Source organism: Paralichthys olivaceus, chromosome 3 (assembly GCF_024713975.1).
Source record: "Paralichthys olivaceus isolate ysfri-2021 chromosome 3, ASM2471397v2, whole genome shotgun sequence".
In the NCBI taxonomy this organism is placed as follows: Eukaryota; Metazoa; Chordata; class Actinopteri; order Pleuronectiformes; family Paralichthyidae; genus Paralichthys; species Paralichthys olivaceus.
This window is the reverse complement of record NC_091095.1, coordinates 17,518,813-17,807,170: the sequence shown is the minus strand read 5'-3', so window position 1 is coordinate 17,807,170 and position 288,358 is coordinate 17,518,813. Positions and strand designations below refer to the sequence as shown.

At 41.0% G+C, this 288,358-nt stretch overlaps 14 protein-coding genes and 3 long non-coding RNA genes across 30 annotated transcripts in view; 10 read left to right on the top strand and 7 right to left on the bottom strand.

Annotated features, from left to right (window-relative positions):
- The window catches only part of ncanb (neurocan b), a 183,248-nt gene extending 180,154 nt beyond the window's left edge, over positions 1-3,094 (bottom strand). Inside the window, exon 1 of the mRNA XM_069522286.1 lies at positions 2,961-3,094. The gene's annotated coding sequence lies outside the window, so the exon portion shown is untranslated. The remainder of the gene's footprint in view (positions 1-2,960) is intronic.
- A 241-nt stretch (positions 3,095-3,335) lies between these two features.
- On the top strand, positions 3,336-5,425 carry nr2c2ap (nuclear receptor 2C2-associated protein). Its single transcript, XM_020081097.2, has 5 exons — positions 3,336-3,470; positions 3,641-3,731; positions 4,211-4,316; positions 4,440-4,507; positions 4,933-5,425. The coding sequence occupies exons 1-5, from the start codon at positions 3,433-3,435 to the stop codon at positions 5,053-5,055; spliced, it is 426 nt and encodes a 141-aa protein (XP_019936656.1). The 5' UTR covers positions 3,336-3,432; the 3' UTR covers positions 5,056-5,425.
- Positions 5,257-8,212, bottom strand: rfxank (regulatory factor X-associated ankyrin-containing protein). 5 transcript variants are annotated; one of them, XR_011240642.1, is made up of 9 exons: positions 7,592-7,732; positions 7,421-7,492; positions 7,165-7,266; positions 7,016-7,081; positions 6,813-6,920; positions 6,610-6,735; positions 6,423-6,489; positions 5,748-5,828; positions 5,257-5,653 (listed from the first exon to the last, which is right to left on the bottom strand). XR_011240642.1 is itself a non-coding variant. In XM_020081094.2 (9 exons), the coding sequence occupies exons 2-9, from the start codon at positions 7,485-7,487 to the stop codon at positions 5,583-5,585; spliced, it is 681 nt and encodes a 226-aa protein (XP_019936653.1). In that variant the 5' UTR covers positions 7,488-7,492; positions 8,032-8,212; the 3' UTR covers positions 5,257-5,582. The 5 variants fall into 5 exon arrangements, 3 of the variants coding, with proteins under 3 accessions (XP_019936653.1, XP_069378392.1, XP_019936652.1); XR_011240641.1 differs by having other exon boundaries at positions 7,589-7,730; XM_020081094.2 differs by lacking the exon at positions 7,592-7,732 and adding an exon at positions 8,032-8,212 and having other exon boundaries at positions 6,820-6,920.
- borcs8 (BLOC-1 related complex subunit 8) lies at positions 7,849-13,780 on the top strand. 2 transcript variants are annotated; one of them, XM_020081095.2, is made up of 6 exons: positions 7,849-7,989; positions 8,208-8,320; positions 9,685-9,749; positions 9,839-9,946; positions 10,475-10,566; positions 11,971-13,780. In XM_020081095.2, exons 1-5 carry the CDS (start codon positions 7,860-7,862, stop codon positions 10,542-10,544), a joined length of 486 nt encoding a protein of 161 aa, XP_019936654.1. In that variant the 5' UTR covers positions 7,849-7,859; the 3' UTR covers positions 10,545-10,566; positions 11,971-13,780. The 2 variants fall into 2 exon arrangements, with proteins under 2 accessions (XP_019936654.1, XP_019936655.1); XM_020081096.2 differs by lacking the exon at positions 10,475-10,566.
- Positions 10,675-14,760, bottom strand: tmem221 (transmembrane protein 221). The gene is made up of 3 exons (XM_020081092.2): positions 14,123-14,760; positions 12,605-12,690; positions 10,675-11,708 (listed from the first exon to the last, which is right to left on the bottom strand). The coding sequence occupies exons 1-3, from the start codon at positions 14,422-14,424 to the stop codon at positions 11,167-11,169; spliced, it is 930 nt and encodes a 309-aa protein (XP_019936651.1). The 5' UTR covers positions 14,425-14,760; the 3' UTR covers positions 10,675-11,166.
- A 4,405-nt stretch (positions 14,761-19,165) lies between these two features.
- On the top strand, positions 19,166-32,902 carry mef2b (myocyte enhancer factor 2b). Its single transcript, XM_020081090.2, has 9 exons — positions 19,166-19,496; positions 23,718-23,798; positions 25,456-25,659; positions 25,900-26,028; positions 26,224-26,413; positions 28,013-28,161; positions 28,397-28,505; positions 29,007-29,118; positions 29,967-32,902. Exons 2-9 carry the CDS (start codon positions 23,745-23,747, stop codon positions 30,277-30,279), a joined length of 1,260 nt encoding a protein of 419 aa, XP_019936649.1. The 5' UTR covers positions 19,166-19,496; positions 23,718-23,744; the 3' UTR covers positions 30,280-32,902.
- Positions 32,903-34,419: 1,517 nt separating this feature from the next.
- Positions 34,420-40,475, bottom strand: tmem161a (transmembrane protein 161A). Its single transcript, XM_020081194.2, has 11 exons — positions 40,333-40,475; positions 39,731-39,834; positions 39,555-39,638; positions 38,834-38,925; positions 38,458-38,614; positions 38,016-38,231; positions 37,719-37,862; positions 37,500-37,613; positions 37,194-37,368; positions 36,963-37,059; positions 34,420-36,835 (listed from the first exon to the last, which is right to left on the bottom strand). The coding sequence occupies exons 1-11, from the start codon at positions 40,333-40,335 to the stop codon at positions 36,531-36,533; spliced, it is 1,491 nt and encodes a 496-aa protein (XP_019936753.1). The 5' UTR covers positions 40,336-40,475; the 3' UTR covers positions 34,420-36,530.
- Positions 40,476-50,814: 10,339 nt separating this feature from the next.
- Positions 50,815-89,601, top strand: LOC109625756 (uncharacterized). 2 transcript variants are annotated; one of them, XR_011240640.1, is made up of 5 exons: positions 50,815-52,173; positions 61,745-61,908; positions 63,009-63,154; positions 73,759-75,304; positions 89,017-89,601. It is a non-coding gene; the product is annotated as an uncharacterized lncRNA (long non-coding RNA). The 2 variants fall into 2 exon arrangements; XR_002202483.2 differs by lacking the exon at positions 63,009-63,154 and having other exon boundaries at positions 50,879-52,173.
- A 7,723-nt stretch (positions 89,602-97,324) lies between these two features.
- On the bottom strand, positions 97,325-104,020 carry LOC109625394 (mitochondrial coenzyme A transporter SLC25A42-like). Its single transcript, XM_069522285.1, has 8 exons — positions 103,685-104,020; positions 103,171-103,309; positions 101,156-101,267; positions 100,873-100,898; positions 100,166-100,332; positions 99,321-99,437; positions 98,771-98,922; positions 97,325-98,661 (listed from the first exon to the last, which is right to left on the bottom strand). The coding sequence occupies exons 2-8, from the start codon at positions 103,255-103,257 to the stop codon at positions 98,336-98,338; spliced, it is 987 nt and encodes a 328-aa protein (XP_069378386.1). The 5' UTR covers positions 103,258-103,309; positions 103,685-104,020; the 3' UTR covers positions 97,325-98,335.
- A 1,338-nt stretch (positions 104,021-105,358) lies between these two features.
- Positions 105,359-115,060, top strand: LOC109625781 (MAU2 chromatid cohesion factor homolog). The gene is made up of 18 exons (XM_020081244.2): positions 105,359-105,663; positions 105,976-106,059; positions 107,325-107,420; positions 107,640-107,734; positions 108,442-108,469; positions 108,646-108,801; positions 108,981-109,127; positions 109,628-109,718; positions 109,822-109,925; positions 110,059-110,136; positions 110,689-110,754; positions 110,896-110,979; positions 111,406-111,455; positions 111,564-111,641; positions 111,724-111,835; positions 112,669-112,759; positions 112,942-113,069; positions 113,754-115,060. The coding sequence occupies exons 1-18, from the start codon at positions 105,430-105,432 to the stop codon at positions 113,826-113,828; spliced, it is 1,797 nt and encodes a 598-aa protein (XP_019936803.1). The 5' UTR covers positions 105,359-105,429; the 3' UTR covers positions 113,829-115,060.
- Positions 115,061-117,959: 2,899 nt separating this feature from the next.
- On the top strand, positions 117,960-142,893 carry gatad2ab (GATA zinc finger domain containing 2Ab). 7 transcript variants are annotated; one of them, XM_069522281.1, is made up of 12 exons: positions 118,010-118,157; positions 128,177-128,359; positions 132,723-133,028; positions 137,101-137,224; positions 137,569-137,700; positions 137,918-137,989; positions 138,183-138,299; positions 138,424-138,624; positions 138,784-139,027; positions 139,137-139,537; positions 139,633-139,861; positions 140,361-142,893. In XM_069522281.1, exons 3-12 carry the CDS (start codon positions 132,736-132,738, stop codon positions 140,492-140,494), a joined length of 1,947 nt encoding a protein of 648 aa, XP_069378382.1. In that variant the 5' UTR covers positions 118,010-118,157; positions 128,177-128,359; positions 132,723-132,735; the 3' UTR covers positions 140,495-142,893. The 7 variants fall into 7 exon arrangements, with proteins under 7 accessions (XP_019936603.1, XP_019936604.1, XP_069378382.1 ...); XM_020081044.2 differs by lacking the exon at positions 128,177-128,359 and having other exon boundaries at positions 117,960-118,157; XM_069522283.1 differs by lacking the exon at positions 137,918-137,989 and having other exon boundaries at positions 118,030-118,157.
- Positions 142,894-144,677: 1,784 nt separating this feature from the next.
- On the top strand, positions 144,678-182,608 carry yjefn3 (YjeF N-terminal domain containing 3). Of its 2 annotated transcripts, none has more exons than XM_020080708.2 (6): positions 144,678-145,017; positions 168,911-169,019; positions 175,884-175,994; positions 179,422-179,535; positions 181,513-181,663; positions 181,883-182,608. In XM_020080708.2, the coding sequence occupies exons 1-6, from the start codon at positions 144,950-144,952 to the stop codon at positions 182,077-182,079; spliced, it is 750 nt and encodes a 249-aa protein (XP_019936267.1). In that variant the 5' UTR covers positions 144,678-144,949; the 3' UTR covers positions 182,080-182,608. The 2 variants fall into 2 exon arrangements, with proteins under 2 accessions (XP_019936267.1, XP_019936268.1); XM_020080709.2 differs by lacking the exon at positions 144,678-145,017 and adding an exon at positions 154,787-154,824.
- Positions 182,609-185,314: 2,706 nt separating this feature from the next.
- cilp2 (cartilage intermediate layer protein 2) lies at positions 185,315-206,603 on the top strand. The gene is made up of 9 exons (XM_069522277.1): positions 185,315-185,631; positions 193,439-193,516; positions 195,247-195,516; positions 195,754-195,936; positions 197,285-197,440; positions 197,527-197,844; positions 198,237-198,345; positions 199,071-199,228; positions 200,523-206,603. Exons 1-9 carry the CDS (start codon positions 185,568-185,570, stop codon positions 202,934-202,936), a joined length of 3,750 nt encoding a protein of 1,249 aa, XP_069378378.1. The 5' UTR covers positions 185,315-185,567; the 3' UTR covers positions 202,937-206,603.
- Positions 206,604-207,894: 1,291 nt separating this feature from the next.
- Positions 207,895-210,401, bottom strand: LOC109625558 (Rieske domain-containing protein). The gene is made up of 4 exons (XM_020080826.2): positions 210,000-210,401; positions 209,545-209,660; positions 208,648-208,785; positions 207,895-208,562 (listed from the first exon to the last, which is right to left on the bottom strand). The coding sequence occupies exons 1-3, from the start codon at positions 210,187-210,189 to the stop codon at positions 208,687-208,689; spliced, it is 405 nt and encodes a 134-aa protein (XP_019936385.1). The 5' UTR covers positions 210,190-210,401; the 3' UTR covers positions 207,895-208,562; positions 208,648-208,686.
- Positions 210,402-213,193: 2,792 nt separating this feature from the next.
- LOC109625585 (uncharacterized) lies at positions 213,194-232,786 on the top strand. Its single transcript, XR_002202471.2, has 3 exons — positions 213,194-213,369; positions 225,133-225,225; positions 231,158-232,786. It is a non-coding gene; the product is annotated as an uncharacterized lncRNA (long non-coding RNA).
- A 33,356-nt stretch (positions 232,787-266,142) lies between these two features.
- LOC138407224 (uncharacterized protein CG45076-like) lies at positions 266,143-267,431 on the bottom strand. The gene is made up of 2 exons (XM_069522276.1): positions 267,243-267,431; positions 266,143-267,015 (listed from the first exon to the last, which is right to left on the bottom strand). Exons 1-2 carry the CDS (start codon positions 267,270-267,272, stop codon positions 266,311-266,313), a joined length of 735 nt encoding a protein of 244 aa, XP_069378377.1. The 5' UTR covers positions 267,273-267,431; the 3' UTR covers positions 266,143-266,310.
- Positions 267,432-267,548: 117 nt separating this feature from the next.
- LOC138407225 (uncharacterized) lies at positions 267,549-268,740 on the top strand. The gene is made up of 2 exons (XR_011240639.1): positions 267,549-267,825; positions 267,933-268,740. It is a non-coding gene; the product is annotated as an uncharacterized lncRNA (long non-coding RNA).
- Positions 268,741-288,358: the final 19,618 nt, after the last annotated feature.

The following is a 288,358-nucleotide window of genomic DNA, read 5'->3' as shown; positions in this document are numbered from 1 at the left end:
AGCCTTGATAGATTTCAGTTCCCCTGGTTTTCCATGTATGCGTTTGTCAAACTGGTGGCTTGGGGGGCGGGGACAGGGCAGCTGGTCGATGATATTGGGATATTCCAGGAAGTAACAGAGAATGCATTTAAGTTTCACTTGTGCATGAGCAGATCATCTGTGTTTTTAAATAGAAGCACATTTTGCACCCAACTAGGTGATGGTCCATACTTCTGCCTTAATAATACGACTATAGTTTGTTGGATAGCAATGTGTCTGACCACAGCTCATTTACAATCAATATTCCTATGCGCTTCAAACGGGAGGGAGTACATGCTCTTTATATACACAACATCACTGCTGGACAGGACCTACGTCAGTCTAAAACCAGCAAAGACACATGCGTCTCACTTGGCGTTGCTTCGCTCTCTCTTCCACTTTTATTAATTTGCAAAATTACAGTTTCTCAGCCACAAATCCGTCAAAGTTGTGTCTGGTCCCCATGCTGTGCCAGTTGATAAGTCACTAAATGAATTAAAATTTAAAAGTTTGTATTTAATATTGAATAACCTAAACAAAACACAACAAATATAAAATGATTTATTTTTTACAATGTTGGTGAAAAGACACAGACTACAAGATAGAGAAATAGATTTTTAACATTGATGCACTTCTCTAAAAAAGACAGAGTTCACATTATAATATTGCCAAAGATAGAGAGTGTTGGTGGAGGTAAAGACGGTGCAGCCTCAAAGCTTATCATTTCTAGTATGTTAGAGAAAAAATATCTTATAAGTCAGTGGTGAGCTCAGAACACTGAGACACAAGGAGACAGCTCTCACAATGATACGCTCCAAGGTCCGTACTTGAATAGATGTGCTTTTCTAATGCTCCTCGTTGCTCCATCATTCAGGCTCAGTGGGCGTACGTTTCATTGAAACAATATTTAATGGTCACACTCAGGATATGAAAAGATGTTTCGCTCACACACACGACCTCATGTTCTCTCCCGGCAGCATTAAGAGAAAACTATGAGTGTGATCTATTGCCAAGATCACTAATGGAAAAGATGTGAAAGAATTTCAACAACTGAAAATCTATCATTAGGTAATAGAGGTAAAGAGGTTCACTGCCAAAACCCTTTTTTAAATCTGTTTCCAAGCCATAAGCCCGGGTTAAAGGAATAACTCAACATTTCATATTCTGCTTATATGTGATTGATGAAAAGATGAAGATCACTCATGTCTGCACATAGGCTGTATATAAAGATGGACATCATGATTGTACCTAAAAGGGAAGCTAAAGCGCATGAATCGCCACCTGGTGGCTATATGCAATATAAGTCATAAATTCCCCCAACCTCCATGTTAATGGATGGGACATGGACCAAACTAAATACTTAAGTACACATAAAAAAAATATTTTTATAGGTGATCTTTAGGTGGTTTTCATCACACTGATGTTTGTTCAAATGTTCTTTTTTCCAGCAGGTTTGGTTTCAATTATTTGATACTATAAAAACAGGGTGAAACATCATGATTGACAGCTGAGACTGACTCACGCTTGGTCGAGTCTTGTACTGGTTGGACTGGGACTTTGCTACTGCTTCTCCATCCCCATGCAGACTTTCACTCCAAATGTGCAAGATGGCAGCATTTGTATGGGGTATATTTTGAATTCAATTCTGCAAAGAACTAATTCAAGCTAGAGCCAGCAGGCTGATTATCTTATCTTAGGATATAGACTGGACACAAGAAGAAATACTAACCTGGCTCTAATTCAGGCCAAACAACCCTAAAGCCCACACATTACATCTCGTTTGTCCTTCCATAACAACAGAATGTCAAGTTGTCCTTTTACAAGGCGTTATATGATGGATTCCACTATTGGCTGGGTGTTTATAGCCTCACATTCACTAAAGATGTCTTTGATTTACAAAAAGAGCCCATGATTGCACATGTGAGCCCCACTAGTTAGCAGCATTAGCAGTCCACACAGGCTACATTTTTGAAACTGCAATACCATCTCCAACATGGATGTAGGGCAGAAAAGTATTTATTCTGACAAGCAAATATATGAAACCCTTTGTAAAAACCTCCAGAGATATATAGTATGTCACAATCATTCACAGATAGGAGAAGATAAAATCTTTACAGTAGTTTCACATCACAATTTAGACTCAACCTCAAATATATGACAAGAGTCTGTAAAACCTGAACCAATGCTGCAGTGCACGCAATATAAGGCTCTCAGTGTGTGTGTGTGTGTGTGTGTGTGTGTGTGTGTGTGTGTGTGTGTGTGTGTGTGTGTGTGTGGCAGCCTCACAGTCCAGTCACCCTCTCCATCTCCCTGCACAATTTTCACGGAGGCTGGGTTTCATCAGGTTTTGTATTTCAGACCTATTGATTATCTGCAGTGAGGGGGCACTGTGACAAAACCTCAGCAGGAGCTCTCTATCTGTAATGAGCCGTGTGCCAAGTACACACTCTCTCCTTCACACACACACACTCACGCAAACACACATGTCACTTTTGAGGACATTGCATGAATTTGCATTCATTTTCCCAACCCCTTACACTAACTTCAATCACCTAAGACCGTCCTGAGGTCCACATGAGGTCCACATGAGGTCTACTGGTCCTAATAAAATTTGTAATTATTTTGGAAATGGTCCAAAATCAAGTAGACACACACACACACATTGTCACAGGTCACTTTTGGGGACATTACATACATTTGCATGAATTAAATTAAATGGCAGACTCAACCACCACTGAACAGCTTTCCCCCCAATTAGACAAGATGTTTGCCTGCCCCTCCCTCCCTTCTCTCTCTCTCTCTCTCTCTCTCTCTCTCTCTCTCTCTCTCTCAGTAAAAGCAGTAAAGCTCTGCTGCTGGATTCTTTTATGGGACGATCCAATCTGCTGTGAATCAATAACACAACAATCAACAGAGCCCAGCACAGGTTCACCTGAACTCACGTGTTACTTGCTGCACTGGATTTCCTCTGTTGTTCTGCATGCTTCGTTTTAAAGGAGGCAGTGTTTCGCTGATCGATTCCCCTTTAGTCTGTGCGGCTCTCCTCATCCTCATCCACTCTTGTGGGATCTGTCTGTCTCATGCAGACAAGAGGACTGAAACACCTGAAGGTACACACACACACACACACACACACACACACACACACACGTGGAGGTCAGCACGTGCACCACCTCTCTACAGCCATGACACATACATGACACACACATGCCACACACACATGCTTCCATCTAGCCATGGACAGCAGATGATAAATCGTTTACCTTCACAGGAGACATTCTTCCCTTGTTCCCACGGTACGAGACCTCCATCTTGTGGCTGGAAATAAAACAGCTGCACGTGCACGTCACCGTCGTAAAAACCCATCTCGTGGCCGCGTCGCTTGACGGCAGTGTGTGATTTAAACAGGTGGCCATGGCTTCATCGGTGATATGCACAGAAACACAGAGCAGGTACACCGTCATTAGATCCAGTTTATTCATGAAGACATGTACGTTAGGGACGTAGCTGTCATGGCAACACGTAGGTCACTACAACATTAAGTAGTACACGTGTTGTTGTGCTGTGTGATGGAAGCTAGCAGATGTGTTAGCTAACAGCTGTGTTGTTGTGCTCTCTTCAGGGTGAGCTCTGTGCTGAACAGAGATGTGAAGCAGTTTGGAAAGAAGTTCATGTTTGACAGTAATGAAGAGACATGTTGGAACTCAGACCAGGTAAAAGTACTGCAGTTTCCATGTCTGCATATACTGCACACAGTACTTTATACCTTTGGACAGCATGTACTATTTACTACTTGTTGTGTTCTTTCTGTGTTTGCAGTTGATAAGTCTTGTTATTTTGTACTAAATTGCACAATACTCAAGATAAAAAATGTTCATTCCAGTTAATATTGATGATGATAAATGTCACGTTGTTGTTTCTTTTGCTCCTGAGTGAAGGTACAAACCAGATCAGAATACGTGTTATACCTCCTCACTGTGCTGACACAATATTGATTTGTATTGGACTTTTGTTACATTACTATTGATGGAATTATATAGAGAAAGCCAGGCATATAAAGTCTGCAGAAACTGCAGAGCGTCTCACTCGGACATATGCTTTAACACATGCACTTCCTCTGGAGAAAATATGGAAGACCTGTGGAGTTCAGTGCATGTCTGGGGAGTCATTATATGAATGATATCTTCTGCAGGGTGAATGTCAGTGGGTGTCTCTGGAGTTCCCGCAGTCTGTCCGGGTATCTGAGTTAAAGGTCCAGTTCCAGGGAGGCTTCTCAGCAAAAACATGCAGACTAGAAGGTAAAAAAAACACAGACTACATTTTGTTTTGATAAACCCTGTCACAAACGGTGTTATAGTTCAGTGCTTGCTACTGCAGTTTTTCTAAGACAAGCTAAATGATTTTCCAACTGTTTTTTGTAGGTTGCCCAAAAGATGGAGACTTCACAGGGATCAGCCAGTTTTACCCAGAAGACAACAACTCCCTTCAGATATCCTTTATTCTTATTACAGTATTTGTCAGGGGGGGGGGTTAGGGATTATTGGGCACATATAGCAGGAGAAATTAGAAAAGCTGTTTCGTTTATTTGTCAGATATTACAATTGAATTATCTGTAATTTACAATGTATGATGTATTTCGTACAGCATATTTTAGTCTAAACACAGCTGTTGTAACAGATAAATGAGTTTGGGTTTTATTTTAAACACGTACTAACATAATACTAAATGCTATTTTGCTTTTGTCCAGTAAAAATTCAGTCAGTGTTCGGCCAGGGTTATTACAGCAGCTCCAGCTGTACCTGTCACTCGTGTTCCTGTTGCTTTTCTAGGTTCATATTAAGTATCTGATAATATTTTCCTGTGACCTGCTTTTCGTTATTACCACACTTATCTTGTTCTTAACTCCACACCCACAGCTTTCCCATACAGGAGGCTCCTGCACTGGACAAAGTAAAAATAATGTTTGAGAATAGTGCCGACTTTTTTGGGAGAATAATTGTTTACTCCTTGGACATCCTGGGGGAAAAGGCCTCATGACCATTTTTCAACCCCCTCATGAGAGAGGAAATGACCCCTGGGTTAAGTACAGGACACAAGATGGTGTGTTGGCACTTGGGAAACATGTCATCTGCACTGCCACCTCCTCTGCTGATGTGAATGTGGCCTTTTTTGGAATGGTCGCTTTCAGGAATCCGTCAGGCAATCACTCTTCATCACTCAAAGACAGGAGGCTTGGTGTGGAGTCTGAACCAGAGTTTTAATTGCAGATTCAGTGGCTCTGTCGTGACCATAAACGCACTTGTATTCACTTGTAAACTGTTTCAATATTGTGCCTTTTTACTGAAGCGACATTCCAGCAGAACAATCAGTATAAAAATACATTTTTATTAAAACGTTTTTACAGTCATTTTTTTGCTGTCCCTCAACCACTGCATACAGGGTAATGCACATAAATGGAATAAATGCTTTATAAATTAAAATGCAGTGTAAATTTCTCTGCATAAAGTAATCTATTACAATAAGTTGTAACAGAGGTCTAAGTCATCTGAGATCAACTGTGTCATTTATTTGAATTCCTGTCGTGTTGACGTTGGCTTGTAGAGTTTCAGAATATGGTCCTCCAACACTTTCTGAACTAGGAAACAAAGAATATTATATATTAATTCAGTGCAGCAAAATTTCAGTTTACAGTAATCTCTTGTATTTGTCAGGTATGAGACAATACATACTCTTTTTGTGTCCAAGCGCAACAGCTAAGGCCATTGGGCTGTACCCAGAGTCTGACTCAATGGTCATGTCTGCTCCCTTTGCTGAAAGAGAGTAGAGTTGGAGCAATTTTTTAAAAACTTCTTAAAACTGTTTTCTGGGTGGCTATGAGTCCAAGTTTTATGATTTAGATTCAAATTTACAAGGAAGTAATCAATTGTCTTAGATTCAGATTGGATGGCTCTTAATTATCAGACACGTCACCTCGAAAGTTTCTCTACTCTGCTAGACTGAAGAAGTTTTATAGTTCTGGTTTTCGCTGTGTTGTTAATCTGTTTCTGATGCAGTAAGCTAATGCCTTTCTAATCAGCCTCCTCACTAGTTTATGAACATGGGAAAATTAAAGTTTAGTAATAAATGTTTAGAGAATAATTAGTCCTGGTTTCAAGGCTGGTGCCAGGAAGAGCTCAAGAAGCAATCTGTGCTTTGTGTTGAGTCTTTCAAACTTGGGTCAATGAGGCTCAAGGCAGTGGAATCTAATGGACAGAAATGGTTTTACTTGTTACAAGTATATTTTTACTTTTTGTGTGTATTGGGTCCTAAATTAGATTTCAGTTGGTATTAAAATGATCTTATATGGTCTGAAATTTAAATTGAATTTGCTCGAAAGTATCATGACTTGTATACATGCAACGTACCTAAGAGCACCTCGACACATTTGATGTGGTTCCCTCGTACAGCATAAAGAAGAGGAGTTCCCCCATTCTGACATCAAAATACAAGAGTGGTCATTAAAAATAAAATCAAACTGTAGTTATATTTCAATTTTCACAAATAAATCTTACAGGTTTTGTTTGTCATGTGACAAAAAAGTCATGACTTTACCCAGTCGTAAGTGTCGATGTCGACTCCATGTCTGAGAAGAGATTCGACAATGTCCACGTAACCTCCAGAGCTGGCCAGTGTCAGGGCACTCTCTCGCTCCCTTGCTATTGTTTTGGGGTCTGCACCCTTAAAAAATAAACATTAGTGAGATGGAACATTCAGTCTTAATGATGTGCATCTCTAACTGGTCATCAGTTGCTTACTTCTAACCTTTTCCAAGAGAAAATCCACCATTGCTTTCTCTCCAAACGCTGCTGCCCACATGAGAGGAGTGAAGCCCCGTTCGTCCTGCCTGCTGAGCAGTGAAATGTCTGCAAAAAGAAAAGGTCACAGGCCAACAGAACTCATTTTATACAGTTTAATACTGGTGTTGTTCTGCTTGTTGGACGATATCCAGACTCCTCACCTTTACTCAGGTGTGCAGCCACTTGTGAAACCTCGCCTTGAGCTGCCAGCTGGTGTATGGACAGAGCTGGTGGAAATAAATCATGTGTGTCAAGACAATGAAAAGTTTTCTCAGCCCTTTACCATCAGAGCAGCGTTGCCTGTACTTACAGTCTAATGTCGCTGGACGCACGGTGACCTCATTCCCACGCTGTTTGTTGGTCAAAGTGGTGGAGTGTCTGAACAAACTGTCTTCATCCACATCCATGATCTCTGGAGACACCAGCCATGTGAGAGGAAGCAAGACATTCACCGTGAAATTATTTTAGATAAGAGGTGGCTGCATGCCACACAGGAAAAGATACTACAGGAAACTTATATCCATATAACTTTATATTTAAATACAAAACTCGAAGGGCACATATACCATAGGACCTGTCATCTGTGGACTCGCATGGACTTGCATCAGCCTCCTCATCTCCTCTGGCCTCCATGATCACTGCAATAGAAACAAGACATAGGTGAACACATGCTGTGCTGTTCATAAGACAAGTGGAACTAATGTGTTTACGAAGCATATCTATCATTCTCTCACCACCTCCAGCATCACGCTCTCATTTGTGCTAACTTCCTCTTGAGAAAACTGAAAGTAAATCATTTCAGATCGCGCGGTGGGTCCCGCTGGGCATCGAAGGGTTTCCACCGTTCATTACTGATCAGTCAGTTGATTTGTTCAATTAACTCGATCGATTATTCAACAGAAGAGAAGACAACACGTTTGAATCGGCCCCGTGTGCCACCGTGTTTCTGTGAAGGAACATCGGTAACAATCGATATTTCGGTCCGGAAACATTGGAGTGTGACACATGACAACAGAAACACGGAAGGAGCAGGAGTCAGCTGACACCGCTCGCGCTGGCTTGGCTGTCAGATTCTCACTGGGACGATCACCGTGCGTCATGGAGGACCAGGAGATGCAGCTGAAAGTTAGACGAGGTAAACACCTGCTGTGTAAATTAGCATTAGCATGTCACCTACCTCATCGCCACCTCGCAGCTGTGCAAGTAGCCGTTAGCTCGCCTTAGCCGCTAAGCTAACGCTGCACCGCTAATGTTGTGTATAGCTCAGCGCCTTCATCCCTGTCCCCCGATGCTTGACGTTGCCGCTTGTTGCATCTAATGTCGTGTTTTCTATGTGTGTGCTTGACTCTGCAGTGACGGACAAGTTCACAGAGAGCATGTACGTGCTGGCTAACGAGCCGTCGGTGGCTCTGTACAGACTGCAGGAGCACGTGAGGAGGTCGCTGCCTGAACTGGTGCAGCACAAGGTGATGAAGGTTTCCGTCCACACTGAGTCACACTGCTGCAGACTGAAGCCCCCTTAAAGGTCCAGCGTGTAAGATTTAGGTGAAAGGGATCAATCGGCAGAAACTGAATGTAAAATATACAGAGTGGTGATTTCACCAGTGTGTTTCGTCTAAATTGTACAAATTGTTGTTTTCTTTACCCTGCAAGTTGAGTTTTTATGACAGCTGAAGCTGCTACGGGTTCTTTGTCATGTTTAGTAGGGGAGGGTGAGGTGAGGGGTATTCAGCTGCAACATACAACTGCACTGCTGGGTGTCATACGATTCTACACACTGAACCTTTAATTTTGCAGGAATTATTATGTTGTCACTGATATTTTCACGAGATATTTTGACTCCTTGCAGAAGTAAAGCAAAGGTTTTACCTTTTACATTAATGTTGGCTCTGGGCCAGTTAAGTCTTGACATTAGTGTGAAACTGAGTCAGAATGTACAACACCAGGACCCTAAAACTGAAGCAACTCAATGGAGTTCATCAATTATTCATTTTATTATTTACATCAGTGCTTTTCTTACTGTGTGTGTATTATTCAACGATGCTGAAATTGTCGTCTCGTAACTTTCAGCCTGGCAGCCGTATACTTGTGTGTTTTTGCTTTAATGTTTACAGTGAGTAAAAAGCTGAGAATAGTACTTTGTAAGACTTTCTGCAGACAGATGCACAATTTACCTTTGTGTTCACCTTTCATACCAGGCTACAAACTATATATGAAATATACACTAATCATCAGAAACAATTATGACCAGCATGAGCACTCAGACCAGTCTGCGTTTACGCATCAGGGGTTCAAGCACTGTGCTCTGACACATACCTCTCATAACCATCATGAAAGATTTCTACAACTTGTAGCACATTAGCTTGTCTGTTGCTCTGGACCAGACAGGATACCTTTTATGGTTTGGCCCTTCTCAGACCACTGTCGGTGTGTGTTCATCTCTGTTAAATGAGAGCATCCCGTGCACGTTGCTTGTACACAGTGCTTCATCTGGCCTAAATGTTTCAGCAAAGTCACTCAGCTCTTTAAATGTCTTTGTCTATGAGAACTGACTGTTTCCTGACTGTTTAAAATATATCTCAGACATTGTAATACACGGCTGTTATGAGATAATCAATGTTAACTTGCTTCATCTGAGTAGTCATGATGTTTTTGCTCGTCGTGTATGCTGTCAGAGGCTCTCAGTCATTGTTTGTGGACATTGGCCACTTGAATATATATCTAGGTCATGTGAATCAATCCCAAAGGCCACAACTCACAGTATGACAGGACTCTCATCTCACCTTTGTTGGATTTCTTTAACTTTTACTTTGTGTCCCTTCCCACACAGACAGATATGCAGAGCTGGGAGGAGCAGAGTCAAGGAGCCATCTACACTGTGGAGTACGCGTGCAGGTGAGATCCACAGAACTACATATTTCCAAAGTCCCAGTGGCCCACTCCTAAGACTGTTTACACTAAACTTGATCTGCTGTTTTCTGCAGTGCCGTGAAGAGCATGACCAACAGCAGCATGTATTTCAAAAACATTGATAGCCTCCTCCGTCAAGCCATCAGCCTAAAGGAACAGATAAGCAACTCTCAAGGACGCAGGTAGGAGGCAGCAGTGAACATTGAGAAAACACAGACACAGTGGTGTCCAGAGTGTAGAGGTGTCAATGTGTGTGAATATTTGAAACCTTGATGATATATCACAGCAGTAATCATACATATCTCTACAAAACACCATATTTTTTAATACATCAATGTATTAAAAAATCACAGACTTGTATTTAACTTTTTGCCGGATCATCCACCCCTACAAAAATGTCTACTTGTGGATACATGCACTGTCACATTTTAAGTTGCTCAGTCTCTGGATTTTGTATTCATTCTTTATTCCACATCATAGCTTTGTTCATGCATAACCTTTTTTCTATTGGTTTTATCTAATCAATCTTTATAATAATTTGTTTTTGTTGATATTTTGGGGCATCTGCTATCATGACTTTTTTTGCACTTTATTCCCCCAATAGCTGCAAAATATTCTTCAGGTCTATTCTGAACTATTTGTAGTTAATGGGAGCTTCATATTTTCTGTTGTATTTGTTCCTTTTTCCCCCCAATGACACTTGCATGCAGCTATCATGATGTGACCCCCCCTCCCAGTCCCCTTGTCTCTGCTCTACATGCCCCACCCACTTCCTCATGACCTCTGAACAGAAGTATCCAAGGTTAGTAGTTCCTCCAGACATGACAAGATCAAACTTGGGTCTATATTTCAACGTGAGACATTTTGTCAGCCAGAAAGTGAAACATGCAGTAAAAAGACCTTTCCAGATTTTGTGAACATTGTTTTAATGTCCTATTTAAATGTCCAAAATCATTCTACTTTGAAATTGAATTATATTTTACATATTAGATTTAAGACAAAAACAAAACACATCTGCACATTGTGGACAGATATTTGGCAAAAGCTACAATATACAGTGAAATAAAGTATTTACATTATCACAATGAATTTAAATGAAGTTCAAGGATACAAAATACTTCAAATTATACAAAATATTTTCAATATGCTCCATATGTTTTTCAGCAAATTATAATACCAGCATGAGAAATCAGTAGATAAAAGTGAAGCTGGATTTTTTTTCAATCTCAGACCCATGTTGTCTGTAATCAATCAGAATAAACATGTGTGAGATAATACAGATTGACAGTTCTTCGTCTGTTTGAGATGACTCATGTGTTCACACTCCTTTTGAAAAAATGTACATGAAAGTCATCAGTGTCTTAAACCGTATGGTTTAATCAGAGGGTGAGCTTTCTTACTGTCAAACAAGGGTAGAGTCTTTTGCAGAAATCCCAGACTTGCGTGCAAGGACGCTCCTCATCTCGTTGTTCACCCCATTCCATGGTTTTGCCTGGGCCTGCAGTAAACCAGATTCAGTCGATAGGGTCCTGTGCATTCTGGGACCACTGCCACTGCTGCTGTAGCCATCTTTGTCACTAGCATGTCCTTGTGAGCCTTGAGCAGGGGAGTACTGCTGCTGGTGGTATTGTTCTTGCTGTCTCGGGTTGCCCAATTGAGGGTAGGAGAACTGATGTTGGAGGTGAGACTGGGTGCGGTGCATCCGTGGTTTGTCCACGCCAATTTTGAGCTCACAGGGACGAGATACAGGCGTGCTGCTGCTCCCATGGTCGTTCTGGTAGAGGGTGTCGAGGTGGTCGCCTTGATAGCGTTTAGAACTTCGGGAAGCTTTGACCAGAGAGTGGATAACAATGACCAGCAGGACTAGGATCCCTGAAGAGAGGACACAAGCACTGGCAATGCCTGTCTCCACCTCAAATATCAGGAGCATGAAAATGGACATTGCTGCAGAGGAAAAGAAGGAGAAAATCTGAGAATTTATGTTCACAGAAATACTAAATACCTTGCTCAGTGTTAATCTGTAATCAGCTATACACTATTCTCAAAGCAGATTGTGAAAGTTATTTGCTAACTAAACCCCAGCTTCCTGCTCAAGGCTTATTAGGCACATTTTTTGGAGTTTGGAATCACTAAAATGTGTTTAATTTTGTATAAATGTCATTAAAAAGGCCAAGTGTTCTCATCTGAGTTGTTATGTTTTTGGCAGGAAAAGGACCATTGACTCTGGCGTGCCTAAGGAAGGTGGAGAAAAGCACAACTCTGGGATGTGACGTGACTTCCTGAGCAGGCAGTTTTGCTTTCTCCAGTCCCTTGCACTGGTACCTCATGATTGTGGCTAAAGTGGGGTCATAAGGACGACACCTCCTCATCACAATGGAGCGACTGCCTCCACTGGCCCCATAGTACAAGCCGCTGAGTGGAACAGAGCACCACAGCGCTGCCAGGTTCAGCATTAAAAACACTTAAGTCATGGACGCTGCTCAAAGAATGCATTGTTCTCCCTGGACTGGCTGAATGGACCAGAGAGAAAGCAGCAGAGCTGTTTTTGCCTCTGCTGTTGAAAATCAACAGTACTGCCAGTGTTTTGGATACTAGTTTTCTGTTTTTTTTTTAGTTTGTTGTTGATAGCTACAGACTTTAAGTAGCCTGCATGTAAAGCTTAATACACATTCACATTGAAAATACACAGAAGTGTGCTAGAAGGTAACAGCAGGTTCCCAGCTCTTACTTGTGTTTCAGTATCTAAGTATATCTTCATGTCACATTGTGCAACTTGTTCTTCAAGAGTGAATTTAGACTTAAAAACATGAGAATCACATTATTCACTGTTTTGTTCTTACCTGCTAAGTAGACAGAGACCCCCAGGCAGAAGAGTCCAATAGCTACATGTCGAACAGCTCTGCTATCCAAGAGGAACCAGTCTGCTCTGTTGAAAGAAATGTCCTATATTTGATGTCATGCTTCAGATACAGTTTCTTTCCACTAAACATTTTAATTTTTAGAATTAATACATACTGAAAACTTTCTGCAAAATATTTGGTTGGGGATTTTGCACCTTCCTTGCCATATAATCAAACTACTCTGGTTTCTTTTTACTTCTCCCCCAATAAGTCATCATATCATCATATAAAACATTTACTTAATGATTTGGGTATGTTACTAGATGATTTGTGTATCTCATTGCTATTCACATTATCTTGGAATGTCCCCTCTGTCAGTGGGGAGGTCGAGGGCCATGCTGTTGGATTTGTATACCGACGTGGGAAAGGACCGGCGAGAGGCTGTGCACTGGGTGCATAATGAGAGGAAGGCCATTGTTTGGATGGGATTCATGGGGGTTGTGAGGTGGGGGTCGACCAACAACATTGCAGTGCGGGCCTCTGCACTCTGACACATGAGGGCTTTTATGCTTCTGAGACCGTGTTTTCTTTTAATGAAACTTAATAGAGTTGAACTCAGATAAGGCTGTGGTTTACAGGGGAAAAATTAAAGGAGGAGAAACCTACTAAACAGATTAAATGCTGATTTCAACTAAAAGCAACAGTGTACACTTCCAATGACTAGAAATTACAAACTCATAAAAGATAAATTATTGTTTTGATATGCTCTATATTGAACGGAAATTAAATGTTTGTTGGAAGGGGGAGGTTTAAAGCAAACCCATTCACCTCAAGCTACAGCCTCACAATTAGTGATAAAGTTGAATTAATGGTTCCTACGACTTTTTAAGTATTTTAATTTGCACCATATCTATTACAGGAACATTCGATTGTATATTGGTTTCTGTTCAAGGCATGTAAAAGGTAGTTGTTAAAGTGAAGTTATGTAACTTTTGGCTAAAGAGTAGCAACTGGCTGTCGATCCAAAGTTCTTGTGTTCAGTTTTGTCAGTGGGTTCCTCATTTATTTATTTATTTTATGATTGTGGACTGAATCATGTTCATTGCTGTTTTCTTTCCTAGTCATGTTTTCTTTTAGATTGTGTTCAATAAAGTTTTTCCAAGGAAAAGAGAAAAATGTCTGTCCAGAGCTTGCTCACCTTAGCCACCATAAGCTAAGCGAACCAGACCCAATACAATTAATCTAACTAAATATTACTTACTTTTAATTACTATTATTATTATTATTAAATATAAATTGATGTTATTTTAAGTACAGAAAAATGAAAGGTGATTCTCCTGTGCGTATTGATACTGGATAAGTGTGGTGAGGTCACAGGTGTGTTAAAGGCTTTAAACGTGACGCAGCCCATCAGAAGTGACCGGAACTATCTGTTTAATTATGAATAATAAGAATAAGTGAAGTATAATGGCCGCTGCTGCAGGTGCAGTCCGTCCGTCAGGTGTTGGAGGTGAATACCTGTCGGTGTCCTGCTCTCCTCTGCAGACCTCTGTGGAGAAGTAGCTGTGGAGGAGACACACCGACACGGAGCTGAGGTTCAGGGTGAGGGACAGGGCGGACAGCACCGTGGACACCGGCAGCAGCACAGCCCACACATGGGCCGGGATGACCGCCGAGGTGGAGGAGGGAGACTCCTTCACCGACGCCTGCTGCGACTGGAGCTGGAAAATCAAAATGACCGAGAGAACAGACATGATGGCGGATAAAATCCCCAGCAGAGACAGGACGATGAGGGACCGCTGGCTGTACTTGTGCGTCATCGTGGTCCAGCTTGTATTTCCAGCGCGTAAAAACTTTGCATCCGCTTCGAAAACAAACTTCCCAGCGATCCTACACTCCCATAAAGTGCGCTGGCACCGCAGACAGTATTAAAAGTAGTCGTGTGTCCCTCCAGGTTGAATGGTTTCCTTCCCAAACAGCCACTGTTTGCGGTGGGTTCGCCTGTTGCGCGCCCCGCTGCCCCGTCTGAGCATGTGATGTGCTTTAAATCCCCAGATTAAAAAGTTCCCAACAACAATGGACTTTTTCTCCTGGATCCTCAGGAACAATGCGTGGACGTGCTGCTGCCACATGCAGACAGAGCTCACTGAACGAACACAAAACACTGGCGCTGAACAAAGGGCTTCGAAACTTTGTATATCTTCCAATCGTCACCTCATGAAACATGCTTAAACAGTGCATTGTGTTTATATTAATAATGTGAAAGTTACACCAAAAAATTGCTATAGTTCCAAAATAAATCAGAAGAAGAGAGAATAGAAACATGCATTTTAATATCCTAATGAGACGATACCTCTGCAGTTTTATTAGATTAGCCTAATTCATCATGAAGTGATTAAAGGATTACTTTAACTGTGGGACTGTCCTCGCGTTTCATATGCAAAAGCAGATAAAGGACGATGCATTAAATAATATAATATATTTTTTATCAAATGGGACTCCTTGTCTACAAAGGCTCCAGTGGTTCCTGTGCAAAATGAGACCATGGCTGTTGCATACATTACAGCAAACCTTTCAGGAATTTGCAGCAGCAGTAACCACCTCAGCTAACCTCTATTCATTGTAGAATAGCCCTTTATTCTCCCTGCAACTCCTCAGACTGTCCGACTGTTGCCAAACATACCAGGGATGCACTTTTTTTTCATTGCATCCACTTACTTTACAAGGTCTGAAACCAACACCTATTGCGACCATGTAATAATACTGTATGTTTAATAATTGTCAAGTATAACTAACTATACGCCTGATTTAAGATTTTTAATATTCAATATATATCGTAGTTATAAATTATTTTTGGTTACCACTGCCGGACTGCAAACACCCTGACATACTGAAAGTGGGTGACTGGTGCTACTGAGGCCTTATTGTTCTGTTGGAGGTTGTGGGGATCGGTGAGGCGATGAAGCTGCAACCCTCATTCTGTTGAGATGCAGATAAGAATGTAGCTATTAAGGTACACAATGTGAACAATCGCTCTCACACATGAACACTGACCATGGAGGCTATTTCTGTATTCGACAGCCTCACCACATGCTCTATAAAGGGTCGCGGCTGATCTTGTCGAAAGCAGAAGTGAGAAGTTTCAGGAAAATGAAAAAAAAACTGGACTTGATGCAGAAAGTTCTCAAAGGCACTTTCATCTCTCTGTAGTTTCTACTGAATGGCTCTTATAATCATGGTTCCTTTCAGCCTCCAGTCCCTGGATTGACAGATCTCTTACAGTGCTAAGAATAAATGCGTATGTGCATAAACATCACACTGAAGAAACGACCGTTTCCCCGTAGCTACAGGTGATTAGCTGCTGGGGGTTTGATCTATCCTCTGTCGGCTTCATGTGGCCCATGCAGATGAATCCTGGAGGTATAGGCTGAGGCGGTCTGCAGGGATGTTACTAACTATTGCATCAGATTCACAGTTCGAGATAACCTCTGGGGATCACGAACCGTGTGTGTGGCTCCGTGAGACTGCTGCATCTGCTCCCATCAGTGTGTGTGTGAGAGAGAGAAATAGAGTTGTTGTCCACACTTCCACAGACGATCTGCGCTAATAATTTGTCACCCTATTATTTTTAGGAGTACATCTTGTCACATCCCAAAAATAGTCAATAATGCAGCTCATTGGGTTATTACCTCTAAATATATCTTTTTTTAAGCTGAGTGCATGCTGCTTTCCATCAGTGTCCCATAGCTTTGTGTTTGATCACTTTATTCCCTATTCACTGTATCTGAGAAGTACACCTGGTAACACACAGGAACAGTAACAGCGTGTGCTACATGTGGATTTGTTTTACAGTTCTTACACAGGGTGTTTTGGATTTTATTCTGGATAAGGTGTTTACATGAAACATGACAAATCTGCATTATTCATACTCATGTTACAGAATCCAGGTTTCTGATCATGCATCTGCAGGTTTGTCTAGATTTCTCACCATCTCTGCCACTGTGAGATAATGATAATAAGAACAAGATTACTCAATTTTATTTATATATGATGATTTTAATTTACATTAAAAACACAGAAAAACAGATGGTTCAGAATCCTAGTTAAGGTGTTTGAATTCCAAATGTATCCTCTATCAGAGCAGCACAGGAAATACATATCCAGGTTTCTGAAACCGGGATAACTGGTGTGCATGTTTCTGACAGCCTTGCCACAAATACTTTGTTTGTGAAGCTCATGTTGAGAATATCAGAGTTGCCATCTTTGGTAACTCATGTAACTTGTTGTTATGAGCTATTGTTAGGCGCTCCTGTAATTTAGTTCAACCCATATAGGCCTGCATGTTCAGCTGTGGACACACAATTACAATTCACTTCAGTTAAAAATCCATTTTGTGCAATTTCTGAAAATAACAGCAGAATTCAGCCATGATGTGGAGAAGCTGTGACATGACCGGCTCACACACTGAGTCACAGCACATAAAGATATATACGACACCTAATTAATCTGCGGGGAATCAGTAAATTGCCCAAGGACACTTCAGCAGAGTCAACTCTTGCCAACTGGCATTAACCTCCTTCTTATGGCCGTTATATACCACCATTATATAATAACCCCTAATGTACACAAAGTGACTGAGAGGTTTTATTCTCAGAAACTATAAAATGTTTGTTTGAAACGAGGCTGCATTTTAACTGCAATAATATATTTCCTTTAAATACTAAAATTCCTATTCTTAAATGAATTTACATGAATATTATCACTGCAGAATGTGAATTAAATGATACTGCATTCCTGCCTACTCTTCATAAGGAAGTGGTTGTAACCTAGAGGTCTGGACCTTGACAGAGGTTGTGACATTTACTGAAAGGGTCATGGGATTGTTAGCAGGTTGGTAAATGAGAAAATCTAAAATATGCTGCGCAACATTCTGTTTGTTTTCCTGCATGTTATGTATTTACTTATGCTTTTGCGCATAGTTTAACCTCTTTGGGCGTAAATGTCGAAATCAACTCATGAAGCCTGTGTTGATCAGGCTCACACTTCTCAAGACACATCTTTATTAAAAAAGCTTTTATTATGTTATGTCTATTTCTTTTATTATCTGTATCTTTATAATAAGAATTAATATATTTTTTGGTCTGATTGCGTTTGTTGTAAAGCAATTTCTTCCTTGTATTGAAAAGTTGTTATCATAATTTCATGTAAATGTTAATGGGCAAAAAGACTATGGCTTTACACACTCAGTCAAAGGAAAATAAATCCTCACAACATTTCTCGAATCATCCTCGACATTTGCAAAACAGTAAGTGCATTTCTCAAAACAATTCGTACAAAAAGCAAAGCACCATGGATTACCTGCAAAAGACAGTCTCTTGCTCAAAATCCTTAGTTCATCTCTCAAAAGTAAATATTTGTGTCAATGAACATGTCAGTGCCATCAGAATGACAAGTCCTTGTGTCATTGTGTACGGATAAGACAATCAAATTGCTTAGCCATGTTGTCAATATAACAGTGTACTCTGGAGGGATGTTCTGATGTAAACTATGGCTAAAGTTTTGAAGACAATTATTGTAAATTGGAAGTTACACCTTAGTGAATGTGGGAGCTTTTACTGTTTGTACTGTAATTTGTTGACAGACCATGTTACTGCAATACAGAAAGGAAAAGACAGTACTGCATAGCACAAAGAAAAAAACAAAAGTAATGTGAACATAGGACAATCTCCTCAGGGAAAACTGTACATGCAGTGCTGTAGGAAGTGACACAACGATGTGAAGATTGAACAAACAGTTTTGAGAATTTCAATTCTGATCTGAGAAATGTACCAAAGCGACTGAGAAAAACTGTAATTCTCCTAAGTCATTATTGTAATAAGTGTGATGGCCTATAGTCATTCCAGAAGCCATCCAAATGAGGAACAAGGCATTACAGAAAGAAAAAAACACTCTCAAACACCCATCTGTCATTTTATTTTATTTTTCTATGTCGGATCACTTTGAACAGACAACTCAACAGCTCTTTATTGTGTTGTAGTTTTAGTGTGGTACTGGATGTTTGTCAGATCATGTTAACCCTCTTGTTTGTTTGGTCTTCTTTTAATTGCCCCAAACCAAATAGCCTGAAGAATTAATACAGTTATTTTGTATTGAAAGGAAAACATTATTTAGAAGTTTTGGTTTTGAGAATGTGAAGCAGGATCCTTCAATAAAGTTCAGAGGGAGCTTTAAGTGGTTTCTATTAAAGGGGTAGTTCACCCAAAAATGAAAACGCACGTACTCACCACTATGCCGATGGAGGGGTGGGTGAAATGTTTGAGTCCACAAAAAACTCTTTTGGGACATTTAGGCTAAAAACATAACAACGTTTTAGGACAAATTTGAATGTGGGGACTTACGGACACTTGGGGACTCAAACACTTCACCCACCCCTCCATCTGCAAAGGCATGAGCAGATAATTAATTCATTTTCACCATCCCTTTGAAACAATGTGTGTCAGTCATAATAAAATCAAGTGATTCAATAAAGGTAGAGGAACTCCTGCAGTCAACTTGCTGACAGCCTGTGAGTGAGCGTTTGAATGGAGGCTGGAGGTCGGAGGATGTGTCCAATGGCAGGGCTCTGAGGGCGGGCTGTGCTGACAGGGGAGGCGGGCTGTAGCAGCCAGCTGTTAGAGAGCAGCTCCCCTCAACCATCCGCTTACTACTACTGCTGCTGCACCAGGTGGATATCTGTCCATCAGCACGGGACCGCAGCTCCGCACGGGACTCGTTCTCCTCCATCTATGCCTCCTCTTGTTTTATCTCTCGCTCCCTTTCCCGTTTGACCGATCGGTTGGTGTTGATCTTGAGAACCCAGAAGGAAACAGAGAAGGAGAAGCTCGAGGAACAGGTGAGAGAAGATGCTCTGATTTTCATTTGAAATGTTCCTGTCTCAACGTGTCTGGTTGTTGAATGTAGTTTCCTGTGTGTTCAGATCCACGAGGCAGCAGCTGTGACAGCAGTACCTGTTGCAGCGGTATTGACAGCCGCCTATGGATGAGGCTATATTAGACAGGGATGCTTGGCAACTCGTGGCCAGACAGGCTATTCTTACACGCTCTGTTTTGGATGACGTCGCCAATTTGTTTGGCCTAATTCTCTGCCAACATTTTATGTATTTATGCTGTATTTAGTTTTAGCTCACTGTTCGACTGCAGCTCAAACTGTTCCACGTTTATCCTTTGAGATAGATAGATAGATAAATAGATAAATAGAAACATAGATAGACAGATAGATAGATAAATAGAAACATAGATAGATAGAAACATAGATAGATAGATGGATAGATAGATAGATAGATAGATAGACAGATAGATAGAAACATATATGGATAGATAGATAGATAGACAGCTAGAAACATATATGGAAAGATAGATAGATAGATGGATAGATAGATAGATAGACAGATTGATAGATAGATGGATAGATAGATATATGGATAGATAGATAGATAGATAGATAGATAGATAGATAGATAGATAGATAGATAGATAGATAGATAGATAGATAGATAGATAGATAGATAGACAGATTGATAAATAGATGGATAGATAGATGTATGGATAGATAGATAGATAGATAGACAGATAGATAGATAGATAGATAGACAGATAGATAGATAGATAGATGGATAGATAGATAGATAGATAGATAGATAGATAGATAGATAGATAGATAGATAGATAGATAGATAGATAGATAGATAGATAGATAGATAGACAGACAGACAGACAGACAGACAGATAGATGGATGGATATTGCCTCGTCCATAATAATTTCATGGCTCAGCCACATTCAAAATATACATTCATCAAAGTGGTGATCATGAGACTGTTGGTTTGAATCTTTTTTCAGGCAGTTTAACATCCACCACCAAAATAAGTGTCCGTCCATCAGCTGTCACAAAGGTGTGTCTCCATTGTGAGTCCGACAGATCTCAAGAGCAACTTTATACAAAGGCATTTTTCTCTATTCGTGGACAGATCAGATGTTCGGCTTGTTCATGCCTGCATGTTCTAATGCTATTCTGGCTCTATCAAAAAATATCGAGGCAATTCAATTATCTCCTGTTAAAATTAGACAAATATTTCCTCACCATTTTACTGCGAAGGCCCGGCAAGCACATGAACCGGGTGACCCCTGAAGATGTGCCCCGCACACACACACACACACATTTATTCATTGATCCTGAATAGGGCAAATTGTCCTTTGACATAAACATGACATTATATAAGTTAACATGTTCGCGGTTTGAAGAAACCTCTGCCATGGCCTGAAGTGATGAGTGAGATAAATCTTGAAGGAATAATCAGCTGTACAATTGTTTTTCTCCTCTTAAAATGCACGTCAGGTTTGTTTCTAACCATTAATTTCAAAGTTATAATTTTCCATCAATCTTTTCAACTTGAGTTTTGGATGAGTTATGTCTTGGTTCATGCAAATGTGGTTCCGTCTTCTATTTTTGGAGGCAGCTATGGGTCTGGTTTCATATTTTACTCAAGGCGTTTGACTAAAATGAATCAAACAGTGAGAAGGAGGCTGCTGGTTTGGAGGCCTGCTGAATGCAACAGTCACAGAGGGGGCAACTGTGATTGAGTTTATATTCAACCCCTGAATGATTGAAAGGAATGTAAAATGATATATCACAGCAGTTGGGCAACACCAACAACAGATTAATCCAGACATGATATTTTTTTTGGGAATATGATTAATTAAATGCACTTTTCATCAGAATAAACGGTTTGCTTCTTTGGCTAATGTGCGTTCACTTGTTTACCATGTTTCTGAAACATCTCATTCTCTAAATGACTCATGGAAAGAAAACCACCTAAGCAGAACCCCCAATACTCTACGAATGCCCTACTTCTTTTCCCCTTCTCATTCATGCATGCACAGTTCAGTGCAGCAAGAAAAAACATGTCGTCACAACAACCGATCAAACCTGGTGTAATTGTTTGTTGTTGATAAGATGGAGGCTCCCTGGGTATATGTCAGAGAGCACGGCTGCAGGTGCCTTCCCTGTGTCTGCGCTCAGGTTTTTCCACTGTCTGGCCTCTGGGAAGGTCTGTGACATCTTTCCCCATAGAAGCGACAAGACTCAGGGGCAAGTGTGTGTGTGTGTGTATGTGTGTGTAATTATTGCACTATTACAGGACAAACAGTGACTCTGCTGCATTCATATCTTTTCATAGGACTTCTGGGACTAGTTGATGACATTTAGAGGTTTAAAAAATATCGGCCTTTCCTTTCTTACCACCTTTTTTCAGCAGTGATGAACACGTAAAGAGGATGGTTCAAGTTCTGGTGCTTTTATGGACATGAAATGACAGTTGTTGTTTTGGGAAAACATCCAGAATTATCTGAGGTGTGAGGCACTGCAAGTCTTCTTCTTCTACTTTCGTCAAACCAACCTAACCACATAGAATTCTGTAGCAACCTGTTCACTGTTCGACTGGAGGTGTTGCTATATTTATTCACATAAGTTGTGTGTTCTAGAGCTGTGATGGTGATATTTGTTCTTTGTTCGTATCTGAGACGAGAGGAACCTTCTGATAGAGATCTTTCTGGCCTTGTTTAGAATACATACGTCCCACTTCCCTCTCCTCTCACCATGAACATGCTTTAATGTGAGGTTGAATTGTCTCACTTCTGTACCAGAGCTGCTCGATCTGCTGTGAGATCAGAGCTTTGTGGTAGTCGAGTTGATCAATAGATGAATAATGAAGCGAGAGCCATTCGTCCGCAGTGTTTTTGTATGTGTTTTACCACAGGGGCAGCGGCAGGGATGAGCATGTCGCACACTGTAAGTTGTTGAGGTGTGTCTTGTCTCTGCGGATATCATAGGACTTTATAAGGTAATAATGACAGCAAAGAGGTGGATTCCTGCAGAAATGCCCTACATGCTTGTGTGCCAAGCTTACGTTGAGGGGCGGCGGGCACTCGGGGGGTCGTGGGAACACGCACGCCATATCCGCTCAGGCACCATCAGGAGGGACAGGGAACTAAATATAGAGAAGTCCAATATGTGGCAAGTATTGAGGGGAAAAACCAGTGAAAAGTCCTTTGGGGCTTTGGAGACGTACTGTCCTGTCCTGTCAGAGGAGTCAGACCGCCACTTCATGTCCAATATTGAGTGTAAAATGGAGATAACTCATACATAATGAAGTACAGTTGGATTTTGGGCTGTATGGTGTTGGAGCAGTCGTTTTATGGCTGTCTCCCATGATGCAAAGACTGAATAAAAAAATCCTCACGTTGCTCCAGTGTGCTGCTCTATATGGTTCTATAGGGGCAGGGGCGGGAGCGGGGGTTTTCTAGACCAAGAAAAACAGATAAACAGCGGGTGTGACTTTCAAAAATGGACATTCTCAGACTAACCACAATCCATCCACATTTCTTCCTCCTGCCCTTCCGAATCCAAACCCTGCTCTTTTTTTCCCCTGACCTGGCCGCTCATGAGAGAGGAGTGGGTGGCTTTTAGCATCGGCCATCTTTCAAAAACACACCGTTTTCCTGCGACTGTTTGGTTTCAGCTATTGCCTGCTGAACCTTTAAAAGGAGCTGCCGACTGTATTTTTAACCCTGTCTCTTGGGGCCACGCGGTGCAGCCGAGCACTGCTGCTGCTGGCCCGGGGGTAACCCAGACTGTGGGGGTGTTAGACTGCGTGGACTGCTGGTCCTGCGAGGGCCGCTCTAACTTTAGACTGCATCGCCTCATGGTGGTAAAAATAAACACCCTACTCTTACCGGGGGGGAAGGGAGACAAGTCACAACCAAATGGATGACATTTTCCCACCATAATTATATGAGTGTGAAGTTATTGAACATTAAAGCTGCCACTGAAAAAAACACAGATTCATACTTTGATGAACAGCTCAGATCCAGTGACCAAACATTTAGTGACAACTGAAAATGAACACGTTTGTCACACCCACCTTTTATTTTTCTCGAACTAGAGATCGTTGTAAATATTAATGTTTAATATCGTGTTTCTTAAATTCCCACTGCAGCAGCATTAATACCAATAACACAAACATTTTATTCTGATTCGATAACGTGTTTTCTCTCACAGGTGTCAGAGTCACAGACGACAGAAAGAATGGGAAGAAAGAAAATACAGATTTCTCGTATTCTGGACCAGAGGAATAGACAGGTGGGTGTTCATTTATACTTTATAAAATGATATAAACCAGAACCCTTCTGTACACATGTATAATATAAAGTATATAAAGGGACATTTGTATAGAGATACCTCATCCAGTGATCACAACTGAATTAATGAATCAATTAGTTTATGGTCAGTAAATTATTTAGCAACTATTCTGACAATCTATTTTATTTAATATGAGGATTTGCTGCTTTTTCTCTTTTCTATATTACTGAAAATCTTCTGGCATTAGATTTTTGGTTGTACACAACAAGACATTTGAAGATCACCTCATGCTCTGGAGTACTGTCGACTAAGTTCTGACATTTCATAGAGTTTAAGATAGTAAGAGTAGTGTAGGGAGATACTGCAAGTACTGACATGCATTAGTCAGTACAGCAGCATACTGTTCGTGCGAATGTGCAGGGTATGCAGTAGAGCTGGGATCACGCTGTGGATGTAAATAGATTGAATTAGTTGTCTGCATTGTGAAGCAGAGCCATAGCTCCTTTGGACAGGAATGACACAGTAAAGTATGAGGAGACATCACATTATGGCATCTGGAATGTGACGGTAGTAGGATCATGGTTAAATCTTAACTTAGCTTCTTTTCTCACTTTGTAGACTGATAAACTGACGTTGTGTTGGAGAAATATGAATAAGTGTGGACGACAAGAAATATGTATTAAATCATATTTTAGAGTGCTGGCAAATACAGTTTGTTTCTTGTATCTGCTTTTTGTGACAGAATGTGTTTTCTCAGTGATAAGCTTTGTTTAGTCTTTTTATTTTGTTTTGGGAGTTTTTCCTTATCTGGATCGGGGGTTTGAGGGTAGACTGTGTGGTTTGTTGCACATGTTGTAAAACTTTCACTTGGGACAAACGTGGGATTTTATTATATATTCTGTATAAAAATGTCAACACTGTTTGTATTTACATGTGATCAGTTTGGATTTTTGTGTTAATTATTTTATTATAATATAAATTAATATCATATTTTATTTTCCCCTTAGTAGTATTTTTAACCATCTGTAATCATTGATCTGTAGTTTGTATGGCTGTAGTTGTTGTAGTTGTTGAGGCACATTCATGTTTGGTCAAGATTAGAGCCTGACCAGTTGTTCAGTTGGCTGAGGGAAATCAGCCGAAATTAGTTTTCACAGACTTATGGATATTTGGGTTCATGTTTGACAATATGTGTAGCTATGAAAACTTTTATTTTACAGAATGAACAGAAATGTTTTGCATTTATTTTCACATTTTACAAAAAATATGTCTACTTCCGTAATTCAAATTGTATATATTAGTTTTCTCTTTTTATTTCTGATAATGTTTATGGTTAAACTATAAATATCGACCCTCAATTAAATTTCATTGTGATAAGGGTTTGAAAGCGACATCTTAATAAACAATCAATTTTTATGCTCTATATTTATATCGATCAATATATCTCTATCTGATTTGTTTTACTACTCAAGATTATAATAGTTTTGCTTCTGTAAATTCTGCCACAACACATTTTGATTCAAGTTGTTTTATCCCAACTCATTCATGCAGCAATATTGAGGAAGATGATAAACCTGGTTTTAGATTTTAGACTTCAGCAGTAATCAGCTAAAGTTTAAGGTAAGACTCAACCCTAGTTGTGTTTTTTGTGTGTCAGGTGACCTTCACCAAGCGTAAGTTCGGTCTGATGAAGAAGGCGTACGAGCTGAGCGTGCTGTGCGACTGTGAGATCGCCCTCATCATCTTCAACAGCACCAACCGCCTGTTCCAGTACGCCAGCACAGACATGGACAAGGTGCTGCTGAAGTACACGGAGTACAGCGAGCCGCACGAGAGCCGCACCAACACAGACATACTGGAGGTACTCTACAGGCTGCTATTAAAGGAAAGAAAGTGGGACGGAGTGATGAAGTTAACAGTTAACATAATTCATTTTCTAAAAGGAAGCATAGACATGAAATCAAGAGACAACTTTTACAAAGATGAATGTAAACAGTGTTTTATTTCGGAATGAAACCCTCATATACCAGTCTCACTTTTCTGAACCTTCCTGCTTTCACTGTGCATCTTTTTCCATTGTTCACTTTCTATTCTGCATCAGACTCTGCGCAGGAAAGGCCTCGGTCTTGACGCCTCAGAGCTCGACACTGAGGAGAGCGTGCAGGTGGCTGCAGAAAAATATCCTCTCAGCGAGGGCATGGATCTCTCTGTGGCACGCCAGCGCTTCTACGTCAGTCCACACACACTTCCACACATGTACACAAGCATGAGCACACAGACAACCAAGAACGCCAAGTTGACCTAAGCTAAAACTGAAGCAGTTACATCATTTCATGTTATTATTTCACAACTTTTTCTCCATAAATGTACCTGACTTGCTCACAACTCTCATGCTACTGTACTGTTGTTTTTGCCTTTACTTCAGGCTCCTTCACTGCTCTCCCCCGAGGCCCAGTTCCTGGTGTCTGCAGGCTGTGAGAACGGCTTCCCCAACTGCTCTGGATCCAGCGTGGCGTCGCACAGACCCTCTGGTTTTAAATCTGTCGGCTCCAGACCAGGCTCTTCCAGCCCTGCTGCTTCACACGCACAAACCGCGTTCATGTCTCCACACTCAGGTGAGTTTAACTCGGCTGGTCCTGTGAAACGCTGGGAATCATTATATTTATAAAGTGTGCTCAAGAGATGGTATTACTGTATATGGCAGGCCTAATCAACTGTGGCCCGTGGGCCAGATACAGCCCTTTTGATGTTTTCTCTGGCCTGCAATGAATGTTTATTCTTAATTTTCTAATTCCTAAACTAATTCATGTAGACACTTCATTTCAGTATTCATGTAGAAAACTCATTGAAATATGCAATATGTAATCAAGATTGGTGTATATGAAGAAACAGTTGTACCAGAGGCACCAAATTTGGGCTTTTACGGCCCCTGGACCTCCATAGCTGGTTACTTTTCCTTGTTACTCATATCCTTGTGGATGGACAGAGCTGTCTGAGCTCCTTCAGCACAGAGCTGTTAAGTCTCAATGGCACAATCTTGTGTTTTGCATTTGTGGCTATAGAAAACCAACTCATGTTGTTTTCTTGGCTTAACTTTGACCTTTTGCATGTCTGTATCTGTCTTTAATCGTAGCTCTCCTTCTCTTTTGTACAACAGGCTGCTGGTGGAAATGATAATAATACCATATAAATGTAAATTAAAAGCAATATATCTCAATATTCCATGTAGAAATATATATCTACTAATATGAGAGTTTTAATTTATTCATGTAGTTTATACTCAGTCATAATACCAATGTTTAACCTCTTAGTTATTCTGGGTCAATAAAACTGTTTCATTGCAAAATGAAATTTTTTGACAATGAAAAGGTGATTACTCACATTAAATCAAGACTGTGCTGAATGGAAAATTGCTCTTAAATTAAATGGCACTAAGGGTAGAAGCAACTCATAGTTGTTCTTTTAAAAAATGAATATCCCAAATTGGTACCGTGTGTTTGAAACATAGAGCAATGAACATTTTTCTACCTTAAAATAGATGCTCAGTGTGAAAATCCATCCACACTCTTGTGGCCTTCCTGCTTAATAATCTTGCTATAAAATTCGCATGTACTGTCAACCTCGTGCAGCTGGCTGTGAACTCACAGGAAGTGTGTGTGTGTGTGTGTGTGTGTGTGTGTGTGTGTGTGTGTGTGTGTGTGTGTGTGTGTGTGTGTGTGTGTGTGTGTGTGTGTGTGTGTGTGCGTGCGTGCACTAATCCACACATGGTCTGTTTAGTGAAACTGGCCCTCCACCACTGTTACAGCGGCTGTAACCAGTTTTGTGGTTTCTGTTCAGAACATAGCACACCTGTCATGTTACCCTCTTCTTATGTATTTGTTCTATTTAAACTATGATGTTAGTGACAATCTATGATTTTAAATGTATGAAGAATGTTTTTCTCATAATTGACACTGTTTACAATATATTCAAGATGGTTTCTGTCATGCCAGCAGTGCATCAGACTATATTACAAATTTGATCATGAACTTGTAAGCGATGTCTGCACATTGTCCCATAAAGATCTCATATCAGTTGAATAGAGGAAGTTTATTTTCACAGAGGGAAGGTGAAGAAAGTGTAACAGAAAAGTAAATGATTCCTCTGTGAACGAAACAAGCTCACATCTCTTTTCACTTCCCACTCATTTGTTCTTTTTCTCTTTCTCTGCATAGGTATCGGCTACTCCGTGTTGTCCCACGGCAACCTGAATCGAGCTCTGGACATGAAGAGCCCTCCGTCTCTGAACCTGGGCGGCGAGAACCTGCGGGGAGACACTGCTAATCAGGCCATGGGCGCCACACGTGTTAACCACAACTCTGCTGTAAGTGGCTGTTGATTCAGTGTGATCAAATAGGTGTCAGTGACATCTGACACATACTGTACGCAGCAGTGCTCCTGGACTGATACATGCTGATTACTTGGACAAGCAGTTTCACAGTTTTTTCTCACTCACTCACACCTTTCATAATTCTAATAATCATAGATTTATATAGTCTACTGTGTAAACACTGAGGTGTCTGTTTCATTTTGACTGTTTCTCTCTGCCTGTCCTTCAGAGGGGTCTCCTGTACCAGGGTCTGCACACTGGCAGCTCCATGATGGCCATGGGCAAGTTGGGCCAAAGTTTGGGAGGCTACAACCTTCCCTCCCCTGGAACGCCCCCTGGTACATCTTTAATAAAAATAAACCATGAAGGAGCTGTTTGACATTTTCGGAACAATCTTGGAAACAGTTACAGAGTCAGATCAGAGGATTGATATCACTCCTGTCTGTGTGGTAAAAACTGAAGCTGCTGCTGGCAGCCAGTTAGCATAGCTTAGCATAAAGATTGGAAACAAGGAGAGATTTCAGCTCTGTGCAAAGGAAACAAAATCCACCAGTAAAAAACATGAAGTAAAACTTATATCCAGCCACCGAAGCGAACTATAGGCTATGTTAAGCTGGGATCATCTAATTGGCTGATGATACTAGATTTATATTTACAGAAAGAAGAAATATAAACATATTTCTGTAAATGTTAATTCAGGTGAAGCTTTTATATCCTTTTATTTGAGGATGCTGGTTTATGAAATCGATACATATAATTAAATATATATTAAAAATGTATTTTGTTTCCTATTTTAAATACTAGAATTTATATTCCTCTCATCTTTCCTCTGTTTCCAGAGTACAGCCAACCTGGTTTTTATCACTCTGTAAGTTTACAGCGAGGAGCAGTGAACCCCTGGCAAACAGCTCAGCTGCCTCAGGAGCACCATGGGCCTCATATAAACCCAGGGTCAGTATATTAACATGTACTATGGTGCTGCTGTGTAGTAATAACTGTACTTTCAATCACAAAGTTAAATATACACACAAGATGTTTTCTTTCTCCACTGTTGCTGTTCAACATTTGTACGATTAGATCTTCATCAGTTACAAAACAGCACTGACCACGTTACATGTGTTACGCAAAACGATGAAGAACAGTTTGTTTATTCTGGAAACAATGAAGTAATGATCGACCACAGGGGTCAATTACTGGAATGCAAACAATATTAATGCCTAAAAAAAGTGCCTAAATAAATTTAGTAAAAATGTAATAAATAAATAAAATAAAAAGTGAATGTAAATGTAGAAAAAGAAATCCTACCTAAAAAAATGTAATATATACATAAAAAGTAAATAGTTAGATAAATAGAATAAAAAATATGCACGTGAAATAAAAAATAGTGGTTTAGAAACCTGTGTGCCTGTGTGTGTTAACCCTCAGTGCTGCTTGGGGACGTTTCTGTTTTTTTCAATTTTTCAATTATTTTGGCTGCGTTAATGCTTATGGCATGGTATCTGCCAAGAGTGTACAATCTGTGGGATTTTAAAATTTCAAACTGTTATGTTCTTTATTTTAGGTTCGTTTTCCTACATTGACTCATACATTCATGTACATTCTTTGGTTTCTACTGGTTTTTTCTATTTATTGGTGTTTAAATGTGAGAATTAGAAATGTCCTAGTTTAAACTGATAAGTAATTTCAAATGGCACAGTTAAAAATGACCTGGTAGATAAGGCGTATTGAGAGAACTGTGGGTGTTTGTTCAAAGTCTTTCTCTTTTTCACTTCTTTTGTCTTTCTTCTTGCTGTTTCCAGGATGTCCAGCGGAGGGTGCTCCTTCCCTTCTCAGTGTTGCTCCTCAGCCTCCCCACATCTGCCCTCCTTGACCCTCAGCATCAAATCTGAGCGCAGCTCTCCTGAGCACAGGTCCTCGCCCACCTCCCCTCCTCTGCACCACCTCAGACAGCATTCTCCAATCAGCGACCTGGGCTCGGCCTGCCATAGCCCTCCAGAAACCCTGCCGGCCAATGAGATGAAGGAGTATCCCAAAGCCGGCTTCCCACAGGATGAAAAGGAAGGAGGGCAGCCGCTCAGGCAGTTAGAGATGAGTGATGGCTGGCACAGATAGCTGACTGCTGCAGTCTACTGTAAGCACCACCATGTCGCATTCACACAGCTATCTTCCAATCACACACACACACACACACACATGCACACACGCACACACACATGTGCACACACGCACACAGAAGATGTCGAGGTGGGGTTGATCGTCCCCATCTTCCCAGAGAGGAACATCCTCTCTTTGTCTCATCACACAGAGCTGGACTCTCCTGGGCAAATTTTTTCTCTGCATCACTTGATACAGATATTTAGCTTTTTGTTTGGTTAGTTTAATGTGAATCAAAAGAAAATACAATCAGAAATGTGTTTGTTTTGTTCTGGGACTTTATTGAAGTTAGTCACAGCAGCACAGTGGGACCAACTGAATTTCTCCCAAAAATGTGGACGTATATATTTGGCTTTCAAAGCGGCCTCCAGTGTTTGAGGTTTGGCGTGTAAATTGGTAAATAGATGTAAAATTACACTCTACACTGTCTTAGTATAAATGTTACAATGAAAAGCAGATGGGAACTGGAAAAGACTCTTTACACCAGCCAGAAGAAACACTGTCCTTTTAGTACAGTACTTTACATGTGTTTTAGCCTTTAGCCCCAAACCAGCCACATGGTCTCCCCACATTAAAACAAAGTTAAACATTACATCACTGGAGCCTTGGCCTTGTTTGAAATAATGAAATGAGCCTGAACATCTTAATGGACAGTAGCATATTATTTTTCAGGTTGTAGTCACTGTAATTGGTCCCGGCTGTGAAAAGATTCCTTTATAAGGCATTTCTAATTTAGAAATGACAAAATCCATTCATTCAGCATAATGATTCATTCTAAAATTCAGCTAGTATGAGACTCTAATGGCCAACTCAAACCAAGTGAGGTTTTTAATACAAATTTCCCTAGGCAGCGTTAGTTACAGGGGATGTCCAGTTTATTTGATATCTCTCAAATAATTAAGTTATTTTCAATCAAATACAAAGAAAGTTTTGCACAAAAGATACTGTTAAGATTTAATAGATTTTACACAAACCTAGAACTCACTCAGTAGAGTGCACATACTTCCACCAAGGCTCAATTTATGAAACCACATTTAAATTCACCAGATCCAGATTTTTATTTGGAGCTGCACTAAATTCCACACACTAATAAACATCAGTCCCCTGAACATGTCTGATTTTATTCATCACGATCCATGAATTATTTTCTGAGAAATCAATGAAAATGTGGAAAAACGCGTCCTCTCTCATAATGTGAAAGAAAGTGAAAAAGAAAATTAGCTGGCCCCCTGACCCATATCACATTCTTCCACCAAGTTCCGTGGTTATCTGTCCAGTAGTTTTTGCGTAATGCTGCTAACTAACACACAAACAAACAAACAAACACAGATGAAAACCTCCTTGTAGGTAATGAGGACTGATGAGCTGCTGTGGCGTCACATTAAGACGTGATCTCTTCAGGGCTCGTGTGATAGGAGGAACATTTAGAGTGACCTGCACTTGTACACATGGACATGTTTGAAAAAAAATGTGAACTGATCCTTTCAAAATCTGGGCATCAGTGGATCTCAGGAATTTGATTGATTGTTTCCTTAAAACAAAGTTTAAGATATCTTTTCTTTCCATGTTTGTATGTAAGACTATAGTGGTGGATAAGCTAAATTACAGTTTATATTATTCTTACAAATAATAATAGTTTCATCCTTTTAATTTAAATATATAATATATAATTCAATACTAAAATTTATGACAATCTGCTTTAAATAAAGACCAAAGTGTTTGAGTACAGTGCCCATGCATCACAATCAGATACTGCAACACCCAAAGATGTATGTATTTATCTATAGCAGGTCTATTATATGATATAACAATATTATCGATTCCTCTTTCTGAAGGGCTTAACTTAGTGTGTATTGATATTTAGAAATATATGAGACGCTGCGTAATGAATGTGTCAAATTATTCAGAGAATATTTCTTTAAAAAAACACAAATTATGTTTTTTTTTACACATAACTTTACTTTGCACTGTGTGACATCTGAGTGTTTTTAACATATTCAACTTGTGTCCTGCAAAATGTTAGATATGCAGTACTTTTGGGATCGGAATTAATTTACGCTTATTGTCCACAAGGGGTCATCTTCTAAATTGCAGAGCAGCCTTAACTATTTGTGATTAATGATCTAATGAGTGTCTGTGATTGATTAGTGGTTCACCCTGAAGACTTTAACAAACACGTCATGGCAAACTGTGCAGACCCAGTGAAGTGGCTGGGGGACGACTTCAAGTTCAAGTGCTGCTGTGGAATTAGCTTTTCTTTCCTTTTGCAGTTATGTGGTTTATTATCAGCATGAAAAAACAATTTGATCAGTATTCTGATGTTTTGGATTTTGTTTATATATTTGCTGAACGCTTACTAGCAGAACAGAGACAGTTTTTTTATTTGACATTTGTGGTGATTCCTTTCAAATAAAAATTGTTTGATTTGTATGTTTGCTTGGCTCTGCTTTTTTTTCTTTTTTACTGCTACAAAGGACGTGATTTTTTTTCTTTTGAGAGGAAAATGTGATTCAGTTTTTTTCTTCATGTACATCCAGTACAAAGACAGATAAAATGCCTTCTTTTGTGTGGCTATCACGCTTTCATGTGTCCATTTGTTTAGTCTTATTCACCTCGGTTCCAGTCTTTTGAACCTGCACACATTCCCTCATTATCCTGTCTGGCCCCTGTCAGGCAGCTCAAAACGCAGCCACCAAACGAGAGGAACACGGATGTTACTTAAAAGCCTGGAGACCTTTATGTCTTCAAAAAAAACACATTTCTTTCATACAGCTGGTCGTCTCATGGTGTAACTATGCCTGAACATTTCCTTATGCTCGCCTCTGCAGAGCAGTTGGCTTCCTTTCCATTTCAACTAAAAAGCCGAGTGGAGCCCTGGACAGGCCCATCTCTGTCGTCTCTCCCCCCTAAATGAAAAGAGGCTCTCACTGGGGTCACGTCTGGGCTGCTCCCCTGAGACGAGGCCGGGCCGCAGACCGTGGGGCACGTCTGGGTCCTGTAAACACTCACGCAAGTTTCTATGGAAACCACAACCCGCCATGGCTGTCTGACTTGGCCTCCAAGACTTGCACATAATCAATGTGATTTTAAAGATATGACAACCTTATCACCTTTCAGTTCATTAGGCCGAATGGAGCCAATCCCAGGTGACATTGGCCGAGTGGAGTACATCCTGGACAAGTCGCCAGCATATCACAGGGCCAACAACCATTCACAGTCAATTTAGAGTCTCCAATTAACATGTCTTTGGATTGTGGGAGGAAGCCATAGTACCAGGAAAAACCATAAATTAGGGCCCTGGCTGAAATGAGACGAGAACCGGGAATCATGTTGCTGTGAGACCACATGTTTTAAGTGACAAACATGTCCCAACAGTTTTTATTTTCCTATGACCCTATGAAGTTCTGCTACAGACGCACAACATCCTAAATCCTTTATTTCAGTCAACTATCATAAAATATATGAGGTGTAAATTTTGTTAACTGGTGCCCTCCCGAAGTTCTCATACTTGTACTTGCGATTATCGTGCAATGAAGAATGTCCCTGCGCACATAAAGCGAGGTGGCCACCCCAGACTGCCCAAAGTTTGAAAAGACCCTTTTGATTGGACGTGGAAGTCGAATGATATCAACCATAAATCATGTCAGCGTTCAGACAAAAGAGCGTCTCCAGTCTCTCTCTGGAGAAAGGTCACGTTCTCTAACTCTGGTTTCAAGGCCAGTGTGTAAATCTGAATGTTTTGATAGTGTCATTAAGCTTTTAAATTGAGTTTGGATGATTTTAGCCTGCACTGACAAAGGGGGGGGGAGGTATTTGGATGCAATTTGTGTGAAATAACGTTCAGGAAATAAAACTGTTCATCTTGGCTGTTGGGTCATATTTCTTCCCGGGGCTTCAGGGGGAATGGGGTTCATAGTAATTAACAGTGATTAAAGAATGATCTTCTCAGGAGGTTGGGGTCAGGGGTCAGGGACCGGCACAGCGGCGAGACGCTCCATTGTCATGCGTGATGACTTTTGTCAAATCGCAGCCACGATCCTGAAAAGGAAATGTTTTATCAGCGACATCTCCCACGCTCCTCAGTGGATCAGACTGACGTGATCATAATGTTTTTTTATTAAGCCATACAAACAAAACTTAAAATGTTCAGGTTACAGCCAAAGGTTTGCACACCATGCATTCAGAAAAATATTTTAAAAAAGAAGCAACTTTTTCATATGACCTTCACAGTATGATGATTTCAGAGCGTTCAATTCAAATATGCTACCTACAACAAAAACACACAAAACCAAAAGCGTGCCACAAACAAAAGGGTTGAAACATTTGTATCATTCTAAACGACAGTAGTGAATGTATCATAAATAAATAAATACAACACACTAATGCAAAACCTATTTAGATTGAATGCTACATGTACACAACTGATTGGCAATAAAACTAGTAAATTCAGCTAAAGTCACTGCAACTACAAATGTTGCAAAAATGAGAAGTAAAACAACTGAGTCTGGAGTGTTTCATCCGTCAACAGATTGCATTCATTCTCATTATATATATCAACAAGGAGGAAGGAGATTTTAAATCCCTCAACTCCCAGGCACTTAGGAAATCCGAAGGAGACTTGTTTAGAAAAGCTCAAGTTCAGTTTTCACTGATGCATGTTCAGCTGCATTTAAATTCAATAGGCTGGATCTGAGATTTACTACTTCGTCACAACTAAAGCATTAAAAGCAGAAAAAGATCATTAAAAAAAACATTTAGCACTCTTAAATCGGTTCCTTAAGTGAGACAAAACATCCCTTTAAAATAACATAAAAATAAAGTGTCTTTTCTACACTGGGACAAATACTAATGCTCGACCTGGTATTATTAAATATCTTAAATGCAGCATTTGATGGTCTGGTCAGAACAATGTGGGGAACACTGGCATAGATATGTCTGATAAAATGCAGAAAATGTTTTATTGAAGTAACTGGTAGATAATCACAAAGTAAGATTAGTGGGTTAGTTGGCTGTCTTAGGGCTTGACTCTTGATTTCTTGATATCATGAAACAGGCTCACTTTTAACTGCAATAGAAAATATATAATCTTCTCTTTGGCTATGAGCGATATAATAAACGATTTTATATGATCACCTGTTGACATACTTTTAGTTAACAAATAGTTTACTACATGTACAACCTCAATAGTGATTATAGCTGCATATTGACTGTACACAGCACTGAGCTCACTGTTAATCTGTTATCTCAGGATATAACGTGCATCATTTTCAGTCAGATCAAGCATTTACTTCTATTTTATACATCTATTTGCTTTAACAGAAGGAGGAACTTCAATTAATGTTTTTAAGCTTATCACTTTTAACAATTTAACTAGTGAACATGATTAAACCACAAAACATATTTTTAAGGCCTAAGTTATAATTTGTACATTTATTTGTAGCTGCACTTTGACAACATTGAATGGTTTCTACAGTCTATTATTCTATTGTACTTGATAAGTGATTATCAGCAGCTAAAATGTGGCGTGGCTGGTATTGTCTTGTGTGTATATAGTGTGGTTCAGAAAGATTGTGTGTGAACAAAGCATTACACGTGTTTAGCTGATGATGAAATGAAGGTCAAGTTTTAAGATAGTATTCATGATGGGATACACAAATACTCATGTAATAATATGTCATTACTGCTGAGTGAATGGGTCAGAATGTCAACATCTTGCCAGACATCACGTTTTGTTTTGTTGTGGCCGATCTGTTCATATTTCACTTCACTGAGCATTATGTAGTTCTATTGCAATAGCCTCGTCTTCCCACAGCTGGAAGTATGAACATGCTCATAGCCGGATCAGTCAACTCACAGGGAAGTGAGACAGTTGTTATCCAGCTTTGTGACACTTTTGTTCGGACAGAGTAAAGCCAGGAAACCCAAAGAAAGCCAGACTAAGTTAACCTGCCTCCTGATACAGGCTCCAGTTCTGTCTGTATATTGATACCAGTAGTATGCTGGTCATTAAAAGTCATAGAGCAAATCTGCAGTGCCCACTACTGTTTTTTCAGTTCTTCTGTTCGAACCAAAAATCAGAGCATTCTGTCTCTAGTTGTGTGTTTTAATGAAATGTCCCACCTCTGCAGCATCAACACAATGCAACAGTACAACAATAGCTGAGGGCTATGGTTGCATTGCAGGTACAGCAGCACGGCGCTCTGGTTTCCTCAGTTCTGCATGAGGTACTGGTGGAAGTAGATGCCAAACAGAGAGCTGATGACCTGACAGGCCGCCACCCACCAGGTGAGGAAGGCGAAGAAGCCTCGGAAGAAAAGTGGAGTGAGGACAGACCGCAGCGCTGTGAAGGTCGCCGACAGGTGAGCTACTGTGGCCTGGATGTCTTCCTCCATGTCCTCTACCCCCTCTTCATCATCATCAAGACTGCCAGGGAGCACAGGCGCCGCTGTGGGCATCACCAGAGCCGGGGTGACCCCGGGGATCTCTTCTGCACCTGTTCCCCAAGAGAAGTCCCCTGTAGGGGTCATAAAAGATCAGTTACTATATATATTGGTCTGAAGCTGTAGCCATTTCAGCTATTTCCAGACTTTATTCTAAAAAACAGAGGATCTTTCATTAATACAGAGTAGCATTTTACTTACCTAGTGCCTTGAGTGACAGTGTGGAAAAGAGGATTAGAAAAATAGGAACCAAATACTGGAGAGTGATGACAGTCAGATAGCAAAACACACGTGTAACCTGAAAAACAGGACGTTACATTACAGAGTTTGAAAATCTAAACTCAAAAGTAAACCAAAAACTCAACTCTCATTTGTTCAAATGTACATGTTTATGGCTCATTTGTTACATAAAACATAAATATAGGGTCTGACCTTCTTCTGAATGTCAATGGCAGCGATGCGTCCCGCTTCCTTCTTCATCTGCTCCACCCACTTCGGAGCCAGGTTGAGGTACGCCTGCAGGTGGTAGCGAGTCAGTGCTAAGCGCAGCACACACAGCACCACGATGATCCACAGACGCATGCTGTCGAATACTGCACTGGGAACTCTGCAGGGGAGGAGGCGCAGCAAAAAGTCGGCACAAGCCAGATACCCATTAGAAACTGTTTGGACGCAACCTTGCATTTGTTGATCGTTGTTTTAGTTTAGAGAATTGATGTTGCGTATATCTGCTCTCACATTGTGACAGAGGTCTTCCCCAGGGGTGCGTTGGCCAGGAAGTCTCTTGCAATGGGTTTCACCCAGAGAACCAATACAATGACTGGAGACAGGAAACTTATTTGCAGCAGAATCCTGTGGGAAATATTAGGGACACCGCTAAGAGCTAAATACTAATATTTTTTCCCCTAATAAGGCATGAAGGACAGTTTTTTGCAGTGGAAATTGATGGCGTCCTACTGGATGAGTGGTCGGTCTGAGTTCATCTGTACAGCATCAAGATGAGTCTGAGCCAGTCGCAGTCCAGGGAAAGCCAGCAGAGCGCCGATGTAGGCACAGACAGCGGCGAGACCAAGCTTCACCGTCAGCTTCGTCACTGGGATTCTGAAGTCAAAACAACAACAAACGGTTAGCTACCACAGAGATACATCAATAACAGTCTGGCACTGACCCATGCAGTGAACTAAGCTAAAGTGGTGAGTCTCATATTCAGCTTTAGAAAGCAGTCATTCAGTCACTGGTTGGATTTGTACTTACGACCAGTCAGCGTAGCCCTGCTGTTTGGCAAAGATTTCCAAGTTGTCAAAGAGGTTGGAAAAGCCCGACTCCAGGCCGAACTCCAGGTAATCCTCTCTGACCACCAGCACCAGCATGGCGATGAGCAGAGACAGAAAACCAAAGGCGAGGCACACGGACCGCTCGCCGCCTTCTTCAGAGCGGAAATAGTGACTCATCAGAGTGTGAAGGGTCTTTCTGAGTGTTGCAGGTTAAGGACAAACTATGGTAAGGACAAAGCAGTACTCATCCATACTGCATAGTCTCCATACTGTACACGATAGTGAGGGGCAGATCCCAGAGAAGCGGGTATCGCAGGGCCAACATACAGAAACAAACAACCATACACACTCACAATCGCACCTACGAGTCAACGAGTGTCTGTTAAATTTTGATTTGAGATTGCTTCACAGTTGAAGGATACAGACTGAAGAGAACAGTCAGGACACACCAGAGAGCTCCAATATTGACCTCTTTGCTGGCATCCACCACATTGTAATAACACTCAGTGAACAGGAAGACACCCGTTGCATAGATGGCAAAATCTACCAGCCACTGATATTCCAGGAAGAAGCGCAGAACTGAGAGTAGAAACAAGGACAAAAAGAACATTAGTATTCTTCTTTGGGCTCGAGCTGTTGATCTAAATTAGATTTCATTCAATGCTTTGACAGAGGAACAATAAAAAGCACAATATTTTAAATGCATTTTGGGTTGCTTGTGAGCTTACAGCTGAGCCTAGGCAGTGTTTGTACTTGCACAATGCCGCTATAGTGTCGACAGGGCAGTGTTTGTTTTACCAAGAGCATCAATGACATTAACTGGAGCTTTTTCCAGGTGAAGGTCAATGTCTTTTGGCACAGTGAGAGGCTTGCTTTCTCCATTCTGCCGTCTGGAAATAACACAAAGAGAACACGTGGTCATGTTAGAAACAAATGTGCATTTGTTATGGAGTTTTATGAGTAATAAAAACTAAGATAGACACTTGCTAGCCTGACTGGAGTGGGCATTTAGCTCAGAGGTTAAGTAAAGCACAGGAAACAAATACAACTATGCAACTTTATTTCAAAGAGCACAGGATCAATAAGTATAATAGTAGTTTAGAAGATATCTTCCTCTAGGCCCCGAAAGAGTGTGAGCGGTGTCAGGAGGGGCGAATTAAACAATGCAGGGTGCAACATTCTGCTACAGTGGACAGATTTCCATTATTTGGAAATAAAATATAGACAAATTAATGACACTGTAAGGAGTAAAAATATGTTTGGTTCCTAGAGAAACAGTAGCAGGTTAAAGAAGGTGAGCTTAGAAAGCAGTTCTTCATACGTGGACAAGGACATGTGTGAGTTCACACAGCTAAAAGAAAATGGCCACATTCCAGACGACCTGAGATGTATTGAGGCATTTGTGTTTGTTCACAAATGAACTTGGTGCAGGCTATTTGAGAGCAGATCTCTCAGGATGGATGTAAATACCAAGTCTGAACGAGGTGTTGCATTAATGTGACTTTGCCCTGACTCCCACCTGTCTCTCCTGTTCTGTTTGGGCATCTGCTTCCCGGCCAGTGCACACAGCTCTCCTTCTGAAGGGTGTTTGAACCGGAACAAACTGGATGAAAACAGCAACCACATGTATATAAACAGTGCACAGCAAGTAACCTGTATATAGATGCACACATCAGATTATAGTTGTGACAGTACCTGCCGCTGCAGAGGAGCCAGCGTGCAAAAGAGCAGTGCGGAGCCATCTTCTGCATGATGCTGGCAGCCAGCAAGCTGACCACGAGCTGAACCCCGATCAGAGCCTGTCAGAGGAAACACTTAACATGAGACGCTCCATCTGTCTGTGTGTGTGTGTGTGTGTGTGTGTGTGTGTGTGTGTGTGTGTGTGTCAGTGTGTAATGCATCACGCAGCTGGAGAGCCTTGTCTACAACTGTGGCAGTCTGTCATCATGACACTACAATGTGTTGACTCAGCACAAGACACAGGAAAGTTCAAGCAGGACGTGGATTTAGCTCAATAAAAGCTAAGCTAACTCACAGATTCAAATCTACTCGCTTAAAATCGAGCAGTTTAAAAGTGAACGAAAGTGAGCTAACACGTTCAACTACCTCGAATAGAGAACGTGTTGCAGCTAAACTTCACCACCTGTCACTGCTGCAGGCGTGAGCTAGCTACCTAGCGTTAGCATACAGCCCCCGACCGCAGTTAGCAACACGGACTGAATGGGCTCGTTGGTGGATTTAACAGCAGAGTGTTGACACGGAGGAAAGCATGTGAATGTAGCAGGCTGTGATTTTACCATTTCCTCTGCGGAGAGACGCGTTTCAAGCCAAACTGTGCTCAGCGGCTCCTCTTCTCCAGCTGACAGCTGCACCAGCACACGTGAATCTGAGCGGTGTCCCGGATGTACTACCGGAGTCACGCGCTGCGTTCAGGTGCTCGGATAAAGCTCTGTGAATTCTACGTGTTGTAAAGCCCTTCAGCCCGAAACAGAGTGTATTGAACTCCTGCGGTACAACTCAGAGGAGTGGGGTAAGGAAGTAGCCACGGTGCTTAAGTACTGTGCTTTAAAAGTATTTTTAAGTCGCCTGGGTTTCAAGAATTCTGTGTTTCGTCGGTTTATTCTGCTGCTGTAGTGACTTTTGTGAGTGTTACACATTAACATTACATGATATGAGTGAGACCTCAAGCTGAGTCCCTGTCTTGTTTGAATATTTGAAATAATCCTTGTTGAATTTTATATCAGTTTGAATTGCAAAACTATTACTTACAGTATTTTTCCATATTGTTTTATTAAGGAGCCTATAAATTAGATTAGGATTTTGATACCATACAACTTTTTTTACAGCAGCCATTTTGACATGGAATAGTCGGTAAACACAGGAGTTACTAATCACAAAATGGCTGCTGTAAAAAGGGTCTATTGCTGCTAACTAAATAGCACTTGTCAAAGCACATTATTAGTTATTGGCTGCAGTGTTTCAAAACAACTGTGCTTCAGAATGTCGGCTCAACTTGGAAACATTGGTGTTGAGCATCCCATCTCTACTCTGGTCTCATACGATGCTTTTCCTCAAGTTACGATAATTTTAAGCTTCTGGTGCGATACTTTAATCTTTCCCATCTGGTAACGCTGGTAGGCCTCCGGTATGTCAATCAATATCATGATAATCAATAATTATCATGATTAATGTCACATTATTATTTCTTTTAGTCTTTAAGTTCAAAGATTGACTTTTGCTCCTCATTCAGTTTTTTAAACTCTTCTTTCTGGACAGAGAATGAATAAACACAACCTCTTACTCTACTTACATACTTCATTAAGATCATGTCGATTATATTGAACCATTGCTACATTGCTATTTATGAAAGTTAAATTGTGATAATTATTGATATAGTTTTATCCCCCCCTTGAATTAAAACCCCTGCATAATGATGGTTAGATGTCCTTGTGCTGTTAAATCAGCTCTGATGCATACACTGCACCAAACCTCCAAAGTTTTCTTGTGATGTGGCACCTTGACTTTAGGATCCAATTCTTAAAGGTCTGTTTATTGTAAAGTGGGATATCCATGAATTGGGTGCACTTTTCCAGCCCAGTTCGATGAGATATCTGAGGAATTTCATGGCCAAGTCAACTCCTTGAACCCTTTGTCATGTCCCTCTTACTATTCCTGAACAGTTTTTGCAGTGCAGCAGTGGATATTATCCTGCTGAAAGAGAAAAAGTAACATCCACATGAATGCCAGGACCCAAGGTTTCATCTCTTCATCTCGCATCATCAGATTGCCTCCGCTGCCTTGCCTTCTTCCCATAATCCATCCTGGTGCCATCTCTTTCCCAGGTAAACAACGCTCACAGACCCAGCCATACACAAGATGTCAAGAAATAAACTAGATTCATCAGATGAGGCCACCTTCCTCCATTGCTCTATGGTCCAGTTCTGAAATTCATGTGCCCATTTAGGTGTTTTTGAAGGTGTACAGGGGTCTTAATAGTTGTCTTTTAGGTCAGGCATATCTATTCTGCTCAAACAGAAAAAGAATAGAACATTCAGTTGGAAACTAGTTCAACAGTTTTAATTTAAAAGCCTGCTCCCCCTGCTCCTCATTTCTAATTAAAATGTAAGATTATATCCAACTTAGTTCCTTGTTCTTTCTCAACACCCCTGAATGCCCTGCTAATGATAATCTCCACGTTTTATGCTCCCACCACCATGTATCTTAACATTTCATTGGATGAAAACAAACATTATGCAAATTTCAAGGTTTAAAATCTCTTCTCACCGCTGAGGAATTAAAGCACACAGACACCAGGGAGAGGAGGAAAGAAGAGGAGGGCAGTATTTTGATGTAAAAATGTATTAAAGAATTATTTTTCTATTAAGATGGATCAAAATGTGGGAGAGAGCTTTACAACAACAACATGTTTGGTATAGCATGTGCTGTATAAAACCAAGCGATTCCTTTGTAATTTGTTAAATGCATTGAGATGATGTCTTAGCCGCAGATTATAATAAGCCATGAGGTGTTTTGGGAGTAATGTAGGGGAACGACGACGACTCTGGGTGCATTGGTGCATCCTACATGTGTGGCATGCTTGGTCAATCGGGATGAGAATGATTGTCTGCACACATACGCACGCACACACAAACACATGCACACTGTGTACATGCATTATAATGTCAGCTCATCCTCTGCACAATGCAGAGGCCCCATATGCCTCCGACAGTGCCGAGTGTTTCTAGCAGCACGCCCTCCGAAGATCTCTTACCAAAACCATTCACCGCATTCAAATCTGTGTTTAGCATGTGTGTCCATGTTATTTGGGTGGTCTGCCCGAGTTTGATTGAATTCCCATTTTTCCCTGCTAATTGGTGGCACCCCTTCTGCTGAAGATGTGTCTGATCCTTTGGCCCCTGAATTTGCGCAGGAGGCCGTGACATTTCAGTGAGAGCTGCGAGTTTAATCAAACAGAGCTTTGTGCGACGAGGCAGCAGCATCTCTGGTGGGCATGTTTACGCACCGCTGGGCAGGCATCTGTAAACACGAACAACATAAAATGAGTTGTTTAGCTCCGTATCAATACTCTGTGTGGTTTTTTGATCTCTATGAGTGTTTTGATGCAACCCTGGTCTTTACCCCGAGGCAATTAGTCGATGAAATTCTGAGGGGAAATGAAGTGATCTTGCTTTAATCAGTATTTTTGCATATTGCCTTTAAGGGTGGAACGAAGGTGCTTGTTTATCCTGCTCTTTATGCTGCCGAAGATAAGTACACAAACATTATACTCTACATGGACTGATGATAAATGGTATTCAAGCATTTAATGACCTTGTTGTGTATGAGAAATACGTACGTTTTACTCATTGCCATAGCATCCTCTAATATTTACTTTCTTTAAATGCCAAAATTAGCCATAGACTCAAACCGAAAAAGACTCAGAAGTATACATTTGCCCAACCTCTAAAACGCCTTTGACACTGTGAGAAGAAACGTCTCTGTCTGGGTGGAAAAACACTTCCATCATTATCATCTTTTACACAAATGCTAATCCCTCTGCCATGTTAGCCATCTGTAGCTGAAGTGGCGTGGCAGAAATTACTGAGGAAAATGGACACAAATAAAATGCTAATTCACCGCGGAATACAAGTGGCTCCCCTCCCTCTGCGCGGCTCGGGGGCCTCCCGGTTCCCACACCACTTCCCTGTCTCCCTCCCAGGGTGCTGCTGGGATACTGGCGGCTGCTTCTGAGCCCGCAGCAGGGACGCAGCCCTCCCATTGGCCTGTCTTTGTTTGCCGCCCTATGCATGGTATTCATTGCCTGATTTGAATATATGCAAATGCTGCAATGGTGCCCCGTCAAAGGAAACTCCCACCACCACTGTGGTTTTTTTTCTCCCTTCATTTTCCCCGCTCTTTTCCTTTTTGTCTCATTCCTAAATGCTGCCTGCTCTGCAGTGTGGAGGGAACTGTGGGAACCAGCGATGGAGGGTTAGATTTGCTTTGTCACAGGGGATTTATTTATAGGACGAGTGACTCATGACTGTTAATTAGCAGACATGGACATACTGTATATCACAGGGAAGAGACGAGAGGGAAAGAGCCTTTAAAGTCCATGCAATGGTGATTCACCATCTTTTCACCTGATCACTCTTTATTATCTTTACTGAACACAATCAAACCAAACTCAAGGTTGTGAATGTCAGACATGATGTACAGGAGATGTATGTACTTCTGTCAGATAGCATGTGTCACTCACATAGCATGGTATGTGTCTTGTTGATTGTGCTTTAGTCATTTCAATTATATTCAACATATTGGGTATGGATTTTTGTTAAAATTTCTACTGTAAACAAGAACCACCATGTCAAAGTCCATTCAAAGATAGAATAGAATGATACCGTAATAGAGAAGTATGACTATCCTGCACCTGCCTTTTTTATTACCACCACCAAGGAGGTTATGTTTTACCCCTGTCTGTTCAAATAGCATCTTTTCACCATGGTGCCACAAAAGACCTCAGTAAAAACTCGTCAGAACGAGAATAAATCATCTGGATTTAAAATGTCCACTAAAATTGTTCCTGTTCTACCTCAAATCTATGTCGCCAGGAGCCCGATCAGAGACAGTGCGAGGAGCAGCCGTGCTAGATGCTCCACCATGGCTAAAAAGTACAATTTATGATAATAATAATAAACAGTCTTCCATTGTTTCAGTTTAGTTTTGACTCCATCTTTAAACAGACTTGCGTCGAAATTATAATAATAACAGTTAAAAACTTCCGGCATATTCATGTCATGAAATCACTGCAGTTTTCAGTTTGCAAATGGGTCTGGAAAGAAACCATTCAAATTTGGTGCAAATCCTGATCCAGTTATTTTTAAAAACTTTCTTTAACGTCAATTTTCCCAGAAAATAATAAATGTACCTTTTTTTTTCAACTTAATGTTTATTGGCCAAAGTTAAACATAGACACATTCAAGTTTTGACAACATTTTCTTGTGTTATATATGATATTGCTTCCATGTCTCTTTCCTCCAAATTTACAAACACCCTTTAGCTTTACTCTCTTCCAGGCACTTGTTCAAACTCTACGACCAATGCTACCCATACACATCTTCACCTCTACCCTCATCCATTGCCCTCTGTCCCATCATCGTCTCACTTATCTTAACAGGACATTATTATCCTGGACAAATGTTTTCATACAACAACAGTGAAATGAAAGCAGAAAGGGAAAAAAAACATCTAATGACTCAGAACAAACAGGTAAAACAAAAATTCATGGTCTCAGTATAAGAACCAGGCACATTTAGAGAACTGATATGAGTGTGACATTTGGTGCAGCTCGATTGAACCTAAGAGGACCTTGTGTTATAGCCTCAATTTAACGATACACATCTGCTGTTCTTCTTTTGTGCTGGCCTTAACTACAAACACAGCCAAACACAGCCACAGTGCCGAATGGTTCCATCATAAAGTGTTTGAGCTTACTCTGCACACGTGCACACAAATGAAGCCTGTAAAATGTGTGATCCAGAGGCCCCATAGCTGCATATTCACAGACTGTATCTGCGTCTTCTCCCAGATCCTATTCAAACACATGCAGCATTAGTTCGGCCTGATTCTGCTGTAACTTGTTAAGCTGGTACTTTGTCTTGTCCTCACACAGATTCCGGATCACAATGACACGAATGATTGCACACTTATACTGTAATTAAACAAATGTAGTGTTTGTGCTCATGGTCCGATCCCACGGGTGATCCACTGGCCAGCGTGCACAGATGGGTGATGGACATGCACACATGCAGATATGCAGATATACATAAAGATATAAGAATAAAAGTGTACTTTGCCACTTAATGGTATATATTATGCAATTTCCTCTTATCTTTTTGAGCCTATTGAAACTATCTTTGTACTAAATAGATAAAATCTGAAACATCGACTGGCAGCCTCTTTTACACAATATAACACCCTTAAAAATCGAATTCATTCTTTGTCTAGATGTGTGCGGATATATAATATTAATAATAATTTTTTGAACACAACAAGTTTCAAATTGCTACACAACAGGAAACACATAGTTAAAAAAAGAAGGAAGAATATAAATAATCATGATAATAATGATCATAGATGGAACGCATGTTTTTAGCTGAGACTTAAAAGAAGGGTCCGTCCCAGACAGCGTGATATAAGAGGCTATAGACTTTTTATTATAAAGTGATGTTTTCTACTCATCCTTCTCACATTGCTCAATGTTCATATTATGTCAATATAAGACTCTGCTGCTACAACATGCAACACAACCGTCACTTCAACAATTCACCAGTTTTCTCCAAAACTCTCAAACCTTGAAAAGTGATATAAGAGAAGTAAGAAATAATGTGATCACATTTTCAAAATGAACACACACACACGTCTGTGTTCATTCATTTGATTAAAAGTAAAAGTTGGTGAACTGATTTCCTATGGAATCTTTTTCATGGAAAATCACAAACACAAGTGAAACTGTGTCCAACTGTGGCTTTATCCCGGCTTCTTGTTTTAAAGAATACCACCTCGTATGTTGAAACTGATTCAACTGATTCCAAGAGTTTCACATGTGAAGCTTAATGTGTTTGCAGGCCTCTCTCCTCCCCCCAGTGATTTCCCTGCGTGCATTATTATGTTTTGAATGACAATTGTGCACGTCGGCGCTGAGCTTGAACTTGACCGATGGAATTGCCTGGGAAAAGAGGCGCGACTTTGGCCCTTTGCTCCTCTCCTTTATCAAGTGGAGGCTGTTAAGACTGATGTCAGCGCTCATTAACATAAACCTCAGCCTGTTCCCAATTAAACCAGGAAAGCAGGAGGAACCCCAGTCTGTGTTCACATGCTGGGGAATGGACCAACATCTCTCACTCGCTCAGTGCAGGACGGAGCAGAAGACGCTGCCATAATGTAAGTTGATTAAAGTGGTTATAGAATTTTAGTTTTTTTGAGTTTATTTTATTCTGATATAAAAGTTGAAGTTGGTTAAGCTGCTCTTGACAAACTGAAATTAATCTGTTTGAATAATTTGGTTGATTTTGTCAATTTTTGCAAATGTTTCTTTATATGCCTCTTTGTTTTCTGGGTGTGATCATTGCTGATGTTGTAATTGAGACGCCTACACACTTGCAGTTTGTCTCCTGCCTCCACCTGCAGGCTCTAAACTGTGAGTTAGATATTTACTGCATGACGGAGGGGATTCTGGAGACTGCAGTGTAATTTTATTCCAGATTTTCCTGATACGCCATCTTATTGTTCTCTTGAAAGCCTCGACATTAGACCAGTTGATGATTTATGCGACGTGAAACTACAGTTTATCTATATTAGAGTTTTATTCCTCACCTGTTCAGGGATCTAACTGCAGCACTTCAGGGAACGGCATTTGCTTTTGCAGGAATTGGGGCTGTAATAGAAGGAATTGAGGTATAACATCATATGAATATAATGCTGTTATTGTAATATTTGTTTCCATTTTTTAAATTGTCTAGATCGGCAAATATGTTTTCTTCTCAATGAATTAGTCTCCCACAACCATGATATGTGAGTTGCTGCAAAGCTTTACAGCACATGACTCTATGGGACTGAGGACCGATCAGACTTCTCATTCATTGACTCATAACAGATGCACAATGTTATCAGTTGATAAACACTAACAAGATAATCACATTTCAGATTAGAGAGCTTAGAGAGACGCTGCTTCGCTTCATGTTTAAAAATGTTAGTGTTTTAGCTTCATCTGACTATATAAAATATTTAATAGATGAGTTAAACATTTTCTACAGATTTGAGGATATAAGCTCTCATTTACACTATAGGAACACAGTCCAGTTCACTCCAGTGAAAATAGCTGTATAGTCTTTTGGGCAAAGTTTTTTATATATATATATATATATATGAGTTCATCACCTGGATAGCTACAAATAAGTAAAGAACACCAATTTAATGTAAGTAAGTATAAGTATAACCTTTTACAGTGTAATACAAAATAATTATGATAATACATATTTGTGGAATTTTACTAATAGCTCACAATTTTAGGTTTTGGTTCTCTCCAAAATTTATTTAGACAATTTATTTATTTGAAGATTTTAAAATACTCCACGATCTAAATGTATTGGAATTAACTGAAGGAGGATACTTAGGTGCTGATTTGGGGGCTTGACAGAGGGCAGGACAAATATTTGCATGTGTGACCTCTGACACCTTCATGTCCCAGCATCGGGTCAATCCTCTTTGAAGAGCGGCCATTACAATTCCCAGAAGTGCCCACTTGAATTGGACAGTTATTAACAATTGAAGGGAACATGGCTCTGCAGCGTGACCACATACAACAGTCATTCAAATGTGACAGAAATTAACTGATTTATTGTGAAGGAACTTTGAATGAAGAGAAAGCAAGATTTGTGGATTTCTGTCACTGTGGTATATGTGTACATGTGTGTGTGCAGAGCTGCACACCATTTAGTTGTATCTAAATTATTATTTGCATGTCAGAAACAGAAGTAATTTTTTCTTTTTTAAAACAGAAAAAAATGGTTAAATTATATTTTCTCACTTTTATAAAAGAGTTAGACTTCTGAGTGGCAATACAAGCATCAGTCGCCAATAGATTGAGATAAATTAGAAAGTATTGGATTCAATGTTTTTTATTGTCTTAAACAGTCATTTTTATAAAACCAAAAATCGAAATAATTGACTTATATTAATCAGAAACACTTTCAATAAGCCTCTTGCTCTTTGTTCACTAGATGTCCACGAATTACATTTGATGCAGAGTATGTTTTATTGCCTTTAAAGACCAAATTGTTTCTCAAATTCTTATTTCTAAAATATTTGACACAGGACAGTGTATTTTCAACACACTCTTTGTGTAACCACGTGATTTACGACCAATTGTATATCAAAGATGAAAAACGTGTTTGTCTTTTGCTGCAAAAAAGTCTTCTTGTATTAAATTAAATAAGTTAAACACCATAAGCTTGAAGTAATAATGCTATTTATTTATCCACTGTCCTGAAATGTAGATTTATGCATTAAGAGGCTTTATTAAACCTAAATTATTTTAAGATAATGGTCCACATTTTTTCATTAACTCAGATTAAAATACAGGATTTACTGTCCATATTATTCAAACAGCCTCAAAAAATCTCAATAAAGTAGAGCAATTTCAGTTTTTATAAATATTTATAAATCTCAAATTTCTGTAAATCGTTATTGTAGTTTTGCAGCCTGTTGTGAATTTATTCAGCACCAGTCTTATTTCCTGTGTCACTTCTTTTTCATAAATACAAACGCTCTCATGGTGACATAAAAAAACCCAAATAAAAGCCACGATATTTCATCCGTTATTTCTATGAAGCCCAAACATCCCATAATATTATCATTACAAACTCTATTTATAGAATTCTGTACCACACCATTTACTGATGGTATTTTTCACATCAAGTACATCTATGTATTTATTTTACTGGTCGTGTAGGGTAAAGAGGTACTTCTGTTTTCTTTACTCATATTTATATTTATATCAGGTCAATCAGGCGTTCATCGGCAAAACTGTACAATTACAGAATGACGCCTTCTCCTGTGCAGCGTCATGTAGGTCTGTGCCGAGCTGTTGTTCGATACCGTTCATTTATATAAGGACCTCAAGATAAAATACTCATCTTTATACACGTCCATTATCATTATCGGATCATTATTAAACTTCATATTTTCAGATTTCATCAGTATTTCTCTAAATCTGAATTTGAAAAAAGGCCTCACGCACCAAATGCATGTGTATCCATATGTAGAGTTGATTAATCGTAATATATTCGACTGCAAAATCATACATTTTGTATTTATATCATATTGAAGTTGTTGGTTTTTATGCCGCAGTGAGTTTGAGAGTTTATTTAGTTTCGTGTTTAGGATTTAGGCCAATCACACAGGCCCGAGCGTCTTCACCGCCTTCAGCCGATAGATGTCGCTGTTTAGCTGGAATAGTCTGGTTGTGCACTGAGGAGCCTGGTGATCTTTACAGTTTGTCCTCTGTCGTGGGGAGTTTCTCCATCATACAACATGTTCTGTCGTTACCTCCCATGATAGTCCTCGTGTTAACAATCTCGTTAAAGCTTTGCAGTTAAGTTAAATAAAGCAGTCAGCTCCGTTTGAATGATCAGCACATGTAAGGCCCAGTAAGATCGTCTAGCATTTATTTATGACATTAAGCAAACTTCTTATGTGAGAATAGATGTAGAGGACTCTCAGCAGGACAATTTGAATACATAATACCTGAGAGTACAGGTTATCCTGAGTGAGGTTTATAGAGAACACGAGGAATATGTAGGGCTATATAGATAAACAGCAGAATATGATTTTCTAAATAAAAACACTTAAAACGTCATAAATTCTCTGAATAGTCAAAACCATCATTCAGTTCTGTGTAGAAGACTGGATTATACATTACCAATCACTAGGCCTGAATCTGTATAATAATAATTATTATAATAACAATGATTGATGATGAAAATAAGATTATATAAAACCAAAAGACAAACTGTGGCCTATATTCTTAATTATCTTCGGTTTATTTTTACAATAAAATTAATTTTATCACTCACCACACACACACACAATTTTATTTGGACATTCAAAAAAAAAATCAAAAACACTGGGTGGCAAAATATTTTATTTCTACTATAAAGATGTAATAATATTATCAAGGCTTGTGATATTTGTACGCTCAGTAGCAGTAGCAGCAGTTATGTCTTGTAACACACATCTGTCCCCACGAACGAGCCTCCGCATCCCACGCGCTCGTATTGGATAACATATCTGGAATAACCTATCCTGGCGCCTGACGTCAGCACGCAAACAATCACGTTCACTACCGGGGACAGTTTTTGCAGCGCGCACCGGTGACTTATTCATGCGCATACCCTCTGTATTTCTGATCTTGCAGAGCTAATTCAGCGGCTTTAGCTCTGCACTGAGGTTAAGGTTTGGTACACGGCTGTCCACTGTGCGCTCTTTTGCGCACAGGGAGGAAGGAGACGTCGCAACACGTAAAACAACGTGACCCGCAGGAGCCCTGGGGAAGCGTGTGCGTGTGTTGGCGCTGCTGATGCTGCGACAGCACCACCTCACACTCCGCTGCTGCTCTTACACCGTCTCCAGCTCTCCTGGACCGTCTCTCTTTTACGCATCTCTCCTGCAGTCGAACCATATGGGAACTTCAACATTTCAATCTGCAGTCGGTACTGCTGGCTCATGCCAATGTCTGGCTCTGGCTCCTCCTGCGAGCTGGTCACACAGGTGCCTCGTTGAAGCAGAGGTGCACGTTTGGAGATCACTGCTCAGTGTGGCTCTGCTGCCGGCTGACCGTGAGGAGACTCAGAGACGGTGGAGCATGCGGAGGATGAGGAGTGAAGCTGTCTTCTCTATGGCACAGTTGCGGTAACACCCTCTGCCAAGCAGCACGCTGCCATGACGCGCGCTGACATCATATGGCGTCGAGCCTTTGAGCTTCCTGGAGGTGAATCTAAGTTTTGGGTCCGCTGCGTCTGTCTCCCAAAGGTGCTCGGCGGTGCCTTCCTGCAGCTTTGCTCAGCCACACCGGGCTGCGCAGCTCCCACCACCCACCTCCATCAAATGCTGCCGAAAAAGATGATGAGGAAAAAAGGGAGAAGCGTCATTCAAACCGAACAATAGACACCGGTTCACAATGGTTAAATGTTTGGGCTTCTGTGCACGTCGACCACAGAGCGTGTGTGCGTGTGCGTGAGAGAGACAGAGAGAGAGAGAGAGAGAGCAGGGGACCAGCGACGCAGCAGCTCGACGCACACTGTCATCCGAGGCTGCTGTGGAGATGTTGGATGCTGGCAGCGGTCTCTCCTCAGCCTGTTTTGGGGTCAGTAAAGCAGGAGTAACAGCAGTGTTCTTAAAAAACACTCATGGATCTGAGAGAACTCTATAGTTTCTATTCTCAGTCGGTGAAGTCAGACTTGGGTCGCTTGCTGGTTTCCTCCCAGGACTTTGGGCTTTTATTGTTTGATAGAAAGTTGCGTAAATATACTGAGTGGACTTGAACCGGAGATGTGGGATTTACTCGAAGTTTATGACCCGTAAGTATGTTTTTATTTGTATTAGTAATTTATGGATTTGTGATGGTTTTAACCTTAAGGCTATGAGAAATGTGAGTCAGCTGTCAAGGCATATGTTCCTATAATATAATTTAATATGATATAATGTAATATATTAGTGTTGTTAAAATAATAATATAAATTTCAATAAAACCTGACAGAATGGTTAAAGTAAAATAGAAACTCGCAGTGGCTGAGTGGCAGCAGGCTGCTCCATCCCACTCTGGAGCATCCATTGAGGGAGACGAGGCGGGCTGAGTGGCCCCAGAGCTGCGTTTAGAGAGCAAACAGTTGTGTGATTGTCAGCAGAGCCTGGGAAAATCTCCCCTCGGCTGGGAGGTGGAGGGACTTGACGCCAGAGCCTCTTGTTAAAAAGACTTGTGTGCTCCCAGACACCATTGTGATGCTAATGAACACCAGCACGTTGTTGAACTTGGTGTTGACTTTTTTTTCTGTCTTTCTTTCATTCTTTGGGCGTTTTTTTCTCTTGCCCTCTCTCTCTTTTTAGTCACTTGTTTGTGGGAAAAACTTCTCCGGAGCTACAGTGTGAAATTAATTAATCAGGCCTTTGCAGCTCGACACAATAGAGATCCAGCAAATTCTTGGAATTATACAACTTTTATTCATCACTTCTATTCGTTTACTTTCGTACAAACCTGCTCTGAAGACAGACAACTGCTACTGGATTATTTTGTAAAATTTACATTTACATGGATGAGAGATTATTTTGAACCACAGTCATTTTTTTTATATGCTGTATTTTTCAAAGTCTAATATGTTGAATATAATATGATAGTAATATTTTTGATATATTGCTATGATTTAGATTATTATTGTAAACAAAATAAATCCAACAAAATATAATTATAATTTTAAATAAATAAACTTTCCTTCTTTCATACAGTGCAACAGGTGTAGGCCTACTGTAAAATGTACAGCACCTATTTATTTTCTGCTACGTTATATTAAAAATACACAATTTCGCATGTTATAAAAAATATAAAACATAACACATGACGTTATATTCATTCTAGAGCCAATAAGCTGTATTTTAAATGTAACTCACATCAACTCGGTTAGACACATAGTTGTGTTATAGATATAACTAATTAATAGTCAACATAAAATAATAGAATTTGATGTAAAAACTAGGCTGATATAAATTGAATATTTACATTTAATATTATATAGCCTATTGTATATCTGTTTATTCTGCCAGTTATGGAAAAAAAATCACATTTAGTTCATGAAGTATATTGGATCATCACTGTCACTGTGGTTTATTTAATTGTTCCAGTAAAAGAAAAATTTCCATGTAGGTGAATATTCTGTTTCACGCACTCTGCTGAATTTATGTAACTTCTCGCACAGAGTATGATCATTATTTTGTCCGTGTTATTTATTGTCACTCAGGTTTAATTTCCCAATTGTGATTCATTAGATTGTATAAGACTTTGGTGGATTTAGATTTACCTGAACAAACCCCAGACGAGCGTTTCTCTTTACGCCCTTTAACTTCGAACCAGCGCTGTGGATTCATTTCATTGGTTTCAGCACCAAGGACAGAGACCGTGCTTTTCACTGCAGGTGCTGAACTTCAGGCTCCGCTGGTGCTCACACAAATCAAACATACAAACACAATCTAATGCAACTGCTTCCTGAATAATTATTATTCCTCTAACTGAAGGTAACAATTAGTTACATGGATAGTTTTAGTCGCAGCTCGGGTGTGTTGTCCCTTTTCAAAATACTTTTTATTTAAATACATCCTTGATGTCCTCTGATCCCCACAGTGAATCACAGTATTTAACAAACAATATAAAAACAACAGAGCGTCCTGTGAAAGAAGAATAAGGTGGCTGACATTGTTTTTTTTGAGACGTGAATGAGCAGTAATTTCTCCCGAGGAGCAAAAGGGAAGTAAACATGAATGAAATAGAACAGATCCGATCAGAATGGAATAGAATAGAACAGAGAAGAATAGAAGAGAATAGAATGTTGGGCTCTTTATTGTCACTGCTCACCTCTGTAGCTACTGTACGTCTGACAGGACGTGACGCAGCCAGGGGGCGTGTTCACATGAATACACGTGAGGCTGAGGAAAGGACCGAGAGTCAATCAGCATTAATGTGCATACAGCACAATTATTTTACACACACATACACCACACACACACACACACACACACACACACACACACATTTGACCTTACAAATATTCAAAGAAATGGCTTCATCTGCTGTTTAATGAGACACAATATATTTTTTACATTTTCTCCCTCAGTTAATCATTGTTTCTACAAAATAAAAGCAATGTCAGTATCATACAGAAGAACATTTAATGGAAGTCCAGCAGTTTGAAAATTGTATGAAATGAAAACGAAATTTATTTTGCCTTTATTTTCTAAAATTTGGCTCCTGAACTTCACAGGATATTTTTTCCTGTGCCTAAATTTGGAGTTTGAGGAAACAATTTCTAAATAATATTCCCTCCTCATTTCAAAAACCTTCCTTTTGTATCCAGACGCCCTACAGTAAACCTGCAGGACTGATGATTAAAATTCAAATGGTAAAAAAGTACTAGACAGACACACACAGAGAGGCTCGTCATTTCGTATAAAATTCAGGATGTTGAATTGGGGCACACAGTGTGAACTTTATTTTACACGAGCAGCTAAAGATAATGAGTTAACACACATCAGGCTTTTTCTAATGCATGAAGTGCTGCAGGCTCATGCTTTTTAAATTCTAATGTGCAGTAATAGTTGTAGTCATTGTGTAATTTATTAAGAAAATGAAAACAACATTTTATTAATAAGACTAGATAACCATAACCCTAAAATTGCTATAATTAAAACACAAATACAATGCCTTTTGAAGACTTAAGAATAAAGCAGAAACATTTACACAGAATAATGGGATACATTATTTTTATTTATGAAAAATAAATACATTAATGAATGAATAGAAAGTATTTATCATAAAATCACCCCTCACTGTTGTAAGCTGAGAGCACTGACCTCCAGTCTTGTGATTGTTCATTATTTGTTTCTTTAGCTCAACAAACGTTGTGTCTTTATTCATGCAGACAGGGTGTGGCTGATAGATGTGTGGCCTATTGTCAGTAAGTCCTTAAACATTGTGTGATTCATCAACAAAGGCCTGTCCAGTCTTGTGTTTGTGCTGCATGATGTATACACTCTGTATCTCCACTTGAAGGACCAAGTTAATGTGGTTATTGAACTGAATATCATTAGGCCTATATTATGGAGGCTTTTGTATAGTGCTGGTGGTGATTAAGACGTGTTGTACGTTTTCTTGTGGATAGAGAAATGAAATTATTCCCCACCTGGTTAGACGACCCCTGGAGACCATGACAGTGAACCTAGAGGGGGCATGATTGGGTTCCAACAGGAACGCAGGAGATGTTTGTTCATGGTGGTGGATCAGTTTGTCCCCTTTTTAAACCTTGTATCGTGACGTCTTTGTGGATCTACCATTAAGTCTCTAAATTGTCATGCATGTCCCTCATGTGGACCCTTACCACATGTTCCGATTTGTGTGCCAATGAACATGCGGGATTCAGTGAGGACACCGTGCGTTTCCCTCATCAGTCTGACCCCGAGGGCCCCGGGGCGGCCCTGCGCCTCCTGCGCCCCACATCTGACACTCGTGCAGCCCGACGCGCCTTCTCCTCACAAACATTTTCTCTTCCTCTGGCTTTGCTGCAGTGTCTGGTGTCATTCACCGCTTCTTCCTCGTGGATACACGCGCGGACACACACACCGATATTGCTGTGCAAAACAGGCAGAAAATGGGCTTTGTTTCCGTAATATGGTTGAGGACAGGGAGCCCCATGCGCGGCTGGAGCGAGCCGGGGACAGAGGCTCCTAACCTGGACTGAGCCTGGGAGAATATGAAAGTCTCGCTGGATAAAAAAATTATAATTTTGTCCCATTTAATATCGAAGCACAATCTGACTATGGGAACTGAAGTTTCTAAATAGACTGGACGTGTGAGTATATTGTATATTTATTCTAAATGCTTGTGTCATAGGGGTTATTAGAAAATGTCGTTTCAGCAACATTTTAGAACAATTTTGAAAAAAATAAACACTGTATGTTGAGTAATCTGCCGTAATTTTCTCAGTAACCTGTTAACATAGTTATTGTGCCAACACAAATAATAGACACGTTTAGAACGATGACAAATCACAGTATTTTACCCTGACTTTATCCTTGACCTTTATCTTTAATCTTCTCTGTTTTAATGCTGCAAAGTTAAGATACAAACACATAAAACATATTTTATGGATTGGAGCGATGACCATGTTTGAGATGATTACAGAGGATAGCAGAGGCCAGTTTGTCCTCCCTCAACTTTTCAGCTTGTCACCAACTAATCCAAAGTGCACAGTGACATCAAGTGACGCTGGACTTGTTCCACTAGATCATGTCGTTGACATTTAGCCCTCCTGCTGCACTGTGAGACACATATAGGCTATATATAGGCCCGTGGTAGTTTGTCATGCTTTCAAACAATTCATGGCTTAATTCACTCAACACAGAAACAATGGTGTACGTTTCGAGGTGGGTCGATGTAAGCTGGCATTTAAAACAACAGTGTCTGTGAGCAGCTGTATTGTTCTTTTAAGGAAACCGTGAAGCAGCCATGACACTGTCTTTCTTATGATTTATAATATGGGTCATGATACAGTATCATACAGTAGATGCAGGCCATGCTAGGGTTGTTAGGGGCAGTGGGGCCTAGCTGAGCCTGTGAGAGGATGACAGGTGGATGTGTCATCACTGCTCCTGCAGCTGGATGACTTCACCCTGCAGATGTTCCTGTTGGAGGGAAGGTCACCAGGGCTTTTTTTTTAGACATAATGGTGTGAATCCACATCTTCTCCATTACTGCTGTTTTCCATGCTTATGTTGATGGATCCAGGCTATTGCACATCGTTTCTTACACCACTGTCCACAGACTTCTAGGCTATTCCGATGACGTGGTTGACATAAAAGACGCGTGCCAATGAAACCGTGTGCGTAAAAGACAACCATAAACAGGCTATTGCCTTGACTATGACGTTAACTACAACCTGCTTTGTGCATGCGCGCAGTTGCGTGTGTATATTGGAGGATAGAGAGCCAGTGGGACGGGGAGAGAAGTAGAGCGATAGCGGGAGAGAGAGAGGTGCTCATGCTGGCGGAATGCAATGGCTCCATGTGACCACAACACCAGCTGCTCCAGCGGCGGCGGCGGCGGCGGCCCCTTTAAGAGACGTGGGTTAGTTTTTCTCTTTGGTTATCTAGCTGTATGAGTTTTTGTAATATCATAAAGCTAGAGAACCGAATGTATAAACTAATTCTGCTATCGTCACGCCGGGGCTGAGCCGCCACACCGGGGACAGACAGAGAAGGGGAGCTGCCGGAGCCGGAGGATGGATGCAGGCTACGCGGAGAGAGGACCGGGAGCCCGCTGCATCGCACCGCGGAACGCCTCCTGCTTTTGCCTTGGATGCAAACGGCTGCAGAGGAGAGCCAACATGCGGATTCATGCGTTTCTTCCACAGGGGATGCAAGGAGTGACAGCAGTTAGCAACCAGAGGCTCCATTCATAGAGGAATGGTGATGAGGAGGAGGAGGAGGAGGAGAAGGAGGGCCACTGGGTACTGGTTCCTCTGCTGTTTCTCTTAATGGAACATAACCACCTTTTAGCTTAATGTATTCATATTTCTATGCTTTTCTGGTGATGGTGTAGTTACTTGGATGCTGGGAACGAGGATGTGAGATGAACACGGTGTGTAGCTGGAGGAGGCACCTGATTGGTCGAGTCCAAGGAGTCACGTGTTCCACCACTAGCCCCCATATCAGCCTGCTTCTGGTCTGTGCATGTAGTGGTGTGAACAGGGGCTTAAACACTCAAAGAAAATGTATCTACACTTAGCTTTTATTTATATTTGGAGGCAGCTTCTGCTTTGCAGGCGTATTCCCCTTTATTGTGTAAAAAGTTAGTGGAAGCTTTACTGCAGCAAACTGAATTTGTTTGTTCCCAGTAGGACCTGTTTTGATTACACTACAGCAAAATAATCCTCCATCAAGTGGATTCTCTTGAGTTTATTTATCTGCGACTGCATTGCAAAGATCAGAATGTGTACAAGTTCTTCATAGTCAGATGTCACAGGTTACAGAGAGGAGAAGAGGGCAATAACTGTGATGCAGTTTGTCATACGGATCCTATTATATCCTTGGATTTAGTTTGATTGATGCTCATATTAGCAGTAGCTTCAGGCCTCATGCACGTGGACGACAGAACAAATGGCCAAATGAGACTCATGTAGTTTATTCTTACAGTTCACAGAATGACAATATACAGGGTGTTAGGATAACGACTAATGGGAGATATATTTAACTCATTCTGTCATATTTACACACACATATGCTAGCCTACATTTCTTCAGTGTGTTTCCATTGTTGGCCGAGCAGAGATTTTGTAGGCAGCACTCTGCTGGGTCTTCCAGAAACCGTGGGCAGATTTTCTGGCCGTTTTTTTGTGATGCTACTTGGGGGCTGCTCATCATCTCTTCTTTCCCCGCTCTACCTCTCCACCCGAGTCATAGAGAAGCTCCTTTCTGGTTTCCTGGACTGCCTGAGTGATAGGTTCTACTCTGGTGGAGCCTGTTGAATTTTAAAAAAGGTGTTAGCTGCTGGAGCTGGTGTAGCTTCTCTGTGTGGTGGAGAAACGACACAGAGCCTAGTGCTGCTGTTAGAACAGGCCCAGTGCTTACTGCGTCACAGAGCAGGGAAGGCTTGAGAAGGAGCTAGCATGGAGCTAGCTTTAGAAAATATGTCTCCTGTCCCATCAGGCTGTGCTGCATGTTATTGTGCCATATTGCTACATGTGCACGTGTGCATGTGTGTGTGTGTGTGTGTGTGCCATACATGAGCGGGACAAGTAACATAGGCTGTATTCCTCAGTTGTATGCAGCTGTAATTTTGATGGTATTAATATGAGCTGTGCAGTTAAATAGAGCATAACACAAATTAATGTTTTCATTAGGAAAACACTGCAGGAGAGTCGGGATACCCATGTCTCAGTTTTAATGTAACATCGAACAGTGAACTGTAATATCCCATTGAAACAATAGATTTATTCAAAATCATTGAATATCCTGTTGTTTTTTGTCACAGTGTTGAGCACATCGGCATAAATGCAACCCCTGAAAATCTTCTATAATTTTTAGCATGTGTTCCAAAATATTTTTGAAAATGCACGTCCCCATGCAGCATTTAGCGATTTATATTACAGCACGTTCTCGTAAAATTTGACAATGTCATTTGGGCCATGCCAACACCACCCATCTTTTCCCCCCAGCTGCAACAGAAAATGAATGCATGGCTGAGGGGTAATAAATGAAGGATATTGGGAAGAGCCTTTTGAGATTGAAATGACGTCTGGCGAGTGACTGAGGAGTCAGGCTAGACGTGGGCTTTTTCCCACATTAATATGTGTCTGTCTGGGCCCTCTCCACCATCAGGAGGAGGCCCTCAACACCAGATGGAGCCCAGTCTAGTCGAGGTCTAGCCAACCAGCACCTGCCATAAGGCTGCAGCATTACACTTCCTATTGTCTTGCAAAGTAATTTATGCATTTGCACATCAACTTGAACCTTAACTGTGCCCCCCAGCTCAAATGTATTCTACAGTTACATTAGCGGAATTAACAAACAAATAAAACAAAAAGCAGTGGTAGGAATAGATAGAATGCGACATGACGTAGGAGGAATGAGGAGAGAAGACAGGGGAGCGGGAGAGGAGACGTGCTTATGCATGTACGCTGTGCATTTCTAACCTGTCATGTCTGTAGCTTTTCCTGCCGAAACCTAGATATGTCAGTACGTAACCCCACCGCTCTCTGTTTCTTCCCTTACCACTTTCTCTTTCTATTCACTGCATTGATAATATTTCCATGGTTTAGTCGTGTGTGTTGCACAGGGGTGAGTGTTGCCTGTTGACAAAGATGTTTGAACAGAGCAGCCGCCCTACTCACCGTCCCAAACACGGCAGAGCAGAATGTTTTAGCTTTACAACCCTGCTGCATTTCCAGGCTATACCACCCTATAGATGTTATCTTGTTTGTGTCACACTTGGCTCCAGATTGCAGAGCTCTTTGTGCATGAGAGTGTGTGTGTGCACATGGTATTGTACCTTTGTACATGTGTCTCCGTGCATGTGTTTACGTGTGTGCTTCAGCACATTGTTATTGCACCCTTTGTGCCTAATTTTATTTCTCCACAGTGTATAAACACAACAACCTGCTGTCGATTACACAATACATCTTTTTTCTACTGTGTGACATCTGGCTGCACAGTTTAGTTTTTTTCCTCACGACTGTGCCTAGGATCTCGGCTTATGATTTGTATTTTAGCTGCCTCTGTCATTTCCATCTTAATGTAGGAAATTACTGAATTTATGATTCAGAGTGGATCGTGGAAAGCTTTTCTTCTTTTTTTTTTATAATGCTTGGAGATGCATCATTTCACATAACTGTCAATGGATATTACTGAAATTGCTTTTGAATATTGTACGTATGCCTCATGTATATTACTGTTATCACTATATTATTATTGTTATTGTTATTTCGGAATTCAATTTTATATTTGACATAAATCATAATCCACATCTATTTAATTCCATATCATCAAAAATCAATATTCCAGTGTTGTCAGTGTTCTATTTTAATTTACCTTCAATTTGCAATGGCCTACATAGACCTATTTTCTTAACTTAAGAATTCTGGGTTTGGTAGCCTAGCAACAGCCTCTGACCCATGTAAGGGAAAGAGAGTAAAAAAAACATGCAGACGTTGAAGCCGTAAAGTAAGTCAGATTTCAGTGGATGTAATCTTTGAGTATTTTGTGTAATTATATGTGTGTGTGTGTGTGTGTGTGTGTGTGTGTGTGTGTGTGTGTGTGTGTGTGTGTGTGTGGAGATGGGTTTCATGCATGTACTGAAACTTTCTATCTAAATATTTTATGTTACTGCAACCCTATGTTATTTTCATATATTATAACATGTATTATTACCATGTATAATACAGGTTTTCTTTTAATAACATGAAATGCACAATTATTTTAGATGTGTACTTTTTCAATATAACTTGCATATCTTCATTTTTGTCATGCAGTTTATTTTACAGGTCCTGCAATCTGTGTCAACACACTCTCAGATAATATGAGGAAGTTAATGAACACAATGTTATCAAGTTTTAGTTAGTTATCTTGTCTGCAGGACGTAAATATATGCATGAACTAATGGTGTTCCCTTAATCACTATTTTACTTAAAATATTAAATCAGTGACACATACCTTCAAGGGTACACTAGGATTTTGAGAGTGGCCAAAAAACTTTATTGTGGTTGAAATTCATTTGTGCTCAGCGCTGCAGTATAAGAGTGAATAAAGGTGCATCAGACGCGTTGGGGAGTGATGAGGGTTACGACCTGCTGCTGGAACGAACCCTCTCTTAACTGATTGCTTTCTGTTTTTGCAGGAATGTGTGGAGTGCAGGCAGAAGCACAGTCACACACAAACGCATCCCATGTGAGTGAACCTGCGGGGCAACAGGTCAGCAAAGACACACACCTCTTGCTGCTCTGAAGGAACCATGAGTCAACGACCTGGTCACCGAGAGGCTTCATTACTCCACAGTTACAGGTGAGACTTTAGAATAACCCTTTTCAGTCTGCGTTCACACACTCACACTGCTATACTAATGATGTGTATTGACGCCTGAACCTTTTATGCACTGCTTTCAAGCATGCATTAAAAAACAAAAAACCTTTCCTCACCCTCTCATCCACTCACCTCTCTATGCAACCTGAAGATTCTTCAGTTTTGGGATAAGATGCAAGGTGACCACTTTTTGTCATCTATATTTAAACCAATTTATTTTTTCATGCTTTTTATAAAGGAACAAGGGTTGGCAGTCGGTTGCCTGTATTCGCATGTACTGATGAACTGACAGTGTGGCTCTCCCTTACTCCTCCTATTCCCTCATTCTTTTACTAACATTTTATTCAGTAAATAGACAAAACTGTGCTCAAGTAACAGTACCACGTTAACTTTTCTACTTGAGTAAAAGCACTTGGTTTTAGCATCCGATTGTTGCTTGATTAACCAGTGCCACAGTCTACTACATCATAATGGCTGAGTATTGGTGGAGGCCTCTTCTCAACCAATTACATGTGTTTGGTGACCAGTGATGAAGGAGGTGGGATTAAATGTTACCAGTCCCCTCTGATTGGATCAGTGGACCAATTGTCATTAATAATTACTTTGAAATATATATAAAAAACATTGTGAACATCTAGCGCAATGGATTATAAAAATGTAGTGGAGTAGAAAGTATGGATATTTACTGATATATGTAGTATAGTCCAATAATGAAAAATGTACTTTCATGTATAAAGTACAGTTACAAAGTAAATATACTTAGTTGCATCCCTCCACTGGTAAATGAGCTCTACTCTCCAATTGTTAGTCTCCAATCTAAGTGATTATTCTGAAGGCGATGTCATTGTCAGGATGAGATACACACCATCTCATCACTGCATGTTACATATTGGTATTCTTAAAGACGCTTGTCTCGAGGATCACAGCTACCATGCTGACAAGCTGGCAAAATCGTACAAGATTTTTGTAGCAGTGATGGAGGTGCTGAAAAAAGAGAAGTAGAAAACTCACTCACTTTCCTCCCAGCATCCCTCTCAGTGTTGAGTGACATGACTAAAGATTAGCTCTCGCTACCCTAACAGCCGCCATAGCGGGGCTATCAAGGCCGAGGACGCCGCTCAGCTCGTGCATGTTCAACCTCCTGCGGAGAACAAAGTAAGACGGAGTGATGGAGGCAGTGTTGGGAAGTGGAAGAGAGGGAGATGAAGCCCCATCCACGGAGATTGAGGTGCGTCATTGGGGAGAAACAGTAGAAGTGATTTTTTTTTTTTTTTTTTTTGAATTTCCCTCCAGGGTTAGATGAGCGTTCTGTGACATTGGCCTAGTTCTATATCAGCACCCCCACCACCACCTCCAGAGAGGAGGTTGCGTTTGAGAATCAGACAAGGGAAGATCATAGGGGATTTCACAGCCTGTGGCTATCCTCCTCCATAGCGCTCGACCACCTCTTAAACCTCTTTCGCTTTGCTTCAACTCGACGAGGGCCGCCTCTCTACTTAGTCAATATCATATCCACAAACTAGATAAATCGATGCAAACAAGCTTTGGTCGGACTTGGGCTTTAGAAGTGGAGGCATAGCTACAGGCTAAATTTGATGCAGAGACGCATCAATCCAGAAGTGACACTCCTCACGTCCTCTTTTTTTTTTTTATCCATAACAGCAATTAAGGCCTATAACACATGGGTCTGTACTCACACCTTGTGTTGCCCTTACAGGAGCCATATATTCTGTATGTGCACTTGCTACAATCATTCCTATAGGGAGCTAGAGGATGTGTGATTTCACACGTTTGCAGCGTTGCTTGCACTGGCGATCAGCTCTCATGTTTATGGAAAAACTTGCAGAGAGGGAAGCAGTAATCCGCTCATTTACAGTACCTCAGATACTGTCTGTCTACCACCTCTCTCTCTCTTATCCTCTCATACTCTCTCTCTCTTTCTCAAACACACAAACACACATACCTCAGTGTACCGTATCTCCTCCCTCCACAGCCCACCCCCTCCACCCCCTCTCCATCCCCTATTCGGGCTCATCTCGCCATCACCTCTCCAGCTCCGCCACCCCGGAGAATCCAATTCAGCCTGCTGCTCCACACCGTCATGGCATGTTGGCCAAGGGAGATGGAGTCCTTTCAGGTTCTTGGCTTCAACCTCCCTGTTCTCTCTCCCCCTCCTCGTCTCTGCGCCCCTTGCCGCCTCTCAACATTTCCTCAACACGCCTGGTGTATCAGCAGGGGTGTAGGTTGACGGCCTGGTAGCACTGCTCCTGAGAGTCTTGGGTGGAGTTACTCTGCACGTTATGTGACCTTTAAAGTTTTTTTTTGTAAAATTGCATGTGGGAGTGTATGTTTTTTGAGTCCACTCTCTGTGCCTTTGCTCGGTTGTACTGTCAGTTTAGCAAGAGCATCTGAAATAAATGAAGCCTGCACCGTGAGTTTAAAGAGGCCGATTGAAAAGTTTATCAGTAATGGGTTATATCTTTAATGGCACCCACCAAGTTGGCAATCTGCTTTTTAACAGCTCCCTGTTCACTGGGTTGTTTTTTTTTCTTCAACAGTCTTTTTTGAATTTGTATGCGTAAACTGCACGGCCTGGCTGTTCTTAAAAGTTGATTTAAAGTATACCCCTCTGCATAATGCAGCTTGGTAGGAAATAAATCTCTTCAAATGAATACACTGGATGGAGGGAGGTTGTGAAAAGGGTTGAATGTGGGGGGGGTGGGCACTGAGTGCAGAGTGGTGGCGTATGTTAACATAAATTAAAGTCTTTCTGCAGAGGCGCTCGGAGATGGAAACAGAGAGGAGGACGTGAAAGTGAGAAAATATAGAATTGAGTGTAAAAGGATAAGAAGAGTTTTAAAAACAAGAGTTTTATTGTGTCAGTACAAACATAAGCAAATAAGTTGTGTTAGCTAATTAAAATGCATTGGTGTTAGTTGCTTTATTTCAATAGCCGGTTAGCCGTGTTGTTTTTCTTCGCCTCCTTAAAGCACAAGAGGCCTTTTGGCATCTCAATGCACGCTGGCTGAATGGGTGAGGTGGCTGTATTAAAGGTTGGTGGTGGCAGTGATGGCGGGGTGACAAACAGAGCACGAGAGGGAGGGATTGTGTAGGGAGGGGGGGGGGGGTGTCCACTGAAAGCCAGCAGGCTGCAGAGTGAATGGGAAATGGGGGAGAGAGGGAGGGAGAGAGGGAGGGAGGGAGGGGGGCATTAGCGACAGAGGCAGGTTGGGGGTGGTGGTGGGGCGACCGCGGGGGCCTCCATTGGTTCAATGCAACGGCCGAAGCAGCTGTGAAAAGAGGTCTACCCTTTTTCCCACGCCCGACGCGACGCAGAAGCCCTGCCTCGGCCTGCCAGGGTCAAGTCACATTTCTAATATATACACCGGGCTGTGTGGACTCGCACAATGCATATGCACAACTCATTTGTTTTATATATGCACACAGACAGACACACACACTTGTGTACACACAGCGGAGAAGACAGCCTCCCAGACAGAGACATAGGAGGGGGCCGCTGCACAGAGAGAGACGAGAGTATTATGACACTGATTTCTATCCCATTGGCACCATTGTTCCGTCCAGGATCCTGAAAATTAACAAGGAGCAAGTGACGTGCACACACACACACACACACACACACACATGTACATTTCACCACTATACTTGCTCTCTCCACAGTTTGAATTTAAGTTTTTCACTTGTTTAAAATCACAAAATATGGCATGAAAATTTTAAACTTTGAGGAAAGTTTAAACAGAATTATGAAAATAAAATCTTCCACTTGATCCTGATTTTTTTCCCCATGTCATGGTTGTTAATGTTACACTTTCATAAATATCCACTTCATTTGCTTGCACTAATACATCTTCACTGTATACACCAACAATCGTGTCGTGCTCCAACCCACCCTCCTTACCCCAACCTCAGCCCCTTTCTTCTGCTCCTCACACATTTTACGTCTCTGCCACCATTTACAAACTATAATCATATTCCGTGTGGGTGGGTGGGGGGTGTAAACGCTTTGTCCTGACAGACCCCTTCCCCTCCACCCCCTCCTCAGTGCCAGATGCCCTGCTGTATTGTGTGGGTACTGGGGGGCAGACAGGCAGGCAGGCCCCTTCCTCGCTCTTTCTCCTTCTCTCTCTCCGCACCATGATGTCACCCCACTTGTCTGTCTTTCTGTCTGTCAAGGCCGTGACAGGAACTTGAGTGTGGGAAGGAAAAGCGTTGAGGATGGAAGGGGGGAGGTGGTGGTGGTAGAGGTTCAAGGAGGGGTTGTGGGAGTGGGAGGATGATTTTGGGGTTGGCTGTCTTGGCAGGAGAGTGTCTGAGAGGTCAGCGAGTGGACTTGAGCATGGAACAAGTATGTTTGTGTGTGTGTGTTAAAGGGGGGTGGGGGCGTCTCTCCTAGCAACTCTAAAGAGAGGTGGAATTTAGATGAGTACGTTGGTCTATGTCATCCAATAATTCAGTCCATACTCCTCTGCAAAGAGCCCGAACAGCGAGAATATAAAGAGGAGGGTGGAAACAAAAGCATCTGTTTTCAGTTGGATTGTGTAAAGTTGACAGTTAAGCACAGATGTACTGAAGTCAGGATTCAGGATATTATAAACATGTGCTGTCCTTAAATAAATCTGGAAAAAATTCTGTTTGTGAACCTTTGTAATAGAGGAGCCACAGCTGAGTCCATGAAGTTACATTATTAGAATTATATTTTTTTATTTGGGAGGTGATGAAAACTACCTCCGCAAATGACTGAAAGGGACTGTTCTGTGTGTTCTACTGAATGCCATTCTAGTTCATGTTCAAACTGGCTCAGGATTATGTCCTGTGGATTGTAAAATGAATGTTGTTCTGGTTTATATTGTGTTTTACAAACTGTGCTGTAATAGCTCTTGACTGAATACTAATGAAACATTCAGTAATAATCTAACCCGATATGGTTTCCCCCTTAAAAAGTTAAATAATCTCATTATATTAGTCATTTAATTTCTCCTCTTTCACCCTCGTTTAAATAAAATCTATTGAAATACAAATATAATTTGTATATAATTACAACTCCATCACTGAAAAGTAAAATAGTAACAAACACACATACAAACACATTTTTCGTGAGTTTTAAAGCAACTTTCTCCTCTTTGCAGATAAATGAAATGAAAACATCCTTCTACGGTCAAACTCGGCACAAACATCACTTTACACCGAGACATCCAAACATTCATGTGAAGTAGAAATAGGGTAAATAAACCAAACACTCTTGGATCACATGGAACACAAAAATCTAAGATCACACAATTGGAGAGCATGATGCCGGCTTTGTTTATTTCAGAGCAAACAAGCAAAGTCAGCTTAATGGAGGCTCTAATTCACGACGAAGAATCTGTTCAAAAGATGCTTCACACAATTATCTTGTATATTATGAGTTGTTTCAAGGCTTATCTCACATGATGTAACATCTGAAAATCATCTGAACATTTTAAAACTTTGTAATTTTTCCAAATATGTCTAAACAACAGGGCCTTTTTTCTGATCAGTCATATCAAGACTTCATTCAGAATGAACATTTTCATCTGACAGCAGTTACGTGCTGCCCACCAGCAAAACACACACACAGCAGCTTCCTCTTTCAACTGGTAAACATTTACTAGGATACAGGCGCATGACTTTGTCATGCATCCTCTGTCTGTCTGGACTCCCGCCTTTGTATCTCTTCCACCTCTTTGCTCTTCCCATCTCTTGTTTAAATGCGTTCTCCCTCTGTGTGTCTCTTTTCTCTCTCTGGCTGTGTGAAGAGGTAATAGTATTGGGAGACAATGGGAAAGACTCACTTAATTAGCTGGATGAGAAGATGCATTGTGGCAATTACTGAGCACAAAGGGAGGGGAGAGTATGGGGCTCTGTAATGTGCTGCTGTGTGTATTTGCCTGCATGGCTGTCTTGTAGCCGGCAGTACAGGCAGGCCTTTATAGGGGAGAGTGAAAGCAGTAACAGACAGGATGTACCCCACATATAGAGCCATTTCCATTCCTTTTACACACAGGGACAATGGCCGCTACAGTCTCTTAAAGGCTGGAACTGCAGAAACCATATTCTCTCTGCGGATGGATTATAGAAGGTAGAATTTATAGGTCTGGTGTTTTTTTGCAAACTAACTTTCCTGATGTACGTCTTTGTGGAGTTTTGTTGTACCACTTGCTAATAAGCCATTATTTGTCAAGGTTTTATTAATCCTAACTAATGACTTATGTTATAATATTAATCATATGTGATGCTAAAAACAGCTTAAATGCAGCTATCAATTCATTGTTTGATTTGTGAAGCCTATAAAATATCAGTAAATAGGGAATGGGGTAAATCACATGTTCAAAAAGACCCTCTCTCACTCGGTGACTGTCTAATCATAGCTTAGCAACAGAAACTCTACATCAGGCATGTAGAGCTTTGAATTTCTCCATGTTAAAGCACTGAACGTGAGGATGAGATAAGAGTAATACAATACATTTAAAAAAAATACTGAATTTAATGATGACGTGTCCAAGATGTGTTGTGTCGCTTTAAACTTGAAGCAAAATGTGACGGTTAACAGAAAATATCAAAATGTCTTTGTCTATAATCTTGCCAACACAGGCTAAGTATTAACTTTGGTTCCTGTACATATAGATATCATTTCCCTAAATGCACCTGTTTTTTTTTATCAAGATCTATGAATTATTCCCTGAGAAATCAGTGAACATCTTGAAAAACACTATTTTAAAGAAAGTTAAAAAAAAAGATTCCCTGGATCTGCACCCAAATGTCATGGGTTTGTTCATCCCCTACTAGTTGCTTACAAGAATACCAAACAACAAATAGACAGGGGTGAAAGCATAAAGCTCCTCAGTGGAGGTAATAAGTCACGGACAGCGTTTTCAAGCAACTCACAGATTAAACTGAAGCATTAAAAAAACAACTGTATTACCAGGTTGTGAAAAGTCACTGGCTGGTGTTATTGCTCCTCCAGCATGACTTGCTGCGTCTTTAAATGTGACAAATGATTTGTCAACCACTTCCCTTCTATGCAGAGGGCTGCAGTTTACCTGGCAACCCAAAGTTACTCTAATTAATGGCCTATACTGATCAATAAAACTTAAGTAACTGAGAGCATCGGCACTTTTAAACTCTTTTATATAAATCATGGCTTCCAAGAAACAACCTTGTTGGCTAAGGCGGTGACTAATTTTCTAATTTGCTCCATCCATCCTCCTCATGTCTATTTCTGATTGTCCTGTTGCTGTGTACCACTCCTTGGACGTGCTACTTTCTATTTTTATTGCTTGGTGCCACTAGTGTGTGTGTGTGTGTGTGTGTGTGTGTGTGTGTGTGTGTGTGTGTGTGTGTGTGTGTGTGTGTGTGTGTGTGTGTGTGTGTGTGTGTGTGTGTGTGTGTGATGCGGAGTTGGGTCTGGCAAGGAGCATCCTCCTCTAGTGGAGTGGCCTGAGGGGATTTCTTTCATGAAGTCAGATAACATCCAGATGACCCCCTCTTCCCTTTTTTATAAGAGTTCTTTAACCTTGATAAATGAAGTAGAGGCGGGAAGGAGCGAGGGAGGAAAAAGTTGTAGGGCTGTGTTTGGGGGATGAGGGTGTGATGGAGGGAGTAGATAGAGAGAGAAGGGATAGAGCGGGAGAGACACCAATTCCCCGGCCGGCTTGCTCTCAGGATCAATAACGTTCGGAGAGCTGCTGAGCGCTCCTGTCTGGCAGCTCTACCATAGGGGATGGAGGGAATGGAGAAAAGGAGGGGGGGGGGGGGAGCAAGAAAAGAAATGTTGACAAAGCCTCTGTATCTCCTTTTTGTCACCCCCTTTTTTGCAAAGAGAGGGAATGCAGGCAGACGGCAATGTATAGATGGAAGGATAAACGGAGAGGCTTGGACCAATACACCTATCCAGCGGCACCATGCCACCCACCTGCCAGCCATGGAGGAAAACACACACACACACACACACACACACACACACACACACACACACACACACTCCGGGGTCTCCTTTTACGCAGCCACAAGGTTACAGAGTGTCGATACAAACGCGCACAACCCTCCGACAAATGGGATTTGGCATGTTCAATCAACAGTGCTGCCAAATCCCTGTTGTTAAGTGTTGCAGAGCCATATCTGTCTGCAGCGGGCCTGAGCTATGCTCCCCCGCTAACTGTCCCCTAAATATCCTCTATTCAAGTCCTCAGTAATAGAATTATCGCCTGCGTTCGTCATTGGATTTGAATAGGTGCGTGTGCCGAGGCATAAATAGGGAACAGAGTTTTCAACTTGTGCACCTGTTTAAAAAAAAAAAAGGCTGTGATTGACTCCCCCACTCGAGGTCATGGACACCTGGGCTTTCTTCTCCTCTCTTTCTTCCTCTTACTCCCCGGGCCTTTTTCCTGTTCTCCGTCAGACCTGATCCTTTCATCTTCTCTCTCCTAATCCTGTGCGGGTGAAGCCTCTCTCCTCACCCCTCCTCTGCTTCCCATTGCTCTTTTTACAACTCCCTGCCTCTTCTTATTTCAGCGTGTCCCTCTGCTCCTCGTGCCGCTTTTTTTCTCCTGCTCCTCCTCTTTTTTTAGTCCTTATCCCCCCTTTTATCACCTCATCCTTTACCTCTCCCCAGCCTCTCTCTCTCTCTCTTCTCCATCACCCTTCCTGCTCCTGTCTCACTTGCCCCAGTCCTTAATTAAGTTTGTGATCAGTTGACTGCCCCTATCATTGGTAGAGAGCAGGTTGGTCCTCCCTTCTCAGGAGGGGGGCACATTGTCTGTGCTGGTTGACCGGTGTAATCCCCAAACCAGGGACAAAGGGCAGTACCCTTGCCGCTTCAGCCACCCCCGTACGGCATTAGCTCCATGACGAGAGCCGTGCCCTGGCCTGCCCCAGCCTGCCTGACAACCCAGCATCACACCGCTGGCCCTTTCCTTATCTCAGGAGGTCAATTTGACTCCAGACGTCAGAGAGTGAGTTCCGAGGACAATATAGGGCTGCAAGTAAATACATGTTAGTGTCTACTGTTACCTGACTTTATATTAGATGGACCCGTGCTGGATGCTTAGCTTTTTGCTTTTAGACATCAAAGAATCATGGTCATTCATACATTAATGTGATCTCTTGATTCATATTTACACACTCACACACAATCCTGAATGCACATGCTGAGGCACATCTGTTGCAATAATATCATGACGTCCCTACTGTAAACCGCCACACAACCCCACATACCTCTCCGCTTTTTCTCTCACACATGCAGGGAAAGAGTACGGTTGCCATGGGAACGGCTGGTCAGAGTTTACCAGAGGGGAAACAAACAAAGTGTTCATGAGAGCAGGTTGAAGGAGCAGTGATACCTCTCTGCGTGTGCAAATGTGAGCTGTGTAACATGCAATATGAATCAGTGTATCCTGCATCCTTGTATATCTTTGACCTTTTTTTCACCATTACTGCCTCAGTGCTATTATAGATAATAGATCTGCTATCCTTAGCAGTGCTGTCATAAAATGTGACTGCAGTCTCCGTGATTCCATACGACAGCATTATCACGTTCATGCTGCTTTGCAACTTGTGATTTTTATAATCACTTAATCTCGTGATTATTTTCTCAATTAATCATTTTGTCTACATACAGTCAACAGTTGAAAATCCCTGTCATAATTTCCTGGATTCCAGAAGAAGGCCATTAAAGATCCCAAACCACAAAATACCCTTCAACTAAATGGACAGATCTCTTTCATTCTGTTGATTTTCTCGAGTATCCATCACTGGATCAACTTCAAACTTGCATTGCCACAGACCACAGGAAATGCAGTTCCGACTGTGAGGTGTTTTTGACTAGTGGTTCTCTAGAAAATCTAAAATACAAACATAAAATCCTCTATATAAACCCTACACAACCATATGACTGACAGAGAGTTCAATCAGAACTGTGTCACCATCATTCACATCACAAAACCCATCATCACCATCAGGCTGTGTTTATGCACCAAACTCCAAATATTCACATAACAGTAACAGTAGTGATCACTAGCACACATTTTCTTGTTCTGAAAATCCATATGGGGAAGTATATTACTCTGTCTCCTCTCCTCTCTGGGAAACTGGGTCTTGTGGTATAACTCCAGTCTTTCCGATCTCCATCTTTTAGTGGCCTGTGAATAAAAGGCATCTAAGGCAACATGCAAAAGAAGCTTTTTTCCCCCATAAAAAGCCAGAATGCTGTCGTCACCCTTTACTGCCTCTTTAGCCCTTTGCTCGGCTGCTTGAGTAACATTTATGTTGTCCATGTTATTCATCTCTTGTACTCTCAGTTACTGTTTTTACTTCCCCCCTGAAACAAACAAGTCCAATGTCATGGGGAAAGAATACCCCCAACACCACCACCTCTGCCAGCCCCCCCACGCCTCCTCCCCTCGTCTCCCCTCAGCAGTGACAGATAGACAAACGTGTACTTTTCTCTCTTTCTTTGCCTTTCACCTCTCAAACCTCCCTCCATCCATCCCGCTGGACAGGGCACAATGCAGGCGCTCTGTCCTGCGGCCGGGAGAATGCGGCCCTGAACTAACAATATCGCCAAGGCCCGCCTGAATGCCACCGAGTCCCATTGTGCTCTGTCAGAGGGGAGTTAACACCCATGTCTGAGCCCAATGAATAGTATTATTGTGTCTGAGACATGCACTGCACCCCCGGTCCCCATCCACGTCCTCCTAACTCAACTTTGCCCCCCCCAAACTTCTCTTCTCTTAAAGCTTCTCTTGTCCCAACAGTGTAACCCCTTTACACACACACACACACACACACACACACACACACACACACACACACACACACACACACACACCACTCTCACCCCCTCTTTCGCTCTTTATTTAACAGACAGCTCTAACTTCCAAAGCCTTGCCGGCCCACCAGCTCTAAACCGCTGCACTTTACTTCTCTATCCCCTTGGCAGTCGGCCCGTGGGTTTTAGTCTCTTTTTCAGAGGGGTGGAGAGAGGTGGATTCAGCGACTGTCAGAGCAGTTGTGGTGGCTGTGGTGAGGAAGGACGTTTTTCGGGGAGATTGTGCGGTTGGCGCGGTGCAGTGTGGGGCGGTGGGGGTTGAATTTGGCCATGGCCCTTTCTCTGTTGAGGAACACAATGGGACCATGAATCCTCAAAGAAATGCCACGCTCGCCCCCCCTCCACAACTTCTTATTATCATAAGAACAGGGCTGCTGAACCCATTTGAATAATTCAAGATGATACAAAAGCTGAGATGTTTTCTTTCGCAAAGTTTCTATAGAGCACCACTGGTCTGGCCAAAACATTTCCATTCCTTCACACTGCTGAGAAGGGCGAGGGAAGGGTGGTTTGAAACATCCGTCAGTTTTAAACGTTGCTTTCTTTATTTATGACCATTAGGGGCAAAATAGATATAAAACTCTGTACGCCTGTGCTGCTAAGGGAGAGCAATAGAGAGCGTTTCCCTGTAAATATTTTTAATGAATTCTGTTGACGCAGTGGTGATTTTTATAATGGGCCCACTCTTGCTATATTTTGCTATCTGCAGCACATCAGAATCTAATAGCTGAGAGTACCTTTGGCAGGCAGTATCTCTCTGCCTGACACACTTAACTCTCAGGCCTCCAATCCCTGCAGTTTCTGCTCTTGGAGGTTAGTAGGTTCATATTACTGAGGGAGGATGCCAGAATCCTCACCCCTGACTCCTCGCTGATCAAAGAGCAGGACTGACATTCAGAGTGCGTGAAATTCTGAAAGTTGAGATTAACTTGTTTTTCTCTGTCTCTGCGTGTGTTTGTGTACAACAGGAAGAAGAAGAAGAAGAGGAGGAGGAGGCAGTGGAGGAGGAAGAAGAGAAGCAGAGTGGGTGGAAGGATGGAAGGAGAGAAGGATAGAAGCAGTTCGAGGAGGTGGTTCGAAGCGGGTGAACCCAGAGCAGGTGAACGCAGCTGTGGATCGCCATGGGCTCTCTAGCTGCCTTCCTCCCGTGGCCCCAGCGCTGCATACAGGGGTCCCGGGGAGACGGCAGGGGCCAGCCAAAGCTGCGGCAGAGTGGGCATGCTAGGCCATCCGAGCCAGGAGAGAGGCAGGTGAGGCGGGTGAGCCGAGCTCTCATCCCCGCCGGCTAGGAGCCTCCACGGCAGAGCGGAGCAGCAGAAATCAATACAGAGGAGAGAGGCTAGCAGAGGTTGCCCAGCACTGCCTGCAGGCCTCGGAGCCAAGGGACCAACCACCACCACTGCTCCCAGCTCCTCTCTCCATTTCTCTTTCTATCTTCCTCCAACAGTCTCAGCATCAGCCAGGGCCAGGGCCCTAACCTTATAACCGCCCCACACGCAGTGTGTGTGTGAGTCAGTGTGCGCACATGTGTGTGTGAAACAGAGAGAAAAAGGCAGAGGGAAGAGACAGAGAGAGAGAGTCTTTGTGTGTGGTTCTGCCGGAGGGGTTTCTGCTGCGTCCAACACCACTTGATAAAACTTTGTCAGGGAGACATGGAGACAGTGAGGGAGGGAGAGAAAAGGAAGAAGAATAAGCATGTCGACAGCACGTTGAAGCTCTTTTCTTCCTGCACCCTCCCTCCTATTACTCATTCCACCTTAACTGTTTGAGTAAGGATCCATCTGAGACGCTAACGCAGGACGTTTCTGCTCAGTCCCACTTTCAAGCACGTATCGCACTCAACGTTTTGTAAGATCTCTTCTGAGCCAGGATGAAAGGACAATTTGAACTTTTTCTCTCATCCACTGTATCACACACCGTCTGTCTTTTCGCCTTAGATTTTCTCACCCTCACTACAGCAGCTCCCATCAGAGGATATGGCAGAGCAGTATTGATCTATAAGGCCGGAGAGAGGAAGGTGGGCCCTGGCTTTCATACCGCTCTCTCTATGTGTGTGTGTGTGTGTATGTGTGGAAATAGCACCTGAAGTCCACTCACTGCTGTGCAGCAAGGATCCCATGGCAGCACAAGTGAATGGCTGCTAATTGAATGAGAGATAAAAAGGACAGTGGTTGCACCTGTTCTGTGCCCTCCTCCTTATCACCCTCCTCCTCCTCTTCAGTTTTTCCATTTGACTTTTTTGCAACAATCCTTCTCCTCACAAAGAAACTTGCTCTCCTGATGTTTCAACCAAAACTGCTGATGAAGAAAATTGGCCAAATCCTCAGAAATGAAAATACCTGCAGCTTGACATGAGTGTGAAGTTGAGAGCCTACGAAGACAAACAGAGGAGAAGCACTTTCTTTTATGCACCGATCCCCCTGAAACTAAAGTTCATGCCAGAAGACGTGTTTGTGGACTTGGACGGACATGATAGGCCAGAAGGGACGGACAGAACGGGATTGATACCTCTTGGTGAGTACAGTATCCTCATCGAACTGTTAATTTTCAATTATTAGACAATGCACGGAGAATAACAGATATATGAACTATTCACTCTCCAATGTTACGATATGATACCACCTCTGCGTTTCCAAAGCAAACACACACATTGTGTTGTAGTTGATCTCCATCGTCAGAGCTCTGGTCTGTGATCACACTGTCACTGACGTTCGGAAGAGTTCGTTGTTGTTGCGTGTACCAGGGAGGGTATTAAAGCACGATTACCTCCTCGCCTGCCAATCTTCCTGGCACACAGAGAGCGAGAGAGAGAGACTGGCGCCTCTCTATACACGCCTCAGCCTGGCAGCGACCCGAGCTTACAAAATGGCCGAATCCTGTCTGCCAGCTGTCTCCCTCAGCCAAGATGGCGCTCGGTCGCTTTCTTTTTAATGCCCGCTGTTTGCCATCTGCCCTCTAATTGTTAACGGCTATGCAAATATCCTGTAATTGCATTTGCATGTGCTTGATACATAACCCCTCCCCCTCGGTTGTAAATAATAGCGTGAGCGTATAAGAAAAAAAAGCAGAAAGGAAACACAAACCCTGCACGGTTGCTGATTGAATTCACAGCAGGAACAATTAGCAAATGAATGTTGGCCTCCTGTTTACTCCTCTTCAAGCTCACCTTATTCTGTATGCTAATCACCGATGCCGTTCACTCGCTTTTGATGCTAGCTGTAAAAAAAAAAAACGGGAGCGTCACCTCGTCTCTCTGCCAGCATTCATTTTGGAGACGCTGGTGTGTCTTCTCATTGTGCCATATGTGACATCTGTGGTTGGCTGCGTTACCCGGGCACCCTGCCTCCTCTGACAGGCAAAGCCCACACTGTAAAGGGGAGCAGGAGCGAGGGAGAGGCATAACATAATGACCTCATTAGCATGCTCAGCACTCCCCGCTATAGGCCCTGGTGCGCTGCTGCGCCGTGGGACCCACCGGTGTACGCCCTTCTCACAGCACTCAGCATGCAACATTGTGTTCTCCCCACACAATGCAGTGCTTCATACAGGCTTTATTACGCCTTGTCAAAGCGCAGGGGGATCAGGGGTATCAGTGCAGGAGCAGCAGGGTGCGGACTGTGTACGTGGAACAGGAGATGTATCGGTGCTTTATGGTCTTAATTTGGTGTTAGCTGTGTTGATGGATCCTCTGTAGCTACTGTTGTGCACTGACATGTGTGCGGTTATGTTTGCATGTGGGTGTGTCCGGGCTCTACAGTTACGTGTGTGTTTGTGCAAGTGTCCGTTTCATTGTGAACTCCCAGGGCATTCGTGGCTGCTTTCACCCGTCAGTGCTAATTATTGCAGAGAGTGTTCTGGTGGAGTGTCTGTGTCTTGGAAATCGCTACCGTCCACTGTGAAGACTTGCTCTATGGCAGCTGTGGTCAATCTGTAGCAGGGTAGCACTGAACCTAACAGCAAGGACTGGTAGAGGATGATACACACATACACACACGCACAGACATTCCCTCAGGAAGAACCCATCACAGATGACCATGACAACATGTTAACTTCATATTATATGTTATATTATATAAAACACACAACCCTGTTTAACCTGGTATTAACATTCATCATCTATAATCCCATTTACAAGTGTTCATCTATTTACGTCAGATCAGTGAGAACTGATCATACTTCCCTGCATCACATGCAAATGATCACATACATCATTTCTATTTGTAAAGACTAAAACTGTTGTTGTTTTTACTGAATACACTTCATGTGCTTAGTCTGCTGGAAATGTATAAAGGACTATTTGATTTACCTCTGTGTTCTCCAGGTTAATCAAACTGCACAAGATGTGTTACACACTCATAATATATCTGTGTGAGGTTTTCGAGATTTCGACATGATTTGAGAACCAACTGATGATGAACGAGTACGTCTCCTGTCAGTTGTGTAGGAGGTCCTTCATTGTGGACCAGGACCCGTTTACGCTGCTAAAATAATTATTATATTATTCCTCTTTTACACCAAAATCTGTGTTTTTTTAAACATCATTTGAAGTGAATGCAGATTATATCCATTCCCATGGCTGACCAAAGCCAGATGTTAGCAGATGTTATTGGGTTTTTTTCTACTAATGGAAAGTAGAATGGAAAGGGGCTTTGGACTGAACACGTCTCCTCACACAGAGGATGTCACTTGAGTAGGAGGTCCTGCAATATGACCATGGAAAACATTTTACGAAAACAGTCTATGCTGCTAAAAGAATGAGGCCTTATGGTTTGGGGCCCAGACCACCTCTGAATTTAGTCTAAGTGATCAAATCACAATATGTCCTCAATGTTATACCTCTTTTATGCCACAATTCGCTGGTTTATGCAAGTTTCTTTAAACATGGATTAACCTCCTAAAAAAATGGGATTGATTCTTTGCCTTTCTGTTTTTTGTCCCACGGTGAGTCACGTTCAATGACACAAATACGCCGGCGACCAACATGTCATAAACCACCGTGTCGTAAGTGGTAAACACAACACGACAGAAGAAAGCACCAGGGAGACCAGTGGTAATGTTACGGTTACACTTTTATATCTTTTACTTTTACTTTCAATCTCAGCAGCGAACACTCACACCTGAACTCTGAGCTGTCCACTTGATCACTCAGATCATTGATACCAGGTATGAACAAGGCCACAGGTCTCCAAGACTAAAACTTACAACAAAACACATTATTTCCCACATTTGAAAGAGAAATAAGATTTTTTTTTTTTTTTTGAGAAATTATTATTTGCTCCTGATCTTATTACAAGTTTGTATTTGTTTGTCGATGGGTTGGTTTAATGCAAGATTACCGCTTATGTGTTTTACTTAACATTTTCAAAATGTTTGTTATAGTACAGTTGAATACAGGCTATATTTTCTCCTCTGTAACTCTTCTGAGATAATGTAGCGTAAAATTATCAGTATACGTTTTGTGTTAAACCTTTGCTGTCAGTCACTCATCTGAATCAGGCTGGTTCACCCATGTTATCGTCTTCTCAGGCAGTTTTAATCAGGCCTCTCCATCTAATCAGCGCACACTGACACTGATGAAGCTGTGGTGCAGCTAAACAGGTTAGAGCCCACACTGGCTGTAGTCAGGCAGGAGGAGCTGCAGGCTACTGTATCCCTTTGTGGGGGAAATGGCAAGAAGACAGACAGGCATATATATAGGCATCAGTAATTCAAAGAGCTAGATTGGATCGATTTATTCATTTTTTTGTGTGTGTTTTATTTAGTTGGATTTTTCCAGGTTAATAAATCTTGTGGAAATAAGGATTTGCTTTATGGTGAGAAGCGGTTGCCAGATTTTAAAATGTTTAAACCTGTCATATGAATGTGATGTGGAAGTGTGTGAGAGCAATATAGGAGGGTGGGGTTTCTCTTGGTTGAGGGATGGAGGACAAGTCCAGGATGTGTTCAGTTTTTAAAAAGAGTAGTTTATCTGAATCATGGGGAGGGGGCTTAACAAGAAAAGGTTGGGCCGTTATATTTCTTTCATTTGCATATTCAAAACAACAAAGAGGAGAACATGTTTTATGAAGTTCCAGATGAACATAAAATCCAATCACGTATGCCTGTCATGTATGTGTTCATGCACATGTACTGTGAGCACTCTTAAGGTAATCCATATCACAGGCGTTTGAATGTGTCCATTCACACTGACTCACAGGGAAAAAAGGACACGGTCCTTAACATTATCTCCTGCAGAAAGCTTTTATGCTAATGACGACTGCAGCCATGTGGGTTACTGTGCTGCTGCATACGTTCTTTCATTACATATGTGCTGGACATTTACATCATGTTACATTTGTGGGGCTGTCTACATAAAGAGAATTAATTACCATTGTGTTAAAGACAAAAAGTAGAATTAACCCCAACCATGAAAATCGGACAATTTCATTCTATGAACCTGGTATTTTGGGTTTATTGCTGTGATTGTCGTCCGGTCCGCTGCAGCTTTTCTCATTCTGACTGCCCACTGCTATTTTGTTTGCTTAGCTATTGATTGAAACTATTCCATCCACTGAAGTAATAGTTGCTGAAAGCATTTACAGCCATTGCTCAATTCATCCTGGCCCATTCCACATGTCTCTTTCTCTCTCAAACCACCTCATCATTGAAATTGAAATAGGAATTTAAAATAGATGCGTGTTGATATCTTTCAAATATAGGGTAAATCAGTAAATCAGGTATTTTCATCATATGAACACACTTTTAAAATACAGCATTACTGTATTTAATTTTAAAACAATTGCTGCTTGTCAGCACATGATTTTTCCACACAACACAATATATATGTGCGTGTATGGGGCTGATTTCAATAAAGACATTTGTTTTATACTTTTCTATCATTTATTACAATGATGTTATTTTTTACAAATTAAGTCATTTGATATTCTTGATTTTTCCAGTTATATCCAGTAATTATCAGAATCATGAAAATTAAGGTTTTGAAGCCTTTTAAGCAGGGAGCTTTTCGCTTCTCCTGCTTTCCACAAGAACAATTTCTCAGACCCAAAATAAATTCATTTCACTGATACTCAAGCACATCCCTTATGTGAAACCATCCTCCTTAGGAAGTAATTCCTGAGTCAAGTGTCGCTGCTGCTGCTGCTGTTTCCTCAGAGCTGCAACACTGAGCCCCAAGTCTGATTATAGACTCAGGGAAAAACAGTCAGGCATTTATCCAAGTCACTGATTATGTCATTTCAACATGCTGCAAACACTCAGACAGGCCAGACAGCTCTGAGGGGAGAATTATGAAGCTGGAGTGGAATGGAGGCTGTATGAAAAGGAAATGAAAATGGAGTAGTGCTGTATGTGTGATTAAACTGCCTGCTCGCCAGCAAAAGGCCACGCTGGTGTAGCACAGGCCTGAGATTTGGCCGTAATGAAAATGTGAAGGTGGAGGGGTTTGAACCTCCAGAATGGCGTTTACGAGCGTGCGCACACACACACACACCCATACACATACATTATACAGTGCATGTATGTGCTCAGGCCGAATGGTTTATACGAGGGAGCCATTGAGAGAGGCTGCAGATGCAATTTGTGTCAAAGCATAGAGGGATAACACTGTGTGCGAAGAAAAGCTTCCTGAATTAAAAAAATAAAACATTCAGATTAAAGAGCAGCGGGGACGTCGATATAAAATCACAGAAAATCCTGCTCGAAATTTTCGTTGCCCATAGAAACAGATGAGACCGGAACATGGCGGCCACATAAATATTAAAGTGCGTCATTCAGATGGAGAGACGGCATCCCAGTCATGAAGCGTGGGAACGGGCTGCGTGATTAGGCGACGAGGGGTCCACAGGGTGGAGGGGGTTGCGGTTAGTTCACGGCTAGACGGCCCAGCTGCACTGACTTCCATTCAGAAACAGGTTAGGATGGACCTCAGGGGTCAAGGTCAGGGGTGTGTGGGGGTGGTAGAGGAGGTATCAGGGAACAGAACTGTGGTGTGTGTGTGTGTGTGTGTGTGTGTGTGTGTGTGTGTGTGTGTGTGCCATTTCTATGATGTTCATACCCGACTGGCTGGCTGACTGGTCTGTAAGCTGCCTCTGTGTTTGCTTATGTTATAAGCTGCTTCTTATTGCTTCGCTCCGGGGACAACTTGAGCAGAGAAGCAAGAGGAACCCACCCCCCCCCCCCCTTCAGTCAGCCTCTGGCCAGACTCCAGACGGCCCTGAGCCAAATCAAGGCAGAAATCAGTCCTGCAGCCCAGTTAGCCCCCTGGTCAAACAACCCCCCAGCCAAACACATGCAGTCAGACCCAGTCAGACACTTGACAGACACCCCACCCACCCACACACACATGCACGCACACCCGTCTGTCTCAGTCTGCTGCTTCCTGTAATTTAACATGTCAGCTCAGAGTTCATCGTATGTGCACATTCACCACGTTGACAAATGTATGTCACTGATTACATGTTCTTGTTTCAAAACACTTCAGCTGCACGTGAAAACCATATTAGATCGAAAAAAATTCTGATCTAAATTTGTTTCTTTGTCAGAGCCCTTTGCTAATTTCATAAATTTTTTCCACCACATTTTCTTGATGAAGCCGCCGGGTCAATATAGCAATCCTTTTTATTCGCTCACTCTACATCGGTGCCATTTCATCAATCTATCCGAGAGGTGCATGCATGAGCTTGCGGCACGCTCAAATAAACAGTGTATAAGCCCTTTAAGAGGAGGGACTGCAGGGACACGAGGAGAAGAGGAAGGGAGAGGAAGGAGATGAGGAAAAGAGAGGGAGAAGAGGAGAACAGGGGAGAAATGGTGGAGAGGAGCCGAGGCACAAGCTGTAACCCAGCCTGCGGTAGCCTGCTCCCATTCTTCATCGGGGACTTATGCTTCATTAGACTGTCTGAAAGGAAGACCCGCTTTCCCTCATCACCTCAATAGACTAGTCCCCCTTCTCTTCCACAGCCTGGAGGGTCCTCCTACAACCCCCCCCAATCCACCTCCCTCGCCCCCTGTGTTTGCCTCCTCATTGCTGCTCCCCGTCTCCTAATCTTCTCAACTCGCGCTGAAATCAAGCTTAGTAACGGCAGTTTTGTGAGCCCCTCTGCCCCCCCCACACCCCCACCACACCCACACCACCTCCCCCCTCCTCGGCGCATTCACTCACCTTGGTCAGACACACCACCCACCCACTGCTTAAATCCCTATCAGCATGTCAAGTAAATGTCTGCCCAGCTGGGGTTGACACACATATACGCACAGCCACACACGCCCATGCTGAAATATAAATGCACTGCACACACAATCTTTTGCTTGCTTCTGGGGTTTAGCCTTCCTCCCCGCTGACCCCTTTCACCCATGTTTTGCTCTCTCTTTCCTTTTCTTGCTGCCTCTCGTTCCCCCTCTGCCTTTCCCCGGGCACCAATCTGACAGGATGGTTTGGTGAGCCAACTGTATCTGCAAGAGGTTTATCACAGGGGCCTCTGTTGCCTATCTGGTTTTTCATTTTTCAAAATAAAAGTGCTTTCTCCCCAAAAAAAGCCACGTTCCCTACCTCTGGGTCAGGTTCACCTTTACAGTTCTGTGTATTCATATTAAAAGGTTTGCAGGATTCCCATCCTCTAAATTTGTTACAGTAGAATCTGGTCAGTTTATTATCAAATGCAATCTGCAGTTGGAATATCTGTGTGCTCAGAAATAAGGTCTCATATCTGCAGTAAATTTGAAGTCGACTACCAAATATCCTTGCAGGTTTTTTTTCCAAAGATGAGGCAAAAAACAAAATCACCCAGGAACAAATTTGAGCTATTTCCCTCAATGGTTTTTAAGAAAAATTATGATATCCTTGAGTTCTTTCCCACTATCTTCCTCAGGTACAACACAATTTTTTAAGAAAACAGCCTTTCACTGAGATGTTATTATTGTACGATAAGGTGAGATTACATTGTGATTAAGATTTTATATCCAGATATCAGATTTACGTGTTTATCTTCGAGTGTTTGTAAATCTTCTATTTGCCACCAAAACGGTCACCAACGTATTTTCTATCCAATCTACCAACCTGAGTCTCATGAGTTGTAAAGATTATATGAGTAATTTGTGTTCATTTTGCTGAGTTAAGTTTCTCTCCTCTGCATTATACCCCTGCATGTGTCTCATAAACTGCTGATATCATTAGAAACACGGGGACACAGGGAACGCTGCAGCTCCCAGCAGACTTTCAAAAAACACACAGCTCCCCCTGTTTCTGTTTCTTCTCAGAACAAAGTGACCATTTCCCATTTTATTTTCTCTCCCTCTCCTCCGAATCAGTCTCAATCATTACTTCCGATTTCTTCTGGGGAGGGGGGGTAGACAATGAGTATGGTCTATTCTCAGCAGCGGCATGGCCAACGTAGCACACAATCTTTATGTAAATGTATTCAGATGCTTTCTCAGCCCCGTAAGGCCATCATCTCTGCTGGATGGCAGTGGAGGCTGTTCAGTCACATTTTCCCCCTGTTGCAGGCCAGCAGGTTGGAAAAATGTTCAGCACGGCGAGGTGGACCCATGCCAACGCACCCGAGAAGCCCCTATTTAAATCCTACGTTCATATTGGCGCTATAATCTACCTATGCTCGTTTTCTTGCCTTTAGGCATATACCCCCCATGCCATTTTTCTTTTTCATCAGGCGCGCAGCAGACAGCAATAGAATAGCAAGGATCGGGTCCTTGCTGCATGTGCACGGCGAGATGGGAAGAGGAGGGGAGCAAGGAAGCGAGGAGAGGGGGGTGTGTGTCTGTGTGCATTTTCATCTTAGTGGGTGCACTTCTGTGGCGCACAGTGCTCCTCTCATATTAGGATATTTCCTGAGTGTGTTGACGCAGTTATACACACACACACACACAAACACACACACACAAACACACACACACTTTTATTTTGTGCACGGCTGTGCTCCACGGCTTTTGTTCATCTCTAATGTTCTGAACTTGACTCTCAGCAAGTTCATTGTTATTCATTTCACTGTCATCCTGAGCACCCTGTGAGACTGACTAAGTCTCCGGCCCAGGTTTCCCAGGCAGGACCGCGTTTGTCACACACACACACACACACACACACACACACACACACACACACACACACACACACACACACACACACACACACACACACACACACACACACACACACACACACACACACACACACACACACAGACCTATTGTTTCAGCAGCGCCGTATCTTCGGTCCACTGGGTAAACGTGTGTGCTGACTGTATCAGAGGACACAGTGAGACGGTGCACTTTGTCAATGACCTGGTTCTGCTGCATCCAACTACTGCAAAGTTCAGTCCTCAGGTGATTAGATGCAGCGGGAGCAGATGTACAGAATCCTCGGAGTGGAATTATATTGTCTTTGTTTTGCCGAGGCGTTGAGGGCGGATTCGAAATATTAAAATGTGATTTCTGGTTTGAGTGCAAATATTTTTCATCCATGTTCATTTTATATCACGTAAAACCAAATTAAAAAAGTATTCAATGCTTTAACTTTGGTTTGCCGCTTGTTATCATTGCTTTAAAGTTTTCTCATATCCAATGCAAGCAAAAAACAATCACTTGAAACTTTTCTGTTGCCCAGAATATTTTCTTTCTTTCTTTTCTTTCTTTCAGTTTTTTTTTCTCTACTTTCTCCGTCTGGGGTAAGAAAACCAGGTTTGCAGTTTGCTTAGCTGACTCCATAAAGAGGCGCTTTAAAAAGCTGTGTTAACAGACCAACAAAGCTTTAAATGTGTCCCCCTCTGTGAGGGGGTGGTTCCCATTGGGATGTAGTGTGGCGCTCCATTGGTAGGCCTCTATCCGGCCTCTCATTCAGCCCAATGCTCAGTCACGGTCACTTATGGTAGGAGGGAAAAATCACACAATTCAGCCTGGGCCTGATCCAATGACATGTTTTTTTAATGAGGTGGCTCTATGTCTTTGTTTGGGCACAAAATCCAAGTCCAGACCTGAGCAAGTGCTGCTGAATAAGATGCAAGACAGACCAGGCACAACTTACACAAAAAACACACAGAGCCACTGAATGGCAAACTGTTCCTGTGCATCACTAGAAACCATTATGATTATTGCGTTAAGTTGTTATTGCTCATGACAGTTTAATGCTGTGATTGTTGTGTTGGATGAAAGGTGTGAATGTGCTGCAGAACAATCTCCAAACTCTTTTTTATTTTTTAACAAAACAAAGTGACGCCTGTTAGTCGTCCGCAGCCCCTCCAGTTATTTGTTCCAGGGTCATAAACAGAGAAAGATTTTTTTTCTCTTTCATTTTCACCAGCCCTGGTGTCTTTTTCAGAAAACGCCACGCCATATATCACACATATATGTGCACATGTCAGACGGTGTGTGTACATCTGCGAGAGCGCCAGCCGCTCACTGGCTGTGTATGTCCAGGGGTGAGGACTGTCATTAAACTGTCTGCCTGCATCACCAGACTCAACCATCACCCTCCCTGGCTGTCTGTTCTGCTTCTCGCTGGGCGTACAAACAACACACACACACTCACACACACACACTCACACACATCTATCCTCATTCACATACACGTACAGATTCACTTGGCCATCAGCCAGGATTCACACACACAAAGTGTACAGTTTCCTCACACTCGACACACAACTCTTTTTTCTCAAAGGCTGACATTAATTCTGACATTTTGATATTAAAGCTGCAGACCGACAATATCCGAATAATCTTTTTCTTTCTTCCAAAAATCACAATTATCATACTGCATTCAATTTGGTTCCTCTTTGTCTTTGATGCAGTTGTTTTCATTAGTGGTTCCAAACCTATTTGGATTGTGGATCCATAGAATAACGAAGCATCTACAATACCTCATCGTCCCAATATTTCTTTTGGTTTACATTTTTTGGGATATATAGCACACATATATGTGGCCTTCAGATTATTTTAGGGTTCCCAAGTCAGGATCAACTGTGTAAACGATAAATTGTTAAAACTCTTTTCTAGTCTCAAAGCACTTTACAGTACAGTTTTACCATTCACCCAATCACTCACACATTCTTACTGTGCATCTATGAGCAGCACTTTCTCGATCATACTCATACTCACTCATACACTGCCAGGACAATTTGGCTTTCAGTATTTTGCTCAAGGACACTCCGGCACGCAGTGAATGACCCGCTCTACCTCCTCCTCCTTTCAGTTTAAACCCCAACAAGGAATAGTCCTCTTTTATGGTGGATTGGTATTTTCAGAACACAAGGTTACCATGTAGTTGCCGCCCTTTATGCCTTTTTTTTTTTGCCAAATGATAAACTATAAAGTCCAAGGTCCAGCAGTTCACTTATGAATCCACATTTACATTCGCTAGATATAGATTTATTTTTTATTCTGCACTAGATTGCACAAATTCATAAAACTTAGTCTTCAAAATATGCCTGATTTTTATCATCAAGATCCATGAATTATTCTCTGACAAATCAAAATGTTGAAAAATACCTGGTTTAAAATTTGTTTTAAAAATTGAAAAGAAAAATCTGCATCTGCACCTCTAATCTGGATTGAATGGCTTCCCCCAGACCCTTACTACATCCTTCCACCAAGCTTCATTACAGGTTTTTTTAAATCAAACACAGTGTTTTAAAGTCTCCATTCATATATGCCCACTGGGCTAACACTACCATCTCCCCCTGCCTGGCCTGCTTGGCTACTGAAGCCCTCTTCTAGCCTCTCATGCAGCCGACACATCAGACGGGTTACTTGTCTCTGATTTAGTCCGTCTCTGTGTTTTGTTCACGTTCGGGGTTGTGCTAATGGGAAATCAGTATGCAGAGAAGCAGACGGACGGCCCCGTGGATCTAATAGGTATAGCCAGACTGGAGAAGAAGACATGAGTGGGGGGAAAGTGCATCATCTCGAGCAGAGAGGGGGTTAAGAATGGCCTCTCCCTCACTTCTCCTCCTCCTCCTCCTGTCCTCCTGCTCCCTCAGCTCTTCCCTTTATCGCCTCGTTCCCCATGCCCTGTCCCGAGCCGTAATGGGACGTCAGACGGACAGCCTCTGCCTGAATGGAGCTGCCTCCACCCCCTTGTTGTCTCTCCAAAAAATAAAAAAGAGGCTCCCCCATCCCCCCTTCCTTCCCCCTGTGTGCCTCTCTCCCTCTCACACCGCTAGCACCCATAGCTGCTCCCCTCGGTTCTCAGGGCTATTGAGGGGGTCCCAGACACCCCTCGGCCTAACTCTGCATAAATTAGGCACGTCTCCCTGGTGTCTCGTCAGCCGGTTGGGGCACGCCTGGCCCCGGGTCTGCCGTCTCCCAATCTGCTGCTCCTTCTCCCTTAATGCTGTCACCTTCTGTCTCCCTCTGCCTCCCCCCATTTCCTGTATTCTATCCATCCTCAACCTCCTTCCATCTCGTATACTTTTTTGGTTCTGGCCCAGAATCACCCATGGCTTCCCCTCCTGCTTCTTCTTCGTCAAACCTCCACTTCCTCTCCGTCTTTTTTTTCTCTCCTAAATCCCTCGACACACTCACCTGCTTTATATTCTCAACATTCATTCTATCTCTACTTTTCTTATCCTTCCAGCAATGTGTTACCCAGATCAAGCGAGCATCTATCCTCTCCTCTCTTCTTCCTCTCTTCCTTCAGCCAGGATATTGTTTACATCTGTCTTGCTAATCACTGGCAGAGCCTCTATAGACCTCACAGATGTTGCAATAATACAGGGGATTAGCAGGCTTAACACTCTGGGCTTATTTGGGGGAGTTTTTTTCCCAGTGGCCTGGCAGTGAAGCCCGTCAGCTCCTCTGCATTTGACCTTTTTTTGGTTTCGCTCTGTGCTGAGATCCTGCAGTTCTGCTTCTCTTTGATTTGTGATTTTTTTTTTATATATACAAGCGTCTGGCATGCTGATGTTATTTTATCCAGAGTGGTGCACTGGGCTCTCCCTCCCTGCAGCTACATCAGCGCTTGGGTTAAATGCAAACTGCTTGACATATGACAGGGAGTACAGAGCTTTAACAACAGCACCTTTTTCAGCAGCATGTTCACCTGGCTTGTACATATTCATCCTTCACATGTTTTTTTGCTTTCATAGCTGCCTTACTGATCCTTATCTGTATTTCCCAGGTGTCTTCTATCCGTTAGCTAGCTAGCAATATGTTCGCTCCATTGTAACGGTTGCCTCCTCTTTAACTCAGCACTGGAAGATAATTCGACGGCCTCCTCAGACTCAGCATCTTTGCCGTTCCTATCTGCGTCACTGTTTTATGACCAAGCAGATCCAGTGTCTGTGTGTGTGTGTATTTGTGGTTGGGAGGGGGGTCAATGTATTTCTGTCTGGATCCTAATCCCAGAGGTGATATTAGTCTAGTAAGGGGGCAAAACCCATCCTCCCCTCCATTGTGTGTGTGTGCTGCAGGCATCGGGGTCAGCCAGCAAACCCAGACAGGCTCTGCCTCGACCTTTGACCCATGGCTGTCTGCGAACTCAGGGGTCGTGCACACACATTGATGCAGACAGCTGATAGACACGCAAACAAACGCACCCTCCCTGTACCATTAACCGTTTTGGTGTGACTGGTGAGTTGGTGACGTATGCATCATCCCCTCGAGCTGTATATGGTGACAGCTCATGTGCATGTGATTTCATGCACAGACAGTGATTCCTCATCATCAGTGTATTAGTCCTCCTCTACAGCAAAAGTCTGATAGTCAAGCTTTGACATTTTAAAGTAAATATACCTTTCGTATGAATTAAGGACAGTCTAAACCCACATAGAAAAGTGGTTGCCACACTGTAGTCTGGCCAACATACTACATGGAATGATCATGTTTGCCAGAGCCGTTCCACACGTCACCCAAAGGTGCCCCAAATTAGTTTTTCGCAGTTTGGGCCATATTCACCATCTACCACTTGGGCCTCTTTAAGTTTACTTTCAGATTACACCTCGTCTAGAGCACAGCATGTGTGTCAAAAGCGGCCCACATTTGTTTTGGGATATTTGGGACACATTAGCTTTTTTACAAGTGTGCCACTCTAGGGCTCACATCCATTTTGTTCAGGGGACCTGAAGGCCAAAGGAGCTGCATCATTGCCTGAAGTGGCCCACATCCGCATGCTATAATTAGGAGAATATCACTGGTCAGATTTAAAGAGAGTAAATGTATGTATGTGTACAGACCGTAGGTTCTTTCTATTAATCATTCTTATTTGTTTCACTATGTCTCCACAGACGTCATCAGAAATCCTCCATGAAAAGCTGCGACCAAGCCTCCATCACTGGGCCTGAATCTCACAAATCCACCAGATTCTCTGTGCACCTTTAACATATGCAGAATGCTGCATTTGCAGGAGCAGTCAGTGAGACACATCATTACTGTGTGATTATCAGCAGTGATGTCTGCCTGTGTGGATGTGGACAGGTAAGTCGGAGCTGCTTCTAAAAGGTACGTTTGGAGGTTGAATCAATTTACAAGTGAACACTGGAGCTGCCACGCTATATTTCCCCCCAAAATTTGTTTCATTAGATCCGTATTACTATATTTGAGACCAATTTTAGGTCGAGATTGAATGAGACCCCGAGGGGTCCCTTCTTTTCACTTGCTAATTTACATTCAAGTATCTGACAGGAAAATAGTTTGATAAGAGTTTGTGGCTGTTGAATTACTTTACTCTTGTCTAAGCTATTATGTACACATATTTAATATCTTTTATACTGCTATGAACTTATTTATTTATCAGTGAGATTTTAAAATGCCAAAACTATTGATATATGATGATATATTTTCAATAAAACAGAACTATTTGTGAAATAAAAGCTGCCTGAGTGTTCTTTTTTTTCCTCCTAACAAGTATTTACTGTGTGTGTGTGTGTGTGTGTGTGTGTGTGTGTGTGTGTGTGTGAGTTGACCAGATAATGACTCCCCATCACATGATGTCATATGATAAGTGACGTCATGATTAAGTCTCACAGAAGTCAGAAAATACATTGTGTCTTTGAGGTACCGAGGTATAGTAAAATTGAAATCATGATCTCTAGCTTGTTTATATTAACCAATCATATGGTATAAATGACATCATGATGATGTCATTATGAAATTATTACAATATGAACAAGCTAGCATTGCCTGATAGAGGTATATAGAGCATGATGCAGGGTATGTATCACTCCTCTGATGCATTGACAGCTGAAAATAGTCCACATCAAATGCACTGTTTAAAACTGTTTTCTACAGATGTTGAGGTAACTTGTCAAATGTTTTTATTATTAGTAATAGTTGTAGTAGAAGTAATAATATTAAGAAATGTACCAATATATCTATGACCTGGTTAAAAATGCCATCACAAGTAAACAATGGGTTTGAGACTGATAGTCACAGGCAGGGTATTTAGAGACTGACTTACACATTGTTGGTTTTTCTATTTTCAAGAGATTGATTGTCACTAAAAATATAGATTCTTACCAACCACTGAAGTGTCATGGAGGACGTGGGCATGAGAAGCTGTGGGAACCTGTTCATTTTGATTTCTCTGATTATTCCAGCGTCGACTGAAGGGCTGGAAGGGGAACAGTTAAACCTAGTGGCCTAAATCTGGGGTGTCAATTAGGTGCCTTTGTGTGTGAGCAGCAGGGGTGTTGAAGCGAGTTGCTGGAGCTGAAGGAAACTCTGAACAATGATACACATTCATAACCTCACCCACACACACACACACACACACAGGTCCTATATGTTTTGTATCACACCTCCTTTTGTTTTCCCCGAAGAGCTCGCTGGGGTGATGCCCCAGTGTCTCCTGTGTGCTCCACTGCTCTGGCTGAAATGGGCTCCCCGCTCCCCTCTGTCTCCTCCTCTGTCCCCCAACAACACTGCTCTGGACTCTGCCCTCAGCCTCCCCCTGACCGGTCCTGACCTCAAATTAGGGCCAGGCGAGCTTCCATGGCTAGTCCTGCAAAAAAGCAGATCTGTGCGTGTGTTTGCATGTGTGTGTTTGCATTTGTGTGTGCACCACGGCCCTGAAAGACAGTAGGAGATTATCCCATTCTGTGTGTCCAGTCACCAGTGCAGTATTGACCACGGCGGGCCACCCAGGCAGCATCCAGCCAGCCGTGAGATGGCCTGATATACATGCTTACTCGCCATGCTAGATTCCCCCACTCTCACTGGGGAGAGGGACAAACCCTGCAGGCTGGACGCTTTCTAAAGACACCGGAGAGGCTGTATGCGGAGTGACCAGCTTCACACGCACACACACACACACACACACATACATTTCAGTATACCCTCTGTACAGTGAAAGACATTGCCATCAGGTCGTTTTCTGTGTCCTGTGAGGCGAGGCGGAGGTCATTGGGAAGGTGGAAAACCTCTTTAATGGTGGGAATGATACCATAACACCTATAGATAGAGTTACGGATCATGTCACATGCAGTCTGTATACAGTGTATGACTCTGACAGGAGGGCCTGCTCGCTGCTGACGGGGAAGACGAGCATAAAAAAATTCAGCTTGGTTTAAAAGATTAAATTGCTTTTCCCTTTTTATGCCTTTTACTCACCTATTTTTATTCTTCACAGTATTTAAAACAGTCTTATAACACCCCTTTAATTACTCTTAAATGAATTCAGGGAATTATAGCAGTTTGTCTTGCATTTCTCTCTTAATGTGAGTCCTGATGGTGCCAAGAATGTAACACATTAACATCACAATTCTTTATAAATCTTTAAATTGAAACTTTCAACCTTTTTTGAATAAGGTTTAATAAAAGTCATTCTAAATCCTCCACTGCACTGATGTGTGGCAGCTCATTGAGTTGTAAAAACAGCCTCTCATTGAGCTGAACAAAGCCTCAGGGGTCGGCTAATTGTCTTTTAATTGCTCACTTGTTTGTTTGTGGATGGAGAGTCTCTAACATCCTGTCTGTTAACAACACAAAGGCCTTTAACAGCAGGACCGAGCTGCACAAAGCTCATTCGACTGGAAGACAACTGGGAGGATTTATGTGGGGTTTTTTGTATGTGTTTTGGCAAAAGAATTAACATCATGATATTTATTCTTTCTTTGTTTATTCTAGGATCTGGAGAGTTAATATTGTTTCCTTGTGCATAAGATATAAACAAAATCACCTGTCAGGACACTGTTGTTTTATTATGATTAGCTAAATGTGTTGGAATAAATAGACAGAATAGAATAAAACAGCAACCAAAAATTCTCAAACCACTTGAAATAATTTATATTATTTTGCTCCCAGAAACGTTGGCCTGGTTTTCTCCCTTTACTTTACACATATTGTCTGATTGGTTAAATTTGCTCATGAGGGATGTAAGATAATCAGGAAGATGCATCAAGACAGATTTAATAAATTGTACAGACGGAGAAGAAGAACTAATGAAGCCGACCACATTATTATATCATTCAACAATAACAGAAAATGATGATGACGGTTCAGATGAGTAAAAAAATTGTGCTCAAATTATTAGCCATGATAATAAAGCCTATATTTTTGCCTCCCGACATCAGAAATTATGCTTTTAGTATTTTTATCTTTAATTGAGCAGTTGTTGTAATTGCATCTTGTGACATATTAACATTAAAAATGAGAGTCTGAGGGTTTTTATTTATTTACTGTAACGTGTTGGTAGATACAGTACATTCCATATCAGCTTCATTAAATAATATCTTAATTGTCCTTCATGAGAGTACTTCAGTGTGGCGTTTATTTATGATGTCATTCAGTGCTGATGTGTCTTTTATTTTTAATGAAGACAATTTTCACTACAACATGGAATTACCGTGTATCCATAAAATAAATAAACACAATACAATCCAATGTTTATTGGATCAATTTATTTAAAACCATGATTATGGTATGAATCCTTTAACACATTAAGCTCATGTGTCAGATCAACAAACGTGACGAAGCAACAGAAATGTACAGAAGGACTGGAGCCTGAGCATTTACACACACAAGACACAATGAGTGTGTTCCTCCCTGAATCAGCACATGATCACGGGTGTATGATGTAAAATAATGAAGCAGAGCAGGAGCACGTGTTTTTACATTGCAGATGGTACATGTATTTATGCAGCATGTGTGTGTAGTAGAAATGTGCTCTGGCCCAGTGATGTGGCCTTTCAGCATAAATCATAATAAATTTAATTTTAGATTTTTAATTTCATACCCTAACGACTGATCTCACACTCACACTGCTCTCACAACAGAATGAAAGGTTGATTTTGGAATCGTGTGTGATGTTGGAGGGTAAAAGATTTAATGTAAAATTAAAAGTAAAATTCCTGTGGTTTCTGAACTTTTTGGTGAATTAAAAATGTAAAAATAACTGAAATAAATCCACCATTGTTGTTCTTGTATTTCTTTGTATATATATATATATATATATATATATATATATGTGTGTGTGTGTGTGTGTGTGTGTGTGTGTGTGTGCATGCAGGCCTCATCTCCCCAGCTCCCCCTGAACTTGGTAGCCCTCCAGACACCTCACAAAAAGTGTAGGCTCAGACCAGAGCGCACACAGAGGAGCAAGTTGAGGGTGATGGGGGTGGAGTCAGGACACAGATAGGGGATGGGTGGGGGCCCAAGGGGTGGTGGGGGCCGGCTGCATTGAAATGTCCGAGAACTTGGAGCCTATAGTTTATCATGCTAACTGCGGCGATGCCATTGAATGTGGACACAGGGAGCAGAAGGTTCACAGGACCCCGGCCATTCTCATGCAAAACATACATGTTTACAAATGGCGGTTGGGTCCCCCCTTTCCTTAATGCACGCTGTGTGTGCAGAAATGTGAAGTTGCATGGAGGAAAAATTGAAAAAAATACTCTAAGAATACACGAAACACACCGACTCACTGATATCAAAATAACAATGTTGTCTTTTATTTGTCAGATGAAAATCAAAGTTATATTCTAAACGTGAAGCAACATGAAGTAACACCTGGTCAGAAATCTGAAAATACAGTGCATGCATTTCAGAGAGAAGCAGAAAATCAAGGCAGATGCATTTTAATCATCATTATTGTTAACTGTGAGAAAGGAACGCACAGTAACTCCCATTAACACCCATCTTTAACTCCATATGACCTTCACACGCTATGGCATGAAAATAACCTGAATGAAAAAAACAATTGTTTTGCATGTTCCAGCAAAAAATCTATTATAGTAGTGAAATTGCATGTTACATCTGAACACCCCTCACCACACCCCCCACTTCCAAACATTAAAGAGAACCTTCAGTTGTCAAAAGGTGTTTAGTTTGTCCAGTTTGGGCTACTGTAAAAAACATGGCGGCCTCCGTAGAAAGGACCTGCTCCTGAAAGTTTTTAAATATAAAGGGCCCATTCTCGGGTATAAAGAAAAACACAAGTGGTACAATTTAGATGAAAAACACTAGTGAAAACATCACAAGGATTATTTTATATTCAATTTCTGCCAATAGATCCTTTTCATTTACATTTTACCCACTGGATCTTTATGTTTCCATTTTGGCAACAGCCGGACCTGCTGCTGTGGTCTCCACTGCTCAGCCCTCATCCGTGTCACCTGATCGGCACATTCAAGCAGAAGTCCCTCAGTGTCAGATCTGCTCAAATGCCAGGTGGTGAAAATGTCAGCTGCAGCACGAGCACGTGCACCTTTACATTTACTCTCTATAAATGCAAACACTCCATGCAAATGAATGTGTAACCCCCCCCACCCCCCCACCCCTCACCTCCACTGAGGAGAGGTAGCACATACTGCATATGTGTGTGTGTGTTCAGATTTATGTGCTCAGATTTATGCGTATACTATACTTTCACAACCAGGCGTTCAAGGAGTCTCCATTTGTGTGTGTGTGTGTGTGTGTGTGTGTGTGTGTGTGTGTATGCGCATGTGTGTGTTTGTGCCCCCTCATCTGCACTTGGAGCAGCCATTTGGAGCCTGCATTTGATTGAGTGAAGGCCAACGCAGCCTGAACACTCCCTCTAATGGAAGAGCGGAGCCCAGCAGCTCAGTAATGCACTGACCCCCAGAGCTTTTACAACGCTGCCAGCCGATAAGTGGCAATATGCTGGATCTTATAAAATTAACAAGACTCAGCTACGGGGGAGAGAAAGGGGTGGCGACAGGAGAGGATGACGTCCCTATAGCACCTGTAAATATCCTGCATGCGTGTGATATTACTGCTGCTCTTCAGTGGGTTTTATAGTCACGGCAGCGTAGATTTGATATTTTCTCACTGATTTCTTGGCTTGTTTAAGGGCTGGTTTACAGGGGAAACCTTTACAGGCCCGTTTCTGTTGGATAAAATGTCTCTCAGGGCGTTTTGAATGCTGCTGAATTTATGACAGCGACTGTGAGGGGCCAGGTGCTGCAGGAGCTGACTCTAATGCAGGCCTCTGGACCAATTTCTGGGTTTCAGTATGAAACCACAAAAGGGAACATGTGTGTGTACCATACGTTCCCTCCTGCACCTCCTGTACTGTGACATCTACCGTAAAGCTCAAAGTTAAACAGCCCCTATGCCTGGTTATGCACCATCTATTGTGTTTTGGGGAGAGATGGCCTCATCTAACCAGAGCAGAGTGTTTTTTTTACGCACTCTGAAATACATGCACAACGATATTACAGCCGCAGTCACTGTCTCAATGCATCCAAACCTGATTTAGCACAGAACGAGGCTTTATTCCTGTGTGTCTCCCAGTTTAACCTCCTCACCTTTCTCACACAGGGATTTGTGTGCATGCGAAGGGCGGAATTGTGTGCATTTTCGGCCATACACTATACGTCTGTATGTGTGTGCGAGCAGCTATTGTCTGCCCGCGCTCCAGCAGGGGCTTCAAAGTGAATTATTCATGCAAGATTTGAATACATGCAAATGGTTCACCACCCCTCCCCTGGCACAGATCCAGGTTACCTATGGCAACGCCGCCTTCAAGAAGCATCTTTCCATCGCTCCTCCTCCTCCTGCTTCTTCTCTCAGGCACCCGCCCTCCAACCATGTAATCCACCCAGTGGTATTGTTGCGATTGTTGCAATACCAGGCTGGGTGGCTGCACACTGTAGGGTGGCAGGATATCCCATAATTCACAGTCAAGGTCATTTGTAGGCAGGGGTGATGAGAGACGCAGGGATGCACAGATGGACGGAGGGAAGGTTCCCTCCATACAGCCACTCGTATGTGAAGTTCAGGAGACGACATAGTGAGGAAGATGAAGAGGTTTCAGGTGGTGAATGGTATTATCACCAGTGCAACACACTGGGCACACGCCACTCACAGTTTGTCACAGCTCATGCACACAGCAGCACACAGCAAAACAGGATGAGTACAGAAAAAAATTACCCATATATACTTTTATATATTTCATTTATCTTTTTACCATACTCTTCTTATTTTAACAGATTTGAAACAGAAAATATTGAGAAGTTAAAAAATATTCTCAACTATATACATATATATATATATATATTGATCTGTGCTAGTCAGATTTAGGTCACATTTATTTTATGGAATTATAAACCATGCAATCTAAATCCTGTATGTTCTGTATATATGTAGTGTGCAATAGAAAATTTCTGAATGAAAAAAAATATAGAAATATATATATATATATATATATATATATATATATATTCCGTTTTTTATGTTTATCTACAACACAATGGCAACTATATGTTTGTTGCATATAAGAGTTTAATAAGAGTTCAAATATTTTTTTCAAAACAGTACTTAAAAGAGGAGTATGATTTAATTATTTAAAAAAAAATTTGCTAAATTATTGTTTTTCTTTAAACTGCACTTCCATCATCATTTTCTTATCATAATACCTGTGTTATAAAATATAATAAAAACAAAACACATAAATCAATATTCACTATATATTAGTGAGACTTTTGTTCAGCATTAAAGATTAGATTAAAATCACTATTTGCAATATTGAAAAATGAGCAGTTTTTCATTTACACAGGACGCTTGAATGAAAATGCAGGAGTGAAATGAGAGTAAGTGTCTCAGTGAGCAGAGGGCAGGTCAAGTTCAGGCCATGAGGTGATCAGAGTCTAACTAACATCCATTAAGGTCCAACACACAGAGAGAACAACAGCCACTCAACGCTGCCATCTCCTGCCATCACATTAAAGGGTTCAGTGTGTAGAAGTGAGTGGTGAATTTGCATCTTTCAGCTGACACCCCCCTCGAAACATAAAAAAACTTGTGGTAGCCTTCAATTTTTATGAAAACTCAAAAGGTGTTTGGTTTGTCCAGTCTGGACTACTGTAAAAAACATGGCAGCCTCTGTAGAGACGACCCCCTCCTCATGTAAATATAAAGTATCTAAATATAAAGGTGCAATTTGGACAATTTAGATGAAACACACCAGTGAGAACATTGCTAGTATTATTTTATATTAAATTTCTGCCAATAGATCCCTTTCTCCTAAATCTTACACACTGGTCTTTTAAGACCACTATAATGTCATTAATGATGTGAATACTTCTGCTTATCCCACGGCTCCCCCAAGTGGACAAAAGGACTCATTGCTCAGTGTTGTGGATGGACACTTTATTGCACGTCATTTAAGCTTGAGACAATTGTAAACTTGCATCTGTAGAAATACTTTGAGTACATGAGTAGTGATAGTATGATTAACCATTACATAACATGAGATTTATGACTGAGTCATGTGCTTTGGTATATTTAGTTGCTTTAGGTAAATAGTGCCTAAGAACAATCCAGTTAAAGCAATGATGACTATGCACAATAGTGTAAGAACAGCACAAAAAGCAAATCTTGATATTATTTATATAAATCGATTTCTGTGATATATAGATTTACTTTTCATATTCGATAAATCTCCATTGAATAGACTTTATAATACTTTACCACATCAAGTGCTGGATGGACAGTGAAACTGTGCAGTCTTGCTGACATGATCACCCTCCTACAATCATTTGTTCCATTAATCAAATCCACATAGGCACAATCATAAAATTTGAAAACAACAAAACATTGTATAATCCCCCTTTTGATACCAGGCACATATCATACAAATTGGAAGAAAAAAAACAAAATAAAAAAAATTCAATATGATAAAAATAATCATTTCAGAGCAACAGAACTGATTAAAAACAGCGTTCTCTCAGTTGATAGATTAGGTTGAAAGAACATTGTGGGTCTTATAAAGTGCAAGCGTAACTTATTATTGCAACACAAACAGTGCTCCTCATTAATCCATCTTAAACAGTCGTTATCCACTGGTAATCACTTTAGTAACCTCCATGGTACCACAATTTAAAACAAAGTTGTGATTATGTGAATGAATATATGACGACGCTCCCTCACTCAGCTGATGTGTGTTTATCAAAGCTTGAGATGCCGTGTTTCTGTGCGCACTAGATCTCAAACCCACACTCCTCAAACCTCCTGTGTGAAGCGGACAGGAGTGTGCAGCAGGACGGCCCTGCACTGACTGCAGACACTTCTTATTGCCATGTGACAACCTCCGTCATGCCAGTCTCATCTGTGCTTGTTGCTTCCCCTCAGTCACTGCCAACTAATTCAGTGGGTGAAGTAGCCCGTCTGATGTAATTTGAGCAGAAGGCTGTGTGTGATGTCAAATGTGGTGAAGCTGATCCCCACAGCAATGGGCCCTTTAAGCCAGTTCATGCTTAGGCCTTTGTATAGTCCATGAATAACTCCCTCCTGTGTTATGATTGCACGCATGGTCCCCAGAATTGTACTGTAGGATGAGCCGGTAACGCCGGCTGTCTGCATGCGCCTACGCACCACGTCCAGAGGGTACGAGGCAGACTGTCCAATCAGGCCTGCGCAGGCACCAAAGGCCAAGCGCTCATAAGGGTAAGGTTGGGATCGCTTCGTTTTTTCTACAGAGAAGGAAAATCAAATGAATGAGCTGGACACACTCAGCTAAATATTAATGATTTCACTTAATGAACACAATGCAGACATGGAGAAAATAGTCCTGTTCATTACCTGTGTGCAGCTTCTTGAGTGTCTCATATGTAAAGAATGTGATCCCTGCGTATGGGATGACACCCAGAATAGTGGGGGTGAAACCTCTGTAAAGGGTCTTCACACCTTCCTCTTGGGAAATGCGCACAAAAACGTGCATGATGTTGCAGTACCTGTTCAGACAAATATATTATAACAACTGTTTAATATGATTTTCATTTGGAAATACAAAAAAAACAAACTGCAATGCAGATCCTACAATTTAGGCTGACCTGAGTACAATCACAGCTAATAGATGCTAAAGCTAATTTTCCCTACTTTTTTCCAACAGTAATTGAAAAATATATTTTTGTTGTACCAACATTTTAGTAACCGAGTCCGTTGGACCCAATAAATACGCCTGTACCAAAATATGGTTCAGCACAAACACAAGAGTATCTACGATGGGGAGATATTCAGCATGGTATTGTGAGACATTTAGAAAAACCTCAGTGGACTCCATTCTGTTTCAATGCAATCGACAACAGGACTGATGTGTGTTGTGTTAATGCAACAGGAGATATTAGCTTACATTTCTCTGGCAGTGACGGCCATCCTGGCTCGCACCATGTCCAAAGGGTAGGTGAGCATGGCAGCAGTGGTGCCGGCCAGAGAGCCCGCCAGGAACCGTGGGAAAGGAGGCAGAGCTCTGAAACAAACAACATCAATGATTAACATGAACTATTAACTATGTGATTAAATGTATAATTAACTCTACCACGTAACATAGCTTTTTTAGAACCAGGACTTCGAGCTATTCAATGTTTGTTCTTAAATCTGATTGGTCATTTTTGCAATGCACCAAATGCTAGCATTCTCATGATTGTAATGACTGCAGATATAACATTTACCCTTTCATCACTTTGTTAGCTAAGCATGTATGCATGTAAGCATGCTAACCTTATGACGATGAAAGTGATAGCATTTACCATGTTCATTTTTGAGTTAGCAAATTAGCATGCTTGCCTTCCAATGATGACAATGATAGCAGTTATAATATTAATCATGTTCACCACAATAGCTTGGCATGTTAGCCTGCTAGAATTTTCTGATTAGCACCAAGTACAAAACATGCTGTGGCAAATGGGAATGTCATTATCTTGGAGGTTTTTGGTCATTTTTTGAGCAAATGTTATTTCAACCTGATGATATAAAAAAAAAGTCAGAGGATCACAGTTATTACAGATGATCCTCCGGGGAGCATGAATGTCTATAATTTAATTGCAATGCATTTGTTTCTTTCAACTGATCGACCATACTGACATGTCAAGTGCTACACCACAATCATGGCTACGAAAAACCTCTCCATGTTGTTTTCATAAATAAAAATAAATAACTCGATTAAGTCATTACTGCTAAGACGAACTCTCTACTCACTTTCCCTGGTAGCCGTAGTAGTTTCCCAGTTGTCTCTTGTACTGATCATGGGAGCAGAACTGGATGGCAGCGTAGGGCATGACCCGAACCATGGTGGCAGAGTTTCCCCTCCACAGACTGAGCAGCCCATCCTTCATGTATGAACAGTAAATGAGCCTGAAGGCCTCCTGGGTACACAGTAAATATATTTATAAATACTTAGTATGTTGGTTAGGAGCAGTAGATTCTGTAAAATTCTAATAATCACAACATGCTCAAATAAAGTGTAGAACTGCATATGAAGTCGGTGAAATAATACTACAGATATACGTCCTTGGGTTAAAACTTAAAATGATTGGCTTTACTTAACATTACGAATTATTTAACAATTAATTATTAATCAATTGTTTGTGGAAAATATGTTGACAATAGCTCAATGCCAGTGTATTATATATTGTTTACTGTATGTTTTTCATGCTTTGTTGGTCAAAATATTCAATATATAATGGTTGCAAAATGGAAAGTAAGTAAATACACAAATGTGTAAAGCAGTAATAATCAACTGTTTGATATTCATATTTGCTAAATTACAATAAAAAAATCGAATCAATTGTTTCTCTTCCATAGATAAATTATTTTAGAATGAATACATTCGACCAGTACAGCTTCATAATCAGTGAGTAATTTTCTGATGGGACAGACAACTGAACTCAACTGAACCAACTCACCTTAGCAGAGAATCTGTTTAACGACACTGTGAAAAAACAAGAAACAGAGTGACTCTCATGGTTCCACACACACAGTCTCATGTGGGCCAAACATCTACTAAGAGGATTAGCAATTAGTTAAGAGCAGTAACAACATTCAGAGAAAACTCTGGAACAAACAGGAAAAAACTTACTTGCTGCTGGAAGTATGACACAACAATCTATACAAAGGTCACTGCCATGTAGACTAATTATTTATACACTATATATTTGGAATGCTGGTTTTATAGAGTGCTGTTCTTGCCTTGGAAAATGATCTTGGTCCGATCCAACGGTGCGATGACGGTTTTGGCCACCGCTCCAGCGAATGCGCCACACAGCAGGGAGTCCAAAGCTGTGACTCTGGGCCTCAGGTCCTGTTTGTACACACAGTCACGTTTATACAGCATCACTTCACAACACACGAGACAACCTGACCTGATCGGTTACCATATTAAAGCATGGACGACAAAAAGAAGTTTGTCTTTATGTGCATGTTTGACCTTTACTATCAAACAAGGAAACAGACATCATCACAATATCTCCTGTGTCTATCACTCTGCAAAATTAACAACAGAACAGCAAATCTGCATGTATGTGTGTGTGTGTGTGTGTGTGTGTGTGTGTGTGTGTGTGTGTGTGTGTGTGTGTGTGTGTGTGTGTGTGTGTGTGTCCTGGTGTTACTCATGGTGTGGGGACTTAAATCTTTTTACACAGTGACATTATGGGGACTTGACCATGGGGACAAAAAGCAAGTCTCAAAAATGTAAATCATTACATTTCAAGGTGAAGACATTTAAGGTTAGGTTTAGGCAAGTAGTAACTATGTTATAATAAGTCTTCAGGCAATCTATATAGGTCAATGCAATGTGCTCAGAAGTCATGGAGACAAGACTGTGTGTGTGTGTGTGTGTGTGTGTGTGTGTGTGCACGTGAGGCTTCATTCAGCTGGAGGGGACAGCTGAACCTCATAAACAATCCCTGTGACTGATAAGAGAAGCATCTGACAAACATCTGACACGTGTGTGTCACAACTTAAACCAGAGGAGAGACGAAGACACCGTTTAATTGAGTCACATTCATAATGAGTTCAGTTCATCATATAATTATTACAGCTCTTCATATAACCTGTTCATCTACTTACACACAGTATTAGTCTGAGGTCACCTGTAGCTGTAACTTTATTCTAAAATCGGCTCTTATTTAGTTCATTTATTCCCAAATAGAACCTTCTGAAAGGACAGGTTTTTAACCACAGTAAACAGGCTGGAACACATCACCCTGGTTTCAGCCTCTTTACTCTGGCTTTGTTTTAGAAACAATTTAAGGCTCTTTTAAAACACTTCCAAGGCACTTAATGGTCTGACTCCTCAGTGTATTGTGGATCTGTTGTCCCTATATCACCAAACTTACTTATCTTCAGATCATCTGGCAGGGGCCTTTAAACTTTTCCAGATTGTCAGCTGAACACTGAGGGGGACAGATCTTTTGAAATAAGAGCCCGAGGCCCTGGAACACCCTGCCTGAGGAAATGCAGCAGGCTGAGTCAGTGGATTCCCTGAATCAGGTTATTCTAGCTATAGTGAATTCATGTTTTGGGTGGTCACACTGTCACGTGTTTCGTGTTTTTGTTAATTATACTTTGTATCTTTATTTTCAGAAGTGTTTTATAAAAATGTATTATTATTATTTGTCTTAAAATAAGCTGTATCCATACAAACTAGAATAGCATCTGTCAGGATCCAGTTCATGCATTGCTCCCGTGCTACCTCCTGCCTTACTTTGTAAACTAAGTCCATCTTGAGATTAGCAGGCACCTCCCTGCTATTTACAGCTATGTACCAGGAGAGGCCTGTCCTTCAGAAGTATGTATAGTACCAGGAAGGCTTTACTGCATGACCCAACAATAGCCATATGGCTCTGAGCCGAGCACTGGAGTCACAGTAAGGAGAGTCAGGTTTGTTTTATGAAAATAAATCATACAATTGATGGATATGGAACAATTTCTGAGATGGTGACCTTCAGAAATGAAATGGTCTTTTGTACTACGCAGTGTTAAAAGTATTACATTACAGAATGAGAAATGGCTTTCCATCTCTTTGGCCCATGACTATAATTTGGCCCAATTTCCAACTTTTAGCCTTTTAGTTAATAAGATACACGCAATGTAACCCATGCAGCCCAAACCGCACTAACACGTTAGAACAGATGCCACATGTAATCCCTTGTGCTCCAGCAACATAACGTGTATATGAGTCATTCTGGTAGAACAGCACCCACCTTCGTCTGGCTGGAAGGTGGCAGAGCCAGCACCGTGGTCTGGGCCACGGGCAGGCGGCTCTGGTGGTCGTGCACACGGTGGGCCATGTGTGCGGCTCACAGGTTATCAGACACCCAGTCTCTCATTCAGGGAAACCCACTGCAGGTGAGAGAACATGAGGAGGGCTGTTAAAAATACACTGTGCAGAACACCAGCCCACTGCCACGCACAGGCACATCCTCATCATAGTGCGTGGTTACGCGCAGCAAAACAGCCTGACTTGTAAACATGGTGTTAAATTTCATGACAACAACAACAACAACAACAACAATACATCCACAACACAAATAGCCAGACACGTTGTTTATAATAATAATAATCAATCCCACTTGATCAACTATCGATTTCCTGAATGGAGGCAGTTAAATAACTTGGTGACCACACCTCAAATGAATAAACTACACAGAATGAATAAACAGGCCCGTGCATGGTTGGTGCAGATAATTCCAGTGGTGCAGTGTGTCATTGTGTTACCTTGGTTTGTGTGGAAAAAGCCTGTAGTGTTGACAAATGTTGGTTGTGTTGTCACCAGTCTGCTGCTGCTGCTGTTGTTGTTGTCCTGCGGATCCTTGCACACATTTCTTGTTTGCACTCGCTGGTGTGAACTTGCCCCAGGCTCAGACGTGTCGTCTCGTTGTGTGTTTCTGAGGAGACAAGTGTCGAGCTGCAGATCGCTGGGTTGTGTATTTATTGACGAAGGCCTCTGAGGAAGAAACTCTGCAGCCAGTCGCTTCTGCTTCCCTCTCTGTGTGCACACAGCGCTGCTTGTGTTGCTCAAGGTCTTGAAGGAATTAGAGCAGCGTAGTCTGTGTTTTGGACTACAACTCCCACAAGCTAATCCCGTAGTCAGCGTGAGATCTCGCGAGTTTATCTGGAACATTGGGTTGCCAGGTTTGCTTATCATGCTCAACAATAGTGAGGCCTTACCAACAGAAAAACAGTTACAATATTTATATTATTATAAAAAATCAGTTAATCAATCAATTATTTATTATTATTGTTAAGTTTGATTATTAACGAATCAATTTAGCCCTAGAAAAAATATTTGACTTGATTTTAGAAATAAACCTTCTCAGAATGTTAAACAGCTGACTTTAATATAAACTTTTGTGAGAGTTTGTTGGATAAAATATGAATCACTCAAAGCACAAGTGTCTCATGACAAAATAGTGCTGGTCATTGAGAGAATATGTTCATTATTCCTGGACTTGGAATTTAGTCTAACTTTTCATTTCTTACAAAACTCTTAGACTCAGAGCGGTTTCCCATGTGCAACAATCACAGTTCAATTTGTTTTAAACTTTCAATCAAAATTGTCATTGATTATTTTTTGGTCAATTGAAGATCAGTTAAAAGTCTAATTATTCTAGCTTCTGTTGATTTTTTAAAACTTTAACGACTAAGTAGAGTGTACACCTCTGCCAGGGCTCAACATCCTCTCATGAAACCATATTTAAATCCACTGTATGGATTTAAAAAGGCAGTGAAATTGGATACTTAGATCCACAACAAAATTTTATGAGTTCTTCTTCTCATCATGCCTCACCCCTCCATTCAATTTCATAGAAATCGGTTGAGAAATGTTTGTGTAATCCTGCTCACAAACAAACAGAGAAACTCAGATGAAAACAAATAATATGTTCACTTGACTTGAAAAATAATAACAATAAAAACTGAATACACCTTTTAAATAACAGGAGAATGATTCCCTGTCAATGAATAAAGTTTGTTACAACCATGTAAAACATTTAGTTGTATTGTTTGTAATCTTTATTTAATCAGACAGTCACACTGAGCTCGAGATCTCTTTTCCAAGAAGCCTGAGATGAAGAAACATTCACACATCAGCAACAACAAAACAACACAATAACAACAGTCACAAGATTCATAAAACATCACATGGTCAAGATTTAAAACCTTCAAGGGGAACAAGACTGTAGTTTGAGGGAAGTTTGTGAATCATAGTGAGTGAATCCAGTTCTGACATAGTGGTGCGTACATCTTGTGCTGTGTGTACTGGGTTTAAATGAGAGAAGAGAGCTGAGGTCATGTGGAATGAGTAAGTAGTTATGTGTTAATCTTATAAAAAGAAACAATCAAACAAAAGGTTTGGACTTCGTTCTCTCGACACTTTGACTGTGAGGGGGGATGTACCGGTGCGAACCTGGCAACCCGGGGATCTGGCTATACCGCTGAAAAACTTGTTGTTGTCGGGTAAAATGGCGTCAAACGTCGAGGCCCCGGAGCGCTGGTACCTCGCCCTGCTAGGCTTCGCGGAGCATTTCCGAACCTCCAGTCCGCCCAAAATCCGGCTCTGCGTGCACTGTCTCCAGGCCGTGTTCCAGTTCAAGCCTCCGCAGAGGATCGAGGCCCGGACACATCTCCAGCTGGGCTCGGTGCTCTACCACCACACGAAGAACAGCGAGCTGGCCCGCAGCCACCTGGAGAAAGCGGTGAGGGGCGCTCGCTGTAGGAAAGAGCGGGGATGCGGCGGAGGAGCGGACGGGTGTAGGCCGCAGGCAGCAGGCAGCGAGAGCAGCTAGCGGCCGAAGCCTTTACACAGCTCCTGGTGCAGACCGGCCACTTCTGTAGAAAACATGAACCCCACACATTTCGGGCTCTTTTCATTCGGTCTGCTGAAATGTGGAGTGTTCGTCCAGACTCGGCCCCTCTCGTTCTTTCTCGACTGTCGCTCCTGTGTGGGATCATCGCCGCTGCATTGATGTTGCAAACGCCGCTGACATGTCTTCTCTTCTGTTCCGCAGTGGTTTATATCGCAGCAGGTCCCGCAGTTTGAAGATGTTAAGTTTGAAGCAGCCAGTATTCTGTCAGAGCTCTTCTGCCAACAGGTAACTCCACATTCACATGGATTCATTCAGAGGCGGAGCGGACGTGCTAGCTTAGCTCCACACGTCCAGCGCCTCCTCGCAGAAAGTGACATTTCAGGATCAGGAGAGTTTGTAAACTTCCTACGAGCAAGAGAAGAGATGGAAGTCCTGTAGCACGATCACACACTGAATGATCAAGGCTCACTGTGTTAATCACGAGATTGTTTCAAATGTGATCAAAGTGTCCAACAAGCACTGAAACACACTGGAGTCACATCACCAACGTTTATGTTTAGGAAACATATCAACGATCAATAACAATGATTCACTTGTACCACATTGCACCATATCATATGTGCAGCATTAACAGTGACTTCGTTTACATTGGACACAGATATTCCATAAATCAAACCTTATATTGAGGACGGTGTTCACATGAGTCGCTTGCAGAACATTCATATTCCTGTTCACGTGATACAGAGCTTAGTCTGATCGTGACAAAGTTTTCAAGCCACTTTTAAACCCCATCCAGAAAACCTGAAAACTTCAATGCACGACTCATGTCCATGTGCTACTTTGGCTGCTGTCGTTCAATTTCTGCTAAAAGCTGCATCTTGTTTACACCCAGGGCCGGTGGGGTCAAGCAGTTGGTAATTGCCGTTTGTCACAAAATAGGATGTTTCAATGTGATTAAGACGTGTGCATGTCTACATAATGGAACTAAGGTCTGAATACTCCACATGTCATCATGTGATTATTTCTCGTCTCAAGCGTATCTTCAGTCAGAAGACAATCAGAAAGTGTTTTTTTTTGTTCTACGACGAAAACTTCTTGTAATGCAGTTTCAAATTAAACCTTAAATAAGTCAATGTGCATATAAACACAACCATTCTGAACTAGGTATGTGCATGTCAGAACAATACGATTACATGTAAACAAATCTGATGACAAATAAAGTAGCAGCATTTAACAAGCAGAGCCGCAGGAGAGAAGGTTAAATGCAGACGTTGACCTCAAAAGTCAGAGTGAGGCCAAACTATCAGTGTCAGTTAAACACACAGTTTGTCGACAGTGGATGCCTGCAGTTGCTCGTTACAGCCAGAGCACCAGCAGCTCATTTATACCAACCAAATCACCACGGTAATCAAAGATCAGAGCGGCACAACTAACCATCAGGGATTTCACCTCCGTACGCGGTGGATCCAGTAACCATTCCCTTCTTAAACCATGGCAGGCTGGACATTGGTATTTATTATTGACTATTCATCCTTGTTGTCAATTTCCAGAATTTGGTGGACTCTGCGAAACCCCTACTGCGCAAGGCCATCCAGATTTCCCAACAAACCCCGTACTGGCACTGCAGATTGTTGTTCCAGTTGGCGGTATGTATGAGAGTGAATGACATTGATTTACCCAGGTCACACAGTTTAGTGAGAGCAGAATCACAAGAGCTTTTATTAAGATGTGGTATCTAATCTCACTACAGTTTGCTCACACATGCTCTTTTGTTATATTCTGCATTTTAGGGTTTTGACTTTGTGTCCAAATAGCAAACTATGAGCTTCAAGTGATGACAGCAGTGTTTGTATTGTCTCTCTCAGCAACTTCATACACTGGAGAAAGACTTGGTATCAGCGTGTGACCTCCTGGGTGTCGGAGCTGAGTACGCTCGAGTGGTGGGCTCAGAATATACCAGGTAAAGGTCAAAGCTTTTTGTGGTTATTACATGACACCTAAATAAATCAAACAGCTCACACACTGCAGGGCCCCAATGTTCTTATTTATTGCAGCAGTTTGGTGTTGGGGTTTTAGAGTAAAAAATAAATGAGAATTGGAGTCTTGCATTGTGTGAACTGGGGATTTTGTCCTTATTGTTTGCTTGTTTTAATGTACCGACCTTTTTGAAGCTCAGATTATTGTGTATGATGCCTCCAATTTCATGAAACGTAGTTATTAATCTGAGGCACACAAAAATCCAATAATTCACACCTTTGCTGATCCGTTTAGCCTCAGTTTCCTCATGTAGAGTGTTTGCGGTTTTATATGTTATCACAAACCAGATAATGGGAAATGGACTATGAAACTCGTGGACAGCAAGTCTGTTCTGTAGCTGACATGCATTTCATTATTCTTTTACAGAAGCGTCCCAGAACACACGACACATCACATGCCTTTTTTAAATTACATATCGTAAGTCAACACGCTGATTAGCTACGCAGCAAATTCAAATGTTTGACACCAGGTAAAAAGAATGACATTTTCTGCAGCAATTTTCTTCATCAGGGTTTCAGAAAAAATCACATTCACACATCACAAAGTTCCCATTGTGGCCCAACATTAATATGCAGTGAATGTTAGAACGTATGAGGAAGAAAAACTGACTTGATGTTTTTGTTTTTCCAGGGCATTGTTTCTCCTCAGTAAAGGAATGGTGAGTCCTCTGTTACTACATACTATACATGTTACTACATAGCAGTATTATTATGTTTTCTTGTTTTTTTATGTGAATGTTTTTGTCATGTATTACAGCAGCATGATAACATCAACATTTAAGAGTAACAGTGTCATTATATGAATAAAAACAACAACACTCTTCTTCTTTTTTAGTTGCTGCTAATGGAGAGGAAGCTCGGCGAAGTGCATCCTCTGCTCACGCTGTGCGGAACTATTGTAGAAAACTGGCAGGGAAACCCGATCCAGAAGGAGTCCCTCCGGGTCTTCTTCCTGGTCCTACAGGTCACACACTACCTTGATGCTGGACAGGTAGGAAATCTAGCGTGGAAGGGTTAATAAAAAAAGTAGGATAGAGTTGTAAGGGTTGAAATGACAATATTTAATAATCCTTTTGGATCAGCATGCATGCTTTAATTGATTTTTAGGGCCATTGGCGGATGTCTGGGTTCGGTAAGAACATTTTTTTTGTGGTGTCCCCGTTTCCCCAGGTGAAGAGTGTGAAGCCGTGTCTGAAGCAGCTGCAGCAGTGTATCCAGACCATCTCCACACTCCACGACGATGAGATTCTTCCAAGCAACCCAGCCGACCTCTTCCACTGGCTGCCCAAGGAGCACATGTGTGTCCTCGTCTATTTGGTAATGCCACCTCTCATCTTCAGCATCACTACACCAGAAATCATATCTCCCAAAAAAAGAACCAAATGTTTGTTTTCAGTAACAAACTAGTGGATTCTCCAACTTAACACACCAGCCTGCACTGTTATGTGTAATTTATATACAACTAATAATTAATTTAAATAAAAGACACAGTTAGTTCTCATGGGCAGCTTCAAACCTCAGTGTAACACACTGTGTATAAATTTAATTCATTGCACACAAAGATTGGTGACATACACACAAGTGGAAACACGAGCAATAAATACAATAAAATGTAACAAATTGAAACAGAGGAATATATTGCACCTTGTACAAGTACACATTATAATACTGCACAGTTGGATCTTGAATTCTTTACGTTCTCTAGTGGCACCTGGATTAAGGCTTGCAAAGTGCCAGTTGTGGCGTGTGGCTTGAAGTTTTTTTATCAGGACTTGGTCTGCAGTGTTTAACACTTACTCCTTCTTGACATTTTGCAGGTGACAGTCATGCACTCCATGCAAGCAGGATATCTGGAGAAAGCCCAGAAGTACACAGACAAGGCTCTCATGCAACTAGAAAAACTAAAAAGTGAGTAATAACTCACGTGTTCTCCAAAACAAAATGCCATTTAGAATTTTGAATAACTACATATTAACAAACTGGGCTTCTCTTTTCTTTATGTGTGATTCAGTGTTGGACTGCAGCCCCATCCTCTCTACCTTTCAAGTCATTCTACTGGAGCACATCATCATGTGTCGACTCGTCACGGGCCACAAGGCCACTGCTTTACAAGAGGTATATTGTTTCTGTTTCAATGAAAAAGAGCCGACGCGTCAGGAGCTTAACATTTTTGCATCTCACAAAAACAATTTGCATGCTTGAACGATCATGTGAAAGTGAACACTGGCTCTCTGTTGTGTCCGTCCAGATCTCCCAGGTGTGCCAGCTGTGCCAACAGTCCCCCAGGTTATTCACCAACCACGCTGCTCAGCTTCACACGCTTCTAGTGAGTATTTCACACCTTGTCCCCTTTTGACATGTGTTTTTGTGTTTGCAACTTTAAGAGCTTGCCAGAAAGTGAAAACTGTAATACCGACTAAAATCAAATATAATTCAGAAAAGTGGTTACCACTCTTTTTTACACTGTTTCTTTAAATAAATTGAGAATCAAAGGAATTGATGTTGACGACATACTTCTTAAAATTCTAAATACTTACACAAACCGATATTTCAAAGGAACATTTTTCGGTCGACAACCAAATGATAAAAACAAAAAGCTAGCACGTTTACAAAAGTAAGAATTGTTTTTGTGCATGTTTATTGAATTATTAAAGAAAATAAAAGTATTGCATGTCTGAATTAAAGTGTATTTAAATGAACTGAGAATTAGACAAAACCTATGGTGTAACCTGAAGTAAATGTTCCACTCCAGAAATATTGAACATAAGACCATAACTAACACTAAATATATCGAGATACGACTTTTAAATACTTAAAACACAGAAATCGACATTTCTGTCTGTCAGTCTAAAAGGTTTGTTTCTTCCTGCTCCTTTAGGGTCTGTACTGTATCTCAGTGAACTGTATGGATAATGCTGAGGCGCAGTTCACTACAGCCTTGCGGGTGAGCACGTGGTCATTTTGCTGCATCTGATACACTGTTACCAACATTTTTCTCCTCTCATTTCCCCTCCTCTTCTTATTTTCCCTGCTGTAGTTATTTTCTCCTTTTGTCTCCAACACGTGGGTTTTGTTTTTGTTTCAGCTCACCACACATCAGGAACTGTGGACATACATTGTAACTAATTTGGCCAGTGTCTACATAAGGGAAGGAAACAGACACCAGGAGGTCAGTTTGCTAATAATGGGTTGTGTCTTTAAATGACTTAAACAGTGCAATGTTCAGTGATGTAGTTCTCTTCTGGAGAAAATGCTTTGTTTAGGTAAATAACAAGAGATAAATGAACTCATGATTAAAATTAGGAAAGTGTCTTTAATTTCCTTTTAAAGTCAGTGTTGCAATTACACAGTTTGTCCACCAGAGAGCACTTGTGTCAATTTTTCAATGTAATGTCTCATACCCAACCAAGTTTTGATAACTAAATTCAAGTGACCCTTATCTCAGGTTTTAGAAAACACATGGGTCATCTAAGTAACCTCGGCTATAGCTTCACTCTTAGTTTGAGAGTAAAGGGAACATGACAGGTAGAGACAACCTTGTAAAGTTAGTTGCTAATATCTGTTAAAACATTTTTCCATTGTGTTTGTTCTCCAGTTGTACAGTCTCCTAGAGAGAATAAATCCAGATCACAACTTCCCAGTAAGGTAAGAAGCACAACAGTTCTACAGTGTGTATCTTTGGCACAAGATAATAAATTAAAACAATGCTTTTTGTTGTTCATGATATTAACTAGTCTTTGTTTTGTGATTCAGCTCCCATTGCCTCCGCGCTGCAGCCTTCTACATCAGAGGACTCCTGTCCTTCTTTCAAGGACGCTACAACGAGGCCAAGTATGAGCACATTCAAATGGACTAAAGTGAACACACTCTCAGGTCCATCGTGCACTGATACTCATATGTGTTTGTGATGCAGACGTTTCCTGAGGGAAACCCTGAAGATGTCTAACGCCGAGGATCTGAACAGACTGACCGCCTGCTCTCTGGTTCTGCTCGGCCACATCTTCTACGTTCTGGGAAACCACAGAGTAAGACGACATACCACATATGGGTCTAATGTTTGATTTTCACTGCACACTGTTGAGGCAACGACTTGGGTGTTTTACATCAGGTGTTAGAACAACCATGTCACCAGAGCAGAAGAGTTTTTTTTTTTTTTTTCTACTCGATCAATCGGTTGGTGTTTACTCTCTTGATGTGCCATGTACAACTGGAGCCTTATTTATAAATTTGTTTGTACATTCTGCCCCAAAACAGCAGCATTTAATTATTCTGTTTGGTAAAAACAGCCCATATGATCACTTTGGATAATTGTAAATTCGAACAGATCTGCGTTTACGTCGGCCTCATATCACAGTACATTAGCTCCCACACTTAATCTATATTTGTTGGTGAAAACAGAAATGACTAATTTAAACAGGAACAATAAGTGGAAGTTGATTGGCAGTATGTCGACGCAGTTTTAGAAGTTACACATTAGTTTTGCAATATTCAACATAATAATGCCTACACATCCCCTCCCACCCTCTCCCGTCCAAGCAGCAGAGGTAAATAACGACACAAAGCAAAAGTAACACGCAGGGAGACGCTAACAATGAGGATCACTTCACGCAGGATCTTTGGGACGATCAGTTCAAATAGAATTTAATGTCGACAGGCAAAAGCTGGAATAATTACAGATGATCTGGTTCCAGATTAAAGGCAGGTTCTTATGACACTGAGCCACAAGGCAACAAGTGCACTGAGATAAGACAATAAAAGCACAACCACCGAAGAGAACAGTTACCGTTTATGAAATGAGATTCTCCATCTGTGTGTTTGTCTTTTTGCTTCTTTAACAAGTTGTTGTATCCCTCTAAAGGAAAGCAACAACATGGTTGTACCTGCCATGCAGCTGGCCAGCAAGATCCCTGACATGTCTGTCCAACTGTGGTCTTCAGCTTTGTTGAAAGGTCTGTAATCACCTCCCGCTTCATCTTATAAACAATTATTTATGCTCTTGTTACAAACTGTTTGAAGGAGAGCACAGGCTTTACAGACCTTTAACTGTGAGAATACATAACCAACACAAAATCTCTGTCAAAGATACAAGCTGTGGTCAAGGATAAATTTTAACGATGTGTTGTGCTTGCAGACTTGAATAAGGCTCTCGGGAACACTATCGATGCCCATGAAGCCGCTCAGATGCACCAGAACTTCTCCCAGCAGCTGCTGCAGGACCACATCGCTGCCTGCAGCCTCCCAGAGCATAACCTCATCAGTGTATGTCAAGGAGAATATAGTGTTTTGGAATGTTACATATCATTTGTCTCAATTATCTCTATTAAGCTCTTTTCATTCATGAAGTCCGGAAAATGGCACACAAAGGGGTCCAGAGTTCACGCTCAGAAAAACACTGACACCTCCAGACCGTTCGGGCGAGGGGAGACGCAGAATGCAGGAGGCAGGGCGTGATTCATAAATTCTGCTGCAGAAATCACTTGTTTGTCTACAGCACATCGACAGCTGCGTTCCCACCAAAAGCGCTCGATTGTCATTGTCTTTCCAATTTGATTCGCCTGCATGTTTTTATGTGTGGCACCACTTCTTTCATCCTGAGATATTTGTTTTCGCTTTGTTTTGTTAATAGTTTTAAATTCATCGTGCGTTAGAAATGTCAACGCGCCCACTACCTTCTGGTGAATCCTCTGGACAATCACCTGCTGTATTCTCACATGGACTGACTCAGACATTATCCAGAGTTTTTACTACGGGGCTGGCAGGAGAAACTCTGGAGAATGTCCCCACCAAGTGAATCGGACATTTCTGTTCTCACATACAGCCCCTCTGACTCAGTTCAAACGATTATCTGGAGTTCAGTTCATGTTTGAAAGCAGCTATATGCGACCCGGTTTTCAGTGTTTGTTCTGCAGTGCTGTAATCACAGTGTTCCTTTCTGTTTTGCAGTGGACTGATGGCCCCCCTCCTGTCCAGATCCAAGCCCAGAACGGCCCCACCACCAGCCTTGCAAGCCTGCTATGAGGAGCCCTCTGTCTTTCATGTCACAGTAGCTGGTACATGATCACAAGCAACAGACTGATTCATAACAACCTGCTATCAGACCACTGTAGCTGAGCTTTGAGAGGATTTGAACAGGGGACAAATGTTTAAACCTTCACTTTATTAGCCTCTCAAATTTGCTTCCTGATTGTCTGCTATTCCATTTTTAAAGAAGTTGTTACAGCCACTGTCAAATGTATTTCATCCTCTCTGAAGGCTTACAGGACATAGGGGACGGGTTGGACTCTTGATTAGAGAAGTGGAGGACAAGCAGTGACTTGTAAAAGGGCTTCTCCGTGTCTCTGACAGGTTTCTTTTCCATTGGTTGGAAAAAAGAGGCGGTAGATGGGCGGGGCAGTAAAGAAATGTAGAAGAAATTAATTTATTCATGTTGATATTTTTATAACTGTTGGTAAATATTTTACATCTTGCCTTTTCTTTGTATGGATGCAGTTTTTTGTTTTTTTTCATGCATGGAAGTTACTGATGTGGACCCTCTGTACAATATTTTCTGACCTGGGTTGCGAATAATGAGTTCTTGGTAGATAATTTTTGTATAAAATCCATATTAGAAGAAAATAGAGACCTCTTGTAATATATTTTCACAGATTAATCGGTTGGTGAGTTGGCAGTGTACATTATTTTGGGACAGCGCACAGTCCACTGTGTGCAGTTCATCTTTAGACCAGAAGATGCCTCTGTTGAGTCTGTTAATGAGCAATGTTTAATCACTTCTGGATTTTATATCATTTGGTTGCAATGAGGGCTCCCTCAAACCTTAAAAAAACACATTCAACTAATGTATTTTCAAAACTCCATAATATATGAATTTCTATTGATGTATTCATTTTTACAAATCACATTTAGACTTTCGGAGCTTACAATAATCTTCAGATATTCAAAAAGTGAATTTATTTTATTTTGTTATATTTTAATTTGTCTGGATAGATCTACTAACTTGTTTCTTTACAGTATGTTTGTATAGACTCACCACTTGTTGAACCTTTATTGTACAGTGACTTTTGATAAAGTCAATTTAGTAAAGTGTGTATGTATTTTTAGCTATCCTATGTAGAAATCTCAACGCTTGGTATTTAAGGCACTCTGTAAAGACACAGTTTAAACTTGAGTACGAGCCATATTCTATCCAATGCCTACGTTTTTAATGCTTATGTTGTTTTCAATAATTTTCCAATAAAATACGATTGAAAATTTGTAATTTACTGATTTCAGATGATTAGTGATGCTCACTTAATTATGGTGATAGGACCTGCACTATATAAACATACATGAACCTGCATATACTAGGAGGTAATCCAAACTGGGCCACTCATGCCCAGATATGGTCAAAATAGCAGAACAATGCAAAGTAAACTGAGTGAATACCAGGGGATGTATGATGGATAATTGGTTTTACACCACAGAGTAACTAACTACAGTATAATCGGAGGCTTGAATCCTGCAGCGGTGGCATGTTAGGTTGAATTTTCAAAGGCACTTTAAGTCTAAATCCTTTATAGGGCTCTCGTAATAAACATCAACAACTCTGGAATATTTGTAACTAGCATATACCAATGTTTTTTAGTGGTTAATTAGAATTAAATGCGTTCTATGTCCAGCAGAGGTCTTAGATGTGAGTCAAGAACTGGATACTCAGTAAAGATGCTGCATTCTGTTTCAGGTGAGATGAGAGGAAAAACAACTGTCCCATTTAGTCTGGAACCCATCATCTCCTCACTTTTTCATTTTAATATTGTCAAATTGGAACGATGACAAGCGTTGCACCATTCTCACTGGGAAAGCATTCACATACACCTGAAGGGCATTAAACAAGCTTTTTAAGTAACAGTATACTAAGACGTTCTCCACACTCAGCCGTTTTTGTATCCTCTGGGGTCGAAGCTGCACAAATACAGAACACGTCCAGAACTAGTGATCCAGTATGGATCAAGTAACAAAGACTTTTACTTCACTTTCATTTCTGTACTTGTTGAATACCTTAAAGTAGAGAATTTAGTATGTATGTAACGGGCCCTGCAGAGCAGCATGAACTGAGAACATTTCCTCCAGGTTAAAGGGAAGGATGCCTGAGTCATTTGCATTGTTATCTCCCTGGCTGAACCTCTCCAAGGCTGACTGACTACTGGAGGCTCAGAGTAAAACCAATCAAACATTGCGACTCTCCACAAGTGACTCGCTGAAATAAAACACTTGATGGCAAACAAGTTTCTCCAACTAAGTTCTCCAAATCCATTGTGATTGTCTTTGGTCCCACCTACAGCATGGATGATATCACAGCCAACCTTGGGGAACTAGCTCCATTTACAAGTCCTCAGCTAGAAATCTGGGTGTCGTCTCTGACCAAAACCTGTGCTTCAAACCCCACATTTAGAAAGTTGTTTTGTCATTTAAGAAACGTAGCATAGGTTAAATCTTTTACCTCACACACAGACCTGGAATTCAGACACCATTATTTCGTTTCACCTCGACCACTGTAACTCCCTTTATAGTTGCCTTAGTCAGAAATCAATCCACCATGTGCAGTTAATCCAGAATGCTACTGCTTGGCTTTTGACACAAGCCAAAAAATTTACCATATCCCCCGTTTCAGCATCCTTGCACTGGTTACCTACGGGCCAGGATGCAGTCTGAAATCCTCCATTAAGGTGTAGCTAGCCATTCCAAAATCTAGGCTAAAGTCCAAAGGAAATAGAGCCTTTGCCGTGAGGGCCTCTTCACTTCGGAACAATCTGCCAGAAGAGATTAGATTAGCAGCATCAGTTACTTGTTTTATCGCTCTTCTTAAGACACATATGTTAAAGCTTATACACTATAAAAAAGCTTTTATTGCATGATGTCTATGACATTTTATTATCTGTATCTTTATTATTATTTTTTTTTACTCTGAATCCCATATTGTTTGTTGTGGGGCACTTTGTTAATTGTATTGAAAAGTGCTATTCAATTATAGTTGTTATGATTATAATTGTTATTATTATTATCTGGACAGCTCTACAATTAGACATGAAATATAAAGGTTTTCAGGCAGGATAACTAAAGGAACACCAACACAAGATCATGAGTTGTGAGCAGGCATGGTTTACCAAGTCATGTAGTCCAGTTATGTCACATGACGTGTTTGTGTCTCTGGAAATAGTGCAGGAGTAAATATTTCCTGAGGACAGAAATGTTCCTCTGAAATGAACAAAGACTCTCAGGAAGGTGGCTGCCAGGGTTTAGTTTGTCATAGTGCTCTGGTGCACTGGAATCATGCACCAGAAAGTTAGGAACTCCTGCTCCTCCAAATTTTGCAAACGGCCCGCTGTGGTGTCACAGAGATCCTGAGGGAATGGCATTGGGTCAGATCCACTGTATTGTCTGTGCTGCCAGTGATTCAGGAAAATACCCATATATGGAGTCCTCACTTGTTATGATGTATGGTCTGAGGCCTGGTCCAAAACTACTCGTGTGTCAGTTTTGGTGCATGGTAGGAGAATGACAGTTATGAAAGTAGATGAGTGTGCTGAGCCACATTATGCACATGTACATGTGCACAGAGACCAATGCACATAAAGAAGCTTCGAGATATACAACATACTGTGTGTGATGCTCGTGTGACATAGGCTGTAACAGACTGCTGTGTCACATACAACATACAAAATGTTTGTCATGAAATAAACAGCCAATGAGAATCATATGAACAGCAAAGCATACAATTTAGGGACCAATACAGCTGAAAGACAAAGTAAAACATCTCAAGTGAAAGGGTCAAGTGGATACATGACCTTCAATGTTTGATTGAAGTAAAGACTGTAAGAAGTGCATGTGGGAAAAGCTTTTCATAATGATGAGATAAAACACAACACATTTGAATACATACAAAAGCTGAGGTGACGCAGGAACAGAGAAACCGTGACGTTTCTGTGACATACAAACACATCATTATCCAATACAGGGTAGTCAGACTTATTAAAACAGACTGTGCTGCAATATAAGTGTATGCTTTACTATTTGCTATTGATTCGTGCAGGAGTCTGTTGTCTTCACTCTCTATGTTCCCTCAAGTACTTCCGTCGAGTGGTGCCAAACGCATCATTGTATCTGTATGTCATCAGTTAGAAACTTAACATTTCCGAGGTGTGTCTGAACGCAGCATGACGCCGCCTGTGGTGGCTCATTATCTGGCAGCCGGAGTGGCAGCGGACAGACGAGAGGGGATCCCCGGGATTTTTACACCGAAGCCAGCGAAACAACGACCTCAAACAGCCGAAAACCGCGGGGGGAACCTCTGCTAAGCTCCTCCTAGACTCCGTAAGTCCGCGTTTTTCATCACCGCACCAACTAATCCAATGTTTTAATTTCCAATTAAATTGACGAATGAAGTTTCGCTCTCGGCGTTAGCTCGGCTAAGTTAAGCTAGCTAGCATAGCCTCGTCTGAGCTAACGTGCAAGGTAATAGTTTGCGTGTCTCGGAGCAGCGCACACACACACACCTTCCTAACACACAGCAATCCAAAAAGTCCAGCAATAATACAAGTAACTTCACCCCAAAACTTTGTGTCGGGATGCTCGCACTCCAGTAAATGTGAGTTATTGTTGTTGTTTACTTATTGTGAAGCAACGCGGGTCAAAAGGGAAAAAGACATTTCTGTGCGTAATCAACGCTCGATTATTTGTGAATACATTCAGCGGCTGTCTGTCTGGGCAGGCGAGTGTCCAGGGAGTTAGCGTTAGCAGGCTAACTTAGCTCGCTAGCTAGCTCTCCACCTCTAGCTGCTCAGCGAGACGGTGACGGGGTCGGTTTCATTGTCTGCCGTGTATCGCTATTTGGACGCCTACCGTCATCAAAGCTAAATATCACTGTCCGCATCTCATTTTAAAGGAGCACGTTCTCCAGGGTCTGGCGACTTTAAATGAATCCGTGAAATCCCAAGAGAAGCACATTTGACTGTGAGCTCGCGTTAGTTAGCCGCTGGTTGTGTAGCCGGACAGATGGACAGGTTGTTGTTGGCAAGCCAAGTTAACGTTAGCATGAGATAGCCTGTTGTTGTTGATGGGTTAGTTGGAAATAGGTAGCTGTTATTTTAAGGCACCCTGGGGTCCCTAAAGTTGATCGACACCATAGACAGTTTTGCCACTGGCCATTGCTGAGCTGCCTGCTCTTTTTAGCCGTGGATGGGTATGATTACGGCTTTATGAGCCACTGATCTCAGAACTTTGTCAGATTAGCTCAAGCGTGAAAAGCCTGTTTTATGGAGGCGTAATGGTGGACGGTTGCGCCTCCGTCAGAGTGTCTGTCTGTCTGTCCGTCCACCACGGATTAGCAGCTATCACCCACGTCACACCACTACAACCAAATGCCTACTTTCTGTTTGATTCAGATTATCAGTGTTGCTTAACAGAGATCAAATCCATCACTTAATGTACGTAATGATCTGCCAAGTCAGAATTTTTTCTCTGTAGCTTATATACCGATCAATCCTATATAACTGGACCCTCCTGTGTTATTAGTCAGTTGATGTTGTGACACATATAATCTATACTTTGTGGCTCTGTGATCAGGGATTTGTGAGCACTCACCTCGAAGATATAAACCATGGTTCATGTTGCCTGAGCGGACACTTTAATCCAGTATTCTATTCACTTGTCTTTGAGGTGTGTTTAAGCTGAACACCAGTGTTTATATCTTTGCCTCTGCTGAACAAGTGCCCCCTTTCAGAGTGAATAGACAGTTGGCACCCTTGGCTAGTGATGGGGACACATGTCACTTTGCATTTTATGATGGGCCTTGGATTTGCCTGAGGAGGGGTGGCCCTTACGAAAAAAAAAAGAAACCCTCCTGAAAGTGATGTGAGTGGACAGGCATGACTCGAGATCCACTCTGGAACAGGACTGAAGCTTTTTTAAGATACAACAGTGTTCTCACCCACTAGATTTTTTTAGCATTAGTCATAAATGAGGCTCAAAGGTATCGTGCTTGTTGTTGATGTTCAGTTTATTAGTTATATTAGTGTTTATAGTTTCAGGTCCAATCTAATGGAATTAAATCTTGCTGAATTTTTTTATAGTGTTTTTGAGTTTCAACATATGGTGTTTAACCTTAATGCTGAGTTGGGCTCATGAAAGTGAAGGGTCAGAGATTGAAAGTCGCAATGCAGACTAAAAGGTGGTAAAACTAGTTGTATCTGCTCCATTGTGTTTTGTGTTCCTTATTATGATAGAATTTTTGGGCGTGAGTGTCGTTAAAATGGAGATCACACCTGTCTTACACAACCATGACCGAGTTAATTGTGGTGTGTCTAATTCTCAGGGAAATGTGACATCCCCTAATTCTGCCTTTTGTTTTTTACCTGTTTTAATGGTTAACAACAACTATGGTATCCCTTACACTAGGGATGATAATAATCATCTTATTATGGTGTAGCTCAAATATATTTTTTGGCCCTGATTCCTATCTAAGTCTTTAAATATTGGGTGATCTGCAGATACTGAGTATCCTTTTGTTTTTATAAGCTTCTGGCTGCAAATCCTGAAGTTCGTGGTTCAAAAATAGGAACTTTAAAAGAGCAAATTACTCATATGATATGAGTAAAAACTGAGTTGATAGATGCCCATTCTGAAAGTGCTGTGGCATGAGCCTCCAGGAAGATGATGTCTCACTCTGTTGGATTTGTCGGAACTAAAGAAACGGTTCACTTATGGTGGTACATTGCTCTTACAGAGCGGATCTTCTTTCATAAACTATCTTTGATAGTTACTGACAGTGACATGCAGTCTCAACAGCAGCTAAGTTAAATTAGTGACAACTGATAAGATGAACCACCAACACAGTTTAACCAATGACAGTGAAGCTCAGAACCAGATAAAAATGAGAGGCTGCAGCTCAATGTTTTCTTCACTGTTTGTCTATTGACTATAGGGGTTGAGCTTCGTGAACCTGTTTTATATTTCTGTCTTCAGTGTCTGAACTCAGGCTCTGACCATTGCAGCCAACTAATGTTGCACTTTCACACTAGTTTTCTTAGACTCAAGATGCTGCACTGCAGAGCATTAACAGTATAAAAGCCTCTATCACGATCTTCCACTTCTTTGTTCTCGATGCTATAGAAAGTCTGCTCGGTCAGTTTGGACACAGTGGATGTCAGTGGTCCTGCAGCTTTTGTAAGCAGGTTGTCTGGCTCGCTCTGAGCTCAGCCATTAGTCCACCTGAAATCACATGATCCCATTTGTCAACCTTTTATGCTTAAATTTGTAATACACGTTATTTGCCTCTCCACTCCTAAATGCATTTTCTGGTCATAAAAATCAATTATTTTGTCACAAATGCCAGTGAAATGTTTAAGCCATTTGGGGACTGGTGTAGAGTGTTATGAAAACAGAGGTAATGCATTCATGAAGAGTAAAAGGGGGTTCTCAGACAATAAGCTAAAAGATAATTTAATTGTGGAAAATGTTTACTGTCAGAGAAAATTGACAGATGAGAAAGGAATTGACTTGCTACAGCAACTCGGTTAGTTGACAAGTGGCCACTGGGACACTGAGCTGCCTACAGATGTCAAACCGAACAAAAGTTTTGGTACGCAGCCAAACCATGTTACTTTACACAGAAGTCTTGTTTTACCCATGATATTTGTATGGTGCACAGTTTGATCACTCACAAGATTTACATAGCACTTACTACAGTGAACATAATTGTTTTGCTTTTCTTATTGCTAATGCCTGAATGTGCTGTGGAAAACATTTGAAATGTTTTAATGATAATGGTACCGAAATTATGCAATTTTTAAATGTATATTTTCACAATAGTGGCTTAAACTCCCATGAACTCTGAAAAAGCTGCTTATTGGCTGAGGTATGGCATATATATCTGTGAGCTCACTATTGTGCATATTTCATCACAGCAGTGTGGTTAAGTCTGTGCTCGGTCATTATGAAAAGGTTAACAGGAAGTGCTTTTGAAACTATGAACTCTCAACAAAGTATGGGCAGTGATGTTTTTCTCTTTTATGAGAATTAGGCCTGAGTAGGCCTCATCTGTATTGACTGAGGAGTCTTGGACTCATTTACAACACGTCAGTCACTTGTTTTTCATTTTGGATGCAAAAGATAAGCATGCTTCTTTAGGTGAAAATGTACATCTTATTCAGTTTTTGACATTGCTTTATTACATATTAAGTTAAGTACTTTACACCAGATGTCATTGTTGAATCACTCACTTTTCCTGAAGGTTTAAAATTGACTCGATGCTTTGACAAACTTGATCAGTGTTTTTTTTTTTAACAGAATTACATAATATTCAGATGTTTTATGTCCTTTAAGTCCTGTCTGTCTTTCTGACTATTATTACTTGTTGTCTTGCATGCCAGAGAACAGGAGTAGTCCTACTGGCCACGGGGACCCACCCAAAGGCCTTAGGCAATTCTTGGAGCAGGAGGAGTCCTCCAATGTTTGACTGACTGAACTATTTCTTGTTTACCCCGTTAGACTTTATATTGACTCAAGCATGTGTGTGTGAACAGTGTGAACTCCTTGTCTCAGACAGTTGCATGTACATATGTGCAGTTTTGAGTTGACCATTAGATTTATTGACATTTACCTCTTTTAATTTTAGTTGAACTTAAAAGAAAAAACGTTGAGTTGAGACATTTTCATAACCTTGCTCCACAATGCTCTTTGACCTTGACAGCACACTTTTTCCATCGTCTGTTATTCGTATGGCCAATGTCCAATAAAATGCTGCCCTTTGATTTTAATTTGACGTGTATTATTGCAGAAAACCTCTGGTATTCCTTCCAACAATTTACCCCTTTTGACAAGGTGTGCCATTTGACTTACGATGAACTGGCTCTTAAATACACAGTAAGAAATAGTGTTTGTTGATGGGCGTTTGTACAAATAGAGGCACTATTATAATTGGAAGAGAAATTCACAAAGGTGAAGAAATGCAAAAATATCACATTAGTTCTTGCTGTGTAATTGTTTTCTTTTATTATTGATTACTTTAGTAAATACAGACTTTGTCCCATGTTATATAGATTTTTATTTGAATAATGCATAGTGTTTGACTATACAACTAAGAAATTGATAGATTGGAATAAAAAGATGGCAAAGCGAGACAAACTAAGCTGAAACTCAAACTCTAAGCTAATTTCACAGTGGTTATTTTATGTAAGAAATACATGTGACAATAGGATAAGTCAGCAGGTACAAAGAAATGACACCCGGGCCAGCTGTCACAGGTTTCTGTACTTTACATTTGAAAAAAAACAACACTCAAATGCATGAAAGCCATGCAGTATTAAAATGGAGTGTCAATTTCTGATGTGTTCCCTTCATTGTGTAGTTGTATGGCACAGAAACATTTCTTAAAAAGATCAAATTAATTAAATGTATACAGACACACACATAGATCAGGCCTTCTCAAGCTTTGAATGCAGGTTAGGCATCTGCCATCTTGCCTCGGTTTTATTGGCCACTTCTATAACTAAGCATCTTTGAATATGAGGAGGAATGTGACCAGTTCCCCAGTCACATTTATACCTGCTGCCAAGCGAATCCTCACATTTTCCAATTCATCATCAGCTCAGCCCTTTGATGGTTATCAACATACTGTTGACTTATATATTGTAAATGACAATTGTGGGTTAAATGACTTGGGTTACAACCAGTATTTTTAACATCACCATAATAAGTCCAGAATACAATCTTAGTTCTCACATTTTAAGCATGAAGGAGTTTCCCCAGAATTCCTGGCGATAATGGCACTGTATCATTTTTTTTGCAAAAAATACATTGCACACAATTATGTGGTTTAATTACAAAGTATGTGGATTTAAGTGCCCCCACTGTTTAACAGTGCCCCAATCTTTGTTTCGAATATCAATAACCCCTCTGTAGGGTTGCATAAGTTTGTTTCCTCTTTGATGGAATTGCAGTTTAAACTTGATTTGAATCATTTATAATGGAAAGACTGAAAAATCCTCAGACCACTCTTGCAAAATCATACGTGTGAGGAGGTCAAAAGTACAAAGTACAGTGTAGCAGTCTCTTCCACCTCAATTTGGTGCAGCCGTAAATGTTTTTCTTTTTTGCTTTCTATAATGACAGTTGGTCACCATTGTTAGTGACAGATTTCATGTTAATGACTGCTGCTCTTCACTGAGTAAACGCGAACATCCATTCTGTCAAGTCTACAGAGGCTTGATGTTTGATGCGCCAAAGATAAGACTGTGACTTCGACTGAGGATGGTTTAAAATGACACATTTTGTTTTTGCAAATGTGCATGCAGGATGGAAAATTAAAAATAATATGAAAGTGATACAGTCTGAGATTAAACCTAAAGGTGCTGCTGTATTTAATGGCTTTTGAACTGAAATATAACTATATCTAGATGTGAACATTGTCATGGAGAAATTTTCATACCATCTCGGCATCCTCCAGGGATTTCCATAGCATCACATCTATGGTGGTGATTGATTCATGGAGCAATTGCACTGCGAAAAACACAGTACGCTGTCATGCGCACATGATGCACAGCGTGGGTAGGTTTGCCCGTTTTTCCGAAAGTATTGAAAGGTATGATGCTTAAGTCAGTCTGCCTGCAGAGGACGATAAAACGTTATGGATGTATATAAACACAAGAGAGACCGAGAGCAAGTTGCACCACAGCACAAGAGCTGCAGGCTTCTCTACAATGAAGCAATGGCACAAAACAGATAGCTTTTTCATAATGTTGTTATGCAAAGTGTTCAGATGTTTAGATCGTTATAGAAGTGTGGTGGAACAAATGGACTAAGACGCCTGCAGAGGCTGTTCAAAGAACAAGTTTACCACCCTCAAATTCTGAACAAACATTTGGCTACACAACCTTTCAATGTTTTATGCATAATGTGGTTTGAACCTTACAAAGTATTAGAGTTCAGCTTCTACCCATGACAACATTGTTGGGTGTGGGAATAAGTGCAATAGACAAAACTTACAGCCACGCCCAAAAGTGATGTTGGTGTGTTCTTTTAAAGAAAAGACTTAACTTTTGCCGGACATTCAGTTGTGAACCCAGTTTTACAGTGCTATAGTTTCTTTAAAGATGGTGGGAATCCTCCAATAGGTTTGACGCCAATGCTCACATTCAGACACGTTCATGTCATGACTCTCATGACAGTCTGAGAATGTGCAAATTTGTAAAATGATCATCAGTCTGTTGACATTGTCATCATGAAAACTGACTTCACTTTATCTTTATGAGCTTGTGTACATGCAGATATAAATTATATGTCATAACCCATTTCCAACATCTAATTGTTAGCGACACAGGCAGTTTGTAGATTCAGAACTCACTTCTTTGTGTGTTGTGGCTTTACAGAAGGCACTTGACATAGAAGATATAATTGTTTTGGAACTTTAATTTAATCCCCATTGGTCACCTAAACAAGCCTAGCAAGTTGCAGCACATCATCCCATTTAACCAGCCATCCATTGGATCTAAAACAAGGAAAATGAGCAATTGCAAGTCAATAACAATGAGGAGGATGTTGTGGGGATGTCTTTGTTTGTGAATGTAATTGGATAATCAGATTAAAGTATCAAAATACATCATAGACCTTTAAACAAAAAAACTAACTAGTTGTGCAGTCACTCACTACTGAATATTTTGTGAAATACTGACTCAAACTCAAAATATGACCCACTTTACCCAGTTCTATGTTTTAACATTTTGTACTGATGATGTGCTTACCTCATAGATGTCTTGTCTGGCATACAGTTTTTTTTTTCAGCCTTTAAGCTCTTTTCTTCCCCTTTACCCTGGTCACTTCCTGCTGCCATCCATTTCTGAGAAAAGTAATCTGATAGCAATTTGCGTGTGTCCTGGCCCTTCACTCGTGGGTATAGGCTTCTGGTTTTACAGGATTATGTAGTAACCATTTGGAAGCAATTTGCCTGAAATTGGAGATTTTCCCTGTCTCAGATTGTGGAAAACATTTATCTTTTCCTTTTTGTTATAGCTAGTAATGTATCCAGTGATTTTGTGATTAGAGGCTCAAGAGAGCTAAGGTGTTTTAGAACTTTGTAACAGAGACGATCCCTCTGTCGGTCATTAAGTTATGTTCATATAAGGTTATAAATCAATTACTCAAAATGCTACTAAAGGCTTTAATGCATTACATGTGCACACTTGCCGAAATCAAGATGGGATTTTGGCTGTGAGAAGGATTTTGTATTTGTTCGTTCTTTATCTGAGGATACATTCCAGTACAGTAAACAAACCATTGTTTTATGTCTGTAAATGTGGCTATATGTGCATGCATTGTGTGATCATGCGCAAAAGTCAGGTTTGCACTGCCTGGACTTACTGCTGCTGTTGTTGTTGTCACGTTGCTTAGGGAGAATCCAGGTGGAGACATGCGCACACATACATATACTCTGTGTGGCTCTTGCTCTGGCTCACTCACACACTTACACACACACACTGACACACATGCAGACGCAGTCTGGCAGATTCAGGGTTAAAGGCTTCCATTTTGTTAGGTAACACCCTAATGGTCTGATCTGTCAGTGGCGTTAAAATGGCAGTGGCTTAACCCTTGGTGTTCGGGACCCAACCAGTAGGGGCACACACACATAAACACACAAGCACACACACTTCTGGGCTGGCCAAGCCTACAACAGAACAACTGAGGAGGGGAGAGGTGGAGGAAAGGACTGAGAGTGAGCAAGTGAGAGAAGACAAGGAAGAGTATTTTTCACATGGGTACAGTTAGATTATGCCTCAGCTAACCACATGCGCTCTGCACCCTTCTCCCTCCCCCAACCATGGCACCACCTCAGCTGGTCCCTGCCCCCACTCCTAGCCTGGTGAGCACAGATTAGCCTTGGTATTCAGGTTTTTTTATTTAGATTATATTCTGAAGGAAAATGACTGTACTTTTTGATTGACTGAAATGGGGTTCCTTGTTGAAAAAACATGACATGGTATGTAGCATCAGGACTAACCTTTATGTTAGCTAGCTATAAGTAATGGATTCAAGATGATCACCTCCTGGTCATATCTGCCGGTGAGATAATCTGCAGTTTTAGTGATTAATTCAATATTGTAAGGGCCAGTGAGTGCTACATTGCCACATAAGAAAGAGAGTTGTCACTCTGATTTGTTTTATTGGGCAGTTATAATCCATACTTGTATTGCTTTAATTGAACAATGCAATTCTTTATTCCCCCTATATTGAACCTCAAGGACACAGTTGATAAAATTCATAAAAAAAAAAGAAAAAAAAAGGCTGTTTTGTCGGCTGGCTGGGTCCAGTCCCAGTGGGGAGATCATTACAGTGCTGGAGATGAGAGGCTAGCACGCTACCTTAGGGGGTGAGCGTTTGCCATTGATCAGCTCTCTATGAACTAATGGACACAATAGGAGAATTATTGAGAATAAAACCTGTAGTGTCAGTCCAGGTCACAAAATTTCCATTTTCTTTCAAGCAGGTACCTCTTATCCTTCTGCTCAAGGGATGCTTGATTTACTTAATACACCTTACTTTCTAGACAACACTAATGATGATGTTATACAAAGTCTTCTAAGACGAATGCAAATTTCATTAAATGTTTTGGATATGGTTAAGCATTTGTAGGAAATCAAAGAGGTTGCTTCATCTCTTTTCATACACATGTGTTTTTAGATAAATTTTAATGGGCAGTAGCGATGTGTGTTGCAGCCCTCAACCACCTCATCCTTTGTTTTTTTTCTCTATCTTAAGATCTGCTCTGCCCTTAGGCCTTATTATTCTGAGGGAAACAAGGGGGACTCCTCCTCCATAATCTCCTGAGAGGAACAGGCACAGATCACTAATCACTGGCTGCCGTCCGCTACTCTCTTTTAAATCCTGTCAGTTTTGTAGCTTTTTATGTCAAAGTAATGTACAGTATCACAAGGTTTGATCATTTCACTGGCTTACAGTATGTTTCATAATGCAAATAATTATGCAAACACTGAACAGAAACATCTGATTATAAAGGCTGTTGCAGAGTCTGCTTAATTCATGGTTTGGGATGAACCACATTTATGGACTTGTTTTTTTAGTGTCGTGAGGAAGATAAAAATCTGTATTAGTGGGTCTGTACTGTCAAGCTCAGGTACAGTAATATAAATAAATGTTTATTGGATTATATTACATTCGTATGGTTGTGAGCTTTTATATGGCATTAATGTTCTCATCAGCTGTATGCATTATCACAGCAATCACAATGGACATCTTGAAGATAAAATTCTAAAGTCTAATGTTGTACTGGAAACTTGCAGTGACACTAAAGGTATTCTGTTTGATTCTATTTAATAAAGAGAGAGGCACAGCAATGACTCACGGAACTCCGCTGATCTTCCGTATTTTGTCTGGAGGAGGTGCGTGTGTCAACGCAAATGTCCGAGTGAGAGGCTCTGCAGTTCCTGCTGACTTATTCCACCTGGCCTCCTAGTATCCGATGTCTGAACACAGCAGGGGATCCCCCGCTGGATTCATAGCAGGCGAGTGTCACGTATAGCAATCTTCATCAACCCCTCCAGACGCAAAAATGGAAAGAAAGAAAACAAATATCTCCTGGCGAAAAAGCATAGCCATACACATAGACAATGAGTTAATACATTACTTCCTGCCTCTGCCTGCTACACCCGGCTGCTCCACCACTTGCCTGAATAATGTAATTTGTTGCCGTTTTGAACGCGTCTGTGCAGACTCTCTCGCTGCGTTGTGCATGTATGAAAGGTAAACTCTGTAGCCAATTCTCCGGATTTTACTGGCAGATCATGTCTGAAAGCAGCTAAAGTGGTGTTGTTAACAGTGGGGGGCATTTGGTGTGCGTGGTGCCAGACAGTCACCTGTGCTAATAACGAATGCGTAAGTGGAGTTCACACTACATGACTTTCGAAGTCTGCAGATCACGGTACAGTTCACACTACACAATCTTTCACCAGGAGAAAGCCTGACTAGTATTTCTCCTGCTCTTCTGTGTCATCTTGCTCACAGAATGACACATCACACTGGAGGAGAGAGAAATACTTAAGTGGACAGCACAGTTGTAAAGAATAGAGATCCAGTCCCCTCCGAGCCTGAGAGAAAACTAGCCAAACCTGACAGGCATTCTGGTTTTTCTGTCCAAACCAGACCCGAGCATGATGCAGCTAATGTAAGCTGCACTGATTTTATGTTGCCCTGTTTAACACACACATGGTTATTGTTTGGTTTCCCCAATTATAGACATATGCAATGTAAAAACTCAGGGGCCATATCACCACTACATTTATCTTTAACACCATCAGTCGTTCTGTGCTCTGGTTGGCTGGAGTTGTTGCAGACTCAGTGTAAATTTCCAGCAGGTTGGAACTCCTAGTTACTGATTTTGGAGCAGATCATTTATAAACCTGATTTCAAGATAAGTCATTATTTTATAGGTTCCTGTAATCTGAGCCTATCCTTCATAGTGAGAGGGCTTTGTGTGTGGTGTAAGTCAAATAGCTGTAATGTGAGCAGGCATGGCAGTGTTGATAGTGGGAAATGGAGACTTGAGTGGTGTACTGATCAAGGATTGTGGACAAATGGCAAAACTATTCTTTGAACTGAACTGCCACTCTAATTCACAGAGACCCAGGCTGAGCAAATTGGGATACCACTTCCCTCTAGGCATCTCTTGCTGGACTAGATGATGGACAAGTCCAACTTACTTGAGAGATACTAGTGTCAGTATCACTTGGTTTTACACATTGGATGGAGCTGGGGGCTCATTGAAACTGCCAGGAAGGCCACTGACACTGATTTATTCAGGATCTTTTGGCAGTCCTTTTTGGAAACAAGCGATACAGATATCTGATATGACTTAAATTTAACTGAAACAAACTGACTAAAACAAAGAGTCGATTTTTCCTCATCATGAATTTTCCTTGACGCTTTGTTTTACTTGCTTGTTCCCATGCCTCCTCCTTACCAATCCACAACAACAGTGTCTGAGTGAAATACTATCTCAGCTTCTGGTGGCTTGAAGTATTAATGCTAAGTTTCTTCTGCCCTGTAACCTTCTCAGGTGTCGCAGTGAATAGCATAGACTCCTGTGTTTGATGGTTAAGCTCAGATAGACTCATATAATGAAGGTGCCTTCATGTGTGAGTGGTGTTGCTTCATTCTTAGTGATGACATTTCCAGAACAAGTTTATGCACAGCAAGTTGCTTGACCAGTCACTGGTCTGTCCAAGTTAGTGAATGGTTAACCTTCCCAAAGAACGGAGTAGACATAGGATTCCAAGATGTGGTATGTAAATTTGTCAAAGATGTTTGTCAAAATTAAGAACTATTGTAATCTGCTCAACCCAAAAAGTGTTATTGTGGGTATTATCTCATGTAGCAGTCTAAAGTTATCTCTATAAAACTCTTCATTGAGGTGCTTTGGCTAGCTTGTCATGTAGCCTTCTGAGCTAAGCAGCTAAAGTGGGATGCTGGGCTGTTTACAGTTTAATGCATGATAATAATGCTAAAATCTCAAAATACTGACATGATCATAAACTTGTCCTTTTTCTCCGTCTACGTTGATGTTGTGTGCTGTTCAACTGTTCAACTTTATTATCCACTGTCAGACAGGCTGCTTGTTTGTGCCCAGCATATGCTTTTCTGTTTCAGCTGTTTAATGTTCAGTGACTCTACATTAACTTTGCCTGCCACAGCACCCGACATTACAGTCAACTACTAGTATTGCACAAAGTTAGTTTCATTCAAAATACATTGACAAGAGTCTAAACAAGCGGTGTGTCAAATGATTGTGGTGTTGGTTACTTCCATAACACAGTGCATGGAAAGGTGCATTTGATTCACTGATCCCCTCATTGCCAACTTGTTGACTGCCAAACTATTCAAGATGCCATTTGCTTAATGCAATAATGGATAATTGCAGCAATGATATTAATAATAAAGATTATGACAGCAACCCTACAATGTACTATGCCATAGTCTTAAATTGTGTAAATGGTTATCTAATGTCTCACATTCAAAATACTTAAATCCTTCTCTTACAGTGTAAGAGTTTCAATATAGGGTCACTATATTATTAGCATTATATTTATTACCTAAAATTTGTCATATGTTTTCATTTTGTGGCTGCCTGGCCAGTGAAATCTCAAGTGCATCCAAAATCCCAACCTATGCAGAGACACAATTTTATTTGGTTTTCCACCTCTTGTTGCTTAGCAGCAGCAAATCTATGACATTAAACATGGATTGCAGATGACATCCATCTCCTTCAGGACAAAGGTAGTCACGTCTCTAGACCTGAAACTAGCAACCACAGCCGTCCTAGTGACATGCACATCTGACACTGTGTTGTTTCAATGGGGTTACAGTCATTTTGTTCATGACACTGTTCACCACCACGCTGTTGCAGTTGAAGCAATGTGCAGCCAGCATTTGTACAGTTTCACAGGATAAAGTATGGTTTCTTAAGCACTGTGTGTGGTATATGGGCTTGCACACACCCACACACAGACTGTCATTTCTGGCAGATAGATCGCCTTTGTTCAGGGATGGTACAGCAGGCCACATCTGGCCTTGTGCACCAGAGCAGGGTGAATCCTATCCTCCACAAACACAGATTTCAGTGTTTAAGCTCTGTTGTAGTAGTTGTTTTGCATGTGGTTGGTTTAGTTATTACAAGCATCTCAGCTTAACATCTTGTAAAATGACAAAGATGTGTGTGTCTTATCCACATTTTACACATATTTGTAAGTGTCAAACAAAAGGTGGGCTCTGGATGACAGACTAGTTATGCTTGTCAGTGACTGTTGACTCTTGAGAACCACAGAAGTCATGTCATTGATGTTTCCCCCACTGTTGTCTGTTAGACGTGTTTTGGAATGTTCTGTGGCCTCACTGTCCTTCTCTCCCTCCCTTCTGCCAATCTGTCTCTACAGGGGTTAAACCTGCACCTTTTACTGGATGAATCTTGGGATAGGGTCATGTGGAGCCGTCATTATTTCTCGTTGGACTACAAAGACTTTTGAGTCGGCTTTCTGAATTCAGAAATGTTAGATCTCGGTGTGTGTGTGTGTGTGTGTGTGTGTGTATACATGCACTCTAAGGCTGCACCTATCATTTATTTATTTATTTATCAATTAATCTAACGATTCTTTGTTAAAACTCAATTCATAAAATAATGAATTTGCCAAAAATAAAATGTCTGACACATCATGTCTAACATGCGTTATGACTCAGTGCATATATTTTGAAGTAGCCTGGAAGTTGTATCAATGTACAAGGAAAGAAAGTACAATTCAATAGTATTTCACAATGTATATTATTTATTTTCACATTGAACAGGGGGCTACTCTGTAAAACAATAAATGTTCCTTTCTCTTTTCAAGTAAAAATCATGTTTACAGCACTCGAACACTGTTGTTAGCTCTTATCACCACAAACCCTTGACATCTTTGTGGGTGTCTTCTATATGTATGGCTATTTCCCCAAGTAATTTGTTTTATCTTTATTTATTTTTTCAAAAGGCACTTTTTTTTGTCACGTATTAGAAATGTCATCAATTAATTCAATGTGCTGCCCTTCAGAAATTTGGCCACAATGCAACATTCATGCATTACTGTGTAGTTGTTATGGTTACCTCATAGGCAAAAGATGAGGCAGGTTTGTAAGTGAGTAAGTTGCTCAAAAGAACCTGCACAGTAGTGTAAACAGAGATGTGGGGTACAGTATAATGTGATGGATAAAAAATAAAGTTCAGTTTGAAAGTTTGTGTATTGCTCACACATGAAAAATATCTACCATTGATAATAATTCTATGTTGCCCTGTAAAACTGCATGTAGGCAGTTTGTAACTGTTTGACCTCTCTGTCTCCCCAGGGTGAGAGCAGCCATGTCAGAGGAGGCAGTGCGTCAAACGCGCAGCCAGAAGCGGGCTCTGGAGAAGGACCATGGAACCCCTACTGGGCCCCTCGGGGACATGGACGGCAAAAGGGTGAAGCTGGAGAGTGGAGACGCAGCTGGATCTCCCCTGGCCCTGGTGGGATCCGGAGCCGAAGGTGTCAAGCAAAAGAGTGAACAGGCAAAAGTAGCAGCTAGCATCCTGAAGGCTGGAGAAGTGAAGGCCACCATCAAGGTGGAGGTGCAGACCGGAGACGAGCCAGTCGACATGAGTACATCCAAAAGGTTAGAGAGAAAAATATTAGAGTTTTGGTTTGGCTACTCACTGCTCCTGGGCGCCTAACATTTAGCTGGGTTGTCTCCATGCATTTGATCAAGACCTATTGCCTCCCTCAGCTCTCCTCTGTGGAGAGTTTACTTTGTTTGTTTGATTTGCTCCAAAGTTTGTTAAAATCAGTATGTTTTATTTAAACACATTGAAAAAAACTACAACATTTATTGCCCACACAACACCAGTCGTGCACAGCCAGTGTTGAAGTGACCAGAACGATGCGGATTCATGATCCATCACCATTGATAAATAACTAAAAAATTTTATCGTCAGTTTGTATGTCAAGAGCGATAGTGAAGAGCAGCACTACTAGACAATGCAAACCTAAAGACAAATCCAAATCGTAACTATAATGATTATAATAATAATAATTTCTGGAACAAAATATTGTCAAACGAAATTTGCTTTCATGACAGGCTTACCTTAATAATGTACCAAGTCAGAGGTTTCCTTGTTCAGTGTACAGTTTTACTTCTCTCAGAATCTCTTTCATATCCAAGCAGAATTGGTATTGTATAATGAAATATCCATAACTGAATCCAATTGGAAATCGAATCAAGACCTTGTCAATCAAAAAGATATGGGAAATCAGTGGTTATATCCTGTTAAGAAATCACCAGTATATATGTAAACTGTCAACAAAAGGTATAAAAGGTATTGTAGGTGCACTTAAAGTATGTGCTGCTGCACCTAAATGAAAATGTTAGGGGCACCAGTGTGACCAATGTAAAAAGTCATTCTGGAGCCCTGACTGGGCCTAAATATTGCAAAATCAGCCAACTTTTCCCACTGTTAACCCTTTAACATGTCCAGCTGCACAAAATGCACTATAATCTGCTTAGAAACATGTTTGTGTCTGTGAAAGAAGATCTAGAGGTTCGCTGCTGTAGTTCTGTAATGTTTGTGCTTCATTGATGTTGAATAATCATCTCGGTTTAACGGACGTGATGTGAGTGTGTGTGAATTAGTTATTTGAAAACTTGTTGAGGATTGTTTCATGTACTGCTGGCCTTGAATTTATTACACACATGCAAAGTTTGTGGTTATGCACAGAGAGCTGTCTATTGGAGTTTCAAGTTTCTCACAAACTTTGCAACAGCTAGTGGTCTGACAGGAAGTCGCTTGTGTGGTTTTCGGCAGCCTGCCCCCATTTTGAAAAGTTCGAGGCTCCTGAGGCCTGGGCTCCATTTTCTCCCACAGCAGCACCTGAACTCTGCCTCCCACTTCACACAAAATGAAGGCTATGTGTCACAAACTGGTTCCAACTGGCCGTTGCCATGGTTTCCACATTGGAAGGAGCCGTTGGAGGAAGGAGGGGCCAGGAGGGGTTGTGGGTGTGTCACATGACCACACAGAGAAATGCCTGATGTCATGTGACGTGTTTGGTAGAGTGATAAACACAGTGATGTGATGGCAGTCAAAGTGGAGAAGAGAGGTGATTCATCTGAAGCTGGAGTGTGTTTGCTCTGCCTTCAGTATATAAAAAGTAAACTGAAGTTTCACCTTTGGCCCCTGATTTTCAAGATTTAAGGGGTGATTAACCCTCAGCATGTGTTGGTGTGGTTACTCAGTGCAAGGTGACAACCTTATTGATAAGACTTGGTCTGGGTCGGCCAACTTTGTATAACTATACAGATGTGGAATTCAAGCCACATTTCCCAGCCAACATAGCAGTGAATTAACAGAACTGAGCAGACAGAACAAGACAGAACGTCTTCAATGGGAGAATGTATAAAATAAGTTTGTTTTCACACCATGTGATGCTGTGTAGTAGGGCTGGTTGAAGTAATGATGACACTTAATTATCACAGTATAATTGTATTCAAAAGTTATATCAATATGCTTGTGCAACCACAGACAGGAACAACACACAGAATTGTTTTGAATGTTCAGATTTGTGATTTTTTTTTTTTGTCTGGTCTCTTCAAAATTTAAAATCTCCAATTCAATATTCACACTTGAAAGAAATAAAGATCAGAAATTGATTGTGATAATAATCGATATGAAAAATTTGGCTCAGCCCAACTACTATATTTTTGCAAAATGTAAACATTGAAACCGATCTTTGTCAGGTCTATTTGCAGTCCATGTATTCCCTTTGTTTTACGAGCCTAAAATGGCACTTTCCTGGGTTGCATTTTCAACAGTTACCCACTACACCTAACAACATCTTATATAGTAAGTCCCATAGTGGGGTCAGTGTGAAGCCATGATCGGGGGAAGCCAAGGCATGCAGAAACACTGGACCTTACATAACCAAGGTGGTGTGTGTGTTGCGATGCTTGTTTAAGTTGTTCTCAGTAGACTAGTAGCAACCACCACAGGTTAGTCCATGTCATGCCGTCAGAGGCCAAGTGATGAAGTTCTCGATTCCCCTTGAATGCTTGTGGTGTTTGGCATGGTTAAAATATATATGCTGAATGTAAACAGCTGTGGAGGAAGACTGCTGAAATGTGTTCTCAGAATAGCAGTGTTTTGAAAGGATGTCAATTTTTTTTTTTATTTGGATGGAAATGTACCAGGAACTTACATTCCATGTATGTGTATGTGGTTTGATTGAATTCTTGATAGCAGACAGTTATGTTATGACGCAGTGTTTGTTGTGGTTTGTGTTTTGAACATTTACGCTGCTGAAAATCTTATCTCATAAATGCTAGTATAAACGACATGATTATTGTTACATAGATGACCTTGTTGAACTGAGCGTGCAGTGTCTGTTCGACAGCTGTTGTGTGAAAGTCGATAGCAGGGAAATGTGTCTGAAGACGGCAGCGTGCAGGAGGAAGAGTGTAAAGAACTGAGTCAGTGTGTTGGAGTATAAAAGATGATCAAGTAAGGATGGGGGTGGGGTGTGTAAAGTAGTTACTGAGTGAGTGACTGAGTGAGAGAGAGCGTACACAATAGGTTGGCTCCTGGCCATTTATTCCCCTCCCCCCTCACTGTCACCCGCTTCAGTGTCTCCAGCGGACCTCTGCTTCTATCAGCTTGTGACTCTGGTGTCGGCAGCTGGGAGGGAGGAGAGAGCCGAGGCCCAGGCTGTGCCGATCTGGCTAGGCCACAGGCCTCGCCACAGAGGTAGGGGAGGGGTGAGGCCCTGTCTGTGTGGTAAACTGGGCCTGAGCTCGAAGATGTGAAGCTCCTCACGCCACAGGGCCTGAACAATTATATAACTTCACTGCATGTGTGCATGCATATAAACACACGTTTTGATGCAAACCTCTCACATACTGTTACATATCACTACCACTGCCTTACCTCATCCTCTCCCAGATCTTGCTATCCCTGCAGCTTCTATTTTGAAATGCACCAACTCTCAAGACTTGACAGGATCCCTGCTTTGATAGAGGCAGATTTTTTGTCCAACATCGTCTCCACGCTGCAAAATCGCCACCAACCCAGACTTCTTATCTCCACCTCTGTCCAGGTTGATTCATATTTAACACGCGGCTAGTGGTCTTTGTTCTCCTTAGTCCTCAGAAAAAGCAGCTAATTGTTTTATCAAAGGCCCTAAACCATTTCCTCCTGTAAAAAAACAACTATGCAGTTAAAACGACCTTTGTTTGCATGTTGTTTGTGATTGACGATTCTTCTGTGTGTGTGTGTTTGTTGGAAGCGAGCAGGAGATCTATAGATGTTACCTTTCGCTGGAGATAATGGCTTGTTGTGATCTCCCCCAGTCGCCATTACTCCCTTATTGATCTCTTGGTTTTGTTCTTGTGTCCCAAATGTGCTGTGGGACACAAGATAAAATCATTATTATATATCGCCATCTATTGGACGCTAGACACAACTACAGTTGGTTGCAGCTGATACTGTGTTCTAGACTGAAATATAATAGAATCTTCATTCTTTCAAACAATCAATCAAATTTATTTTTTATTGCCCATATTCACAATTCAAAATTTGGCTCATAGGGCTTAACAAGGTGCGACATCCTCTGCCCTTAACCCTCTGCATTCTTTGATGAAATATAATTTATCATTCAGTTACAAATAATCAATATTATCTTTTGTCATCTCCCCTCAGTGACATAAAGAAAGAGCGGCAGCCACCATCACCAGATGATGTGATTGTGTTATCGGACAACGAGCCATCCAGTCCTCTCATGAACGGCCACTGCTTCACAAAGACTGACACAGATAAACTGATGGTAGGAAAACAGAATTTCATCTTCGTACAAAACACTCTTGTTTTGTCTACCGGCTTCAAAATCTTTATTATTGATTCATTATACAAGGGAGCTCCTAATGCCACACAAACATTTGTTGATGGTATTAATAGTAAACTTGAAGGCATATTTTTGTATTAGTCACTACTGATACTGACATTGTTTTAAATTGATTCTGTTAAATAAACTGACTTATCTTTTATAAACCACCTTACTCATCCTTTTTATCCCTGTCTGAGAAATATTTACTTAAAGCCTGAAAATAACTACAATAAACTTCCTCTATTCGTCCCCTAAGAATTGTATTTCTGTCATGGTCTATGTAGAAGAGTTCTCCAGAGGAGAGGGAGCGCATCATCAAACAGCTCAAGGAAGAACTGAGACTCCAAGAGGCCAAACTAGTGCTGCTTAAGAAACTACGACAGAGCCAGATCCAGAAGGAAAGCACTGTGCAGAAGGTAAAGAATGTGTTGTGTTGATTGATTGTGTTTTGCCAGAGTCAATAGATTCTACCCCGATTATTTTTATTATATATATTATATTAAACCACACACCTTATTATCCGTCAAATTGTTTTCCAATTGACATTAATAATGAAAACAAAATATTTCAGCTTATTTGTATTTTTAAGCACAAACGGCTTTATGGACTAACTCTATACCCTGTTACTTCTAGGCGACTGGCTCAGTAGCCACTCCTCCTCCTTTGGTTAGAGGAAGCATAACATCAAGCAAAGGACCCCTCCAGGTAGTTATAACACTTAGAGCCCCCCACCACCACTTATGTTTTAGAGTTTGAATTGACGTATGTTGTGAATTCACATGGCCTTCTGGCAAATCATACAGCAGAGCACGACTGACTCTTTATAAATTCATTCAAATTTGGGTTTAAAGAATGTTAAAAGTGTAACATTGTCGTTATTTTCTTCTTGTATTATCAGGTGACCAGTCGCAGCTCAGGCACGGTGATCCCTCCTCCGTTAGTGAGGGGTGGGCAACATGTCCCGTCCAAACACAACTCCCAGATTGTCATGCCACCTCTGGTCAGAGGAGCCCAGGTTCGTGTCACGCCAAATTCTCACCTTTTTAAAGCCAACTTCAAAGTTCTGTCAGTTTTTCGCTTTCTTTCTAGTTGTTGGGTCTCATGTCTGATGCTTTCTTCTGTTTGTCTGCTGTTATCAGCCTATTGCAGTTACTCCTCAACAGATAGCCAGTCTACGTCAGCATCAGCATCAGCACAGCGGCTCAGGCCCCCCTCCACTCTTGCTGGCACCGAGGGCTTCTGTGCCCAATGTCCAGGTCCAGGGCCAGAGGATCATTCAGCAGGGACTCATACGGGTGGCTAATGTGGCCAACAGTAATGTCATGGTCAACATCCCTCAGGTTAGGACACAATAATAACTATAAATAAAGCTATTCTAGAAATGCTGTATCCCTTTTTCATGGCTAGACTACTCTGCAATGCTGTCTTTCTTTTGGTCAGCCATAAGAAGAATATCCCAGTGTGTCATTCCTGACTTTGACTTTATTGTTTGTATCCAGGCTTCTCCAACCAGCCTCAAGGGCTCTTCATCTAACTCGAACATCAATGACTCACCAGCCAGCCGACAGGCGGCCGCCAAGCTCGCTCTGCGTAAACAGTTGGAGAAGACTCTACTGGAGATTCCTCCACCCAAACCTCCGGCCCCAGAGTTCAACTTCCTGCCTTCAGCAGCGAATAATGAGTTCATCTACTTATTGGGTTTAGAAGAGGTGGTGCAAAAACTTTTGGAGATGCACGGCAGGGGTGAATAGATCTTCACACTCTTCTACTTTGGGGATTTTGTAGTGCAGGGGTGGGTATATTTGTGTGTAATCGTGTACATACCATCTAAAAAAAGCTCTTTCTTACACAGGCAATCTGGGCCCTGCTGCTGCAATGGCCAGCTCCATTCCCAAAGAGCCATACACCTGTGCCCAGTGTAAGACAGACTTTACCTCCCGCTGGAGAAAAGAGAAGGCTGGGACCATCCTATGTGACCAGTGCATGTCATCTAATCAGAAGAAGGCCTTAAAGGCTGAGCACACCACTCATCTGAAGGCAGCCTTTGTTAAGGCACTCCAACAGGAGCAGGAGATTGAACAGCGTATCCTGCAGCAGGCAGCCTCCTCTTCTTCCTCCTCTGTCTCTAAAAACACCTCATCCTCTTCTTCCTCTCTGTCCAAGAGTGAGGTGCTGGTTTCCCAGCAGTACAAGCAGGTCAGGGCTGCCATGCAGCACCGACCTGTGTCTGCCCACCACTCCACCATTAAGCAGGTTAGTATGGACTTTTACTGTCATGTGACCCACACAGTGGTTTAAGTTTTTCCCCCCCACATTCAATCACAGTGCATCTCTTTCTCCCTGTACAGAGTCAGCTGTCACACAGCATCCAGTCCGCAGTGAGGTCTCGTGGTGTGGTCCACTCATTCACCTCCTCTCAGCTGCATAGCTCGGTGTCAGCAGCGCTGGGAAGCAGGCCAGGTAAGCATGCTGCAGCACGTCTGCTGCAGCAGGGGGCAAAGGTCAGCGCCGGCAGCAGCAGCAGCAGTAACCAGGGCAACATGACTGCCTGGAGGAAGCAGAGCATGGGCAACACAGGTAGATATATGATGAGGGGAGTTTAGACCAGTTGGATCTTATTTTCTGCTCCTCTTTGGGGTAATCACTCCCTTGTGAGGTGGATGTCAATCTGATGCTGTTCCTCCTTGTTCTTTCTTCCCCTGATCCCAGGATAAGCCTTTTCATTTAGTATTCCTTTAGAGTCCTTTTGTCTTTCTGACTTGTTTGTGTACTTAGTAACTCAATCATTAAACATGCAGTTTTACTGGTAGGGGGTATAATACCTTTCCATTTTCACTTATCTCACATTAAGCCACATCTCAGACATCATCCAGAGTTTTTACTGGAGGCCTGGCTAGAGACTATCCAGAGAACGTCTGCAGCAACTGACTCGGACACTTGCATTCTCGCATACTGCCCCTCCTTTTAATATCTGGAGATAATCTGGAGTTCAGTGCATGTCTGAAAGTATATAGTAATAGCTTGCTGCCATTAATGTCTTGTACATTAACAACTGATTTGTTTGTTTTCTTTACAGGTGTGTCCATGGCCTATGTGAACCCCAGTTTGTCTGCTCACAAGACCACCTCTGCTGTGGAGCGTCAGCGAGAGTACCTGCTGGACATGATTCCCTCCCGTTCTATCTCCCAAGCAGCCAACACATGGAAATAATGCAATCTTACTCTTTCTCTGACATCATAACTATTATCTTTTTAATATCAATAACAGCCATTCTCATTATCATTCTAATCCTTTCTATGGACTTCTATGCCTCTGGTGCAGGGGATAAACAGCCTTGTTTTTGTGGGATGGAGGTGTTTCCTCAATATCCTCCTCAGATCTTTCTGCCACAAATCTTTCATACCTGAGTCCTGCATCCGGAATTGGAGTTGTGCTGCGACAGCTCAGGATTCTGGGATACAAGGAGATTGTCAGAATTTTGGATACCTTTCTGAGGGCTGGATGGAACACTGGCGTGTACAATTTTCCAAACTTCTCGAGTGAAGTAGCCTCTCCCTCCTTGTATATCGGTTGACCCTCACGGTTGTACCAAGTGGAAGTTGCCACACAATCCCTGAGCTGCCCTGCCTCTGGATTAGGCAGGGAAAGAATAACAATCACTCTCATACTCAATAAAATATTCGCCTTACGTCCTGCCCCTCTCCAGTCTGAGCCCATCAGACTCAGGCCTGAATGGTGACATCACCGAAGACCTCATCACAGGGATTGTGGTTGAGCTTCAAGGACCATCCACAGAATAACTGCTTCAGCTTTGCAAAAAAGAATAAAATAAAAAAGGACTGTAAAAAATAATCTCTATCTGCACACAGACTGCCTCTTCTCTCTAACCTACGCCGTGTATAGTAGAGAAGTTGATGCGTGTTGGATTATTTTGTATGGCTGAATGTTAGGATTTTGTCTTTTTCTTCTGTAAGTCATATACTGTGTTTGGAATATTGAATATTGTGCTCCCTGATACTTTGGAAAGTGGCCTCTTGTCGAGGTCTGAATTTACAGGCTAATGTTACTGTAGAGGTGGTTTTACATCTGCTGGGTTCCATGTTGTGGCCTACTTTTAAATACTTTGTTTTTTCTAAGATGAAGAGGAAAAATAAAGAAAAGGTTTCACTGACTCATGTAAAAACGCGGAGCACATGTTAGGACTATTCTTCTTGAATATTGTTAAAAAGAAAAAAAAGCCTTCCAAAGAACTAGTGGAGCCCAAATGGAATCCCTTCTGCTAGAAGGTTTCTAGTTTATTTGAACCCTCTCTGGATCTGAACATGAATTCATGCTAAACTGAGGGGGTGTAAGGAATGTCGTATTTTTGACATTGTTTTTGCTTTTAGTCATAGGTTGTGGTGCATTCTTTTTTCTTCTATAGACAAACTGTCTCTGGGTTTATTTATAGGGTCATGTTAGTAAAGATATATGCCCTAAGTTTGAATGGATCTCCACACAAAAACATTTGTTTTCTGTGTCCAGTGGCTCCCACTCACCCTCCGATTGGTTTAAGAGAAGCTGGACAGCTTTCAGAATGTAGTATGCAAAAACCCCTATAGCAACACATGACATGAACGTCTCTTTAGTCTTTAACATTAAGGTGTGTATGATTTATGTCAGGTCCTAAGGTTGAATTGAGCTAACTATGCCTTTCACATGAGCTATAGTGCGTTTTTATCAGGTTGCAGCAGCACAGGATAAGCTAGTGATGTACAATATGTCCCCACATCGCTAATGGCTAAGTTATTTCACAACCATGTGCTGTCATCTTTAATTTCAGTGAGCGGGGGCAGGGTGGTCTGGTTTCCTTAACCCATGGCGTTGTGTTCATGTGTCCCCCTATTGCAAAGTGTCAATAACTTAAAAATAGTAAAGTAAAATATTGATATATTTAATTATAAATCTGGATGTTTGGTAAGCACTATGTTTAAAAAAAAAAAAAAAAAAAAAAAATACCCTGACATCAGCTGACCACCCCTCAATACCCTGTATCTGTCTTTTATCCTCTTCACATTGACAGATTGCCCATTATTATCTCATCACTGTGTAATTACAGAGCTGGAGTCCTGCTGCCCTGTTCTCTCACTCCTGATTTCCTAACTGATCCATTATGTGACATTGTAAGAGTTTGTGTCTCATTAGGTAAATGAGCATCAGTGGAGGTTTATCATCACTGCACACATGGGTTTCATTTAGGACGGTGCAACACACAGTATACATGCGTCACCGAAGGAAACTAGCAAACAAAGATGAAATTGCTTCAAAAAAGTAGCATTAGAAATCTTCCAGGTTGTCTGTACATTCCTGACAGGCAGAAGGTAGCAGCCAAAACAAGCAAAATAGTATGAGCCTGTTATTTTGTGCCCTGCTAAGTGTAACCCTGTGCTGTCCTGACTACTGCCTGCTGCTGCTGCTGTTTGACGACAATATCACCATTCCGTATATTTGGGTCGAAATACTGCTAAAAGGCAGTGCAGCCCAAATGGAAATGAAAACAATGTATGAGAATTTGTTTTTTTAATTTTTTTTCCTGCTCTATCAAATAATAAAACTAATTTTAACCCCTCTTTCGGGACTGGTTTGCCTGTTTATTGTGTTGTAACATTTCATTGATATCTGACAAGTTATAAGATCATCTTATGTCCCATAATGTGGGAGGTCACTGTTAAAGCAGAAAGAATAAGAAGCATTATTAAAACAGTAACGATCTACTATCTGACGCAGGATATCGCTGATGCCAATTTATTTTGAATCTACCTCTTAAGATTATTATTTTCATTATTTCAACCAGTCTGACAAGTTAAATATGATGGTTAAACAACTGCTTCTGCGCTTGAAGTTTAATTTAATTTTCAATTTTTTTTTTGCCGTGTGATTAGCGAAGCACTTTGTAAACTTGTTTAGATAAGTGCTGTACAAATAAAGTTAATAATAAACTTTCAAAGATTCACCAAATCTGTGTGCATATCTCTGAATCAGCATCACCTCACCTACTCACAGACTTTAAAATGCATTAAAAATAAATATTTTTTTTCAATGCTCACACATTGGTTGTAGTTTCAGGTTTCTCAGCACATTTAATATCATAGTGGCTGAGAACAGACTTCACCCTTGTTTGGAAACATTTGAAAACCATGAAAGAAAAATACAGAGAAACCAGTTTCAGATGGATTTACTGTGAAATAAATATCAAGACAAACAACATCCAAGTTTCTAATATAAAGTATTTTATTCTTCTGGAGACTTGAGTTCTTCAGTTGATCCAAACCCCTCAGAGCCTCTAGATTCTGTATTAAACTCATGGGGTGTTTTCAAGCCTTTAAACAACACTCACACAACACACATCTTTTACAGTAAGTCTTATCCCATATCTCTGCCATTTACTCTCAGGGATTCTCTCAATCTTTGAATTTTTAATTGTTCCAAATTTTACTTCACTTCTATTTGTCCAAAATTTGCTGCTCCAAGCTGATAATTGCACACGCTACAATGATACACAGTTTTTGTATTTGATGCAACATCTTCTTCAGACCTCTGTTGTCCTAATTATTATCTTTTTTTCGTAGCTTTTTTATTGGCTTTTCTAACAGCCGCTCAACAATGACTGGCTGTAAACTGTAATAGCAGTATCGAATTCCTAGGTGGCAGAGTATACCAACATTACATTGCACCTGTGTTTTTCTGCAGTTGTCTTCACAGGAATTTGATATTTTTGTGTAACCTGGTAGAAAGACAATAACTGAGCCTCTCATGTGTGATATAAAACTAAGTCTGTAAGTGGAGCTGTAACGAGTCGTCATGGTTCTTTCTTTTTCTACGTTACAGTGCCTCGTGAGCCTGTTGAAGCTGCGTAATGAGCATGATGCAATAATTCCAATCATTTAAATCAAATCATGAAGACCGTGCATCCTTGTGTGGACCCTTTCACATCGTCAAACATGTGCTGCAGCTTTAGAGTGTTGCTGTGTACTCACTCAGGTGCTGTGTTGTGTACTTGTCCATGTAATGGGCTTCACATACAGTATACCTCCCACCATCATATGATGTGAGCGTGATTTCACTGAGGAGTCAAGTGTTTCCTCACTCTGATGCTTGCTCTACTTTCTACATCAAGGGATCCTTCTGCCACTGAGGAATACGTGTGATAGTGTGTGTGTGTATGTGTGTGTGTTTGTGTGAATTTGAGGGAAGGGAGGTGGGTGGAATAGGGTGGGGGGTTGCACCCTGGATGACTGAACGGCTGAGATTCGCCTGAGCCTGAGCCAATCAGCCGGCGAGCTCGGTGCCTCTTGATTCTTAATTGGCTGGCTTCCCCCGGCGAGCTCAGCTGATACAGAGAGCCAGCTGGTTTTATCAGAGAAAGAGCTGGGGCCACAGGGGAGGAGAGAGGCAGAGAGGCAGAGGCAGTGATACAGAGGCAAGATTCAGTGTGGAGCAGCCAGTAATTATCGTCCTGGGTTTGGACCAATCAGAAGCCACAGCCCATTTACATTCTCAGTGTATTCCCAGGAAAGAAAGAGAGGCAGAGGCAGAGTGACAGAGAGAAGGAACGGAAGTATTTTCTTTGGAGCGACACAGCTCTTCCTTTCTCATATTTGCTTAGACGGTGCTGGGTGAAAACACATGGACAAGATGAACCACAGCTCAGCTGAGGCAGAGGCTGAGACCATAGAACCACTGCGTTACCTCAGGTAGGCACCTGCCCATGTCTGCTGCATCTCTCCCATCCATCACTGCTCATCTGCTCCATGCCGCTCTCTACAACTCCATTCTGTTTGTTTTACAGTCTCGCAGATTGATCACAATGCTTCTAAATCAATGCACTATGCAGAAAGAGTGAAATAGTGGTGGGCAGAATCAGAGAGCAGGAACATCCAGGTCGATCGTAGAGGACCAGACAGAACTCTTAATTTGGGCAGACTGCTGGAATCACAGCAAACTTTCAAAAGATGATGAGATCAGAAGTAATAATGAGAGACGTCACTAATCGTGATGATAATGAAGATAATGGTAATGATGCCTGCAGAAATATTTTGGTCTACTCCGGTCTTGAATTTTCTTAATTGTTTCCCTTCCACTCTACTGAAGCCTCAAATTGCATTACACTATTGAGCTGTAATTGAGTTAGGAGGCCCGGGTTTAATTTGGCATTATCAGGACACATATGAGCAGCCAAGAGATTCAGTATCTCTGTGGATCAGATGAATAATCAGTTTTGTTATCTAACTGAAGGTTATTTTGTTATTTGTGCCCCGTGGCTGCATCAGTGTAATCTTTGAATATGAGAAAGAAAATGAGAGGCATACTTATAATGTCTGTGTGCTGGTGTAAATTCAGTTTACTGAAACGCACATGCTTTGACACAGACACACAAACTGCACATCCACATACTGATTACTATATTTGGTTCCACTTTAGATTATTACAGTCTGCAGCCCTTCTGGAATGCAAACTAGATAAACAGTCTTCAGTCATCACCATCACACTTTTGACACTAAAAATACAGCTCGAGTAACAATGTGGTCGACAGACATCAATAAAGATAAAAGATAAATAAAAGATTTTTAGTTAGAGCAGGTTTTTTATGGATAATGATTATTAGCAGTTACAGATTTACATGTTGGAAATGGGAAAGTGTAGCCAAACAATTGGAAGAGATTAGGAAAGCAAACAATAGGACAGAATTCAAGCACAAATACAAAAAATAACAATTCAAAAGTAGCTAATTTAAACCAAATTTGGATTTCAGTTTTTACCACAGTTGGAATTTGCTGATGTTGTGCAGCTACATCAACCTTTCATATTATTGAAAAGTAATATGTATTACCTAACAAATATCATTTATATCATTAATATATACATATATAGCTCAAACTAAATGTAAATGTGGGTACCACTGTATAGTTTTAGTGATTTTACACTTGAATAAAAAAAATATATTGCCTCAAGTTATGTCAATGGTTGCAGCGACAGGTCTAAAGACTCAAAGTTTGAAAAATTAAAAAGAATAATCTGCAGGTGATAAAGGTGTGAGTTTATGTGACCCCGCTCTTCCTCTGTGCTTAAACATCTTAAAGCAAAATGATCCGCCACTAGCATCACTCACCTTAATCTGTGACATTCTCAATAACGTGTCGGTACCAGGTTCGAAGGAACGAGGGGAATATAAATATAGAATATCTATAAATTAATCTGTAACCATGGTGACATTTTGGCCGTCTCCCATATAGTGAATGGTGTGATAGCCTATAAACGGCACATGACAGCGGTGCATACCAAACCCATCTAATGGTGTTATTCTGCAGTGTGGTGACAGGATTATAGTGTGAGGGCCTTTGTGGCCTTGCTGTTTTTGTCTCTGCTCAGTCTGCTGTTAATTGGGTGTGTTGTCACTCAAAAAGAAAACACACAACCCCAAATAGGAGGATATGTTAGAGGTAGATGTTATCCTTCTTGTTCACCTATAAATATACAGAAAATCACAGTGTGGGCTCCTGGTTTATTTTACAATGTGTGTGTGTGTGTGTGTGTGTGTGTGTGTGCACGCTGCCTAAAGACGTCTTCATACAGAAACCACAGCCCCTTCACAGTGACTCATGTGTGTGACATTTGATTTTACTGCTCTCAGCTCCTGACATCTGTCTATTTCACTTGTAACGTGTTATTGCCATGTCAGTCAATGTGTGTACCTACGTATTAAATCTATAATTAATTATCTCAATCATGTACGTAATCACAACCTTTGTGTTGCCTGCATTTATATATCATTCACACAATTTTGCACAATTTATCCTGTGATAAATTACTCCAAAATGATGTATAGATACAGTAGCCTATATATATGTATGGTTGGTACCATTCCAGTTAATAGCTGACAAGCTGCTGTCATAGCAACCTGTTTAAGCAAACGCTTGGTGAGGATTTAAAGAACAAAGAGAAATAAGGATGTAATTATTGTCTGGGACTTGAAGCTATATGACTAATGTAAAACAGAGGATAATACAAGCCCAGAAAGAGCTTTTTATTGATCCGTTATAATTGTAGAGAAAATGTAAGTAATGCATTAGCCACAAGCTACAGAAATCAAGTTAATGCAGGAAAATGTCAATATGTGACAATCCTGCTGTTCTAAAAAGTGGCTTTTAAAGATTAGAATTCACGCAGAGCACCACTCATCTTCTGCACCGCTGTAGAGTTGCAGATTAAGAATGCACCCGCGTGATATCAGAAAAATAAAGAGAAAATAAATTGAATTCACACTTGGAATGAAAATGAATTTTCCCCACATCGCAAATACACTTAATGCCCTAGGTTAAAATGCAGGTGAGATGAGGCTGGTGGTGACTTGGCCTTGGACTTGGAACAGTGTTTGCCTGAAAGTTAGGATGAGTAACATGCAGAGGGGGAACCCTGGGCTTGTGTGTATGAATTATTCAGGTAAATAAAGTGGCTCTACCTCTGTTTCCAAAAGAGTAATTCTCCCTCTTGTCTACATCTCACCACTGGAAGTTGTTTGGTTGTATGTATTTTTTTTCCCTTCTGAATAACAGAAAAAACTGTTGTCCTAACATCGGGGAAGACCTGAAAGCATCTGACTACAAAAGCCTAAATGTTCCGGGCCACTCTGGGGGTAGAAACTCAGAGGCATCTTTTTCTTTCAGAGTGACTCAACAAATGGTGTCACATCTGCCGGCACAATATGCCACATTTGTTCCAACCTAAGCAGCGACTGGGTAGCATGATGCTCTTTTCCCTCTCCTCTGCGCTCTGCTATGACAGTGATGAACGTCCTGGCTCTTTGGTCCACCTTTCCCCTTTCAGCCAACCACACCTGGGGTCTGGGGCTCAGTCGCACCAAGATATTTTCGTCTCTCCTATTTGCTGGTCTTCCTGTGTGTGAATCCGTCTGACTTTACCTGATTTGCCTTCACGTCTCTCCCAACATTGCATATAGGGCATATTGTTATTCCTTTGGCTTGCCTCCCTCCTCTCAGATCCCCGCCACCTATTCCCACGTTGGCAGCTCCATTTGCTTGTGTGACAGCTCAGGCATTTATGGGCCTAAATGTAATGACTGGGATGGATGCAGAGAGTGAAGAATGAGGCGAGCAATGATTTGCTACCAGTGCACTGTTTGTCTATAATTTCCCTCCTCCATTTAAATCAGATTAGCCGTTAAGAATTCTCCATTTCAATGTTTGATAGCGGAGCACGAGGAGGAGAGCGAGGTGGAAGGGAGGCAGGACTGATGCCCGGTTCCAAGGGAATTACAGCGTCTACAATTTGTCTGCCATTTCTAACCTTTGCCTCGTAAGCAGCACTGTGTGAAGGTAAAGTGTGAGATAACATGATCAAAGATGTAACCAGACAGCTTAAGTGCATTCACACAAAATTATTATATTACTGTGAGTACCTAACTTTAGCTATAGGAGTTGGATTATAACACGTTTTATGGTTTGCAGCCTATGTAAGTCTCTGGTAATAAGAGCTAAGAGTCTTCAGTCAGGCTGAGGTTGTGTCCGAAAACACCCACTCATTCACCCTGTATATATTTACTATATAGGGACCTTTATGTGGAGGACTGTATAGTGAGCTCATTGAAAAAAGAAGAAAACCGTTTTAGACACTTCACAGGTCATTTTCTCTGAGAAGGTAACTGTGTCATTGTTACAACAACAACAATGTTGACCAGTGGAAAATTCCATAATAAGTCTTATTTTAGTATTAATACTTTTAGGTAAAAAGTTTAGATGGCCTTCTGCCAATAGATCTCTTTCACCTAAATCTTACACTTGGACCTTAAATGTAAAGTAGATACGCTGTTTGAGATGTTCACTAATTTATCTATATATAGAGACGTTTCAGGCAGAATTTCCGCCTCCTGGAGGCTGTGAGGGAAAAGTGGATCACCAAATTAGAGGGATCTTCCTCAGGGAATCGTGAATGACATATTTCTGTCAAATCCAAAGTCAAGGGATTGACTCACCGACATCCATCACATTGATAGTGCGGCTTCAAATAGCCTATATATGTTATTTCACGTTGAAGCTGTGTAGCAGGTTGGCAGCAGATGGATGTTTCTATTGCTCACTTCAGCCCTTTAACCTGTTATTTTGCTGTTATCAAAATCCATTTCATTCTTCAGTTTAACTGACAGCACACACACATAAATAAATATTTGATTTCAAACTTAGACTTCGTAGCTCTGCAGTGCATTTCAGTTTGCTGGCACTCTTCAATGTATCGCGGTGTGACTGAGCCGTTGTAGTTCAGCTCTTTCAGATCAAAGGTATGAAAGTTCTCCAATATCTCAGTGCTGACAGAAGCTTTCATTTGTCTCACTGAAACAGAGCACAGCGTTATTATTAGGAACACACCATTATTTCATTTGGCAGGTCCAAACTGTGCTTTAATTAACTCCTGCTGATCAAACTACTGCTGCTGCTTAAATTTTCATATTCTAATAATGATTCTGAGATACTTTCTGGCTCCATTTAACATTTTTACTCTTAATCTTATTTGGTCCATAGATAGCAGCAGTGAACTTAGTGAGGAAAATAACCAACAATGCAAAAGCCTTTTTTTTTCAAAGCAGCCTTCTGGAAGTCTAACTTTCATTGAGACATATTAAATCTGATTCACTAACTTGTAGCATGTGTAAATGTGTGAGCTGCATGTGTGGGACGAGTGTGTGTGTTTGTTTACATCCTGAGATTCTAAAATTTGTGCTACTGTGTGTGTGTAGACGGGACGCATTGTCATCGTGTGAGGGCTTCTGTTGAAATAGTTTGTTTACTGCACTACATTTGGACAGCTGAGAGGAATCAGAGACCAAAAGCAAGAAGACAGAGAGAGAGGGATTATAGGAGAGTGTGTGTGTGTGTGTGTGTTTGTGTGTGTGTGTAGATGAGGGTGCTGGTAGAGGGTTTTTAAAAATAGGTGTTGTGAATTGCAGCCCTGTGGTTTTTGTGCTTCTCTTTCCATTACAATAATAAAGAAGAGATTTGAAAAAGAGCTCTTGACGGTGCCCCACGGCAATTTCTTGTGTTTGTGTGTGTGTCACGATTTAAACCAGATGTTGAAGACATACACAATGATACAAAAGCTGCTGTACACAGTAATATGTATATATATTAATAATAATGATGTCACACCTCTGATTTAAATTAGTTTCCTACCAGCTCTGGCCTTGTTTTGCATTATTGATTGAAACTGTGGCATGATTTGAGGAATTGATTCCTGTGATTGGCTACTGGCTTTGTTCCCAAACCGTGGCTGTGCATTGTCAGAGCGGCTTTAGCAGTGACAAGACTGATCCATCAAATCCTGTCTGGAGCACAGTGAAGTCAACGGTGACGGCGGTTTTAAGATGAATTTATTCTGAGAATAAAGTGACAGGAAGACTTCTTCAATCATCAGACATTTCTTTCCTTGAATCCTTCAAATGGACCATGAGGAGACTTTACATGAAGCGATATTCAGGAATTTAGTCCCCATCAAACCAATCCATCACCACATACTTTCAGAACTAGTAAAGATTTGCAGTTATACCAGTTCATATTGCCCACAATTCCCTATAACCCAACCAGTATATATCACTGGCAACAGGAAGGACTGATGTGCAGGGCGAAGGTTTTATAACCATCGATGTTTTATATGTTAAACTTGCTACTTTGTCTGTAATACAGTGGAGCGTAAATAAATAAGAAACATGTTGTACAACTGTTAAAGGAAGTTAATGAATCACTTTCCAAGAAACAGAGAAATAAAACTTGTCCCATTTCTTCTTCACCACTTAGTTTGGACAAAATTGTGAGGAAAACATTTGACTTGGAACAAGCTAATGTTCTTCCAAAATATAACATCTCAATTATGAATATTTATGTGACATTAATTAGTCTTTAATTGTGTTTTAAAATCCAACACACATAACACATGGGTAGCACGGATAATGCAGGATGTTTTTGAAGTGAAACCTCATAAAATAAAATGGTCAAACAGACATGCAGGTGCTATAATACAGTACACATAATTTGGTGGACATTGCCACTCCTTTTTACAACAAAACTCTCCACCTTTAATTTCCACCCCTTAAACTGACAGAGGTCAGAGCTGGTCCAAGGATTGTGAATAAAAGGAGAAATGTTCTCATGGCGACAGAATGGGAGCGATGCCGACGAGCAACTGGCCTTATGTGGTCTCTGCTGGAAAAATCTGGAGGGATGGAGAGGAAGATGCAGAGAGACCAAAATAGAGAGATGAGAGTAGGAAGAAAAAACTGTCAGTGTGTGAGGACCAGTAACCTGATAATAAGATCCAGAGGGGGGAGGGAGGGTGTGTGTTAGCACTAGTTCACTTTTCTGTCAGCCGTCGCCACTTGTCACTCCCGTTACTTGTGCAGCAGCTGCCATAGAAACCAACCTCGGCCATAACCCAGCGAGGGCTGCTGCCTGCGAGACAGACACAGGTGATGGGGACGCAGGCTGAATCTGGTTTCACTGCATAGGTTTTCATCGCAATTTTTTTTGTGCAAGAGAGTGTGTGTGTGATAAAATTGCTTCAGTCCCAGTAGTACATGATTGAAAATGAAATTGAATTGGCGGAAAGAGAGGGAGAGCCGCAAGAAACAGCAAGGAGGGGACTCTAATATAAAATCTTATGCACTGATGTCCTTTTCTCCCCTGTGTCTTTGTGTCTTTTGTCCTTGTGTCTCCGCTTGTATACGTCTTCCTGTGTTTGTGTGTGTGTGTGTGTGTCAGTTGTGTCGCTGTGTGCTTGTAGCCAGGAATGCTCTCCCACTTTTCATTAATTGGGTTCACATGTCTTGCTCTGCTGCGTCCTGATTGTGGTTCTGTTTTGTCTCTCCTCAGAGGAGCACCGTCCCAGAATTCTGATTATGCAAATGGATTGTCTTTTCTTTCATATAGCTGCGTTGTTGTTGTTTACCATGTCCACCCTGCTCTCTGGTGGGTTATATAAAGAGAATTAAAGTTGCCCTTCTGAAACTCAGGATAATACTCGGAGAACAATGATGTGCAAAAATAATTAGCTTGCAAAGTTTTATGTGTTGAATATATAACGTACTCACAGAAAACCATATTATTTTCCTATTTGTAAAGGCTGATAATGACAGAAGAACACCCCATAATTACATACTACAATTATTTTGTTTTTTAAAGACAAAAAGACTCTTTCTATCCTTTTTCTGGCACCTGTAATGAGACATGCAGTCGAGGTGCTGGGCAATTCTTTTCTCCTGGAGGCTTTGATGGATAGTTGCTGAGGCTAGACTCCCTAATGGCCTGCGAGCCAGCGGGTTAATGGTGATGCTGAGAGAGGCATGTGGTGAGAAAGACAGCAACCTGGAGAGCCAGACAGAAGAATCAACAGACAATCAACTAAATGTTTACCTAGAGAGAGCAGATCAAGACCCCAGGGAGAAGAGGAATGGGCGGGAGAGAAATTGAGAGAAGCAGAGACACTGGAAGACTGACAGGCGTTTTCTGTTAGGCTTTTATTTTTATATAACTCTATCTACTCTATGAGGTCAAATCAATTTATGTTTACTTTTTCTTCCTCCGACAACCAAGAATGGGATTTCTATGCTTCCACTATTTGGGATGTTTGGCATCAGTTAGTATTATAATTATTAATAATAAGTTTCTGTAGTTTTTCTGGATTCATGTCGGCTCCACTGTCATTAGTAAATGTTTGCAGCCATAATTATAAGACAGAGAGTGGGTGGCACTAAAATTGTCAACACGCTTCTCCAGAGGCTTTTCATGCAACACAACCAAGACATAATTATTGTCGGGCTTTACAAAATGAATAAGGAGGAAGAAAACATGACAAAAAAGGAAAACATTCCTCTATGAACAGGAAGTGCAGACGTTTTCACTTCACAAGAGCATCCGCTAATCCAACTACTCAAGGAGAGGCACAGGTACAATTCAACACTCAAACTCACTTCTCACCATGATTGACCAGCCATTCAATCTCTGGCCTAAGGAGAAACTTCGGTCTCCTGACACAACCTGACACAACCATTGAACAACTGAGGAGAGTTAGTTAGTTATAACCCTCATATTTTAATGCTCATGCATTTAGGTAGAGTGTACTCACTATAAATAGATTCTGCATGTGAATGTGGAGAATCTGGAGGTGAGGACAGGATTTTGGGGCTGGAAGCTTTCTGGTTTTTCTTTCTAGAGCAGGATTTGGTTGCCTGCAGGAGCACAGCCCTTGTGGAGAGCAATAGAGTTAAAACACATTGACTGAAATTCATCAGCTTTTTGATTGATCTGCATTCATATGCAAATAGCAGTAAATAGAGATTGGTCAAAATGTCGTCTGGACCTAAAACATCTACAAAAGGTTTCACTGTTTGTGTTAAGTGACGATAAACATTTGACAAGTGTGATAAAAGAAACCTATCAGACTTTAAACAGGTTACAGAGTCAGAGCCAAATTGGTTGTTCGGCCTTCTTGCACTTATCAAATGTTGTGGTCTGCATACACCAGCAGAAAAGGTTGTGTGGGTTGTAGCATTGACCACACTGAGAGCTTTACAGCCTCTAGTGGCTTCAATAGAGCAAAAAACAATGAAGCCACACTGCTGTTACACCAGCACAACACACGGCTGTGACTCTCGGTAAAATGCAGCTCTCTCTGGAAATGGCCCCACTGTTCAAATCAATTGGACCACCCACAGAACCAAAAGCAGGCCCTGTGTCGATCTCTCAAACACACTGTCAGGATGGATGGGCATATTAGGTAACAGGGCAAACTCTCAATGACCAGCAATCACCAGGCCACTCACACATCCACCAGCAGAGAAGCGGAGGCTGATGACTTCTGCTGATTGTGTCGGACAGTTCAGTGAGACCATGCACTTGTCTGCACCCCTGCAGTGTGAAAGCCTGAACCCTGGTTAGAAGTCTCCACAGTGTATTCACAAACGTACAGTAACAAATTAGAACTGTGTTTCCACCTGAATCAACAATCATTGCAACATTCAGAAGGAATGCATTGCTCAATTTTTCAAATTAAAGTTTATTTTGAAGCTGAATTTCTTTGGTCCCAGATTTGTCTCTTCTTGGGTTTGTTTGTCTGATGGGTTTGGTAAACATTTTACAGAAACTATGACAATCTAACAAATGTAAAATGTTTAGTTCTCTTTTTTTATTTATTTTCATAATTTTGTCATGTTTGTGAGTAAACCCTCATTTCACAATTATCTGAATGAACAGGTAATTTTTTGTTGTTGTGTGTCTGTTTATCCTCTCAACCCATAAAAACATAACTAATCAAATATGTTTTTAATCAATAGAGAATAAAGCTAAGTGAATATATGTGTGGAAGGAAAAGTAACAGGAAGTCAAGCAGTAGGACCCAGGCAAAGGGGTGGAGTCTATAAAAGGAGGTGGGAAGTTCACCTGGGCCTTTCTTCCTGCATTGAGGCCCATTGAGGGAGAGAGCATGAGGCCAGCCTTTGTTTGGTGTGGTAGGATCCTTTCTCTTTAAATAAATGTGTTTAGAATCATGACTTTAATAGTGAAGCTGCTGATCATGAAATTGCATCAAGTTAAACATTTGTTAAATATACGTGCTTTGTCAGATTGTTGATGTTTTCGAGGAACTTAAACTAACAGCATACACTAACACATAATGACAATGCTGTTAAATTGTAGTCCCATTAATATCATATGAGCATGGCTGTTTAAAAATAGCAGCCAGTCAGCTGCATATCTCCACCTGAGTGAGGGGACTGTGTTCCAGTTGTGCAAGGAGTAATATTTATTTTTACATTAGATATTCTTTTGTAAAATGTTTTTCCTGAATATTAATGTGTTTCTATTATTAGGCAGGCACTATTGCTCCCGACATTGTTGTGTGTATAGTGGTGGTTTAGTCATAATGTGCCTCCATATTTTGTGACCAGCCTTCTTTAAAGTGCAAACTGTTTAATTTTGGGGGTTGAGTTGTCAGACATTTTGGCCTCCTTTACTGCGATCTAGCTGAATAGAGACAATTCTTTTATATGATGCATTGTATATAAATTCTTTACATTTTGGTTCCAGTTTATTCTGGGTTTGGCTCATTGACAATTACCTGGTGTCACAAATGGAAAAATGCAAGGGTTTAGATTTGGTTTTTATCTTTGGTGGAGGCGTTTTTTGTCAGATGTCCACAATAATCTGTGAACTGTTTTATAATTGGTTTTATAATCTGTTTCCTTGTTTTATTTATATATACATATATATGCACAAGAAACTGAAACTTGACTTTGGTTGACTGTGTTTGCTGAAATGCTTTTATCACAGTTCTCCCCTCTGATGAACTGACTATCTTCTGTGAGCCACTTTCACTTCTCACTTGAGATTCTTTAGATCTGTCCTCATTTCGGTGATTTGTGCAACACAACTCAAGAGTTCGAGGATAGAACCCGAGACACATGTTGCTCAGACAAAATGTTGCCTGACATTAACCAACAGATCAGTGGAATGTGTGGATTTTAATTCACTTTATAAATGCTCATGTCTTAATGACCCAGATGCAGCAAGAACTCCACTCTTGATCCACTCATGAAAAATGGAGTGAGCCATTAATTAGTAAATATTTCTCCTGGAGCTAAATGAGAAGCAGAGAGACGTTTGTATTGATTTCATTCTTTGCTGAGCTCAGCTACACTTCTCTACTTTACAGATCTGATGGATTAGCCAAGCTTACACTTGCCCACTTGAATGTATATGTAATATCAACCAATATTCATTTTGTCCAAATGTTTGAATAATTAATACTTACTGGTTTAATTTCACTATCGCTTATCACAGACCGTACCAAGGCTGCAGCTGTTGAGCAAAGCTTCATGCAGTTGGAAGTAGAGGGTTGCCAGATCACAGTCGAGTTTCCCTCATCTCTAGGTCTTTCATTCTTTTTTATAATCAACATTTTGCACAAGAAAATAAAATCTGGCATCTTATAGTTGCTACATTGAGAATTTAACCCTCAGGAGTCTGCAATCACACAGGTATGATCAAATCATGTGATGTGACATGGGGGAACAATATGAAGATATACAATGATAAGTCAACATGCAGAGTTATAAAATGTGTTTTAAGTGTTAACAGTAGAATCAAGTTGTTGATTTATCTTTCTTCCATGGCACGCTCAAGAGATTTGATACTAGAGATAATGGTTTCTAGTGCTATGCATTAGCTACATCAACTGCATATAGTCCAAGCTGACAAATAAAGCTAGTGTTAGACTTTCTCTTTTTATCAGTAACCAGAGTCTAATATCTGCCGGATGGTTAGTGATACAAACCATTGTGAGTTGATGAGGGTGACTGCAGCAGTGACAGAAGCTGGCTTTGTGTGACGGTTCCTCCTCCATGTCACATCTATACCTCCCTCTCCCCCCACCCCACTGTTGCTCTTTAACCTCCTCATCAAGAGGGAGGTGAGGAAGATTGACTTAACACTCGTATAAACCTGAGCAGTGTGTTTAGGGACTCGCACAGACGCATGCACGGTCACACAGAAATCCACCAAATCTCACCCAGTACGCCCAGCTAGGCTCCCCGGGTTGCACAGCTTGTGTGACATTCTGTTCCTAATGTATGGGAAATGCCACATGTGCATACATTACAGCCGAGCCTGTCAGTGCTAAAAGCCATTGGTAGCCCGAGGTTACAGCTACACATGCAGACCTTTAACAGACAAGCTCGCCTGTCAGTGAGGGACAACGCCAATGGCCAGTCTGGAGCCAGGACACAGTTTGAGTGGCAGCTGGAATTTAACGTGCAGTTCTGGAGTCGTGAAGCTGTTGCATGCGTTAGGTGAATGCCTGTCAATACTGCAACACCATGCCACAAGGGCTGGTTAATTGCTCATGTGAAATGCCAATAGATGTTCATGTTTGAGAGATTGACTCACATCCCTCTGATCCTCTGAGGCTGGTCCCTCCTGTTTTGTTCAGGTTTATTGCTGCTGCTCTGTTCTCATTCGAGACATCTCACGTCGCAGCATTATTTTCATCTCCCCATCATTGTTGTTTTCGTTCATAGGATCCCTGAAGAATACTCTCTTCATCATCTCTGCCATTAGCCTCTGTGTCTTTACACCTCTCAAACATCCCCCCTGCCACCTATGCGTCGTAAACACCCCCACACACACAAGTGCCCACGCACACACGCGTGCATACACACATGACGGTTTGGCTGCGAAAGGTCGGCCGAATGCCAATTTCGATGTGATGGCTCTCTGGTCCTCTCATGATTCCCCCTACCGCTGTGCTCATCAATTATACACAGCCTGTGCATTGTGTGTGTGTGCGTGCGTGCAGGTGCACTTGTGTGGGTCTGCCGTTGTGTCAGAAACAAGTTCTTGCCTGGTGTGAAGGCTTTTGGCTGAACACGAGGGTGGGAGAATCTGAGAGATGGCAGCATTGAGGGGTTTGAGGCTGTGAAATCTCACCAAGGCGCTCTCTGCTTTTTCAGTTCCACGTGTTTTCTGTTTCCGTCATTGGATTTTTAAGTAGGAAGAGATTGAACAATTTATGAGTAGGGACTTCAAAGAAAGTGAAGAGTTTTCAGCTGCAGCAGATGCATTGTGTGCCTTTTGTCCTCCCCTGGCTTTGTTTGGGGATTCTCTCGTCCTGCCCTGCTGCCCCTCACCGATGGAGGAACTGGCAGGGTGGGTGCAAGACTGACATCAAGGTTCTCCCTCTGTTTGAAAAAGGTCAAATAAAGCAATAAAGAAAAGTAAAGGTTTTGTTGCAAAAATACCTCAGTCACATTGTAGTGAAACTAATCAAGTAACGGTCAGATTAATGCTGCTGGTACAGATGATTAACTTGAGCTGTGAATGGCCCTGCAAACAAATGTTTCTCCGACACACTTCCTCAGTCTAAATCTCTCTGATATTGCAGTCAGACCTGCAAAACTCTTCAAGTGCCTCAAAGAAATATCTTAAGCCTCATTTTCTTTCTACCTTTTTAATTACCTGGTAATTACCTTTGCAACTTTGTCTCCATTCACATCTGGCATTAAAATATGATTCATATCCTGACTGTATCTATAGTTCTATGATTTATAACCCAATTGCATTTCCACCTGGTTTCTCCAGTGTCCACACTGAGATTGATCCCTCGGTCCAGTACACGTCACATCCTGCTTTTGGTCTAATTTGAAAGAGTCTTTTAAACCATAGTGTCTATATAAAGATGGACACATAAAACATTGGTCAGGATTGCATTTGTGCACATGCAGTTTTTGACAAATTCTACAATAATCCTCATATCCTCATCCTCATTTCTATCTGTAGCAGTTTGTACATATGTCTAAATGTGTGGACTCTGTGTCCTCCTTATTTACTATATCCTTTCCTCCTCCATATTTGTCTTCCTGCTACACTTCCCCCACTGTGCAGCTACACTGTGTCCTGCAGCTAACCAGCCGTGACATCTGCAGCCAAATGGGTGTAAAAGCGTCAGACAGAGGCCTCATGGGATTATAGACCGATCTGAAAAACCGCAAACAGAATGTTGTTCACCACTGGTCGGTTTCAGTGGGTCATATCAATTTGATGTCAACATTAGCCACATAATGATAAGATCACTGACACTGATTAAACATTGTCTCATGCTGCCACATTAAAGCATTATGCTCTGGGAGTAGAGTATTTATTTAGCCACATCCAGCGGAGAGGGCTGGAGGAAGAGCGTCCTGTTCGTGGCAGGGTTTTATTAGTCTTCCTCTCTTGTCTCAGTCATGCTGGTGGCAGAAGATCTAATTATGTCCTGTTACTGTCTCCTCTGCTCCCTTGTCCTCTGCCTCTCCACCTTGCCTGTCTATCCTTCACTTGCTTTCATTATGTTGTCATAATAGAGCTCGCTGTCTCTACCATTGCTTTACTCAATTTTTTCATTTTATAGAATGATAAGGTTTTTTTTTTTTCCCGCTTCCAGTCTTCGCTGCATCTCAGTCTTTCAAAAAATTCAAGACGATGCTGAAAATACCATTTGATTGTTGGCTAGAACAGCCAGTACTCATGATGATCGCTGCATGGTGAGGACTGATTCCTTAACACCACGATGCCTCTCTCAGCTCCAGCTGGCACAACAACCATGGCTCTGTGCATTTCCTATTTTAGGATGCTAACATCTGATTGTATTTGTCAGATTTACATAGCTGTGTACCTTGCTCATGCTCAGTGGTTAAAATGAAACTGATGAAACTTGAACAAAGAGAATTTCTGTTTTAAATATAGATGTTGTGGAACTTGTAGAGAATGATGCAATGGTGCACGGGCTAGTGACTGTAACAAACACATCTGGCAATAATTGTGAGTGGGAGCCAGTGAGGGATTGTGTCCTTGTACCTGTGCTTCAATGCATCAACACATGAACGGCTTGCTGGGAAATTGATTGTTGTGTTGACAAAATAGCTGATAGAAAAAAATAGTAACACCTCTTTGCAACTGAGGGACATTGTTAAATGTGGTGAATTTGTTGTCCAGCCAATATGATGCAATACCAGCTGCAATAATTATTTGGTTATTTGGTAAAAATCCAACTAACTATATTTTGTTCTCCACCAACTCCAACAAGAGAAATATCTGTCTCTTTAGCTACTTAATCGTCCACTATGTTCACCAGCTAGCCATTAACTTAACAGTGACAAGACTGAGTTCATGGTTGTGGCCCCGGAGGCTCTGCTCCAGAAGGTTGGAAATCTCCTCCTCATCATTGACAGATTCTCCATCTTCCCATCCCCCGAGGTCTGCAACCTGGTTATCATTCCACCCAGCCATTAGTCCTGTTCATTTCTGTCCTGTTCTGTGTGAATTACTTTCTTTTCTTTTCTCTTTTTGACCCCACTGACACGTGTCAAGTGTCCTTGGGTCTCTTGAAAGCAATATATAAATTCAAGCTATTATTATTATTATTATTAACTGTCTGTCTGGACTTTAGAACTAAGCTGTTAGTGCAAAGAAATACAGTGAAACACTGTAGAGCTGAGAGGAACTAAAGAGTTGAATAATATTTATCTGCAGTTTCATCAAAACAACAACACATTGTCATTCAACATATTGATTATAGCTACTTTCATAATAGGGACAATTACAAAAATAATTGAAGGAAAGAAGTCAAAGACTCTGTTAAGATGTGGGACAGGTGATCATTTTGAAACATTATGAATTGATCTAAAAAGCCAACAAATCCAATCCCCACCCTACAACCAGCAGCGTCTCAGCATGTGTCCATATTGATGTAGGAATTGTACCTGAAATTGCAACTGCTGATCTGGTGGATGTTGAAATGTATTTTAGGTCAGCTACTGTATGCAAGTCTACTTTTCCTGTGATATAAATGGGCCTAATGAACTATTTTTGATGATGATGAATATGACAACTTTGTTGCTATGGCACCAAGGATGTGCATAAGGGACACACTAGAAAGAGAAATTAGGTCAACTTTTCCCATCTAAGCTGAATAAATACACTACGGAACTGATGCTATAATGAAAAGAAATGATTGAAAGGATTTGGTAGTTGATGCTGTGTGTGAAGTCAGTCTGAGTACATGTGGATAAACAGTTCCTGATCAGAGAGATAGGGATTTATAAATATAACTATAGCTGGGCCGAATCTCTTACCAGAGACAAGCTGCTCCTCCTGATAAATTGTCATTATTAAAGTTCAGGTCACTTAGTAACACACGTGACCAGTCTGTTGTGTTCTGGCCAGCGGGCTTAGAAATTGTGTTAGCCACTCTGCTCCATCTCCAGTACCTAGAGGACGAGACCCTGTGCCAGTGAAAATGAATCAGATGTGACAACATGTAATTTGTGATGCTGATGGCCCCTGGCCTCAGAGCGAGGGTGCAGGCTTTAAAGCCGAGGCAGAGGTGGATATTCTGGATAAAGTGAAAGGATTTAAGAGCACTTAGGGGCCACAGGATGTTGCAACCTGTGGTCAAGTGTGTGTGTGTGTGTGTATGTTTTTGTGCTTGAATGCATCTGTGTGTGCTTTATGTGTTTGCTCCTCCATCTATAACAGTCACGTGACATCTCAATATGAGGGATAAGTAGACCTGATCCACGGATGGACATAAGCATCTTGAGAACACTCACACACAGGAAATATAGCACTTACGTGAGCCTGCCAGCACCTGTGGCTTCTGCTGAAAATAATCTGTCCATGTTTTATGTGTACAGGTGCATGGCTGCTCTGAGTTATGAGAGCAAAACGCAGGAGCCACTGATTGAGATCATCTAAAGAATGTTCATCTCATTGTACCGGATATGAGGAACAATAGCAGACAGCTAAACTGATTAAGCCTGATTTGAAAGAATGATGCTGGTGGAGACGTCGTATGGATGTGATTGTGTTGCTTTGTGTCACACACACACACACACACACACACACACACACACACACACACACACACACACACACACACACACACACACTGCATAGCCAGGGATAATTTATTGCCTAAGGAGACAAAATGAATCATGCATCCTGATTGGATAAGAATTGAGCAGTATGAAGGGGTTCATGCTGGGCAGTTAGAAAGGGACCATATGGAGGAGCAGGGCGAGCTCCTATCTGCCAGCTGAGGCTGTTTATGACACCCCCCCACTGCTGTAGCCCCTGATCCTCCTGAAAAACACTATGTATCTTTGTGCTTCTAAAAAATCTACACATGTGAGTGTGAGTAACAGTGATTCATATTTGTGTCCACATATAATCACCTTTTTTGTGCATGGAAAAAACACATTCAAATATCTGAATGTTTTTTTAAATATTTGCCACAAAAGAAACATTTCGTGCATCTTTAACAATTTGAGCAAGAATATCTTTGATGGGGTATTTACACCTGAGGCGACTAACCAATCAAGACATGCTTACTCATTGAGAAAACTCTGCGATTACAAATCAAATAAGTCATAACAGACAAAGACATTTATAAGTTAGAGTAAGATGCATGTTTAGATGCTAAAGCAGTATAACAAATTAAATATAGTAGACTAGTAAAAGTATGGAAGAGTAATACAGTATAAAGCAAGATGTAGTGCAAAGGTATAGCACAATACAATGTTGTATATTATTGTTAATAATAGCCTATGAATACAAAAAAGCATGTATGAGAATTATATTTTTTATATAATAAGAATCATAATAATAAACATAGATAAAAATGAGTATTAAGTATATGTAGTCAACTTCAGTCTTCTGAGAGTAATGACAATTTACTTGATCAAATATGTCTGGTGCAGTCGTCGCTATGTCTTAACTTGATTTACTTTTCTGTTACAAATTCACACATTCAAATATGTGAATTTGTATAAATAGTCACTCAAGGTGAAGCCGCATACAACTGCAGGCTGTATGAGCATTTTCTCAAGTTCACAATGTTAATGATCCTTATTTGACTCCATAGAAGTTGTAATGAGTCCCACTCACTTATCTTTATCCTATTTAAAATGAGACTATGCACAAGAGTACCAGGGTCAATCATGTGAATGTGCAATAAAGGCAATTTATAATCTGCAGACCATGCTTTGTGTTTTGTGTTGCAAATATTCAACTTTAAATAAAAACATGTTGATGCCGCACATTTAGCCAGGTACCTCAAACATCCATCATATAAACCATACACTCAGATAGTCTAGATGAGATACCCACCTACACACTCATACACTCAGACATAAATCTCTGTGGGTCATTGATTTTTCAGTTGAGCTAAGTTTATCTAACCACCTGTTTCTTATTTGTTGTTTGAGTTATTGTGCTTTTTTCTTTCAAAGACAAAAATATTGCCTTTTCATCTCATTGCGAGTATTTGGTTTCATAACCCCCCCCCCAACGCTCCCTCCTCTTATTGTATTCCCACTGATGCTTTTATAAAAGTCAATTTCGGTTTTACTCTCATTTTACTGAACAAGGACGAAGCATCCAGCGTCTCCCTGCCGCACCCACCCCCTCCCCATTACTCCATGTTACATGGTTTCTTAGCTGGATGCTGCAGGACTGCCTGGAGGCCCACTCCAGGAGGCTTGACTGATGATGAAAGGTGTCCTGAGATGACACTATTACACACAATTAGATGCACGCTTGGGAAAATCCACTGATAATCTGGTTAGATTAGCATGGGATCCATTCTTCCAGCAACATAGCACAAGCTGTAATGCTGCGGAGAAAGAAAGAACATAACCATGATCAGCATGATGCCAAAATTACGACCAAAACCTTTTGGCTGGAACGAGGCTGTGTGCTTGTAATGAGATTATTGCAGGGTAGTGAGGACAGGGCTATACAGCCTCACCTCTACAGTGGCATTCTGCAGTTTTCCTCTAAAGGCATTCCTCAGGTATTGATAAAAAAATCCCTACACAACAAATTACATCAGCCAGGGTGAGTCATCTCCCATGTTCTCTCTCGGTCTCCGTTTTCTCTCTCTCTCTCCACAAATCTTTTACTGTCACCCCTCCATCTGCCGTCACCCTGGTTCAGTGAAGTGTGGAGCAGGGCAGAGGGTGGAGAAATACGAGGTCGAGGGAGGCAGAGGCAGACGGAGAAAGAAAATGAATAAGGGTAGAATTAATTTGCCGATCAAATGAGAACAAGGTGTGTGACTGAAAGGAGACAGGAAAAATCAGTGTGGAGATCACTGCAGGGTCTTCTGCTGCACCTCTGTTCCTCAGAATGTGATGCACATTCAGGTCAACTTATTTCAGCATCATGGCGCGAATGCTTCTTCAAATATTTACCAAGGTTAAATGAGATATCCTATTTGTCATCATGAGAATCTTTTAAAATGTCATTAGCATGAATTAAGAGCAGACATATATTTGTTAGGCCGTAGGCAGCACATGTGTAGTTTTCAAAAGAGAGATTATTCTGTGTTTCTAGCCCTGAGATGTTGAGTCATGTTGACAATGTTTCAGTTTCCACTGATGCTTGTGGCTACTCAGTAGACCAGTGACTGTAGCAAACACAAAACACGTAGATAAATACATATGCATGGGAAGATATATTTTTAGGCACCATTTTTAATCACCTGTGTTAAATTCAATGGAAACGTCACAGTTACCCTCTTATCAAGATACCACTTGTTGCAGTGTTTAATTAGTGTTTAAAAAGGCCTGAAGTATCATCAACAGTTGTCAAGAGCTACATACTGTAGATGCAGCAGGAGGTGGACAGACAGTGGAGGAGAGGAAAGATTAAGAAGAGAGAACCTAATAACAGTGTTTTCATTCTTTCTGTCCTCTCCACAGCAGCCGTCTGACTAATTATTACCTGCTCTTAAATACACCAGGACAGTTCCCATCGCACATGGCCTTTTACTGTAGCGGGTAAAATTCAGTTAATTACACAACAGTGAATCTGGAATAGTTAGATAAGACAGGGTTGTACCATGAATATATCAGACTAGAAGAACATTGAAAGAATGTCACTAATGAAATAAAAGTGTTATAGAATTGTTCCGTTTAAACGTGTATAGGAGAGAGAACAAAAAGAAAAGTGAGTTCATTTGCATGTGATTATTATTGCATTTAAATCTGGATTGTAATAGATATGGATTTTATTAAAATTCTGACCTAATGTAACATGAAAAGTCGGACAATTGGCAAAGTTGATGGAGGGTTACAATGTTAGTGTGGCTAAAAACAAAGCTGGAAATGATGGATTGAGAATGTCAGTATGTGGCTTTTTTATATGCTCTTTATATTATATGTGGTATAAATCTGTTTTATATAACAGTTTTGTTTTTTTAGTGATCTGTCTGCTTCTATTATTTTTCTTTGCAAAGTTATTTCAGTCACGGTCCATATCTCACCAGCAGATCATGCTGGAAAGGTGGAAATTAGGCAAACGGAGAGGGAGGGGGTGGTGAAATGTGGCTATTTCAGTCTCTCAGAGCTAGAAAAACAGAAGCCCTTCTGATACCGAGTGGAGTTCTCAACTCTCATGGTACAAGGACACTTCACAACTTCAGAATATATACAGTAAAGTGTTATTATAGGTTGGCAGTACATGGGTGTGTGTGTACATGGGTGTGTGTGTGTGTGTGTGTGTGCTGCTTTTCACTTTATCTGTTGTAGTGCTGTTGTACTGGATTGTGTAATATGTTGTATTCTCCATTTACTCAGCTCTATAGCTACATTTTTGAATTTTTTATTTTGAACCACTAATATGCTTCGATCTGGCAATACGAATTTATTATGGAGGATTAGTTTGTGATTGCTCAACATTTTTTTTTACAAGTTATGATTTTCATTCCAGTGTTTTTATGACCTCTCAACTACTCAATCATTAGTGAAATCATTATTATTTTTGCAGTATATGCTCGGGTCCTTTACTGCTGCAGTGTGGCGATTCCCCACAGGGACCATTAAAGTTTCATTTTACCTTATCTCATGTGTAAAGTAAACAGACTCATTAAGCAGGTTGTGATCACAGTTGAGCAGTGCTACAATGAAGATGACATATTGCAGAAGCACATCACACCCCAGCGTACAGGGAAATCATCTCTCCCACTGGGGAGAGGCCACAGGCTGCTGCATGACTGGTGCAACAGAAGCAACTTCTGATAAGAGCTCATTACCTTCGCCAAGGAGATTATGTTTTCAACCCTGTCATTTTTTTTGTTGGTTTGTGAGCAAGATTTTGCAAAAACGACTGCATTATTATGGAACTTGGTGGAAATAAGTGATATGGGGAATCCCTGATCACACTAACATGGCTAAAAATTGACATCACATGACCACTTATGCACACTGGGCATTCCACCGGAATCACTGGAGTATTAACTCTCAATTATCATAGTAAAATACAGATTTTAACTGCGCAACAGCTGTTATCAACAGGGTCAACGTTTGTCATTTAGCCTCAGAACACTTGCACATTTAAATAGAATAATAGGTTTTGTTGAGGTATCCATTGTCCTTCAGTAGCTTCAAGAGAATAAATGCCTGATTCAAGATTGTGCTCAGCATGATCAGAGATGGTGAAAACACAAGCAATGTGTGTCAGCCATCTGTTATCCCGAACACTGTGCTGCTCCCTTGTGGCGGCACCTCCAGACTAAAGCTGGAACACCCACAGCACTTTGTTCTGTCAGCAAGGTTAAGGATCAATAGTAGCGGCCTGTTCATGCAGCAGCACTGTTCCTAGGTTATCCTCCCAAAAATATCAACACATCGATTGGCGACATTTCTCCCCCGACCCTTAAAGGCAAACAAATTCAATTTCCCATCCTGTTGTAGAATCAATTCAGCTTAGGGAAAACGGCAAGAAGCTCTGGTGCTAATGGGTGCAGCGGAACATAGAGCGAACCCTGTGGACCGAGGTGAACTTTCCAAAGATCAACTTGTCACAGCGACTCAGGAAACTTCCCTGAGGTGAGCTGTGGGTGACAGCTGCTGTCGCTCCACTGGCTCAGGTAAATGCCAGGAGCCCCACTTAGAAACACTAGCTTGCCTGCACGCACACAAGCCTCCACACAAACACACACAGGCAAGGACACATGAGATTCAGATACAGTCCTTCATTGTGATTGTTGAGGACAAACAGAACAATAACTGTGATGCTGTGTTTCTCTTCCTGGAAAATGGATAATGCTGCACAACAGTTATGATGCCACAGCCAAGGCCAGCGTTATTTTTATTGTATTGCATAAAAGCTGAAACTCTTTTACTACAGTAATTATTATGGTTGTGTACATCGATATGCTGACAGTGTTGACATCACCAAAATTCAGCAAACCCAATTCAAACAAATCTGTTGTGGAGCTAATCTGTGCTGTGTTTATATACATGTTTGGAGGTTCACTTTACCATCAGGATCAACACACACACACACACACACACACACACACACACACACACACACACACACACACACACTCTTGAACATCTTTGAGAGGTAGTGAAGTGACCCTGTTGAGTCGGTGTTGATTAGAAGCACAATATTGATTTTGCCATGTGCTCTTATTGGTCAGCAGCACTCTGATAAATGATTTTTATTACGTTTGACACCAACTTCTAAGCTCACTTGAATGACTGTAGTAATTCAGCAGTACAGTACAGTAAATTGAAAACATTAATAAAGACAATTAAAAGTGACGGTTTTTTCATCGTGCAGGTCATGCAGTACAGAGGACGACCACCAGGTGTCTGTAGAGTAATACGGATATTACAGAATGTTAAAAGATGAAGGAACACAGGATGCATTTTCCCTTGGCCTCTTCCTGCTCTTTATTTTCAGAATAAAAGGCGACAGCACTGTGCAAGGTCTCCTGCACACCGCTTTGTGAGCCTAACTGCATCTATCACACACACTGACACACACCTCTGTGATAAATGCAGAACTAAAAGTGGACATCAGTTCAGAAGGAATATTCGAACACACATATAAAGTTTGTGTAAATCATTTTAAAACTTGTACATAAACTTTAGGTTGCGTGCTTAAACTGTAACACACACACACACACACACACACACACAGTTTTGAGTTTCATGGCCACACTTCCCAGAAGCTGTTAAGGTTTGTTATGAGAAGGCCTTGACTCATAGACGTGTATGTATGTATCTCTAAAAAACCTTCCGGCCAAACTAGTATCTTCGGCCGATCTTATATGAGGACCATTTGACACAGTATGTAAGCACTAACTATGTGTCACGTAAAAACTGAAAGTGTCCTTGTGAATGCCTGTTGTAGTGTTGGTCTGCTGCTTTGTACATGTGGAGACCAAGCAGAGAAACACAGGACTCAGGGTTTTGGATTTAAAAATATTTTTCATTTACTCCCAAAATGAGAAGAAACAATACACAAAGTGATTATCAACCAAACTGGCCCCTAAAATTAATCCACAAATGGAACTAAACTGAAAATACATAAAAATAAACGGCAACAGAGGAGCTTAGACCTCAACACAAAACTGACCTGACTAATGACAAACAGTTGGAAAATATATATTGGCAGGACAAACCAATTAAACAGACGAAAGGTGGAAAAACAACTGTAACTACAAGTAATTAATACTATAAAACTAGAGATTACCAGCAATTTATCATTAACAATTTATAAAATCAAATTATTTATATAAAAGTATAAATATTAACATTAAACGTCATGACCTTAACAGAAATAATTAAAATAGACACATAAAAAGACTATCTTGCTAAACAACAGACAAACACTACTCATTGCATTAGGATTATTTTCAAAATGCATAAGGCAAACTGTGGCTCAGGAGGTCGTCCATGAATCACAAGCACAAGGTCTGTGGTTCGATCCCTGTCTTCTCCAGTCCGCTTGTCCATAGTGTCCTCGGGCAGGACACTCACCCCCAAAGTGATGGCTTAGTGTGAAAACCACAAAACAACATAAACAGTGGTGGTTGATATGGAAGTGTAAACCTTAAAGAGTGAAAAGATCAAATTAAATAAATAGTACATAGACATTGCGGATCAAGAATCATGCACAAGGCTCAGAGTGTTTGTGTGGATGCTAACGATGAACAAACATGCTGCATCTCTTTCTCACCACACTGTTCTGTGTCTGACAGTAAAGGGGAGGCGGCCGCTATCGAGACAGAGCTAGTGAGGGACTACAGGTTTGGACAACAGCAGCTGATAGAGATCTGGGGACAAGCCTGCGCCCTCGCCATCACCAAGGTCAGTACACAACTCCGTTATTGTTAGTCTGGCTGTCTTTGCTTCTAGCTTCTTATTTTCCCTTTTGTTCCTCGCTTCATTTCCCTGTAAGTGAAGGAGAAGACGTCTCAAGCCAAACTCTTTTTTTCTTCTATTTTTAAGTCATTCATAATTTCCATCCATCCATAGTCATGTGGTCATGGACTGATCCAATCACGTTCTATCGCTATAAATCAAGGTCGAGAAAGCTTTCGTGTTTGTATAGGCCGCAGTTTGGTTTTATTGTGAAATGAACCAATGCTTTGAATGTGCTGTTATGCTTTTAAAGCTATTATCTTTGGGCCGTTGAACCAGCAGCACTAACCAATTGAACAGTGGCTGCTAGTTACACTGATGTGTCCACTACTGTCACACCAGCAGTTCCAATCTATTTTTTATATCTTATCATGTGTTTTGGTAAATGGTAGAGGTCTGTATTTATATAGCACTTTTCTAGTCCACCACTCAAAGTGCTTTATAGACCAGTTTTCCATTCACATATTCACACACACACATTCATACAGTGCATCTATGTGCAGCCCTTTCTCTATGAGAAGGGGCCATTTGGGGTTCAGTATCTTGCACAAGGACACTTCAGCATGCCGACCTTCTGGTTAGAGAACAACCGCTCTAATTGGAGAGTTTTACCCTGACGTCTGTGCGGCTCTGTCTTTGTATCTGCAAATTAAAGCAAAGCCCAGCACTACATACAGTTATTATTTTCCCTTTCACAAATTGTAAAATAATGTGAAATTTAATTATGACCAAATAAAACCATTCAGTACACATGCACTGTTGCAAGCTCAAGTCAAATAAAATCAAACTGCGGGCTCAGCCAACCAAATTGGTTAAATAGCCTATACTGTGTCATCAAACCATTTTATAGAGGTAGCAAATTTCATCAGATTTTTTTATAGAAAAGCCGCTGTGCAGTCTGTCTCAGTGATAATGTGAAAAACAACAGTGATCCTGTTTTGACTGTTGGCTTGTTTGAGGAGGGCAGAAAGTCACAGCTGCTGCCACTTACACTTTTCCCTAATTTGCATGAACTTCCATACAAAGTGTCTGATTATTATGTGGAGGAAATGTTCTAATTTTCTGTGACATTTACCTCCAAATATTTTTACGGCGGTCCTCAAGGCAGAACACCTGAGCTCAGTCTGCACTCACAGTCCTGATCCACACCGAGAACCAGAACTGCAGCTCCATCCTCTCTGGTGTGGTGGTTTTTATTCTGCTGCTGTGATCTGGACCGTGTTGAGCCAAGAGAGAGAGGGAGTGTGTGTGTGTGTCTGCGTGTCTGTGGAGGGCTGTTGGGAACACATGTGGTTCCCTTTGACCAGACCACTGGCTTGGTTTCATGCCACACTGGTTTCCTTAGTGGACTCTTCAGCAGGCTGTAATGAATAAGAGTCTGAGCTACAAGACACATGAAACCTGGCCTTGCTGTCGGCAAGAGGGATGAAGAGAAAAAGAAAAAGAGGGAAGCAGACAAAGACAGAGAAACATACAGAAGCAGAAACACACGTGTTACAGAAACCACTGAGATAAGTGGTAACAACAGTTTGATGAGACAACTTTAATAGTTTTACAGTAAAGCCATATAGAGAGATTTTTTAAATAAGCATAAGAATGTTTTACCATGTATGTTATCATTATAATAATATTTTCTACACTAGAGGTAAACATCAAATAAGATTCTCAAGAATAACACTGAGGAGATTCTGATTGATTTGTTTCATTATTAATTGACCAGCTACATTAATCAATATCTTTAATTAACAATTGACCAATTGAGTATGTGTATTGTGAAGGTTCCCACTGACAATTTTAGATTTCTTTAGAATAGTAACAAGGAAAATCTTGTTGATTTGTGTCATAGCTGATTGAGTAATACACCACTGACCAGTTCTCTTTAAAGCTATATTAAAATTAGTTTTGTTTACCAAATAAACATGTTTAATGTGCTGCTTGGAATCACAAACCCACATTGAATTTTCACCCAACTCTATGAGAGACTTTTACCTTCTTTTGTTTTTTGCTCATTGTTTTGGTTTTTGTCAACGTCCTCATAAAACTCCAGCTGTAGCAGGCAACATTATCATGAGAGACAGCTCTAAAAACCCACTGTATAGCACCTGCTCAGCAAAACAGATGCAGTAAGTGATTAGCTAATTGAACATTTAGAAGCCAAAGAGCCAAAATTGTTGGTGGAGACCAAATGGAACAGAAAAGTAACTGTTGTCAAAGTTTTGCGAACACACACATCAAACCAAATATTTCATTGTCATGATTACAGCTTGTTGCACTAGTTTGACAAAGTCATTATTATATTAATGATATAATGTGATTAGGTTTAAAAATGTTTAATCAAACAACTCATTGTTTAACCAAAGAAAGTAATTACGGTTGGACTGCAACAGACACACACAACAGATACAGTCAAACGACAGTGAGATGAAAAATGACGAACATGAAAAAGAAAGAGGTAAAAGCTTAGACGGGCAGTGTGCAGCACCATCAGTCAGAAGCAGAGACTTTGTGTGTGAGTATGTGATTAAACCCACCACATCCACTTCCCCTCTATTATCATCAGCCCTTGCTGGCCCCATGCCGGGCCCTCCACCAGCAGCCCCAACAGCATAGCCTTACTAGACAAACATGGCCCTGGACGCTGTGGATCTCTGCTGCCCACAGCCGCCAGCAGCACGCTACCGCTTACATGACATCACTGCTATTTAAGGAAAATTACAGTAGACGGAGATGCAGACAGTCTGATTTCATTGATTTCACTACAGGCCTGCTGCTGCTGGCCTCCAAGTACACCACACAAACGAGCATGTGCTCACTCACGCACACTCACCTACACCTCTGGTTGCCAGATTGGTTTTAGGTTTTCTGTAAGTAATCCGTGTACTGTTCCAGCAGCCACAGCCATCAGGTCCAGACTGTGTGTATGTGTTTCTGTATCAGTCTGAGGCTTTTCATCACCTTAGTGGAGACAGAAGATGTTTTTGTTACCACACGGCAATAAATTAGCTAATAGTTTACAGGAGCCCCCGGACTTCAGGTCTCCTAGTGTCCTATTAAAACCCCTGTTTGTCTGCATATGGGAGTATATTTGTGTTTTTAGGGCCCTGATAATGTTTTCTCAGGATCAGTGTGTGTTTCAGGTTGATTGAAAGTGAATGCACATGTGTCTTTAACATTTACATCAAAGCAGTGCTCCCTAAGAGACCGAATTGCAATCAAGCAAGCTGTATTTTTCGTGCGTATGTGTGCCGTGTGTGTGTGGTGGTTGTGTTTGTGTGGATGTGTGTGGTCGTGGTGGGTCCCAGCACTGCTCTGCCCTTAACCCTACACTCCTGGTTCCTCTCAGTTAGATAGATTAGGCTTAATTATTGGTCCTGATGCATTTATGCAATATTTCTTAATTATATATATATAATTAAGAATATTTAATCTTGGTTTAATATATATATATATATATATATATATATATATATATATATATATATATATATACTAAACCAAGATGTACAAAGTTCTACAGGAAGGCAGAGGAAAAGTAGCAACCACATCACAAAACCTGCTCAACAGATGCAACAAACCATCTGGCTGCACTTGTAGAGATCTCAGACACATCAGGAATATCATAAATATCTCAAACACTGCAAACCATCTGAACAACTTTGAAACAGAGTGTTGAAACATTGTTTTTCTAAAACAGTACTGTGGTTACATTTGCTGTCAATACAGTTTGAGCTTGATTTTAGAAAAGTCACACAATTTTGGAATCCAGTATATCATAGACTTGTTTACCCCGTGTCTGTGTGGGTTTCAGCTTCCTCCCTCTCTAGGTGTGAATGGTTGTTTGTCTCTATATGTTGGTCCTGTTATACCCTTTTGACCTTGTTGATATTGATAATGGATAGACTCGTATTAAGATAGTTACTTGGTATAAGAAAGAGATTTAGCGATCATCAAGGTTAAAAATCCAGACGACTGGCTCACCTGGTAGCGATGGCCTGAGCCCTCAGTGGCCACAGGTTTGGTTCTGACCTGGTCCTTTGCTGCATATCTTCCCCACTGTCTCCCCAACTCATGCTTACTGTCCCATCAATAAAGGTGGAAGGCCCAAAAATATATTTAAAAAGAAAAAAAAATACATTCAACTGTCTTTTGTTTTGGCCATGCTTTAGTGGGTACCACATTAAAAAGCACCAGGCATCAGGTCAATCTTAGAAGTTGTTTTTAAAATGGTAATTAAAGTAGTCATGAAGTGATTATTTGTGTGAAGATTGACCCTGCAGTCCTTCTGCCAGTATTTTCCATTACAAAACAAACCCAGGAGCATCTTCAGCAGCACCAACTCCATTCACAGGCACCCATTAGACATGCCCTCTGTCTCCTCTGCCTTCACACACTTGTTATCGGTTCTAAAACCCATCATAAGAAAAATCACTGGTTACGATAGAGATGTGTCAGAGTGTATCAAGCTTCTGTCGAAAGTGAGATCAGACAAACTCTTCAAAACACATAGTGCTGCTCAGCTTCAAAAGAAATGTATTCTCCAGCAGAATAATATGGCTCTAGCATTAATATCACTGATCCTCTAGGTAATTAATCCAGGAGGTAATATGAGTTATTGTATGCTGATGCACATGAACATACCCAGCCGAAATGGAGCAGCAGGAAAATTCATCAGGAGTTGTATTTCTGTCCACCAGATGAATTAAAGTCTAATATTTACTCTACTTTTAGCTCTGGTTTGGTTTCCTCCACCTCCTGAGGAAAACCACCTCCATTTTACTAACTCACGGTGGGTTTATTGGAGGAAATAAGATGAAAAAAGCTTCTTGCTACTGCCTATTGAATAATGTTATTTGGTCCCTTGTTAACAAAAATATATAGATTGGTGCCGCTCAAGTCTGCTACATCTGTTTCTTTCACCTCGATATTTTGTTTCAGTCGATAAAACACCTACTGTATAGGGATGAGTTAGCATTCCTCTCTAATTTGCAGGTTAGCACACACAGTACGTATTTGCAGTGAGTGCCACTGAGAGGTTATATTTTTCAGATCATGTTACACAGTGTGAAACTCACAAAGAGCTTCTGTCTCATCAGATATGAAAATGAATGACTCTCCCCTGATTTACTGTTGTACACTTTTAGTTTGTGTACCTCCCGTCTCCGTTCCGTCTCGATCGCTCCCTGCTCCTCTTTCCTGATATTACCATCAGCCATGGCCCATTAAGTCTGTGTGATGATTTCTCAGCTGAGCTGTTATGATGGGAGATAACAGCCGCTGTCTCTCCTCCTGGATCCATCGCTCTAGTTAATGCAGTCTGAGTCTTGTTATATCCAATTATCCAAAGTGGAGAATGGCCTATTTCTCCATATGAACTTTCTCCTGCCGTGAATACATTAGTGGAAGTGGAAGTTAATGGGCTTTATGCTCAGTGGAGGAATTTTTGGCCTAATTCAGGCTCAAGGGGCCAAAAATTAACAACAGTGAATAAAGCAGCTCAATTTGAATTATGTAAAACTTGCCTGACATTCTACAACTTATAATGCAAAGAAATTGCAATATATTAGTTAAAGGGGAGGAAAACAATACTTGAATAACAGGGTCAAGACCTCATACATACATAATTACTCTTGAAAATACAGGATACTTATATCCTGTTAGGTTGTGTGTAGTTCTATCATATCTCAAAAAACTCTTTTACCAAATGGCTTTTACCTGTTATAAGCTATTATGTTTATTTTGTCCTTTTCTTTTCCCGATATTTTTTATTATGTTGTGTTTTATTTTTTGTCCTTGATTTCAAATTTTGATTTTAAATGGTATTGCATTATATCTCTTGTTACCTTTTATAATGTATTTGTCCTCTTTGTGAATCAATCACATACATTGTTACGGAAGTGAATATCTGCGAAGTACACAAGTTAAATAAATATTCATTCATAAATTGCTAACAAATAAAAAAAAATTTGAACTTAAATTTAAACTTCTTGTTTCGTTCTAAAAATATCCTGTGATTTTATTTTTTTAATACATGTTTCATACTTAGAAAATAGTGTCACTTTAATTTGTGGGCTGTAATCACAGTGTAACTGTGAACTGCTATTCCGACTTAGATTTAACTAGGCTATTTCTTCTTGCAACTCGTGCTCTGACAAACATTTATTGGGCTCTAATTGGACAGGTTTTCCATTGTTAAAGTTCTTTTTCTGGTTTAGGAAATGATGCTATGACCTTTAAAAAAATAGATCACACACACACACACTTCTTTTTGGGTCTTCTCAGGTTGACAGTTGTGCGCAGGCATGTATATACCTGTCTTGTTTCAGAAGGCACAGGGTGATTTACAAGGAAACGTTTGGCCAGTAAATGAGGCAGATGCCAGCAATCCGCTGCAGCCAAGGCAGAGACGGAAAGTGTGGTGTATAAATGGAAGCATCCCATGGCAAAGGACAATGGTATTTTCTCCCCTACTGCCAGGGCTATTTTAATAAGTTTGGGCTTTTTCTCATAGACAATGGACCTGGTTCCATTTCCACCCCAGTCTGGCATGAGCGGCATGCTGCAGGAAGGCACTCTGAATACAATGCAGAGGCTGAGGCACAGATCGGATGACCTGCCCTGAATGAGAAGCCTGAAGTCCAAAGGATTATTGAACACTGATGACCATCGATCTTCCTCTTGTTTTTGTCTTACTAACCCTTTCTATTTTCTCCTTTGTACATCTCTTCTATCTCTTTGTCTCACAACTTTCCATCCGCCCAGTCATCAGCTCGTCTCTCACCCTTTATTTGTCTCTCGTGTTGTCTCCACTAGGCCTACCCTCTCAGCTCTCTAGCAAAGAAGCAGCCAACAGTGCTGGTGATCTGTGGTCCAGATCAGAACGGCTCCATCGGCCTGGTGTGCGCCCGACACCTGCGCATATTTGTAAGTAAACAATTGTACAGAAATGCGTCGGTGTAGCTGATAATACGAAAGCATATTTTCAGCAGAGTAAATGTTTTTGATAACACAACAAATGCTCGCACAGTCATTTCAGTTATATCAGAGTCAAATAAACAGTCTCACATCAGGACCAACACAGGATCCCACAGACAGGTTTTACTGTTTCATTTCTGCTCCTGCAAATTGCTCAGAGACATTATCCCATTACCATCACTGCAAGGGCACACAGACAGCCATGATATCATGCCATTGTTACTCTCGTTAAAGCCGTCTGCGTCTTACGCTCGGCAGCCACGATATGATGTCATGACCATGATGTTTCCCTCGCAGGCCACACACTGACTGACAAATCCAAGACAAATTGTTTTTGGAGGCAGGACCCATCCTCTCCAAACACATCACAGACTATGGCCACAGCCAAAATAGTATATTTTTTTACGCAGTGCAGTTCATTTGAGTGCACGTCTGCCTGCCCCGCTGTCTGCGACTTTATTGGAAGGGAAAGAATGGATGTGTGTTTTTGGGATCTTTGGTTTATAGAGGAATGCATCCATACACTTAACCATATATGTCTGACATGCTGGATTTACAGAGCATTTATAGCTATGAATAAAACCATGTTAGACAGAGTTTGTTTAGGCAGGCTGATGGCTCTCTGTGGAGTCTATCTCCCACTCACTCTTTTTCTCTCTTGAGGCCAAGGATGAGGTCAGAGGACAGGCTATGAGAGTGATATATTTTAATCTTCCATTTGAGAAATGAATAAGGGACTTCTCAGTAACTTGACCTGAAAAACTTTTAGAAGTTGGGCGCTTATTCCATCTTTTAAAAGGTATCATTTATGTGTTATGTCTGCTATTTTATTACTTTTTACTTTGTTATAATGCTTGACCAAACACTACAATGGCCGACTGGGACCACATGAGTCTGAGTCTGCTCTTACTTTAAGAAACTGGAGCACTCACTTTGGACTGTGGAGCTGGTGTCAGAGTTTATGTTTTTCATGGTGCGACGTGATCCTGTCAGCAAGGAGACATGCATGTGTACACGTGAGACACAAACATTAGCACACACACACACACACACACACAGCGTTGAGTCCCTGATGCAGAGCTGTGAATGTGATCAGACAGAGCATAGAAATGAATGATCATTTGCTGGCGACCAGGCCAACTCGCTTCTCACGTCACTACAAGATGTTCGTGTTCACAAAGTCAGGTCGTGTCAGAGTCTGTCATAACTCTGTGATTATTTCCACTGTTAGGTATACGGAAAAACAAAATCGTGCATTTACTGGACGACATCCATACTCTTTGATCAAAGCTAAAGTTGGATCAATACAAAAACTAAGTCCAGTGCACATTGGTCCTGATGTGTTTTTAACATACTGTAAAACAAGTGGATGTGATGTTATGTTTGGCTCCCTACATGTGATCTTAGACAGTCTCTGCATGGAAACTTCACAATTTTGATTTTAGTGATGTTTTAAATGACATTAACCAATTGCAACAGTATACAGTGTAACTTCAGGGTTACACTGCAAAGGGTACAATAACAAAAATAGATGTCAGATGGCAGTAATAAATAGGTAAACATGCCTTATAAAGGAACTATAAAAGGAACTATAAAAATCTGTATAGAATAGAAGTTCAACAGTGTCACCAGGATATATACAGTGTGCCCAGATTACACTAGCTAGCTAGCTAGTTAAATTAATCTAAACCTGGGTGAGTTTGTGGTGCAGTCCTAGAATTAACATTAAGATGTTGTATTGAAAGTTTTGCAGACTGTTTCATTAGTCAAAGACTTAATTGTCCTCATCCCTTCATTCCTAATGAGCTGTGTGAAAACAGAATCTGACAAAACACCACCACGATCCCTCAGAGAGAGGAAGTGTGACCCTGTTGTCTGTGAGCATTAACTGGAGAAAGACCCTGTCTGTGCCCTCAGCTTGTTTGTGTCTCATGGCTCATTTCTGTTCAGGCTCAGTGACACTGACAGGCATGGGGAGCTCTTAGTTTCACACAGCTAGATGGTTTGGCTGCTGATGAGGTCAAGGGCAAACCCAGTGGGACAGACGCACGCACACAGTAGATTGTTTTTCTGTCTGCTCGCTCGATGATGTCAGGTGATCGGTGACTGTGGAGGTTTGATTGGTTTGGGATACCGAAGGAGGCCGTGCTTGGTTTGACCTGATGGATCACTTTCTTTGTAACAGCTCACAGCTCACACATTTGAAACTTTTTTATTTTTGTTAGTTGCCAGATTGGCCAGATGTTAATGCAAAATATGTGATCCTTTTGATTTAGATATAAACATATTACCACATATAACATATTCTCTCCATGGATATTGAGCCACATAGTGTTTTAGTTTAATTTGTTGGATTTTGAGATATCAGTCTCCTCCCTGAACAGCAAAGGTAATTGGATCTCATGAACATGAAGAAGATTTCGAGTAATTTACTTGATGAAAAAGTACAGATACAAGATCAAACATGTTTCATTACATGTACAAGTCACTCACTTAAAATCCCACTTACAGTGTACAGTGTTGTCATGTTGGACAGTGCCAATTAAAGGTCTTCAGTATAAAGAATTTGCATCTGAAATATAATATGGTAGAAGTATTATGACTGAGTAGCCTAGGGCTCTATAAAAGAAAAAATAAATCTGATACTTCAAGAATAAATCTCATTGTTTGAGAAACAATGAAACCCTTTTAAATATCATGTAACCAGCGATTTCTACATTTCCTCCTCCTCGTGTGGTTCTTTCTTCAGAATAGACCGTTTCTTGCACACAGTTCTGATACACTGTAACTGAAATAGACCCCGTTCTTTAAAACGACACTTAGCCTAAAATTATGACTTAACCTGTCCACTTGCAATTCAGCAGAAAAGTGACTTTCCACATTTAACAAGCCCAAGTAACTCTGCTTGTAGTCAATAGCAACATGCTGTGGACTATTTAGAGTTAAAGCATTTGTATTAAAAGAAATGAGCACTGCAGATAAAAATCTATTAATCTTCAGTGTATTGTGATGAACTGATTTTTAAACACACACACACACAGAAACACACACACACACACACACACACACACACACTGGACCCAGGTTTTTATGAGTGAGGTCACAGCTGCTTCCTGCTGAGCATCACAGACTCTTCAGACTGCAGGTGTCTGGATTTCTACTCTTCGGTTTATAAAGGAAGTATTCATTCAGGGAACAGACTGTAGGAAACCACAACTGCTGATCACTTGTTAACAGTATTTTTACTTGTCGTGAACTGCGGCCCAAACGTCCATCGATGCATCATAGGCTGTGTAGATATTGTGCTAACCTTTCTCTGTTTTTCCTCCTTTGTATTCCCCCCTGCTCTTATTCCCTGTGGCCTCGTCTCATGTAGGAATATGAGCCCACCATCTACCACCCCAAACGCTCCTCTCACAGTCTACACCAGGATTTCACGGTTCAGTGTGAAAAGATGGACATCCCGTTCCTCTCCTACCTCCCCACAGAGGTCAGCAGCACAATAATAATTTCTACACATTCCATTTGCATGGACATCAGTGGGGTCTGTCCATGAAGTGCAGTTTGATTGTGATTGTTGTTGAACAATTTGTTGCGACATGTGGCTTTTGACTAAATTGTTGAATCTTATTCAGACCAGTTGCTCTTAAATGTTTCAGGTTGTGGCTCGTGTAAAATTAGGAAATATTTGGGCAAATATTTGGGCAGTTCATCCAAATTTCGTATGATTAATTTGAATCAATAACTGTAGGCCCGTAATCTCACTAGTATTTAACAAGAAAAAAAACAAGTTTGAGGAAAAGTCTGGAAAAATACTGTTTTCTTTTCTGTGCCATTCAAGGATAGCTTCACTTAAAAAACCTCCATCTTAAAACAGTCAAACAATGAAAGAGTTAGTGGTCCTCCTCTCCATAGTGGCTGTGAAAACAGATCCTAATGTAAATCCATTAAAACATATCGGACACAATCCAATTCCTCTTTCTCTGCAAAAACTATCAGCCACAGTTTATACAAAGATTTAGTAGTTTGCAGTGATAGTGAATGAAAGTGGATATTTTCCAACGTTACAGTGTGTTTAGTACATTATTTGTGTTGCTATGCCTCGACTGAAGCCAAGCAAGGAAACACAAAGAAATTATAGCTGTGGAAGATAACCATTAGATTTGGTAAACTCAGCTGGAGACAAGTCGGATTTACAAACATTTATATGAGAGCAAAGTGAAGCAGAACCTGGAGTTCAAGATTAGTCTCTTCAGAACTGCATGATTCTTGTCCACACATTGGCTTCACCTTGTCAAGCTCAGTGCAGCCACTTGATCCACTGCCTCATTTATGAGTTAAGTACAACGCGACTTTCGGATTTGAACGTCCTCTCTATGACTCTTCAAGGAGCTGCTTGACTGCTCAAACATCAGGCAGGAACAGCAGAGAAGCTGGTTTAGCATCAGGATCCATGTTAATATTGAATCTCTGGCAAAGTTCATATCACTAAAAGCTGTTCCCTCAGCTACTCAGCTCTCCTGAGTCGGGGGGGTCCACAGTTCACTTTGATCTTTAGTTGCAGTTCAAAATTAAACTGTCATCATCTCCATCAACTCTTTTACCTTGCTAACTGCCTTCAACAGTGCTATATGTAGTAAAACAAACCTGGCCTCCCTTGTTTTTTTGTTCTTCTTTAACCATTAATACACCAGTCAGTAGTTAGCTTGCTCTGAATCTGATTGGCTAAGCTTGGCTGTGAGCTATGTTTGATGTTCGGTGACATCAGGTCTGATCACTCCAACCATGTTAGGATGTGGTCTGGGATGCATGTGGCCGCATTCTTTTTAAGTCCTGTTCCTTGTATGAAGCTGACCTCTCTAAACCGCTACAGTTTAATAATGAATCAAACATATGGTGATGCTTCTCAGTGTCTATATATTGATTTGCTTGTTGCCATCGCCACAATATAAACACTGATATACACATTATGTTCGATCATTTTCTTTAATTGGTTAGCGCTTTCTTCACAGCAGAACTGTACAAGATTCATTCAGCCCCTCCAGACTTCTCTCTCTCTTTCTTACACACACAAACTATACTCCACACAGGGACATCGGCAGATCTGTAAACTTAGGCATTAAAAACATCATCTGGTCTCTGAAAATGATGTATGTGATTATTTGCAAATAGAACGGGGAATTGAGATCTGATCCAAGTGATCACAGACTTGGCAGGATTTTAATATCAGGTGAGAACAGATGAGCTCAGAGCTGACAACTTGTGATCAGATCTCTCAGGACGGATGTAAACACCAGGTCTAACACCATCAGCCACATACTGTAATGCTCCATACTTGCAGTGAGAGAGGGTTGTAGGAAGATAAATGACAAAAGTCATAATTGTAGGAACAATAAAGATAGTTCTGTTGGTCTCTGAGAAAAGTCAATTGGAGTAAACTGTTCATACTGAGGTGTGTTGTGTTCAGGTGCAGCTCATAAACGATGCCTACAACCTAGTGATTGATGCCATGCTGGGCCCAGAGTCAGACTGGACCGACATTAAGGAGCCTTACTCTGGTATTCTGGTCACCCTGAAGCAAGTCAAGATCCCCATTGCCAGTGTGGATGTGCCTTCAGGTAGGTGTTCATGCAAACGTTAGATATCAGGCTGGAAACACATGATAAATGAGCCTTCAGGCAGCTGCACAGGAGCGTTGGCTCCCAGACTGGAGTTTGGAGGTACACGGGGCAGATACATTCTACAGTCTGCTCAGTGTGAGTTCATCATACCCTAAATACACTACCTGCTAATTCTGAAAATGATCACAATGATCTCTTTCTTCCTGTCTCTCTCAGGTTGGGATATAGAGGAACCGAGTCAGGACGGGATTAACCCCGACGTTCTCATCTCGCTTACAGCACCAAAGAAGTGTGCCACGAGTTTCACAGGGAAGCATTTCTTGGCTGGACGCTTCCTGCCCTATGACATCCAGAAAAAATACGAGCTCAACCTCCCAGACTACCCCGGCACAGACTGTCTCATAGAGTTGTAACACATGGGATCCAGTGTGGCCTCACCTCAATAAAAAATAAAAAAGTACAGTTAATCTATTCTCTTGTTTTGTATTTTCTAGATTGATGTGATCTAACGTTGCCATCTCAGTTGTATGAAACAAGTTACATGTGCTGTTGAGTTACAGTAGAGGGATAATATTTAGAACCTGTGGTTTCATGTCTTTTTAGGGGAATGGCCCAAGGATTTTTGTGTGAACTTGTAAAAGCTGTAGCATTACACTGTTTTCTGACTTTTCACAGTCAGCAAGCAAAGATTAATTTTTTTATGATGCCAATAACTGGAATTTTATTTTCAGCACTTTCTTTTTGACCGTTCATGTTCTGATGCTTTTTTGTTCTCATGTGTAACTTTCTACTGAAACGTGCTGCTGAGGAGAGTCGGTGTAGATCGGAGAATCCAAATGTTCATTTCATTGTTTTGGTTGTTCCAGCTGCACATTAGTATTGTTTCAGTTTCTCGTTGTCCAATAAAAAAAAAAAAAAACGTTAAACTTAAAGAAAACTTAAGTTCTGTATGTTTTGTTTTCTTTCAGTTAAAGCTGCAATGATCAATCTACTGTACTTTAGGTTAACACAACATTACCAATATGGCCATACAATGTCTTAAAAAAAAAAAGATGGATGAAATTGCGGCCACTGGTAAACGAGCGACCAGGCTGCATTGTATGCACATCACATAGCGATTAGAGTTGTGCTCCTCAGATGAGTGCACACTGTTATGTATGTTTATTGTTTCCCATTTGGACATGATTTGGTAATGACAGCCATAACCAGGTGATCGGACTATAATCAGTGTGTTGGAGGGTCTCTCATTATTGAGCTTAGGGTAGCAGGCTCCAATGAGAATGACTAAGAGAGGCTGCTGTGCTGTTTATGGATGAGGTAACGTGTATTTATATGATGCACAGGAGCTTCTTCTGGATACTGATGCAGTAATGCCTTGTGAGTGTGTGTGTGTGCACACGTGAGAGTGGGCGAGGAAAGTCAGTGAAAAGGAATGTCAATCCGCTCTTTCGCTCGGTGGTATTAAATCTTCCAGAGGAGAGCTGACGAGGGTTGTAGAAATATGTCTGAGCGCTCAGTGGTCCTGTCTTTTATGCCTGTCCAATACCTGTCAGGAAACAATGACTTGTCACCACCACTTGTCGCTTGTGCTTCTCGTGAGAGCGGCTGAGAAATGAGCTCTGGAGTTGTCGGTGGCCCGAAGAATTGAACAATCATAACTGACAGTGGCACTTGTTTTAATATCCAGTGAGATATATTCTTACACGGAGAAGAAATGTGGTGAAAGGATTTAGTGTGAGTAGAAGTAAGTCCAAAGGATTTATCCACTGCTTTGATTGAACAACGCACAAAAGCTCAAGTTTGAGTTATTTTCAGGGCACTGTCTCTGTGTAAAAATGATTCCAGGGCTTTTGTTTGTGATAGATACTGATTTTAAAATAATAATCATTTCATGTTTCATATTCGACATCTTTTATCTAAAACATCGCAGGTTATTTACAATATAGCAGCCTGATTGTGTGGGCATTTAAAGATAAAATCAGTTGGTTATTTTTAGAAATTTTAATAAAATGCGACTTGTTTCTTTGAGAACATAGTGGGTCTTATAATCTTCTCATCCAAAATATTGAGTGCATGGTTATGTATCATCTTCGGCAGTTTTCATATTGTTGAAGCTGCTTGTGATCTTTAATTATGACAAAGGTTTTAACTCCTTTATATGTACAAGTACCACATCCTACTTCAGTAAAAGTACAGTAATATCACCAAAACCTACTTAAAGTGGCAAAATGAAAAAATATTTGGCAGATGTACTATAATGAGTTTTAACATCATGTGAGCAGCATTTTGCTATTGTAGCTGGTTGGAGATTGGTTCAGGGTTCAAGTTGAGGACCAGAGGTTTTGTGAGTAGCTTAAACAATGCTTACTTAGTATAACTTTCTTTTAAAGAGCAATTTTTTTTTAAATTACTTAAATGAAACCATATGAGAGTCTCACAGTAAAGTTCCCTCTTTGGTGTAAATGATAGCTACAACAAGAGATCTGAAACTGAACATATGGGTCAGATCAGATGTTACTGTTTTGGTGGAGTTGACAAGTCAATAAGGCTTAAACATCATGTTTTGTATCGTAGCTAATGTAAATTTAATTAAAATTCAATATTCATCTGAAATATAACCATAAATAATAGTTGGTGTAAAAACAACAATATTTAACTTGGAGGTTATGTTTTTATCCCTGTTTGCTGGTTGATTTGTTTGTAAGCAATATTACACAAAAACAACTGTAATACATAAAGTGGATAGGTGGAAAAAAGTTGCTTTAAATTGGAATACTTAACTTAGGCACAGGTACCTCAAAATGGTACTTAAATACTGTCAGGTGATAAAGAACCAAATCTTTTTTCAGATGATAAATTCCTTGATAAGTTGCTGTTAAACACATTTTTTTATTTCCAGTCAGGAGGGATTTATAAAATGCACATAACCTTCTTTCAATTACCAAGGACTTTACAAGCATCTTTACTAAATAGCAACAATTTACATGTTGCAAATAAACCTGAGTACCATACACTTCATAACTGTGTCTCATGTCTGCGTTCGGAGAAGTTTTTACTGAATGGCATGCCATATGACGCCACTTCCACTCTTTGGCAGAGCACCGGCTTGCAATCAGAGACTGTTAGAGAGCTACAAAACTGAACCAGAAGTCCAAACCAGGGAAAGAGCAGCATCTGGCACTGCGCTGTGTTTGTTAGAGAGTCAGATACAGAGAGGGAGACAGATGGGGGCAGTGAAGGACACAACATTTGAAAGAGGACGATTAGTGTGTCTTCCTTTATTTGATATAGAATCAAGAGCTGACATCATGACTGACAAGATTACCTGGTCTAAAAACAAGAGATGAAGAGTAATAAAACATAGGAATTAAATAAGCTACACACATTCACACCTGTGAATGAATATAACTATACACTGTACAGAAACGTCAAAATATTGTTACACAAGAGACTAAACTTGTGAGACCTTGCCTGGAAAAAGAGGAAAACACCTTCTTATTTTGAGCAACAACACACACACACACACACACACACACACACACACACACACTCCCTCCCTCTGCCTCTGTGTGAGTGACTCTCTCCCTCCCTACCCCCACCATACCCTCACCTTTTTTGGGAAGATGATATAGGGGGACCCAGATGTTACATTTTACTGGCCAATGGCGAGCGCAGAGGGGCTGGATTGGTGTGTGCTCCCGATTGCCCCTTCTTTTTAAAAACGCCTGAGCTCCAACTCAGCAACTCAACTCACAGGACGAGGATCGGCGGCGACCGGCAGCATCACTCACACCTGAGACGCTCACAGGAGAATCACCAAGTTATTTCTTTTCTCTCTTTTGAGTTTATGTCAGTGGTGTAGAAAAACCAAAAAGTCACCTGTAGCTGAAAGTGTGGCACCATGTTGGAATTGAATAAGGTGGCGCTCCTGCTGTCCTTCCTGGCTTCTGCGGCTCTGGGCCAAGGTAAGCCTGATTGTTTCTTTTATCAATTATCAAATGTGAAAGTGAGAACAGCGCAATCACAGGAAAGCGCTGTAAAAAAAGACTTTCCAACAGACTCACAAGATAAATGGTTCATTGAGTTTCACAATGTTTCCATCTTTCTCGTCGCTTTCGGTGATCACAGAGGGTCAGTGTATGACGTAACAGAACTGCAGAGTTGACGGCATTTCCACAGGGACAGGCTGATAGCAGGACTGGTGGTGAGCTCACTTGTGAGGTTTGAGTGTGTTATTTTATAGACCGCCTCTGTAGTTCCTAATCTCTGATGTTAAGTCACCAGCACGTTTCACCACCGGGCTAATCAGCAGCACGTGGTGATGATGAGGTGAAGAGGAGGTTAACAGGAGTGAGCACACACACACTGCGTTCTCTCACCATGTGATTAATCAGAGAAAGAGCTCTGCTGATGACAGAAAAAGAATAAGGTGGCTCACACTTTGTTTCCATAATGTCAAGCTGCAGAAGACAGGCTGCCGTCATCAGAAAACAGAGGGCCTGCTTTTGCAGCTAAAGAGCACAACTGATTTTTATGATCTCGACGATTTAATGATTCCTAAATGTAATTCCCTTCTTTTACTCCCAGCTATACATCCAGACATGAGCCTGCTGTCCTGTCTCTTCTAAATTCCAACTCCCCCACCAAACACATCATTCCTATCATCCTTTGAAAGCTCGTTAGTTGAACGCCACCAGTAGCAGCACTTTTTTTTTCTCCAAACCTGTCACTTTCTGTCTGCCATGCAGCTGCTCCACATTAAAAGAGAAGGAGCTGGCAGTTCATAAAAGAAAAAGAGTGTGGACTCACCTTAATGGTCTCCATATCCTGTTAGACTCGGAGGCTTCAGAGTCGTAAATGTCTTGCAGAGGGTTTTTCTTTGTGCGATTTGCAGATCACTATATTATTTGGTGAGGAAAGACGGTTAATATGTAAATGGTGATTCAGATTGACTCTCGCTAAAAGAGAACACTGTGCTCCAGTCACGAGGGAGCGCCAACCTTGGAGTTGGTTGTAAAATTTTATGCTTTGAGCCTCGCTCCTTCTGCAGTACATTCACGTCTTGCAGAGAGGTGTTGCATTTTGTCCTTGTTTCACCCTTTGACGTAGCAACAGTGGCCAGTACAGATACAAACCCAGTCGCCTTGGCAACAAAAGGCAATAGCCACAAAACAGGTGACTCATTTTCTCACCTGTTGTGTTTGGATGAATGAGAAAATGGAATAAAAAGAGGAATAAAAAGCGCAGGTAAAATGATTTAAACCTGAGCAGCTTGTCACCCCCCTCCTGTCCTCACTGTGTGTCCTCCACCACTAATGTAATGAGTGTATGTGCCCACCTGTCCGTCTTCATCTGCTCGTCTTTTGTTTCTAATCTTGATCTCCCTCTGGTATTTCTCCACAAATACTTTCACCACCTTTCTCCCATCTTTCAACCTCACTCCATCAAACTACCGTCTTAACATCTCTCCACCTATTTCTCTTTGCTCCACTCCATCAAATGTTCTCTCCTCGCCTTGTTTTCTGTCACTCTCTGCACACACCTCAGCACTCACAGATTTATGAGCTGTTTTCCTACGTGAGGGCGGCAGCTGCTGCTGAATACCACTGTAACAATGCAGCTTAACCACCTCTTAGCTATAGATCCACGTTGTTTTTTTATGTTCCTGTAACAGGACCGTTTAACCCAACCCTGTTTAACCCTTTCACAGATTTCCAATTGTCTCTTGCTGCGTAAATTATAGGCAAAGCTAGGTGGTGTATGTGAGCAGCTGGTGGACTGTTGAGAACGAGACATAGAGGCTACTTCTCCAGATGTTGACCACTTTCTGCTACAAAACACAGAGCTGTCTGGCCAGCTAAGTTTAATGACCGAGACAGGGATCACAATGGATCAATGGAAAAAGGTGTCAATTCCCATCAAAGACAACCTCAAGCATTTCTTTACTACTCTCTGTGTATTTATTTATAAAAGCATATGATTTTTTTTCATTGTAGGACTAATCAGCTGATTTTATATTAACGATTTCGAGCTCCTGGCTCCGTACTTGTGCACAGGTGCAGGGTTTAAGTTCCACATATTTCTAATGGGAAAACTCAATGCCGGCCAATTGTGTTTTTAGGGAGAAAATACCCCCCAAAAAACCAAACCTTTGTTATGACTGTAAATCTCTAAATCATGAGGTTGATTTGCATCATTCGTTAATGTCAGGGACAAATCTTGCTGATTTTAATGTGCCGCAGATGTTTCAGGAATCAGACTTGGATTTTTGACAATAAGACCTGTTGAGGAAAAGACGGAATGGATTCGGAGAGAATGAGCCGACTACTCTGTAACCACACACCTCAACGAAGGAGGTGGCTAAACACATAAACATGTGACATGGCAAAAAGATCATCACATACCCAGCAGGCCCTCATACACAAATACATACAATGGCATCCATGAAGCTAAATTTAAACAAGGTCTAGACGACTGTGACATCAGCACACACTATTGTGATCGGGGCTGATCCTGATCTTGGTCTTAAGTGGATGCATATATTGCACAGCCTCTGATCTAGCTTGACTTTGTTCAACAGGTTACATAACAGGGGGGTGGGTGGTTGGTGTTTTCACATTTTCGCCTTCTCCTTAAGATTCTGCAATATAATAAACAGGATCCAGACCTTTTTATTCAAAGGCCCGTCCCTCTGCCAACATGAATCTGGCACAACCATACCTCTCTGAGCTAACTGAAACCATTCTGGGTGCAACGTCATAAAGTTCCGCATTTTCCTCCCTCTTCCTCGCTTTGGCAGCTTTTTCATTCGATTCTGGCAAAGATGGAAAATTCCCACTCAGAAAGTTAAGGAGAGAGAGGCTGTACTTTGCAAAGACACCATTGAGTATTAAAAGAAAGTTTTGGCCTTGGGTAGCCTGGCTATAAGTACGCTGGCTGAATTTCAGAAAGTACCACTGTGACGTAGATCATTAAATTCAAAGCTATAGTCCTCCAAAGTAAGACTTGCAGTTGTCACAAAACAAGTTCAGGGTGCGTTGAGATAACAATGCAGGATGAGAAGTAATCCAGTAGCTACGTGTCAGGCATGTAATTAACATGGTGTGGAAAGTAGGTGCTTAAAGTGTGTCTATATGTGGAACTAGATTTTAACCAGCCGACTTCCCAAATAACCTGGTGCCACTGCGATGCATTTATGTTGCCATGGATTACCAGAATGAGGCTGGCTGAGGTTTATAATAAATGGTCACATATCAAAGGTTGAACCGAAGCCACATATGTTTTTGTTAAAGTGACAAAGCCCAAATTTGAGCAATTATTATAGAAGGAAAGAGGAAACCTATAGAATAGAGCGAAGGAAGAAGGTCTGGGTGGGTGGTTGGGTCAAAAAAAATATGGACTTTAACAGAAGACTTCTGTTTCTTTCCCCTTTTAAAATGCCAATTGTTTTTTTCCTATGTATCACTGATCTTTCCCCAACGTTTTGCAGCCATGTCGATTGTCTTGTTCACAGAGTAGAAATTTTGATCCAACAAATCTTTCAAAACGTGTCCATGCCCTCAAGGATGATGTCATTTTCCACTTTCTTCCAAAATAGTTACAAATAACTATCAAACAAAATGTGTTTTATGATGTGACAGTGGTTTCTATTTCATTCTATTTCACATAAGGGAACAATAGGACTCTTTTTTTTTCTATAAAAGCAACAACATTGACTTGTGGTTAGAAATGGGAAACAAACATTGGACTCAATGACATCAGCTGACTTCTTATTTTGTTCTTATTTCTGTAGCTTTAGAGATCTTGGTCACTTTGTTGTGAATAGCCTATTTGTGGAAAGCACAAGGAAACCTATTGGACAATCTTTTATTTTAACCCAAACCAGGAACCATCCATAAAATACCTTAAACACACAGATGTTTAAGACTAGACTAGACTTGGCAGTGTTTTGGGCAGTAGCTCTGACCAGAGGAAAGATATGGGTATTTTCAAAGTGTAGCCTGCTCCTGCTTTTTCAGGATTACCAACTCTAACTTTGAGGGTTTTGAAAGGCACAAATATTAATCATCCTGTCGATAGATCTGTCAGATCAGGTAAACATTCCATGCTTTTTTTCTACAGGGTGAGGCCCAATGATTTATTTTATTGTGTCTTGCTTCTATTACTATTGCTGTAAAAAGCTTTTCTACAACTGTAAAAAAGATGTCTGTGAGCAAAGCAAACAACCCAACCCACACAGAGCAAATGAACAAGGACAAACAAGATATACTGTTCCAGTGGGACAATTCAGAGTGGATTTTTTTAACACTGAAGAGGAAATCATAAGTTCTAACCTTGCTCCCTCTGGCTTGAAAAACTCGATGAGGTAGTTTCACTCACATGCCAGCCACATGAAGCAGCTGACCTGGCTTTTAAAGTTCATAAAGTGTTAACATGCCGCTCAAATGCACAATAAGCTCTGAGAGATGTTGCCATCAGAGTTGGGCCAGTTCAAACCTGCCACAAACAAGGTCACTACTCCAGCAGTCTCCTGCTGCAGCTGATCTGAGTTTCCTCCTTTTAACTTTCTAAAACCATTAGTCACCTCATACAACCCCCAAGAATCGTATGCTATTTCAGTTTCACCGTCGGACATCTTGAAATGATAATATCAGTCGAAATTGGTCTGCAGTGAATTCCCTTTGTTTTGGTGTGAGCGATGAGGAAACATTATGCATAACAGAAAAAAGAGCATTATGATTTCATTGAAAATACGGGGCACTTATAGGGATGTAAATTATTGACACAGTGTTAATTAACTGAAGCAAAAAGCTTGGTGTGGTGGAAATTTATCTCACGATGTGAAATAAAGAGTTTCTCAGACCGGAGTGGTCTTGAGGTAATTTAATAGAAAGCTCTGTAGAGGGTTGCACAGTCAGCATGAATGCTCAAAGTGGAACAACCCTGAATAGGGAAAGAAGAAGGATTTATACAGTCAGGTAAACAGGAAACATAAGAGATAACTGTTTCTGAGTAAGAGCATGAAAAACTGAAGCCACCTGTAGTCTGGTTAACAAAGGAAGCTGTCTGCTATTGCTTCTGCATGAAAGAAGAAGTTTGCTACTGCACAGATCAAGGTCAACAAGAGGATCATCATCGAGAAAGGACATGAACTCTGAGGTAACATCTGCCAAGTGCATAGCAACAGTCAGGGCACTATAGTTAAGGGTAAAAAAGTAAAAGGTGTCGGTCTAGTTTCGAATCGTCCGTCTGCACGTACACCAGACAGTTCCTCTTATGCAAGCACAATTGTGTTTCTATATGAGTTTTTGTTGAACACAGCACACAAGCATTGATCAGACATAGGAAAGAGTTCAAGCAAAGTTCACATGCAAGTTTTCCATTACACTTGGTTATTTCTATTCCCTGTGCATATTCTCTAAGATAAGTTATTTCTTGAAACACATGGCATTATGCTCAGACTAATCTAAACTGTAAACTGTTGTGGTGAAATCAATGAATTAGTGTCACGTTAACAGAAATATTTTTCCAGTTGTAGAGAAATCACTCTTTCAATCATATTTAAGATGTAATCAGCACAGACAGAATTCAGCAGAAAGACGTGGAATAACAGGTTGATTGATTTACTAAAGCAAACCTGCATGCGGAGCAACATCTGCTCTGCAGATCAGTATGAAAGTGTTTGCTTCTGTTTATCCAGCCAATCTGTGGTATCAGCAAGACACAGTCAATATGGAAGCAGACCAGTGGTTCTTTAAAGCCAGGTGCATAAAAAACCACAACAACCATGAGGGTGAGCTGACTGTCCACATTATGTAATATATTTTTGGACAGTAGAGCTTTTGTTCCATTGAGCTACCGTGCTTCGTTTCTAAATCTATCAAAAACGTTCGGGGTTGAAAAGAAATGTGCTGGCATGACACTAAAGGCTTAAAGTGAGCCATAAAACCAGCGTGGACTGGGATTGATACTGGCCCTCTTCGCTGGGAGACTTCGCTCATATGAACTCAGCAGTGTCTCTCTGAAAGTGCTAGGGTTTGCATTTATTACGCACGCACATGTCCGCACAGACAGACACACACACACACACACACACACACACACACACACACACACACACACACACACACACACACACACTGAGGCTGCATAGGCTACTTTACATTTATTTCTTTTCCCTCGCAGCCCAAGTGAAACTGAAATGTCAAGCAAACAACTGACGTTTTTGAAAACATAAAAAAATTAGGACTGTTGGAAAATGAATCATGAGAACATATCACAGTTTGTCTTTAATAAATCAAACAGCCAAATTTATAATCACTGCCAGATTGCATATCACTCTCTTTCCAATAAGGCAATGTTTGCTTTCATCTTACTCTCCCTGTGATGTTGTTGTGCGAGCAGCACATGTATGTAACATGTAAGTCAAACAGGCATATGTGTGTGTGTAACGTGTGTAATGTGTTTATGGTATAATTATACCATTAAAAATGGCTAAAACTGCATGTGTGTGTGTGTGTGTGTGTGTGTGTGTGTGTGTGTGTGTGTGTGTGTGTGTGTGTGTGTGTGTGAGGGTGTGGTGTGTGTGTTTGGTCCAGATATTACTCATGTTGTGGGGACTTAAATCTGTTTACGCAGTTACATTATTGCAAGTTGCCTTCCCTATGGGGATACAAATCAAGTCCCCGTTACGTACATTGTAGGTGAAGACACTTTTTAAGGTTGGGTTTAGGTTTAGGTTTTGGTTTAGGCTAAGGTTTAGTTTAGGTTAAGGTTAGGGTAAGGGTTATGGATAGGCATTTAGTAACTGGGGTTAAGATTAGAAGAAGGGTAATCAATGTAAGTCTACGCAATGTCTTCTGTGCATGTGTGCACAGGATGTGTATATTATAATCATTCCATTAAATTTCAAAACAGAAAAAGAGTGAGTGTGTGTGTGTGTGTGTGTGTGTGTGTGTGTTTGTGGCGTGGCCACTGTGTAACAGATGACTCTGCATGCACTGATTTGTCTCAGCTGGCGTCTGATTAGCATTCTCGGCAGCAGCTGCTTGTTGATGGATCAAGAGAATAAGAGAGGACGGGAGGAAGACGGGGGAGGAGAAGAGGAGGACAAGGGGGTGACAACAAGCTGAAGGATGAATGAGAAGACGCTTGACAAACAAGCACGGTGGAGATAATGGATGGAGAAGATGTTCTTCAGTTTTAATGAAGAGGGGGGGCACGCTGCTGAGGCAGGAGCAGCAGTGAGACAAATCTACAGCGGGAGATGGATGAGGAGCAGACAGAGGAGGATGAGTGTGGGGGGAAATAGAGGGAGAATAAACATGGGAGTGAGAGGAAAGAAGTCACAATCTCCTTTTTGTCTAACACCAGAACTAAAATGAAAAATGTACAGAATACAAAGTAAAAAGTGGAGTAATGGTAAACAATTATATTAGAGGAGCTTTTCTTGCATGCTCAGACTGCCACTTGGAATGTGTGTGTGATGAATACAAATATTGGATTAATTAGCTTTTTAGCATTCAGAATTGTGTCTCTCTCCATCTCTCTCTCACGCACACACACACAAACACACAGCAATGCATATCAATCAGTTAAAGTTAAATCAGACTTAAGTGTGTGACATGGAAGGTGGGATTGATTACAGGACTATTGTGTTAGACTGCAGTAGCTTGGTGGATAATAATGTTGTTTTTTTGGTACTCTGAGAGCATGACAGGAGAAATGAATAAATTCATGGATGGAAACCTAACAACCTCTTCCTGTTTGTAGGATCTGTGAGAAGCAGGAGTCAGTCGGACAGGAGCCGGAGAGTGGCCCTCAACCCATTCACTGATCCACAGACAACAGGTACTGATGTTACAAAGCTTCTTCTATGGTAGATGATTTTGGACCAAGAGCTGACAGGAAAAACAATGTGGAAGCGACTTGAGGCAGAGATCTTGCAGTGGTGGTGCAGCAGAGCTCATAGAGGCCGTTAAAACATTTAAAACAACTCTTAGCATCCAATTAATCAGCATCAAGAATTTTACTTTTGTTTGGAGTCATAACTCAATAAAATCCAAACACACAGACGTGATACATTCAGTGTGTCAGACATTTCCCATTTCCAGATGTGGCAATCATCAACACTGATGTCCACTGCAAATAAACATCCAGATTTTGTAAAAAAAAAAAAAGAATTCCCAACTGGGAAAATTCACATGAAAGCCATATGAAGTAGGAACAACTCAGAAAGTTGGGGAAAATTTTGGCCCTTGAGTTGTCAAATTGCTGACATCATCACCTATAAGTGGCTTTAAAAATGAACTTGTCAAATGTTAGACTTTTGTCTCTTGTAAACTGCATGTCCATCTCTCACGAGAGCTTAACACCAGACGTTTAGCAAACACAGACTTTTATATGATTAGTGTGTCTATATTAGTGTGCCTATAAATAATTTATGTGCCCGTCACATCTTTGTTTTTTATTATTGGACAGAGGTGCCAAGGTGTTTAAATCCTCTAAACACACAAATACAACACATGTTGTTTACCACCTGTTGGAACGACTTCACAATTGGGGAAACAGGGACGTCTGAGGACCATGTGACTGCACAGAAAGACTTCAAAGTAAACGATCAGTCTATTGGCACATTGAAGACGGAGTGAATTCCGCAAACTCACAAAAATAAACAAACTTGTAGAACATAGCTGTCACCATGGCAACACAATACTTCCTGTTTACGTTATTCCCCAAAGTCTTTGTCATTTTAAGACTTAGTGCATGATTTTCCCCACAATGATGATATTAATCAATATGTAGATGAGGTGTTGTGGGGGACATTGTTGTCTCAGTTTTGTCTGAGTGGGTCCACTGTGTCAAAACCTCTGACTTATATTATTTATTATTGTTTGGTTAATATGTTTTTTTTCTGATTAAGTGATCTTTTTGTGTGTCTGGGTGATCATCTTGTGTAGCCTAAGGTTATATCCCCAGAAAAAAGAAAATAAGAATTAAGTGTCTTGTCTGTGCAGGATTGCAAAACATAAGGTTTTGATGATTAAACCATTTTTTTAATTGATCAAGAAGCCGTCTGCAGCACATGACCCCTCCCTCACCTCCAGCGGCTACCGAAGCACTTTATTCATTAGAGTGAAGTAATGCATTACCTTGTGAATGAAAAATAATCCCTCAGTACATCGTAAAAGCCTTCCTTTTATTTTTAATTACTCATATTTCTCTTTCGGAAGTACTCAGGTTTCAGAACATGCAGCAGACTAAAAAACTAGACGATATGCCTCATCAGTCAACCCGGGAGGTTTGGAAAGAACCTGGACAATGCAAAGCCCTCGGGGGTATTTAAAGTCAAATTCAAATGGCAGTAGCAGACCTCCTCTTAAAGTTCATAACCCATCCCCGCTGTTTTTCTCCTGCTCCCTTTTTCTTGGTTCTGACCCATGACTCCCCTCCATGTAAACCCCCTCACACACACCTTCAAAATTCCTGGATCATGAGCTCAGTTGTTTTCTGTCTCTTTTTTTTTTTTTGCATTATATTCTTTTGGTTTGAATCCATGTCTGCCTTCCATGTGCCTCCAGGCGTGACAGAGTGGACATCTTGGTTCAACATCGACCATCCTGGAGGAAATGGAGACTATGAGCGTCTGGAGGCGATCCGTTTCTACTACAGAGAGAGGGTTTGTGCACGGCCCATGGCCATGGAGGCTCGCACCACAGACTGGGTGGCAGCGGCAGACACCGGGGAGGTGGTGCACTCCAGTCTGGAGAAGGGCTTCTGGTGCATCAACAAAGAACAGCCACAAGGCCGTATCTGCTCAAACTACCATGTCCGCTTTCAGTGCCCCCCAGGTAGCTCTGATTACAGCAGCTCAGGGCTGTGCAGCATGTCATTTACCACATGCATTAATACACACTTTCAAAGCTTGAAAGGGAGAAATCATCAGTGATAAACTCTGTTTTTACTCCCTGCCATGTTGAATAACCTGCTTATTTATATCCTCTTCCTGATTGTGGTTGCCAACAGCAACTCACGATGTCAGGTTTGCTCAGGCTGTCACACTCTTCTTCTTTTATGTTTATGTTCAGTGCAGAGCTATTGGACTGACTGGAGTGAGTGGGGTCCCTGTTCCACTACAGCTTGTAATGATGTAGGAGTTCAGGTCCGCCAGAGGAAATGTATCAGTGCCCAGCCCATGCCTCTCCTGTTGGTGCCAGCATGTCAGGGCTATCATTCAGAGAGGCGGGAGTGCTCCACCCCTCCATGTACAGGTGAGAGGATTCCCCAGGATCTAATTCATCATAGTTTTGTAGGTTACATAATGCAGTGGGGGGACACCTCCAGAATGGCACTCAGAGTCTCCGCCCAGGCCCAACAGTCCCCTTATGAAACCACATTCAAATTCAATATTCACTTACGTAGATCTGTAACAAAATCTAATGGGTTATTTCCCGACCTAGGCTGAATCCTCCAGGTTTCATGGCCCAATAGTTTTTCAGACAAACAAACAGACAAACATAACCACATTGGAGGATATAACTAGCAGCTGGGGGCCATAGTCACTAAGGTGAGCCTTACATAGAATGAAGGTTCAAGCTCAGCAAGTATCTTTGCAGTTTTGTGATATTAAAGCACTAAATCATTAAACTGAACTGACGTCACTGAATCACCATACTTTAGCTTTTAGCCGGAGCTCGTCTCAGTAATGATTAAATAATAAGTGTCAGCCAGAACATCCAGTGTGTTAGTTTTTCATTAAAAGTTAATTAAAAGACTGCAAAATAATCTGTAACGAGCCACAAGTTGAATCAAACAACTCGTTTGTTGCATCAAACCAAATAAAACTGCTTGAGTCTAAATGAACCACCGAACTGAAGACCATCAGAGTCACCATGTGACGATGGTGTGTTCACGAAATCATGGTCTAGTTAGATTGCATCTTGAATTAGAGAAAACATTTTAAAAAGCAACAAGTGATTTGAATTTACCATCTCAAATGTTAAACCCCTCATGGGTCACTTACAGGTCACTGCTCTGTATGTGGCCTCTGACCTCTGACCTTCCTTGTGAAGGATTATTTAGAGGCAAAATATTTTTGTAACTTTATACAGCTGTTTATAACAAATCTAATACACCGTAGCATTTCTCAATTAAATCTTTTACCTGCATAAAATACAGAGCTGAATTTAAACTGGAAGCTTTAAAACCTTTTTTCTCTCATCTTCAACTTCTAGGAGTGTTCGCTTGATTCTGACAAAAAGCACAAACCCTTTTCCACAGAGCAAACACTTCTCCCACTAACAAGACTTTGTAACAATTAGTTCAAGTGTTCTTGATTGAGCTATTTGTAATCAGCAGTCTTTCACTTGCAGCTAATTAATTAAATTAATTTTTAAAAGTTTTTATGACCAAACACTGTTAAAGGCACCAATAACTTGTTTATTGTTTGTTTTGTCTACCTTCTGGGCCCATGCATGAGAGACTTAATAACCCTAATCAGACAACTCTTTGTAAAATTTGATTGAACTAATGAAAAGACGCATCAGAAATGCAACAGACATTTCTAGTACAAATTATGTTTTTTTATTTGAAAATGGCTCCACTTCTCTGTGTAATCAGCCAAGTGGAGTCCATGGGGTCGGTGGGGGACGTGTTCAGTTACCTGTGATGGAGGTCGCAGGATCAGAAGGAGGACCTGTGTAAGGAGCTCGGTGACGGTGCAGTGTACTGGACGGCCTGTCGAAACACAGAAATGTGGGAAGATTCCATGCCCAGGTTGGATACAGTGTATGATACAAATGTATTTATCTTGTGAATGGTGTGTTTATCAACTATGCTCACATCTGATTTTCCACCAACAGCCAAATGTCCGCTTGCGTGCACAGATGGTCGTCCCAGCGATGACTGCAGCCGCTGTGTGTGTGTCGGCCATGTGCTACATGGAGACGTTCACACTGTGACAGGGGCCCCTGTGGCAGGAGTGTATGTGGCTCTTGACAGCCAGCCCAAGGTCGTCCTCGCTCGCACTGACACCAAAGGTCAGTTCAAGCTCACAGGCGTCTGCTCCTCCAGCTCCACCTTGATCGCCATCAGGAAGGAGAAGTTTGTTCCGATCACCGTCTCCACCTTCAGTAACACCACAGGGTTATCCTGGGTCCGGGCCGTCCTCAAATCAGCTGGTAAGTGCCGATCAGTACAAGTACAGTTATTAAGTATAGTTGGTTTATTATTGGTATGGAAATGATTTTGATTTGATTTTGATTATTATTCTGATTATTATTATTAGCATTCCACACAGCTAGTAAATGACAATCTTAGACTGTATAAATTGATAACACTTATATAGAAAAATGTTGGCCTATTTAAAGACTTCACCCTGTCTGCACATGGTACGTTGCATGGAAACCAAATAAAATAGACCTGTGCTGCTTTTGAAATCATTTTTTTTCAGACTGATGTGACAATAAAGTGTAATGTTTGACTGAGTTTTATGAGCCCCCAATCCTCTGGAGCACCATGTGTAACAGTCAGAATGAGGTCTTGAGGGTTCGCTCCATTCTGCTTTCCACAGAGAAGCCGTACATTGTGAAGCACCCAGAGGACAAAGTGCGTTACGAGGGAGGACGGGTGATGTTTTGCTGCAAGGCAACAGGATCACCAGTACCTGACAAATACTACTGGTGAGATGAATACCTTTGTCGGCACATTATTCATCACAGCACAGAAATAGCTAGAATCAGGGAGATTGCTTCACCATATGGTGGAATTTATATGAGGGAAAAATGTAAAATAAAGCTCCCTCATCAAGACACTTTTTTTTATTATTGAGGCAGTTACTTGAAATTCTGTTTCGGTGTCCATGGAGGTCCAGAAAAACAGCTGTCTCTCTAACTACTGAATATTTTACAAGCTTTGGTAGCTTACTCCCTTAAGCCATTTAGGTTTATCAAAGCTTTTCTCTGAAAACTGCCTGTGTGACTAGAAATACATTTTATACATTGACGTTTTATTTATTTTTAATGTTTGTTTTATCATTGGTCTTATTCATTTAATAATTGGCTTTAGGATTTATCATTTTATTCTATTATTATTATTATTCTAAGGGATCAGATTATCTATTTGTTACATATGTATTTACAAGGGTGAGGTCACAACACAAATTCAAATAAACTCTTTTGATATGGCAATAAAATTTACTGCTAAGATTATTAAGAAATGTGCTATATCTATAATATGATTGCTCTGTAAAGGAAATGAGAACTGCTGATGGAGTAACCCCTTTCACATTAAACTGCATCTTACAATATGAAAACTATTTGAATATTTCCCATTTCTAAATACAGGTTGTGTGAAATACATCCATTTCTTCATTCTTTAAATATATTAATGGTCAATGATTTTCAAGGTACCACAATGGGACTCTGCTGGACAGGAAGGTGTACAAGTATGAAGAGGACCTTGTGCTGCGAGAACTGAGGATGGAGCAGTCAGGACAGTATTACTGTAAAACCAGCAGCTCTGCAGGCAGCATCAAGTCCACTCCAGCCTCCCTCACTGTGATTGGTATGTACAATCCAGCACTTCGTCTTTAGAGACCATCACCTAAAGTTAAAAGGGCAATGTGCAGGACAGGATCTACCACAATAATCTGCTGGTTTTGAGGCAGCTGAGAAGACATATGCTCAAAACTAAGTCAAAAAGATACAAAAACACCCTTTTAGTAAATGTCACAGCGATGTAATTCATCATCATCAGCCCAAGAGAGAAAATAATTTACAATGATGACAGCGAGCAGCACAAAGGGATTATAGATTCGGATGGCTGCTATCCCAGTGGATTTGACAGTGATGTAGAGAGTCAAAGTTCTACACAGATTCAAGTCAAACCGCTGACAAAAAGCTAGCGACCGCAATTCATTTCACCGTATACAGAGCAGCTACCTCTGAGATTGAAAACAGTCTGTAAGAGGAATGTCAGCGCTGAGCTCCAACTAAGTCAACCATGAACCATGTCCATGCATTAAGAGGATTCAGACAAAACCACAGTGTCCCACAACTGAGGTAGAGAAAAAAGTCAGTTAATAGATAGAAGAAAAACACATAATATGCAAAGAAAATTGGAAAAGAAAATCATCAGGCAGGACACGGAGGAGAATGTTTTCAGGCTGTTTACAATGGCTGAAGCTATGGTCTGTCCAAACAGATTCTAAATTGTGCAAGATTGCTCTGGACACTGTGAAACCATACACCCAATTTCTCAAGAAAACCAAGTGTTGAGGTGTATTCTTTGATTTGATTATAAAATATGTTTTCCAAATGATTTCCACATCCATGTAGGAAAAGGTGTTGGTTGGCTATGACACCAAACAACAAACTGTGTTTTTCTGTAGGAGTGTTAAAGTAATCAACTCTGCACTCAAAATGTCATAATGACAGCAGACTATATGAGTGTGTCTCAGAGCAGGATTATAAACATGTCTCACCTCTTCACCACAATATGCTTATCTTCACAGTGTATATTAAGCAGAGGTGAAATTTGTCTTGAATCACACAATTTATTCAATAAATGAAGGAAACATTCTTGAGAAATCCATCAGCAATATCGTAATGATATTTCATATGCACCTAACTGCTTCATTGGACTGCAATTATCTCTGTAATGGGAAGATGGAAGGCTTAACAAGGAGAGTCAAGCTTTGTCTTCAACACAGCATATCTGTTATTATCAGCGAACCTGTGGCAAAGTGACTCCTCACAACAGTCATTTGTGCAGTTTTCATGTATATCTGATAACCAATCTATATTTTATATGTATCACATTAACACTAACTTGATGTTATGTATCATCTAATTCACAGCAAAAGGAACACCAGCATGCAATTCTACCCCTGAGATGCACCTCATTAGACTGCCAGTGGACTGTGTTCAACCTGGGACTGACTCCAGGTTCTACAATGCTGGCCGCTGTCCTCACAACAAATGTGCTGGCTCTCTAGACTTTGATACACGCTGCAGAGATGCTGCCGGATTCTGCTGTGGGGTTCAAAATATGGACAGTCGAATCATTGACTGTGGGAGCTACAGCCTCCCTATCCGGGCTGTGAAACAGTGCGGCTGTCAGAAGTGCATGCAGCCGACTGTGCTAGTTCGAGGCAGAGTGGTCACAGCTGACAATGATGAGCCTCTGCGCTTTGGGCACATCTATATTGGCAAAGAGAGGGTGGGCACCACTGGATTTCAAGGAGGCTTCACACTACAAATTACTCCTGATACACAGAGATTGGTGGTAAATTTTGTTGACCCCAGTCAGAAATTTCTTGACACCCCTAAAGTGTTCATCTTGGACAAGAAAGGTGGATCAATCTACCATGATGTAAAGGTAATGAGAAAGCAGATACCAATTGATATCAATGCAGGGGAGACCAACTCTATTAACCTAGGAGAAATTAAAGGGGAAGACCCCATAGGACAGCTGGTTATTCCTCCCAATTCCTTTCATAAGGACAATGGAGACATCTATGAGGGGACTGTAAAAGCCAGCGTCACATTCATTGACCCTCGTAACATCACTACAGCTGCTGCGGCACCTGGCGATCTCAACTTTGTGGATGATGAGGGTGACATGCTCCCTTTGAGGACCTATGGCATGTTCTCCGTAGACTTCAGAGATGAAACCAATAAGGAAGTACTTGGAGCTGGAGCAGTTCAAGTCCTCCTTGATACACAACATGTCAAAATGCAGGAGCATATTCCCAAAATGAAACTGTGGTCTCTAAACCCAGACACGGGAGTCTGGGAGGAGGAGAGTGACTTTTCGTATACAAAAACAACTGGTGGTCATGGACGCAGCAAACGAGAGGAGCGCACATTCCTGATAGGCAACATGGAGATCCGAGAACGTAGACTCTTTAACTTAGATGTGCCTGAAAACAGACGCTGTTACGTCAAAGCGCGGGCCTACATGAGTGATAAGTTCCTTCCGAGTGAACAGCTGGAAGGTGTTGTGATCACTTTGATAAACCTGGAGCCTAAGCCTGGATATTCATCTAATCCTAGGGCATGGGGCCGCTTTGACAGTGTCATAACTGGATCTAACGGGGCCTGTTTACCAGCTTTCTGTGATGCCCAGAGGCCTGATGCTTACACAGCGCATGTTACTGCAATGATGGGTGGGGAAGAACTCGAGGCAGCTCCCTCCTCACCCAAGATGAATCCAAACATCATTGGAGTGTCTCAGCCGTATCTGGATAAAATAGACTACCAGCGTTCAGACCACGAAGATCCAGCTCTGAAGAAAACATCTTTCAAAATCAACTTGGCAAAGCCTAATCAAAACAATCTTGATGAGACCAATGGGCCAATATATCCATACCAGAATTTATTAGATTGTGAAAATGCCCCTGTTGATGCAAATCATTTCCGATTCTTCAGAGTGGAAAAGGACAAGTATGAATACAACGTTGTACCTTTTGAAGAGAATGATTTGACAACCTGGACTGGAGACTACCTTTCCTGGTGGCCAAATCCCCAGGAATTCAGAGCATGCTACATTAAGGTTAAGATCCATGGACAGAAGGAAGTGATGGTCAGGTCACGGAATCTGGGAGGGACACACAGAGAAACAAAAGGCAAACTTTACGGTATTAGAGACATTCGCAGCACCAGGGACATGCGAGAGGCCAACACATCGGCAGCCTGTGTGGAGTTCAAATGCAGCGGCATGTTGTTTGATCAAGCTGATGTGGACAGATCCCTCATATCAGTCCTTCCACAGGGTAACTGTCGCAGGATTGGCACTAACAGCCTCATACAAGAGTATCTCATCAAACATCCACCAGTCGCTCAAAACAACGAGTCCCATGCATTCACCATGCTAGCTCCTGTTGATCCTCTGGGACACAACTATGGGATCTACACCGTCACAGACCAGAATCCCAGGGTGGCCAAGGAGATCGCTATTGGACGTTGCTTTGATGGCACCTCAGATGGTTTCTCCAGGGAAATGAAGTCAGACTCTGGAGTGGCGCTGACCTTTAGCTGTCCTGAGAGGAAAATTAACAGGGAAAGCCTCTTCCAGCGCCTGCAGACCAATCCGGGTCAGACACTGTCTCAGATGGCAAGGGACATGAGGGAGTTGGAGGGTCTACAGGTGCAGAGATCATCCACCCAGGTGGTGGCCTATCCTTCAGAGCAACGGATGGGAACCCAGAGTCGCAGATTTAGTTCTACAAACAGGAGGAGAATGTCAATGCGCACACAGCAGCGCCAGTAGAGGTGCCAAGAGGTTGGTTTAAAAAAAATAATTGATGAATATTTACAGTGACAGTAATATCAGAATGATTCACGTGGTCTCTCTGTCATCTGATTTATAAAACATCAGCATTTTTTCAGCATAAACACTTTTTTATGCTGAAAAAACTAAATCTGATATGTAAATTCCTTTTCATTTCTAAGTATTCAGCTGAAACTGATATGATGGCATCAAGTCAAGGAAGTAAAAAGTTGTTTGTTATTGAGTATGAACTCCCCCTTGACTATGAAAATCAAGATACCAAGAGAGACAGTAACTCAGCAAAATCATCAAGTATGATTGAAGATATTCATTAGTTTTATACTTGAAGGGATTGATATATTAATTTTTTATTTCTGTTCTAAAAGACACACATAATTTGTGTAACTGTAACACAGTGACTGACATTTATTTAATTGGCTTTGGTCTAATTCTATGAATGAATAGACCAAACTGACAGTCAAGAATGTAACTTTTTTAGCCTTAATTTGTGGCCTTCCACTTTTCCCATGGTGGGTGTTTTTGCTGATGTCTCTTAATACTCTGGTTTAAACCAAACCTTCAGAAACTGTAAGAACTATGCCAGGCCCCAAACACTTCATAGTTGGCCCCTACTTTCCATTGAATGCATACTTTTTCGTCAAGATCAGGATGAAAAAACCACGAGGTCCAGTTGTCTGCACCAGACACTTTTTCTTTCCTCTTTAAACTGGGTCACTCTCTCCACCAAATGAGAAGACACACTCGAAAGAGACAGTGGAGCAAGGTTTTTCACCCTGGGAACAGAGGATGTTTTCAGACATGCTTCTTTATGTTTTTCATTAGCATGCCACATTGCCAACTGTGATTCAGCTAAATGTTCTTCCACACCTACTTAGAATGTGCAAGACCAAAGCCTTGGCCAGAACAAGGATCTCACTAGTAGCAGTATAAAATCAGGATAATTAACCACAACGGTATGACCTATTTTCCCTTTGTCCTCTGCACATTACAAATTAGCACATCACCAAAAAACAAGTTTCTTAAAGCAATATATTTCCTAGTGTTTAACTTTCTCAGAAACTGTTACAGAGGCTCATTCAGAGTCTAACTTGACTTTTTGTTGTTGTTGGGTAATTTGTCTATGAGCTGCATTTATATCACGAAGTGCAATAACTATGTAGTATAATTTAAAAAATCTGCATGTAACAAACTAGCACGGTGCATGAAAAATGCTGCTGGTGAATGAAACAGCTCCTTCAGTACATGCAGCAGGTACAGTATAGTGTGGGTAAGATGTTTGTAAGAGATCTTGCACAGGACTCATTTTGAGTGACTTTATTTCAGCAAATAGAATTAACTGTTATGTAATCATTTTCTGAGCTGCATAGAATCTATTAACCTTTCCATGCTTTGCCGCATGAGTCAGTTGTTTGTACAGTTTGTACACCACAGTAATCTTTTCAACTTCAGAGGGCAATCTTGTTATTGGGAATTAAAACGCTCAGTAGAGCCTTCATCTCATTAACAAAACCCACTGTCTCAAACTTGAGCGTGATCGTTAATAAGTCTGGTACTAATGAAGTTCATGGCACAGACAGTGTAAGCAACAGTATCAATCAATTCAAAGCGTACATTTTTGAGGATACGTTACATGACTTAGATGAAAAAATAACTGGGTATTTAAATTAAAGTCAGTAATAGGAAGAAACTTCACTCATTGATAAAAGCTCCAAACTTGTTTATCTGCAAAATGGGCTCTGGCAGACCCATGGGAGAAGCTCTTCAAGCTGAACTAATCCGAAGCCAAATAACACGGCGCATGGTCCATAGAGAAGCCAGAGAGGCTGATGAGTAAATATAAGCCTGTTGTTAATTAGAAAATAAATTACTTATTCTCTTGAGAACTCCTGTAGCTGTTTGCCCCTGACTTTCATAAACAGCCAAACATTGTAATTTCAAGGAAAAAAAGGATGAAGTAAAGTAATCAACAATATGGACGGCCTAGTAGGATTATGGTCAAACATATTTACCAAATAAACTGGCATCCAGCCCAGTACAGTTTGTGTTTCCAGCCTCATCATTTAAGCCTGAATGAATTTATATGAATAGTAGGCAACTGCTTGTGTGTGTTAAAATTTGCAAATGTGAGGTAATCTAACTGAAAACCAACCAGGACAATAAACAGAAAAATACTGACAGCTTGTGATACCTTGACGATTATCACTGACCCACTAATTATAGGCCAGTGGGCCGTCCACAGGCTGAACAGTTCATTTCATCCAAAATAAAGACGATGATGAAATCCAGGTGTGGGAAGAGATAAGTCCTATAAAAAATGCAGTGGTGTGTGAGGTCAGTTGAGAGGGCCGAACAGCTGTAGAGCAACTGGAGGAAATGTTATACCAAAGACATCAAGAGAAAGAGAGTGAGATTATCTTGCGATGGATTTAATCATTTTCAGGGGTACTGTCGGGTTCAAGGAAGGAAGGAAGGGAAGAATATTAGTCAGTTTTGGCCTCACTGTCCATCACATACAGAATCTCAGGCTTCCAAAGTGGTTGCACATGGAAGAATGCAGGTTTTTGGAGGTGAATGCTTTGACAGGAGATCTGGCTTATTCATAAGGAGAAGTTATCGGGGGAGTTTGAAGGACAAGGTAACAATAATAGGCTGTGTAAACCATTATGTGAGGCTTTGCATGGGGAAGCAAGCAGGACTCTCCAAACAGTTTCTTTGTCTTCTGGAGAACTTCAAAGGAGGATTAAAGAACCTCTGTGATGTTTGGTTTAATGATGAAGAAAAAAAAAAGTTTCCAAAGTCTTCAAATGTCAATAAAAGAGGTTTCAGCCTGAATCCAGTGAATAAAATCGTTGCACAGATTAATTTTTAATGGAAAGAAAAATGTTTATCTCAATGAACCTCTGTGGGAATATTAATCATAACATTTTATATTTCATTTTGCTCTCTTGCAAATAGGCATATTTCAGAAAATGTTGAAAGTTAGATGAGATCAGTGACCGATCGCATGTTTGTACGGGAAATTTGAAGCTACAGTCAACAGATGGTTGGCTTAGCCTGACATGAAGACTGGAAAGTGTGCACACATGAGAGCACTATCAATCTTCTCATCTAATTCTTGGAAGAAAGTGAATGAGGGTTCAATTTTAATGAATAGATTAAACACAGGGCTACAGTGTTGCTTGACAATTGGCATTTTTATGAATAAAGTTTGTTTTTCTAAAGTGGATTTCTTCTTAAATATACAGAATCTCAGTGGGTGCACATGATGCTAAAAGCACTATTTCACTCAAGTGCAGAAAAGCACAAATCTCTCGTTCCACCACTTCATCACAAACAGATTTAACCATTTTCTCCTCTGTAAAGTCCAGCAGGTCTCAGGGAGAGCATAATTTATTCAGTAAGTCAGTCCTTGAACTTTTCCATCAATTTCTGGAGTATAAGAAGAGAGTTGTATATTTACCACTGTGCTCCAGTTAAAGAATTACATCAACACACACTTGATAATCCTCTGTAAACACTTTACTATTGCATGGTGATGCTGATCTTTGTTTCTCTCTCTGCATTCAGTTTTAATATGTAAATTGTGTATTGTATGAAATCTACTATAATGGTACAAGAAACTGTAAATAAATGATTTAGTGTAAAGCTTTGATTCATATTTTTTCTCTTTGTGTATTATGTATTCAGGAAACACTAAAAAGTCATCAAAGTTTCAGTTTCACATCGCTAAAGAAAAATAATAAAAGTGCTTTAATGATAAAAATACATTACAATGTTGATAACAGAATTATTTAATCTGTGATTGTAAATAATACAGAAAAAGAATTTTCATAAATCTCAATGAACACAGTCTTCAAAATAAAACAATGCCAACTGATAAAATGTGTGAGTTATTAGTGTATGTGGTCTGCAGATATGTAACATACTGGCTGGATACATAGTTCACACAAAAAACTAAGGAAGAAATATAAAAAAAATATCTGGACATGTGAAAATAATTATGGAAACATTTAGTAAAAGTCTGACATGAGTGCTGGTTTCCTTAGTAACACTAATGGATTGTTGTGACAGAATGTAAATATGTAATTCTCCTGGCTTATGCAGAATTCTGCACAATGTTTACATTGTCTTTTCTACTGATAATGAAAATAGTTGCATCTCCAGTGTGTATTCCCTTCACCCTCCAGGTGATAAGTTATAATGCACACAGTGAGGCGTCTGCAGCACATTTTTAGGCAGCGGAGTTATTATTGTAATAAAAAACGCACAGCAGGGAACATGACAGGGAGGAAAACGAGTGTCGAGCCACACTGACACCTTCTCGACTGGGCTCAGTGTGTCTGACAGAAAATATAGTGAGTGACTGTTCTCACCACGAAGGAATAAAGAAAACACACTTGCATCAGTGCACACACACACAAAGCTAGAAAAACACATTTCTCTTGAGGCAATGGTGCATTTCAGGTCATGAACCTACCTCCGGCGCCTCGCCTAAATCCCATTGCGTCAGTAACAGACAAACCTGTTTGTGAACGGGCCAGAAATGGAGAGAAATGGCTGATGGAGACACCTTAACACCGGAGCTTCTACCAGGCGTAATTGCTGTGCCCTTCATGTGTGTTTGACTTGCTGGAACTCTATTTAGGTTAAACAACTGGAATTCTGAAAGAGTTTCTGTTGCAAGACATCAGTGGAATAAATGTCTAAATGTATCCAAAGGCCACAGCTCAGCCAGTGCGAATGTGTCTGTGAGGTTCGACAAGACCAAACCGCGTATGAACGAGTGACGGTTGAGTTTGGTAGAAGTTGAAAGAAACCATCATTATATTATTTCACGGTTACATAAAAATTCTTCCATTGCAAATTATGTTTTGCTTATTCAAATATGTACTGGTTCTATTTTGTACCACAAGTGATAATAAGCATCTGCATCAAGGCAGCATTCATCAGATTTTATTGATCTACTATGTATTTCTTTCATATTTTTATTTTCAATTGCATTTACATATCAACAGACTGTATTTTGCATAATGTTTATTATACTGATTTATATTACATTGCATCTAATAACACAGATAAAAGAAAATACTTCATTGCTGGTTGCATGGAAATGTATCACTTTGCAGTTATGAATTTTGCAATAACTACGTGGACATGTAGAGAGTTTGAGAACTAAGATAAACTGTCTTTAATACCTTTATGGAAGTTGGGTGGGTTTCAACTAAACATGTGAAGGCCTTACAAATGTGACTACTTACTTATAAATGTATTCACACTGTAATATTTGCATTGGATGAAATAAGCCTTAAAAATGTAGGAAATAATCAAGTGAGACAATTATTTTTTATACAGTCAATTATAAAATATGCTGGTTCAATAACATCTGCTGAGAAAAGTAAAATGTTGTGTTTTTATGTTTCATTTTTGTGACTGTGTTTTCAAGGTAAGCAGTGAGTTTATTGCCCTCCACGCTCAGTGTCTGTGATAAGACTCTACCTGGAAATCCAGTAACAAAAACTCTGAGACTATTCAATGAAGTCATGTCCTCTTCAGACAGTCTCCCCGATATCGTCCTGAGTTCACGGCAATCAAAGCAGAAGCGGTTCTGAGAAAATGACAGATAAGGCTTAGGAATGTTTCGGATGGCTTGGGTTTGTGGAACAAGTCTTCAAAAATAGCTGCGGTCTTACCAATGGTCTGAAGGATGAAGCAGCTGCGGCTGAGGTTGTTTAGCTTTTCGGATCTGCGGGAAAAGGCAGCAGGGAGAGACGACTGGCGTGTTTCACGTACACGTTGCCGTCCTCCAGTTTGACTTCATACACTTGTTGCTGAAACAGTCAAAACAAAGACAGAAGAGCTGGGAGCTGGAAAAGAAACGCACCATCTCGAGCTTCTGTGGAAGCATGACAGCACCTTCATGTGTCAGAGTACAAATCAACTTGTGTTGTATTTAAGTTAAGAGTAAATCCTCTAGTGAAAACTCAGAATATTTGTTTTAACATTTCTTCTTCGTCGTGCACAAAAGACACAACAGATCCTGAAAATGATAAATGGAAAAGAGAAGGAGATGTTTATGGAAATAAAAGCTCTTGTTTGGGTTGTTCATTGATTCACTCATCAGAACAGAGGAGGAGAAGAAAACACGTTTGACAGAACGAAGGGGGAGAACATAATCTTAACTCTGAATGATTTTGATCAGTAGAACTTCCAACCATTGATAAAAGAGGACGATGTGACTGATTGTTCACATAAACTCCAGCCTCATAGGTACACATTAGCTTTTTATCTAAAAGGTTTGATTAAGCACAGATTTTTAAGTCTTATTATGAACTATATGAACACTTTACCAAACAGTTGATCGGTAACACAGTGTTAGTAATGTATATATATATATGTACTAATTCCGATACATTTATCATTTATTTGCAGTACTTCTTTGACGCAGTACTTTTACAGTGTAAACACAGCTGATTTTCTCATGGTAGAGTTATGGTGTATTCATTTCCCATTCATCAAACTTTGTATACTTTTTCACAAGAATATATAATGATCAACAGGAAGCATGAAGGACTCGTTTCATCACTGACCTGTAATGAGGTCCCTGACTTCCCAGTCCTGAGGTCAAAGTCATAGTCATGCCAGGGACAGAAAACCTGCAGGACTCCATCAGCCTCCTCAATGTCCCCCTCACATAGAGGACCACCTGGTGGGAGACAGGAAGTATATTTTCATAATAAATGACTTCTGCTTGTCTGTTTTCCTATATAGGTAAAACATGTGATTGTGAGACTTGCATATAACATGGTGTGAAACAGATGCTCCTGTTTTTTATTTTCTATTCTTGGTGAGAAGAATCAAAACAAAGACAGTCACATTTAGATGTAGGTACAGCTGGAGTCGTGTAGTTGGCGCTGTTTCCTCTCATGCTGCACATTTAAAAATCTTTTATATTTACAGAACTGGATCAGGCTGTAATTCACCTAAAGGGTTAATGTAAGCGAGTGTGTGTGTGTGTGTGTGTGTGTGTGTGTTGTCTCTTTACCGGAGTGTGAGCAGCGAGCATCCATGGCGAAGAACTCCCCCTTCACACAGAAGAGGCCCACGTCAGAGTCGTGGCCGAGGGAAGAGTACATAAGACGGCAGCGCTTCTTGGAGAGCTCCGAGGCCGAGCCGATGAGTCTCCATGAGACGCCCTCCGTGGTTCCCTCTTCATCCCTGCAGCCAGAAGCCATAAAGAAAGGAGGAACTAGCTGCTTCTCTAGATTTCTAGTCTTTTTTCCGCCGGTGCAGACACACGTGGCAGTTCGCTCGCTGCAGATAGTTCATATTCACCAGCAGGCCGCCCGGCACCACCGTCAGCTGTGCGGACTGACAGCCTCCATCCACCCGCTGCAGCTTCACTGATCCGCGGCATCGTCACACTGTAGCAGCGGCGCACTAGTGGCCGCTCTGTTCCAGCTGCTGCACATGTGGATGGTTGTTTGTCAGTAATCATAAACCCGCAGCACATATATTACTCACATAACAAATAATAGCAGAGGTTTATTGTTTGCACATGCAAATATGCAGTTTGTATAAAATAAAATAAAAAACTCAGCAACCTGCTGTTTGTGATCAGTCAACACGTTCCACTTAAAGTAAAGAGCTTCATGTAGAGACCAGACCAACGCAAAGAAGTTACGTTTTGGCAAAAATAATTGATTGTAAACAAGGTTAATGGTGAAAGGTTTACAGGCAAAAATTGACCAAACACATGCAGGCAGAGGGTGAGAACTACACACACAGTACAATACAATACAATACAATACAATTTATTATTATTATTTACTAATCCCAAAGGCTTTTTGGTTTAGGACCGACAACAAGATACAGACATGCACTGAAAAACTTGATCTAAAACAATAAGACACAATAAAAGATCTGTTCAGTTGTGTTGGGCAAAAAGTGCAATTTCTTTAAAATAATAAAAGCTATAACAAATAAAATAATTAAACAATTTACATGGCATCTGGAACTGAGTGTGGAGAACATGGGTTGTGTTCCATGATAAGTTGCTTTCAGACATGCACTGAACTCAAAAGATCCTCTGGATGGGCTGTACGTGTGAATACAAATGTCAGAATGAGTGCCTCTGGACTTCTGCAAACTTTCCTTGGCCAAACTCTGGAGAATGTTCGAATAAGCTCATGTGAGAACAGAGCACGAGATCATCTGGATCATTCACCTAGAGCAAGTGGGTGTATTGATCCTAACGTGCAACAGATGCAAGTATAATAAAAAAAAAGAATACAAATATCTCAGGATGAAAAAGTGGTGCCACACACGTAGAGGACACAGATGAATTTGTCAAGAGACTTATGATGATAAGGGCCAATGCTGGTGGTAATGTACTGTAAACAAAAACGTGATCTCTGCACGGACTCTGGAGATTTCTGTGTTGTTGTGAACACGTCCAAGCAGAGATTCTATGGTTCTATGTGTAAAAGACAAACTCCAGAGAAAGTCCGGAACCCAATTCTGTGGTCATCCTCCAGAGATCACGTCTGAAAACAGCTACTCTGTGTGAAATGTGTGTTTATTAATGGCCTAATGGGTTGGGTTGTGGGTCATATGTTAAGGGTTCTAGGCAGGTCTAGATATGACTTGGAGATTATTCCAGGTAATGGTTCCAGTCTGACGCAAAGCGGCTGCAGGTTTGCTAAATGGATCTGTGCTGGACTCTGTTGTGGACTACTGCCCATTATAAATACATATATGATTATGAATGGACCCAGACAGACCCTTCCTGTTCTTTGATCAACCTGCGACATTAACTCATTGTTTTATTTTCTAACAATGCAGCTTTGCAAACAAACCCACTCTCTCCAGACTATCTTGGTGGCCTGCTGCGTTTATTGAAAACACTTAAATATACAGAGGATTGGACTTGCTCCCAAACTTTGTGGTAAATGGGGAAGATTACTTTTTTATGTACTGTGAAAATATTTCAAAGTCATTTCTCAATTATCAGTTATAAAGCCTGTTATTGTTCTCTCATGGCAGACTCCATACTGGTCCGTGCTCCAGACAGGTATTTGGCTGCATGTCATCAGCCTGCAGTTTTTTTCCACAGTGCAGTTTCTTAGCATTATTACAAATTGTTTGTGAACTCTACGTCTCTGCCAGTGATTAAGACGTCGAGCCTGCAAGTCAACCGTGTGATGTTGTCTCTCACTGCAAAAAACAAAATCCAAGGTTGATAGAATAAAACCAAACCTTAGAAAGATCCATCACAGATCAGCATCTCGAACTTCTCCAAACTGTCAGTTTAGATTGAATAAGATATTTACCATGTGAGCCAGAGTATTATTTTCACCAGGGTCTTTCTCTATCTCTGACCCAATAGACAGATTATCAACAAAATTCGCTAGAAAATTCCTCGGGAAGGTATTTTCACATTTTATGGTTTCGAGATGGCTGCTCAAATGTCAAAGCAAACAGAAACATGGTTGAAAAAACACATTTTCCACAAGTCTAGACAAACAATCGCAAGTGTGCATTTACTTATAGAGCCACATAGCAAAATTGTTTTATGCCCACATCCCATATCCGTCCCTCATGCTGCATGGAATGATGGCACTTGGGCAGTCACCTGCTGTTTGACACATCTTGTCCACAAGTAAGCAATAGCAATACAACATGTCAACCAACAGTGCCAAAGGTGGCCTGAATTTGTTTTGTGTTATTTGGGCCATATTTACCATTTACCAAACAGGCCCCTTTAAATTCACTTCCGGATTACACCTCGCCTAGACGACAGCATATTTGCCAAAAAAGGCCTTGATTTTTTGTAGGATATTTGGCTTTTAAATTTTTTACTTACTGTTTGCCTTAAATTTTCCATGTTTAACTTGTGAATTCACCTTGTAACTGTGCTTTGAAAGGTGCTTTATAAATAAGCCCAATTGATATTTATCAGAAAATGATTCCACATCGTATGATTAGAATAGAACATACAACCTTTATTGTCACTGTACAAAAGAAAAGAAGTGCAATTAATTAAGTGGTGCTGCCTCTAAAAACATTGCAAAAAATATATTTATTAATTAATAACAAAAAAATATATATATAATCCATGTATACAAATGGATTTAAGTTGGACTTATAACACTTAATATATGTATATATTTTGTTGGATATATAAAACTTTATATATATATATATATATATATATATATATATATAGTTGGATATATAAAATCCCCTCCTACTTCCCCTCCTTTCCTTTCCTGGTCTACTACTTCCTCCTGTGGCTCCACCCACAGAAGTTACATAGGAGGCTAGCTTACCTGGCTCACTCTGAACAAACACACCTGGCTGGCCACATGGTGCAGGCCTCATTCTTTCAATCCTGGACTCTGTACATGACCAATGTGAGTTTTGCTTGTTTGATGGTCCCATAGTGAACAGATTTGATTTGTATTCATGATAAACGTGTTGATGTGTAAGTAATGGTTTAGTTTTTTTTATGTTAGTAGTAGATTTGACAACATATAAGTTAGTATTCAGGCTATGATTGTTTGTTAGCTCATTTCATGGAGGAATGTAGGCTATATTGTTTATATATAGTTCATTATATTCAATGATTTCAATGATCGGATTAATCCTAAATAAAATAATGGATTGACCACCACTGAGATAATATTAAAGGATTACAGTACTTCACTAATAAATCCAAAATGACCTAAACTGACTGCTAAACACAATATAACCTTAATCTTGCATTGATTGAAAAATAATTATTAATCATGTGGTAAAAATTTCACAATGATGTGATTAGGAAGTCATAAAATTAGGTCATATTGTGTAGCTCTGCATTAACTTTGGAACCATCACATTAAAGGCATGATCTACACCTTTTAGATTAAACAATCCTTTTTCATCATATTGCGTAATAAAACAACTAATTTATTACAATAAAGTTAGCATTGTCTGAATGTGGTATATGCAATGTGTGTGCCAGTATGCATCATCCTGTTTTTTTCTCTTATATATATATATATATATATATATATATATATATACCTGTTTATCTTTAAGTAAGATTAACACAAATAATCACCAGTGTATAAAACTGTCCTTTCTAGTAGTGTTGAAGTTGAGCTATGTGCCACCTACAAATTTGTCCACTTGGCAAATTGCAAAAAAACAAAGACATGCACGATGATCTGTGTTCCCTCAACTTTTATTCACTTTGTCTCCAAGGCTTTATTGTGCCAGTAATGATGCTGCTGGCAGTTTATCCTGTAAGTAATGTGAGTTACTGTCTAGACTGGAGTGATGCATAACAGGGGCCATTTGTTCTGATTCCTGACTCTGAGAAACACACTCATGTAAAGCTGCAGCGTGAGTGCAGATCAGAGCGGTAGTGCCGTGAAAATGTGTCATGGGCAGGAAGAGAGAGCGCTACTGCGTCTTGTCAGAAGTTGGATCCCAGAAAAAGTGAATGTGAAGTGAAATCACTGAAGACCAGGCAAAGCCAGTGTAAAGAAACATGAGCTGAGTGACGGAGATCTCAGATATGTTGTGCGCTAAGCTAACAGCTTAAACAGACAGACAGAGAGGTTATAACTCATTCTGCACAAGTTTCCACTTTTGACCTCTAAAACCTTGATATGTAGATGTATTAAGTGTGAATGCTGACGAGGCATGTGTTGTACTTGTGCAGAACATGCCAACAGTTTGAGATGAAATCTAAGCATTTTATGTAATAGTGTTGTGGTAATTTTTTGTGCTCTGTCTTATTCATTTCTCAGTAGGACCTTACATACTGCAACATTGTTTTTTTTGTTATTTTCAGTCAGTCTGCGTGAAATCAGGTAGACGACCAATAAGTGTGGCTTATTAGCCTCTGCCAAATGACCGCTACTGAACATAAATTAATTTTTCAAGGACTTTATATTTTTATCCACATTTGTTTGTTAGCAGGATTACAAAGATTTTAATATAATTAACATTGTGAAATGTGTGTTTTTCAGGGACATACTTAGGAGGTTGGTATCGATGAGTGTGTGTTCAAAAAAGTAGATCTTAGACACTCAACCTAAGGGAGTCTTTGGGCCTTGGCAGAGGTATGCACTGAGTGTCATGTCACTTCATTGACAGTTTACATTTAAATCGGTAACACAGAAATAAAGTTTGTGCAGTGAAAACCCAAATAACTTTTAGTGAAACCAAGCTGGGGATATCTTGGCCTGCTGAATATCACAGGTAGGCATGAATCACACAGCCCCCTCTCACACAGCCGGGTTAAACTGGAAAATCACCAATGGTATTTATTTTCAACAGCGCTGCCAAGTATTACTTAATACAGGGTGAGGTTCTGAGCCTATAAAATGGATCATATAGACTTTCAGCCAAATAGCTGTGGAGTGAGGTGAATGGTCTGCGGATTCAAGGTGGCACTGACAAACTTGACAGTCATCACCTTCAGGTTCACTGTGGCACCTTGAGAGGTGAGAAAATGTCCTGTGCACATGCTGTGAATGTAATTAAATGAGCTCCAAGTGATTCGAGTCATTAGAGAAAAAAAAGAGAAATACAGAAATTTTAATGATGTATTGTGGAAAGTTTGAATCAACAGGCTGGATGGGATTAATAAACAAAGCTGCAGACAGTGAGGAAAGTGCCAAAATGATCACAGGGGGATTGCACTGTCCATAAATTTCTTTTGACTCCTCAATGCCGCATCGGACAGGGTAGCTATTTGCATGGGGTAGATTTTAATGCTGAGAAAATCTGGCTCCGATGAGATATTGGACTGAGAGTGGAGCCCAAACTCATCCATCATTAGTCTCGCCTTGTCTACAACCCAGCAGCCACCCTCAAAAGTCTCTTGACTCATCGGCCAAGGATGGATGGAAGACCAGCTCTCCAGCCAGTGTGGTTTTCATTAGCTTAGCAAATGTTTCGGCCAAACTCAAAACACTTCTACCTGCTTGCTTTGCTGCTTGTTCTTAGAGATACCATCATTCTGATGCTTCTTGTGAATTTACCCATATGATGATGGTGTGATTTAAAGCTTAGGAGGAGCTCAATAGATAAGACTGATTGTTTGGTACCTGATGACCTCTACACCCGTGCAACATGAAAAGCCATACTGTCATTATGTCACTTCAAATGCAAATCCAGACTGAACTTTGATGTTTGGTGGACAGGAAACTGAAGCCACAACTGGCTCCTGGGCCCAGTCCCAATGTCTGCCCTCATAGACCTGCATTCCCAATAAGCTCGAGGTTCAGCACTGTCCTGCTGTGAAAACGATAAGTGGTTGAGCGCCCTTTCATTACCTTTTTTGAGCTCCTCATGCACACATTAAGTCTTCAAGGCTGCTGACTCTGCTTTAAGGAATAAACCCGCAACTCCTGGTCTTTTAATGTTAAAACTGGGGATGACAAGTCTTCTGAAATTATGAAAAGTAGGTTTATATATAGCAGTAAGCCCTCTCTCATAATTCTTAATGTACTTGAATCTATTTTTACCAATAAATATCGACTTATATCTAGAAAGTGAGAAAAATATGCTGAATCCAATTGTCCATCTGAATTTGCAGAATGAGCCTTCACAGACGTCCCTCATACATTTCCTATGTGTTCATCGTCACACCCAGTCTGTGAGAGCACCAGACCACTAATGGATCAAATGTGCTGTGAGGCAGGATTATTTGTCTCAATCCTCTTGGTACTGACAGTGACAATTCATGCAGCATATGCACAGGGTCTGTTGTGTTACCTATGAGATAGAGATTGTGGGTATGTACAGAAAAGTTTTCCATTTTCCATTTATATGAGTTGTACTTCTTATGTTGCATTCAAGACAGAGTTCTGAGCTGCATGTAGCTGAGCATGCCCTAGTAGCATTACCTGAAATACCTTTATTTTGTACCAAGTCTTTGCAACCTACAGTTTTAAAATCACTCATCCACATAGGAAAGTCATTGGATTGAGGCATAATTCAACCAACATATGACGCGACCACATTTTTAAGTCACAACAGCGTAGATCAAAACAGACAAATCCAAATTATTCAGCATATGCATATGTTGTGTGTGCACTGTTAAAGTTTCATACATCAGCAAATGTATACATCAAAAGTGAAGTGTGTTTGAATTTACATGTGGTTGTTATTAACAAAGCTTTTTCTATAATCAAATCCATATTCCTGTAAACTTAATCTGAGGTCGGCAAACTCAAGCAGATTGTTTGGAATTCTGCAAAAAGTTCACTTGAGGACTTTCTTTGACTTGAATGGATAGATAGATAGAGTACTTTATTCATCTCCGGAGGGAAATTAAGTCGTCAATGGAGGATGCAGACAGTCCTCAGCTTGTTGGTGACTCTGCAAGTGTAGGGCAGTTCACTCAGTTTGGATTAAGCCAAACACTAGTCAAAATAACTACATGGAACTCAACCATCAGGGCATTTTTAACTTAAAGGTTGTAATACATTTAATGTAATGCAATTTAAATGAAAATCAATAAAGCTGAAGCTAAAGCCGAAGCAATGACATCTGAGGACTGGCTGTCTGTGAGGATGTTAAAACATTTCTGGATGTTTTAAAGTAACTACGACAAGGCCAGATTTCTCCCAGGGTGACTGATAGTGAGGGAGGGAGAGAGTGAGTAAAGCTGCACATAGTTCTACAATGAAGCAACAACGCAAAACACAAAGAGAGACCATATATGTTATTACGAGTGTGTAAATTAGTTTAGTTTCATTTTAAAACTGCAGTGGGACAAAATAGACTATGGTGGGCCATTGATGGGAATCATTGACGATATAAAAAACACAGATTATACCCCTACATACATTTTTGCCTCTGGCTACAATGGGTTGTCTCATGAAACATGTAGGGCCCTTGCACATAGAAAAATTTATACTGATGACTTGTTGGGGAGGAACATGGAGCATTAGATCACTGGTCTTACATGAAAACATTATAAAAACATGCAATAATACAAAAATATGTTTATTTCTCCTCAGAAAGAAGGCACACAAATCAGTGCTTTGGGATATTTTAACATTTGTAAAGAGGTAAATCTTTCACTTTTGTGAGGAATGGAACGGACATATCTGATCTGCCCCTGATCTCGTAAAGGTTCAGTAATGTTGAAACCTGGTTAACGGTGAGGCAACAGAAGGATCGTGCTCATAATTGTGTGTTCATGAGATCTCTCTTTGCGCCAGTGTCTCTGCAAATAGGATCATGTTTAGGAAACCTTGCACCAGCTGGACCTGTAAACCTGTAGAAACCTCTCTTATTCTCTGACTGTTATATGACCATGCAGGGCAATAACCAGATCTAATGATACGTGGAGTATTAAACTTTGGCCTCTTCAAACATGAAGCCTGTCTGAGTGGAGGAAAAAATGGTAGAAGGTGAAATGGCCCAAATGTGTATAAATAATGGAAACTAGCAGACAGCAGGACAATGATTAACCATCAAATTTACATGTGATTGTGATGCAACTACTTCAAGATTTGTCATTTATTTGTGTTGTTGTAGTTATTTTCCCAGCTTATAGAATTCCAGACGACTTTGATATATTGATTAATGATCTTGTTTACTTTCCTTCAAGTTGTGAGTTCAATGTGTTAGTGTGATCGATGGTGTTGAAACGTAAATTAACGCATTTCCTTGTCTTCTGTCAGGCTGTTTTCTCGACTTGTCCAAATGCGTCTCACTTTGACATTCTTAATGTTACCCACCAGTGTCAGGGAGCTATTTTCCTGGAGAATGTAATCTGACTGGCTAAATGTGATCTGAAGTGGTTCTTTGAAGCTTAATTATCTTAGTTGTGTAATTAACGACCAGTCTGACAATATGGGGGACAAATAACAACACTGAGACCGGTTTTCTAAATGGAATTGCCCAGTTAAGTGCACCATTTGACCTGTAGACATCATAAACCTTAGAATGTTTTTCTCTAACCAGTTTTCAGAGGAAAGACATTTAACTCTGCCTATGAGACAGTGAGGGCATGACATTAGGCTGCTGAGTCACCCGCAGTAAAGTTATCCACCGTCTCCTCAACTCAACAGCATACATGTCTGCAGGAAAGATCAAATCATGCTACATTCCTCTGCTCATGTCCTCAGTCCTGATCATATCCAGACACAATGCGTCTTGTTCTTCTAGTTCGCAGCTTAGCAGACAGACTGCTTGGGGCAGTGGGGTCTTAGAGGCGGGATCTCACCATCTGATGATGCAGATGTGGAGCTGTCATGACGTGCACGTGATGATGGTTTTACAGTGTGCCATATGGTCCATGCTGTACTGTCCTGATGCATCACATTGATTAGAGGAGATAGCATGCAAGGTATGTTGTTGATGAGGCAGTGTGTAGAGCTCAGAAGGTCTGCGAGAGGCCCCTCACGCACTTAGCAATTTCACAGGGGGGACATGCAGCCCTAAGCCCTCACTAAGTTACCAGTTACCTGAAGTCCCTTCTCACTTGTCCATATCGGGACATGGCCTGTGTCATGGACCGTATACTCAGGAAATTACTTCACAGTAAGGAGTGTGTCAACAGAACACTGATATGAATAACAAAGAACATACACACGCACACATTACCCATAAAACATTGCAGGACACAGTATTCCTCTATAATCATTCAATGCTCGCGCAGTCTGCAGATGTCTACACACCAGCCCCTCTGAAAAACACCCAGATCCCTAATATCAATGTGTTATTCATATTCAGACCTGGAACCTGTACTACATTGCCAATTCAACATACTCCTATTTAAAAATTAAATGTCCCTGTTCAGTTTCCAACAACAAGCAAGATTGTTAGAACCATATAACTAGTATAAAGTTCTTAATATAATATGAGACTATGCTGATATCTGCAGATAAATTCAGTTTTACTGACATTCAACAAAGGGAATTTTAAACAATATCATTAAAGGACTAACATAGAAAGAGACCACTCAAAATATTATTGAGTCAACCGGAAAAAATAAGCAGTTTGTGCCTGAGTATTTGTTTTGGTCTGAGTATGAAATGACTACTATGAACAGAAGCTGAAGTGATGACAGTTTCTGCTGCCAAAGCAGAGATAACAAGTTTATGTCTAATGAGGGCAATCTAACTGAAATCTTTATTTGTAATCATGAGAAATAATTAAAAGTGGATATGATGACTATAGTTTTACTGTGATCTGTTATCTAAAGCAGCTTAGAGGTGCAGTGTAGGTTACCATGGTGATATACCCCGGTATGAAGAGACCCAGCTTAGTAACTCTAAGACACTAAACTCAAAGCTAGGGTTGGTAATCCTGGCAAAGCTACCAAGTGCAGGCTATAATAAAAACAACTGATCTCCCCCTCTCCCATCGGCCCTCTTGTGAAAGCTACGCTCACATGAATGTGGATCTGTAGAACTGTTAGAAGCTGACCTTTCTCGTCTCTGCTTGAGCGGCGCATGTCTCCCTGGCTGAATACTCCAGTCATGCACAGTGAGAGGCAGGATGCGTTCAGCCAGGCAGGTCAGTTAGTGACAGGCCGGTACACTAGCCAAGAAAAGAAGAAAATTAAACAAAATGTCTGCTTTTGCAAATAAGAGAGAAGATAAAAACATTACATTTGAAAGTGGCCCATGGAGACATTAAGCCTGTTCCCTTCTGTTGCTGCTGCATATTCCATCCCAGACTCAAACTAAGTCTTAGTTTCTTTAACATGGATACTTCAAGCCTCACTGATCTGCATGTGTCCCATAACAGCACTCTTAAAAGGACATACTGTACACCCTGGCCCTGAATAAAGACTTAAGACGCTTTATGAAAGAATGTAATTGTCTGGAACAAGACAGATGAGAGACTGGATAATGGAGGCCAATGGCTCTCTGGCAAAGTAAACAAAGATTTAATTAATGTGTGTGTATGTCCTGTGTTACATTACAGACAGATCATACAAGAGTAAGAGATACCTGTCAGGTTGTGAGTTTACAAGACACATAATCGTCCATAGTTTGATTCAGCAGTAGCAAAGAAATTCTGCTTTAATTACATCCCAGCATCAATAGCTCTAACATGTTCCCCAGGTTCCTGCAGAGAGGACGCTGTAACTGCCGACGTAAAAGGTCACTGCAACAACACACAACTGGACATGTCTATCAATCTTATGTCAGGATTTTAGAAATGAAAGGTCAGCTCTTACAAAAAAGGCCATTTGATGCAGGATGAAAGGAAATGTGAAATCTACATTGGCCAAAAGCGTTTAGCCACATCACAGTGATGAGGCTAACAGCCTCTCCAGCCAGAGTGCACTGAACTTACAGTATGAGGAGGGAAGGATTGCTTTGTAAGGGGAACCCATGTGTCTGGGAAAGTGAATATGCAGAAACAAAGGCCTCATGGAGCGAAACTCAACATGTTTGTGGTTTTTATTGCACCTTTAAGGAGACATGAGTAATGTTCACAAGAATGGAGACAAAAAAATATAGAAAATGCCCTTTTCAGCTTTTTATGTCCAAATGTGAATAGATCCACATGAGGGTCCATTTCAGATCATAGAGATAAAACAAAATGACACACGTTGATTATCTTGCTGTTGCAATGCTGTTAATCTTGGGAAATAAATAAATTCTGATTCTGATTCTAACTAGAACTGCTCTCAATAGAGTGCATACAGTCCCCTTAAGTTAAGACAAACCTTGTGGCAAAGGCCACATTACTTTTTTTGCCCAATTTGATAACATAAAGGGGGGGGGGGGGGGGAACTACACCCATAAGATACCACATTTAAATCAACTAGATCCACAATTTTATTTGGAGCCGCAACAAATTTCACACACTCATCGTTTCCAACGATGTCAACGTTCTTTCATCACTATTCACACACTTTTTTTTGGAGAAATCATTGAAGCTGAAAAATGCCTACATCTCAATGTTAAAGAAAGTGAAGAAAAATTCTAGATCTGCAACCCTATCCAGATCAAGATTTAATATTTTTTTTCCCTGACCCATACCACATTCTTCCACTGAGTTCTGTCTCAGTAGCTGTATTCATAATCTGCAGCTTAGCAGCTAATCATTATTTCACGTTTGCATTTTCATCTAACAGCATAAACATGCTCAAAAGACAGTAAAAAAAAAAACTGCAATATCACATCACAGTATTGTTATATATCTGTAACACACCAGTCAGTCTGTATTCAACCAGTGATCAAGCTCATGCTTTCCATCACAAAATGCCTCTGCAAGTCTTCAGAGACAAATCTGTCTACAAGGCATGTTCCACAAATCACTCCTCACCTTTTGGTGAGGTGTTGTTGAAATATGAAGTTGCATGTCACTGCAGATCATAGACAGACATGCATCTATTAACCGTGGCTCTCAATGAGAAAGATGGTTGCATTAGATAACTTGTTATAGTGACAGCAGCAACTTCAGTCTGTGTATCATCTTCCTGATTATCAATATTATCCAATCTCCTACACCAATGACAAAAATAGCACATGGCTGGATTAACCCATTGCACCCACTTAACGAAAAAGTAAACTGTCACCATCAAATACTAATCCTGTACAGGAAACAGTGGATAACAAATGACAGCCACAGCCTGGATTTCAACTGGGCTGCAAGAACAATAGCTGATCAACCAGATACAAAATCATATCTGACTGTAAACAAACCTGATTTAAATCTCTCATGCATTGCTGAACTAAAATGGTACACAGAGTTCATTCATCTGTCAAGGCCCAACAGTCCCAGTATGAAACCATCGTATTTAATCTTGGATCAGCACCACACTCATGAATATCAGTCCCCTATACAGGTCTGATTTTCTCATCAAGATCAATCAATTATTCCCTTCGAAATCAACGAAAATGTCAAAAATAATGGATTTGGCCGGATCAGCACCAAAATTGAATACATTTTCCCCTGACCTACATCAGATCCTTCCGCCAAGTTTTGTGGTAATCCGACTAAAAAACAATGATGAAAACATAACTTCCTTGGTGGCAGTCATAAGGGTGTATTCTGAATGATTTGTTCAATTAACCATCATTTGTTGCATTAAGAATAGTGAAACACTGCAGATTTATTTTGCTCTGCTAAAGATCTGGATCAGCAAAATATTCCCCAACTTCAGAGACCTCTTGTCTTCTACGTGTTTCCACATTTTACTTCGGTTCTGGCTACCATAATAAGTTGCACTTGATAAAAACTGGGTCAGGGTAGGAGCTACCTGGTTGGAATTCCCTGTGCATTGCCCAGGGAGTCCTCCATGTCTCCCTGACTTTCCTTTGATTGTCAGCTCGGAGCTTTAGAGTCACAGTGGAACAGACTTAACGAGGTGCTGAGTGTCTTTCCAGCCTCGTATGTGGAGGGCCAAAGGTCCTGTGACTGTCCAACTCAATACTTCCATTAGTTACTGAAGGGAGTGACGTCAAGTGTTTCTGGCCCCTGATCATCATACAGTAATTGAAAATAAGCCTTTAAAGATTGAAAGAGATATAAGGTGTGATATTCTGCTTTTCAAAAACTTAGACAGAGGAAGTGGTTCATGATATTAATCTATACTTCCTGCAGAATAAATACAAGAGCATTTGAGGTCACCAGCTCAGGTTTTCATGGACTAGACTTGGTTTCTCAGATCAAATCATAGATAATTGCAGCAGCTGCTCTGACACTTGTGGGACTAGGGCCTTGATTCATGGCATCACACATACTCATCTTTTACTTTTTCACTTTCACTTGTCTGACGGCTTTGGAGGGGTGAGATGCGGAGGAATGACGAAGAAAAATAAATTACTTCAACAAATGTGGATAATATGACATTTCCATTTCATCCAAGTTAAAAACTGAATTCCTGCATGGGCTTTGTTGAATCTGTACTGATTGTTTGACATTGCAGGTGTGCATATTTTTTAAAAGAGTTGAATTCAAGCAGTCTCTTTCGCTCCATAGTCCATCCCTCAATTCTGACTGCTGACTCTGCTTTTTCACAGAAAATATTGCTTCTGCAGCTAAAATACCTGCATAAATGGTGGGGAATGAGTCAGTTTGTTTATCTTGTTACTCTTTTTTGAATATACAAAAACTGTGGACCAGCACTCCATGGATTTTTTATGTGATCATAATGACATATTCCCACCACTTCAAATTTTGTAGAAAGAGTTCCAAACGATAAATTCATGATAACTGATGATTCTTGCAACAGCACTGCATCTGCCCCTCAGTCTTACCCTGCTTTATTTCACAGTTTGCATATTTGCCAGATCACGAGATGCCTGTAACACGAAAACTCAGAGACCTTGAAAGGAATATCACCCTGGGACTGCTTCTGTATGCCAGACATTTGAGACATGAATCATTGTGGCAAAACAAGTTATTGTTCATCCTTTAAGCATGTGAAACTGAAGACGTTCAGGGGAAAACAATGTTTCTTTCCAGAGGTTACAGCTCTTTTATCCTGTACATCAATCTTTTCTGCATTTAGGAAAAAGTGGCACGTGCAGTTTTATGTGCATTAGAACAAAGTAATTCACTGAGTATGTGCTGTGGATGAATTAAAAAGCTACTTTCAGTACATCATCTGAAAATACAAGATTTCATGTGCAAGTTCTTCATATCTGAGTTAGTTCATTTCGTAGAGGTCATAACTATTGGCTAGTTGCCATGGTAGCCAAATTGTTAATAAATATAAACTGGAGAATTTTGTTGCATACAACACTTTTTCTCTTTTTGCCACTACACCATCAGCCTCTCACAGTCCGCTTTTCTCTCAAACCTCTGCCTTTTTCTCCAGCTTCTGCTTATGGTTCATCTCTCCAGATTGGCTGTCAAAGGGCACTTTCACACCTTTCTTGTTCGGTCTTGACTTTTGGACTTAAAGACAAAATGACAGGTGTGAGAAGTACTTTGGACATTACAATGTGAAACCAAAACTAACCGGATCAGTGTTTACAATGTTACTTGTAACTAGACATAAATCGTGGTTCAGACCGTGGCCCAGACTATCAGGTGTCCACCAGATGTCTCCAGACTTTTTCTCCGTTATTGTGTCCAGACACAGGTTGCCACTTCCCCAATCAGCACAGCAGTCACCTGATCTCTGCTTACCTGTTCCCCATTCCTTGTCAGCCTCTCACTACTGATACCAACCCTTTGTTTGCAATCTTTTTCAGATTGTCCGCTTGTGTTCTCGATAAGAGTGTTCCTCCTGTTACGACTCCTGTTGGCTGTTTCTGGATGCTCACCTGGCTGCCTTTCAATTCACGGTAAGCCTAATTTCCTTTATAATGTTTGTTTGCATTTCACCTCTGTCTGTGTTGCTGCTAGTGAACCTGACACAGCCCTCCTACGCAAACAGTCCGGCAGTCATCTTGAAAATCAATCAGTCAATCACAGAGGCCACAAATACACTAAGCACAAGGATAAGTAGTGGAAGAAGTGATTGACAATCGTTAAATATGTAATGTGCTGTGAGGAATTGAGAGACAGCCTCCTCATCTTAGGGGATAATGGTAATGACACACCTGCTGGAACAGTCATCCCCTGTCACCCCAGGTATCCCATCGAATCATCATCCTTCCATCAGCTGAAGGTTCGTCTTTATCATTTCATGCTCCCCTACATTTATTCCGTTGTCGTTCCTCATTACTTTTTGAATGGGCTTTCTGAATGGCTTTGAATTTTACCAAGCCAAATGGAATGAGAGCCAGGTCAGTAAACAGCAGGTGTGACGTTGATATATCACATCCATTAGTGAATGACTGGAATGTCGATGTCATCAAAAAGAGAAAGAGATCTTGCTGGCTTTGGTGTGTAACAGCACGCAAAGCAAAAATAAAAAGTAGGTTCTGGTATGAAGTTGGAGAAAAAGGTCAGCAATTAAATGTCTCTGACGTAAGTTTCAGTAGTAGATAATGACGGTGAAGAGCAGAAGCTCATTGTAGTGGTTTTACTGGAACTCTGACCTTCAGTCAAATGTAGCAGAAACCCTAGAGAACATTTGTGGGAGAAAAAGTGTTAACCAGGACAAAATGAGCCATGTTGCATTTCCATTATCAAAACAATACTTGAAAAGGAGCCATGTCCTCTCAGACTCTTGCAGTATTGGCACACATGCACACACACAAACACACAGATCCCCCTCCTGTCTGATCACAGCTGTCAGGAATCATCAGATAAGAAGCGCTCATCTGCTTTCCCTATTGAAAAATCTCTCTATAATGACAAACACAGACTGTCTGACTGTTCTTCCACCCCAAGACAGGCCACTAAAAAGATACACACTCCATTGTTCTCACACTCATCTTCTTTATCCGCCTCCTGTCTGTCCACTATGAATCCAAATACCTCCAAATACCTGCCTTTCCTTCTCGCCACTGACTGCCAAATACCCAGAATATCAGTGTCCTTTTCCATCTGGTGGGACCAACATACTCAAGGTTTCCTGTTTAAAAGTGAACCTCTGGGAGTTGACCACTGAGAAACTTAACCTAATAAAAGGCTTTCCACGTAGGTATTCATGCTTTGCTTAAGCAGATGATTGTACACCGCAAAAGATGCTAAAGATCAAAGATGCTTTAAGTAGATTGAGTGACAGTTCGAGAGTGCCACGCGATTCGTATTTCCACTAAAGAACTGAAAAAGCCCAATATGGTGGAACGCACGTTTGAAAAAAATGAATGCAAATTGAGGTCTTGCGAATTAAATGTTGCCTTCTCTAGAGCAGATAATGTAATACATGTTATGGTTGAGATGTTGAAGGAACCTTTCACCCTGGTTCACTGGGAACCCTTTACATCTTACAGTAATAACTTTTCCAATTACGTCTCTATTTCTTTACTGCAAAAAAAATCTGCTCAGAGCCCATCGTTAAAACAGAACTAGATGCAGAGGTGAAATGTGTGATACTGTGAGACCAAACTACTGTCTACATCTGGCACTTCGATCATTTCCCACAGCTATACTGCACTATTGGGAATTTCTAAATATCACCTTACCATTTCTATTAATTACATCTGACCCCTAGTTTGCCTCCATGAAAAGGGCTGATGTATTGCATTAGTCTTATGTTGCCTGCTTACAGGCCTCTCTTGTACCACATTGAAAACCTATACAGCAACCTTTCAAAGGTCTGTTTTTGTTTCCATGCTGTTTGACCGACACGTTTTTCTTCCAGAGGCGCTCTCTGTAGTCATAGGTCTGGATCTCAGACAGCTCCTCAACTGATGAGGAGACACTGCAAAAGTACTGTGTGTCTTTATGTGTGTATGCATCTTAAGTATCTGTGTGTGTGTGTACATGTATGTGAGGGGTACTGTATATAAAGATGGACAACCCATCAACCACATCTTCCTTCCAATATCCAGAATTAATCCATAATATCCTGTATATTGACCCTGGACTTTGCTCCAAAAGCTCTAATTGGAGCCAGAGTCTCTGTCTAAATCCATCTTCATAACCAAATGCTAATATAAAATTTTGCTAGCATACATTACTAACAGCCAATTGCTAATAATTCAGTCAAACTTGATATTTAATCTTCACACAAACAAAACAAACAAACCTTTAGTCTGCAAATAGAACTATATCAATCACATGAGGGGTCATACCATTCCTTGAGTCCTCTTAAAACGCTTGATGAATAGCACAATTTGAGACATGAAAGCTTTTAGCTACTGGTATCACTTTCCTCGCCAAATAATGAGGCCCAACTATGTTGTTGAAAAAGCTTCACTCTTCAACAGAATGAAAAGGGGGGAAGAAGAATATTCCCACCCACCACTTATTATACTGGTTTGAATCTGATACATCTAAATGAATATGAATCCCGTGTCTGAAGCGGGTAGTCACCATATGTTTTTTTGGACTGAAATGGATCAAACAGATGAGGAAAAGTACCCGTACAGCTGACATAATTTATGTCATTCAAGGCTCAGTCAAATGATTTGTCTCTTTTTCTCTGTCTCTCCTTTTCGCCGTCCACGTTGCGTGAGTAGACGCTTGATTTTGGCGAAAATAACATTTGGCTTTCTTAGGTAATAACACATGGTCATTAAATGTCTGCCTGTTCATATTTTCATTGTTTAGGTCAATATTGTGACTGGATGCTTACATAACCGCACTGGCCAGCTGTGAAATATGAACAAAACTGTAGTTGGGAAATTTGGTGTGCAACCTCTGATGTCATTTGTTTGTGGCTGAGATCCATACAAATCCTCCATGTATGAGATGAATACAAACAAAAGCATGGCCTCACTGTGGTGGAGCAATGTGCTGGAGAATTACAACATACGTTACCAAAAAGCTGTCAAACAAGGTTAGGTGAGATAAACCAACGTAAGATCATAAGTTTGAAGATTTTATCTCATGAAACTTTAGTGAGAAAGGTTTTTTACAGAGACGTGTGCGTGTGTTTTTTGTGTGTGCGCGCAATTGTGGGGGGAAAGTAACATTTCTTAAATTCCTTTTCTTCGTTTAATGTGTCCAGCACACATACACATATGGCTTCTCTTTAGAAAGTTGTGCACATAAAACAGTTTTCCTTGCCATTGAGACTGTTGAAGTCTGAACACTTTGATAAGAAAAACACATTTCCTTGTGATTCACAGTATAAATAATACATACAGGTGGTAAATGGATATTTATATCCTGCTGAAATGTCTGTTATCAATACCTCTCTTTCACAACATCATTGTTCAGTCAAATATGCTGTTGGTTATGATGGAAGATAGCACTGGAAGGCACACTAGAGAACAGCACAATACTACTTCATTAAAATGTAGATGTTTTGTAATGAGGTCTTGAACCTGATTTGTTGATCCAAGGAACACTGCCCTGCACACAACACATTTACAGGCGGTACAGTATGTAGAGTCATTGGAGCTCCTGGCAAAATAAAGATTGTTCAATTATAGATCCTCCTCCAGTTTGTTGGAGTTTCATTATGCAATGCCTGTCAGAGTTCATTTGAGCAGCACATATCTAACTTTAATTGACTATAAACACTCTAAGTCTGACTTGGAAGAGAGGTCTTTTATTGAGATGGCAGATGCACCTGAGCATGCTCGCTGAACTTGCAGAATGTCTCCAGGCATCAACTGCCACCTCCGTCTATTTGCGTAGTGTTACCTCTCCAGCTGTGATACTGCTTAGAAAACTTTAAAATGAATGTAAGGATTTTTTTTCTTTAAGTATGTGGCAGGAGTTTGGGTTACAAGCCATCCTGTTACTGTAATACTGCAGCTAGAGATTGGCCTGAGGCATTAGTATTAACCCAGAAAGTCAGTGAAATTAACTTTTGAATGCGATAAAACATGGTGTGTGACCTGCCTTATTAAGATGGTTTCAATATTTTAATTAATTAAAAGATTTACACATTTGGGTGCACATGGAATTGTAGTTTCAACCTCCTTATCTTGAGGATTATAATTTGTTTTCATGATTACATCAGTATGTGTCCACATGCCTGTGTTCTTCATACGCTCTGTTGTTTCTGTTTCATTGGAGAATCAATGACTGGGATCATAAAAATAGCAATAACCATATCAGTGTAATGTGGTCAATGACACAACCCCTGGCAACCCAATGTAATAAACTGTAATATTGTTGTCTGCGGCCCGAATCATTTCTGAAGCATCAAATATCAAAAACTATTGAGTGGCATTTATAAAAAGACATTCTCAGTGATATTATGCAATATTCGCTGATTTGTCACAATTAAACTAATGTTTAAATTCAGAGAAAAAGTTGAGAATCATATTCAGTCAGGGTTCATTTGAAGTATCAAGACAAAGTCTGATTGGTTCAGTATGAAAACCAAAGAATCAGATTTGTGAATTTGGTTGGAGAAAATGCAGACAGGGAAAGAAAGTGCAAAGTTTGGGCCAGGCTTTGTCTTACACTAGGTACATGCTGAAACTCAGTTAAAAAACTATAAAAATGTTCAAACATCATAAGAAATAAATTGTGCTTTCAGTTTTGTACTTAACAACCTGAGTTACTGCACAGTAGTGAAAGTGATAGACCTCATAGATGTGGTCATGAACCATCAGTCTTCTCTTGGCATCAAATCAACTGAAGAGCAATGGTGTCAACCAACAGAATAAATGTGGTTTTCAGGAAGTAGATCATCTTGTGAGGTCTGTTACTCGATCTTTGTCTGTCTGAACTAAAGCTCAAGAGCTAACGAAGTGTGTGTGTGTGTGTGTGTGTGTGTGCGCGCACCAGTATGGTAAAGCTGTCTTACTTTTGTCTGGGAACAGTTTTATTTCAGTGGTAACGTCTTCCCAACACACAAGCTTAGCTAAAGTCTTGGAATCCAGACTTGTCCTGTTCTTTTTTGTGGGCAAAAAGTGTTTGGCACCTTCCACCTTCAATCCAGACAATACAGAAAAAGAGTATCAGCAATAATTAATAAAATACTAACACCAGTTGAGTTAAAAATCACATTAATACATTTTACAAAGGAAGTAAATATTTCTCTAAAATCTTTTCTATATTCTAACTAAGTTCTCTAATACAAAGTCAGTGGGGACAATTAGTGGTCAATTAGTGGTCACTGAAATAGCAACATCTTAATTACAACCCTACGAGGATACACACAAGTTGGACTTTGTCTGTAATATCACAAGAACAAAGCTACAATAATAAAGTCCTATACATAATGAGAACAAAGACATGATATCACGCTGATGACCGTGACATTAATCAGGATTTTACATCCAGAAGAAGTGAAAATCTTTCCAGCACAGGATTTCCTTACTGCTTATTTCCTAAAACATCTTTTTTTATTCCTGTAATATTATTACTTTTAACTTTTTTAATTATTCCCATAGTTTTAAACTTTTTTATCTTGTAATATTACGAGTTTACGGTTCTCATAATATTACGATATTACTCTCAAAGTCTCAAGTTTTCTTGGTTTTGTTAATGGCCCTAATTCTCCATCGTGCTTGAGTTTACATTTGTGCAAAACGTAATTTTCCACAACATGAGACAGCAGATCAGGATAATTGTTGAACCCAGTCAGTGTCACACTGTAGTATATCTCAGTGGCCATAAACCTCCGTTCCCATGTGTGATTCCAGTTGTCCTTTTCCTTTCCTCTTAATAAACATGTAATTTTCGCTGTGATTGATGTTTTTATGGTTCTTATTACATTCCCTCTCTCCCTGTCGCTGTGTCCAATGGCTAAACCAGTCGGTCTCCTCCGCCCCGTGGTCCCCATAAAAGTGATGGGCAGTGAAGACCCTGCACTACCAAGTAAATTCCTCTCTGCATCTCCTGCTGTAATTCCCATTACTGCCTTGGACTCCAGAAGCTCACATCCCCCCAAAAAAAACCTGTTCATTCTTTCCCTTCTCCTCCTCCTCCTCCTCCTCCTGCACCTCCTCTCCTTCCCTTCTTTAACACATGAAAGCTGTGGTGTGCATCATTCAAGAACTGTAACAATAAATTTTGTGCCTATGAGACACAATCACGACAATTTTAAATCCAGAGTGAGGAAGTGATGTAACAGACATATATGTGCTATGGGCTGTTATGTGCATATGTTTAGGTTTAACTACACTAAGAAAAAAAAAAAGCAAACATCCACATTTCATTTTAATTTCTCACTGGTTGCTGAAATGATACAACAGTCAATCCCTCGCAAGCATATTTTCCTTTATTTTTGCCAAACTGAGACAAATAGGTCTGCAGAGCCGACAATATGGACTGACATCATGAATTACATTGGATTTATGTTCATCATACATTTTTCTAATAAAGAATTTATGACAGTTTGGCTCTGCACTTAAAAGCAAAAGAGCCTCTGAAATCTATTTTTAAAAGCTGGTGTATGAAAATGCACTGTGTCAACTGATCTCCTCTCTTCAACAGAATACTAATGACTTCTTCGTTTCTTCAGTGGCTCGGGGGTCACGTTTCACTGTAAATTCCACGAACCGCACATTCAAACAAGTCCTATTTTATGCACTGTCTTATGACGTGATAACATCAGAATAATGTTACCTTTGGGGCTGTGTGACAGACACCGAGGCTCCTCGGAGAAAGCCACAGCTTTGAACGTGAAGTGCCAATGGAGATCTTCAAAGCTGCGAGTGTTACCACAGAGCCATCGTAATTATGACCAATTATATCAGGGCTCACTACACTGGTCTGATTTATGCTAAGGCTTGCACCAGCTGACATCATATTAATGGAAATGTCAATCCAGGCCAGATATCTGTGATACAGTGTGTCCCCAGCCGAAAAAACTTTAAATCTACTCAATGACAGTTTGTTTTACAGCACATGATAATGATAACATTATTTGTGTTGCACCTTTCAAAACAGCAGTTACATTATTATAATCCATGACCAGTAAACCAATATGACATTATATAACAGTAATGGAAAAAGAAGAGGGTAAAAGAAACTTAAGCAACAGCTGAAAACAGTGAAGTAAAACCATTTAGAAACTGACAGTGAGTTTCTCAGGTTCAACTACTTGATTGAGTCTCTGTCACCTTAGGTTTTGACTGTGGAATATCTAACAGGGCCTCATCAGGGGATCTCACTTTGCAAGTCAACAGTTTTAAAATGTTCTTATCATTTGAAACAAACATTTCCTTGCCTCTCTAATACATGAAAGCATGTGAAGACTGAATTTGAATTGATGTGAGCTTCTTTCTTCAGTAGCTCAGTGATCTCACCACTGAACTGATACTGACACACTGACTGAAACTAGATGGTCACAGGCAGTGTTTTCACAAATTTTTTATATGTTTTTTATGATGCATGATGATAGATAAAGATAATATATTTAAATCTGTTTCTTCAATCAGGTTAAGCATGTCCATTAATAAGATCAATAAAACAGATTTTTGAAAACGTTTGTTTATATCAATAAGCAATAATAATCAGATTATTGACATGACTCTTATTATGATGTCCACACACTAATCTGTTTACATGGTTTACATGTAAATGTGTCTGATGAGGATTTTGAAATGCACTGTCAGTCAGTCTATTACTTACTTTTAAGTTCTGGGCCCCTGATGAAACGTCTTATTTCAACAACAACCTGGACTCATGTTTCCCAATACTTTCATTTTGTCAATACACTATTATGACCAAAAAAACATAAGACATCTGGTTACCCTCAGAGAATTCCACTTTAATCATTTCTTCTACTTTTGTCAGTTCACAATGTCTGTAAAAGTAATCAACTACAGACTATGTCTGTGGAGGAAATATCCCTGTACCAAGACTACAATGCAAATCAATTACAAAAGGACATAAGGTTAAAAAATGCCTGCAGTTGAAACCATGAAATCCAAAATAAATGTGATGCCTGAAATATGCATGTATGTATATAAATGAACAATAACAACTGAGCACTAGTGATATTTGAATTAATATTTCTGCTTCATATCTGTATTTTTCTAATCTTTCCTTAGAGACACATTTCAAAAACAAATGAGACCCACTGATGCATTGCTAATACTACGATACCTGACAACAGAAGGAGGATCCATTTAGCCATGAATCTCTAAGATATGTACCGGAGCACAACAGTATCATTTATAGAATTTGCTTTTTTTTGTACCACATCATTTATGCAGTTATTTGTGAAGTTCAGGCAAAAGACTGAATATATTTGATTTACATAGGCTTCTCTGTTATAACACAATTTAAATTAAAAAGACAACACTGCCTCCTTGTGAGCAGAGTTTATTGATGCAACAAGAAGGGGTTCATTGTTCTCTTGGTAAAATCAGGGTTTATATTAAATCATTTTCCATCAAGAAAAAATGGTTTGTGAGGACACAGGATGAGATGTTTTCGATTATTTGAATGCAACATCTTTGCAATTTGACCTTCTGTTAAAAAGGAAAAGCACAGATGGATGCAAAAATGTCCAGTTACCACAAAACAATACATCTTTGCCTTACTGTGATCACATGAGTTTAGTTTGTTTAGTTTAGTTTGGCAGCAGTATTGACTGGTACATGTTTGCATTGAAAAAGAGTTCAGGTGGTTTTCAGTATCAGTCCTTGTTGTGTGTGTGTGTGTGGGGGGGGCATGGTGCGATGGTGTCAGAATGGTACAGATGGTGCATTTAAATGCAAGATTCAATCATGGCATAAATACATCAATAATGTGACACAACTGCACAACTCTCTTCATGAAGGTTTTGGCTTTTTATTGTTTGAGCTTCAAAGCTACAGAGGAGGAACCATCTTAGGTTAGCCAGGCAGCGTTCCCCCTTTGAGCCCATGAGATATTATACAATATCCAGACGAGCCCTTGATGCTTCTCCTGCAGGTGCAGCTCTTCGTCACAGTCAGACGAAGCAATGACACGCTTTTAGTTTCATTGAAATTTCCATCAGGATCTCTGGATAGCTCAGGAATATGCTGTGGTCAGTTTTTTCATATTTAAGCTGCTTCCACCACATCCGAGCGAGGTAACCGTGACAACACAGTGGTCATCAGAAGGATACTGATCATTTGATCGGACATTGTAGGAGACTTAATATGCTGTAGTCATTTTTTAGTTCAGAGGAAATTGGAAATTGGTAGATACAGTAAAATTCATTAAAACTGACATTTCTTTAACCAATTTACACAAATTTAAGTAATCTAGACATTCTTTTGATAACTGATGTATTCTTTTTTTTCTTTTCCATTCCATTAGCCTCCCCTGAAACTGTTTGGAGCACAAATATATAAACATAAATGTCAAATTGTTGCCATATTTGAAATACAAATAAAGCTGACAGCCACGGTTCTTCTATAGATTTCAAAGATTTGCTTTTATATTCAAAGTTTTATGATCTACATAATTAACTGTATCTGATTATGGAGGTTGACTCTGAAAACTGTCATGAATTCATTAGTCTCCCCGCAAAACAGAACCATATGTGTTTGATAAGGTTGGCTGCTAAGATCACACCATTTTTGTTTGTGAAATCCCATGCTCCCATAGTGTTTGCTATTCTAATTTATCCATTCTATAAATTTCATTTCAACCTTGAAAACGTATATATATGCTTGTCTTAAATTTCTAATTTGCTTAGAATTAACTAATCATGACACACAAATCAAAGTGGGTGTAATATCAGAAGTTTGAGTCTAGGATTTATGCTAAATGGATGTTATAGCTTTTTATACACGATGTTGTCCTTTTAGAAATGAGAAAACAGGCTCCTATAATTCTCTTTTATGCAATCTTTTTTCAGAAAACCATTGCTCTCACTGTTTTCTCATTATCTCTAAACACTGGAATTAAAATCAATAAAAAAGACAACACTGCCACCTTGTGAACTGAATTTACTAATACAACAATAAGAAGTTTTATTGTTCACTCATTGAAAGTCTAATTGATGCATTATTATTGTAATAGAATCGACACAAACAGTGCCTGCTGTCACTTCAATTATTCAAGCACATTTTGCTTCCAGTTTTGAGATTGTTCAAATATATTCAGGTATTGGATAACGTCACTTTGCTTTATTACCGGTCCATATTTAACAAGAGCATTCCTAACAAGCCTAACACGTTTGTCATGATGCCATGAAGAAATAATGCGTAGTCAGTGGGGCAGAGCTGTTGCTAAGCTGTTGACAGGGGCCTCATCGTCTTTCAGGGCTTCCTCCCTAAATAATAAATTCTAAAATCAACAAGTCAAAAATCGGACTTGCGCCTGTGAAGCCACTGCAGGGTAATGACCAGCTTTATTCAGTAGAGCTTGTCCAGTCGCGATTCTGGATGCATGGTGAAGGTTATCAGACACTTTGATGGAACTTTCTCAAGGGAGAAAAATACTCATCAAGGATCAGTTGTAGTTGAGACTTAAAGACAAAAACAGAACACATGTCTAGATTAAACAAATACACATTTAAATAAACAGAAATAATATTAAAACATAAAACTAACAAAGATGATATCCACCAGAACCCTTTTGCTCCATTTCTCACTCTGCCATGAATTTTGGACCTATGCAAGGTTTTCTAAATATTTTGTGGCCGTCTGTAATTTATGCTTGGTTTATACAAAGCACTAAATGACAATTACAAGCAAATTAAGCTGCTCTCTCACTTGAGTCACATCATTTTGTCATGTATCAACAATAGAATTAGGAATAATTTACTAATAATATCAAAGTGCATTCAATCAGCTACTGTACTTATTATTCCACAACATAACATCCACATAGTCTGGATTCTAAATGTGTTATAGTAGATTAAACTGCTCTTTGGAAGGTAGAGGTGTTGAAATGAGCTGCACCATGACATTATTAACATGCTGCTTCCAGGTTAACATATCTTTAAAGTATTATATTACTAAAAAATGTGTGTATGTTCAACATCACAACCTGAGTGGGACTAGTTTGCATCATGAGTATATTTACCTTTGATACCTTGAGGATACTATTTTACTTGTAATGTATTTTTATTTTAGTAATATTTTAACAGCATTAATGCTGAATTCTTACACTCAAGTATTGATACTTTAACATATATTTCTTCCACCACTGGGTATAACATATATAAGTGGATGCTCATGCACCATCTATATCAAATGTCATTAAAGTAGCAAGAGGGTCATGAAAAAAAAACACGTACATGGCAGCCTCCGAAGAGAGGACCCGCTTCCGATTTAATACATAAAGATTTAGATATAAAGGGTCAATTCTAGAGTAAAGACAGAACAATGTGTACAATTTAAATGAAACACACTTCTGAAAACATTGCTAGGATTAATTTATATTCAATTTCTGCCAACAGATCCCTTTCACCTAAATCTTACACACTGGACCTTTAATACATATTCTTTCAAGTTGTCTTGAACACATGTAGAAACATCTCCTTGAGGTTTAGTGTCGGCAATGATGACGATTCTGATGAATGGCCTCTGTCAAAGATTTTTGTCTGCAGGGCAATAGAGAAGACTGAGGCTTGAGCAAAGCAGTGCTATGCTACTCACGTCCACTAGATGGTGACACAGAACGTTCACACATGGACTGCAGCATAGCTGAGGCCACATCCAGGGTTAGACTGAGAGATACTGTTACTAACACCAAATTATACTATCAATGGCATGCAGTATGAAATATTGCTGGGCAGGAAAATGCATAAATAATAGATATAATGGGTTTCACTCATTTTGGCTTTCAAGTCTGACTGTAGTATAAAAGCTAGTAAAAAGAGTGAAAGGCTAATATACATGTATTTATCATAATATAGTAACATAGTAGTTCGATTATGAGGCTTTATTGTTAACTACACTTAAAGCTGCAGACCGCTGAACAGATGACAATCAGATTGGAAATAGCTGTTTGAAAAACAGTGATCCTGGACTGTCTCTGAACCAACTGGCCTTGCTGTAGGCAATTAAGATGATAAAGTTAAAAATAGAAGTAGAGACTGCTGCAGTAATCACTTTAACTTCTGAACTACCCTCAGCACCTCCTACACACGAGTGCACCTCATGGCTTCCTGCGCAGCACCACATTTTTCCACTGTGGTGAGCTTCGCTCACAACAACACTCAGGTGCAAAAACCTGCAGCACTGACCTGCTGAGATATTTGGTATTTTTCTATTTGTCTATATCTAAAGAACAACTGTGTTAATGCCGAGGATAAAAACGTGCAGTTGAGTTGTTTATTTAACATATCAATATGTTGTGTTTTTCCTTCTGCCCTGTCATTTATGTCATTTGAATTGCTATGACAGGAGGGGGCAGTGTAAACAAACCTATAGCAGGCCACGTAAACGTGCACATTGGAGTGTGGAGCAGCACATCCTCTGAGAGCTTCATTGACTGCAGCCTACAAGTGCTGTGTCCGACACTTGACTCTCTGTTTGATGTTGATTGCTATTCTGGAGCTGCAGCTTTGCAGAGGCTCTGTGCTGTGATGCTTCAGTGGCTCAACCTGACAGTGACGCGCCTGCTTTGCAGTTTGCTGTTCATTTATGACTATTTATTCTTCTGCACAACACAATTAAATTCACATTAGATTACCATATAATTATACATCCCAGAGATATTAATTATACACACGCACATGAGATGAATATATGAGTGGCTGTTTGTTTTTTTAAATTCATTCTCCCCTATACATCAGTGTTGTGAATATCACAACTGTTGTAGTGCAGACCTGAACTGAAAGATAATGATGCAAGAAGCTGCCTGTGTGCCTTTAAGAGGCAAGATCACATTGTTATTCTAGGTTTGTCCACAAGCTGACTGTGGAGGTGGACAGATAGTGGTTCTGAGGGTGGTGTGTGTGGGGGGGTGGAGGGGGAATGTAGGAGGGGCGTGTGTAGGAGTCTCCTAGTATGAGTCTCCAGGGGCCAGTATGGATTAGAAAAAGAGGTAGAGAGAGAGACTGCGACGAGGATAAGATGTCCTTTGGATGCATCTCCTGTTTTACAGCACGTCCAAGGATTGATCCCGTGTTGCCCCTCTTCCCCCAGAATGGCGTTGCAGGCTGAACTCTCAAGGCTAAGCTCCCCATTAACGGGCCAATAATTTGTGTCATTATGTGAAGGCTGCAGCTGGTGCCACTGATGCACTGCTTCTCACATGTCAGAGCTAAAGACTGAAAGGAGTCTGAGCACTGCTCATTATAAAGGCCGGCCTCTCATCCCTGCTTCCATTCTTTGTCTTGGCAGCATTGCGTGGCAGACGAGGCTTGGCCTGGATTGCTTTATTTATTTCCTCCCCAGCTTCCCTTTTTTTGAAACACAGCACGCTCAATATAAAATCAATGCATTAAGTGTTCTCGACTATGAAGAGTGACGTGCCGCCATTCCCACTCTGTGCCTTTGGCTGTGATTACTGCTCATTTGAATGATTGAAATGCTTCCATAGTGGAGCTGGAGTGAGTGAAGTGAAGGGCTCACACAGATGAAGGGGGAGGAGGCGAGAAAAGGCTTGGCTCTTCTCCAGGTGGAGGAGGTGAGTCATTCCCCGCACAGATAGACAGTCTATCAATGTGCATGTGTGTGTGCATGCACGTCGCCCAATGTTGAGAGAATAAAATAGTGCTGTGAGCATCAGAGATGAAGAATGAAAGCCACTGTAGACATTGTACATCTGTGTGTTTGTTTTTGTGATTTTTCTGTGCCGATTACAGTGGATATCTCTGGTTAATCTGTGTGTTCTGCAGATGAATAGTGACTGTATCTATGGTCTTTAGGCCAGATGACTCCAATTCCCGAGGTGGGCGGACGATTCACGTGGCTCGGTATCAAACAACCTGAAGGCAAGCAGGAGTTTCAGTACAATAAAAGAGTTATTTGAGAGCAAGTTACACGTGTTTCATTTTGCATTTGCATTGTTTATGCTCTGGCTAAAACATTCAGTTGTTCATCATGCATTCACATGACCGATTTGCTGTTATGTGTGGATTACTAGTTCATTTGTGTTTGTTGCAGATGCATAGCGACTGTATTTTTAGGCCACCCTGACTCGGCTGCCACAGGTGGGCGTCACATTCATGTGATCTCTGCATCAAACTAAATGAGGCCAGTGAAATATTTAAGTAGTAGGTCCTGTATTGTCCTGTTCTGGAAACCTGATAGTTAGTACCTTCCATGCAAGTGTCATATTTGAATCTTTTTCTCATCTCACCAAGACAGAGTGATTGTGCTATTCATCTATCCATCCATCTGTCCACTCATATATCTGTCTATCTCTCTATCTGTCTATCTATCTATCTTACTATCTGCCCCTCTATTTGTTGGTCTGTCTGTATTATTAAGTGCAAATTTAAAGCTGCTGTCATGGAAATGTGCCATGCCTTTCCTCCTCCTCCTCCTCCTCCTCCTCCTCCTCCTCCTCCTCTCCCCCCATCACCCCTTCAGCACACTCAAACTTGTAGACAGACGTACGCGCACCTGCTCATTCAAAGCTCTCTTGAATCTACTCCAGAAAGAGTCGAGAGATCTGGACGCCTTCAAGAGGCAACTCTCAGGAAAGATGTCTAACTCTTACAGAGACAAAGGGAGAATGCAGGGACACAAGATGGGGGGGGGGGGGGGGGCGAAAATATAAACATTGCCTTTTTTGTGTTTGTGTTATTATCTACACACTCAAAGAGAAAATGAATGGAGATTTTTTTCAAAGAAACATGTCTGTTTAAGTCAAATAGCCGATACATGATCGAACAATATCATACAATCATAGAAAAGCAGAACAGATAAGAGACCTCAACAGCCAGATAACAACATCCTTACCAGCTGCAGCAGCATGGCTGGTATTCTTTTCATATTGTCTTTTCATATTTTTTTGTGTGTGTGTGTGTGTGTATGTGTGTGTATATAAATAATTCCAGCAATTACTCATATCAGTGACGCTCCCATGTAGGATGAGACTTGTGACTTATTTAACAAAAAGCTGAAAAGGCTCCTTGGCGAGATGAAGGACAGGATTGGTTCGTCCTTGGCGGGCCGCCAAGTGAAGTGCAGTTTTCAGATGGAGGAGCAGCTGGTCGACTGATGCTGCTACTGCTGTTGCTGACGTCCCTGTGGTGACAACATGGTCCTAAGGAAGCCAGCTTTGCATGCCATCTCCTCAGACACATACCCATTAACACACACACAAACACGCACACGTACACACAAGCGCACAAACTGTAATGCAGGTTGCCGTGGGTGTGTCCCCAGCTGCTCGTAAGGACTGACGCACTACGCCCCCCATGCACGCTCCTGGGGGAGGCCACATGTCCTGCAGGGCTCCATTCATTCAAGGTGAGACGCAGAAGACATGACAAGTTGCTGCCATGACAACGGTTGGTTGGGTAAAGCCGTGCAGCATGAGCATACATGTTAGCAGATAATGAAATCGCTCCTCCTTTCTTGTCCTCTCCCTTTTCCACTGGAACAGAAGAAAGACAGTCTACCTGTTATGGTGCTCCAGGGTTTTGTGTCCTGCACCACCATGCTGTGCCTTTATGTGTTTGTCTCTTCCGGTTGAACATGTGTTGATTTGTAAAGTGGGTGTTGAGGATTTGTAGATTCTGGTCAGGTGTCTGGTTACCTCTCAATCAATATCTAACCAATTCAATGGGTGTAATTGTTCAGGTGCTGATTGCTTCTCAGAGCTGTTTCACCTGCCCATGTGACAATTCTGGGGGCAGGGTCCAGTGCATTGTTGCTTTCATGGCGTGTTGTGCCGACACGGTGCAATGTGAACGTCAGCTTGCCAAAGGCTGACGAGCCTTGCACTTCCCAGCTCAGTGCTGATGTGATGCATCGAGCATGATTGGCATGTGGGGAGAGAAAATAAGACAAAAGAACACAGAAGAACAAAGTGTTTGTCAAATTAATCTAGCATCCCCTCCAACAGCTCATGCATTTGATATGATGATTATGTTTATTTATTTTCCAGCTACTTGTTACACTAAAGAGACTTATTAGGCAGAGGTCTACATGGGAGAGAGGCAGTAATTATACTTTGGTTGTTGGATTTTTCTTTTTTTGTAAAAGGTAAAGTTGTTTCTGAAACACTTTTCATCTTATTCCTCTTCCTGGTAGCCATTTAAAATAAAATTGTTGGTGAAAACTCAAACTGGTGTCTGTGGCCCTGGCAGGACTGTAATGCACATGGTGTCGGTGTACCTGTCTGTCACTAATCGACCTGCGTCCTGCTGATGCTTTAAATAAAAACAATTATGATAAATGGTGTATTTTCTTATAAACAAACTATAGTCCATTTTCAAATTACTGAGATTGATCTTAATCAAATGAGCTGACTCTAAGCAGGTGAGATGTCAGATCCCTTTAATATGGGTCTTAATCTAAAAGAAAATCAATATTGTAATGTGATGATGGAGTGTCTGTGCCCCCTCCATTGGCAAATCATTGTCTTGATTCCCCCTTCCATTTTTAGTTCATTCACCCTGCTCTAAATATTGTATTCAACTGGATGGCCACCGCATATAACCTGCAGATAGGGAGACACATTGCTGGTGACATTTAAAAGGAGTCACTACCCCTCATCTTCCTGTCCATTGTCAGCATCCTCCATGGCCTGTAATGAGAGCGTGCATGCCCAGGCCATTATAAATAGTCTGCGTCCTGGTAAATGCAACACCTCTCTCTGGGTGCTACTTGGGCTGCATGTTTAATTGTGATTCAAGCCAGTGTGTGTTCTCCTCTCTGTTCTCATACAGATGAGCTGGATGACCATTGGGAGGAGATAAGGATTGCAATGGAAGCATGGATTGTGTGTGTGTGTGCGTGTGCGTGTGCGCGTGTGTAGGCTGGTCCACGTGTGTAAGTGGTTAATTGAACAAAGAGAAAAGACTAATGGAGGGATTGACATTGCACAACTGAAGTGCCAAATTCGCCGTCCCACTTTTGAGCCCACTTTCAGAAAAATCAGGCCTACTTGAAGGAAGGAAGAGAAAAAAAAATAGCGAACAGAAATGAGGAATAATTTGAGTGTGGCTGTGGATGCATGTGTGCTGTACACGTGACTGTTTTCTGTGCAGGGCCAGGTACAGCGATGGGAGAACCTAGTTATCACGCTGCTGGTGTTTTCCTCCTGTGCATGCACGCCATTCATCACCCTGTGTTTGGCTGCGAGAGGCATTGTGATTGAGTGATGGACACCTATTCAACTGCACCCTGCTGTCTGTTATCTATGTTCCAGTCAGGTAGGAGGGCGAGGCAAGAACGAATGGATTATACGAGAGCCAGCCAGTCGAGGACATACTGTACTTTTCACTTTGTGTGGCTCTCTGTGCAGCCTCATATCCTGCTTGCTTGTTTGTCTGCTAATTATTTACTGATATCACTTGGCATCTGCTGCTAGAACTGTATACATTGTTGTTTTTGTGCATGCATGCATGTGTGCGTACATGTAGTGCACCGGCTCCCAGTGGCTATGTGGGTGTGTGGTGGATAGCTCAGAGTTACATTAATAGCCAAAGGGCAGGCTGGCAGGCAGGCAGGCAGGCAGGCAGGCAGGCAGGGACGACATAGACAGGAAAGGGAAATACAGTTTGCTGGTCGCCCACCACTTCCTGTATGTCTCCCACACTCGCAGCCCACGGAGCAGAGCTGCTTCTATTACTAGTTTGTTTGCTTGCAGCACAACAGAGATAAGATACACACTGTGACAAGAGAGTAAGGAATGCCACAAACAAAATCGTTTTGGTTTCGTCACTAGATGGTTATGCAAGTTCTTGGAAATGACTTTCCCAAGCTGCCCAACCCTTTCAATTTGTGTGTGTGTGAGGTTTGAACAACTTCACACACTTGGCAACAGAAACAGCAGACATAGTTTTTTTCAAATGTTAAGGTGTCTATTGTATTCGTTCTATCCTTTCATGATCCAAGTCACGTATTAATATTGATATTACACACGATTAAACAAAAGTTAAGTAAAGTTTTAATGTATTGAATAATGTAAATGTGAGCTGATTCTCTTCTTTAGTCAACACGGATTGCAGTATCAAGATACAGCCACTAGAGGTCCCTCTCTCATTAAGTGTCAGTGACTGTAGTCCATGTTGAAGAGGAGAGTAGCATTAAATAGGTGATGAGGGTGAACCATAACCAATCCAGTATTTCAGCTGTACCAATAAAACAGGTACTGATTCAGTTTCATCTATTTCTCTTATATTTTGAGAATCTGAGTTTTTTTAGTGCAACTACTTGAGAACAATATTTTTGACCTTTGACCTTCTCAACAAGCTCCACACCACCAAGCAGCCACTTTACACTGCTGACACCGTGTAGGAGCAAAGGACTGCTGCTGAGTTCTGGCTATGCAGAGATTGACTGATAAGAAGCCCCTGTTTTGCACACACACATACACTGCCCTTCTGGGATCCCACATCCCCATTGAACTTTCCACCCACTCACCGAGGAATGTGGAGAGAGGGAGGTGAAGGAGGGGGCTGAGAGAGGCAGAGAGGGGGATTGGGAGGGAGGCGAGGGGCGTGCTGCCGAGAGAAAGAGAGAATGACTGAGCGAAACCAAAATTTAAGATACAGTGAAAACAAATGGCCCTCGTGAGTCTCCTCATTGGACTGTGCAGTAACTGGATCATGTGAGACACTGATGACACACCATGCAGGCCCACTGTGCAGGAGGGGGGTTTGCTGCATGGTGGAGGGTTTTCCACTCTTTTACTGAACAGGTGGGGTTTGACATGGACAAGAAAGGGCATGGGAACAAATCAACGGCAGACACACATGGACACACGTGCACACAAATTGCTCATGCACACACACGGGAAAATGCACATGTGATTAACTAATGACAGGCTGTGATGTGGCAATATCTACGTCATTACAACAATGTGATATAGTTTATAAATACCACGTCTTTGTGCGTGCGTGCTATGTTATTTGTTGTTCCATCAGTGGAAACCTGTTTGTGCCAAAAGCCTTTGGGTTTTTTGTGTCATTCTGTCTGTGACACCCTAGTCTTGTCATGTCACCGAAGCCTCCCTCTGTCTCTTTCCTCACTTTGAGCAGACTTTCTCAAAGGACCTTATCAGGTGCCTTGGTACGCCTCTTGCTGTATTAGGAATTCCACAGCGTAAAGTGGCAGCATTGTTGATGAAAGGTTAGAGCTGTTTCAAATTCTCGCCCTAAATGAAAAGGCCCTCTCTCCAGCGGTTGTACAGAAAGAGGGATGACATTTTGGTTTCATCAGCTGTATATCTAAAGTGTCCGCAGCCAAATGCCAAAACGATCAAAGCCAAATGGGCAGGGTAATACACACAGAGAGCACCTCAGCGCTCTTTGTGAGGTTATCTACCCACAAACCTCTGTCAGACCTAATAAAAAGTCATTACGCCCCTCAGCGATAATACTGTGAATACCCCACGTTTAATGATAAACATTTACATGGTCGCAGTGAAAGGAGTTTATCAGGTCTTTACATTAGGGATTAGATTCGCTGGTGTATTTAGTGTCTGTTCAAGGGCAAAGAATGGAGGATTGGAAACTTAGTGGGTGGAACATGAAGGGATTTTATATGAGGAGGCAGGTGGTGGTGACACTAGACATTAAAGCTCTTTCTCTCTGTCACAGGATCCATCTCTGCATCTTGCTCTTTCTGTCTTTCATCCAAACACACATATGACATATTGTGGATTAGAAAGGACGTTCGAGTTGAGGTGTGGAAAGGAAATACCTTGCATTTGCAAAAGGGCCACAGGATGCGAGGAGGCTGGATCCTTGACCTTAATTTCTCTGTGTTCAGGTCAGCCGTGTACACATCAGGACCTCTCTGTATTGTTCATTGTTATATTGCACATGGTATCTGCTCACCTCACCAACCTGCCGTCATACGGTGACTCACAGACTGAAGCACATTGTGTTTGCTCCTCTGTTCACCCAGTGGCACCCCACAAAAAAACAGTCATCAGGCTGTAGAGGTTCAGTCATATATAAGGATTATCAAATGAACATGATGTCGAAAGGTAAACTTTAACTCTGCGCCCGCCCAGCAGGCAGACAGGGTTGGGAGGCAGCTCAAACAGAATGGATGTATTTGCTTTTCATGTGAAAATCAATGGGCCCAGACAGATGGCGGTTTGTTTCCTCACTATTTACTCACCGGCTCCATGACAAATGTCCCTGCTGCCCCTCCTGGGCTGACAATACATAGGTAAGCAGAAAGCCATCCCTTCCCTGGATGACAAATGTGCCAGGTACCGCCCTGTTTCTCTCTCTCTGGCTCTCCCTAAAAACCCAAACCGCTACTCTGGTGTTGACCTAGCTACGACAAAGAACCTTGAACTATTTTGGTTTCAAAAGAAAAGCTTTATTTGCTTATTAAGCGACTCCATTTGATCAATATCTTTGTTTCATCTTTATCAGAAACATTGGCCACCTAACACTTAAAAAAAGCCAACTGGAAATGTTCTGCAGAGAGAAAAAAAACCCCATAATGCTTTTATTAATACAGTATGGTTTGGTGACTCATATTCTGGAACTGGAGACAGACAATGTCTACGGTCAGTGATCACCGAAGATAGATTGTGACAAATTTGTTGAATAGCACTTCATGCCAGTCATGCCTGGAGTGTTTGAACTCACAGGGAAGGTTAACTTGAGTGAGCTTTTGTAAGAGGCTGAGCTGCTGAACGGAATGGACCTATGAAAGATGTGTTATCATTCCGTCCTGAAACATACAAAGAAAAAGTATGACTCAGAGGTATGATGACCGTGAATGTCTTCTTGTAAGGTATATCTCTTGGTTTTTTTAAGATGAAAAGTAGTATTTTTTAAATCAGTACGCCCACTCTGAGACTGTTTTCCCTGGACACAAATTTACACAAATGCTTTTACTGGAATCTGCCCCAAATGAGAGTGTGTTTGAATATTTTTCCTGGTCTCAATCAGTACAAACTCTGGCTCTAGAGGCAGAAACGATCCTCTCTGGAATCAGACTGAGGTCTGCACTGCTGAATCTGTGGGTTTTAATAGCGCCTTGTGTGGAATCAGACTTTCCTTCTGCTGCTCAGAGAGATATTTTTAGTCAGACTGGGGCACTTCTGCTCAAGCACACCGAGACAGCAGAAGGAAAAATGTTTGTCTTATTTAGAAATTCAGAAAAGTGTGATTCACATTCACATGAAGACTGCTGGTCACACAAAGCCACATGTCTTGTAACAGAGGACGATGCTTCCCCTTTATTTCTCCCTACGTTGCACAACAAGGAGGGGTGAGAAATGGAGAGGGTGGTGGGTGGGGGTGAAAGTCAGCATTCCAACCCGACCACAGAGGGGCAGAGATCGTACGGGTGGAGAGAGAGAGAGAGAGAGAGAGCATGGGTGGAGGTGTGGGTGTTGCGGTGGCAGTAGTGCAGGGGCGTAGCAGAGTAAAGAGCAGAGAGCAGTTCCTGATTCCACAGCCCTGAGCTCACCACCTTTGCGCCTGCCAGCCACTCCTTTTCTCCTTCACACCATCCTCTTCCCTCTCCTCCCACTCCTCCCTCCACCATGTCTCTCCATCTGAGGTGTTAACTCCTTGTTGGGCAGTTGTAGAGCCATTGGCATCAATGTCGGTTTTTTCATGGAGACTTGGGGGTGGAGAGGCGGGCGTGCTGCTGCGGATCCTTACTGGAAGTAGAGGCGTGTGTGCCAGTAAAGTCAAAATGATTCACTACACAAATGTTTTTATCCATTTGCAACACCTTATGATCCTGCTGGCAATTGGCTGTGACCTGACATGACAGATGTGTCAACACACACACACACACACACACACACACACACACACACACACACACACACACACACACACACACACACACACACACACACACACAGAGGTACAATCAGTGATGGAAGAAACAACCCAAGATGAAATGGGGTAAACTGAGGAGGAGCCCAGGATTGGCCACCCCTTTGTTCAACCTCATAAACAATGGCTTTAGCAAAGATACATCATTCATGAACGTTGTTATATGAGCATTATGAACAATAGCAGATTAGCGATAACTCAAGCTGTTAATGTGTGATCCCATTCTATATCTTAGGCTGGTCCACAATGGAGAATTATATCAGCGAATAATGACACACATTAAGCCAGATTGACAGGTGAATGGAAGAATAGCACAGGACAGGAAGTGGTGACACACATTCGGCGCAGTGTGTCATGGCGGAATAATAACATCCTAATAAGGACGAGTTGAGGCGAGGAGGCGAGTGCGCTGGGAGCATCTTGCACAACAGGAGTATACCTGGAACCGACTGGGCAGGGCTGGTTAGGAAAGTGCATGTGATCACTCTGTGCTACACTTTGTGTTTTTACACCACACACTAGCCTCTGTGTGTGTGTGTTTGTGTGTGGTTGGATGAGCATGGCATTATACAATACAAGCAGCAGACAGTGACATTTGAATGTGCTGACTGTCCTTTGGTAAGCAGCACACAGGTGACGTGTACGCAGTGGAAAAAGATGACCTTATGATAGATCAACTGTTAATGCTCCCTGCTGTCCTTTGTCTTGGTGGCCCAACACACCTACTGCCTTCTCTCTCTTACTCTTTTTAATGAAATAAACATTGCTCAAGCGGCTACATATTGTCCTCTGGCTGCAGGAGCTATAAAAAGATCCTCTAGGCTGTATTTATTTATCAATGAATCTGGGCTGTGCCTCCCCTGCTTTCACTTCATTTTGCAGGATCAGGTGGTTTATGATTAAGGGTGCTATTACAGTTTGGCAGCTCTTGACTTTACTCTGTAACCTCTGCTGGCATAATGCACTCTAATGTGTTTGAATTCCATTTGAACTTCCAACTAGATCCCACCATCCCTGGCACGTCGATGAAAAATGTCCACGACCATGCGCAAGCGTAATTAGTGGAGAGAAAGTCAAGGGGTCCCAGAACGTAAAGAAATAAAACATTGCACATTTTTATTGTCTGATGCATTTCTCTTCCATTTCTACTCCAGATTCCTTTCATGCTGTTTACTCTTACTTTCATTTGTTTTGTGTGCAGATGGAGAGAGAATAGGGTTAATGAACACATAGAATAGAGGTTGTCAGTGTAAACACAGTCAGTCAGTGTAAAGGAATGTGTGAGGCATGCAAAAAACCCTGGGGACAAAGTCCAAAGGAGGAAGGGAGGGGTGAAGAAAGGAAGGAAGGGGGGGAGGAAAATGGAATGGAGAACAAGAGAGTGGTTTCAAAGAAAACTAGGTGAAGATGAGTGGAACACGGAAATATGAGATAATGTGAGAAGTTGAGAAAGAGTGGGAGAGGAAAAGGTTTTTGAGGACAACAGAGGAGTGATGTGAAAATGTTAAAGGAGGAGAAGAAAAGATGGAGACAGGAGGTGGATCGGCAGATGACAGGAGAGGTGCCTTTAGGGTTGGAGAGACAGAGTGAAGAGAGGAAGAGAGGAAGAGAGGGAAGAGTGGTGAGATAGCAGAAAAAGAGGGTGAAAGTATGGGAGAGGGTTCGGTGAAGGGCAGAGGTGGGGGTAGATCATTCATTGGGAGTCGGGTGGCGTGAGGAAGGAAAAGCCATGAGCAACTTCAAAGGGCTTTCGGAGGCCTTGACAGGGAGAGGGGTTAGAGTTCTGTAATCCAAAGAGAGGTTAGGGGCCTGCAACTCTGATTCCTGGCGCTGCTGAAACTAATTTAGCCAGTGGGCCCAGAAGCCCCTGAGAGGGGCCAGGTTGTAACAACAGGAGCTGTGAGTGATACAGTGCAGGGGACTGCAGGCAGAGAAAAGCTCGGTTATTTATATATTTATTCATAAATTGATGTAATCTCTATGAAACGATTCTGCATGTGAATCAGGGTTGGAATCCTCTGGTATTTGTTTCTAGTTTGACCAATCAGGTTTATGCAGACTTTGTTGCCAAAAGGTAAACAGTCCATGTGGAGGGAAATAGAGATGGAACACATTCACTGAAATATATCGGCTATCAGCTTTTTAATTTATCTGCATTCATATGCACGTAGCATTTAATAGATAATATGAGACAAAATGTCGTCTGGCACATAAACACCTAAACAAAGTATCACTGTTTGTGTTTTGTCGAGAGAAACATTCGACTAGTTGGAGTGAGTCTTGGCCTGGATAGCTGCTCAACCTGCAGCCCCGAGAATATTACTCAGTACCCAGAGGCTAATTTTTTTGTCAGACTATAGCCAAAGTGATCTGAGGTAGGTCACACGAAAGTCAAGTTTACTGATAAAGCACATTTGAAAACAACCACAATTGACCAAAGTGCTTTAATAGAAGACAATGTGTAATACAAGAGAAAAGTTAAAAAGACTAGCCAAAAAGTAAAGTAAAATAAAAATGCTATGACTTAAGGACACTCAGAAGCCCGGGGGAATATGAGTCTTCAGTCTACATGTGGACAGCAGGGGAGCACTTATTTGTAATATTGTAAATGGTAGAGAGCTACAGCAAACACACGATCATCCTTACTTCTCTGCCTCGACCAAAGATCAGCCAGGAGAAACTGATCAGGGACATCAGAGTGGAAAGGGGAGGGATGCAAGTACAGACAGTGGATACATGCATCATTCTCCATGTTGTTAATATGAATTCTGTTTATTATCAAGCCACCATAATGATAACTATTCAGATTTCCAAGAAAGGAAGCATCTGGGTGTATCATAGGTTTCTACTGTGCAGAGGTCGAAATGATCAAAACGGACGCAACTCCATCCTGACTCCACATCCAAGTGACATGAGGGCGAGAAAAGGAGTGGGGGTGCATGTCATGTGTCAGATCATCCAGTAACACACTACTCACATTCAGGGAAAAGTTGAGGTTTTGTGTTCAGGCAATTATGTTTTACAATCACCCACACTGAATTCCTTCTCTGCTGACACATATGGAATTACTGCACGGCCTCCAAAACCTCACAGAATTACAGAAAACCGTAAAATACGGGCAGGCTCTGTGAAAGGAGACCCTCTTGTAAAGAAGCTCTGGCGCTCCGTGGTCGCCTTTGAATGGACTGAATGTCAATTGTGGAGTCCAACTGTAGTCAGATTCAATATGAACATCAGCAGCCATAGCCTACATATTAAAGGAACAAAAAGCATTTGACATCTGGCAAGAATTCTATGAGTCCTGAAATGTGTGTGGGTGTGCAGAATGAATACATACAAGTATTCCTTTTATGCATTTAATGATGTGCGAGTTCGGCAAGCATATACCTATGTGTGTGAGAGTGTGTGATGTGAAGCAATGGTGAATGAGTCATCCAGCATTAATCATACAGGAACGCTTGGAACTCATTCACATCCTTGCCTCACTGCCCATATGGAACTGACCGTGCACTGTGTGTATGTAAACAGGCTGGACATTGTGCACGCTGTGGAGAGATAATAATAAAAAGACAAAGGGGGGTGTAATGAGGTGACTCACAGGTGTACTCATAGAGAAAGCCCCTGCATGGTGTCTTAAAGCAGAGTAAAGGGATTATCAACAATATAGGCAGCGTGGAGGCTGTGGGTGTATGGAGTTTTGTGAGCTAAGAACACAGGGAGCACAATTAAAGGCTGCAGGTTTAAGTGCTCAGAGGTATGCAAGATCATAGATGTCCCTCCACCATCGAGACGCCGTCCGAGGGAGTTTGTGTGAAGATGTGTGCAATCAAGTGTGGGCGAGTGTGCGTGTGTGTGGGAGGCTGCACACGCTGTTAGTTTGATTACAGTGTCTTTGAGCCAAGAACTTAAAGCACTTCTGTTTGTCACAACTGTGAGCCAAAGCTGCAGCAGATGTGTGTGCACACACGCCGCTATGGGAGATATTACGAATGCATGTGCACGTACACACACATGCTTTCTCTTTCCTACCCAGCTGTGAAAGTGATCATATGCTCAAAGATACAACAGGTACTGCACAAACAGGATTGTTGAATTATAACTTATCAATGTTGAACAATCAGAACATTGACTCTGTTATAGTGCAGCCATACACATTTGTCTTATTCTTATCATTATAGGAAGGCCTACTTTAGAAAATGCATAAAATATAATGAACCAAAGTTCACACTGTCAATGAATCAATTTTTTATTTGTATCGCCCATATTCACAAATCAAAGAATTACCATATTAACAGGGGGGAGAAAAGATATCTATACATAAGAAAATGTCTGATAGAGAAGAAGGGAGCAGCAATGACAATTGTATTGGAAGGTTTTTTACTTTATATAACATTATATGATTTGAATAGAAGTTGAAGTAGGTTTTTTTTTCTCAGAGACAATCTTTTAATTTCAACCTCAGCTAAGGAGGTTATGTTTTCACCCCTGTCCATGTATTGGTTGGTTTGTCTGTTAGCAGGATTACGCAAAAACGAATGAACACATTTTTTTGTTGTTATTGTCTCCTTTTTTTAAATTCTCATTTATTTCTCAGAGAATAACTAAGGGATATAGTTGAAAACATCAGTCATGTTCATGGGACTGATATTCAAGAGTGTCTGCATTTTGGTAAAAATCCAAATAAAAGTCTGGATCTAGTGAATTTAATTGTGGATTCATAAGGGGAATGTTATTGGGTCTTGGCAGAGGTCTGTACTCTACTGAGTTCTTCTATTTGCATAGGCCCTGTCTCCCTACATAGAAAGATTTGATCATTTGATATTATTTGAATTTTTATTATACAATATATAATACATACATTAGACTATGTAGACAGTTTATTTTGTTATGTTTGTGATGTTGCTCTGTTTGGTTGTTGTTGTTGGTCTGTGGGGTCAGATCGGCAGGTCGATCAGGGAGAGTGACAACAGGTTTGCACGATCAGGTTTCTGAGAGAGGGGGGGGGCAGACCCAAGCTGACAGAGAATGAGTGAAGTGTGCTGCATTGGAGTCCAAACTTGGTCTTGTCTTGAGCTTGGTTTCTATTTGTCTTTCTGTTTAGCTCATCCTATACTTACCAGTGCAGGTGGTAGGTTCCAGGCAGGATGAAAATCTGTATGATGAGAGCAGTGCCAGACCCATCTGTGAGAGAGAATAAAGATGAGCTGGCTGATTGGTCTGGTTTCCAGGCTATTAACTTGTGGTTGAAAAGACAAGAATAAAAATCCAGGCACAGGACACACACGCACCTACAAAATAGAAGAAACAAGATGTGCAGGTTAACTGTCAATAGCCTCATGGAATGCAAAGCCGGGAATCCGATCACAGTGTCCATCTACAACCGGTCAATCCCAATGCAATTATATGGTAAAGACATTGCTCAGGACCATCCAACAGCAGCTGCAGCAGACTGTGCAAAGCAGCCTGATGTCTGACAAGAGTAATGTTTTTATACTGTCTATCAGTGCGCAGTGTACTTCTGGGCACATTTTGGTCCCCAGAAGTACTTCTCACTTTCATACTGCTCTCACGTCAAGTCATTTTGTCCACTTTGTAAAAGGTACAGGCTGTTTCATTCAGTAATGTAAAAAAGTCATATTGAGTCAAATACTTCTATAAGAAAGGAGAAAACTACATTTTTATTGTGTTAACAGTCAGCCAAGTGAAAAACTGTGTAGCATTGTTTTTTAAAATGTATATGGCTTAAACACCACTTTTGGACGCCGCTATAAAAATTAAACTCGGTAGAATAAAAGGAAGATACAGAGGTTATCTGCATATAATGTGATAAAATTAAATCCAAATCCACTACACACATTTTCTTTATGCAGCAAAAATGTGTTCGTTGTCTTTAGAAAGACATTTGTATTTTTATTTTGCTGGAGGATAAATATATAACGTGTGTGTAAGTTGCCTCTAAAATTATGATGAATAATATTGTCAACAGAGCTGTGGAATAACCTGGCCTATTGTGTAATGTGCATGTTTTAAAATCTGTGCACATGATTCAATTTTGGCTGCGTTTAATAAATTGTCTTGTTTTCTTGTGGAGGTTGAGAGACGATAATGTCAAACCATAGGCAGTGAAAATAAGAGTTTGAGAGAAATTTACTGGGGTTCAAAACAATAAAAGGAACCCAGCATTCATATAACAAAGACAATAATCTTGTATAATGAGGTTTTACTCCCCTGCTGGGAACCATTTTATCTGTCACATGCTTTAAAATGAGGATATACCCTTTGTTTAAAACAAACAGAATGTGTTGAATATGAATGTGCAGCACTGTTTCATGTTGGTATTCAAATTTAATGATTGATGACTTAATATGCATGCTCACTAAGACATGTAACTCCCGTTTAAATGCACCTTTGGAGAAATAACATAATGAATTTCACAAGTATGCTCCTTTGAAAGAAATCAATGGGGATACGTCAACCTCATTTTAGTGATGCACACGCAGCACAAAGAGCGGTCCAGGGTGGAAATAAGTGTTTACCTGGGGAAATGGAAACACTAAAAAAAAAGATCATAGGGCGTACATGGGGCATAATGAGCAATCCCTTGGTGGAGATTAAGGTGGACATGACGGATCCCAAACTCTTCCTTAATGGAGGGAAGTTGGCCACTCTTTGAAAAGTGCAGCGCTCACTCAGACACCCAAAGGTCCTGGGTGACCTAGTTAGCAAGTCCCTGTGGTGGGTTTTAGTAGTTCTTCTGACAGGCCCCCTCGCATGTGAGCGCTGTTTTTAGCTACTTCACTTCCTATCTGACTCTCGCATTGGCTGTTCACTCTGCTCTGCATCTCTGGCCTCTTCCTCCTACTCTTGCATTATCAGTCCCTGTTTCACAGCGCAGGTGACAGGGGAGTTGCAAGTGCAAAGATCAGTCCGGTTCACCTCTTCGGCTGAGACTGTGCAATGTGTGATGTGTCTCTTATGTGTGTGGGCTCCTCATGCATAACAGGTTTCTGCTTAAAGTGAGCATCATACCAAGAAATGTCGATTCAGGAAGAGCAATGAGGTCATGACTAGGTGTGTGTGTGTGTGTGTGTGTGTGTGTGTGTGTGTGTGTGTGTGTGTGTGTGTGTGTGTGTGTGTCACCAATGAGATCATTGGATGACGGCTGTGGGGGCCTGAATGTCAGTGCGGGGAGAACTGTCATGAAGAAGGAACGCCGTCTCTTGCAATACAACGTGACAAGTTTGTAATCCATCTAGTCGTTCTGCTCCTGTGTTGTGTCGCTGCATGATCATGAGGACACACACTGTTCCCACAGAAGTCATGAAATATTGCACTTCTTTCTTTCTTTCTTCGGGCATATTATTATGTTTACATCTGAAAACGGCATTTTCAAACTAAAACGATCTCCATAGTGTGCATGCCGGTGTACACAGGCATTACTTGAATAACAGCTTGTCTCCGAAGCATGTAAACAGTTGTATCATTGTAAAATGCTGAATTTAACTGCAGCTGTTATTAAAGACAACAGGGTCAGCAACACTTGTAATTGATTATCAATGATGTGTTCTACACTGGCAGCAGAGGCTGATGCTGGTTGTTTTCTTCCAGAAGGAGCCAGACGAATAAGAGTAGGCTATGTCATGACCAAATCAGCAAGCAGTTATGAGTCTACGTCATCGACAGCAGCATTTCCAAACTTCAACGTTAAAACTAAAATGTATCTTTTCTTTCTTTTGTGCATGTGCTATCTCAGCACAAACTCCTTGCATTAACAACAGTGGGCTTGCTAATTGAGGAATATATTTTGAATAATGGTGAGGGCCTGTGTATCTCTACTTCCTGCTACAAATACACACACCCATACACACACACACACACACACACACACACACACACACACACACACACACACACACACACACACACACACACACTAGTGTTGTGGCCAAGATGCCTCAGTTCTACATGGTTAACTAGGAGTTTAACTAACTTATTACTTACTTACTTACTTTAAGCTCTGCTCACACATAAGATAAATTACTGATATAAACATATATTCATTCATTGTCAATTTCAAGGTTCTTTTTTATTTCACGTTCTCCTCACACCTTGTATTTCAAATGTATTTTAATTAATATGCTGCCTTTACGATTAATCACTGGCTCTGTAGTATCACAGAGAAATTCTCCATCTCTTCTATCCTATAGGGTAGAGCAGTTTATGCAGAAACACAATGTGTTACGGTGAATATAGGCAGGATTTATTTTAGTCGTCTGTAACGAATAGGCGTCTTGGTATATCATGCAACACATTGTCTTCCATGAGAAATGCAGAGGTGAAAGTGTGAGTGGGTAGCGGCAGCTGTCAATTGTGGGATGTGATGAATGACAGATAGTGGGGGGTTCATAGCCGAGCCTGTCATGACTCCCGTCCTGACCCATGCAATGACCAGAAGAGTGGGAGGAATGGAGAGAAAGGAAGACGGATAAACAGAGAGAGAAGGGCCGATGTGGAGGAAGGAAAAAGGGATGAGAGAGAAAAGGGGGGCGATGTGTGTCGACCTGTTTTAATTTTTCTCTGCAACGACACGAAGGACACGGCAGGAGGGATAGGTAGGTGTCAGAGTGGGAATGGAGCATCATCTATTTGTCATCTATCTTTCTCACTCTCATCCTGCTATCTTTTTTTTCCTCCTCCTTTTCCCTCTTTCCACGCCTCTGTCCTGCTGTTTCTGGCTTCTCGTGGGAGTGTAGTGAAGGCAAATAAACAGAGGAGATTGTTTATTTCTGCCGGTGGGGAATAACAGTGCGTTATTAACCTTGTATTACCTTGCCTTGGGTTACTTCAACCCACCTATTTATTATGGAGAATGTAGTGTAATAATCTCTTCTACTCTGGATGTGTCTGCATGACACAGTGGCTGTTTCAGAGCAGCAGAGCCCCCTTCATCTCTGACAGCACACAAAACACACACGTGGAACAGAGCTACACACAAGGCTTGTGTCTGTGTGGGAACGTTCAGACATACATCAAGGAGCAATATACTTAGTCACATGGGCGTACGTATATAACAAATGCACACAGTTTGATGCACAGAAGCAGATACGTGTCCCTACGGTAACACGGCAAAGGACAGAAACTCACACACAGATAATAAGCTTCCAGTGCCAGATGTGCCGCCCACACACAAACACACAAGGCCTCGCCGTTTGTCCTCCACAATCACAGGAAGCTGGTCCGTGTTGCTTCTTATCTCCCCATGGAGGACGTGTTACACCAAATAAGGACAAACACCACCATATAGGAAAACATAAAGAAAACAAACCTTCCTCTGTCAGCTTAGTCTGCTTTCATTCATTGTTCTTCATTTAGAGAAACACTTATCTGAAGAACCGAGGAATTTACGAAGTGGGAGGAGCTGCTGATTCTGAGGGTGTTTTCCCTACGCTCTGTTTCCATTAAAATTCTTTCTGTTACATAGAAACATAGGACTTTCATGTATGATGTAATATGGGTCAGTGGCACACTGTCAGGTGATCAGTGAAGTTTCCAGATTCACCCACAAAAAGGATCATCATATAAAGGTATTCTGTCTTGACATGATGAACATATAAGACATATCTAATATATTATTAAGACGTTACTTCTTTGACATAGAAGTGTAAAAAATAGGCGTTGTCTTATTTTTCCAAGGGACACACAGGGTCCCCAAAATCCTTTCTGTCATGTAGGGGGGTCATATGATGAGAAAAAAAGAGAACATCTGATATAGGTCATATACGATTTTGTGTCTTTATTACAGAAATACACCTTTTGTCTAAGAGCTACATACAAGATGGCATATTAAAAGAAATCCTGAAAAATAACTGGAGAAACAGAATGTCAACAGAGCATTGGGCATGCTGGGGTCATTGAATGGTTGGATGAGTGTGATGATTGAAGTGAATCTTATGCTGTGGACTTCACAGTCACCAGATCTCAAACTAAATGAACTGCGATGGGAGAGTTAGGACTGACACGTTAGATGGGGAAATGTCATTTAGGAGAACAGTGTCTATCCCTCTGGTAGAGTACAGTAACTTGTAGAACCAATGTCAAGGTGCATTGAAGCTGTTCTGACAGCTTGTGGACACCTGACTTTAATTGATTTTAGAAACAGACATTTTCTGGATTTTGCTTTTCATATTGTTAGAATGCAGCAGGAGATGCAGGTCAGACGTAATGAATAAATTCAGCAGCAGAAATCCCCAGTTTTTGTACACACCACATCAACACCTGAGTCGGCACCTATCGCCAAAAGCTCTTAAAGGAACAGTTCACTCAAAAGTGATTTGTGTGAATTTTCATTTTGGGTAAGCTATCCCTTTAAGTATCATCTTTCCAAGTTGACATCTTCGTCAGTGTCTTCAACGAGTACGACACCTCTTTTTCATCCTGAGATATTTGTATTCCTCCAGTTTTGCACGTTAGAAACCTCATACACCCACTGGCTTGCTGTGGATTTTCCATTAATTTTCCTGCTGTATTCTCACGAGTTCACTCGGCCATTTTACCAGGGGGCTGGCAGGAAAAGTTCCACAAAATGTCTACAGCAACTGACTTGGACATCTGAGTTGTCACACACAGCTCCTCTGGAAAAATTTCCAAAAAACATCCAGACTTCAGTGCATGTCTGAAAACACCTGAAGACATCTTATGTCGATTTTTCCATTAATTTGTCACTCGCCTGCATTTTCTTCTACATTTGTTGATGTTCTGTATTTTAAATTTGAGTTTTGTCATCATTTAAGTCATGTAGAATCGCCTATGTGCAAAATGACTTTTACTTACAACCAGAGAAGCCTGATATAATAATAAAGCTCCTCCCATTCTTTGAGTATAAACAAAGTAATAAACAAGCTTGTGTGTTGACATTTTCTAATATGATATTACACGATGAGGTGAACTATGTCCACTAGACACTGTTATATGCTGTGATTTACAGAAAAGGCAATACATGAAATGAATAGGAGCTTTGATATTATTTGTCTGGTAATTATTCAGTAATTATTTAGTGTCTACATTTTTTGTTCAATCTTTGCTTAAGACATTACTAGTGGGTCACAGTAAAAGCACTAAATGAATTTGGTGCACCATCACCCATGGTTTGTATTGGATTTTGCACATATATTATACCTTTCTCTTCTCTTTCAAAAGAGAAAAATACATTTTAATATGAGTAATATCTGGAAATCATCCCTCTCCAATTTGTGCCTCTGATTTACATTTCCTTCTTTTTAGCACTGAAGCCAAAGTGGTCCCAACCAAGTAACCCTGCAAGTCAAGTGTTTCTAAAAAATATTATTAAACACCCCCGCCCACTGAAAATTACTGTGGTGAAAAATATGACAAGCCAACCATGTGACCACAGAGTGAACTGAAAAGAGACAAATTTTTAGTATTAATTTTACATTCCATCTGACATCCTAAAATGAGAGACACACACTCACTTACACATGTGTGCAGTAGATGTGCTCCACTCCAGAAAGCTTCATACAGAGGTGATAATTAGCTCATGCTGTACGCCGGTTGACTCATCGCATCAACTGCACAATGGACACACGGTCATGTCTAGGTAACGTCTTTGTTCAAAAGGCATTAGCCACAGTGAGGGCTTTTGTTGAGTGTGTGCTCAATCACATGGGTGTGAGCATGCATGTGCCTGTGCATGCGTGCTTTTTTACCCCCCCTGCAGTCCCGCTGAGATTTGCACCTCCTTCACTGTGGTGTCTCCTCTCCTCTGACCCAGCCTGGAGGTGGCGAAGGCTGAAGCGGCGCTGCTGCCTCAAGAGAATTCACTGAGTTACAGTGCAAGCTGACGGGCACAAAGCTGATGTCCACCCTGCTAAAACGCAGACCAACAGAGGCTCCCACACACAGGGGGAGCAAACAAAGGGGCATATAGAGCCACATAAGCCGATCCTATCCACCCCCCTCTGCCTTTCTCCTCCACACATGCATGATGAGATGGGGAGTGAAAGAGAGACAGAGAGGAGGAGAGGTGGCATTGATTTTTGCTTTATCGTTTCAGAAAACCTCTTTTCTTTGAGAAATCTGACGCTGAATTATTAATATCTTCATTCAATTTTGATACCTTTCTCCTGTTGGAAAACTATAAGTTCCTGAGTGTGGAGGCCCTGCATAACCTCCTGAACACATACTGGTACTGCTGCAGCTCCACGACCTCCTCTTGCATCCACACACACTCACACACTGTCTGTCCGTCTTTCACCTCCTGGCACTCCCTCCATTCTCTCTGGCCTGTGTGGGTGTGTGTGTGCTGGAGAAATAGGAGGGGAAGAGAGACAGAGAGGGAGAATTAGATCATGTAATGGGAGCTGCTGGCAGTGTGACTAAATTGGCTAACTATAGCTAACAACATTACACACTGTCCATCTGGGGCCTGGCCTGTCCTCCCTCTGCTCTCCTTTTGTATACTAGTAAAAAATCTGCCATGTAAAGGACTCCTTACGTCCAGGCTGGAGCCTCAAATCTCCTGAGAGTTAAATGTGGCGCAAAAAAAAATATTAGAGAGTAAGCATGAGTTTTGTGTGCTAGATGGAAATTTGGCAAGCTTGATTGGAAATGGAACACTAAATGCTTCTGAGATTTGCAGGTTCAGTGCCTCCGTGGTAGCTAAATGTCAAATTTTAATTTTAATGTTAATTGAATGATTCTAATACGGCAATCCGATACTCATTTGACAATTACCATCCATGTATAGATTAATATCTGGCGACTCATCTGTGCATGCTCTGCCTTACTCGTGATCAACCGTGGAAGAATTGGAGAACAGAGCCAGCACAATGTGCTGTATGAAGTCTGTTGAATCCCCTACCCTCTGCAGCACCTCCCTGCTGTCTCTATGTCCACAACTGGCAGTTCGCCTGGGTAGGAGGCCAGCGCCAGGCAATCTGTGCCCCAGCACCTATGCTGACCTGGCAGCTGCTGGACACCATGTGTGAGAATGCGGGGAACTGGGCAGATGCTCTGAAGGTGGTAAAGGATGCAGGGATGCTGCAGGAAAAGAGGGATGGAAGTTGAAACAGAGGAGCCGAGTTTGTCAGGTTGCTTACTATCTCAATCACTAACACTGGAAGTGAGGGTGTAAAGTTAATTTAGTCCGGCTTTGTAGTGAAGTCATTTTTGACTGTACAGAGGCAGTATTGAATGGCAGTAATGCTTTAAAAAATTGTGGGATGATGTTTTTCTGTTAGATGGGCGATTTAGAGGACCAAAAAATGGATAGAGGTATGGGTGCTGGATAGCAGAGGTGAGTAGGCATGAAAGCAAAGAAGAGAAAGAAAGCAACATAAGAGAAAGAATGAAAGAGAGGGGATAATGGCCAAGGAGTAATAGCAGGAGGCTTCCAGGCAAAGATGAAATATTTGCAATTCCACTGGGTCCCTGGGCTGCAGGCTCTCACTCCATTTGTATGGAAATGAGTTTGTCTTTCTTTTTCTGAGTGCAGAGGAGACCAAAGGGAGGGAGAGGAGGATGGAGATGGAGGGAAGGCGGGCAGAACGACTGTCAAGGATATTGTGATTCCTGCCAATGCTGTTGGAAGGCTGGGGCCCCGGTTGTTTCTCTGCGGCACATATGGATAAAATAAATCTATGTGTTTATGACAGATTGATCTATGCGCCTGTCGCACTGGGAGCCAGTTTGCTTGTTGTAAAAGCCCTTTGTCTGTTATTGACAAATTTTCTCACCATTCTTTCTCTCTCCCTCCTCTCCCCTCTATTCTATCAGTGCCATCCTGGAGTCCAGGCCCACAGCTGGGACCACTCTGATCCTGGGCCCGGGCCTGCTTTCTGCCAGATAATTAGCAGATGTTATGGAAGGCCTCTGCATTGCTATTTTCAGCTGCTCCTGTGTGTCTGTGTGTGTGTATCAGTGGAATGTGTCTGCGCTGTGCAGTGTTGAATGATGCTACCACTCACGTATTCATGGCCAGCTGCTCATCTCTGCAACCCCGGGTGAGTGGGGGAGAAGAGATCCCATCTCTGACACCGTCCACTTCGCTCTGTTTGTGCAAACAACTCGACTCCCCTCCCTTCTCCCTTCCTTTCTGAGTCACAGCCGCCAGCCACAAGTCTGCGTCGGTCTGAGTCATGCCTCGGCTCTGTGAGATGGGCCCTACTGTTTGTGAAACCACAGACGTGAGTGAGATATGATAAATGGGAAATCAGAGAACACACACACACACACACAGATGTACACACACACACACACACACACACACACACGCACACACGCACACACACACACACACACAGACGTACACACACAGAGAGATATATTCTTGCACACGGAACATTTTGGGATGATAAAGCTTAGAGCTTTCCTGGAGCACCTGTTTCTCACAATGGATGTTGGCTGTTGCAGCAAAGTGACTGTGACTTTGTTCGATAAGAATTTTGTGAAGTTTTCCACAAATAATGATCATTAGTGACTAAGTTTATCTGTTCTCCATCTGAATCTCTTCAAACTGGTGATGATATAGAAGAAATGCATATTCAGATTAAAGTCTGTGTGTGTGTGTGTTTGTGTGTGTGTGTGTGTGTGTGTGTGTGTGTGTGTGTGTGTGTGTGTGTGTTTTACTTACCTGCTGAATACTTAGTCTTAAGAAGACATATTTGTTACTATGTAGTAAAGATGTCCACATATGTGTATTTTGTTTATTTTCTTGTGTTTGGGCTGAGCTCAGCCACCATAGAATAAACGCCTGTTATTCAGAGTTTTAAATATTTACCGATTGTACCAACATTGACCAGTATCAATTTTAATTTGCATTTTATAGCCGGTGTTGTCATATGTGGGTTGATCACTCAAACTACCGCACTAAAGCCTCAGACTTGAATTTAGACTCAAGCATTTATTGGAATTCTGAATTGAGCACCAAGGACTCGGACTTTAAAGGTTCAGTGTGTAGAATTTAGTGATATCTAGTGGTGAAGTTTCATGACGCAGCTGAATACCTTTACTCTCCCCTTCCAAACATGAAATAGAACCTGTGGCAGCTTCAGTTTGTCCAGTTTGGACGACTGAAAAACATGGCGGCCTCCATAGAGAGGACCCCCTCCGATGTAAATATAAAGTATTTCAATATTAAGGCCTCTTCTAGAGTAAATACAACAACAATTCATACCATTTAGATGAAACACACTCGTGAAAACATCACTAGGGTTATTTTACATAAAATTTCTGCCAATAGATCCCTTTCACCTAAATCTTACAAACTGGATCTTTCAAGTTGTTTTTTTTCATAGAATGCCTCAGTCTTTTGTCATGAGGTATTGATAGCTATATTTATAACAGTAACATTATTCGGTTTTGTGCAAGAGCAGGCACATGTGCTCACCAGCCCCAATAACATCAGTAACAGTTAAGATGGTAATATGTGTCTATTCAACTTTTCCATTTTTCTTTCAAAAGCTGCATAGTCTCTAAGTGTAGCATATGCCACCTGTAGTTTGTTTAATGGCTCCTGTATTGTCTTGCACACTTGGGCACAATGTATGCAGAGACTAGGTGCATTCAGTGACATGTTGTGTTATGCTGCTGATGACTCACTGCTGTTATAACACCCTCATCATATCTCTCTGACACCCACTGAGACCCTCCATGTATTTGTTAGAGTGTGTGTGTGCATTGTGCCAGCGTGATCCCATGTGTGTTGAAATCCAGAGGTTGAAGCCTAATTTAAAAATGAGGCTGCGGATTGTCACATGGGAGTTGAGGATTGAAACAGCTGTGTTTGCATCCTAATACCAGAGTCTGTGGCAGGAGCAAAGCAAATGCAGAGGGATTTCAGCCCATAAAGCCGCTGCCATGCATAGTATCATCTCTAAAGCAGAGAGCGGAGAAGCTTTTCAAACTCACGATCAAAGAACTTTACCTTGCTGATTAGAATGCAGCTCAACTTTCAGATGCCGGGCTGCTGCACCATTCTAGCGTAAGAGGATTAGTGATCTGACTTGTTAAACTACACAACAAAACCACAATAATAACTAAGGCTGAAAATGTGGAAACCTGGTTTGAAGTGAGGAGAGATGTGTGACATATAGTAAATAGATTGGGAGAGCTTGAGAAGAGGTAAAGTTTCGACTATGGAGGTTTTTTGAAAATGTTTCCACTTTAATTTGAATATTTAAAGGTGCTGTTCAGGGGAGGATTAAATTGATTTGCTTTGATGTATTCTGAATTCAAACACTCATCTACAGTCCAATGTCCCTCTCCCCTCATCACATCCAATTTCAATATAAATCTCCCACATCATCGTTGGTCAAGGGGCCCTGCTCTCTTGAGGTCAGCTGCTTCTGCCAGACTGCAACACCACTTCCATCGTCCTCCATCGCCCTCAGTGCTCTGGCCAAAAGCCTGAGGCGGTGGTTCAAGCGCTATTGATCCCCGGAGGTGAGAGTTCACACGGGGGCAGCACTGCCTGGGGTCGGGGGTCAAAACTGAGTGGGTCAAGTGAGATTGAATGCGCCCGCCTCATTGCCAGGAGCCCTGAAGGTCAGTGCGGCCCCAGTTCATTCCGTGACCTCGGCTGGTCAATAGAGCCTCGCGTCCATCAACTGAACTCTGATTTGTCATTACATTTTTTAATTCGCAGCCTGTGCATATTATTCCCTTGAAGATAGAGGAATGGCTGGGTAGATGCACATTTTATACCCTGGGATTGATTTTGGATGACAATCATCTTGACCTGCAGGCAGGGGGCTAGCAGGGGATTGATCCTTGTCGATAGTGAACAATACTTGCTGATTTGGTGTTGTTTTCAGTGTATACTGCTTCCAACTAAACTACGTAGCTCATCAGCTGGGTCAGGAGGCCAATTGCAGATTTGCATGGGTAGACACTTTTCAGCCCTTTCAACCTGCACGAAGGCAGAGCTCAGAAAATATTGCTTCTATAATCTGGTCTTTCGTACCTTGTGTTGGCAGAAACAATGACATTAGCAAGTCTGATATCAGGATTGAGTTTTCATTGGAAGCTTCCTATTTATATAATTCTGATCAGCTGTTGGTTCAAAGCTCCATCTTGACATACATCCCCAAGGCTGTTGCAGCAAGTCCAAACTCCCTCAGAAAAACTGGAAGGTTATTTGTATTCATGGAAATCATTTGACTATCCTACAGACACACCCAAACACACACCTACAGATAGACATTGACTCTCTTGCTCTCTCTCAAACACACACACACTCAAACAGCAGTGGAGGATGCTCGCACAAGGCTGTTAGCTTTGGCACAGAGCAGGGAGGGGAAAAGAGACCGGAAGCATGAGGAGGAGAATGTGGGAGGGTATATTTGTGAACAGCGAAAAAATAAAGACAGATATACAGAAAAGAGGTTAAAACAGTTTGTACACATGGATATTCAGAAGGAACACACTGGTTAAAGAGTGATGTCCCACGGATCTGGGAAGAGAATAGTGTTTATGGTTATAGTTTTTTTTATTGCAGTTAGAAAACAAGCTCTCAGAATCTGTATATACTGTTAAAAGTGATGTAACATGTAATTTTGGCTTGTATCTTCACTGAATGTACTTTCACATTCTCCCCTACTTTCCTCTTTTTTTTATTTCTTTTTTGGAAAATCATCGTTGATTTATACTTGTGCACCCCCCTTTCTTCTCTCCCTCATGCTCTGCCTGTCACTGCGAGGTGTGTGTAGGCAGCATTGTGATAGGAATAGATGTTCCCCCTAAGCGAGACCTGCAAGAGCCATTTGAAAAAAATCAGCTTAATGGAGAACAGTAGGTAAGGAGTGGGCAGCGTGTACTTTTTTCTCTTTCTCTCTCTCTGAGTCTTTTTCTTTCTCTGCTGCTCCCACCGTCTGTCATTTGCTCCAGATCTCTTGTCTTTTGCGCTCTGCCTCCCCTTCTCTGTTTTGTTTCTCTGTGTGCACCCTCATTTTCACCCCCCCCCCCTTCATCTTTGGAGCTTGTCGAGCATGTTTCTCTCTCACAGGTAACCACCCCCGCCCCATCCCTCCCATCTTCCCTCCACCTCTTCTTCACCTGCCACACACCTCTCCCTGAGCTGCCCTCTCTCTCTCTCGCTCTCCCGCTCTCCATCTATATCTGTGTCTATCTCTTGCACTCTCCACCCCCTCTCTCTGCTCCGTTTTTCTTTACTTTTCTTTCTTTTTATCTGGGCACACATTCCTCTCCTCCCACACTCGAAATTCTCACTAAATGATTCCAAGTGTCTGGGCCCCGTGCCTCCCTCAGCAGGCAGCACAGCCACCACACACACACACACACACACACACACACACACACACACACACACACACACACACACACACAACACACAGTTAAACCCACAGAAAGATGTACGTAAACACACACATATCATTCTGGGAGCTGCAGAAGGGGGATAACAAAGTAAACAAAAGACATAGAGAAATAATGGGGTGGTCTCTTTCTTCCATTCTGTAATAAGAATTACTGGCGATTAGTGGATCTCCCATTGTCGTATCCCACTTCTATAATAAATACAAATTGTAGGTTTTACTGTACTGTACTGTGTGAAAACTATACTCAACACAGCAAGTATAATATGTAATATATAATAATACTGTTCTTGTCTCCCAACACCATCCAAAATGTAACCTAATTTATACTCATCATTTATGCAGCAGGGGGACATTGATATCTCTTGCAAATGTTTAAGCGGATCCATCCTGTAGCTGTCAAAACCTTCACATAAAGTTACAAAAGGAAATGTGGTGATCACCATATTCGGAATCCTCTTCTGGGAACCATGAATTTCATTAATTTGCTATCTATCCCTACTTATAGGGTTCTAAAAAAATTAAAAATGAGTCATTCAAACAAATATATAAACCACACACATAAACAGTAATAAAGCAAATTTGGTTCATTTTATAAAAAAAAAAAAACACACAAAAAAACATTGTGGGAACTTTTTTGATAATGTATATTATAATTTTAAAATTGAATTCAATGTTTATACGAATTTATATTTATGATTGTAATTATTGTTAAAAGGCAAAATAATAAAACTGCTTTTTCAGTGCAGTCTCTTCTGCAGCCAGCGCAACATTTTCTGCAGCCTGTGCAGCATTTTCTGCAGCCTGCTTTTTCTATGCACTTCTTCCTGCTGTAACTGTGCAGCGTTTTGTGCTGCGTCCTTCTTCAGAGATGCTTCCACAGCCTGCTTTTTCAGTGCAGAGTTTTCTGTTGCCAGAGCTGTGATTTCTGCAGCTTGAGCAGCATTTTCCACAGCCTGCTCTTTCAGTGCAGCGTTTTCTGCTGCCAGAGCAGCGTTTTCTGCTGCCAGGGCAGCGTTTTCTGCAGCCTGCTCTTTCAGTGCAGCATTTTCTGCTGCCAGAGCAGCATTTTCTGCAGCTTGAGCAGCGCTTTCTGCAGCCTGCTCTTTCAGTGCAGTGTTTTCTGCTGCCAGAGCAGCGTTTTCTGCAGCTTGAGCAGCGCTTTCTGCAGCCTGCTCTTTCAGTGCATTGTTTTCTGCTGCCAGAGCAGCGTTTTCTGCAGCTTGAGCAGCATTTTCCGCAGCCTGCTCTTTCAGTGCAGTGTTTTCTACTGCCAGAGCTGTGATTTGTGCTGCCTCCTTCTTCAGAGCTGCGTTTTCTTCAGTCAGAGCTGCATTGTGATCATCCACCTTCCTTCTCAGAATACTGTACACTGAAGCTCTCTCTTCAAACTTTGCAGCCTTCTTTTGCAGAGCATCATTCTCAGCAGTCAGCTTCTTCAGTGACTGAAAGACACAAATAAACATGTAACAGGTAAAAACACAGTCCCATCCTAACTTCAGATATATTCAGAAAGAGATTATTAATACATTTTAGATATTTACACAAGTCTGCTCTTAAAGTCTGCAAAACTACAGTAAAGTCAGATGAAGAAATAAAAGACAATTGTGTATTCATGAGGAATAAAAGTACAGTTTGACTAGAAGTCTCTCCATCTTAAAACAAAGCTTACTTTGTCTCTAGAGCAGTTATTCTTCGGCATGTTGGATGAATGCACGTGATCCAATGTAACAACTTTTTTTTAAAGTATTTTTGCCGTGAAGCACTGGTCTACTGACAGTTGTCTGTGGCGGTTTAGGGACGTTGTCAAAGAGAAGATTCTCATGCAGTGCAGCTGTCTTCTACTAATGGTCGTAGAGTCTGATTCAGACGAGAAATGTTTCTCCTTTATATGTAAGTTAATGGGCTTTGATCCTTTCTGGCATTGATCTGAACTGGACTGAAACATCAAAGTTCACATTCTTTGAAGTGATTTGATGTGTAGTTTGTAGGGGTGAATGTGCAGTGCTGTGAAGCTGAATTCCTGCTTTTTCAGTACAATAAAACAAAATAACTAAATTACCATGTTGCATGAAACAGGACACAAACAAAAGTAAAATGTTCATTAGTAAGTTAAGTGAGGAGGATTAGCTCCAGATCATTACCATAGGCCAAGAGAATGGTCCATTCCAAACAGACATTTTTAGATTGGGCACTGAACAAGTAGTGTGATATGTTATTATTTTGTTAATAAGAGCAAATTATTGAGAAATTAGGTACATTTTAATGCCAATGATTTGATTTAATGTCATATTTTTTCATTTGGCGAAAAACAAATTTTGGAAGGAAACTGTAAATAATGATGAAATCATTTTTCTTTTAGCTTGCCCTTTCCCAGCAGACTGCTGTTTTCTGCTGCCCATTTCTGTATTCTTTAAGACATCAATAATTCAGACATGAAGTTGAGGATGAATTATTCACATGCTGATGTCAGACATCAATACACTGTGCTCATGGACCTGTACCCCACTTTTACAAAAGAGGAGGGGGCCTGTATGGGTCGCTATAAAGTCAATTCACACTAAACCCCCCTCCCACCCTCCTCTCCTCCTCGCCAACTATATTCCTCTAACCTCTCTGTATTCTTCCTCCAGTCAGCTGTCCCATTTTCACTCCCTTCATACACATTCAATTCTCTTTTCATTCTTTCTTGTCACCTAGATTACATGCATGTAGAGCGAGGCGCTTCTGTTTGAAAGAGACAACACAAGGACAAGGATAAGTCGTGGTGGCTGAAAAGGGGATTTCAGTGCCTATCCTCTCAGCACACAATGCCAGCCAACAATCCTACAAACTAATCCCATCGCTGTTCAAAACTCAAGGTGTAAAAACATTGGGGGGAGCCAGGCAGCAACAGTGGAGCAAATGTCATTTTAACTTGCCTTCACTCTTAACCCCTTATTTTCTCACTTTTTCATCACTCTCATTCTGTCCCTCTCTGTCTTTCACTGTCTATTTCTCATTAAAACAGTACTAGTGTGAGTCATAGTCTATTACTGTATTATCTAGCCTCTGGGCCTATTTAGACACACACTGCCTCCTTAACAACTGTTCACATTAATCGTTTGATTCAGCATGATGCTAATTAGGATTTGTCAATACTATTAATCTCCTCATCCAGCCCTCATGTGGATCTTGAATATCTGCAGTCATTATGTCGAGCAACAGTTGATAAAGTATTACCTGTTTCCTGGCCAACACAAACAAATGATGAGCAGCGAGGAGGGACAGCACTGATCAGACAGAAAATCCTCTTCAGACTCTTGTGTTATTGTTCTAGACGAGACATTAACTGGGTTTATGTTCAAGGTAATAGATATTATAACCAGGATAGGAAGTGTTATTGTTGGAACAGCAATGCCAACACACTAACCCACTGACCTTACAAGCTTGAAGGCTGTAGCTAGCAGTGTTAGTGTAAAAGTGGCTAGCAACAAAGAAACCGATTTTAAGTGACAACCATATTGTATAAAGATGGCAGATGACATGACTGCTCCCAAAAGTGAAGTCAAAGCTTCTTGATTGCCCCCTGGTGGCTGCCAGCAGTGCCAGTCATATACCCTGCTTCCTCCATGTTAGTGGATGAGACATGGCACAAATTAAAAAGTCAAAGCACACATCAAATACACTTGTCTATTTTTTATGTTCAAGTGCTAATTAAGACTCCCTCAGAAAAACAGGGTGAAACATCACATATTTATATAATATAATTCCTTGATAAAGTGTCACATTGCTGCTTTGAGGTGCAGTTTATGCCTTGCATGCATGTGGTTGCTATGGCTGCCATGGAAATACCATGTGGAGACTATTAGAATGGTCAGTGTTTCCTGTAGAGATTGTGACTATAACAAGAGAAAGCTGAGTGATTGCTCGGAGAGCCTTCGCTTTTTATCCGCACACATCCAAAAAAACGGGATCACAGTGAACAAAAAAACAAAATACAGCTAGTAAGCACATTCATAATTAAAAGAATGATACATTGACTGAATATTTTGAACATGCGAGAGGTTAAATTGAATGAACTGAGCTGAAATGACAAAATTATTAAAAGAATAATGCAAGTCCTAAAGAAATGGAGGCAAAAAGAGAAACAGAGCCAAAGTTGTAGCCAAACAGAAGCTGCTCGAGAGATGAAAGCCTCACAAAATCCATGCTGAAGTCTTCTCTGGTGTGTTTTTTCTCCCTTTGGAGAACTAGTTTGAAATGTACTTTACTCCACAGACATGCAGATCTCTAGGGAGTGGGCCGAGGTGTGACAGAGCCAGACATTAAACAGAAGCAAGGCCAGGTTAGAGGGGCCAGGCGTGGGAGACAGGAGAGAGCCTGTGGGATAGAGCCCTGTGTAGGCACCGACTTAACCTGCCCCCCTCCCCCTCATCTCCAGTCCTATCTGCTCACCCACACACTCTCCTTCATCCCCACTCCCCCTCTCTCTTCTCCTCTATTTTCTCTCCATTGTATTCATCACCCTCTGCCCACACTGCAAACTCCATGCGGAGAGGGAGAACGAGCGCTCTGCTTGTGTGTTTTTTGCTAAAAAGTGACATGTAAGAATGTGCTGCGGCACTCCATTCCAAGCTGAGGACAATTGGAAGTGGTCTGTGCTCCTCCACACAACATCGGCAGACATACAGAGGCAGCCCGAGCAGAGGGAGGGGAGGTAATCAGTACCAGGCCAGTGTAAATGCACACAGTCGGAGGTGAGAAGAGGCAGCCCTGTCAAAACCAGTGGTATGTTAAAACTGCAGAGAGAGACACAGTGCAGTGCACGAGACGCCCGACAGACCTGACATGTTCTAATGTTCTAATGCACTACTGCAGTACAACAGAGGGAAACCGACTTACATTAGCCTGCTCTGAAATTTCATTAGCAGGTCAGAGTTATTTTTTCATTTATTTACATCAAATTCTTACCTACAGTGAATGTGTCACAGTGTGCAGTAATCCAAGTTAGTTGAAAACTTAAATCTAATTCTGTGAGGAATTATTAAAAAAAAAAAAAAATGTAAAAGTGTAACAAAAGTTAATTTTACATTGCATATGGGCTTGCATTGTCAACAAGGACTGTTTTCATCCACTTATGGATGTGTCTCCCGCTTCACCCTTCCTCTTTCTATTGTTGTTCTCTGTGGGAGACGTATGTGGTGTTTCAATCATTCAAGTTTTTATAGTGTTTTTAAGTTTGCTTGCCAGTTGAAAGTTATAGTATCATATGCTAACCTATACCTCACATGTTTGATTTGTGTAGGAGCTCCACATTTTATCAATCTGTGGAGGATGATAAGAATTTTTAACTCTCCACTGCTGAAAAATTTGAGTTAATTAATGACTTATTTGCACACTCTCCAGTTAGTATATATATATATTATTTAACAGAATGCCCATAATAGGCTTGAAATGGACCAACATTAGAAGTTAATGATGTTTCTAACTCGTTTTGAAGCTACTGTGAAGAACTCATTTTAAGAAATAGTTCAACATCTTGGCAATTACACTTATTCACTTGGGTTAGAATGAGATGAGATGATCAATACCCTGCTAATATAATAAGCACCAAATACGGAGCGACAGCCAGCAGCTTAGTAAGCTTAGCTTAGCATTCAGACTGGAAACTGTGTAGCTAGTGACCCTGGCTTGTCCTACAGACCTGTTACTTGAGGTCTCTTGAGGTTCATATAAAGGGTGACATTGACCTTGACTCTTTCTGGTCTGGCAGTTTTACAATGGATGGTAATCTTGTAAACTCATCAGAGTCAATCATGTGTGATATCTGTTTTGCTGGGAAACCAAAAAAAAAACAATGAAATATATTGTCCCTCTGTGAGACATGTCCTTCTGACTTCTGATTCCTATAAGATATTTTCTCTACATTGTAGAAACTGTACTCTCAACCTCTTACTGTTTCGTGTGTTATCGTACTTGCTGCCATTTTCCACTACACCGATTATACCTGTTCCCAGTGTTTCTGTTACATATTAAATTCTGTAAATCAATCCTCTTGGCAATAAACTTACATTTTCCCAAAATGTAGAATAACTTTCCTTTAAGTAATGTCAGAGAATCTGAAATTTGGTGTGAAGCCAGTGCAGAATAACAATAATCCAGCAGGCAGCTTTTTAAAAATGTTATAATGATTATATCATCAATGAAAGGTGTCTTAATCACATAACAAATGGAAACAACTCTGCAGTGTGAAGCTATTGTATTCCTGAGTACAAGTACAATTCTAGTCCCCAACACTCACACGCAAACACACACTGAACTTCAGACATCAGTTGAAAGTGGCTCTAATGTGAAGGTCATGCAGAAAGTGCCTGAGCTATGAGTTAAAGGTCTGTGGTTCATGTGGTCAGCAGTTACATGTTCTTCTCACAACTGAAAGGGCAGTGAGTGCTCTTTGCTAGCGGGGACGGTACCGCTTCTCTGTCTCCGCTCCGCTGCAACTCTCGTGCTCTCACACCTGTCTGTTGATGTTTTCACTCTTTATCTGTTCTTCTTTGGTCTCTCCATTCATTCATATGCACTCACTGGTCGGTGATTAATTAAATCTTTTTCTCTGCTTCTTTTCTCTGGGTATGTATTTATACTGTAGACTAACTTGTCTCTTAGAGTGTGCTCATGTGTGAGTGTGTGTGTTTGTGTCTCTGTGTGTTTGTGTGTGTGTGTGTGTGAGAAGAGAAAAGGTCATAGTAAATAGGAAATGGCCCTGAGCCAGGGGTTGGTTAAGTTGGGTGAGACACTGCTTGACTGTCACCAGTCCAAATTTAGTACAAGGTTCAGGAGATAAATGTTCCCTGACCAGCTCCTCTGTCGTATGTGATTACGTACTGGATTCTTAACAGTACGTCATATCTGCTCCTAGCGCCCTTTGCCACGCCAGGTGGCCGCTCATGTGTAGCGTAATCCCTGGCACAAGGCAGTGCAGGTCCAAGTTGTCTGCAGGATATCTCTAGTTGGTCTAAATTAGTGTGCGTGTGTGTCTGTTTGTGTGTGTGTGTGTGTGTTTGAATCCAGCAACTATAGCCAATGGCTCTACACATCACCGTGGGACTTCTCAGTCACTGAAAAAGGGAGGACACACTGTACACATGAGTCACATTTACTCAAGAGTGTGTATGTGTGCGCGTGTGTGTGCGCGTGTGTTTGTATATGTGTGTATATGTCTACTGGTGCTTGTGTGTGTGTGTGACCCAGTGTGAGTGCTGCTCTGCCACTCTGATCCCTGTCAGGGCCTTGAGCCAAGCCTGCGGCAGGTCCAGCAGCAAAACTCATAAAAGTGCAGAAGTCTTTCTCAGCAATCAAACATGGACTGACACAGAGGGAAAGGGAGCACTGGCAGTGTTCCTGCTCAGTGGTACATTAATATTTTTCTACAGTCAGGAGGCAGCAGGCTGCCTGTCAGCACAGGACTCCTCCCTCCTACGCGCTCACAGTCTGTGTCCATAAAGATGAAGGCAGATAAAATGCAGCATGATGCAGCTCGTGTAAGACGCAGACCTGCATCAGCAGAGATATGCCACTGACGTCACACACCTTGCTCACACTTCTCCTAACATATTTTCTCTTGTGCAGAATAGCGAAAAGTGGAAACATAAACAGCAAAATCAACCATAAGGAGTAAGGATGAGAAAAGTATTGGAGGAAGGGAATAACTCACTTTGTTATGACACAAAACAACAGGCGGGGTGAAGAGAAAACATACAAAACCTAGGAATGAGAGACAGGAAAATGTCCAAATGAAAGGTAAACAAAGCCTGACAGCTAGAATAACAGCCACAGCAGTTCCTTGACCGTACGTACACTCCTCCAGCGAGAGCCTGCAATATCAATTTATGTTAGCAATGAAAAGCTCATAGGTGGAGACGGAAATGGTGTTTCCTGGAAAATTACCAAAAATTATGATTATAGTAATAGACGTTTTTGAGGATATGGTTATTACCTATTTAGATGCAGCCCTGCCTAGAAATGACATTTTATAACCACAAATACAAATGTTTTGGCGACAAAAGCAATTTGGTAAATAAAAAAACTTTTTCTGCTCTACACCAGACAATATGTTTTCTCAAAACTTAACTTAGTGCTGTCAGAGCCTCAAAACAATCTGTAGAGAAAAGTTTATAATCAGTACAAGTGAGAGATATGTATCAGTATCAATGTGTTGATGAATTAACAACATATTAGCATTATGATAAAAGGAAACATAATCCATCACACTTCTGTTTCCTATTAAAGATATTTTGCAGCTGTATACAAACATCATTTTCAGGGGTTAGACGCTGAGAGCTGGATTATAAAATCAATAACAATCTCAGTTCTGTCTGTTACATCTATAAAAGATAAAAAGCTAAGAAGTGGTTAGCTTGGAAAGCACAAATAATAAAAAACAGTGGTAAAATGACAGCATCAAACATGATACATTCTAACCAGTGAGCTTTTAGAGGTGTGGGCAGATTTTGTTAAGTTTGAACAGATCCAGACACCCAATCAATAGCCCCTTTTTCTACTGGTCCAAAACCCACCAACACCCGATAACATCTGGCTTTTGGATTCAATCGACATTCACTCCCGGGTCAAATGACTCTGCAGCAGACACAGGTTTTCATCAGCTCTGGCAGTGATGGAAACATGGCACCCGGGTGAACGCACTAATTTCTTCTTTTTCTTTATTTTGGCAGCCTAGATGCTGACACTCCACTTTTTCTGCGGAACATTATGATGCACATTGAAAGCATAAATATGAATGCTTCTGTACTTGCTTCTGCTTCTGTTTTTTTACATCTTGGGAACAATATACAAGAGCAATTTATTTAGCTGGGTAAGCAAGTTGCAACACTGACAAGAGAATGAGTTGAGTGAGCTTCTCAGTTTCTGGCATATTCATGACTCACCAGGAAACAACAGGATGACTTCTCTACTGTCAGTCAGAAAGCAGTCAAATACCATTTGAACTGCTTTGTAAATTTTGTAAAAGAGGTATTATGATAACTTTGCAAGAAACTATTCATCTCCCAATTATAGATTCTCACTTATACTTATGTATCTTTAAAAGACAGATATGGGCATTATTATCAGCAAGGTGTTTAAGTGATTAAGCATATCTCACAAAGTTTCTCAGAAAGTAAGATAAATAAAGTTAAACCTGTCTGTTATTTAATATTTTCACCTAAATTGAGTAAGACTTCAGGAATTTTTGTTTGGTTCTAACTGACTGCTGAAAGTACTGGGAATAATGGTGAAGGCCTTTTTGTTGGAAGGGGATCAAGTTTGTCCGGTCTTGGGTGAGATATGGGTGACAGCTGGGCCTCCCACAGAGCTCCAGTGAACAGACAGCACACTGATGTTTCCTGCTGTCGTAACTCTCACGGGACCAACCCACCATTTGGCCGGTCGAGTCTGCCCAGCAACAATTAATGCTAAAATGTATGCTATGGCACACGGACTGCGTCATTTACCATGCATTCCAATCTCTCTGGATTGATTGGAACAAAATCAATGTTGTTCAGGGACTGACTGCCAGCATTTATAGAGTTGTCAGCGCAGCCTTCCTGTGGCTGCATGAGGGGAGTGGCATGGTGTTCAATGGCTGCGTGGAAGGTTTGTTTAAAGCTGGAGGCCTGTGGGTGTTGACACAGCTGCCAGGGGAGTGGGGTCGAGATGAGGGGGACAAAGAAATTTGGGTAAAACTACTTGCGTCGGGGTCAGGGGTAATGACGGTGAGAAGGAATGATGATGAGTGGCGAGGGGAAGTGGAAATGTGTGTCTAGGTTTCAAACTGGGAAACACGTTTGATGCTTGAGAACATGATTTTGGTTCCTAAAATAATCACATGTGCTGTGCAGACAAAGGCTTTGTTTTTTATGTGAGGTGCACATATGTGTGCCAGTGTTTATCTAAAGTTGTGTTGAGAAAGGGCTGTTTTTATCATTATCAGCATTTATCCTTCAGGGTGACCCCTGGCTCTCTCTTTGGCAAACTCTGTTATTTCTTTGCATGTGTGTGTTTGTATGTGTGTGTGTGTGAGCGAGTTGTTTGTCCTCATCAGGATTAAAGGGCTTTCAGTGAGAGGAAGCTCTAACGCTACTTAACCCGTGTTGCCTTAACCCTGCAGCCAATGACCTTTGCCTGTTCTTCATTCCTCGTACTTCCTGTCTCACACGGCACAACTCTTCCCAGATGACATGACAATGTACTAAAAAATAAACTTGGAATACATTTTCATTTCAATGTGACAGACACCAAGTCTCACATGAATTGTGAGAAACATCAACACACAGTGTCATCCAATGGGGCCTTGTTTTGACTGAAAGACTGCAGGCAAAGAATGAGGGTTCAGTCTTTGTCTTAGATGATGTAACTGCTCATATTAAATTGTTAGATCACGCCCCCTTTACACACACACACACACACACACACACACACACACACACACACACACACACACACACACACACACAATAAAGACAATGCAGTCTTGTATTCACAGGAGTCAGACATTCCCTGCTCAAAATACCAGGGGGCAAACACTTCTGCAGTGGAAAGACCAGTCAGACCCAACACAGTTGCACAACATCACCCGCAGACAGTGAAGCGTGTCTTCCACCAAAACACATAAACCCGTCTTGGGAAGTGCAACTGTAGTCTACAGAAGTGTAAAAGGTCCAAGCGTTCAGCAGCAGTGAGCACGGACTATTATATGTCACATTAATACTGTGTTATTTCTATAATTGTATCGTCATTAAACACACATAAAAATATCTGATGAAGCAATAAATTACAGGGGCTCTTTGAGCAGCAGGTCCTATGGAGTAAACAGTGACTATTAGAGGCTTACAATATGTCATTAAAGAGACATAAAAGATATATAAGGCTCATAAGTCACACTGTTTGCAGACGGATCATGATGAATGGATCTATTAGAAGTCTGAGTCAGATAAGACATTATGCATGAACAAAGCAAAGACCAAGCACTGAGGAGCCAGGTATTACATTGCATGTTTACTGGCCTTCCAGATGGCTTTGTGTTTACTTTTATGACTTATTTTGTGTATCTTTGTGGTTCTATTACTTTCTTAATCGCTTTATTGTATTGTTTTGTGGGCTGTTGTACTGTAGAGTTGCCTATATGTGCTTGGTCTGTGGGGAACAACAATTTTGAACTGCATTTCCCATGTCAACTTGTTTTATTCGATGCCATGTTAAAGCACATTTGCCTTAATGAAGCAATAGTAATCACTTAGTTTTGATTTCAAACTCTTGCATTGTCCTCAAAGGACTGTTCTACATAAAGAAAACAGTGCACAACATTGGTTGTGGTTTTGAAAGGGTTTGAAAAAGACTCATTGACATTGGATGTAATACCAAGGTAGCCTGATAAATAATTATCTTACTTTCTGATGATCACCAATGGTGTCATTAACCCCACGGCTGCACCATAGCTAAAACTCTTGATTATCACCCCTACATCACACACAGTATTGGTGCTACAGTCACCTAAGGTCCATTTTCATTTAGCAATACCAATATTATATGAAAACAGCTATGGTGGTATGGGACCAAAATGATTGCTCTCACACAAATTAGCCTCTGGAAACTAATGTAATTATTTAGCACTCCAGTGGGCTATAGAGGAGGGGTGAGAACGGGGGGGAAGGCATGCTCGAGCTGACATGATTTCATGCAGAAAATTTATTCAACTGTCAATATCATTTAGATCTGTCCGGGTGAGCCGTAGAGGCTGCAAGGGGAGGGGGGGGTCACAGATTGCAGCTCAATCTTAATGACTTTGTCTTCAATCTTCACTTCTTTGATGCTGAGTCCATGTCTATATCCATCCTGCATGTGTGTGTGTACACTACAGTGTTATGTGGGGATTAGGGCTGTGTATTCAAAAGGACCTCACAATGCGCTATATCACAATATATTGTAGGATAGGATAAAATACTGTACATATTGCAATATGTAGCAGTACTCTACATATTTTCTTACCACATATGTAGAAATAGAGCTTAAATACAACTTGTTGTTTTCCACTTTGATAACAAAACACATTATTATATCAATAACTTGGCAGACAATTTGTGAAAAAATAACTTAGTTAAAAATTTTGATTCAGATTTATTTAGGGAAAATATTTGCTTTTGATAGGGTTGACATGCGAATTGATGTTTATGAATGCTAACTGCGGTGCCAGGGCCCATATATTGCTTGTAGGAGTGAGCAGTTCGTAGTCTGTTGTCAATCCAACATTTTTAGTCGCAATGGTTTCGACATGCATTGTGGAGTGGAGTTCCCGCCGGCATGGATATTAGAAAGGTAGCTGTTGACTCAGTCAGTGTGTGTGTGTGTGTTTCCTTCTTGGTAAATGCAATCTTAATGGGGTTGTTGTTTGTGGGTCTTGGCAGCCAGCTGTTGTCCCCTCTTCCCGGTTGAGTGTACCGGCACTGAATCTTTTAGCAGTATGGAGTAACAAACTGTGCCAGGTTACTTTCACCCCTGCTACCAATAGAGTGGGTATGAGCAATGTTTGTTCTAAGCTAGTCCTGAGTGGGAATATATAAACATGTATATTTTAATAATGCAACATTACAGAGTCAGTAACAATGTCCCTTTTGAACTTACTTTATGCTCTTACTTTTTTTTCTTGCTGCAACACAGCAACTCTCATGTTTCAATTTGTGCACATTTACCAAAAAGGCAGCACCAAAGCCATTTTCCCTACAGATATGACCTGTGGGGTAAAGTCCGGAGAAATGGGTCCTGACTTTATCCACATTTTGCTTTTCACACATGCACAGCACAGTGGCAGGTTCTCTACTCAGACACATTCACAACAGCAACAAATTCTCTGCGTTATTCAGGTGAGAGGTGGTGCATCTCTCTGATCTCCCTGCAGAGATCACATGACTTTCTTTACACACACCGAGACCGGTGTCGGGTCTTCTCATCAGAAACTCTTTTGACATCTTCGTTTTGTCTTCTATGGGTTTGCCACTGCTTTTTCATCCAGAGATATTTGTCTGTCAGAAGCGTAATCAACCCCCCTACAAGCTCGCAATGATTCCAGCGATGGATCCCCTGCTGTGTTCTCACATAACAACTTTCTGCAGACTTTATACTAGGAGGCCAGGCGGAAAGTCTGCAGTTTGGAGTCTTTCACTCAGACATTTGTGTTCACATATGCACCTCCTCTCCTCTGAAAGTGCAGAAAATCTCTGGAGTTCAGTGCATGTCAAAAAGCAACAACATTTTTGGTACAAGGTAGCTCTGCACCGCTATACTCATGATTAAACATGTTTAAAAAAAATATTGATAGCACAGGCAGAATAGGGCCAGAACTATCGATAGCTGTATCATTATTTTAACACAGATAGGAAACACAGGACACAAAAATTGTCTTAAAATTTGATATGAATGAAAGCAACAAGAGAGATTTAGTGTTGTTACTAATATGTTCTGAGTTGTGGGTACTTGAATGATTTTAGGCAGCACTGTGACAAACTTAAATTATTTTATCGTTCATATTCAGGTTTTCTGAAAGTACCGTTCATGACTGATTTGATCGTTAGTCAGTGCCACTCCCATTGTCCCACCCAAGATAACGTCCCTCTAGATCTTTGTCATCGCAAGTGTGAACTCCGCTTGAACCTTTGCAGAAAAAAAGATATGACATCTGAGAGAAGAACAACATTTGGATATCACTAACACTTCACTACTTGGGTTTTGAGTAGACCAGCATGCAAACCACCAGACTCTTTCAAACACACTGAGGTATCACAGAAAATGGAGAGAGAGAGAAAGAGTAAAATAGTCAACAATACAACTCTTTGCAAGAGAATGGATCCTATCTATCATTTGCATGTTTAAGCTCAGAGCATTAAAACTCACAAAGAGATATTTGCATTTACTTTACAGTCATTTGCAAAGGTAATTCAGAAATGACAAGTGTGTCTGCTGTGAGAGAGCGATGCCTCGGTTTCATCGTTAGACCGATGGATCCACATGTCGTGTCTGGGGTCAGAATGCCACTGATCATGCATTCCACCGTCTAAGTACATGTTGTTGAGTTACCTGACTTTAAGGTAGTAATGAATGTGTCTCTGTGTGTGTCTGTGTGTGTGTGTTTGTTTGTTCCCACGGGCAATGTGAGCATCCTGACAGCATGTCCCATAGGCTACGAGGGGGGATGGAGGGGAAGAGATTCAGACGTGAAGGGAGAGATGAGATACTGTTGAAAAAGTGGAGAGTATGAGCCCCCAGGCTGTTCTAAAAGAGACAAGACACTGCATGTTGTATGGCTGTGAAAGAACACTCTTATATTCAACAGAGAGTCAAACCTTCTACCTTCAATTGACTTCCGACATTTGAGAGGCAGACAGAGGTTCAGACCGTTCCTATGCTTACACCTAAAAGCTGCAGGTTCTATCCTGGAGTGTGGCTTTAAAAAAAGATATTAAGTTAAGGACTTGACGGAATCACTCTATCCTGTAATAGCACCTTGAAACTTGCTTTGGTCTAAAAGGCTCTGCTCTGAATTTGATTCACCCTTATCTCTCTCTCAGGGTTATCACCTGTTTATATTGTCATTGGCTTCCTGTTTGTTTTTTGTAATGACTTTAAAATAATAGTATGGACTTCTGATATTTAATATGACCCGGTGCCTCTTTATATGAAGGATTTATTACTTCCTATACCTGGGTATCATCTTGGATCACCTGATAGTGGACTTTTGGTTACCCCAAGAGTCCAATTGGTTACAATAGACTATTTTACTACCTTTTGACTAACTTATGCTAATATTAGATTTATTACATCCCTCACTGCTTTTCTTTTTTCACTGTAATAAAATCATGTTGAAACGTTGGCAGTGGACAAGAATGACATAATGTCTATAGATATAATCTATAGAACGTAAGAACAGAAGTGGCCTTGGTGTTTAGCACTCTGTCTGCAATGCAACATACTTATACTGCAGGTGGCCAGTTTATACCATGGAATGTCTTCTACACCCGTAATACATTTAAATGTGTTTATGTCCAATACAATAACAGGAACAGCACATGCCTAATGCATACATGAGTTTCAAAAAATAAGTATTCCACTCACACAACATCAAAATGATCAAGATAAGAAACTAACCATGACAAACTGAATCAGTGTGTGAGCCTAGTCTGCAGTCAGATACCCACAGTGGTCAAATCTGGGTTGTAGACAAAAGTACACAAGTTAACATTACTCCATTAGCACCTCACTGATAAAAAAAAAATCATCTGTAGAACCATATAAGCTTGTATGTAAAGTTCTGTTAAGTGCTTTTGCCAATAAATGTGCGTCAGTGAAATATTGCAGACCAAGTTATTTGTCATCACATGTCAGGAGAATATAGGTTAATCTGCAAAACAGACGACGAGACATCTATTCTGGGTCCCTTCAACAGTAAAGTTTAACAACCCACAGGCCACAAGCCATGAAAAAAAATATTTTCATTAAAAACAGTAAATCACCATGTTTTGATCACTTCCTGAGTGGCATGCCAACAATGGACTGACTGCGAATGACCAAGTATTCTGCCACAGATGGTGAGCTACCACCCTCCTGATCTCTTATTGAGCTGAGTTAGGGCTTCCTGGCTGAAATTCAGATTTCTAATAATTTATATATTTTTTTCCGATCATAACGACAGGACTGATTTAAATCATGCACTTGCGAGTAATTGATTTAATTAGCAGCCCCACAGCACTTTCATATGCAGACTGTGGAGGTTGAGTTTAAGTGGTACGTTACTGTTATTTTTCCTCAAAGTTGGTGTCATAAATAATTTCAGACAAGCGCTTTGAGTCTGGATAACTTTTTACATTTACACAAACTTCACCTGTCAAAGGAGGCAAACTGTGAACAAGTCAACAAGCCAGTATCTCTGCTTCCAATCAGAGTTTCATCTATGATTTAATAGAGCCTTTGGCTATATTATATAAAGCTTTGATGCTGTTATATGTTTTGTCTTTGCTATTCACATCAACTTAGGTACCTTTTTTGCAACATCAACGATTTAATCATTTAAATATCAACGTTTTAATAATTTTTCAGTCAATCAAGTTGAAAATTATCAGTCAAAGTGTTACATTCCTCTACATCTGGCCATTGCTGTCATTTTTCCAAGCTATTCTCACAGTGCCCTCAAGACAAGGCCAAATCCAGACGCTGGCACCACTGGTTAATAGTTTTCTTTCTTGTTGTAAGGAATGATTTTATGTCTAAAATATGTGTCTGTAATCTTGATATTCGTAGCAACTTTGCACAAGAAACGAAAGTAAAACATGCAAATAAAAGTAAAGAATGATTTGCACACCAGGAGCAGGCTAAAGAAAAAGTATTGCACTTGAATTTGTATTTGGTGATCAAATTTGTAGAGTGATTCACAGTAGTGTAGAGGTTACACAGATAGTAGTGAGGGATTTTGGGATGCGGATTGATGTCAGGAAAGGGGAACAACAATCCAAACTCCATAAAAAGTTGCTGTGGTCTTGTTGAAAGTATTTCTTGAAGTTGTAAACTGAATTCATGAAATTCTTTTTTTTTTTTAATCCCAATGTGCATATTTTGGCACAGAAGAGTGAAAAATTTGTAAAAAGAAAAAAACCGCCAACAATTTCCATTTCGTCCTTCCCTACCCTCTTCCTCTCCTTCAGTTTCTTTCACTCTTTTCTTCTTGTATTCTTCCACCCACACTTATCCTTTTTTTACCGAGACATACTGTATAATATAACACAACATGCAGGACCTTGGCTCAGAAAGTGTTTCTACAGGCCCCCTCATTGGCTGGGCCCCAGTTAGGGTTCATGAGCAGTCCATTATCTGCACCATTCACCATCTCTCCTTCACCTGAGGCCATTGTGGATGTTGACAGTGGCCGCGGCCAGGCTGCGTCACTCGGGGGTGGAGAGAGCAACGTAAATGTCAGAGGAATTAGAGGCCTTGCCGTCACCCACGGTACCGGGCATGACAATGGGTGGGAGAGGAGTAAGGAGAGTGAGTACAGTAGAACATTCATAAGCTGTACGAATCTACGCTGCTCTTAACTCACCTCTAGTTCTCCATCCCTCTCTTCCTCCTCGTTCTTCCTTTCTTTCTCTATTTCTTCTCTCTTGCCAACTAATTTCTTCCTTACTTGTCCTCCTCCCCCCTCACTCTCTCCTTCCTTTGCTCTTTCTCTGTATCACTGTCTCGCCCACCTCGCCTCTGCCCGCAAGCAGTTTGGAGCAGATTATAGCCCTGCCACCCCCACTCACCCATATACACAAACATTCACTCTGGCGCTGACGCACATACACAAACACACACGCAAACACACACATAAATGAATGCGAGCACACTTTTAAGACTTTGTGTATCTCTGCCACCTACAATGCCACTACATCATCCTCTCCCGGCGGCAATCGAGCATGAACTTGTTTAGAACATCCTGTCCAATCCAAATGTGGTCAGACATGTGACAGAATGCCCCTGCGAGCCGAATAACCAAACATACCCATTATCAAAATCAAACACACACCTCCTCTGACAGTTAAGGTTAAGGAAAGTGATATCAGGGTAAACCGCAATGCAAGCAGTGATTAGACGTCTGACAGAATCAAGCTGTTTTTATAATCACATGTTTACTGTGTGTGTAGTGGTAAAGGAAACCCATAATTAAGACAAATGGACAATTGTGGCTGGACATTTTTTTGGAGAAAATTGTTTTTTTAGACAAAATAAGGTTATATACTTAAAAATGCAGTTACTCTCACATTCTGTTGGTTTTTTTTCTTCTTCTTGCGCTCTGTGCACAAATTCAATCTCTATAAATGCATTATAAAATAAAACCCACCTCAGTGTATCATCCAGATCTGTGTTTTTAATGACTTTACCGTGTTAATGTGAACACTTGTAACATTTAGACGATTTCTTGATGAAGCAGTAATAGCCCTGCTGTGTGTGTGTGTGTGTGTGTGTGTGTGTGTGTGTGTGTGTGTGTGTGTGTGTGTGTGTGTGTGTGTGTGTCTGTGTGTGTCTGTGTCTGTGTGTGTGTGTATGTGTGTGTGTGTGTGTGTGTGTGTGTGTGTGTGTGTGTGTGTGTGTGTGTGTGTGTGTGTGTGTGTGTGTGTGTGTGTGTGTGTGTGTGTTCCTGTTCATGCATGCTCCGCTTTTTGTTTCGTCTGCCATTCTGGCCCCCGTGTAGATAATGTGTGCTGCACACTGTACGGCTGAATGGGGACTGCGTGGGCCTGACCTGCGATCTCACCACCCACTACTCACATACACACACAGCCTGGGCAACTGCCTCCAAGTGTGTGCTTGTGTGTGTGTGCACTTGTGTGTGTGTGTGCAGGGTAAATACAAATCATCCGTTCCTTTTTCCTCAATCCTTCTCTTTGCGTGTGTGAGTCTCTTCCTTATTATTAGTGTTTTCACATCCTCCTCAGGGGACAGCGAGGACTGCAGCTGTCCCTATGACAACCTCAGTGCTACTGTCAATCACCATGCCTGCCTCGTGGTCCTTGGCTTATGTTCTATACATGTGGCTCCTTCAGCTTTGACAGGTGTGCAGATGGCACGTTACACAACTGTATAGCCCTCATCAACAAATGCATGGCACATTACAGCCACAGTGATACAAACCTATTCATGATGTGTCTGTGTGACAGTGCTCCTGTCATCTGCTGTCACATTTGATCTTCATTTTTGTTATCATTATGTCCTGTATGTGAAGCATTAACAGGATTCAATGGTTCAAAACACAGTTAAATTAAAAGTATAAAACAAAATGAAGAAACTGATCAACACATGTAACCCTGGGAGTAACGCTCGTTGTTGATGAATTGACTCCTGTTGAGATGAATGTTTGTGTGAGCAAATGTGCGCATCCTGAACTCTACAGTCTGCTGGTAATGAGTGCCCTGAGCGCTCCCTACTACACCTAACTGATCCAGTAATTGCTTTTCCTCCTCTGCATTTATCATCATCTGCCCGGCCTGTCATGTTAGCTGAGCTGAGATGAGGTGGACAGAGAGGGGTGTGAGGTGGTGGAGTGGCTGTCTGGATGAAGCAGAGGTACATCGGTCCGATACCTCACGTGGAGGAACGGGTTATTGTTGGAAGGAGGGAGAGGGGACAGGGCAGCCAGGGCATTGATGTAGTGGTTAATATAAACTATGACCTCCAGCCAGTCTTTATCACAAAGCAAATAACCAACGATTACATTTTAATAACTGGAAAACCATTGTTTCTCTTCCTATCCTATCATTTTAAAGATCTACAGTATCTTTAAAGTGACGGCACACATATATGGCACAAATGTGAAAAAAGGATTTACATCAGGCTACAAAGACGGGAGAAAGGAACCTTTCGGTGCGCTTGAATTGTCGGTGAGAGCTGTGGGTAATGACCACCATGAAAACTGGGGGTGACACTGTGAATGGCTGTTGTTATTTTTGTAGGTTAGAGTAAGGGACAATGGTCGACATGCACAAATCCATACACAGCATATACACTTGCACAGACTGTCCAGAAGATTTAAACAAATGGCTTCCTTTTTGCAAGGCCTGCAAATGAGGTGTGTGTGTGTGTGTGTGTGTGTGTGTGTGTGTGTGTGTGTGTGTGTGTGTGTGTGTGTGTGTGCATCCATAAGAAAGCAGGACCAGTATACTGTATATGTGGGGGAGGGCTTGCTGCTGCTGCAGCTAGTGGGGATTTGATGCTGATGAGGTCTGTAATGGGAGTGAACAGGGAGCGTGAGGGGAATAGATTGGGACTTCATTGGCAGGCCCACTCTCCCTATGCACTGCAGTATGCTCGCCTATTTATTCCCCCATTTCACTGCGCCTTTGCTTTGACCTTTCTCCAGCCAATGACAGTAAAATCGCATTGCCACTAGAGAGCTACACATCAGCTACTGAGCACCCCTATATGATTTCCTCATTTATTTATTTTCTTTCTCCCTATCGTTCCCCACAGACTGGAGCCACAGCACTTTCAGAATATAATGAATAGCACATATGCCATCATTTAAATGATCACAGCTTTGACTATGGAAATTCAGGCACAGGGAGAATTAGGAGGGTGTTTAAGACAAGGCATCAATTCAAATTCAGTCTCAATGATCATCCTTATATATGCAGATGCTTTATACACAGAAGGTAGAAATGTGTGACAATTGATAACTCAAACATATGCAGAAGTACCATTGGTGTTGTTGTCCAATGAATTAAAATGTTATACGCATCCATCTGAATATACTCGTTATATGAGAATCTGCAGATTTGGATGAATTTAAAGAAACATATTGCATCTTACATATTAAGTCAGTCTGTATCTTTCATAATCATTATCAACTCCTATAAAAATATTGTAACCAATCATACTCATCCTACTAACAGGTATTACCTGTCCCGGGGCCTTAAATATTTTCTACCACACCAAATCCACCATCACACTACAAACACTATACACTACTGTGTACTGCAAGCTGAAACTACGAGGGATGACTGTCTGCATGGATGGAAACAACTTTATAGACAACATCGCAAGGAAGCATGCTGCAAATAGGGCTTCATAAATAAGAGATCTGCTGTTTTTTCAACAAAAGTTGGTTCAGTATGTAACTGTGGCAGGACAAATTACAATATGGCAGGCTGCATAGTCTGGATACATGATGGAAAACCCTTTGACATGGTGAGGTGAGGCGTTAGCCCTGACGGTGCTTTCAGAGTTTGTAGTTTGTCACCTGTTTTTTAAAGGTGAACTTCAGCAAAGTGTTCAGGGGTCAGTTGCATTGTGGGTAATGTAGGCATTAGGTTTTGACATACATTGACATTTTGCTGAACTGATTTTAATGTAAAAATGTTTATGGAAACATGGTAGTCTTGGTGTTTTTGTTAGTTGTTGTTAGTAGTGAAATATAGAATATCACCAACCACATCATTTAAAACTGATTTTTTCTTTATGCACAGACACTAAAGACCAGCCTGTGTTTCTGCAGCGTTGTCATGAACAACAGTGAATAAGAGTGGTTGTCGAGTCGAACATGAGGGTGTGTGCACAGCTACCATAACTGAGTTAAAACAAGGACAAAGGCAATGTTCTGTAATAGGTAAAAGTCCAGATGGTGAGACAACCATGATTCAAAAACAAAACATGTTTCCCGGCATGATGGCCTCAAACAAAAAGAACACATTCAGCCAAAAAAACAGATGGAAAACACTCCCTCATGTCTCTTCTCCTCCCTCATCCTCTTTCCTCCCGTTTCTCCTCCCCTCTTCCTAAGCCCTCTCACACACACACACACACACACACACACACACACACACACACACACACACACACACCCTCTTCTCCCCACAAATCCATCCTCCCATGCCGTTCTGAGGAGCAGATGCAGGCAGAAACAGCAGAAAAAGAAAAAGGGTTAAGCAGTGTTCACCCATGAAGCAGGCAGAAAGAAAAGGCAGGAAACTCGAGATAAAAATAATTGAATCCTTGGGTGAGAGCGAAATGCTCAAAGGTCCTAAAATAGCCGGTCAAACAAAGGCATGAATAAACTAGAATGAGTGTGTGAGGGTTTATTTTCAAGAGGAAGCCCCTTTCTCTCACTCTGTGTATGTGTGATCTCTCACACAGCGACTCCCTGGTTGCTAGGTTACGACACTTGTGGCCGTCATCCACACAGTCTGAAGGTGCTTTCTGCCTCCTCAAAAAGGCTGCCCTATTTTTCATCCGTCTTTTTAAATTTAAAAGAACAGAAATGGAAACTCATGCATTGTCAATAAGGGGAACACCGTGGAACAGTGTTAGAGACGTCCTACTGATCAATGTGAACAAAGACGGCTTGTACTGCGGAAGCTGAGACAACCCTAAATTATCTCAACTAACAGCCACAGCAGGAGGAACTGGAGGGAAGAGGAAAAAAATCAAATCCTGCTTATGTTTTCATATTTTTCTGTTATTAATACTAATGAATTAATTTCCAAAGACATTTCTGAGCTGCTGTTCATCACTGAGGCAACACCAAAATTAACAATACCTTATTATCGTTTGCACATGTGTAGGTATATACTAATGCATTTTCTATTAAAGTTAGGCTTAGTAGGTGTTTTTTCTTTTTTATCTTATTTGTTGAAATCCTCTTCACATCCCTCTAGCCATTGTTTAATGAAAATGTCGAAAAGAGAAAAAGCCAGTGTTTGTGGTCCTCACAGGACCGTAACGCCTGGGCCACACGAGGTGTGTGTGTGCAGCGTGTGACTAATGAATGGATTCTGATAACATAAATGACGGAGTGCTCTTACTTTGAAACGGGTACATGAAGTGTTGCAAATATTTATGTTTGGAATGTAGATATTTGACAGATAAAGACATAAAACTCCTTCGAAGGATCAATTTCACTGTCTTTTTTGATAGACCAAGAAAATAGGCAAGACTCTGACTCTAAATCCATTTTCAGACATGACCTACAGGTAGAATCTGGAGAATTGGCCACGGAGTTTACCAAGAGTTTGCCTTTCACACATACAGTAACACAGCAGGAGGTTTTCTGCAAGGAAGCGTTCATGCACAACAGCATCAAATCCTTCACTTTATCAGGCTAGAGGAGGAGCAGCTGGGTGCAGCAGACAGAGACAGGAAGTGACTTATTAGCTCCGCTGTGGAGATCATGTGATTACAGCACCCAGACTTCGTCGGCGGCTCTTATCACCACAAACTCTCTTGACATCTTCA

Bases quoted from the DNA above. Each gene is read 5' to 3' on its own strand.
- cilp2 (XM_069522277.1), top strand. From the start codon at position 185,568: ATGTTGGAATTGAATAAGGTGGCGCTCCTGCTGTCCTTCCTGGCTTCT. The intron at 197,441-197,526 runs GTTGGATACAGT...TTCCACCAACAG, and splicing joins TGGGAAGATTCCATGCCCAG to CCAAATGTCCGCTTGCGTGC. The intron at 199,229-200,522 runs GTATGTACAATC...TCTAATTCACAG, and splicing joins AGCCTCCCTCACTGTGATTG to CAAAAGGAACACCAGCATGC.
- rfxank (XM_020081094.2), bottom strand. From the start codon at position 7,487: ATGGAGGCCAGAGGAGATGAGGAGGCTGATGCAAGTCCATGCGAGTCC. The intron at 7,267-7,420 runs GTATATGTGCCC...TGGTGTCTCCAG, and splicing joins CACAGATGACAGGTCCTATG to AGATCATGGATGTGGATGAA. The intron at 6,490-6,609 runs GTAAAGTCATGA...TTTTGATGTCAG, and splicing joins ACATCGACACTTACGACTGG to AATGGGGGAACTCCTCTTCT.
- mef2b (XM_020081090.2), top strand. From the start codon at position 23,745: ATGGGAAGAAAGAAAATACAGATTTCTCGTATTCTGGACCAGAGGAAT. The intron at 23,799-25,455 runs GTGGGTGTTCAT...TTTGTGTGTCAG, and splicing joins TGGACCAGAGGAATAGACAG to GTGACCTTCACCAAGCGTAA. The intron at 26,414-28,012 runs GTGAGTTTAACT...TTCTCTGCATAG, and splicing joins GTTCATGTCTCCACACTCAG to GTATCGGCTACTCCGTGTTG.
- tmem161a (XM_020081194.2), bottom strand. The intron at 38,232-38,457 runs GTATCCTTCAAC...TGCAACACTCAG, and splicing joins CTGACTGTTCTCTTCAGTCT to AAAGACCCTTCACACTCTGA. The intron at 37,060-37,193 runs GTCAGACCCTAT...CCTGTTTTTCAG, and splicing joins CCATTGACATTCAGAAGAAG to GTTACACGTGTGTTTTGCTA.
- yjefn3 (XM_020080708.2), top strand. From the start codon at position 144,950: ATGGACAAGATGAACCACAGCTCAGCTGAGGCAGAGGCTGAGACCATA. The intron at 179,536-181,512 runs GTCAGCAGCACA...TGTTGTGTTCAG, and splicing joins TCTCCTACCTCCCCACAGAG to GTGCAGCTCATAAACGATGC. The intron at 181,664-181,882 runs GTAGGTGTTCAT...TGTCTCTCTCAG, and splicing joins CAGTGTGGATGTGCCTTCAG to GTTGGGATATAGAGGAACCG.
- LOC109625394 (XM_069522285.1), bottom strand. From the start codon at position 103,257: ATGGCCCACCGTGTGCACGACCACCAGAGCCGCCTGCCCGTGGCCCAG. The intron at 101,268-103,170 runs GTGGGTGCTGTT...GTGTACAAACAG, and splicing joins CACCTTCCAGCCAGACGAAG to GACCTGAGGCCCAGAGTCAC. The intron at 98,662-98,770 runs GTAATGAACAGG...CCTTCTCTGTAG, and splicing joins ACTCAAGAAGCTGCACACAG to AAAAAACGAAGCGATCCCAA.
- nr2c2ap (XM_020081097.2), top strand. From the start codon at position 3,433: ATGGCTTCATCGGTGATATGCACAGAAACACAGAGCAG. The intron at 3,471-3,640 runs GTACACCGTCAT...TGCTCTCTTCAG, and splicing joins TGCACAGAAACACAGAGCAG to GGTGAGCTCTGTGCTGAACA. The intron at 3,732-4,210 runs GTAAAAGTACTG...TATCTTCTGCAG, and splicing joins CATGTTGGAACTCAGACCAG to GGTGAATGTCAGTGGGTGTC.
- tmem221 (XM_020081092.2), bottom strand. From the start codon at position 14,424: ATGACGCACAAGTACAGCCAGCGGTCCCTCATCGTCCTGTCTCTGCTG. The intron at 12,691-14,122 runs GTATTCACCTCC...TTCTTTCAACAG, and splicing joins GGAGAGCAGGACACCGACAG to AGCAGACTGGTTCCTCTTGG. The intron at 11,709-12,604 runs GTAAGAACAAAA...TTTCCTCTGCAG, and splicing joins GGTCTCTGTCTACTTAGCAG to CAATGTCCATTTTCATGCTC.
- LOC138407224 (XM_069522276.1), bottom strand. From the start codon at position 267,272: ATGCCGAAGAATAACTGCTCTAGAGACAAA. The intron at 267,016-267,242 runs GTAAGCTTTGTT...TGTGTCTTTCAG, and splicing joins ATAACTGCTCTAGAGACAAA to TCACTGAAGAAGCTGACTGC.
- LOC109625781 (XM_020081244.2), top strand. From the start codon at position 105,430: ATGGCGTCAAACGTCGAGGCCCCGGAGCGCTGGTACCTCGCCCTGCTA. The intron at 106,060-107,324 runs GTAACTCCACAT...GTCAATTTCCAG, and splicing joins CAGAGCTCTTCTGCCAACAG to AATTTGGTGGACTCTGCGAA. The intron at 108,802-108,980 runs GTAGGAAATCTA...CCGTTTCCCCAG, and splicing joins ACTACCTTGATGCTGGACAG to GTGAAGAGTGTGAAGCCGTG.
- borcs8 (XM_020081095.2), top strand. From the start codon at position 7,860: ATGACAACAGAAACACGGAAGGAGCAGGAGTCAGCTGACACCGCTCGC. The intron at 8,321-9,684 runs GTGATGAAGGTT...CTTCCCACACAG, and splicing joins CTGAACTGGTGCAGCACAAG to ACAGATATGCAGAGCTGGGA. The intron at 9,750-9,838 runs GTGAGATCCACA...TGTTTTCTGCAG, and splicing joins ACTGTGGAGTACGCGTGCAG to TGCCGTGAAGAGCATGACCA.
- LOC109625558 (XM_020080826.2), bottom strand. From the start codon at position 210,189: ATGGCTTCTGGCTGCAGGGATGAAGAGGGAACCACGGAGGGCGTCTCA. The intron at 209,661-209,999 runs GTAAAGAGACAA...GTCTCCCACCAG, and splicing joins TGCTCGCTGCTCACACTCCG to GTGGTCCTCTATGTGAGGGG. The intron at 208,786-209,544 runs GTCAGTGATGAA...TGACTGTTTCAG, and splicing joins AGTCAGGGACCTCATTACAG to CAACAAGTGTATGAAGTCAA.
- gatad2ab (XM_069522280.1), top strand. The intron at 137,701-137,917 runs GTAAAGAATGTG...TGTTACTTCTAG, and splicing joins AGGAAAGCACTGTGCAGAAG to GCGACTGGCTCAGTAGCCAC. The intron at 139,538-139,632 runs GTTAGTATGGAC...CTCCCTGTACAG, and splicing joins ACCACTCCACCATTAAGCAG to AGTCAGCTGTCACACAGCAT.